Raw genomic sequence first — 269,838 nt, 5'->3', positions numbered from 1 at the left:
GATCACCCCTAACTGCCCTCCCCTCCCGGCCTGATCGTCCCTAACCACCTCTACCTTGGCCCCCGCCACTGTGGCTTTGTCCAGAAGGAGGACTGGACGACTGGACAATGTCCGGTCCACCCGGTCTAATTAGCATATTACCCTTTTATTAGTGTAGCTATTTAGGCCTCTTAAGATATATACTCTGGAGCAACGCTAATCTCTGGTCAATTAGATCCGTTTCGGATATTCTTCCCCGGCTGTGGTTTCTCTCCACCTCCCTTACGATGGAGGATCTTACGATGCCACAGTGATTTTTAAACGTTGGTGTTGTTAACCGTGTTAGCCCTTCGCCTGTACGCTGTGCCTTTGAGTCTTCTTTAAGCGATCTCCCCGGCCCTCGATGCTTTCTAACAGCTAAAATTTTAATTTTCACATTCAGATTTTAAATCCACCTGGGACTTATTTCTATGTATTGTATTTAGAAGGGACCCACTTTGGTTTCCCACTTGGGGTCTGGGGCCTGTGCTCTGAGGGTTTGGAGGGGCTGGCACAGGCAGAGGGGACGCCGTTGTCACCACAGACACTGGGGCACGGTCTGCTCTGGATTCGGGAGGAAATGGGTGGATTTACATCAGGGAACTTATAGATAAGTGTGTATTCCAGGCTGTGAGGAGTTGCAGACGTGAAAAGACTCAGTCTCCAGGGCCTGGGAGTCTGGCTCCCTGAAAGAATTTTTTGTTTCCAGAAGCACAAGTCAGACCCAAGGGGACTGGGCTGGCAAAACGAACAGCAGCACCCAGCTGGCCAGAGACACCTGTGCCTGAGGACTCAGCACCTGAGCACCTGAGGGGACCCCGCCCTTTCCGGACCCCACCAGGCCACACCAGGGAGCCAGGTGTGAAAAAATGTACGACAGTCCACATCACAAAAGTCTTTGGGGTCCTCAATAATTTTATTTTGTTCGTTAATCCTCGCCTGAGGATATTTTTCCATTGATTTTTCTTTTTTTTCTTATATATTTTTTATTGCTTTTTTACAGAGAGGAAGGGAGAGAGAGAGAGAGTTAGAAACATCGATCAGCTGCCTCCTGCACATCCCCCACCGGGGAAGCGCCCACAATCCAGGCACATGCCCTTGACCGGAATCGAACCTGGGACCCCTCAGTCCGCGGGCCGACGCTCTATCCACTGAGCCAAACCGGTTTCGGCGATTGATTTTTTTTAGAGAGAGGGGAAGGGTGGGGGAGAGACACACAGAGAGAAACACATTGATGTGAGAGAGACACATCGTTTGGTGGACTCCCGCCCGCTCCCCAAAGAAGGCCAGGGATCAGTCCCCAGGCCGTCACGCTATCCACTGAGCCACACCTGCTGGGGCCTCAATAATTTTTAGGAGCGGAAAGGGGCCCTGAGACCAAAGGGCTGGAGGCGGTCTCCAGGAAGGCTGCCGCTTTGGTCCGGTGGGTTTCAGTTCTGCTGTCCTTAACCACTTCGCCTTTCCAAGGGACTCCATTTGCGGGAGCTTCTCCTCCTGTGAGCTCTGAGCCGGGATGGCCACACGAGGGCAGCAGATCCCGCCGGGAGCCACCCTGCGGGCCTCGCCCAGGCTCACGGGTCCTCCTGCAGCCGAGTTCCTGTGGGGCCTCCAGCCAGCGGTGCAGGAGAAGCGAGGGTGCGAGGCCCAGGTCCCTGCCTGGTGGAGGCCAGGCCCTGCGTGCTCCCTGCCGGAACCGGGAGCGAAGAGGACCGGGGTTTTGATGGCCGGAGCCTGGCCACACGCGGGGGTGGCGCGTTCAGCGAATGCGCACCGTCACCTCCACGTGCTGGGCTGGGCTGGAAGCCCGTCTCCGGGAGCCTCAGCTCCAACCTGGACGTGTTTGTTCCCGTTTCCATGGTCGCCGAGGGAAGGTACCCTGTGCTCTCTGCTGTGTTGACGTAAGAAACGTCCAGGCGCTTTTTATTAGAGCGTCCCTGAGCCAGCTGACGGCAGTTGCCGGGAAGCAAGGTCTCCGAGTCTCTGGAGAATGACAGTGACAATGACAGTTTGGCGGTTTCTTTAACGCACTGGGACTTGAGGAGGGATTTAAGGACGAATGCATGCACGTGGGAGAAAGCAAGGCGGAGACTGAACTGCAGAAGAGTTCATGTGTCCTCTTAAGGGGGGTTATGCTTATTTCCAAGGTGTGTTAAGCTAGAGCAGTGGTTCTCAACCTTGGCCGCACATTAGAATCACCTGGGAATCGTTTTAAAATCCTGATGTCTGGGCCTCATCCTCCGGAAATTCTGTTTCTTTGTTACCAATGTTGTGGCCCCACCCCATCACAAAGAAACAGAACTTCCGGAGGATGAGGTCCAGAAATCAGGATTTTAAAAAGATTCCCAGGTGATTCTCATGTGCAGCCAAGGTTGAGAACCACTGAGCTAGATGCACAGGAACAGTGGACAGGGCTAGCTGAAGGCAAAGGTAAGTTCTATGCCTGGGGCGTGACTACCACCCTAACCCCCTGCCCAGCCCACTTCGTGCACCACTGTCGGTAGCGTGTAGTTATCAGGCAATCAAGTGGTCAGGCGAGAGTGGGGGGGCAGAGGCCTTCCGCTCCCCTGTTAGCTCATCTCAGGAAGATGGAGGCAGAGGGCACATGCGGCGTTTTACCCCAAACTAGGGCCTCCTCTGCATCAGAGCAGGTCATGGACATCGAGCAATGAAAGAAGGACTTGTGGCCACTTAACTCAAAATGACCTCCGCCTCCCTGACCTGGCCGTCCCAGCGAGCGCTCCTGACGCCGCACAGCATCCCCGCATGCCGGCCTGGCTCGGCGACTGGTCAGTAGAAAGGGCCTGAGCTCTAAATTCGCAAGACAAGGCTTCCAACCCCAAGTCTCCTGGGTCCTGGTCGGTGCTCTTTCCTTTCACTATAATGCCGACCCCATGTTTGTTTCCCCCTAAATACCCATCATCGCACTAAGTCAGCCCAACCATACACAGACTATCAGCAGCCCATGCGGAAGGGTGGCCTAGTGGTTAAGAGCAGGGTTTTGAGGGAGCAGGTTATGGTCCTGGCTCCACCATGTGTTAGCTGTGTGAGCTTGGACGAGTTGCTGAACCTCTCTGTGTCTCATGGTAAGCCCTCAATAAACAGTAGCTGTAAACGTCACCTCCTTTAAAATGCACAACTTTTCCAGGTGTCAGAGTCAAGAATATCAGAAGTCTTCTAATTCAGTGTTTTCTAACATGTGTTCACTCTCTTGCCTCCATTGTTGCAGCTTTTGTCAAGTTCATTTACCTGCAGAACCCCTTTCTCTCATCACCTTTGAACTTCCAGGTTGCTGGTGTTGGCACAACACATCCTAACCATGGGCCGGTGGAGAAACCTGGCTCCTCCCATAAGCGATCAGGCAGCCTCAGCTGCAACACCTCAAGGTGATCACGTGGACAGTCATGGTCTCTAAGAGATAACGCTGACGGAGGGTTTGTCATGTGCCAGGTGCTATGATAAGCACCAGGCATCATTATCTTATTTAATTCTTTTTTAAATGGTTTTATTGATTTCAGAGAGGAAGGGAAAGGGCGCGAGAGAGAAACATCAAGGGTGAGAGAGAATCATTGATCAGCTGCCTCCTGCACGCCCCCCATTGGGGATCGAACCTGCAACCCAGGCATGTGCCCCGACTGGGAGTTGAACCACAATCTCCTGGTTCATAGGTCGACACTCAACCACTGAGCCACACTGGCCGGGCTTACTTAACACTAGATTGCCCAAGGAAGTCATTTTGACTGCTTTTTAATTTCAATTAGAAAAACAATTATCTATATAAGGACACAATGTCTTAGAATTTTGTGACTTTTTGTACAACATATAAATGCGTTTATTAATAATTGTAGTTACCTCCCCCTCCTTCATTTCCGGTATATATATATGTGTGTGTTATACCTATATTGCCCAAAAGCAGTCATTTTGACTGCTTGGGGAAATTTTAAATAATCAAATGACTCTTATTATTGAATTGAGTAATAACAGTTCGGCTCTGTATTGAAATAACAGTTTTCATTTTTTTTCGATTACCGTCACATGATAACATACAAGTACATGATAAATTGTCGATACTTGATAAGTTGCAGTTGCTCAATAAGCTAAACTAGTACTTGTTATTCGAATCTTTATGCAGTGATACTTGTTCTAATAAGTTGTTTATTTTATTTCTTTTGCGCCCTAAATTCATGAAAGAAATGTCGAATAGAAGTGAGTTATTGGAAAAGCTAAGGAACATAAGTGAAGAGTGCTCCGATATTATTCTTTCACAATGCAGTCATTTTGACTGCTTTTGGGCAATATAGGTATATACTAAGTTTCAGTCTTTCTAGTGTTAATTCTTATAATCACACTAAGACAGAGTTGTCTCCTTTGACAGGTGTAGAAACTGAGCCTTAGAAGAGCTAGGTGACTTGCTGAAGGCCACTTGGCTAGGAAGCACCAGCCACAAGCCCAGGGCGGCCTGACTGTGGGACCAGCCTTCCCCCCCCCAGCCCTCCTGCTGCCTGCAGCCGCCCGGTCCCCTCTCACTGTGGGAAAGCCTTCCTTGTGCCAAGCTGGAGCTGGTCCAGCCACGCCCCTCTCCCAGGTGCACACACAGTCGTCACTGGTTTCAGTGCTAATATCCTGTTTGCCATTGTTCCTGGGACTGGACCCCTCCGGCTCCTATGTCTTTTGCTCAAGTCCTTCAGCATCCCTTTGGGCCAAAATCCTCAAAGCTGAACACAGTTTTATCTACTCCACTGTCGTATGGTAATTGCATTTTTAGGAAATACTACCTTCCCAAAAACATAACTTTTTTTTTTTTAAATATATTTTATTGATTTTTTTACAGAGAAGAAGGGAGAGAGATAGAGAGTTAGAAACATTGATGAGAGAGAAACATCGATCAGCTGCCTCCTGCACATCCCCCACTGGGGATATGCCCGCAACCCAGGTACATGCCCTTGACCGGAATCGAACCTGGGACCTTTCAGTCCGCAGGCCGACGCTCTATCCACTGAGCCAAACCGGTTTTGGCCATAACTTTTTTTTTAAAGAGGAGTTCTTATCTGAGATTTTTTTAGATGGGGTTAGAGAATAGAAAATTTTAGATGTACAATAACAGTTATTTTCTCCTGCAGGAATTTTGACCACAAAGCTGTTTTTCAGAGCTCTAGTAGCATCGCTACGACACCTTAAACATCCTGTCATTACCTCTGGCTTTTGCTCAAGTGTGATAGTCACTCTCTCCCTCCCTCCCTCCCCCTCCTTCGCTGCCCTCCCTCCCCACAGTAGCGTCATGTCAACACAGTTTCTCACCAGCCGCACCGCTTCTGTTACCTGTGTGACTAATTGTTTAGTAAAACCTAGCAGCTGGGCTACTCATAACAGTTTTTCTCCTCCCGGACTCTGTGCCAGTTCCCGATTGTGGTCACTTTATAACCAATAGCAGTCCCCGTGATGGGAATTGTTTTCTAGTTCATCAGTGTCATAGTGAATTCTCGTTCCGAAAACACCACAGCATTAAGATCACTTGAACTCTCGGTGGGTTTTGACCCATGTATGGTGGCTTGGAACTACCCCTCTTTTGCTCTGGACTTGACCTTCATTAATTCAGCTCCAGATCTCATCACTCTGGGCAGCTGCATTGCCCAAGGGAGCTTGTCTTCCAGCAGAACCACCACCACCACCACCACCACCCCCCCCCCCGCCCCCGCAGTCCTGCTCCACTTCTGCTTGTATTGTGGATCCCCATGGAGGGTATTGCACTTCCATCTGTTCAAGTTCATCTGGTCAGACCTGGCCCATCGTGTCAGCCCAGGTGACCATCTGGGAGGCTGACGCTCCTTTGGCCTCTGTGAACCGATAAGCAGGAGCCCTACACCAGGGTTTCCCGGTGGGTCATTCTGTGGTGATGGACGTGCTCTGTTCAGTGCATCGTGGGAGCTCCTGGCCACATGTGGCTATTGAGCACTTCACATGAGGCGAGTGCCACCTGCATTGTTACATGGCAGTTGTAATTTTAAATTGTATTTCACCGAACGCCTTCAGCTTTTGCATGTCTGGAAACCTCTCTTTCTCCTTCAATTCTAAGGATGTAGGACCCAAACCAAGAATGAACCAAAGGCGGGGAGACAGTGGGGCCATCCAGGCAGCCACGAAAGACGAGAGTTTATCTGACTCCCTGTTCTCCTCCGGGTCAGGATGTGTGTGTTGACTGGGAGGAGGGGAGAAGGTTTCCCAAGTGCAAGGTGCCAAGGCGCAAACCCTGAGATAAAAAGTCATAAATAGACCGAGGAGCTGACCCAGAGCCAGGCTCCGTGTCCTTGGGCTGGTAGACTCGGAGGCCAGGACCCGGGTTGGGGGGCTGGGGCTGAGCAGCTGCGGTGGAAATTTCCATGGGCTGTCCCCCAGTTCTTGAGAAGCTCTGGGGCTCCACATGGCAGGAGGAGGGCACGGGTTACGAAAGTGGCACAAGATGTGGTCCCAGCTCACAAGGAGCAAGGTCCCTAGAGAACAGGCGCGGGGCTGCTTGCCAAGAAAGCCAGTAAACAAGCAGGTTGGCAAAGACGAAAACAGCGGTAAGGTCGAGGCGCGGAGCCAGTCAAGATAAAGTCACTATCACCTCTCAGTTATTAGGACCCATTTCGCCTTCTAAGGGGAATGTTGGAAACACACTTCACATTAAAGGTAAACGTTGAGCCCGGCTGGCATGGCTGGGTGGCTGAGTATCCCCTTATAACCAGGGGATCACGGTTCTATTCCCGGTCAGGGCACGTGCCTGGGTTGCGGGCTCAATCCCCAGTGTGGGGCGTGCAGGAGGCAGCCAATCAATGGTTCTCTCTCATCACTGGTGTTTCTATCTCTCCCTCTCACTCTCTCTCTGAAGTCAATAAAAATATATTTAAAAAATAAGATAAAGGTAAACGTTGACTCTATTACTTTAGGTACTATGAAGGGGGTCACAAACTATATGTTAATTTTAAAAGTAAATTCATTGGGATAACATTGGCTAATAACAAAAACATTTCAGGGCTACAACTAGCTTTATAATGCAACATCTGTATACTCTAGTGCAGCCGTGGGCAAACTACGGCCCGCGGGCCGGATCCGGCCCGTTTGAAATGAATAAAACTAAAAAAAAAAAAAGACCGTACCCTTTTATGTCATGATGTTTACTTTGAATTTATATTAGTTCACACAAACACTCCATCCATGCTTTTGTTCCGGCCCTCCGGTCCAGTTTAAGAACCCATTGTGGCCCTCGAGTCAAAAAGTTTGCCCACCCCTGGTCTAGTGTATGCTCCCCACCTGAGGTCTAGTCTTATATTATTTTCTTAAAAGAAAAACAAATGGTCCTATATAATAAAAGGCTAATATGAAAATGGATGGAACGGCCAGTCGCTATGATGCACACTGACCACCAGGGGGTAGACGCTCAACGCAGGAGCTGCCCCCTGGTGGTCAGTATGCTCCCACAGGGGGAGCGCCCCTCAACTAGAAGCCAGGCTCACAGCTGGCAAGCATAGCGGCAGTGGCGGGAGCTTCTCCCACTTCCACGGCAGTGCTGAGGATGTCTGACTGCCAGCTTAGGCCCGAGGGCTCCCAGACTGCAAGAGGGCTGAGGAATGCCCCTTCCCCCCAGCAAGTGCATGAATTTTGTGCACCCGGCCTCTAGTTTATTATAGTTGCTAGTGTCTGGGATATTCTTAAGAATTCAGGTTAAAATTGCAAAATCACTTTTTAATACAGAAATCAATGAAAAGTTATCAAAAGACCTCAGTTCCATGTCTTAGTAGTAGTTATAAAAAGCTTTAAAGTGTGTAATTTTGTAAAATAGATGTTACAATCACCCCAGGAACTGGAGGTGTGTGTGTGTTTTCCTCTCTCCCTAGTAAGATTCAGGTTGTGTGTTTGTGTGTTGCATGCACATGTGCACATGTGTGAACCCATGATGCTCATCTCAATGCCACATTCCTGATGTGCTGGTTAAGAAGCTTTAGGTTGCAAGTAAGAGAAACCATAAGGAGAATTTATTGGTCCGTGTGGCTGAAAAGTTCAATGTTAGGGCAGACTTCCAATATGGTTTAGTCGGGGCTCCAGCTCCACGCCTCTGATTCCCTCTGCCTGTCCTCACTCGTGGCCAGATTCCTTTTCAGGCTGGTTTCTCCATGTTTGGAAGATGCCTGTGAAGAGCAACTCAGCTGGAATTTCTTGACAATGACAGTTAATCTGGGGAGAGAGAGAGGCTATTGCTTCTCATAACCACTGACCATGAGTCCTGTGCTTCATTCTGATTGGACCATCCCAGGACCAATCCCTGTGGGCCTCCCGTGTGCTGACTGACTCCGGCTCAAAGAAACCTGTCACTTTGGCATGTGGGTTGGGATTGGCCTGCACCATAGGGGCCCACTCCCGCAATTGGGTGAAGCCAACGCCACTCACACTGATGGCGACTACACAATGGGGAGGAGACAGGGGTGTTGGAAAGATATTCCCATGGTCTACCATCCCTTGGCAGCAATTTAATTTTTTTTGAGATTTAAACAGTACTTTCTAGATATAAGGTGCTATAGGAAGTATCAAGATACGGAGTTTACAGTTTATTAGATATAAAAAGAAAATTGACAAATAATTACAATACGCTATCAAGTGTAATGTAACAAAGAGGCATGCAATTGCTAAAGCAACGTCCTGTAAAAGTAAAAGAGAGAGACAGAGCTGCTGGCTGAGGTGATCAGAGAGGCGTCATGTAGCAAGTAAATTGGAATTCGGTCTTTTTTTTATATACATATTTTTATTGATTTCAGAGAAGAAAGGAGAGGGTGAGAGAGATAGGAACATTAATGATGCAAATCATTGATCGGCTGCCTCCTGCACGCCCCCTACTGGGGATCGAGCCCACAACCCAGGCATGTGCCCTTGACCGGAATCAAACCTGGGACCCTTCAGTCCGCAGACCGACGCTCTACCCACTGAGCCAAACCAGCGAGGGCTGGGATTCGGTCTTAAAGAATGAGTAGGACTTGAGTGATTACAGATTGGAGGGGAGGACGCTGGGGGCAAGGGGGCAGCAAGAGCAAAACCCTGGAGGCAGAACGCCGAGGGGGTTGGAGAAAGGTGGCGGCCAGGTTAGTTGGAGCACAGGTTCTAGAAGTCGTTGCCAAGGCAGGAAATGTTACCCCAGTACAAAGCTATCTCGGGGTTCAGATAATACCCGAGTAAGTAGGATGAACAGTCCCACAAAGTTAGGATGCACAGGTGATCCTGTCTTTCAGATTTTTCTCCCATAAAGAAAACGGGCTTCGTTCCCCATTGGCCTGATTAGTCACAGGAAGTTCAGCATCTCTCTCCTGGGGCTCCTTCACTCACGTGTCCCCAAACCCAGAGGCGTACACAGTCCAAAGTCAAGGGGGGTTGTCTGACTTTCACATCAAGCCGGGACCACTGGTCTCTAGTCAGTCTGGTGGCCACACCATTCCCCGGGCTCCTCGGCAAGGACAGTCCACACTGGTCACTGGAGCTTGGAGCAGGTTTATCACTGGTGACCGAGCGTGATCCCAGCACTCTGCAGCTCAGGCCACAGCTCTGCCCCAGGGACCCTGGGTGAGAGGTCGTCGGGGGTTCCTTGGGGATGCAGAACTGTCCTTGGGCCTTCCCTGGGGTCCACGGCACCAGGAGGCAGGGAGCTTGTCCTTGGGGGCTGCACCCACCCCACCATAACGACATAGCGACCTGTTCTCCCATCTGTGAAGCCTCCCTTCGCAGCCTTTCCCCACCACGCACACCCCTGGGTTCTTGGGGGGGAACGATGTGAAATGTCTTACATGAGCAGATGACTTTCTGACACCTCTCTTGGCACAAAGAAAAGGAAACCCAAAGTTCAGTCACCAGTGGGCCATTCTGCCCTTTCAGACTCGGATCTACGCCTCTTCGTCTCTTCCAGAAATGGCTTATTTCCCCCCGGGGAGCAGGCCCTCCTGTGAACTCTTTTATCAAACGTTCGCATTGACTTTTAACTTGCTTGGTGACGGGCAAATGGAGTCTTGTGTGTGCCCTTGGCCCGTCCTTCCCTGTAAGGGACCTTCTTTTCCTTGCAGCTCTCCGCCTGCCTTGACCACACTCCTGCCTGCAGAGAGAGGGCTCTTTCTTTTGGGGGCACAGGGCTCCTCTCTTTTCTAAAGTCCCCTTCACAGCCTCATCCCCTTAGCCCTGGTTCTGGACGTCTCAGAAGGAAATGGTGCAAGAGATGGACCTGCAAGTAGGCTCAGCCCAGGGTTTCCAGCTTCAGTATGTTTGTCGCTTCTCTTGTTTACAGATTTGGAGCCCAAACTTGGAAAGTACTCGTAAATTTAAGTGAATAAAAAAAAATGTTTTATAAAGGTATACAGCGACTGTCTGAGAGAGCGAGAGTGAAGTAAAACATGTATTCAGTAGCTGGATGTCTTTCCGCACACACCTGAGAACTTAAGGACAAGAGCATGAAGTATGTACTAATTTTTGACTTTGAGGGTTCTGCATCCCAATTTATGTCATGTAATCAGTTATTTCTCCTGGACAAAATCAACTGAGATCAGTTGCCTCGGGCAAGGTGGGGGGCGATTGGAAAGAGGGACATAAAATAACTTTTTGGAGGGAAAAATTGTTCTATATTTTAATTGGAGTGTTGGTTATATGATCTATTCATTTGTAAAACTTATGAACTGAACTATAGACTGAAGATCTGTGCAGTTAACTGCATACAGATTATATCTCAATTGAAAAATAGAAAAGTTAAGCCAGTGATTTGGCAAACTTGGCCAATTTCAATATGCTACAGTGTGTTGAAAAGAAATTAATCTGAAAACAAAAAATAATACCTTATTGAGAAGGCAGACATATGCTGTAAGGATATGGTAATAGTTATAAAAAGTTGTAGGAGCCCTAACCGGTTTGGCTCAGCGGATAGAGCATCGGCCTGCGGACTCAAGGGTCCCAGGTTCGATTCCAGTCAAGGGCATGTACCTCGGTTGCGGGCACATCCCCAGGAGGGGGTGTGCAGGAGACAGCTGATCGATGTCTCTCTCATCGATGTTTCTAACTCTCTATCCCTTTCCCCTCCTCTCTGTAAAAAAGCAAAAAAATATATTTAAAAAAAAAAGTTGTAGGAAATATTAAAAATCAGCAAATAACAGGATTGCTCCTATTATATTCTAAGGGAAATGGAAAGCAGGGGAGCAGACATTGTTAATGGGCTAAGCCAGTGTTCAGCGGTGGGAGCTGCTCCTTTTCATTGTGCTTACTCACGTCTAATTGTGTGGTGAGCTAATTGCAGCAATTAGTCTTGCCTTCGTTGAACGGGCTTGGGAATTCCTTGAAGTCATTCTCTTAGCAGAACTGGAGGCCTCCTCCAATTCTGGCCTGCGATGGTGCTCTGGAAATGACCTGGTTCCCCCCATTGGGGCTTGGGGGCGTGTGACGAATCTTGGAGCCAGTGAGTCATGCCCGCCAGGCCGCGGGGCAGTGCGGACCGTTGTGGGCCCTGCACTGTGCTGTTCTCTCTGGGCACCTGCCCAGCCTCGCCTCGGTTCCAATTAATCACATGTTGAAAACAAACAGGATCATTCACAGCAGCACTGTTTGAAATGGCAAAAGAATGAAAACAGTCCTCATGACCATCGAGGGAAGACTGGTTGAATAACTTATGATTTATCCACATGATGTAATGCTGAAAAAAAAAAAAAAAAAGAATGAGGACTCTCTATGTGCAAATTTGGAAAGGAGTTCCAAGCCATGTCAACCAATGAAAAAAAATAGAACAAAGTGTACTGGATGACCGCTTCTATAAAATACGAGTGCGTGTCTGTATTTGCTTGTCTAAAGAAACTTTCAAAAGAGACAAGAAACTTGATAACAGTGGTGACATTTGTGTGGGAGGGTGGGGGGCCATTGGGGTTGGGAAGTGGGTAGGAGAGACATGAAGTAGGGGAAGACTGTTCACTGCAAACCTTTTTAAAATAGTTTTTTTAAAAAAATCATGTGAATGGCTTACCCAAAGAAAGGTGAAGATCAGTTAATTAAAATGTTCAGAAGTCTTTAAAAATAGGAAAATGTGTTAGCGGAAGGGGAGCGCTAATGATTACCTAATCCAGAATTCCCCACACAGGGCTTGTGCAGGGGGCACAGGCAACCCACATACTTAAAGCAGCACAGGCTTGCTTGTTTCATTGCGCTTTTTTTAAAATCCTCACCTGAGGAGATAGGTCTTATCTAATAAAGAGGGAATATGCAAATTGACCGTCACACAGTAACGGAGGCAGGGATTCTGTAACACAAGATGGCTGTGCCCACAGCGGAGGCCAAGTTCCTGTAATGAGCCTTAACAAGCAATCAGCAGGGACCTGAGGCTGTGCCCCCCGCTCTGGTGCCGGGCTGGGGGACCTCAACTGCACCATCGCCCCAGCACTGGGTCGGGGGACCTGAGGCTGCGCCCCCCCGCCATGCAGGGCTTGATGGGAGACCTCAGGCCATGCCCCCTGCCCCAGCGCTGGGCTGGGGGACCTCAGGCTGTGCACCCTACCCTAGGCCGGGGGACCTGAGGCTGCGCCCCCCGCCTGGCGGGGCTTGACAGGGGTGGGGCTGGCCGGGTCTGGGTCTAGCCCAATGGGGGTGGCTGGCAGGGTCGGGGTCTCACGTGATTTTGAGGTGAACGTGGGTGGGCAGGGACTTGACCAGGGGTGGGCAAACTTTTTGACTCGAGGGCCATGATGGGTTCTTAAACTGGACCAGAGGGCCGGAACAAAAGCATGGATGGAGTGTTTGTGTGAACTAATATAAATTCAAGGTAAACATCATTACATAAAAGGGTACGGTCTTTTTTTTTTTTTTTTTTAGTTTTATTCATTTCAAACGGGCCGGATCTGGCCCACGGGCCGTAGTTTGCCCACGGCTGGACTTGACTCTGGTTCCCATGGCGTGCCCCAGACTCTGACAGGAGGAAGATTTTCATATATATTTTCTTTCATTTCTGACACTTCTATTATACAGAAAGGGCAAATAGCAATATTAAAATATTTCCTCTAATTAGTTCCCTTTCAATGTGCACAAATTTCGTACACCAGGTCACTAGTATATATATATATATAATTGATATTTAGAAGAAGGGAGAGAAACATTGGTGTGAGAGAAGCATCTATCTGTTGCTTCCTGCATCGACACTGACTGGGGATCAACCCGGGAGCCTAGGTATGTGCCCTGACCAGCAATTGAACCTGCAACCTTTTGGGACGATGCTCCCACCCAAGGAGCCACCTGGCCAGGGCTCATGGTGCTTACAGCACTGCACTTGGCAGATAACTGCATTTAAAAAAAATTCAATGTTTGGGGTGTCCTTGCGTCGAGCAAACTGAAAATCTTCTGGAAAGGATTCACCATTCCAGATGCCATTAAAAACATTCACGATTCATGGGAAGAGGTCAAAATGTCAATTTTTTTTTCTCCTTTCTGAATCTTCCTTATTTTAACGATCATGTATTACGTTTACCACCCAAACAAACATAAAATGGTAAGAGTTAGTCATATGAAGCTTATGAATGATGCTGGTTAAGTACATGCCATTTAGTTTTACTATCTCTTACTTGAATTTTAACTGAAAACCTCAGATATCAGCTCTTGCCGCTATCATTTTAAAAACTCTATTGTTGAAAGTATTACAAATGTCCTCCTTTTTCCCCCTTTGCAAAATGTCAGTATTAACAAGAGTTGGAAGAAGTTGACTCTAACCCACGTTGACGCCTCTGAGGGGTTCAAGCCTTCGGTGGAGGAAGTACTGCAGACGTGGTGGAAACAGCAAGAGAGCTAGACTAGAGGTGGAGCCTGACGATGGGACTGAATTGCTTCAGTCTCATGACAAAATGTTAGTGGTTGAAGAGTTGCTTCTTATGGGTGAGCAAAGAAAGCGTTTCTTGAGATGGAATCCACTCCCGGTGAAGGTGCTGTGAAGGGTGGTGCAATGACAACAAAGGGCGTAGAACGTTACATCAACTTAGTTCACAAAGCAGTGGCAGTGTCTGAGGGGATTGGCCTCCATTCTGAAAAGAGCTCTCCTGTGGGGAAATGCTAGCAAACAGCATCACATGCTACGGAGGAGTCGTTTGTGAAAGAAAGTCAACCGTTGCAGTAAACACCATTGTTGTCTTATTTTAAGAAATGTCCATGGCCACCCCAACCTTCAGCAGCCGTCAGCATGGAGGCGAGACCCTCCACCAGCAAATATTATGAGGGCTGAAGGTTCAGGTGATGGGTAGCATTTTGGGCAATAAAGTACTCTTTTTTTTCTCTCGTTTATTTTATTTGACTTTTTTTTACAATATACAAAATAAATCTATTACCAGATTGTAGATACAAAATAATTAGCCCTTTACATGCAATAAACATTAATGTTTCAAGAAAAAGGGTTTTAAATGTTACATGCAATAAACATTAATATTCCAAGAAAAACCATTTTTAATCTATATAAAAGCCTAAGCGACTGAACCAGAACCACCAGTCGCTATGACGTGCACTGACCACCAGGGGGCAGACGCTCAACGCAGGAGCTGCCCCCTGGTGGTCAGTGTGCTCCCACAGCAGGTGTGCCGCTCAGCTGAGACCCGTCCAGGCGGCCCACCAGCCCGCAGGCAGCCACTCCCTGCAGGTCCAATCTCTGGAGAATGGAGGGACCAGCGCTGCTGGCGCAATCTCAACAGCGCCGCTGGCCTCCTGGAAGTCCGTCTCGGGCACCGCAGCCACTTCCCCTTCCTAGACGCTCCGCAAGGAAGAAGCAATATAAAAGCAGCTGCCAGGTGGCTCCTGAAAACAGGTGCGAATGTCAGCGGGAAGGATCCGGATCCCTGGCCGGCAAGGGTGTCCCACCGCCCGTCCGGAGGGCTGATTGCGTCCTGGTCCCCCCCCACCCCCACCCCCAGCTTGGGACCCCACCCATGCATGAATTTGTGCATAGGATCGCTAGTATAATAATATTACCAAAACTGTAGTAACCATAGTATAATATCACAAAAGTTGTAGGAAATATTAAAAATCTGCAAATAACAGGATTACTTCTATTATATCCTAAAATATTTTTTCCTCTGGCTCTGTTTTTGTTCATCAGTTTATGTTGTTCATTATATTCCACAAGTGAGTGAGATCATGTGATATTTATCTTCCTCCAACTGGCTTATTTCGCTTAGCATAATGCTCTCCAGGTCCATCCATGCTGTTGCAAATGGTAAAAGTTCCTTCTTTTTTACAGCAGCATAGTATTCCATCGTGTAGATGTACCGCAGTTTTCTAATCCATTCATCTGCTGATGGGCACTTGGGCTGTTTCCAGATCTTAGCTATGGTGAATTGAGCTGCTATGAACATAGGGATGCATATATTCTTTCTGATTGGTGTTCCTGGTTTCTTGGGATATATTCGTAGAAGTGGGATCACTGGGTCAAATAGGAGCTCCATTTTTAGTTTTTTGAGGAAACTCCATACTGTTAATACAGTATTCTTTAAGGCACGCAGATTGTGTCTTTAGGCGATAATGCTATTGCACACTTAGACTATAATATAGGGTAAGCACAACTTATCTCCACTAGGAAACAAAAAATAATGCCATGCCTCCCTTTGTTTTGCATGTGCTTTAGTGCCGTGGCCTGGAGCACACATCTGGGGGCTGTGCCTACATAATAAACCCCTGCCTCCCCATTCCAGGCATCAACAGAAAAGGGCTTTTCATTTTTCTAATAATATTAAAATAAACAAGTTTCCAAAAGGTAAATGTTAATTCCAATAGAAAGTCTCAGGAGCAAGGGCAATCCTGTGGTCTGAATGCATTGTCCTTACTTCTCTTTTTTCCACCAGCTCCATCCACCACCTTGCACGGAGCTGCAGACCAGGCTCTGGGCACCGCCTGGGAGGAAGTTGCAGGCCGACCTGGGCCCCGACCTTAGGTCTCCGGTTAGAGGGGTGGTTTGGGGCCCGTCTCCCTGCGGAGGCGGCGCTGGCGGGCCCGCCCGGGACTGAATGGGCCGCGCGGTTCCGCTCCTGCACGTGCCGGCGGGTCCGGAGAGGCGAGCCCAGCAGGGAGCCCGTCCTGGGGCGCGGGCGGCAGCCCCGGCCCGCAGGCTACCCGTTTTGGGGATCGCGCCCGCCGAAAGCCAGCAGGTTAGCCGGAGGGGAAAGGACGAGGAGGCGGGGCCGGGACGCCCCGAGAGCGGGGAGGGGCGCGGGGACGCCTCCGGCGGGCACGGTGCAGGCCTCGCCGGTCCCGAGTCGCATTCTCTGCAGCCCCGGCTCCTCCTCCCGCCGCCTCCCTTCCAGGCCCGCTCGGCGGCGGGCGAGCAGGCGGCGGCAGGAGGCGGCCCACCGCGGCCTCGTCCCGGGCCTCGCCGCCTGGAAGGGCCCGCTCTCCCGGCGCACGCGCCGGCCACCAGCCCCACATTCCGGCCCGGAGCCGGGCTTCCCGAACTGGGGGAAAGGGCAGCGGGGAGAAGAAAGAGAGGGCCCCGCGCGCTGGGAGGTCTCCCATTGGCTGCTCTCGTTCCGCCCTCGATTCTGATTGGCCGCGGGCCGAGTGCACGGCTCGAGCACGCTCCTCCGCTCTGCGCGGCGTTCGGCCGGCGACGGCGGCGCAGCCAATGGGAGCTGCGCGGGGGCGGGGCTGCCCGGGGCGGTCGGCGCTGGTCTCCCGGCGCGGGCGAGCTGGTAAACACATCGGGCGCGCAGAGGCGGCGCGAAGGTGACCGCGGCCCAGCTTCCTGCCTCGGGGTAAGGATGCCGCCCGCCGGCCGGGCGCCGCGTGCCTGCGGCCAGTGCGGGCCGCCCTGGCGTCCTCCTCCAGGGGCCGCGCGCCTTCCCTGGGGCGACTTTCACTGGCCGCGGGGGCGGGCTCGCGCCTCGGTGCAGGGTGGGGGCCCGGCGGACGTCGCCCACCCCGCGCCCCCCAGCCCGCGGGCCGGCCTCCGGGAGGGGCGAGCGCGGCGGCCAGACCCGGGTGCCCGGAAGGCGCCGAGCAGGCCCCCGACCCGCTGCCCCGCGTCGCGGCTCTTTGTCTGCAGGCAGCTCCCTGCGCCCCTTCCCTCGTGGTGGGATTTCTCTTCCCTCCCGGACCCCTCGGCGCTGGTTCCGGCGGCTCTGACGGGCCTGGCTGCAGATCCGGGTCCGAGCCTTGACTCCTGACCCGAGCCAGCTGGAGGCAGGGGTCCACAGGCGGGGTTTGGGGTGACTTTGGGGAGGGGGCCCTTTTTGGTCCTTTCTCCCGCTCCCTTTTGTTGGGCCCCTCCTCCTGCTGCTCGGACCCTCCGGGGCCTTGTGAGTGGTTTGGGCTTAATTGCCTTTCCCTCGCCTCCCGCCCCCTCTGCCAAACCCAGGCCCGTTCTCCCAGGTGCCTGGGGGCAGGACTGGGGCCCGTCCGTCTGTCCGTCCCGTGAGAGAGGTCAGGCTCGGGGGGGGGGGGGGAGGGGGGAAGCGGGGGAGCGTGTCCGCCCTCCGTGATCGCGGGGGCCAGGCTGTGCGTGGCAGGAGGCCACAGAGCTGGGCATGCCAGCTCCCCTGTGCCAGAGGATTGCACCAGCGGCCAGCTGTCCTGCTGCGGCTGGGGGTCAGGCTGGCAGGAGGGCCCTTCTCCTGGGAGAGGCCCAGGGGGGAGGCGGTGGTTCGGGGAGCAGCCCCTTGTCTGTCAGCCGCTGGCGATGGCTGCAGGCTGCAGGTGGTGCAGGGCGGTTGTAGTTTTTGGCACGACCTCGGGCAACTCCGGAGAAGCGGTGGCCGGTCCCTGCGTGCCACCTAAGACGGGATCCTCCTCCCCGGACTTGACATTTCGGACCGGATGGCTGTGATGGGAGGTGACCTGTGCATTGTGGGACGAGTAGCAGGTCCCCGGCCTGTGTCTGGGAGGTACTCGGAGTCCCCGCCACACACACAGGGGCTGTGACAGCCCAAAATAGCTCGGAGGACAGCATCGCCCTCCTGGAGAACCACTGAGGTCAGACTCTAAAAGGGGCTCCTGGGACCTGCCCTGAGCAGCTGAGAGGTTTAGGAACTGGGTGGTGGCCTCTGCCCTAAACTACGTGGACGCGGCTTTAAAGGGGACCCCAGCCCTGCTCCTGGGAGGGCAGTGAGGGACGGGAGGCAGAAGCCCTGGGCTGTTGCCGTGCCCGCTGCATGCATGGCAGTGGCCGGCGGGTCCCGAGTGCAACAGAAGTGGAAGACTGGTGGTTGCAACCTCTCGGGACTTTGCAAGACTGGAGAGATGCATAAGAGATAACCGTGGGGCAGCTTTTAAATCCTGAGCAAACCAGTCGAAGCTGCCGGAATGCAGGCAGAAGGGCCGGCTCAGCTCTCCACAGGCGGCTTTTCCAAGGTGATGCTCGCTCAGCCTCACTTCCTAGGAAGACGTCCCTGTGTCTTGTGGTACGGGAGGGGGTCGGGCCTGCACCTGCAGGGAGGACGTGCCCGGAAACATACGTGTGGTCTGTTTAAATGTCCCACGTGCCCCTCCCTGGGACAGGCCACCGGAGTGCAGTGGTGCAGCATGGACACCTCTATAGTTTGTGCAGGTCTTTTATAGTTGATTCTTCGAAGCATCCGTGTCAGAGACAGTGAGCCCTTTCTTTTCATGCAGAGGAAGATACTGTAATTCTGAGTCTAGATTTTGCCTTCAGTCTACCAGGAAGCCAGAATTTATGCCCAAAATTTCTGAGTCCTAAATGCAGAAAAAGCTGAAAAACAGGTGATTATTGTACAGGGCAGAGAAAGACATCCCAAGTGCCTACCGTGAATTTCCCTTTCTGGTTGCCCGTCAGCCCTGTGGGGATGTGTGAGGATTTTCCCATAACACTCCCTGGTTAGTGAGGGGGTCTTTCTTGCCCTTTGTTGCTTGTAGAAAAGCATCTAGACAGGGAGTTCACTTCTCCTTCCTCAAAAAGACGTTTAAAAAAGTCTATTATTGGGAAGCTCCAAACTTAGCAGGATAATTTTCCGTCAGGAGCCACGGACACTGAGTCATTATCTTTGTTAGTTGAAACAAGAGCTGTGTGCAAAATTAGACAGGAATATTTAGGTAGAGAGTTGTCTTGGTCTGACAGTGTTGTCTGGAAATAGTCCCAGCATTCCCGCTAAACAGCGGCCCGGGCACTGCGAGAGCCGCGGAAGGGAGTGCGGAATGAGGTCCAGCTCCAGCAGGTGCACCTGCGGGGCGGGGCGGGGTGGGGGGGTGAGGGGGGTGGGGTCTGCTGGTGCCGAGTGAGGGGAATCTAGGTGGGATCTGAGGGGGGCATCTCTCCACCCTTCGCAAACTCGAGTGGGCATCCGTCGGCCTGTCCACCAGCATGTTGTTTGAGCCCTTGACCCTTAGTTTTGAGGTCGGTCCCACAGAGTATCGAAAGTTGGAACTAACTCTGAAAATCTCTTTGCTCTTCATACTTGGGTGTGATTTATTTTTAGTGTGTGCATGTGTTTTCACTCAAATTGCCATTTCGGGGTATTGTAGAATCTGTTGAAATTGAATAGTGACTGAGTTCTTGTCTCAGGAGCCATCGACTTGCATTAAAAACCAAAAAAAATCCTCCTATTCCCATCTGGGCTGGGGAAGAGGTGCAGCGTCTGGTCCAAACCCGAAAAATCCCTGTGTGCCCTCAGGGTCGGTGCCCCCCACATCCTGCCCTTGAAGAAAAGCCCACTCTGAGATGGCGGGTGGATCTGTAAACAGACCCTCCTTGTTGAACAGATATCAGCTGATTGTCTGCCTGAACATGGCAGTGGGAATAGAAAAGTGAGTGAGGCTTGGGTCCCTGACCTCAGGCAGTTGTAGTAAGGGGTGTGCAGATACTAGCTCCCTCGGTGTGGTGTGGACGAGGGACGCTGGGTCAGGCACGTCTAACGGATGGGCACTGCAAAGGCTTCTTTTTAAAAATTATTTATTTTTATTTATTCTAATCCTCACCCAAGGATATTTTTCCATTGGTTTTTAGAGAGAGTGGAAGAGAGAGGGAAAGAGAGAGAGAGAGGAGAGAGAAATACCAATGTGAGAGAAACACATCAATTGGTTGCCTCTGGTTGGGCTGGGGAGGAGCCTACATCGAGGTATGTGCCCGTGACCGGAGTCGAACCCAGGGCTCTGTGGGCTGCAGGCCGACACTCTATTCACTGAGCCAAACTGGCTCGGGCTGCAAAGCCTTCTGGAAGGAGAAGGCGTGGTAGCTGGCTCCTGCGGATGAGCAGGATTTCAGCAGGAAGAGGCGGGAGTTTGGGGTGGGAGTAAGGGGCCAGTGCTTCCCAGACTGTGGTAAAGGAACAGGTTTTATCCCCCCCCCCCCATTTGTTGCAGATCAATGCTTTTGCGAGACGCAGGAAGACCTGCATGGCAACACTAAATTGCTGTAAAAGTTTCTAAGTGCTTATTCCTGTTACCGAGGCTGATAATATCAGTCCAAGAGCCACGCTGAGTAGCATTGGTCCAGGCAGCAGGCTCTTGGAACAGAGGCCGTGGGGTAGGTGAGCGCCGGGGATGGGGTGAGTGCAGTCTGGCGGAAGGGTGGGGGTGAGGGGAGCACACAGGGGTGAAGCAGCCTGTGTGATCCGCCCTGAGGAGTGTAGGTCAGTCTGAGCAGCATTGCTGCCAGCGGTGCTCCTGTTGCATTGTATCTCAGCAGTGGGGTCAGGAGGGCCTGGCATAGTGCTCCGGTCACTCTTAGCCATCAGTTCAGGCCAGAAAGTGTTCCTGAGCCCCTACAGCTCACACCAGTCCAGCTACCGCCTGGAGGGCTCTGGGAGGAGCTCCCTGCCCTGTGTGCACTGTGGGCCGGGGAGATAGTGTGGTTATAGGGCAGACTGCAAGGTTTTCAGCGGTGGGAACCCAGGTGGAGTGGGTGCGGATTCTGATGGAAAAGGGCTGGGAAAGCAGCTTCCTACTGGGAGGCCTAGGAGCTGGAGCCTGAAGGAAGAGTGAGGTTTCCATGGGAGAGAAAAGCGTTGCTGTGGGGAGGGCACTGGGGCCAGCAGGTGTGTGCAGAGGGTGAAGGCAGGTCAGGGGGGACAGGGAGGGAGCCCAGGGAGGTGCTTTGTGAGAAGTGAGGGTGGCCTGAGTCCCAGGTGCGGGGTGGAGAGAGGTGGAATGCAAGGCACAGATTCAAGAGAATATAAATCTATGCAGATAGGATTGCTAAACTGAGCTTTCTAGTTGGGAGGAGGAGCTTTTTGGGTGTGTATGGGTGGTGTCACTACTGAAAACAGGTGCAGGAGGAGGAGGAGTTGGTCTGGGAAAATGATGTTAGTTTTAGATACGTAGGGGCTGAGTGGCTGTGGGGTTTTCCTCCATCTTATTTTACTAAGATATCATTGCATACAGTAAATTCACTCTTTCTAGTGTAAGGCTCTGTATTTTGACAAATGCATATAGTCACCTAACCGTCACCACAGTCAAGGTGTAGAACATTCCCTCACCTCCCACATTCCCCTGGGCCCTTCATGGGTGCCTGTGGGATTCTGAGGGGTGATGTGATGTGTGCATAAACGGGGCCTGTTCCGGAATTAGTTGGTTCAGTGTTGAGGTGGCCTGCTTGGCCTGAGAACGGGATGCAGCCTTGGGGAAGTGTTGCTGTCACCCACGGAGCAGCCCAGGGGACAGTGTAGGTGAGCAGGGAGGATGGGGTCAGGACCAGGCCTGGGGACTCTGCAGGAGGCTGAGGAGAGGAACTGGTGAGGAATCCCAGGTCGGGGGTGAGAGTGAGCCATGGAACCATGGAGAGGGTTTAGGGGAATGTGTGGGGCCACAGGAAATGCTGAGGAGGATGGTGTTGGGGTGGCCTCAGGTGGCTGTTGTGAATATCACGAGGGGAGGGCTTGGGTGGGGCCAGACAGGCTGTGCTGGGGGAGAAGGAAGATGGGAATGCACTCTGTCCCTGGGAGAGGCTGGCCAGGATGAGGCTGGAGGAGAAGCACATTTGGTTGGGAACACTAAGAGAAGGTTGTGGGCGAGAGGCAGAGGATGCTGTGGATGGAGAGATGGAGGGCAAAAGGAAAACAGGGAGGGGCAGGGTCCTATGGAGGAGGGAGGAGGGTGCCACCAGTGTGGGGAGGAGATAGGATGGGGAGGCCAGGCTGCGGGCGGTCTGAGATGTAGGCCAAGGGTTTGAGCGTGCTCACATCTGGTTGCCTCTGTTTTGGAGGGAAACAGGTCAGCTCTAGAGGCAGTGAGGCCCTCTGGTTGGAGTGAGTAGGGCAGGGTGGGCTGGGGTGGAGCTGGAAGAGAAAGCCAGGTTGGTATCCTGCCTTCGGTGCCCTGGAGGTCCTGCGCCTGCCAGCCTCTGAGGAGCTGATTGTTGCTGGCAGGGCAGTGAATGAGAGAGTGAGTGTGAAGAGAAGGTTGAGTGAGAGGGGCCCGCCCCTTCCTTGCTCACTGCCTCTGCACCATCGCACTGGACTTGCCCAGAGGTCTGTTTCCTGAGATGCTGTGTGAGTCCCACCTCCCCACCCAGGGAAGCAGGGTCTGCCCTCCCCATTTGCTGTTGTTATGGAATGTCTAGAAGGGTCAGTACTTGAATTCTTTTGAGCATTATTCTTTCTAGACGTCTGTTAGATCAACCTCCTGCACTTTAGGGATAAAGGATGGAGTCCTAACCTCTGGGAACGGGTGATCGTCTAGGTCAGTGGCCTCTTGAGGAAATGCGGGCCCAGAGAGGAGAACGGTGTGCCTGAGGGCACATGTGGCTGTTGCCTGGCGTGGGCTCCGCACCCAGCCTTGCTGCCCGTCCGGCAGCCTCATCTCACTCATGTCTGGGAACTAGAGGGCCTGGCGGCCACGTTCCTGCCACCTGCTGGGCTGGACGGGAGGTCCCGGGCATGTTCACACAGAGCTTTGGAGCCCAGCGCCTGGGCCAGTGTTTGTGCTCCGCCTGGCGCCTTTCTCTCTGGCGCCCATCCTGGCTCAGGAGGGTGAAGGTAGGAGTAGATTGCCCCGTGACCGCAGGTGGTTACTGTTTGACAGGTGCTGGAGCAAATATCTCATATCTTTCTGAGATTAAAAAATAAGTGTGTGGCTCTTGCTCTCTAACGTGTTTACAGCCAACATTCGGTAAAGCAAAAGGCTGGGCACCATTTTACCATGGTCGGTCTGCTGTTTCCTGGTCAAGCCTGCATGGAGTTCACTGTTAAAGGACCAGGCCTGCTAGCTTTCCCCTCTCGGTCCTTACACGCAAGGAGTGGAGAGAAGTGGAAGCAGTGGAGGAACCTCAACCTGTATGGGCACCCCCCCCCCCTCCCCAACTCCTAGTGCCTGAGCGGGCGCCGCCAGCAGCCTGGTAACTGACCTGGCCCTGCTCCTATGGCAGTCACTCTTCCTCCATTCTCTCTCTTCTGCCCCCACCTCGTAAAACGGGGGGTTGCCGCCGCCGCCTGTGGCTCTGCATGGAAGGGGGGGGTGTCAGGGTGGTGGCAGAAAGGAAGAACATTTCCCGGATGCTCGGCACCCCTGGGTGTCTCTGGTTCTGGGTTCTAGGTGGGAGAGCTTGATGAGCTAGGGAGCACCCAGGATGCATACGGGCACTAAGCTCCTGGTGTGGACGAGGCACAGCGCCAGGCACTATGGGGCGTGTGGAACTGGGAAGAGACTTCCGCTCTCTCTAGGAGCCCCCGTGCTCAGAGCTTTACACAGGGCCAGATGGCCTTGGAGAGCACAGCCAGCTCCGGGGTTTTTATGACTCATAATTTTCTGCAATCGATATGGACCTTGTGTGTCTCAGGGAGAGTGACTATTTATTTAAAAAAAATGTTATTGACCCAGGGGCAGGTTTCTTATCTCTTAGCTGCCTGGCATCAGACAAGCAGGGATAGGCCAGCACCTGACGCTTTGGGACTTAAAGGATATTTCTTCCCCTGGCTGTTTTATCTCATCAGCAGATGGGGACAATAATACCTCATAGGGTTGTTGGAGGATTAGGAGCAATATAAAGTGATAGGCACACACTTTAATAATAGTACATGGTAGTTCTTGTTATTAATACTATTGCATTCAACTATTAAATCTGAGGTGAGCGTGTTGTGGGAAATTGAGAATGTGAAAAGGAATGCGATGGCATTTTCAGGGTGCAGGCTCTTACTGGGACATCGTGGGATAGCCTGGCAGGTGATAAATGCTCAGCAATGGTTTGAATGTTGAACTGAACCTGGGAAAGAGGCTTGTAGGAGCATGAGACATATTTATACTGAAAGCCAGCAGGACTCTGTCGTCAAGAACAAGAATGTGTTTTGAGCTGACCATGGATATTCTAGCACCTAACAGTGCCTGGCACTTGGTTGGCAGTCAGTGCTGTTTGGGGATGGTGGTGGTGACCAAACCAAGCTATTTTAGAAAAATGATCTGGAAATTATTTCAGGATATAACCCCTCTTCCAACCCAATGATGTGCCTTTTAAAAAATAGCCACTGTATTAGTTTCCAGTTGCTGCTGTAACAAATTACCATTAGCCTGGTGGTTTAAACCACCACAGGTTTATTATTTTACAGTTCTGTAGGTCAGAAGTCGGTCATGGGTCTCCACGGGCTAAAATCAAGGTGTCAGCGGTGCTCATTTTTTTCTGGAGGTAGCCTGCATCCCTTCCTCTAACCTCTGCTGCTCTCATGTCTTCATCTTTTTTTAAAGTATATTTTTATTGATTTCAGAGAGGAAGGGAGAAGGAGAGAGAGAGAAACATCAGTGATGAGAGAGAATCATTGATTGGGTGCCTCCTGCATGCCCCCCACTGGGGATTGAGCCTGCAAACCAGGCATGTGCCCTTGACTGGAATGGAACCTGGGACTTTTCCGTTCGCAGGCAGACGCTCTATCCACTGAGCCAAACCGGCCAGGGCTCTCATGTCTTCTCTGATTCTGGTCTTCCAGCCTCTCATACAGACCCTGTGATTACATTGGGCCCACGTGGATACTCTCCTCATTTCAAGATCTTTAACTTTATCCCATCGGGGCCATCCAGGGACTACAATTTCAGACCTGTGTGGGGGTCTGTGTGTGGACCAGGGCAGACAGGCCAGCTCATGTGGCTCCCCAGGAAGTCTCCATGCCCTGCTGCAGGGGGCCCTCTGTGGGCGTAGGGTGGAGGCAGCAGTGTCCGCCCGTGGGCCTGTGCCTCTCCCTCTGACCCTGGCCTCAGTTCCCCGTGCACACGCCTGGGGCTTGCCTCGCAGGGGCTCTTGTGAGGGACACAGTGAAAGTGCACCAATGAAGGATCGGTTAGATGGTGGATGGATTTACATCTACTCAGATTCAGCCTGTGGACCCACAGTGGCATTTGTCCGTTTAGGGTGAGGCAAGACTATGGCTGTGAGCCTCCTGAAATGGCAGAAGGAGGGAGTAGGGATGTAAAGGAAGTTGGCATCTGACACCCCTCACACTCCCCAGACCTGACCCCTTCATGAGTAGCATTTAGGGGCTGCCCTGAACTGGGTGATCCAGTAAAAGGTAGTCACCAGGGAGCCTGCTCCCCTTGTCAGGCTGCAGCCTGGGGGCCTCTGGGGTGGCGCAGCTCTGTGCCTGGTGAGGTGAGCCCAGCTCCGGGGGGCAGGAGCAGAGATGTAATTGGGGATTTCAGCCTTGACGGGCTGTTCTGATACAACTCTAGTGACCTTTCCAGATTTCCTGGTACAGTTCTGGTTATATTTTTCTGTTGTCCTACAATAGAGGTCAACAAACTCCCTATAAAGGGCCACATAGGAAATATTTAAGGCTGTGTGGATTTTTTAGGTCTCTCTTGCATCTATTCAACTCTGCTGTTATAGCTAAAAAGCAAACCAACAAAACCCCCCAAACAGCAATGGATAATACATGTGTAGATGAATGAGATGTAGACAGTACATGAGTGAACAAGCAGGTTTGTGTCCCGATAAATACTGATTTACAAAAACAGGCAGCAGGGCTGGGCTTGACTGAGGGTCATGGTTTGATGACCCTGACCTGGAAGAACCCTAGGCATATTACATGTCTCAACTTTGCTGCAAAAAAATGTGGTCACTGCACTTACTACATTATTCTAAGCTAGGACCCTATTTTTTTTTTGCGGGGGGGAGTACCCATTAATGGTTTCTGTCTTTTAACGCAGGGGCCAGCATTGGACCTGCTGCCTGCCTATGCCAAGTGGTTTTCTTACCAGTTTCTGAGAAGGGCAGTTGAGCCTCTTTCCCCGAAGTGGGATGGCCATGTTCCACCTTCCTGGCGGCCTCCAGGGGCAGTTGTCTTCTGATGAAGTTTGGTGGCTAAACAAGGGTGTGGAGAGCATTATTTATAGCTTTCTGATCTGCCGTCTGGCCCTCGCCCATTCCTCCTGGAACAGATACTTAGGGCCTGGACAGTTTCTTACAAATACACATTTGTGTGTTTGCTTGTGTTTTTTATTTTAATAACAAATATTTAAGAATATTTTATATATTTTCTATTATAAAAGTAGTACACCCTCTTTGTAGAATATTATAGAAAATATGAAGAAAGTAAAAAGGATCTATTATGACCACCACTCAGAGAAAACCACTGACTGCTTCTCACATGCTCTATCATCCACCTCCCTCCCTCCCTCCCTCCCTCTCTCCAAAAGGAAGGCTGATACTATTTTCTCATCTGCTTTTTCTTTTTCACACGAGAATATATAATAAACTTTCTTATTTGTCAGTGAACACCTTTCATAGTGTCATCTTAAATGGCTGCATAGCATTCTATCCTATGGAAATATCACTATTCACATCATCAATCTTACACAATGTTGTGACTTACATTCCTATAACTGAATTATACCTACTTTTTATTTTTTAAGGAAATGCAGTTTGACAGATTTTGTCAGGATTCTTGGGTAATTATTAGGCAGGTTGGCCTGGGAGGAGAAGGGGAACGAGGATTTTCTGTAGACGGGAAGGCTTGGGACATTCTGGAGGTGACTCGCGGCTGTGAGGAATGAATGACAGTTTCCCACTGTGGAGGCTTGACTCACGGCCTGGGCTAGGGCCAGCTGATGGGGAGGACAGAGGATATTCTTTCTCGCCTGGGTTCTTTCTCATGTCCCCAGTTGCCTTTGAAAATTGATAGCATATTAGGATATTTCTGAACTTGCTGACATTGACCCTGAGGCCAGACCTTACTAGATAGAAGCCTGGAGTTGGCTGAGATATTTGAGTGATGCCCGTTGTGGGATTGTCAAGGCCGAGGTGAAGAGCCCATCTGCAGAGACTTAGGGGCTGGTGCGGAAGGTGAAGTCTTTTCCTGAGCACGTGCATTCTTGAGTCCTTGGAGGACACTGTCAGCTGGTGTTTCCTTTTTTCTAGTAAAAGACAAATTTCAAGTGTGTAAAGGAACTTTCCAGTGCCCATGGAAGCTAGGAATTGAGAATGTTCATGCCCAAAGTAAAAAAGATTGTTTTTGTCCTGCTGTGGTTGGCAAACTGCAGCTCGCGAGCCACATGCGGCTCTTTGGCCCCTTGAGTGTGGCTCTTCCTTAGCCTTAGCAGTACCCTAATGAAGTTAATAACAATGTACCTACCTATATAGTTTAAGTTTTAAAAATTTGGCTCTCAAAAGAAATTTCAATCGTTGTACTGTTGATATTTGGCTCTGTTGACTAATGAGCTTGCCGACTACTGGTTTAGGGCAATGCTGGCATGAATAAATCACTCAGTGGATAGAGCGTTGGCCTGTGTAGGGTCCTGGGTTCGATTCCGGTCAAGGGCACATGCCCGGGGCTGCAAGCTCTATCCCCAATGGGGGGTGTGCAGGAGGCAGCCAATCAATGATTCTCTCTCATTATTGATGTTTCTATTCTTCCCTCTCCCTTCCTCTCTGAAATCCATACAAATATATTTATAGCCGAAACCGGTTTGGCTCTGTGGATAGAGCGTCGGCCTGCGGACTGAAAGGTCCCAGGTTCGATTCTGGTCAAGGGCATGTACCTTGGTTGCGGGCACATCCCCAGTGGGGAGTGTGCAGGAGGCAGCTGGTCGATGTTTCTCTCTCATCGATGTTTCTAACTCTCTATCTCTCTCCTTTCCTCTCTGTAAAAACTCAATAAAAAAAAATATATATATATATATAAAATATATTTATAAAAATAGATTGTTCTTGGCGGGGTTGGGGCAGAAGGCCACTTGGGAACCCCTACCTGAGGGCCTCCTGAAGATCTTTAAACAGTCCTTGCTGAGGAATGCTGGAAGGGACCGTCTTCAGAGCCCTTGGTGCCTGGCTCTGTGGGTCATTGTCTTTAAGCTCATTCATTTTTTTATGTCTGTTTTCAGTTTCTTGAAGGGAAATGGGAAAGGAAGGAGTAGGTGGACGGTTTGCCCTTAAGGGTAAAGCCAGCCTTCTGGGGAGGAGTTACCTGGGAGAAACTCTTAGGAAAGGGTCTCTGTAGATGTGCTGCCTGGCCCCCTGTGCTCCCTCCCCCCTCTTCCTCCAGAGCCTGGATCTCAAGGTAAGTTCCCAGGACCGTCCGCTGCAGCTGCACCTGGGACTTCATTAGCAATGCAGATTTTCAGGCCCTGCCCCAGACCTGTAGGACCAGAAACGGGTGTGGGAGTGGGGGTGAGGGTAGGGGAAGGAGTGGGGGCAGCAGCCTGTGCTTTAACCAGTCCTCTGGTGATTCTGATGCTCACTAAAGTGTGAGAACCTGCCTCAGACCAGGCTCCTATGAGGCCTTTAATTTCCTATGTAGATTAAGAGCTGCAAGCAGGCAGAGCCAGCCCCAGAATTGGCAAGGCTCTCTAAACCTGAGACCAGCTGAGCTCATTTAACAACATGTGTTACCTCCTGCTGCTCTGTGGCTAGCCTAGTACTAGGGTAGGTGCTGGAGATACAGAGTCGGAAAGACGGGTGTGGTCCCTGCCTTCTCTGCTGACAGCCCCCGTGGAGAAAGACAGTTACACAGGCAGACTGTGACCTGGTCCCTGCTGGGATGGAGTAAGAACGGTGCTGTGGGGCACGTGGGTGGGGTTTGGGAGTGGGATGTGTTGGGGAGGGCTTCCCAGAGAGGTGATGTTTGAGTTGAGACGCGGTGAGGGGGAAAGCCGGTGTGTTCCTGCGGGGAATCGGGTTGGCCCGCCTAGAGCACACTCAGTGGAGCACATGTGCAAGGCGAGGCGGGGAGGTGGGCTGGGCTCGTCACGGAGGCTATTCCAGCCTCTTCGGAAGCTGGGAGAGGTCCAGAAGCCTGGGTGGTTTGATAGTATTTTCCTCTTAAAGTGGGGAGTGGGGAGAAGGGGGCAGAGAGACCACTTAGGGGGATGCTGCAGTTGCCCAGGTGAGAACATTCAGGTAGAATAGGGGAGGGGAGGAGGGTTGGAGAGGAGTGGCTGGTGGCCTGCCTCATGGCTCAGGGTGGTGAGCCTTGGGAAGGGAGGGGTGGGGGTGGTGAGGTCAGTTTTGAATAGGCTGAGCTGGATGCCCATCGGACATTGTGGCGGCGTGCATGCCGCTGACGCCTGGACAGAGCCCTCACAGGAGACAGCTTTTCAGTGAGCTTCACAGACTCCCCAGACAACGGCTTTCTGTGCAGCTTGCTTTTGGGTTCTTCTGTCAGACACCCCAAGGGTATGGGAGCACTCAGGGTCGAAAAAGACCAGAGGAGGGTGTCCTGGCTTTAGAGGTACAAATGCCTTGGCTTTGCTTGGTTGGGAGCTGGTCTGCCATGCTACGCCTGTGGTCGCGGAGGGGGTTGAACTTGGCTTCGTACATTCACACCATTCCTGGCTTGCTGTCACCGGTAAGAAGAGACAAGTGACAGATGGTGAGTTCTGGCTGTGAAAGGGGGACTTGGGGTGTGTATGGAACCCTCCCCCCAAGTAAGCTTCCCCATGTGGGTGCTGAGTGGAAAAATAGACGATGCCTTCCCCTGCTTTATGCCTGTCGGGATTGCCTGTTATATTTACTTTGTAAAAGGAACACGACTCGTTTTTCTGCCGCTGCACGTTACCGTATCTGGCCAGGTCGGCAGCACTTCGTGAGTCAGTTCTCCAACATGAAGGAGACAGTAAGCCTCTGGGGAAGGTTGGAGAGAAAGTTCAGCAGGAAAACTTCCTCTGAGCCTGAGGACTCCCCTGCCAGGGGACTGCCTGTGCGTCTTCCTCAGTCCCCATCCCTGGCGAGTGGTGCGCTGCATGCATTCCAGTTGGTTCTCTCTCTAGGCAGCACCTTTGTTCACTTCCTCTGTAGCACTTCAGTCCGTTAGGACCAGAAACGGCCGGCCAGTCACCCAGAGTGCGCTCCGCCTGAAGGACGAAGAGAGAGGGACACGCTTAGTGCCAGCAGCAGGGGCGGAGCTGGGCCCTGTGTCCAGCTACCAGTGCGGTCTTCCCACTGGTCAGCCACCCGATCCTGGCACGAGAGCCTCAGCTGGCCCTGGCTGTCTCCCTGGTGTCTGAGCCCGTTACAGATGTGCCTCCTGCCTCCCCAGCTGTGAGCGCCCCGGGCCAAGGGCAGGTTCATGCGGACCTGCAGACTGGCCCAGAGCACCAGGAGGAGACGCAGGGAGCGAATGTGTTCAGTAATGACTAAAGGACTGTTCTGGTGCTGGTACCGTGTGGCAATTCCCAGTGTGAGTACCATCCTCCACCCCCACCGCTCTGTTTGTAGGCGCAGAGCCTGACACTCCAGGCCTCTGTTACTCCCAGGCCAGGCCCTGAAAACCGATGGAAAGATCAGCAGGATCCAGCAGGTGGGGTGAGGCTCTAGTACAGTGATGGGGAACCTGTGACACACGTGTCAGAGGTGACACACGAACTCATTTTTTTGGTTGATTTTTCTTTGTTAAAGGCATTTAAATATATAAAATAAATATCAAAAATATAAGTCTTTGGTTTATTATGGTTGCAAAGATCAAAAAATTTCTATCTGTGACACGGCACCAGAGTTAAGTTCGGGTTTTTCAAAATGCTGACACGCCGAGCTCCAAAGGTTCGCCATCACTGCTCTAGTACTTACAGATGAAATCGTGGGAGGGTAAGGTTTTTAATTTGTGTATTACATGTGTTTGGGAGCTTTCAGCTTTGTTTACGATCATGATGAAAGGCCCTGGTGCAGCTGGGTGCCTGGTTCTCGTGCATTCCTAGATGGGTTTCCACCCATATTCCGGGTAGCTGACTTCTGAGTCACGTTGGGATTCTGGCATGAGAAGTAGGACATGTGAGACCCAATCTTTGAAAAGCAGAAGGTGAGAAAAATGTCTGGAAAGATACTTTCTTCCGGCGATTGTTCCCCTTCCCTCCCCCTGCTTTTTTGAAGGTAGACACTGCTTTGAGCTGAGCACTGTGTGGGAGGTTTGGGTACAGCCCCGGCACATTAGATAAATAATTTTGTCAAAGGGGTTCAAACACAGGCTGTGGTTTTGAAATACACACTCACATGTGAATCTGCTCACATCTGCTCATGAATGATAGGCTGTTGATCAGCAACATCTGTTGATTTGAGAAAAGCAGGGTTGCGTTACGGGAGCTGGAGGTATAGTTCTGTGATGGTCTTTCCCCGGGTGGGTCGTCCTCCCAGAGGAGATGGTCTAGTTCAGTGATGGCGAACCGTTTGAGCTCGGCGTGTCAGCATTTTGAAAAACCCTAACTCAACTCTGGTGCCGTGTCACACATAGAAATTTTTTGATCTTTGCAACCATAGTCAAACAAAGATATATTTTTGGTATTTATTTTATATATTTAAATGCCATTTAACAAAGAAAAATCAACCAAAAAAATGAGTTCGCGTGTCACCTCTGACATGCGTGTCATAGGTTCGCCATCACTGCTCTAGTTATCTTCCTCCCAATGGTGCCCACTGTCTAAGGCAGCGGTTCTCAACCTGTGGGTCGCGACCCCTTTGGCGGTCGAACGACCCTTTCACAGGGGTCACCTAAGACCATCCTGCATATCAGGTATCTACATTATGATTCATAACAGTAGCAACATTACAGTTGTGAAGTAGCAACGAAAATAATGTTATGGTTGGGTCACAACATGAGGAACTGTATTTAAAGGGCCAGAAGGTTGAGAACCACTGGTCTAAGGTGAGATTCATGTCCTTCGGGAGTTCACTGTGAGAACACAACTGTTTCGGCAGGAGGAAATATATAACAGTACTTTTTAAATTTTTAAAATTGATTTTAAAGAGAGAAGAATGGGGAGAGAAGCGTCAATTTGTTGTTCTACTTACTCACGCATTCACTGATGTTTCTTGTCTGTGCCCTCACTGCAGACGGCACTGCGGCCTGGGTGTGTGGGGACAGCACTGTGACCAAGCGAGCTGCCCTGTCAAGGCTGTACGTTACTGTTTAATGTGCGCTTGTTTAGGTGACTTATTTATTTGCCACTTTGAAAGTAGGATATATGAACGAAAAAGTTAGGAAAATACAGTAAGGAAGGTACTGACAGAGACCATTACTACTCATATTTCCCAAATGCAGGGAAATGTAAACATTTTTGGTCAACTTACATTTCCCTTTGATGACTTTTTAAAAAAGTGTCGGTGTGAAGTAGGTGCAGTGCCAGCCTGTCACAGAGCTGTGCTCAGGGCTGACATGCTTAGAAACCAGTAGAGTGAGGACGGGGCTGGGGTCCCAGCCCAGCCCAGCCCAGCCCAGCGCAGGCCTAAACGGAAACGAGCTTTCAGATGGAGCTGCCCTCGGGCTGCGGCCATTCAGACTAGAGCGGGGAGAAGCCCACAACACTTAGCACTTCGCTCTAAGGAAACTGTGTGTGGTTTTGATAACTAGGATGAGACGTTCAGGAAGAATTAGTTTTCAGCCTGAAAAAGTCTGAATTAGGAGGTCTTGGAAGTTTTAGGGAAGATTTGACCTGAGTGAGAGGTGTTGGAATTGCTGGGGTTTGTGGCCAATGGGGGACGGCTGCCTTGCTCATCGGGATGGAGTCAGAGGTGAGCAGAGGGCAGGCCTGTGTCTGGGAGCCCAGGGGCAGTGGGATGTGGTGCCTGGTCCTGGGCCACCGGGAGGGTCCTTCGGATAAGGTGTGGCCAGGGGCCCCGCCTCCGCCATCGCATGTCCCTGATGTCTCCTCCCTCACTGGGGTCTGTGGACCTTGACAGTGTACCTGTGTGTGTTGGGGGTGGGCCAGGGGCTGCCGACTTGTTGAGAGGGGGCACCAGCTGCATTTGATCTCTGATTGCACGATCTCTTCCCCGTCCTGACATTGGAGAATGTCTTGGGGGGCTCATCCTTGTTTATTACAGTCATCAAGTGAGGGAGAGCCCAGAGGAGGCCTGGGGTGTGAAATGGCACCAGGTGTTGGGCTGGGCTTGCCCTCCTACCTCACTGCCGTCTCTTCAAGGGGATGGTCACCTTCTAAAAACCTCCTTGGTTTTAGCTAGGGTGTAGGCGGTCCATTTGTGTCTGAGCAGTGCCCTCAGGGTCAGAGGGCCAAGAGCTTGGGGCGGCAGTATGGAGTGGTGGGCAGACAGGGGCCAGGATCAGGCCACAGGCCACCCTCCAGAGCTGAATGGCCTCGGCTGTTAGTTAAGCTCTGGCTTTGGTTTTCTCCTTTAGAATTGGGGGCAGTAATCTCCATGTCCTCCAGTTGTTTATAAAGGTTAAAAGGAGATGAGAGTGAAGCACCCAGCCCGTGCCCTGTGCAGGTGGAGGTGTTCCTCTCCTGGGGCAGGTTATGGTGGGCCAGCTCAGCTCCCCAAGGCTCCTGTGCACCGGGGGTTTCTCTGGCTGTCGCTACAAATAAAAGCAGCCGGGCCCTGCGGAGGGGCAGCGCCGATCCCGCAGGAACCCTGGGCTGACCGGGCCTGGGCCCCCTGCCGTCTTCAGAAGCCCTGGAGCTCGGGGCGGTCCTGGTGTGCTCTTACCGGACCGCCAGCCGTGCTTCTGCTCACTCGTGGGACGAGAAGAGGGACCACGGGTGCCTGTGACCTCCCCTCCCTCCTGTGGCCCACGCCCTGCGTCCAGGTGTAACCTTCCTCCTCAGCCTCCACGTGTTTGTTCATGCAGGTCCCCTGCCTGTCTGCCTGCCTCCCACGCCCTCTCCTCTGGCTTCTGTCTGATCTCTGAGCCTCTTAGCAGGTCTCAGCTCTGCCCTGCCCTGTCCAGAGTGGACCTTCTCCGGGTGTCCTGCTGTTCCTTTCCTTTTTGTGGTTTTTCTTCAGCCCCCGTTTGTTAACAGGGCCTATCTAACCCCTCCCAGCACAAGCCCCCTAGCAGACCTTAAGAATACTTGGGTGATTGACAGCACTCCGCACCCTGTGAGGTACCACTGTGTACAGTGACTTTCAGCCTCTTTGGCCCTGACCTACGTTAAGAAACACATTTTAGACGGACTCGGTAGAGAAAAAAGAGACCGAGGAGCTCACATGTGCACACGAGGGAAACAAGTTTCATAAGACAGTCAGTCCTTCCCATAGGACCTCTGACTTTCTCTTCTGTTCAGGTCATGTCGTTGCATTTTAATGCTGGCTAGGATTTTCCAGATGGATTGCACCTTGGTCTGGACTGTGGTTTGAAAACACTGGCTTGCTCAGTAGTTGAGTCTGAGAAGGAGGGTGGGCGCTGGCTGCCCTGTGGTCTGTGGGTGTCTGTCAGAGGCCTCACCGGGCAGAGCGAGTGCAGCTGGGCAGGGGCAGGGGCAGGGGCAGGCAGCCCTGTTTGGGAACTGCTTTGGGCACAGGTGCCCCCTCCCCAGCCTACAGTTTGGTCCAGAGGAAAGAGCCTTGGACTAACTAAGTCAGCATACCCGGTTCAAGTTCTGGTTCTGCCACTTGGTGGCGGGAGACTTCAGGCAAGTCACTTACCTCTCGGTCTCCTAGGGTGCTTCAGAGGGTGCACAGCCGGCCCCTGCGGCCTTGCATGCTGCTCAGGGCTGCAGTGCAGGGAATGGCCCAGAGCAGACCTTGAGCCCTGGGCCCTTCCTCTCTTTGCTCTGTCAGCCCGGATCAAAAGGGAGGTCAGTGCAAACCAGTTACCTTCTGCCCAGGATCACGGGGAGTTGATCAGTGTGAGTGTGACCCTGTATGAGGTGTGTGTCCCCCTGCCTGACTTGGCCTGCTCTCTTCCAGCCCTGAAGGATGGCTTCCATTATGGGGGATGCGATCATGGTGCTCAAAGGCCTTGCCAAGCTGACGGAGGCAGCCGTGGAAACCCACCTGCAGCACTTTGGCCTTGGTGCGGAGTTCATCATGGCAGCCCGGGCCCTGCAGTCCACAGCTGCAGAGCAGTTCAGCATGTTCCTGGGGACGGTGCAGGTAAGGAGGCGGGGCAGGAGGGGTGCCAGTGGGAGGGAAGCTGGACTGGAGCCCTTGGTGAGACTAGGGCACAGCTAGGGTGGCTGGTCTCCATGTGGCCAGGGCCAGAGAGCCCACTGGTTAGTGTAGCCCACTGCCCTTCCGGGTGGGATAGGGCCCCTGTGAGAGGCTGCTGGGTGACTCACGTCTTAGAGAAGCTTCACAGCTGAGAGCAGCCCCAGGAGCAAGCGGCCCAGCCCACGCATTCGACTAGGAGTTCCCTGGCTGATCAGGCACGGGTGCGAGCTCAGGTAGACCAAGCCCCGTCCTCGGGGAGCGCAGTGACCGGCCCCGTTCCCTCTGCCCGGTCTGTGTTCAGTTTCTGGCCTGTGTTGAGGTATTGAAGAGAAGCCTTTTTAAGTTTGGGAATTTAAAAAATCACAGGAAAAAGTAACACGTGCCTGTGTTCTGTGGAGGCAGCTGGAAGGAACCCGGCATGTGGCCGTCACTGAGCGGTTTCTAAAGAGGCAGAACCCTTCTCCCTGTGTTAACGAGTGTTTTCTGTTGGGCTGATTTCTGTAAAGAAGTGATGGAAGCCACCCGCTGTCCGAGCTTCACTGGGCAGAGCAAGAGCCGCTGGGCAGGGGCGGCCAGGCTGCGAAGCGTGTTCCATTGGCTGTCGCCTCCGCATGGAGCTGCCACAGGAGGCTGGGTCCGTAGGGCTTCCTCAGGCTTTTCCCACTTGCCCGCTGCAGTTTTCTGTGGGTCTCTGGGTCCTGATGTGGTGCTTTCCTGGGTGAAAGCTGAGGACCGCTCCACCTCTCGTCTTCCTCTCGTCTTCCCTGCCGTCTTTTGTGCCGCAGACCAGAGAGCCTCTGCTTACCAGCACGGGGAAGGTTCCAGGTAGAAGTGCGGGCAGGACAGGCGATCATAACGGCTGATGGAGAGAGGGCTGTCCACCGAGGGGTCCCAGTGACTGTTTCTGAAAGTCCCGGGGGAGGGGAAGCGGTGTGCGCCCATGTGCGTGGCACACCTGCTCCCTCCTTCCGTCCCCCTGTGGTCACTGACTTGTGGACCAAGGACACTCGGGCTCCTCCAGGCTGAGGCCGTCACAGCGTGCAGGCCTCTGGTCAGCCTTAGGTCCCGGACCCCCCTCTGCTGCCCTCGAAGGCTCCGTGGCTGTTTCTCACCCACACAAATGCCTTCAGCTTCACAAGCCTCACACTTGTGACCTCACCGGAGCCTCCCTGCTGTCCTGGAAGGGCAGGCCTAGATTGTACCCCTTTCTCAGGTGGGCAAACGGAGACTGAGAAGCTGGATGCGAGGCCCGTGGTTTTAGGTGCCAGGATCAGGCCCGTATGCCTCCCTGCCCTGCCCTCCTCCGTGCGGCTGGGTGCCGTTCCTAGTGAGGAGCAGCGCCTTCCTGTGGGGTGTGTTGCCGGTGGAACACTCAGGAGGTGCAGTCGTCCAGCTCACTGGCCTCCCAGGCGTGCGGCAGCGTGGGAGACGTGGACAGGCCTCCCCGGGAGGGGAGGGGCCTCCTGCCCAGGCTCCCACCCACTCCCCCGTCTGCTCAGGCAGGGCCATCCCCCAGGACAGTCACTTGGAGGGAGGAGGGAGGGCCATTCCCCACCGTGAGGTAGACACTAGCGGGGCGCTGGCCTCCGTGTGCTCCCATTTTCTCCCTCAGCTCGTAGGTCCTGTGCCTCCCTTCTCTCTGAGGGGATGGAGGCCAGATACTCCAGAAACCTCGCCCTCCAGCCCCTCCAGGGGCTTGTTCACGTCTTCATGCAGCAGACACCAGGTCTGGTCCCATCGAGACACGGGGGCCCTTCACTGCCCAGAGGCCCAGAGCCACTTAAACCGGTCATGGTCATGCAGGGCCAGGCGGCCACACGGGAGTCAGGGCAGCAGGGGTTCTGCTGTGGCTCTCGGACCTGCCTCAGGCCCTCACCCAGGGCTGCCTGGCCATCTTGAGAGGCACCCAGAGAACCCAACACAATTGATTTCCGCTCTGCGGATGGCCGGCTGGTGGGCCTTTACCGGGTCACCTCGGCTCCCTCAGCCTGTTCCCATTTGGGCATGAGAGTCACAGCCACATCTCCCGCCCCTGGAGGCCGTAGCCTGTAGAGCCGCGGGGGGCAGGCTGAGGACCTGCTCCGTGTCGGCAGAGCCGTGGGCAGCACTGTGCACTGAGTCCATTTCGGTGGAACGGAACCCGGCTCCTGACCTCCCTTCAGGAGTCAGTGCTGTTCCAGTTATAGCCTCCTCGGCACCGTTCCCCTGGCCTGTCTGTGCCTTGTCTGTGGCCCCCACAAAACTGACTGTGGGGAGTCCTATTTTCAGATGAGGAAGTGGCAGAGAACTCACACAGGTCACTCTGAGTTCTAAAGCAGAAGGAATCTGGGCCTGAAGATCAGGTCTTTTCAGTTGTTACAAGGAAAATACGTGCCCCCAACTCCCAAGGACAGCCAGGCCAGACCTGGTTATGCCAAGTCGTCTAGTGAGAGAACCTCTTAAAGGCAGGCCATGGCCGGTGAGGGGAGCCGTGTCTGGCGAGGCGCTGGCCTGGAGTGGTGGGGAGTCCCCGTCTGTACACTGCCCTTGCCCTCGCTGGTCTGTGTTATGCTTTGACGTCTCAAAGGTCTCCTGTCTCTTTCCCTGGTCACCCACCCCAGAGCCCTGGAGGCCTGTCCTTAGCCCTGATTAATAGAGGAGGAACTTGCTGGGAGGGTGGTAACGGGCCTGGTCCTGGCTGGACACCCAGCAGGTTCTCAGTGACCACACAGCGAGCCCTGGCAGCAGCAGGACTGGGATCGGGTCTCACCTCCAGAACTGACACAGGCCTTGGGAGTAAGGCGGTGTCGCCCTCTTCAGGACAGAGGGCGGGGCAGCGGGGATGTGCTGTCCTGTGCAGAGAGGGATGGGCACAGGAGGGAGGGCTACCGCTGGCTCCTCTCACGCTGGCTTTTGTTTCCTGCAGGAGCAGGACAAGCATGAAGAATCTTACATGTCGGAGAGCTTTGACGACCCAGAATCAGAGTTCCACTTCTCAGGGCCAAGGGCCGAGGGCGCCTCTGCAGACTTCTCTGCAGCCTCCTCCCAGGACCAGCCGTCGTCTCCACCCCAGGGTCACTCCAGCAACAAGGGCCCAGCTCCTGCCTACGCGGACAGTGGACCCTTTAGGGAAGCCGGGCTCCCAGGGCAGACTGCCTCTCCTCTGGGCAGGGGGGACGGGAGGCTTTTTGTAGATAGCAGAGCCCCCTTCTGTCCCACTGGCCTGCAGCGAAGGTTCTTCCACCAGGACCAGTCCCCTGTGGGGGGCCTTACAGCCGAGGACATTGAGAAGGCCCGGCAGGCCAAGGCGCGCCCCGAGAGCAAGCCTCACAAGCAGATGGTGCGTCTGGGAGGCCCCTGGAGTGGGCCCTGTGGTGGTTCCCCGGTGGTGCTGGTGTCAGGCCCCTGCGGGGATGCTGTGGTCTGGAGGCTTTGGGAACATGGAGGCCTCTTGGTGGTGGAGGTGCTGCCCGGCAGAACTGCTGTCTTCGGTGGTGGAGAGGGGATGGGGGGCAGCATGAGCCCCTGAAGGCTGGCCCTGTTCCCATTCTCTGTTCCCTGAGGGCGCTCTCTGTTGTCCCTCCAGCTCAGTGAGCGGGCTCGGGAGCGGAAGGTGCCAGTTACCAGGATTGGGCGGCTGGCCAACTTTGGAGGTAAGGTGGCTGTGTGTCTGTGCCCTCACCTGCCCTGGCATGCCAGTCCTGGCTGAGTGGGGCTGGCCTACCCTGGCCCCAGCATGGAGGTGGCAGAGGGCGGGCCCACAGGTATCCTGGGGCAGTAGTACGGGCTCCTGGATGTTCCCAGGGTGGATGATTCAGTTACTGGAATCCACGGTGCCTAAGCTCACCCTAGGGGTTGTGTGGCTGATGCCACATGGTGAGCCGCAGCTTGGCTTCTCAGGCCAAGTTGGGGTTCAGTGTCTGCAGCTTCAGCTTCTCCTACTACCTCGGCCTCCCCGCCGTTCAGCCCTGTGGAGGCCTCTGCAGGAAGGAGGCCGGGTAGTGAGGGAGCTCCTCGCTGGGCCCGTGTGGCTGACTAGACAGAGTGGTGTTTGTTCCGGGAACCAGCCGTTTGGAGACCCATTTGCCGGATCCCCATAGGCTAGTGGGGCGTCAGTAATGATAATGAGGTGCCAAGGCCCTGAGCTGCTGGCATTCCAAGTCCATTCTAAGATGCCGTAGAGCTGTGGGCTTTATTTGTCCTTTTCTTTGGGGGTTTGAGTAGCCATTGTGCCCAGCACACCTGTGCTCTTTGTCAGCATTGAAGGATCTTTTTTTTTTTTAAAATATATTTTATTGATTTTTTACAGAGAGGAAGGGAGAGAGATAGAGAGTTAGAAACATCGATGAGAGAGAAACATCGATCAGCCGCCTCCTGCACATCTCCCACTGGGGATGTGCCCGCAACCAAGGTACATGCCCTTGACCAGAATCGAACCTGGGACCCTTCAGTCAGCAGGCCGACGCTCTATCCACTGAGCCAAACCGGTTTTGGCATTGAAGGATCATTTTATAGTGAAGGCTTACAGCAGTTGTATCTGCCTTTCTGACATTGTCTTGTCACATCTGTTGCTGAATTACCGACTAAGACGTTCCTATTGAAAACACCATCTCCTTTGTAATGGTATACTTTCAGACAGTGACTGGGAGCACATTCCTCTAAAGCTTGGCTGTCCTCAGAAGGCTCTCCAGAAAGTTAATGAACTCAGTTTGCATATGAGCCTTGGGCAAGTGGCTATTTGCAAGGCTGTGTCTAACAGAGGCCTGTGGTTCATGCTGCCAGTGCTGAGTGGCCATGAATGGTCACGATTGGGTGGCTACCTGCTTGTTCCTTTGCTTGGGCTGGATTATACATCTCCCCTCCCATGTATATACATACTGTTCTCTGTTGTCTCTTCTCTTTTGGAAGCCACATTCTACTCGTTGTTAGGATTGGCTCTGTGCTCCGGGAGCTGGACCCAGGAGTGAGTCCTAATATTGATGGCTGGCTATCTTAAAAAAAAAATCCTATATAATAAAAGCCTAATATGCTAAGTGTCCGGTCGGCCATTTAGTCAATCAAAATGTAATATGCTAATAATATGCTAAGGCTGCTCAGCTGCTTGCTATGATGTGCACTGACCACCAGGGGGTAGGTGCTCAGGTAGGTTAGCTTGCTCTGGGGTCTGGTCAATCGGGACTGAGCAAGATGGGCGGACATGCCCTGGAGCCCTTCCGTGGTCTCTCCCCAGCTGACCAACCTCCCGTGTCCCTCCCCAGCCCCGATCGTGCACCGGTGGGGTCCCTTGGCCTCACTTGCACCCTCTCACAATCCAGGACCCCTCAGGGATGTTGGAGAGCCGGTTTCGGCCTGATCCTGCAGGCCAGGCCGAGGGACGCCACTGTGCACGAATTTGTGCACGGGGCTTCTAATGTATATGTATATGTGTGTATATATGTGTGTGTGTATATATATATTTTTTTAATTTCTGGGAGGTGTCTGGGCACCAACCCTAAAGGGGTGACTGTCTTCTTAATGTGCAGAGCAGACTGCGTTAATCAGATAGAATTTTCTTAACCGTAAGGTCTTCTTGTACAGGGCTAACTTAAAATTGGACATCTGTTGCTACAGTCTAGTGTAAAGTGTCGTCTACTTTTGTTGCCTTGTTTTTCTTGAGTTAGCATTTCAGACAGTTCCTCACAGTGACACCAAACTCAGGTCTGGCTGCCTGCCACTTTGAAAGCCAGTACTCAAGAGACAGGGGCTGATGTAAGGAAAGATGGTCTATTCAAGTGCCAGCAGCCTCAGAAGATGGTGACTCCCGTCCCAAAGACCATCTTAACATCTCAGTGTAGGCTTGGGTTTTTATTAGGAGGGAGAGGAGGAAAAGAAAGAAATCAGGGGCATTCAGAGTTCTCTTCATGTAAGTCAGCACAGTCCAGTCTAATGATTATCTTAAAACTGGTTGAGCAGAAGTCAGGTATGTATGTATGTATTTAGTTATTTAGTTATTTATTTGAGGCCCAATGCATGAATCCATGCATGGGTGGGGTCCCTCGGGGTGGCCTGTGGGGATTGGGCCCTAGCTTGTGCCCCCAGCCTTGCAGCCCTGCAGCCCCGCCTGGAACCCCACCGTGGCCTGGCGCTGCCCCCTCACCTGCTCTACCATTCCACCGCGGTCCCACTGTTATTGGGGCCCATTGAAGCTGGCAGCGCCTTTGCTGCTGTCCATTGCCAGCGCCATGTCGCCAACATCCGCCATGTTTTATGCTGCCCCCTGGTGGTCAGCGCATGTCATAGCGAGCAGTCAAACTCCTGGTCCAACGACTGCCCAAGGGGACAATTTGCACATTAGGCTTTTATTATATAGGATTTATTTATTTATTCTTAATCTTCATTCGAGGATATTTTTCCATTGATTTTAGGGAGAGTGGAAGTGAGAGGGAAAGACAGAGAGAAATATTGATGTGAGAGAACTACATCGCTTGGTTGCCTCCTGTGCGAGCCCTGATCAGGGCCTGGGCCAGGGAGGAGCCTGCAACCGAGGTACGTGCCCTTGACTGGAATTGAGCCCGGGACCCTTTGGTCTGCAAGCCGACGCTCTACCTACTGAGCCAAACTGGTCAGGGCAAGGTCCCGTTTTTATGGTTGAGAGTCAGCAAGTGTCCTGGAGCCAGAATGTCTGGTTGCTGGAGCTGCTTTCTGAACTCTGACACAAATATGCTGCTTAGCCATGGGCTACATATCAGTTAACAATTCCTCTTCTGTAAAAACACTTTTAATATTGAACAGTATTAACAGAAGAGAAGGGTGGGTTACACAGAACATAAGGTCCTGGGGTGCCTCTACCAGAAGGAGTTTGAGAATCACTGCTTTGGTGGCCTCCAGTGGTCCCTGCTCCCCAGAAGACTTGGCATAGTTCGTTCCCTGCTTTGCACAGTGGCTATTAGTTGGGTAACATTACTTTCTTTTTAAATTCATTTCAGAGAGAGAGAGAGAGAGAAAGAGAGAGATCGATTAGTTGTTTCCACTAAAAGGATTAGAAGAAATATTTTAATATCGCTATTCGCCCTTTCTCTATAATAGGAGTGTCAACCAAATTCACGATTGACAATGACAGATAGAAACACACACGTGCAATTGGCGCCAACGAGAGCTTTATGTATTGCACATGTGTGAGTCAACTTAGCCTTTTATATATATAGATACACTTGCTTAATTAGACCTGCCTTCTGATGTAGCTAAACTTTTTCCAGCCCAGTGAAGCACCCCAGCTTCTCTTTCAGGTAATTGTCAGCAACACAGCAGTAAATATCAGCATGAAGCAGATTATTATTGTAGATCACACAGGGAGAACAAAGGGTAAAATATTGAACTGCAGCAGTGTTTGACTATATTCTGTGCAGTGAGAAAACCTGAAGTCATTTTCAAGGTCCACCATTTCTTCTTTTCAGTCGGGTCAAGTTTCTAAGCTTTCTAAATCTCCGTTTTCTGGCCAATGAAAAGAAAATAGGATTCCACCAAGTCTCCTATCTACCTGCTCCAGGACTTCTGTGAGGATCAAATGAGATGAGGCATGGGAACATGCTTCACAGACATGTGGTTACAGTGTAAAATGTTTCCACCTGGCTATAAAGCAAGCCGTGTTCCTGGGCTGAAGAACGTGCAAGGAGGCTAGTCGCTAGGGAGAGGAATCGGTGTGTTGCTATGTGACGTCATTACCCAGACAGACACTTAGCATATTAGCCTTTTATATATATAGGTTGGTTGATTTTTTGTGCCCTGAGATCCAACCCACAACTTTGGTGTATCAGGATGACGCTCCCTCTAACTGAACTATTCAGCCAGGGCTTTTTATTAATAAACTAGAGGCACTGGGCGGGGGGGGGGGGTCCCCCGGGGTCCCCCTCAGCTCAGCCTGAGCCCTCTTGCAGTCTGGGAGCCCTCAGGGGATGTCTGACTGATAGCTTAGGCCCGCTCCCTGCAGGGATAGACCTCGTTCCCCTGAGGGATGTTGCAGTGGGAGTGCTGGGTGGCCGCGCTCACCCGATGGTGCCCTCATTGGCTTTCACCCACACAGGTGGGCAGTGGCAGTGCCTGCGCTTTGGGAACCTGAGCGTTGGTGGTGTATGTCTTGGAGAGGGCCACGTGCGGGAACTTGTCCGTCTCCAGCCTGGTCTCCTCCCCAGGGTTGTGGTGCAGCTGGCCCTTGAGGATGTGGGTGGTCATCACCATGGCGACGCCCATCCCATCTGCCAGGAACAGGATGGTATTCTTAGCCATGTTGGTGTTAAGGTTCTGAAGGCTCGGCGTTTTTCAGGGTCTGCTGAGCTTGGTCTCTCCAGTACTTGGGGTCTTTCTCTTTCTCTGTTACTGAGGAGGTGGTAAGGCAGGTGCCAATGGCCGGCACCAAGAATGGTGAATCATGATGTGCTCCAAGCCTTGCTCTCTCTCTCAAGCCCAGTTGCAAACCACGTGGGTGGGAGGCGAGGGCTGGCAGTGGTTGGCCGTTAGCTGACGTTCTGATCTGGTGCAGAGCCCTGGGGTAGGGTCTGTCCTGGCACAAGTGACGCGCGGCGAGTACGCTGGGGCCCAAGGGCATGCAGTGGGTGTACGATGCCAGCACCTTCATAGCTTATAAAGGTGGTCATGGGGGGGACGGGGCGGCCATAGTGGGGAGGGGGACAGTGCTGCCTGGGCAGCCCTCCCCGGCTGGCCCTGGCCCTCCCGCCCCCATCCCGCCCTGCTTATGGATCTTTTAAAAGGATATTTTAGCCATGATTCCAAGATAAAAGGAAAGTCAGTTGAGTCACTGAGTTTGTGATAGATTCAGCCCCACCATCTCTGTGTCTAGACGCTGATGGCGACCCCTGGGCCTGCAGAGTCAGCCTGCAGTGGGGCGGGGGGGCAGGGGGCAGGGCGGGAGGGGAGAGTGTTGGTGCCTCCAGCAGCAGCGCTGTGTGCTCTGACCTGGCACACTGCCCTCTGTTGCCTTGTCTAAGGTCAGGCTTCCCCACACAATATTGATGGGGCACTTGCTGTTCCTGGTGGCTGGAGACCAGGTCCTGGGCTGACAGGGCGGTGTCCAGGGCCGGACTCACTCTGGCCCCTCGTGGGCTGGCACTTAGTGACACCAGTTTCCTTGCCTGATTCCCGAGGGCACGTGCTGTGCAGCCTTTCCCCCAGCCCCGAGCTCCTCCCGGCTCGGCTCGCTGGGCAGCCAGGAGGGCTGCTGTGGGACAAGACGTTCCGCGCCCTGGGCAGGCCAGGCTTAAAGGGTTCTGTGTGTCCTTTTCCCTCTGAGGGCGGGAGGAGGGTCAGGCAGTTCTTGTCTCCAGTTACAGATGACAGGCTGAGCCACGCCCCACTCGCCCAGGGACCCCTCTCACAGATGGCAGTCTGACCAGCTGCCTGTACCTGTGCCCTGTCCCCTGCAGCCAGCAGAGTGTGTGTTAGGTCCTCCCCTACCCAGTGGGGAGGGCCAGCCCCAGAGAACCTACGGAACGCCCTCCAGGGAGCTTCTTCCTCCGGCTCCCTGTCCCCTTCCTCCTGCGGGTCCCTGTCCCCTTCCTCCTGCGGGTCCCTGTCCCCTTCCTCCTGCGGGTCCCTGTCCCCTTCCTCCTGCGGCTCCCTGTCCCCTTCCTCCTGTGGCTCCCTGTCCCTTTCCTCCTGCGGCTCCCTGTCCCCTTCCTCCTGCGGTTCCCTGTCCCCTTCCTCCTGTGCTGTGGGCTGTGCCCCCCCACAGGGCCTCTGCTCCAAGGGCCGGGCAGGGAGGTCGCAGCGATGCAGAGAGGGGACTGAATTACCTCTGCTTTGTGGACTTGCTGCCAGCTCAGGATCCTTAGATGTGCTAACCCAGACGGGGCTCCGCTGTCAGGCCGCGGGAGTGCCCTGTGCTGTCGCTGTGCACGCGCCCTGCGTCACACGGAAGCGCCCGCGCCTGTCGCTACCCTGTGGAGCCTGGGGTCCGCGAGAACCTTTCCTCACTCACTTCCTGCTCCTGCGGCACCTTCCCCAGGCCCCTCACCAACGCGCTGTGGTTAGAAGGCGTCTCATTGTCTCCTTTTCTTAGCCCTGGAGCGTGTCTGGCCAGAAGCCCAGTGGCTGCTCCAGGAAGGGCCACTTGGGCTCTGGGACCCCAGAGGGACTTCCGGGCGGCCGGGGCCAGGCTGGGCCTAGGCTCCCAGATCCCGGCCGGGGGGAGAGCCCCGCTCCGACCCCTCTCCCCACCCCGTTTCTTGACTAAACTTCCGTTTGTGAGGGAAATGGGAATGTCAGGAACTTTCTTAGAAGGAGCTGGCGCCTTCTCACCGGCTGGGACGGAGGCCAGGCTGGGGCTAGTCGGGCTCCACGCTGGTTCTCCTTCGGGATCCGAGCAGACGGTGCAGCCAGGCTGGGCCAGAGGAGGACTCAGAAAGTGGGGGGGGGAGGCGTGCCGTCCCGAGGGCTCCGGTGCTGGGGGCCGAGGGGCCACAGGGGACGGAGAGCCAGCAGGAGCTCTGGGTGTCCGCCCCAGGACCTGGAGGATCCGGGCGGAGGCGCCCGTTCTGACAGGAGGAGGATCCAGCTGGGTCTGGCCTTGCCCCGCAGCAGAGTTCTGGGAACTGCTCTCGGCTTGGCAGGAGCCACCGTTTCTGTCACACACAGGAGCTCTTGAGGCCAAGGTCAGGGCTGCCTGGCGGGCCTGGCCCTGGGCCGGTCCTGAGGGAGCTTGTCGGGCCACAGCAGGAGCCTGAGACCACCTTGTTCTCTTGTTCAGTGATTTGATGACAGGCCCTGGGCCTTGGAGAGTTTGGGCTCCGACCTGCAGCCTAGAGACGGCCAGGGAACAGTTTGACCAAGCATCTGAGGGGGCCCAGCAGGAGGCCTCTGCCTGCCGAAAGAGGGGCTCAGCACCCCCCGCCCCCACGCTGGGGACACATACACAGATATATACACACACACACACACACACACACACACACACAAAGAGACACACACAGAGACATACACACACACAGAAACACACAGACACACAGTGACACACACACAGACACAGAGACACACACACACAGACACAGAAACACGTGCACACAGACACACAGAGACACACTCACACAGTGACACACATACACAGAGAGAGACACACACGCTCAGACACAGACACACACAAACACACGTGCACACAGACACAGACACACAGAGACACACTCACACAGTGACACACAGAGATACAGAGACACATACACTCACAGACACACACACACACACACCCGTAGTATCTGTTCCCAATGGCCAGGCTCTTTGGACTGGATCTAGGCAGAGAAAAATCTAGATGCAGACACTAGTGAAACTTGCTAGAGTTTGAAGGTTACTATCGTTTGTTTTCCTAAGTCAGATAATGTGAGGGGTGGGCAGGAGAGTTAATGTTTGATTGGAGACGAGGCTCCCAGCGCTGTGCCCAGTGACCGCCAGAGGGAAAACAGGTTCTGGCACCTGCATGCCAGTCCACCAAGATGTCCTTGGTGGGCCCGAGGGCACCCAGATGGCGGTGGCTTCTTTCTGTGGTCGCAGAGCACGGCCTCTTGTGGCCCCGGACTGTCCCGCGCTGCAGCCGCCAGCCACACGGGTGCCGCGCACGTGAAATGTGGCTGGTCCAGACTGATCCAGGCTCAGGCGAGACACACAATGTAAAACATGTCCAATAATTTAAAACATTTTTATTGATTTCAGAGAGGAAGGGAGAAGGAGAGAGAGAGAAACATCAACGATGAGAGGGAATCATTGATCAGCTGCCTTCCGCATGCCTCACACTGGGGATTGAGCTTGCAACCTGGGCATGTGCCCTGACCGGAATCCAACCCGGGACCCTTCAGTCCACAGGTCGACGCTCTATCCACAGAGCCAAACGGGCTAGGGCGCTAATAATTTTTATACTGAGTACTTGTTGAAATGATAACGTTTTGGATAAACTGGTTTAAAATATATGTTAGCATTCATTTTACGTGCTTTTTGCTTGTAAAAATATTCCCTGTGTGGCTGACATGGCATTTCCTTTGGACAGGACTGGTCTGGCCATTTGGATAGGAGCCACAGTAATAACAGCAAACACTATTATGGCAGCACCTGTGCCAGCCCCACTGGAAGCACCTTAGGACTTTGTTCAGGTGTTCAATCTCCAGTGACTATGAGGCAGGAACTTTTATTTTTTATAAAATTTGGGAGATGTGTGCAGGTTTCCTTACCGGTTCATCAGAGCACCCAGGGTGAGGCTGTCCCCTGTGCTGCTCCCTCCGCCCCTGGCCCCTGGCCCCGGGCTGTGCTCTCCGAGGCCCCCTGGCCCGAGGGCCTCTTCAGTGTCTTCCAGGGCCTCTGCTGTCGTCTGTGTGCTCATTCCCTCGCTGCTCATGTGCCTCCCGCCCCCACCCCACCCCCAGCAGCTAGACCTGTTAGAAAGTGGAGGGGAGGCTCCAGGCAGGCCTCCCTGGGCAGTTGAGACCATTGCTTCCCTGCCTCCCTCTGGGCACAGCAGGCCCTGATGAACTTGGATCTAGAAGATTGCAAAAGGGAGAGGGAGGGCTGCGACCGCTGTCGGTGCCTGCGTGAGGGCTGCAGCCTGAATTCCTGTGCGTCTCCCAGTTTGGATTGGGGACCCCCCTCCTTTTGCTTTTGCAGAACATTCCCAGTCGCTGCAGCTGTTGCGTCAGGGCCTGTCGTGTGGTCCCCTCCGAGCAGCACGGTCAGGGCTCTGAGGACCTGAGCCTCTACCCCCAGACGGCACAGGCGGGGCTGCCTCCCACGGGCGCCCGCTCCTGGCCCCTCTCCCCTGGGCTGGGTCCTCGCAGCCTCGTTCTCTGTTGTGTGTTGTCCTGGGGTGTTTGTGTGTCCCATCGCCTGTACATGAGCAAAGGTGATGGGGTGGGGACAGATGAAACTTCACCAAATGCACCTGCCAGATCTTCTCTGAAAACAACAGATAAGTGTGTCCCTACGTTTTTGTCCTCTGAGCGTCGTCCTGTGCCCCGAAGAGTTGTCGGTTCAGTCCCTGGTCAAGGCACACACTGGGTTTTGGTTTGATCCCCAGTTGGGGTGCGTGTGGAAGGCTACCGATGGATGTTCCTCTCATTTCGATGCCCCCCTTCTCTTTCTCTTTCTCTCCCTCCCTCCGACCCCTCTCCCTTTCTCTGTTTCTCTTTTCCTCCCTCCATTCCTCCATCCCTCCCAGCATGTCCTCTGGTGAGGATTAAAAAAAATGGTCTGGAGTGTATTCGAGGGTCCTTGGGAAGCTGAGGGGTGTGCGTGTGCGTGCGTGCGTGCGTGCGTGTGTGTGTGTGTGTGTGTGTGTGTAGGTGGGGGAGGGGCCTTGTGGGCGGAGGCCAGTGGGCAGCAGCCGGCTCCCATGCAAATGCCCAGCGCCCTCCCCTCCTCCTTCCAGGTCTGGCTGTGGGTCTGGGCTTTGGAGCCCTGGCTGAAGTCGCCAAGAAGACCCTCCGCTCTGAGGATTCCTCAGGTGAGCTGGGCCCTGACGTCCCACCTGTGTTCTGGGGCCCTCAGGTCCCCTCTGGGGCACGCTCACTGGTGGCTGAAGGCGGCTCTGCTCCAGTGCTGGCCCGCCCTGGCCTGCCCCCCGCCCTGGCCCACCCCGCCGTCCTGGCCCACCCCCACCGCCCTGGCCCCCCCGCTGCCCTGGCCCACCCCATTGCCCTGGCCCACCCCGCCATCCTGGCCCACCCCCACCGCCCTGGCCCCACCCCGCCGCCCTGGCCCACCCCGCCGCCCTGGCCCACCCCATCGCCCTGGCCCACCCCGCCGCCCTGGCCCACCCCACCATCCTGGCCCACCCCCACCGCCCTGGTCCACCCCGCCGCCCTGGCCCACCCCACCATCCTGGCCCACCCCACTGCCCTGGCCCACCCCGCCGCCCTGGCCCACCCGCTGCCCTGGCCCACCCCATTGCCCTGGCCCACCCCGCCGCCCTGGCCCACCCGCTGCCCTGGCCCACCCCGCCATCCTGGCCCACTCCCCACCGCCCTGGCCCACCCCACTATCCTGGCCCACTCTGCCGCCCTGGCCCATCCCACCATCCTGGCCCACCCCGCCGCCCTGGCCCCTCCAGTGGAGCTGAGGTTCGGCCCAGCCCCGCCCCTGCTCTCCTGCGGCTGAGGGGAGTGGGTGCTGCTGGGACAGATCCCACAGGGCCCTCCATCTCTGAGGCAAAGGTCATGAACCTGTCCCCTGCCTTCCGGGGTCAGCCAGGGGTCAGGTCAGAACATGCGTCTCTCCGGGAGATGTCAGCTCTTTCCAGTATCTGACACCTCCTCTCCCTTCCAGGAGGACCCCCGTGACACCCCCTGTCCTGTCCCTGTTGCCCTGGCTGCCAGTTCAGGGCTGGGCTCTGAGGGGCCTGCCAGTCACAGGCGTGGCCCCTCTTCACTCGCCAGACCCTCTCGTGGGTCAGGGAGCCTCCCAGAGGGAAGGCAGCAGGCGGTCCCCACAGCCCGAGGACGGGGCACCGTGTGTCCTTGGAAGGGGCTGGGGACAGGGGACTTAGCGGGAGTGTTTTTAATGTTGGAGACACTGGACACGAGGCCTGGCGTTCTGGGGCGAGCAGCCACCTTCCCGAGCAGCACCCTCCCTCCCCCGCGGCGGGCGTCCTCTCCCAGCAGGTCTGGGCGGGGAGGGGGCTAGGGCTGGCTCCAGGCTCAAGCGGGTGTCCTTTGTCAGGGAAGCAGTGACCTTGGCTGGAGGTCAAGGCCCAGGAGCCAGAGGGCGGGCTCAGGCCAGGTAGGAGGGGCTGGCAGCCCCCCAGCTCTGCCCCGGCTCTCAGGACAGGCCTGCGATGCCGTGGCCTGGAGGGCGCTGACCAGCCAGGCCAGCTCCGCCTGGAGGAGGCCCTCCTGGGGGGCAGGCCCACCACGCTCTGCCCGGCTCCTCGTTACTCTCAGCACCAGCCGTGTCCCCGCTGGCGACAGAGCCGTAGCCGGGCTGTGATCTGGGGACTCTTCTTGGTGCAGCCGTTCTGGAGCCCTGCCCACGGCTGCCCCTGACCCCCAGCAGCTCGGTCTCTCCCTGCAGAGCTGACATGGCTCACCCTCCCGGGACCCCTGCCGCCCGGGACCCCCTGCCGCCCGGGACCCCCCTTCCGCCCGGGACCCCCTGCCGCCCGGGACCCCCTGCCGCCCGGGACCCCCTGCCACCCGGGACCCCTGCCGCCCGGGACCCCCTGCCGCCCGGGACCCCCTGCCGCCCGGGACCCCTGCCGCCCGGGACCCCCTGCCGCCCGGGACCCCTGCCGCCCGGGACCCCCTGCCGCCCGGGACCCCCTGCCGCCCGGGACCCGGGACCCCTTCCGCCCGGGACCCCTGCCGCCCGGGACCCCCTGCCGCCCGGGACCCCCTGCCGCCCGGGACCCCTGCCGCCTGGGACCCCCTTCCGCCCGGGACCCCCTGCCGCCCGGGACCCCCTTCCGCCCGGGACCCCTGCCGCCCGGGACCCCCTGCCGCCCGGGACCCCCTGCCGCCCGGGACCCGGGACCCCTTCCGCCCGGGACCCCTGCCGCCCGGGACCCCTGCCGCCTGGGACCCCCTTCCGCCCGGGACCCCTGCCGCCCGGGACCCAGGAGTGAGCCTCACTCCTAAGTGAGCGGCAGGGCTGCCCTGAGGCTGGCAGATGCTCGTGTTCTCTTTGGGGCTTCTCTTCTGCAAACTGCACCCCACCCTGTGCACCCCACTCCGTCCAGGCTGGGCTGGACACAGTCCCTGGGGCAGGGGCGGGGTTTCCCCTGCAGCCACCTCTCCTGTTCCCTCCTTGGGACCCAGCTCAGTCCCCTGAGGGCTGGGCCAGGCACCTGACTGGGTTCCCAGGACAGCAGGCAGGAGAGCACCGAGCGCCACAGGCTGCGGGACTGAACGGTGCTGAGGAGCTGGGAGGGCAGAGGGGGCGCCGAGCACGCCTCCCCCCCAGGACACGGGCAGACTGGTGTTTAGGGCCACTGAGGTGGAGACGGCACTGGGCGCTGGCTGGCCCCCCTGCAGCCCCATTGAGTCATCGCCGCGTACCCCTGAGGTCGCTGCAGGGGCCTCTGGGCAGAGGGGAGAGGCAGGCACAGCGGGCGAGTGCTGTCCTTGACCCTGAGCTCCCCTCCCTGAGCCAACTGGCCCTGTGGTGAACGTGCTGGGCGACCTCTGTCCTCCTGGCCTGGCACTGTGCCTTGGGTCCCTTCCTCCCAGTGCCTGTCCCCAGCTCCAGCTGACTGCCCTTCAGCGTGCCCTCCGCAGGCCCAGGCACGGGGGTGTGTGTGTGGGGGGGGGGTCGGCGGTGCCGGCGTGTCCCCAAGGCAGGGAGGCGGGTGTGGAAGTTGTATTGCTCTTGGGGTTTGACGGGCATCCAGGAGGGAGACTGGTCAGGCTCCGTGTTGGGCTTTTTCAAACGGCACTAAAAATCCCCCCCACCCTGATGTTCCTGCCTCTGCGTTTACCAAGGAGGATGGGGGTGGTGGTGTTGGCCCCAGACAGCCAGTTGGCCGTGGGCTGGGGTGTGCCCAGGGGTCCTCGGGCCCCGCACCTGCCCGGCGGCCCCCGGCGAGCCCTGGCCCTCGGAGAGGGTGGTGGTGCCTTGATGACCTGGCTCTGCCCACAGGGGGGAAGAAGGCGGTGCTGGACTCCAGCCCCTTCCTGTCAGAGGCCAACGCGGAGCGCATCGTGAGCACGCTGTGCAAGGTGCGCGGGGCTGCGCTCAAGCTGGGCCAGATGCTGAGCATCCAGGGTGAGTGGCCCCGCCTGGCGCCGGACCTGGGGGGGTCGGGGGGGCTCCTCACGGCTCCTCTTGCTCCATCCTGGCTGGTGCCAGCAGGGACGCCTAAACAGGGTCTGAAACAGGAGCCCAGTCACCTTCCTTCTGGGAGCAGAGACGTCTAGAGGGGGTCATGGCCTCTCAGAAGTGGACGAGTCTGGCTGCTGTCGCCCCCGTCCCCCCCCCCCCCCCCCCGTGTTGGTTGGAGGGAGCTGGAAGGAGGGCTCGCGGTCCTGCCAGTTGGTGTTGGAGGCGAGGAGCACGTGGCCCAAGGAGGGAAGGCAGCCGAACAGCCCGGCGCCGTGTGGCCCCACGAGCAGAGGGTGGGACGCCCCAGAGGCCAGCTCTCGAGTGGGAGCAGGTGACCCCAAGGCTCTCGCCCCAGCAGCTGGATGGGCTCGTGGAACGGCCAGCGGGACAGGCGCTCGGGCAGGCGGCGGGCACAGTGGTGCTGCCGGGCGGTGCGGACGCGTAGCGGCGCTTAGCTGATGTCTGGTGATGCTCGGCCCGCCTCAGGCGCCCACGCCCAGTGACGCCGGGGGAAGCCTGGCGGACGGTCAGCACTCGGCGGCGGGGCCGTCGCGGGTTCATCGCTCGCACGGCAGTCACGTGCGCTTAGTCACGGGGACACGTTCTGGGAACAGCCTCTGAGGCGGTGCCACCGGGCGGACACCACAAGTGTAGTCAGTTCAGCCTCCGGCTCCTGGCCCCACGCCTGTTCCACACGCTCCCGCACAGAACAACACGAGACCGAGCCAGCACAGAAGGTGATGCCATCAGGTGTCAGCACGGACGTGTGGGGCTGCTGCTGGCGTAACCTGGGTGCTGTTTGAGGTTTTATTTGCTGGTTTTAGAGAGAAACCTGGATTTGTTGTTCCACTTACTGATGCATCATTGGTTGATTCTTGTCTGTGCCCTGACCAGGGCTCGAACCCACAACCTTGGTGGATGTGGATGATGCTCTAACCCACTGAGCTACCCTGCCAGGGCCGGCATCCTGTGTGAGACAGAGCGAGCTTCTTGTGATAAGTAGAGAGTGTAGCACACACGTAAGGCAGCAGCCGCCCCTTACGATCGAGTACGACAAACTGCCGTATTGTGTGTGCCCGTCCGTTGACACCAGCATCACCACAAGCGTGAAGCAGGCCTTGGCTACCCGGTCATGGCGGCTGTGAGGTCACTAGGTGATGGGGATTCTTTAGCTCCATTAGGACCTCATGGTGCCATGGGGTCATGGACCGAGACGTCCTTCAGGGCGTGACTGTTACCAGAGCTGAAGCCAGGGAAGCAGCAGCAGGGCCGGGGGGGGGGGGGGGAGGGGGGGGGCGGGGGCGGGGGGGGCGGGGGGGGGGCCGGGGGAGGGGGGGGGGGGAGGGGGGCGGCTCCCCCCGGCCGCCGTTGCAGAACATCCAGTAACGGCTGAGCAGCTCGGGGCAGTGCTCTGGATGGGACCCGGGAAAAGGGTCAGAAAGATAAAGAGTAACTCCCCGCAGGTGACCAGCTTGTGGGTATTTTACACATTTTTATCCTTTATTTCCTAAATTTATTTTTTATCATTGTGAAAAGCTACGGCTGTTACTTCTAAGAAGCGCACCTTCTGAGGTCACTGGGTGGGTTCAGAGAGCCATGCGGCCTGTCGTCAGCCTCGTGGGAGAGGGGGGAGGGGCTGAGGGCGCTGCACACCCAGGTCAGCGTCTGTCCCTCTGAGGCTGCTGTCCACCTGTGTGCCGGGTGGGACGTGCTGCCAGGGTGCGAGGAAGAAGCTGGGCGGGGCCTGCTGGTGGCCCTGGGCCTGGGCTCCTGTGTGAGGGGGCCGAGCAGCATCTCCCAGGAGACCGCACGGGGCAGGGTGCGTGCGGTGGCCGCACTGTTCCTGGCCTGCGCGCCTCCCCAGGGGCCAGCCCTCTGCAATCTGACTTCTCCGGTGCCTTCCAGACGATGCTTTCATCAACCCCCACCTGGCCAAGATCTTCGAGCGGGTGCGGCAGAGCGCGGACTTCATGCCCCTGAAACAGATGACGGTGAGGCGGGCGGTGCCGGGGCCTGGGCTGCTCCAGGCCGCCCTCTCCTTGCAGAGGAGCTGCGGGGCCTCCTGGGAGGGGCCGGGCTGGGCTGACGGTCCCTCCCTGGCCTCTCCCTCCAGAAAACTCTCAACAATGACCTGGGCCCCAACTGGAGGGACAAGCTGGAGTACTTCGAGGAGCGGCCCTTCGCAGCCGCCTCCATCGGGCAGGTGCACCTGGCCCGCATGAAGGACGGGCGTGAGGTGGCCATGAAGATCCAGGTAGGCGCTGGGGTGCACTCGTCCACAGGGGCTGCGCGGGGAGCCGGGCCGTGGTGTGGGCCCTGCAGGGCGGGTCTGTGTCGTCGTCTCTGGCCCCAGCGCCTGGTCAGCACTGGGTGCTGGGGCGGGTTCGCCCCGTGAGTGGCTGTGGGGGTGGAACAGCCCCCAGGAGCTTGGCTTGGGCGAGGACGGGACCGTGATTGTCTGCTTTGGGCCTGAGCTGGAGGCTGGGCCCTGAGTGGCGGCTGTTCCTAGAGACGGGGTGGGAGGGAGGGGTAGATAGCTGTGACTCACCCAAGGAATGGGGTCCCGCTCTGCTCATGGGACACCCCCTGCTCCCCCTGCAGTACCCTGGCGTGGCCCAAAGCATCAACAGTGATGTCAACAACCTCATGACCGTGCTGAACATGAGCAACGTGCTTCCGGAAGGTCTGTGCTCGCTGCTGGCCTCTGGCAGGCATTTGGGATGGGCTCTGGGTACCCGCGGGGGCCTCCCTAGGGAGCCCTCAGCTCACCCGGACACCCTCCTACCTTGTCCAGGCCTGTTCCCCGAGCACCTGATCGACGTGCTGAGGCGGGAGCTGGCCCTTGAGTGTGACTACAAGCGGGAGGCCGCCTGTGCCAAGAAGTTCAGGTGCAGCTTCTGGTGGGGCCGCTGGGCTGTGGGCCCCTTGCCTGTTGCTTTCCCCAGCAGGGGACAGAGGGGCCGTCTTCAGGCAGCCCAGGGGGGGAAAGGGGTCCTGAGGGGTGGGTGCCTGTGGCCTGGGTCCTGCCCATTGAGAAGCGGGTCCCACCTGGCCAGTCCCTGTTGTCCTGCCTGCCTCCCCCAGGGAGGGTGTGGGGGGAACTGGCCCATGTGACTCCCGCCCGCAGGGAGCTGCTGAAGGACCACCCCTTCTTCTACGTGCCCGAGGTCGTGGACGAGCTCTGCAGCCCCCACGTGCTGACCACAGAGCTCGTGTCTGGCTTCCCCCTCGACCAGGCGGAGGGGCTGAGCCAGGAGATCCGGAACGAGGTGTGTCTGCAGCCGGCCTTGGCCTCTGGGTGACCCCTGTGTGGCTCAGGGGACGGGGCTGCGTGTCCTCCCCTTGCCCCCAGGTAGTTCCCTTGGAACTAAGTGTCATCTGGGCAGAAGGTGGGGCTGGGAGTCGGGCTTCCCCAGCCCTAGACGCTCAGGTCACCGGGCTCTCCCCGCCCCCAGATCTGCCACCACATCCTGGTCCTGTGCCTAAGGGAGCTGTTTGAGTTCCACTTCATGCAGACAGACCCCAACTGGTCCAACTTCTTTTATGATCCTGAGCAGCACAAGGTGAGCCCTGCGTGCCCGCTGGAGCGGGGCTCCGAGGTCGGGGGTCTCGGCCCCCAGTTGCAAACCTGCCCCTGCTCTCGCCCTTTCCCAGGTGGCTCTCCTGGACTTTGGGGCAACTCGGGAATTTGACAGATCGTTCACTGACCTCTACATCCAGGTAGGGAGGGCGGGCAGGGCCTGGCCGTGCGGCCCTGAGGCAGGGCTGGGGGTGGGGACTGGGAGGGAGGGAGGGAGGGAGGGAGGCCCCTGTCCTGTGCTCAGTCTGGGGAGGTCAGGGCCCCGTCAGGCTCCCGGCCCCGCTGGGACCTCGGGGCCAGGGTCCGGGAGGAACAGCGAGCTGGTTGGCCGTGCGGGGGGCGGGCAGGGCCGCTCTGGCCCCAGCAGCTCCTCTGTGCCCAGATCATCAGGGCTGCCGCCGACCAGGACCGGGAAGCTGTGCTGAAGAAGTCCATCGAGATGAAGTTCCTCACCGGCTACGAGGTCAAGGTGCGCCCGTGGCCCTGGCGGTGCATGTCTGCCGCTCCAGGCCGACTCCCGGGGCCTGCGGGGGGGTGGGGGGGGTGTGTGTGTGGGGGGCAGTGAACTCCTTTGCAGTCACAGCAGAGCCTCCGTTTATAAATGGGCGACACGAGGTGACAGCCACCCTCTCTGCAGAGCCCCGGGCTGCTGGGTGCCTGAAAGCCAGCCCCTGCCCCGCCCCTGTGTGCCCGAGGTTCTGAGCGGCAGGGCCTGGGGCAGCCGAGCGGGTGCTTAAGGGACCTGCCAGGAAGGTGGCTTTCCCTTCTCACTCCAGCAACTCAGAGGCTTGCGCCTGGAGTCCGGGGGTTAGGTGAGAGCCCTCCCGGGAGAGGAGGAGCGGGGAGGAATCGGCAGCCCGTTCTCAGGGCCTGAAAAGACGCTTCCCTCTGTTTTGCACACACGTTGCACCTGCGTGCCTCTAGGGGCGCCTCCTGCATTGGGCGCAGGCCCCGCCGTCCCTGTCTCACGCGGAGCCCAGGTCACGCGTTAACGCTGCTTCCGGCTCCCGTCACCAGGATCCATCTTGTTAAAAGTTAAACACTCGTGCGCTTCCACCCGCGTTTCCGGCGGCAGGCTGACCCCTCCCCTCTCTGCCGCAGGCCATGGAGGATGCCCACGTGGACGCCATCCTCACGCTGGGGAAGGCCTTCGCCTCCCAGGAGCCCTTTGACTTTGGCACCCAGAGCACCACCGAGGAGATCCACAACCTGATTCCCATCATGCTGAAGCACCGGCTCATCCCGCCCCCCGAGGAGACCTACTCGCTGCACCGGAAGATGGGGGGCTCCTTCCTCATCTGCTCCAAGCTGAAGGCCAAGATCCCCTGCAAGGACATGTTCGAGGAGGCCTACAGCGGCTACTGCAAGAGGCGGGACGGGCAGTAGCCCTCGGCCACGGACCGGCAGGAAGCTGTGGGGGCGGCGCTCCATCTCACCTCCTGCCCGCGGGAGGGTGGCGGGCTCTGACCGGACGCTGCTGGAGCCCCATGGCCAGCGCTTACCAGGGTTTTTATTGCTAAGAGGGTGCGGCGTGAGGTGTGCACGAATGAGAATGAAACCCCAGCTCCTCTGTCAGAACCTAACAGTTGTTTATTGAGCCTCTGGAATCCTCTAGACAAAGATAAAAAGGCCATTTTATTTCCTTTTAGTAACAGGGGTTGTACCTAATGTGAGTGTTAACCAGAAGGCGAGAATCCCTGCCACCAGGAAGAGAATAGAGAACCCTTTTGGCTGCTGTTGAACATGAGCTATAAGGTGTGTGCGTGTTTTCTGCCCTTTTCCTCTCCAGCTTGTGATGGGCATCCGGAGTCGGACAGGAGCAGTGCCCACAAGTACTGTTTGCCCGAGAGAGGCCTGCTCTCTGGCTGGTTGCTGTTCTGTGAGAACTGGAAGTTTCTGGAGAATTGCTGCCTCCCATGGGTAGGGTCGGGAGCAGCAGAGGGAGAGAGTGACAGCTCTGGTCTTCTAGGGCGGGTAGAGGATGGTGTGTGGGGACCCTCCTTCCCCTCCGGGACCGGGACCCTGGTGGAGTGATACGAACGTGCAGATGTCACATGGTCAGACCGGGGTCCTCACAGGCTGTTAATTTTTGTAAAATTCTTGTAATTGTCTGATTTACTTGTTTCAATAAAAGCAAAACAGCCCAACCGGCGTGGCGCAGTGGTTGAGCGGCGACCTATGAACGAGGTCAGGGCTCCATTCCCGGTCGGTGCACAGGCCCGGGCTGCAGGCTCGATCCCCAGTGTGGGGCGTGCAGGAGGCAGCAGATCCATGATTCTCTCTACTCCCTGACGTTTCTCTCTCCCTCTCTGAAATCAATAAAAACGTATTTTCAAAAAAAGGCAAACCATCCTACCGTTGTGGCCTGGATTCTTTCCCTCCTAACGAGTGAGGAGCCCACGGTCAGTGCGCACCCACTGCCTCCTGTTCCTGCGAGCCCTGCACATGTGCCCGCGTGAGGTTCTGAACGTGCCTGAGCCTGGAAGGGGGGAGGGACAGCCCCGCATCACCACCCCAGCAACTCCCCTGTGCACCCCCCAGGGCCCTACCCCCACACACAAAAGCCGCAGCTGCTCAAGAAGCTGGAACTCAGCAATGCTGGCAACTGGGAAAGTGGCGGCCAGCAGGATCCGCGCTCCTGAACCGCAGTGAAACCCACGTGCGATCAGCCGCAAATGAACTCCCGACACGTGGCTCCCCGGCGGGACGAGCTCGGGAACAGGAACATTCAGGTGGAGGCTCTGAACACCGCGACCACCTGCACAGTTCTCGGGGCTGAAATAACCGGGAGAGACTTGGTCCGAAATAGGTTCGCACGCGGGTCCTCCGGTGCTAAAGGCAAACCTTTGCAAGTTGAGATGGATAAGCAACACGCTGGGCTCTGGGCCGGGAAGGCGTGGTCTCCACGGCAGCTGCTGCCCTGAGGGTCCAGCACCACCCGCCAATCCCTTGTCAGCATTTCATCCATCAATTTAAGAATCCCCATTTTCTTTCATGTGCACACAGAACAGTCTCCAGGATAGAACACATGCTAGGCCACCAAACAAGGTTCAATAAATTCAAGACTGAAGTCATATATCAAGCATCTTTTGCCACCAGAGGGGCATGAAACTAGAAACCCACCCAGGAAGAAAACCAGAGAAGAAACAAAGATGTGGAGACTGAACAACACGCTCCGAAACAACCAGTGAGGATCGGGAGGTAGTAGCAAGGACACAGCAAAAGCAGTTCCGAGGGAATCCAGTCATACAGGCCGACCCCAGGGAGCAAGGAAAGTCATAACCAAATCTATACGCGAAGGACCTGAAAGAGAACAAAGCCCAGAGTAAACGGAAGGAAGGAAATAGTTAAGATCGGAGCAGAAATAAAATTAAAAAATGGACAAAAATTACAGTTTAAAAATAAAACTAAAGTTGGCAAACCATTAGCTAAACTCATTTAAGAAAGCCCAAATAAAAATATGAACGAAAAAGACATTACAACCGACACCAAAGAAGTACAAAACATCATTAAAGAGCACTTATGTACAATTACATGCAACAAATTCAACACTCCAGAACAAATGGGTACATTTCTAGAAAATTTATGGCTTCACAAGACAACCAAGAAACACAAAATCTAAACAATGATTACTAGTAGTGAAGTTGAAGCTGTAATAAAAAAACACAAAAAACTCCGGCCCTGGTTGGGTGGCTCAGTTGATTGGAATGTCTTGTAGACCAAAACCGCTTATGGGAAGCAACCGATCGATGTTTCTCTAAAATAAAAACACACACACACACACACACACACACACACACACATTCTCGGATGAGGATAAAAAAACACACCTCCCAATAAAAGTCCAGGACCAGCTGGCTTCACAGGTGAGTTCTATCAAACAATCAAAGAAGAATTAATACTTCTCCTTAAGCTGTTTCAAAAAACGGAAGAGGAAGAAGTGCTTCCAAACTATTCCACAAAGTCAGCATCACCCTGACACCAAAACCAGAGACATTACAGGAAAAGAGAATTACAAGCCAATATCTGATGAACAGATACAAGAAAGAACTCTAAAGATTTCACTAAAAAACTATTAGAATGGATAAATTCAGGATACAAAATTAATATTCAGAAATTGGCTGCAATTAACTATCAGAAAGAGAATTTAAGACAACAATCCCATTTACAATTGCATCAAAAAGCATAAAATACCTATGAAGAAATTTAATCAAAGAGGTGAAAGATCTGTACTATGCAAACTATAAGACACCGAAGAAAAATTGAAGAAGATACAAATAAATGGAAGGATATATACCACGTTCACGGATTGGAAGAATTAATATTGTTAAAATGTCCTTACTACCTAAAGCAATCTACAGATTTAGTGCAATCCCAATAGCGTTCTCAGCATTTTAACAACTAATCCTAAAATTTATACGGAACCACAGAAGACCCTGAATAGCCAAAAACAATTTTGAGAACAAAAAGTAGGAGTGCCACGCTTAGTGCTATCAAACTATACTAAAGTCTGTATTATTAAAACTGTGTGGTACTGGCATAAAAACAGATACACAGATCAATGGAGTAGGATGGAGACCCCAGAAATGAATCCTTGCGTACACAGTTGATCTACGAAAAAGGAGGCAAGGATAGTCAAGGGGGAAAGGAGAGTCTTCAATGAGTGGTGATGGGAAGGTAGGACAGATACATGCATAAAGGGAAAGTGGACCACTTACATCACGTACAAAAATACACGGAAAATGCACTGAAGACTTAAACATAAGGCCTGGAACCACAGACTGCTAGAAGAAAATAGGCAGTAAATCTGACATCACTCTTAGCAAATATCTTCTTGGATATGTCTCCTCAGACAAGGAAAACAAAATAAAAAATAAGCAAATGGGACAACTTCAAACTCAAAAGATCTGCACAGGGAAGGAAACCATTAAAACGAACAGATAACCTATGGACTGGGAGATGGTACTGGCCAACGATACACTGATAAGGGGTCAATATACAAAATACATAAGGAACTCGTATAACTTAACCAAACAATCCGATTAAAAAGGCAGAGGACCTGAGTAGGCACTTCTACAAAAACGACAGCGAATGGCCGACAGATGTATGAAAAGGTGCTCAATGTCACTGATCAGGAAAATGCAAATTGAACCACCATGAGATGCCAGTGCATACGTGTCAGAATGGCCGTCACCAAGAAATCGGCAAGTGCTGGCGAGGAGGGAAGAAACCCACCTCAACTGTTGGGACTGTAAACTGAGGCAGCTGCTAGGGAACCAGTATGAAGATTGTTCAAGAAATCAGAAACAGCTGCCACACTATCAGCAGGCCCACTCCTGGGTACTTATCCAAAGAAACCCAAACACTAATCCACAGACACCCACACCCACGCTCACCGCAGCGTCAGTAACAGCCACGAGGGGGAGACGCTGGCCGTGCAGGATGCAGGCACTCGGGCTCCGGCCCGCAGAGAGCTGAGAGCCGAGAGCTTCAGGGGAAGGGAGCGCGGCTCCGGGCTGAGCTGTGGGGGACTGAGCAAGTCCTGGTGCCTCCCCACGTCCTCCACAGCGTAAGGAGCAGCCGGGCGGCAGGAACAGGGCCCGTGAGGACAGTCGGTCGCCTTTGCTCCATCCTCAGACTCTATGATCAGGGAGGAAAGACAGCACCCTCCATTCTAACAGCCCGTTTTATTGCGACGCATCCAAGTCTCGTTAATACTGAGTGACTCCAACATAGATACTGGCGAGGAGTCTCTCACATTGTCACTGTCCCCCTTCCATGTTTGTGCAAAAGAATCCACGCCCTGTTGGTCGCAGAGCATCTCTTCAGTTCCCTAAGAGACTGAAAGCATCAAACCAAACCAAATGAAATGAGTGACCAAAGGCCAAAGCAATCGCGTGTCCCCTTCCAGGCACACGTATGTGTCAGCATGACACCCCAAACAAGAAACTGGTCATATCCAGGCCATGCAAAACTGTACACGATTACAATGGGAAAAACCCTGAAGATGTGTAAAACAAGTGGTATCACTCTACACGCCACCAAATAAAAGGCCAGGTCACTGTGTCTTCATGGCATTTCAGGCTTGATTGGTTTTCCCAATTTCCCCCCAGAAATGACCAGGGTTCCTGTGTGCCTGGCTGTCGCTGGGGGATGAGAAGCCGGGCGCTGGGCTGGGGGCTGGAGCGAGGACTCCAGACATTAAAGTCGGACAAGGAAAGAGGTTTGACCCAGGCAAGGAGATGGCGTGAGGCTTCTCTCGCTCAGGGGCTGGGCGGGAGGTGGGCGTGAAGTGCCCAGCGGATCTGGTCCGGCAGGTGGCGGTGAGCTCCCGCTGTCAGGGCGGCCCAGGCCCGCGGTCTGCGCGGGGAGGGTGTCCGCCGCTCCCTGCTCTGGCTCTGCTCTGAGATACCCGCGTCCACAGACGTGTGGCTGGTCTTTCACGGGCGATGGGGCCGCGGTAACAGCAGGACATAATCTAACCACCGGGGCGGCCGAGAGGCGAGAGCAGCCCGATGGCGGGCGGCTGTGTGACCGGAAAGGAGCACAGATTCTTGCCTGCAGCGCGGGACAGGCCCCCCGGGAAAACCGGGCCGGACCGCGGATGGGTGTCCTGGGGCCGGCACTGCGCCCGGGAAGAACACGGTCACCGGTGTCGGGGCTCGCACGTAAGCAAAGCGAGGTCGGCTTTAGTCACATTGGATGGGAGGAACACGTACGTGCACATATTCTTGCACACACCACAAGCACACGCAAGGCGGATCCCAGGGCAGAGAGCAAAGTCAGCTGGACACATAGCACCGGACGCCATCACCCAACGCCATCACCCGACGCCATCACCAGACGCCATCACCAGACGCCATCACCGGACGCCATCACCAAATGCCATCACCGGACGCCATCACCGGACGCCATCACCAAATGCCAGCACCGGACGCCAGCACCGGACGCCATCACCGGACGCCATCACCAAATGCCAGCACCGGACGCCATCACCAAACGCCATCACCAAACGCCATCACCGGACGCCATCACCAAATGCCATTACCGGACGCCATCACCAAACGCCATCACCGGACGCCATCACCAAATGCCATTACCGGACGCCATCACCAAACGCCATCACCGGACGCCATCACCAGACGCCATCACCGGACGCCATCACCAAATGCCAGCACCGGACGCCATCACCAAACGCCATCACCGGACGCCATTACCGGACGCCATCACCAAACGCCATCACCGGACGCCATCACCAAATGCCATTACCGGACACCATCACCAAACACCATCACCGGACGCCATCACCAAACGCCATCACCGGACGCCATCACCGGACGCCATCACCAAACGCCATCACCGGACGCCATCACCAAATGCCATTACCGGACACCATCACCAAACGCCATCACCGGACGCCATCACCAAACGCCATCACCGGACGCCATCACCGGACGCCATCACCAAACGCCATCACCGGACGCCATCACCAAATGCCATTACCGGACACCATCACCAAACGCCATCACCGGACGCCATCACCGGACGCCATCACCAAATGCCATCACCGGATGCCGTCACCAAACACCATCACTGGACGCCATTACCAAATGCCAGCACCGGGTGCCATGCGGAGCAGGTTTATTCTTCCCGCTGAGGACGAGCTGCTGCCTTCCCCGCACACAGAGTGCCCCCCCCCAACGAGGGAGGGATGGCTGCTAGCGGGGCACCCCCCCCTGCCTCTGCTCCGCCCCTTCGAATGGTCCTCGCTGGGCTTCCCTGCGCCCCCATCGCTCAAGCCCTTCTTCTCAGCAGCTTCTGAAGGGGCTGATCTGTTGGGAAGACCAGCGGGATGACCGCTGTCCGGGACCCCGCGAAGCGGTACCCGCGGATTTCTCCCCAGTCCTGCCGCGAGGCCCTAACATTCCGGACGCTCTGTGGTGACGGTGAGACCACCTACCAGCGGTTCTCAACCTGTGGGCCGCGACCCTTTCACAGGGGTCACCTAAGACCATCGGAAAACACATCTATAATTACATACTGTTTTTGTGATGAATCACTGTGCTTTCATTATGTTCAATGTGTAACAATGACATTGGGGTCACCACCACATGCGGAGCTGTATCAAAGGGTCGCGACGTCAGGAAGGTTGAGAACCACTGAGGGGAAACCGGAAGTGCCGGGCAGGGTCCACTGGGTCCACCGGGCGCCCAGCGCCAGGCAGGCTCTCCCCGGCCTCGCTCTGCCCGCGAGGCGAAGGCTGTAGCTCCCGGTGGAGGGACCCCAGGGAGGGGTGTGTTGACCCTAAAAGCAGCCTTTAAAGAGTGAGCACCTACAGGCAACGAGAATTCACTTAGTTGTCGAAGAGATAAACGAACGGCTTAGAGTCCCAGGAAGAGAGGGGGTGAGGGGACTGCGGGGAGGCGGGGTGTGGGGGGGCTGCCTGGCCGGTTCCCTCCTCATCAGAGTCCCGTGGCCATGACCCAAGACAAGGTCCAGTCCTGGTGCCGGAGGTCCAGGACGTTTTACGCGTAACGACACTTCTTTTCCAAAAGCCGAGAGGCTTCGGAGACTGGAGCTGGCCGTGGTCATGCCCGTCCCGGCCCACACGCCTCGAGGCAGCGCCCAGCATCACTTGAACTTCCCCAACTTCGCCACCGGAACCGGAACCATTCGCCACCGAAGCCCCACACAGGCCCTGCTCCCAGGAGTGGCGTCACGTGGAGGCGGCCCCGGCTCCCCCTCCCCGCGGGGTTGGCGGCCGGTGGGAGGGGTCCGAGGGCGTGGGCTGGGGGACTGACGGCTCCACCTGCAGTTCAGACCAGGCGGCAGGAACGCGCCCCCCCAGCTGAGGCTCAGGACAGGGAAACCGTGTTTAGTTCTCAAATTCGGATGAAAAGGGAGAGGACTCTGTACCCCTAGACGTTACTTCTCTCTCAGGTGCTTCGCGGGTGAAATGAGGAGACAGGCGGTGCCCCTCATTTCCGGGTGGCAATCAGAACGGCCGATGTGAATGGGGATGTGCTGGTAGCTACAGGGCGGCCACGCTCTGGGGCCCAGCTGCCGCCTGGGCCAGCTTCCCGCCGGCGCCTGGGGCAGTGCCCTCACTCCCACTGGGCCCGGGGAAGGGGCTTGGTTAAGGCTGTTCAAGGCCTTGCGCTGAGGTTTATTTGGTAATTAACCCCCTCTCCCAGGCTCCTCTGAGGAAGCTGGCACCACACTCACAACAGCCCCTCCCTAAGGAGCCGGCCGCGGGACAGGCCTCCCGCAGCTCCTCCCGCACCTCCTGGCAGCACCTCCTGGTGGCACCTGGGGCAGGCCAGCCCGCACCCCCTTCTCCGAGCCCCAGGCCCCTCAGAAGCCGGCATCCCTGTGGGAGGGGAGGGGAGGGACCAGGAGGAACACAGGGCATCTCTCCATCCTCTGAGGTGCCACAGCATCAGGGAGGGGAATGTGGCTCAGGCGCCACTAGAAAAGATGTGCTGGGAAGCTGCTGCGGAAGAGGCTGCCAGTGTCACCAGCTGGTGCCGTCACCGCCCAAACCACCGCCAAAGTGACGGCTCCCTGAGGCCGGGCGGGGCCTGCAGGTCCAGGACCGGCTGCAGGGGACCTGGCTCTGCTTGCCCGGCGGGGCCTGGCCTGAGTGCCCTCAGGGACTTGGCCGAGAACAGACAACAGACAACAACACACGCCTTTAAATTAAATGATCGCTCTCTTATATATGCATCCATCTGTCATCGAATACAAGATGCTCTTCGCTGTGTACATCCAGCACCACCTCTGCATGTGCACTCACACTCGGGGCTGCAGTGAGATCAGCATCGTTTAGTCCATGGGATTCACTGGCGACGGGCAGGACGGTCGCTGGGCGCCGAGGGCGGGGGCCGCGCCCGGGGGCGTGTGCTGTGTGGGGACTAGAAACTACTGGGCACAGCGGCCGCTGACTCGATCGCACGGGCTCACTGTCCTCCGCCTACGGAAGCTACGGGGGGAGGGCATGACGGGAGGCGGCTGCAAGGGCCTGAAATGAAACCAGTCAGCCAAGCGCCTGGGGCGGCCGCCGGGGCTGCAGTGCGGGAGGGCGAGGGCCGGAGCCGCCCACACCCTGAGCCCCACTGGCCCTGCTCCCAGCCTGGCAGGCGCGTGGGGCAGAGGGGAGGGAGGAGGGGAAGGGGCCTAAGAGAGAAGCAGCTGTCTGCTCTGGGCCAAACAGGTCACGGGTCCCAGGCCCCGCGGTCGGTGCTCTCCAGGGAGAGGCTCTGGGTCTTGCGCGGCGACTCGGGGCTGGGCGGGCTGCTCAGGTTGGAGCTGTTGGACGCCGTGGAATGCCTCGGGGAGTCGGAGTCCTGGGGGCCAAAGGGGGACATCAGTGGCTGCAGGGCGGGAGGGCACAGGACAGGGCAGGAGGGCAGAGGGCAGGAGGGCGCAGGACAGGGCAGGAGGGCGCAGGGCAGGGCAGGAGGGCAGAGGGCAGGAGGGCGCAGGACAGGAGGGCAGAGGGCAGGGCAGGAGGGGGCAGGGCAGGAGGGCAGAGGGCAGGGCAGGAGGGCAGAGGGCAGGGCAGAGGGCAGGGCAGGAGGGCACAGGACAGGGTAGAGGGCAAGGCAGGAGGGTGCAGGGCAGGAGGGCAGAGGGCAGGGCAGGAGGGCGCAGGTCAGGACGGCAGAGGGCAAGGCAGGAGGGCAGAGGGCAGGAGGGCAGAGGGCAGGGCAGGCAGGAGGGCAGGAGGGCAGAGGGCAGGGCAGGCAGGAGGGCAGGAGGGCAGAGGGCAGGGCAGAGGGCAAGGCAGGAGGGTGCAGGGCAGGAGGGCAGAGGGGGCAGGGCAGGGCAGGAGGGCAGAGGGCAGGAGGGCGCAGGTGGCCTGGCTCCGCCACCAACCGGTGGTGGTTCGTCGGGACAAAGCCCTACAGCGGGTGCAGGGTCCATGGCCTGGGGCCCCAGCCCGGCTCCAGACAGGGCCACCCGCCCCACTCACCTCCCCGTCATAGTCCCTGGCCGGGGCGTCGCTGCCTTGGTCCATGCCTCCCGACGACAGGGAGCCCTCGGAGGGCGACGGCAGGGGCTGGCGCTGGGCGCTGTAGCTTCCTCCCGAGAACTCTCTCTTCAGGGCGCTGCCGTTCTGTGCGGAGGACCCTGCGGCAGCACATCATGCAGGTCAGCGTGACCGAGGACGCCCAAGGGGAGGACAAGCCTCCTTCCCGCCCGGTCCCCTCCCGGCTTCGAGGCCGTCGCTGATGGACAGTGAGTCCAGCTGCGTGACCGTGGCTCCAAGTTTGCCCCAGAGCCCAGCTCCTCGCACGCTGCTCTGCTCCAGGGAGCACCAGGGACGCCTGGTGAGGGGACAGCACACCAGGCCCTGCCCTCCCCCAGGCCCTGCCCTGCCCTCCCCCAGGTTCCTGCCCTGCCCTTCCCGAGGCCCCTGCCCTGCCCTCCCCCAGGACCCTGCCTTGGCCTCCCCCAGGCCTCTGCCCTCCTCGCTGGACAATTCCCACAGAATCCGTCCCTCCCACTGCCGGGAGCCCCAGCCCCTGGCCATGGCTTTCACAGCATCTGCGCTGTTACGTCCGTGTGCCTGCCCTTCTAACGAGTGGCTGCTGCCTCGCCGGGGCCCAGCACAGGACCTGAGCGCACGGGCACTCAAAAGCCTGCTGAGTGATGAGGAACAGGACCTTTCCCTGATGCATCACTGCCCCTTCGCTGTCAGGAATTCTCGTAAGAACAAAGGCACACACGCAACTTCCTTCTCAGGGCAAAGAGCCGAGGGCACAAGATGCGGTGGGTTCCCTTGAAAGCATCTATTTTGATCTGAGAGTTGGGATATGCCAGAGGGAAGCTGACACCACTCAGGGGGTAAGAGGGATGACAAAAACCCTGGGAAACCCTGGGCTATTGTTGGTACTTGAAGCGCTGGGCATTCCCTATTAGTTTTAAATTTTTGCTTAGAAAATGTTTTAATCTTGCTGTGCTTCAATATGATCTTAATTGGTCAAAGAAGACCCTGGTGAAGAACCACATTGGAGGGATCACAATCCCAGGTGTCAAGCTGTATTACAAAGCCACAGCTCTCAAAACTGCCTGGTACTGGCACAAGAACAGACATATAGACCAATGAAACCGAACAGAGAACCCAGAAATCGACCCAAACCATTATGCTCAATTAATATTTGACAAAGGAGGCAAGAGCATACAATGGAGTCAAGACAGTCTCTTCAATAAATGGTGTTGGGAAAATTGGTCAGATACATGCAAAAAAAGGAAACGAGACCACCAACTCACACCATACACAAAAATAAACTCAAAATGGATAAAAGACTTAAACTAAGACAGGAAACCTAAAAATCTTAGAAGAATCCACAGGCAGCGAAACAGCAATTGTCGTAGCAATATCTTTACCGATACAGCTCCCAGGACAAGGTAAACTAAGGAGAAAATAAACAAATGGGACTACATCAAAATAAAAAGCTTCTGTACAGCGAAAGAAACCATCAACAAAATAATAAGAGAACATACGTTCTGCACGGGAAAACATATTTTGCCAATGTTATCTTTGATAAGGGTTTAATCTCCAACATTTAAAGGGAACTCATACAACTTAACAAAAGGACGATAATCCAATCAAAAAACTGGCAAAGGCAGTCAGAGAAAGATAAATACCACATGATCTCACTCATTTGTGGATTATAGAGAACAACATAGACTGATGAAAAGGGACAGATCCAAAGACTGAGTAGGGGAGGGCGGGGGTAAGGGGAAGAGATCAACCGAAGGACTTGTATACCTGTATATAAGCCAAACCAATGGACATGGACAACAGGGGGATGGGATCGTGAGTGTGCGGGGCGGGGGGGGGGGGGAAGGTTGGGGGTTAATGGGGGGGATGAGGACACATTTGTAATACCTTAATAATAATAATAATAATAATAATAATAATAATAAAAAAACTGGCAAAGGACCTAAGTAGCTACTTTTCGAAAGAAGACATACAGAAGGCTGAGAGACATGAAAACATGCTCAAAGTCACTAATCATCCGAGAGATGCAAATCACAACAACAATGCGGTACCATCTCACACCTGTCAGAATGGCTATCATCAACAAATCAACAAACGCAAGTGCTGGCGAGGATGTGGAGAAAAAGGAACCCTCATGCACTACTGGTGGGAATGCAGACTGGTGCAGCCACTATGGAAGACAGTATGGAGTTTCCTCAAAAAGTTAAAAATGGAACTTCCATTTGACCCTGTGATCCCACTTCCAGGAGTATATCCCAAGAAAACAGAAACACCAATCAGAAAGGATATATGCACCCCTATTCATAGCAGCACAATTTACCATAGATTTGGAAACAGCCTAAGTGCCCATCAGCAGATGAGTGGATTAGAAAACTGTGGTACATCTGCACAATGGAATACAATGCTGCTGTAAAAAAGAAGGAACTCCTACCATTCACAACAGGATGGATGGAACTGCAGAGCATTATGCTAAGTGAAATAAGCCAGTCAGAGAAAGATACATATCACAGGATCTCACTCATTTGTGGAATATAATGAACAACATAAATTGATGAACAAGAATAGAGCCAGAGCCAGAGAAGCATGGAACAGACTGTCCAACCTCAGAGGGAAGGCGGGGGTGGGGTGGGGGTATGGGGGGTGGTGGTGTGAGGGTGTGTGAGGGCATGAGCTGGGGGGTGCCAGGGCGAAGTCAATGGGGGAAAAAGGGGACTTATGTAAAACTTTAAACAATATAGAATTAAAGAAAAAAGACCATGTAGAGGTTTCTGTATAAGATATAGACTGTGATTCTTTCAACTTCTGGCTGGCTTAACAAACCCCAATTTAGTGTTTTACATTAAGAATTCAATAAAAATGCCAAAACATGACTGTGCACCTAGTGACCACAATCCCGAAGGCCTGGGGCGGAGGGAGCCCGCGGCAGGAAGGGGTGGGAAGCAGTGTCTGCAGGGCCACGAGCGAGCGCGGGGGAGCCCAGTGGCCTCAGGAGGCTGAGCAAACGGCCGTCACCACACAAGGAGCAGCTGCTCTGACTAAACAGCTTTAAAGCTGGGCCTAAGCCTGAGCGCAGGGCAGTCCGGTCTCTTGGCGTCAGCGCCCCGGGCAGCTGGCGTGGCCGCGGCCTGTGCGGGTGGTGTGGGCACTCACGTTCCCGTTCACGCGCGAAGCAGCCACTGGCCAAGGACGGCCTTCCCCGAATCAGAAGCTACCAGGGCCATCCCCGCCCAGCACCCAGGAGCCACCGAAGGTGAAGCGACTCCGGGGACGGAGCTGCAATGAAATCAGCCAGGGTCCCCCTGGGCAGCCCCTTTCGGGGGAAGCCGCTCCAGCATCCGGGCGCTTTCATTCCCATAAACCGTCTCTCCCTTCGGACACACCGACACACCGTCCCCTCCCCGCTGAGGCGCTGCCCCTGGGCGGAGCCGTCCCTGTCCCTCCCTGCCGCCCTGAGCTGGGGTCTGCGAGAAGGACAGGAAGGAGACGGGGCCAGAGGGAAAAAGAAAGGCTGGCACCAAACTGAGCCCTCGAGAGGCGCCTGGCGGCAGGATCTGCCCGCACCCAGCCCAGCGGGGAGGCGTGTGCACATGGTCCTTCACAACGGCTGCGGGGCGAGTGATGAATCTTCTCTTGCTTTTGGGGCAAAAGGGTGCGTTCCTGAGCCTGTCCCCAGCCTTCTCCGAGCTGACCAAAGGGCGCATGTCTGTCCTACCGGGGACACCGTACAGGCAGGGACGCCGCCAGCCCCTCGAACCCCGGGGAGCGGTGGACACACCAGGCGGCCAGCCCTGCAGGAACCCGGTGCACCTCGAACCCCTCCCGCCGCCTCCCACACTAACGTCAGGCGTCTCGGGGTTTCCACAGGAAGCGGAGCTGGAGCCGGCTCCTCTCCTCTCCTCTCCTCGCCTCCTCGGTGGCTCCCAGGCCCGCAGCCCCGCCAGCTCTACCAGCCCCTCAGGTGCCTCCAGCCCCGCCTGCCTCTCATCCCGGCTCCATCTGGCCGCCCGCAGCGGGAGCGCTTCTAAGAAGCAAACTGGAGAGAGGTCCGCCCTACTCACCACTCCTTAAAGGCTGCCCGTTCTGTTTAAAAAATAAAAAGCACAATCAAGCCTGACCACCTGGCCCAGGGGCTCAGTGGTTGGAGGTCTTCCCCGGCACCAAAAGGTTGCAGGTCCGACCCCCATCAGGGCATGTGCCTCGGTGGCGGTCTGATGCCTGGTCGGGTGCGCACAGGAGGCCATCAATCTCTCTCTCCCGCCCCCTCTAAACTCAAACATATATCCTTGGGTGAGGGTTTTTAAAAAGGCCTCACCTTACTCCCAGCCCCAGCCTGAGCGGACCTTTGCCACCTCTTGCACTCCAGTTCCTGTCACTCCCAACACCACCAGGAGCCACGCTGGCCGGCAATTAATCTGACAAGACTCCCCGTGACCACATCCTGGAGGGCATGTGGGTTTCCTGACTGTCCTGGTACGAGTTTATCCCGACAGCTGCCGGGGCTGCCACGGCACCGTGTAGTCGTCTGTCAGCACGCTTGGCAGCGCCCTGGCCTGTCCAGAGGTGAGTGCAGCCCTAGAAGGACCCAGGCTATCTGCTCACCCCTGCGCTTGCCGGCACGGGCAGCAGGCTGGGCCTGAGGGCCCCGGGCTGCATGGGGTGGGCAGGGGCCGCACGGGGTGCGCAGGGGCTGCACGGGGTCTGCAGGGTGTGCAGGGGCCGCACGGGGCCCACAGGGGCAGCAGGGGCACAGGGGCGGCCGCGGGCCACTTACTTGCCGACAGGCCGCTGCTGGCGCTCATGGAGCGGCCGGGCTCGGGGCGGGACTTGGTGATGGAGGGAATACTGACTGAGCCGCTGAACACGGTCCGGCTTTCCTGAGGCCGAGGGTTCTAAACAAAAGAGAAAGAAAAGTTCTTCAGCCAGAGAGACGCCCACTTTCTGCAGAACGTCTGCCTGTCACTACAATGTCAGACATGAAATGACCCTGACCAGCTGCAGCCCCTCTGCCCACGGAGGCTCACCCAGCCCGGCCGTGCAGGGGTGCGCACCGCCCAGGGACACTCACGGCAAACAGGCGGCTTCTGCCGCCGGGAGAGCAGTGGCGGCTCTATGGTTAGAAGCGGCCGAATTACATGGACATTGCCATGGACATTGCAGGCACGTGGACAAGGCGTCCACTGCGCACGCGGCTCGTATCAGCAGCTGAATAATCCCATCCGGAGGAAAATCAGTTAAGAGCAGGTTCTTTTGGGCAAATGTTTCTCTGGTGCGACACCAAACTGCCATCTGCCTCTGCACGTCCCATCCTGTCCCAGCATCTCAGCCCCACATCCGAGCAGCACCAGGTCGTGAACGGCGCTCGCAACCACCACAGCCCGGGTGGAGGGACTGAGCCTGGGAATGCTGGTTTGAGAAGTTTTCCATCTGATTAGTGAATGATTTTGGTGTCCAAGGTAGGAAAAGGGAGTGATGGAGTCACACATCCCGAGAGGGGGTGGTCTCCTTGGGGACCCAACCTTTTCAGCCCAGAAGGGGCGTCAGGCTGACACGGACAGGCGGTTGGAAAGAACAAGTACCGCAGTCCAGGGCTCCCCTGCGGCCTGGGGAACCGGAACCGACACTGCAAAACCACACTCACTGGAAGGTGGCGGGCAGCTGGCCCCAAAGTCACCCCAGCCATTTTGGTCCATATATCAAAGTTGCAAAGTCCATGTAATTCTTAGTGTTATTTGTCTAAAGCAAATGCTTTACCTTCTTTCTCTAAGAAATTAAAAAATTCTGAGCGTTAACAGTCAGTGCTAATGTTTCACCATTCACCACCCAGGAGCAACCCTCTGGCGCCAGCGAGGTGCACGTAGTGCCGGGAAGGGAAGGAGAAGAGGTGGGAACGCCCGCCTCCACCCTCACTTTCCTGGCCTCTGCTACCAACCTGGTGGTGCCTTTTCTATAAACAAACCGCCCTGGAATCCATGGCAGAAATGCAGCCCATGGAAATGCGCTGCTGCTGTAGTAACACTGGATGTTGAAATAATAAAGGGATGATACACAGAAGATACGTTTTGTTAAAAAAGCAACAACAGCCCAACAGTTTATCATCCATTCAGCTAGAGGTCAGCTTCGTTATAAAGTGATAGGAAGCCTAACCCGCTGGCACTTTCATGGGCAAATGTGCTTAAGGCGTGGTGAGCGTTCCAGACAGTGTTTCTATTTATAAACGACCAACTTAAGCCATATTCCCGCCATCTTTTATATGAGAAATGGACTGACTTCTACAACATTCTCCTAGAACCCATTCCCTGTATCTGTTTCCACACTAAGGCTTACTTTATCATAAGTCATCTTATTTTAAATAAGAGACTTAAATGACATAGTTTAAGGTCAAGGACAATGACATTTATTTATAATACAGACGAAAAGTAGGAAAATGAACTTCTCACCCCATAGCTAGTTTTCCTATTGGAAAATTAATTTACTATGTATACAAATAACAAGTTAATGCTATGATTTACCTAAGCCAGAGGGCACTATAGAAAATGGGTTTGCATGATATGATCCAAATATTTTATCTGTAAAACTAACTTGAGAGCCTTAGCCTGTTTGGCTCAGTGGATAGGACATTGGCCTGTGGACTGAGGGTCCCGGGTTCAATTCTGGTCACGGACATGTACCTTGCTTACAGGTTCCCCAGCCCTGGTCAGGGTGCATGCAGGAAGCAACCAATTGATATGTCTCTTTCACATCGATGTTTCTCTCTTTCTCTCTCCCTTCCACTCTCTAAACATCAATGGAAAAATATCCTCGGATCAGAGTTAATAAAAAACCCACAAGAAACACAAAAGCTAACTTGAGAAACGCCCCCTGCAGCTGAGGTACAGCATGGACTTCTTGGAGGGAATGTGGGTATTCAGCGTCAGTGCCGCCTGCCCTCCACTGCGAAGCCACCGGTAGCAAGACCGAGGCCCAGTGGCCGGCCGGACAGCAGGGCACGGTCAGCCTTCAGAGGCTGCACAGCTGGTGTTTTTTCTCTGATTTAGTGCTTCTCCGGGACCCCGGCTGGATTAAAGGCACGCCAGCAACTTGAAGATTAGCAAGGCCACCTTTTCCTGGTGGTTTTCCCTGTGGTTCATGATTACTGTTCGGAGATTTTTAAGCCGGAGGGAATTATTGTAGAGAGGAGGCCTGAGGATAGGCCCTACCACAGACTTTAATGTCACTAAATACAAAACACTTCTCTGAATGAGCTACAAAAAATTCTGAAATCCTGGGACCCCTCTTTTGTTTTTAACAGAGACAGGACCCACTGCGTGCTATTTCTTATCATGGTATCTGTAATGGAAAATACCACGATGGGAGATGTTTTATTAAACATACAAAAACCTCTAATAGTTTCAAAAATAAAATTGACATCCTCCCTGTCCTCATCTTTCTCTTTAAAAGAAGAAACAAAGTGGAACTTGAAGACGAGGAGGAGGAGGAGGAGGAGGAGGAGGAGGAGGAGGAGGAGGAGGAGGAGGAGGAGGGGGAGACTGGCCGCTCAGAAGCAGGCAGAGGAGCCCCCAGGTTAGTAAGTTAATGCCCGACTCAGCAGCTTGTTCGTACCCTCAGAGCCATAAAGCTGGGTGTACCGGGGACAGAGCGCAGAGACGGGGAATGCGCAGAGTTTACGGAATCAGGAAAGAGAAACTTTTCAGCAGAATTAACAGTCATGTGATAGATGTGCTCAAAGTTGATCGGAGAGGAGATCAGACCGGAGTGATGATGAGGGGATGGATAGGGGAAGCCTGGCTATCAAAACAGAGAGGAGAAAACAGTGATAAGGTGATGAAATGGAGCCACTGGTTACATGTGACATTTCAGACAACATGCATGTAGGAAAAATGAAGCAAGCGCCTCGCACAGAAGTGCATCTTTAGTGAAACATTTCCAGGCCGTGGAGTTACATTTTGTAATTCTCTTGCACCAGGTATTAAATTGCTGATTTGCAAACGAACCCTCCACCGTATGAAAGAAACTGCTCTCTTCTATTGCTCTCGCTACGTCGAGCGAACACTGGACTTCCAGTCACAGGGCGCTGTAGAGTTCACGCCTGCATTTTCTTACGTGGCCAAACCTCCCAGAAACATCAGGATAGAAAAAGCAAGAAGCAACAAAAGAAGGAGCGAACCGACAGCCAGCCTCTGACCATAGTTTATGAAACGGTCTCTTTTCTTTTTTTGTTTTAAAATTTGAATTTATTGGGGTGACGATGGTTTGCAAAACCATACAGGTTTCAAGTGTACAATTCGATGAAACAAACATCATTCCACAGTTACTACTTGATTAAAGGAAAATAAGACCAGTAATAGCAAACTCATATCACAAACCTAAAAAGATCAGGAAACATGTCTTTAGAAACCTAAAACCATTTCCTGGTCATTCTAGATTTGTGGCATGAGTTTGCTTTTACTGATCTTACTGTCTTATTATAAAAAGAGTAACTGTGGGATATACTAATTATTGGTTTGTCTTTAAGTAGCCCAAGCTTATCTCCATTTAGATACCCAGAAGAATGGGTTTGTTTTTAACAAGGGAAAAATCGTCCCTTAAATGTTCAGGTGTGTTTAACAGAAATAATGTAAAGCTAAAGGTACAGAAACACGCGCTGGAAGCCCAGGACTCTAGTTTTCAGATAAAATAACTTCTGAGTATTCGGGGCCTGTTCCTCAGTACCTAGTCACCTATCGAACTGAATTGTCAAGATTCAGTTCTGGTACTGCTGTTTCCAGAAACATCCTACAATCCCTTAGCTTTAGGCAAAGGCTGGATGACTTGCCACAGAGAACGCTGATGGGATTATGTTCCAGGAGCTGAGACAAGCTTTCGTTTTTAAAAAGAATCTGATGAAGTATGTGGGCTTAAAAGAAAGGCTCCTCCATAGGACATTGTTTTAAATTTAGAAATGGGAGTGAAATCAGTACTTTCTCAGGTTACTTCCAAAAAGAAAACTACAACAACTATTGATATAAATGTAACTGTGATTTTAAGAGGCAAAATTACTTAAAGCTCTCAAAGGTCACTGAGCTAAAAACTTTATTTATTAGTAACTTTAGAAATGGGTAAAAGGCTAAGAAAAATAAAGTTAGTAGAGGTAAAATTATTCTTGTATTCAATCGGAGACAAATTTGCTGTTTATTACCAGTACCCACTGATGAAAAAACACATGCTATGTTATATTAGTTGCCTGTATTCTCCATGCTCAGAAGGAACATGTGAAAGGTTCACATCTGATACAGGAGGTAAAAGAAAAATAAATGACTCTCTCACCCTTACTACCTCTTCCACATCCATAAGGCAAACAACCCCATTTCAGTATCACTTTGTTACAAAAGAAACAGAATTAAGCTGCCAAAGACATCCAATAAACTCTCTAAGCATGTACACATTTCACAGGGAAGCAATACTGACTTGAATAAGTAAAACGTAAAAATGTCTGGGTACATGCTCTTTGCTCGGATGACAATGCATAAGTGTCGTATTTAAAAACTCTTCTTATATATGTTAATGTTAGATTAATTTAATTCAACTTTATGTTTGGAAATAGTTCATTAATATAGGTACTCCCATTTCAGTAGAAAGAACATACTAAATTCTGAGAATAATAAAGTATACAAGCTTCTCGATAAGTAGGGATACAGGCATTCATATTGTTATGTTTACCAGACATGCATATTCTTGTTTTGTTTACCAATGTCTACCCCAAGACAAGCGTGTTCTGGGTAGGCAGTATATCCAGAAATATTTGCTTGTGTGAAATGGATGCCTATGAAAAGTCCAGCTTGAATGTCCTCTGCTAGTGAAATGAAGAATGTCAGGTGAAAATAAAGTAAGACGTGACTGTAAAAATAGGAATTCACACACACACAACCTTTAATGAATACTACACGTACAGGTGAGCAGGTTTCAAAAATGTACACCAGCTTCTCATCCGAGAAACACAACAGTGCTACGCGATGGGAAGGCAGGAGAGGAATGGAGGGACATGAAAAACTGCCGAGGGAAAGTCACTTGTGTTAGTGAGAAAAAGAATCAGCGAGGTGGTCACGGGTTAGTGAACTCAGTGACCACAAACACTGAAAATCATGGGGGCTGCGGGAGTGAGCAGCCAGCACAGAAGGCACGTGTCAGACGTCACGTGGGGACGAACCTTTGGGAAATGCTCTCTGAACTTGATTTGCCTGGACTTTACTTGGAACAAAAAATAAAACAGAGACTTCTTTTCAGTGGGAAAGGGAGAGAAAGGAGGGATGCTCTGATAGGAAAGTTCTTAGGATGTTTGCAACCTGACACTTAGCGTCAGTGGGCTTATTCAGGTCTTCATACTGTGTATGAAGTCAAAGAACTCGGGAACATCAGCAAATTGATTTTTCACTTCATGGTAGAAAAATACCAAACAGAGAAACATTTTATTAAATCCTAAAACTATTTCACCTTAAAGAAGATACTGTAATATGTGGGATATAATAGACTTTATTAAAAGATTTTCTTCTTGCTATGTTGTTGGAACCCTATCTAATGAAAGAGTATTATGCAAATTAACCATCACTCCGTCACAAGATGGCGACGGCCACAGAGCTGGAGCAAGCAGGAGGCTTGGGTTGTCCCCTGTGATGGAGGAAGCCAAGCTTCCCTCCTGCTCTGGCCAGCCCTGGGCTCTGGTCAAGGCAACAAAGTTTCTAGTCTAGAAGATAAATAAATCCCAGATACCTGCTTCCAGCCCGCGGCTGTGGCCAGCCTGAAAACGGTCCCCAGCCCCTCACCCAGGCTGGCCAGGCACCCCAGTAGGGACCCCCACCCTGAAGGGGGTGTGGCCAGCCTGAAAACGGCCCTCAGCCCCTCACCCAGGCTAGCCAGGCACACCATTGGGACCCCCCACCCTAAAGGGGGTGTGGCCAGCCTGCAAACAGCCATCAGCCCCTCACCCAGGCTGGCCAGGCACCCCAGTGGGGACCCCCACCCTGATCTGGGACACCCTTCAAGGCAAACCAGCCAGCCCCCACCTGTGCACCAGGCCTCTATCCTATATAATAAAAGGGTAATATGCAAATTGACCCTAACAGAACAACTGGGAATGACTGGTCACTATGACACACACTGACCACCAGGGGGCAGACACTCAATGCAGGAGCTGCCCCCTGGTGGTCAGTGCGCTCCCACAGGGGGAGCTCTGCTCAGCCACAAGCCAGGCTGATGGCTGCCAGCACAGCGGTGTTGGTGGGAGCCTCTCTCGCCTCCTCAGCAGTGCTAAGGATGTCCAAATGCAGCTTAGGCCTGCTCCCCGCTGGCAAGTGGACATCCCCAAGGGCTTCTGGGCTGCCAGAGGAATGTTTGACTGCCAGCTTAGGCCCGATTCCCCCCAGGGAGTGGGCCTAAGTCAGCAGGTGGACATCCCCCGAGGGGTCCCAGACTGTGAGAGGGCACAGGCTGGGCTGAGGGACCCCCTTGAGTGCACAATTTTGGTGCACTGGACCTCTAGTACATGATATAAAAACTGTATTCTTTTTTGTGCACTACAATGAAGTAAAAGTGAAAGAACATTTAATTTTAAAAGAACAATACCCATTAAAGCCTTGTTAACTGCTGAAATAATTTTGTATTTGCTTTGCATCATATATGTATGTGTTCAAAATTTATATCCTTTTATCTCTCCATAATGCTAACTATGTATCAGGTGTTGAAAAACTATTTACTATCTACATTTCAAAAAGTTTCATTAAAATAGTATATAACACTTCATCAATCATACAGAAGCTATAAATATATTCACATTTCAACTGTATCATAATTTAAAAATTCTCTTAAGGTACTTTGTATGTGGCAAGGTAACTTCCATAGGAAAAACGACAGAGGCTTTGTGCTGTGTGGCTGATAAATTTCCTTCTGGGAATAAAGGGAAACCAGACAGGGCTTTAAGCAAATGTTCAGGATGGGAAAAGAAAGGAGAGAATCTGAAATCTCAGTCCCAGGCAAAAGCTGAAAAAACAGTATAGCATTTAAATATAACAGTTTAATACGTAGACTCAGCCTCTATTTATGCCCAATATTTTTGGCCTAATATGTATGCTCAGCCTTACATTTTCTAGTTTTAATTACTATGTCAACATTAGCTGCACTCTTTTTGTAGTTTATTTACATTAACCAGCACAGCTAATGAAAGCCCCATTCTAAAAGGATAAATGACTATTATGAATGATTTGCACGTAAAGGAAGGAATATTAGTGTAACCACATAATGTCTTATGAGGATGTCACTTTCATTCATAAGCAGACCACCTGGTTAATTGGGATATTTACAATGAGGAACTTGGACTCAAATGAATGCACACTTTTTGTTCCTCCCATTAAATACATGCAAAACTACCTATAAAGGCTTCATTTTTTCTTTTTAAAAAACCTGACCGCACATTAAATTATATTACCTATCATTTTTCCAGGAGTGACGTTCACATCTACTATGACCATAGAGTTAGTAATGTGGACAGTTAACAGGCTTCCTTAGCAAGAGCTGTGGGTCACAGCTCACAAATCGTCTCCCAAATTGCCATAATCTATAAATTACGCTTAAAATTCTGTGCCAGATCTAGATGCTATCACCACTGACAACAGGTCCTGCTAAAGTTTCATTAGCGTGCGGAGAGCACTTGGAGACTGGAATGTTAAGTGTAAGTGGAGTGCACTAATAGACTTAATTTCAACACAATAGGTCCAAGAATCCAATCTTAATGCTGTTAAAAAAACAATAGTTTTCCCATGTGGCACTTTTTAAAATTTCACCATCAGATGACAGGTGTGACCTTTAAAGACCAAGCCAGTGCGGTCCTCGGGGTGGGGAGAGCCAGCATCTGCACCAAATCGCTAAAACGTAATGAAGTCTGAGTCATTTGGTCACCAAGTTCTGAATCCTGGTGGGAACCTCTTCAAAGCTGGAGCTTATTTTACCAATGAAGGAAGTCTAGGTGTGGGACAAGTTTATAGGTTATGCAACTACACAGAAACTTGATGTCTCTGGTGTTTGACAGATGGCTAAATTTTATATTTTTCTCATCAGGTATGCTGTCATGCATCTCACATACACTGTGACACTGTGATAAACATTTCCTCATTGTCCTAATATATGCTGCCGGGAACCAATTCCAGCATGTCATAATTTCAAGAGTTTCATCAAAAGGTTGATGAGACTTGGGGACTCAACAGGGTTGAGTCACACATGTAGTCACCTGTTGGGAATGACTAAAGGCATTTCCCCAAACCTGAATAGGAAACTGATTGTGGCTGCCAGACAGTTAAAGGGCATCTTAATCTACATGTTATTGCCTCCTACTGGCCAAACACCTGAACAGCCGTAGGCTAATTCCCCCATTCTGACAATGGACTCTACCAAACCCTGACTCTCTGAAGTGCCTATCTCTGCCTCACCTCAGGACAAGTTGTGTTAATAAAAAGCATGGAGTCCTGGGGATGGGGAGGACCTAAGGCCTTAGACTTAAGATCTTAGAACTTAGCTCCTTTAGCTAACTAAGCTCCTCTGACCCCCAATGCCTTTCAAAATGTATTTCGTCTCCGGACTCTTTATTAGCCTCTGGACTCTTATTTAACATCTACGCACAGCCCCTTCTCCAGATTCCTGAACCCTTCTTGATGCTGGGACAAGAACCCCAGCAATATGCTTTTAAGTCATATACACACACACACACAAACACACACACACACATATATCTGAGCACATATATGGGGGGTGCAAAAGCAGGTAGGTTTACAGTTGTTCATATGGAAAGACATGCAGGTTATGATGATCACAATAGCTTTATTAACTCAAAAGAATGTCACATGCAACTGTAAACCTACTTTTGCCCACCTCTGTACACACACACACACACACACACACACACACATTCCCCCCCCTCCCTTACTCTTAACCCCAATTCATATTCACATTCACTCTTCATTTCTCTTACCATGGGCAGGTCTTTTAGGATCTGTATTCCATCTCCTGGACCCATGTGTGCTATGTGGTTAAAATTAGTTGGGTTAGAAATTAATTTATTTCTCATTTCAGGATCTCGTAGCATCTCTCTGTAAGAGAAAAAACCTGTTTAGACACTTCTTCTATGATCAATCTAGATAACTCTAGAAACAAATTACGTATACATTATTTTTTCATAAAAATACTGTGAAATCATATTCATATGGATAGGATTAAAATAATATAAATAATCAATTAAAACTTACTTAGATTTGTTTTATCTTTTAAATAGAAGATCTTACAATTTTTGGTGAGAAAAGAGAGCATTTTAGTACAGAGACATCGAAGAAGCTCTATTCTATTTCACAGATAATTCTGAGCATTTATGTATGTCTCAAAATAATTGATAACACTTAGAAATATTTTTACATGTAATTGGAATACTATAAGCCTATTTCTGTTCGCTCATAAAGAGAATAGTGAATCTAAAGTTCTGAAATATATAAAGTTTACTATTATGCAATGATTGGTTCTATGTTTACATTAAAACAAGGCTCACATTCTAAAACTTCTAACTACTCCACATACATATAGAAATGAATCAAAATATGGTATTTTAGTCTAATTCACACAACTTGGAGAGTGTTGATTAAAGTGACTCTGAGATGTACAGACATTCTGGCAGTTTTTAAACCACAGATGAATGACAGATTTTCAGAGATCAAATTTTCCTTCCAAAACACATATACTATTTTCACCAAACAGCCCTTCCCATGCTACCAGCATGTGTGGATGACGGGGAGAACAGAAGCAGTTACCTCCTCTGTTGCATCCTTTCCTCTTCCGGGACCCTGAAGGAGTAACGCCGCTTGTTGTTAATATTTCTAACCATTTGTTTTCGACTGTTATCTGTGGTTTCAGGAACTACCAGTTCATCCCCTTCTGTTTAAAAAATACAGAGAACAGTGATGTTCTTTAAAGTGCTAGAATGTTTTTTACCCATTCATCTCTAAGATAGTATAAACTTAATTGTGCAATCACAGTACATGCAATTCTGATTTTAAAGGTTGTGTTAATGATCATCTATACTAATAAAAGGGTAATATGCTAATTAGACCAGACATCTTCCGGACAAAGCCATGGTGGCAGGGGCCGAGGCAGGGGCAGTAAGGGGTGATCAGTCCGGCAGGGGAGGGCAGTCAGGGGTGATCAGGCCGGCAGGGGAGGGCAGTCAGGGGTGATCAGGCAGGCAGGCAGAGGGGTTAGGGGCGATCAGGCAGGCAGGCAGGTAAGCAGTTAGGAGCCAGCGGTCCCAGATTGCGAGAGGGATGTCTGACTGCCAGTTTAGGCCCGATCCCGCGGACATCCCCCGAGGGGTCCCACATTGGAGAGGGTGCAGGCTGGGCTGAGGGACCCCCGCCCCGTGCACAAATTTTGTCCACCAGGCCTCTAGTAGTAAAATAAGCAATAATTTTCAACAGTACATAAACAGATGCTGAAATTAAACATAACTTACAAAGGGTAATTTCACTTTTATTTGATTATAAACATAAAATAGCACAATTTTACTAGAAAGAAAGAAAACTGCAGTTGCCTCAGTGCTCGGTCACTCTGGCCACCCTCCCGCAATGACTACACTATCTTCTCTCCCCTCCAGGTGTTGGTCTCACGGGATCAGGGTGTTACGCTATTGCTAACCTGCATAGCAATCAGGCATCAGTGGTAAATATTTTTTTTTATTATTCATATTTTTTAAAATATATTTTATTGATTTTTTTACAGAGAGGAAGGGAGAGCGATAGAGAGTTAGAAACATCGATGAGCTGCCTCCTGCACATCCCCTGCTGGGGAAGTGCCCGCAACCCAGGTACATGCCCCTGACCGGAATCGAACCCGGGACCTTTCAGTCCGCAGGCCGACGCTCTATCCACTGAGCCAAACCGGTTTTGGCAGTGGTAAATATTTTATGTAAATGATAAGGACAATTACTTTTACATATTAAAACATTTCCTTCGATGATGCCATCTGCGAGGTGTAGGGTCAGGAAAAGGAAGCGTTGTCCTACCAGCTGCCTTTACTACAGGCAAGAATCTGTCACCTTCCTACTCTTCTCATCTGGGGGCAGATGATACTGATTCATATACACTGAGTGAGCCGTGCCCATCTCATTCTATTTCAATTTTAAATACGCAGAAGTAAACAAAACTGTCAGCATGGGCCCCCCAAACCTGCTGGGGTATGTGAACATGCTGTCAAGTAGACAACTGTACCCACAACATGGCAGATGCCATTCTCTAAGCAAGATCAGGGAAAAGAGAAAAGGCTCTAAGCCCGATACTCGAATGGCAGAAGGTGTCCCCACAGCCCCAGACAGGAACTCCGGATGAACGGTCACAGTTCTGGGGCTACAGGCCTGGTTAGGTTCTACAGTATGAAACGTACAGAGCACATATTCAGTCATCCTTTCTTTACTTACCTCGGTGTTCCACAGGAAAACAACACGGCCCGTCAGAAACAATACCCTGACTGCACAGCTACGCAAGCTAAACAGAATGGCTTTGCCCAGCAGGTCAGCTCAGTCTACGGAGAGAGTGTGACAGCGGCCAAGACCACAGACTTTGGAGAAGACACAACTGAGCCTGAATCTGGGCCCGGCCACTTCTTATCCGCAGGCAGTCAGCCTAGGGAGAACATCCTATTGAAGCTATCCTGTTAATGTGCATTTTCTTACCTGCCATCTTATTTTTGAAATAAATTAATCTAATCGTCTCCAAGCCTAAAAGATTTAATGATCCTTCACTGTTTAAGGGTCGAACCTAAAATAATAAAAAATAAAATTAGTATTTCAACAAAACCTTCAAAAATTAAACCATATAACCTTTGGCCTATTTATAAACCACACACATTTATCTTATCCTTCCTCTCCAAAATATAGCCCTCTCAGAAAATCAAGAAAAAATTAACATTAATTCTCACTGGGAAGTTATAAAATTATCTAATTTGAACAAAGTTATAATGATAACATTTTAAAGGAAGACTATTCCGGACAAAAAAAGAAAAAGTAGAAATACATTTAAACCTTAAATTTGACTTCTTTAAAGCCATTAGTGACCAAATTATTATACTAAGGTATCAACACAGACACTTTATGACTCTTGTTTGAACTAAATGGACAAACAGCATAGTTAACTGGGGACATGCAAATTAATACATCAATGAGATATCACTTTATAACCATTTGCAAGGGCTATAAAACTATGAATTCTGACCATGGCCAGTGTCAGAGAGGATGTGGGTCAGCAAAAACTTTACACACTGCTGGTGGGAGTGCCAACGGGTATAATTACTTTGGAAAATGATCTGACACGAGCCTGTAACACCAAACACTTGCATTTTCCATGCACCATCAGTTGTGTGCCCAGGCACAGGACTTAAACTCCTGCACACACACATGCACCAGAAGATGTGCGCAACAATGCTCATAACAGCAAAGAGCTCGGCAATAAGTCAAGTGTGCCAATCAGAGAATGGGCAAGTTATGATCTATTCACCCAACAATATTTTATTTTATTTATTTATTTATTTATTTTTTAAAAATATATTTTATTGATTTTTTACAGAGAGAGGAAGGGAGAGAGATAGAGAGCTAGAAACATCGATGAGAGAGAAACATCGATCAGCTGCCTCCTGCACATCTCCCACTGGGGATGTGCCCGCAACCCAGGTACATGCCCTTGACCAGAATCGAACCCGGGACCCCTCAGTCCGCAGGCCGACGCTCTATCCACTGAGCCAAACCGGTCTCGGCCCAACAATATTTTATATAGTGAAAGCAAAGACTATATGGAACAGCATGGTGGTTGGTGCATGGAACAACATCGATGAATCTTAGAAACACAGTAAATGCATGAAGAACGCAAGGTGGAAAGTGATATACGACAACATTTTATGACCTCAAATGCAAGCAACACTGAACAATATATTGTTTAGAAATATTTAAATATGCAAAAAATTCTGGCTTTTGTGATGAGCAAGGAAATGATAAACAGCATTCGGGGAGTGGTTGCCCTGGAGGGAGTGTGCGATAAGAGAATACACCGGCAAATGCAGTGACAGAGGTAATCTTCTGGCTCTTAAGTTAGGAGGTGGGTCCACAAGTGGTCAGTTTAGTAAGGCTCTTCAAGGTCACATATTCTTTCACATATATCGTAATGTTTACATAACAACAATAAAAGGGATACTAACTGTAACCAACCCAAATGTACAAACTGGAGGGCTGTGTTCAGCAGCTCTATCCAGCAGGAGCTTCTTCCTGCTGATGTGGCTTAAAATCGAGGAAGATTTTGAAATATGGTGCCTTTCTTCTACCTGTTCCTCTAACCCTCGCCCCTCACGAGTGACACCTGCTACTTATTCTACGTGAAATGACTACTCTTGCAAAATAACCATTCTATACTAAAATTCTACAAATTTCTCTACATTATCCCAGGGAAATGTTAAAGAAAAATATTGTTTTACTGGGAACATGTGAAAGCTTTATGTTTTAATTATGAGATGATTAAACACAGTTTTGGTTCTAATTCTAATCATTCTTCTGGCCTGTAAATCTGTCCTCACAGGATTTCAAATTGAACACCGTTATGTGCAAAACATCATAATTAACAATAATGCGCCCCCTCAGAGCTCCTCAAACCAGAGGGGAAGTTAACGCTGACATCTTAGGTCAGGGGTCCTCAAACTATGGCCCGCGGGCCACATGCAAATACAAATATTGTATTTGTTCCCGTTTTGTTTTTTTACTTCAAAATAAGATATGTGCAGTGTGCATAGGAATTTGTTCATAGTTTTTTTTTAAACTATAGTCCAGCCCTCCAACGGTCTGAGGGACAGTGAACTGGCCCCATTTAAAAAGTTTGAGGACCCCTGTCTTAGGTCGTAGGACACACTCTAGTTGTTCATGATAATAATCATACTTCATACAGAAAAACTAAAGTCATCAGAATAGTATGGAATTGAGCTACTTATAAGATTAACCGGATTGTTTTTTCATTCTTAGCTAAATTAGTGAAAATGAGCGAAATAGTCATGTCAGTGTTTACTACACACATCAGTTCGCTCAGCCCGTATTTTGATGTTAAGTTACCTTTTTGAGTGGGAGCGTCTGAATCCACTCCATGGAGTTCACATCGAAGACGTCCACCGCGTTTTCACTGTACACGGACAGGTAGGGGGCATTGTAGCCTGGGAGGAGGGGAGAGAGCAGCCTGCTGGTTACCTTTAACTAGTCACTGAAGCCAGGTATCCCATTTCTTACTCCACATAAGTCAAACTCTGAATCATCTGACTAGGCTACAAAAGAGCATTCATTCTAAACATGATGCCATAGATATGAGTATGTATTTCACAAGAAACAAAACGTGAAGCACAGTGATGTCTCCGTTTGTGGATTAGAAGTACTTTTCTTCTCTTTATCTAGATTTCCTGGTGTTTCTGCAATAAACGTCCTTCTGCTGAACCCCAAAGGCGCCCGTGCCCCCCCCCCCCCCCCCGCCCTCCTGTCCTGCTGTGGGGGAGGCACTTTCCTCCTGCTGCCCGCATCCTCCCCCTCTACCTCCCAGCCTATGGCCTCCTTAGGGTCTCACTCCCATTCCTGTATTTACTATAGAGCCACCTAGTGGCTACTTCCCTTCGGCATTTAAACATGCTCAAGTACCTTCCACTAAAAACAAAAGGTTTTGGGTTGGATTCTCCTACTTATTGTATCACAGGCAGTGGAATGCATATAATGAGGATTCCAAAACGTATTAATGTCATAACATTTCCTCAAAGAGTGAAATAAACAATTTTTTAATATATACCTATCTAAATAAAAATGTCAAACTGAGTATCACTTCTTATAGATGCTACACTATCCTTTACATAACTGATTAACACACTTAGTAACACAACTTCTCCAGAGGAAGTCTTATCAGCTATTAATAATCACACTGTATTTTTGAGGACCACAAAGATACAATTTAGGTTTTTTCAAAATACAGTAACATGGGTTAAAAAATCCATCTAAGTACAATATTCCATAGAAAAATTAGCTTTAATTATTGGCATGTTAATGTCGATACTGTTGTCCTAGGCTTAACTACACATGGTTGCTTTACATAAATAACATAATACTTAGGAAAAACCTTACAGATGGCTTAAAAATGACCAGTTATTAACAATAAATACATCTAGGAGATGGTAGAGGGAAAAGAAAGAGAAAGAGAAGACAGCCGAAAGGAAGAGACTCACAACAGGAGGAAGGGTTAGCTGGCCACGTCAGCTCCTGCTGCCTAGACCTGCGGCCCTGGCAGTCGGTGTAGAGCCCGATGCTGCTAAAACACAGCAGGTATTCTTTACTGGAGATCTCCACGGCGCAGATGGCGTCCAGGGGCTGATGTGTGACAAAGGCCAGCGTGTGGTCACTCGAATGGAGCATACTGCATGAAGTTCCTTCTCCATTCAAGGGGTATCTCTGAAATCCCGACTGGAATCCCACACAGAGGTGTTCACTGAAGACTGCCATCCACTGGACATTACACGGGACTTGAATTTCCTTAAATTTTCTGTGACGGGTCTTGCTCTGAAATAGTTCGTAACAGAGGACCTGCCTTTTCATCGCCACACACAGGCAGGTGAGCGTGCCGTGACGAAGTTTCCCAGAAGTTATGGTTTGACACCCTTTAGTTTCCGCCAGCTTGTAAAACTCAGTCTCTCGTCCGTCCAAAGCTGACATAGGAAAAAGTCGTACGTGACGGTTTCGTCCTGAGATCACAGCAACGAGCTGATCATTTGGAATGAGTTCAATCTGATGAATCTTCTTATTGTCACCAACTCGAATAATTTCTATGCAAAGAAATAATAAGTCAGATGCAAAATAATGTTGTTTATTTATTAATCATATCCCAGTACTCAAAAGGATATATGTCAACCTATAATAAAGACAGATACACATATAGAAAAGAATAACAGCTCAGAAATCACAGAGGACGAGGAAGATAATTGCACCCATTACAAGATAATTAACTCACTACAGTAAAGTATTAAATTCAGCACTGAGATCTCTCGCAGCCAAGGCATAAAGCTGCTATGTGATAAGGCATGCCAGATCTTCAAAAACAGTAACAACAATAAACCTCTTTACTGGCACTAAGTTTCAGGGAACTTTTTACTACAGGGTTTGTTGTTTTTATTGTTTGTGTTTTTTTTGTTTTTTTTAAGTAACTCATATTTCACTAAAAGTATTTGTATGGGTAACAAACTAATGAAGTTTAAGTGCATTGTTTTCCCATGAACTAACTTGATATAAATACAGAACTTAGAGCTCTGTATTCAAGAATGCTAAATTAAATTGGTTTCTTTTTATTTCACCCAGTATTTAATTTATCTTTCGAAAAAGATCTTTGTAATAAACTATGGGGAAAAACCCCCAACAAGAAGCACATTTCAATGAGCTACCTCTTCGAGTGCTATTGGGACCATGGAAAAAGCAAGTGCGTTTTCTTTCAGCACCTTCTTTAGAAGTGCAACCTGAGCCCTATAGCAGAACCTAGTCCCACAAGAACAAGGATCCATACGTGGATGTTTTAGAACTCAGGATGATTATAGAAGTTAAAAAATTATCTTTTGACTTATAAACATATCAAATTAGGTGTGGAAAATTTCAATTATAGAAAAAGTAAGCAAATCCTGCTGTTTATAGACTTTAGAAACTAGAGTTTAGAATTTTCTAGCAACATACAGGTTAAAGTTACCCCACAATAATTTTTTTCTTACCATCTTTGGTGACATGCACAACAAATAAACCTTCTTCATTTCCCAAAGCTATCCTTTCATGATCTATGCAAGATATAAATAAATATGAAACATTTTTATTAGGTAAAAACTATGTAAAATAATAGAAAATAGATAACAAAGAAATTTGATATAAAACCCTGAAATAAACAATATAAAAATAGCAATAACCATTTTTACTATTAAATTTCCATTCATTTTTTTTTAAAATATATTTTTTGTTGAATTTTTACAGAGAGGAAAGGAGAGGAATAGAGAGCTAGAAACATCAATGAGAGAGAACATCGATCAGCTGCCTCCTGCACGCTCCCTACTGGGGATGTGCCCGCAACCAAGGTTCATGCCCTTGACCGGAATCGAACCTGAGACCCTTGAGTCCGCAGGCCGACGCTCTATCCACCGAGCCAAAACGGCTAGAGCTCATTTCTTTTCCAATAGAATCATCATCAGAAAATTATATCAATATTTACAAAAGAAGTAAATGTTTATTCAATAAAAGGTGAAAGGCATTTGAACCCTACTCATTCAACTTTTTATTATTTACTAGGAAGTAACAGAAGAGTTAGATGTGTACATAAGAATATGGTGGTAATTTAAACTTCCAGACACAAAGGCTGCCATTGTTTAGGGCATCTGATGTACAAGGGCATTCTATTCCGCCCTGCATCTCAGTTAAACTTCCCAATAACCTCTGCAAGGTAACTGGCATCAACATTGTACACGGAAGGTTATGCTTTAAGAAACGAAACAACTGTTCTCAACCGCACATGCAGAGGATAGATATGTTCGAAGTTAAACTTTAGCACCGCTGCTTTTGTCAGAAGAAAACATATTTGAAAGTGGACTTATTCTGGTTTACTGAGAAACAAAGTTTAAAATGGTCTCCTTCATCCAATAAACACTGTGCACCTGTGATTTAACACAGACCAGGTTGGACACTGGAATTCCTAGATGGAAGCAGCCCCCACTGACCAGGTAAGTGAGGAAACAGTTGTGATCACATGACCGATGCTATCAATGCGTACCTATGATTGCCGCGGCCTGGGTGGTTTTAATGAGGGGCAGCGTGCTGTCATAAGCCTCTTTGGGAACATAGACGGAGCGGTCTCTGAATTTGTTCTTCTTCAAAATTTTCTGTAATTCACTCAGCACTCCCACCCACTTGCTCTTCTCATTCTCACTATCTGCCAGCATCAGGATCGAGCATTTGTTATTAGGTGCTGAGAGCTGGGACATTGTGACCTAGAAAAATTGAAACAAAATTCATGATGTTAGAAAACAGACACCCTTTAGGTCAGTTTTATGCTTAGATTAGTTTGCTTAGCACTAGCCCAGAGGTCGCCAACCTTTCAGACCTCATGGACCACCAGTGGTCCGCGAACCACCGGTTGGCGACCGCTGAACTAGCCAACAAAATGAGCGTCCATGAAGTGATACCTTTAGCAGCGGTCAGCTATTCCTAATCAGAAGAAGAATTAGTTTCAGCATTAGAATTCGTGGTAAAGCAAAGGTAGCAGATTCCATTCTAAATGTTAGTATCATTTTTTATTTTCTTTGTATACAGTGCCAGAATACTATCACTAGAAAACGCAACTGACATTTTTGGGTAATTACTGATCTCTGGACATTGATCAAAGTACTTTACAAGTATTCACTCACATAACCATCTCAACATCTTCATAAGGTAGTTATTGTTATTAGTCCTGACCTTATACATAAAACACTGTGATGCAGAGAAATTAATTTCCCCAAGGGCACACAACAAAAGTGGGGTCCCTGTCCATGCTCGTAAGCACTATATTATACTGATTTTCAACTTTTTTTCAAAGTCAGAAATGCTCAGAAATACTTACATTCTGTTATTCCATAACAATAACTCACATTATCTTAAAGAAGATAGATCCTTTAGTTACTATTTAAATGAAGCTTATCATTATGAAAACAGCATTTATAACTGGGCAGATTTAAATTACTTATATATGGACCGTTTATAAAAAGTAAGTTAAACAGCATGAAAATAAAATCCCACTATGTATCAATTACAGAAAAGTGGGCTTCTGCAGGCTCCATAGGAGGCTGGAGATAGCAGAGCTGTTGTTTCAGGGACTGAGACAAAGTACTGTATAGTCTTCGTCTGACCTTCCTTAGATACAAGACTCATCGACAAATACTAAGCATACAGGCATAAGGTGGAGCAGTATTCCTTTTTTTTACCTCTTTTATCTTAATTCACCAATTCTAGATTGCACTGTGGACAGCTTCCAAAGATGGGTACCAACAATCTTCCCATGGAATTCCATTCTTCTTATCAAAAAATGGAATCTAGTCCTAGCTGGTTTGGCTCAGTGGATAGAGCGTCAGCCTGTGGACTGAAGGGTCCCAGGTTCGATTCCAGTCAAGGGCACATGCCTGGGGCTGCTGGCTCGATCCCCAGTAGGGGGCGTGCAAGAGGCAGTCAATCAATGATTCTCTCTCATCATTGATGCTTCTATCTCTCTCTCCCTCTCCCTTCCTCTCTGAAATCAATAAAAAAATATATTTTTTAAAAAGTGGCATCTATTCCCTCCCCTTAAAGCCAGGCTGACCTCATGACTTGCTTTGACTAACAGACTGCAAGAGGGTTATTATGTCTTTTGGGGTCTACACTTCAGAAGGCCTGAAAAGGCCCCTTTGCTCTCCTGGAAGCCAGCCCTGGGGAGCTCGGACAGCCTACTGAACGACTAGAGACCACAGAGAGTTCACAGAGGGAACTGACCACCCGGCCCACAGCCAGCACCAGCTCCCGGATGTGAAGAGGAGGCCATTTGGAAGCTTCCAGCCCCAAATGAGCTGAATGCGGCCACATGAGGGGCCCCGGGAACAGCAAAACAACTGGAGAGCTGACCCACAGAAGATGCTGAAAACAAACCACTGCTACTTGAAGCCACAAACTTCTGGAGTGGTTGTTGCAAAGCAGTAAAACTGGAAAACATGTTAACTTTAAAAATGAGGTTAAAAAGAAAAAACTTCCATTTTTAAAAAAAAATTGGGTAACTCACACTTAATTTTCTGTGTGACAGTATTTATTTGAAAATTCAATTGTGACGCAAAAATATTATCCAAGAGGAAACCTAACTTAGAAGCTATACAGTAATGCTTTCCTCAGGTCTCTCAAATATAAATATTTACTTAGCACTATCTATCTATTCACTCAAGTACTGGAGAGCCAAAACATACACTCATTAAAAACAAATAATTTAGCCATCAAACTATAACACACATACTTACTCTAAATATACAGGGTATATCTTTTCGACTTGCATGAATAACATCAGAAGCCAAGACTGAACTCACAGAAAATTCTTCATCCCTGAAGGAAAGTGAAATGTTAAAAATCAGTGTGTGTGGGTATGTGTGTGGTCTTGGGTGTATATCCAAATAATACACATGAAACAACACTCAAACTGAATCACACAAAACATCCAAGTTGAGTTCTTTATAAAAATTTTATTTTCCCTCCATTTCAACTGATAGTGCCATAATAACTGATCAGTAGCGTTACAGTGGCACATTACGCAAGAGCGAGGAATAACTCCCGGCTCACCCAAAGTGCCAAGCCAGTAGGAACAAGGTACTGGGATTCGAAAATGAACCTGAACCCTCTTGCCTCCCATGATACACCTCAAGTGCCCTCAACACAGCTCATCTGTCATTTTACTGTTCCATCAACACCTAAAACAGATTTGCTCCACAATAATTTATTCCTGAATTTGGTTATTGGTACCATCACCGTCTTGGTTTTAGAGACCTGACACCTTAGTGTTATCTTTCATCTATCTCCCTCTTTCTATATTTAGGCCCTTAGCAGACACTGCCAGATTTTCCTTGCTAATATGTCTTGAGTTTATTCCTTCCTATTCCATATTTATGGGAAAGATATGGGATATGTTAGAGATGCTGGTATGGGATGCTAGTGTGAGCCAGAGTTGGAGAGCCCAGCTCTGAGTGCTGGAGGAAGACCTGGACTGGAGATAGGGGTGTGGGAGTCGGCAACGCTGCGGTGGTGGGAGCTGTGAGAGTTAGTGAGGGGACCCCAGGAGAAGGGCTAGAGCTCTAAGAGGAAAGGAGGGCATTGAAGGGGGAGGATGAGACCTGAAAAGTGAGGCCGGGAACAGTCACGATGTGTTATGTAAATGTTTAACAATGCGTTACATATTCCAAGAGCCTATATGACTTTGAGATTTTTATTTCCTTTCCTACATGGAAGTTATATTCTAAGCCTTTAGGTGATGATATGAACACTTCGCAGTAGGCTGCCAATACCTCAGCAACCTTTAAACTGGTCCTTTGGATGCAAACATTAGCTTATTTTCTCTGACCCCCAATCCCCCCTAAACCTGTCCTATAACTACACCTTACTTCCTATTTTTAATTATTGTACTACTACAGGCCTGGTGCACAAATTTGTGCATGGATGGGGTCTTGCTGGCCGGGGGAGGGGCCATGGGCAGTTGGCCAGCCAGCCCTGCCCCCTGGTCAAACTCCCGGTCGAAGGGATAATTTGCATATTAGGCTTTTATTAAATAGGATAGCAATGTTAGTAAATTAGAAAATTAACATGAGATTTAAATAAAAACATGGTAACATAATTAGAAGAAAAATCACACATTTTTGATCCCCATGTTGCAAAGATGCCAATATTTTCCCCTCTGAACGCTTACCTCATGTCAATCACTTGACTGACGACAACGCTGGGCTGCGATGCCTTTCCCTCGGCAACATCGTACAGGAAGAGTTTGAAGTCACAAACTACAGCCAATGCTCTTTGCCATCCTTTCTTCACACCAGCTGGCTTAGGGATCTGAGGCAAACACACAAAGAAAACAACTCACACCGGAACGGCACCCAGAGCCCATGCAGTTACACATGCACCGCGAAGCCTGAAACTCCGGCCGGTAAAGGAGCAGGTGGAACACACACATCGTTCACAAACTGTGAGAGGACACCCTTCAGTCACCGGAGGACTTTATATTCTGAACATTGTTAAATGGCACCATTTTAACGTTCACTAGTAATTAACTGAACATTCATGGATTTCTTTCTAAATAGCAGAAAAGTCAGATTTGGTAGTGAGATGGAATGCAGCTTACACTGCAGATGTCATTCAAGATTACAAGTAAGATTATGCCTTGACACTATCTCATACGTCATAAGCATAAGCCACCTCTCCACAAGGCCAAGAGCTGAAGACCCTTTTTATGGCGATTCCAACATTTGTCCATGACAAGATAAAGACCGAGCGGAACATTTTGAGACATTTTATAATTGATTTCCAAGCAAAGACAAGGTGTTTGTTTTCAAATCATTACTTGGGTGAAATAAAATTATTAGATAAATTTTATTCATTTAATTTTCTGTTAAGGACTGTGTTTGTAAGGTGACTGGACTGCATTTTAATCCATTAATGAACCTTAATCTAAACCCAACTGAATGACACTTACCCTGACATGGCCTTCATATGCTGTTCCTATTCCTTTCTGAGGATCTATACCCAGGGGACCTTTTGTCTGTTCAGGAGGAACTGGACACGCGGTGGGAGCTTTGTTTACGCAAGTTATATGACACGAGAATCCACACACTTTTGGAAGGACAAAAAAAGAAACAAAGTTCAATAAAAATTCATTTTACAAAAAGAAAATCCACCAAGAATTCAATACAAGCAAGGTAAATGAATGCTTCTCTCTGAACTTATTTTTCAAAAACTATTTTGTCATTTGGGGGGCTGATTTATTTCCATAACAAAAAGAATTTCAATGTCAGTCATTATCCATCATTCCATTCACTCAAAACTCTCAAATCTCCACTTTCCAAACTGACCATTTTCTTTGGCTCTAAACTCATGCATCTAACAAACTAATTAAGATAATGCAATTGAGATTTGCCACTTTGGTTGGGAGAACTAACCAAACAGAATGCACTGCGTGGACGCTACTAATTTCCCCCTTATCCAAAGTATTCACTCCAGGCCCACTACCAGGGTCCTCAACCAGAGCTCTCTACCAGGGCCCTCTACAAGAGTCCACTACCAGGGCCCTCTACCAGGGTCCTCTACCAGGGTCCACTACCAGAACTCTCTACCAGGGTCCACTACCAGGGTCCTCTACCAGGGTCCTCTACCAGGGTCCACTACCAGGGCCCTCTACCAGGGTCCTCTTCTAGGGCCTCCACCAGGGCCCTCTACCAGGGCCCTCTACCAGGGTCCACTACCAGGGTCCTCTACCAGGGTCCACTACCAGAACTCTCTACCAGGGCCCTCTACCAGGGTCCACTACCAGGGTCCTCTACCAGGGCCTCTACCAGGGTCCACTACCAGGGTCCACTACAAGGGTCCACTACCAGGGCACTCTATAAGGGTCCTTTATGCGCAACTGCTGGAGACTGAAAACCTTCCTTCAAGGTCCCTCCCAACCCTAATGGCAAGAAACAGAAACTATGTCAGAATTTGAATCAGTAACAATTTCCTTATCTTTTTCATAGCGAGTGGTAAATTATATATGAGGTATTGGTATAGTTGCAAGTCTCGTGACTGTAAAAAAGCGTATTTCTAAAATATACACAAATACTACATCCCATTATAATTTAGATCATTTTCATTTCCGAAGTCATAGGAAAAATAAAGTGATGCCCAAATAAATACACTGTTTTCTTCTCAAACCACCTCTGCTCTCTCATCTCTCAGATTGTGGGCTCCGTGAGGGCAGGCTCTGTGTTCCACACCATGCACCCCCTCCGCCTCCTCCACCATTGCATGCCCAGTGCCCAGAAGCACAGAGTGGCCATTCCATAAACAGTGACGGATGAATCAGTGAATGGTAGGGAAAACCTCTGCTAGTAATACTAGAAATAAAATACCTTTGAGGCATAGTGGCAGACATTTAATATTTCTAAAAAGATACTGCATTGTCTACTTTCTAATAACAATTTATCTGATCAATTAAACAAGGTTAAAATTAAATGAACAGATTCAAAGATAACTTTCATGTCTTTTGCCACATATATTAATGGTTTTTCGAAACCACAATATCATTTGAATAATAAAATAAAGATGAATAAGACATTTAAATATCTCCCCTGAAAAATGTTTCTGGGGACTATCCGTCTAGTTTCTCTAATATTCAACAGACTTTCGCAAGGTGCTCATTTTATTGTCTCTACTCCCGTTATGCAAAGAAAAGCAAATGATTAAGTAAAACAAACATTTACAAACCTTATGAAAAGAATAAAGTTACCTGATTACAGTTTAGGTGGTAACTGTTAGGGCTCTGAAGTCACATTCCTTACCATTTTATTCTTACCTTCACAGGAGCAGCCCTGTCGGATCAGTCCCACCATCAAAGAGGTGCACTGGTGACACTTGGTGGGAGCAGTAAAAGATTTGACAAAAAACTGATGAGTCTTGCGCTGCAAAGCAAATGGATAAAAACATACACATAGTGTTTACTAGTCCAAAAATGTAACATCAAAGTGACATATTACATAACTAGAGGCCCGGTGCATGAATTGATGCCCAGGTGGGGTCTGGCTGACCCGCCCCAATGGGGGCCCATGAGGCCGGGCTGGCAGGGAGAGGGGCTGCCAGAGGTTGGATGGCCAGTCCCACACCTGATCAGGGTGTTGGGGGCCAATAAGGGACTGGGCAGGGGTGGGGGGGGCAATCGGGGCCCGGAGCAGGCCAGTTGGCTACCACAGTGCTTCATAGCCACGGGTCATTCCGATGGTTCCACTGTTCTAGTTGCTGGGCTTTTATATATATAGATATCTAATTAAATGACTGAATGTGTTTTTTAAATATAGGTTTAAATTTAACTGTTTTACTGCATCAAACACAGAAAATATTTTATGAGAATATAAAATCTTCTGTATTATGATTTAAAACATCTATTGGATTTGTATATAAATTGTGTGTTGTTTTCTTAAATTATAAATAGATGTTTCATGGCTGACCTTTAAAAACATTTCTCTTTAAGAATACACGGTGTGTATGTGGATAGTTTTTATTAGTAATAAATGAAAAAGATATTTAAAAAATGACAGGAAATAAATATGTCAGTATCATAAGAAAAAACAACAACAACAACAACAAAAACACACACATTGGTTATTTAAAGAATTTTCATATGATGAATCTCTGGGCCCCACACCAGCTACTGGAAAGTTTCTATATAGGAGTAAAATGAATTATTTTCCTTTCTCACCATATGTTCTATAATCTATGCTCTTTAAATATTTTATTAGGCAATACTGAGCTGGATTATGCTAAAATAAGTTATGATAATCAATTGCTCTTGAACTGACACTTGAAAAGTTATAAACTAGCTTTTATAACTAAAATTTTATAATTAAAATTTTGATTTCAGGATTTTTATCAATTCTTCAAATTATTCTTTAGCAGGGTTAAGTGGAATCTTGCATGTTTATACCTATAGAAATAAAGAAATTTAACATGCATTCAGACCTCCTTAGGAAGAACAAAGAGTAATCAAAAATTCTAGCCTTACTATACATCATGTATTTGATTTTTCTGGGACCAAGAACAAATCATATGCTTAAAAAATCTGTTTCCTCCCATGGGAGCAGGCAGTATTACACTTGCCCAGGCGAAAATACATACATATTATTCTAAAGACAGATGGCAGCCTAAAATTTCTTACTGAAAACCCAGAAGTTAAAATTCTCCCTGTCTTGTCTTGAGCCATGTGATGGTAAATCAATGGAAGAACTTAGTTCTCCAGAACCCTCCTTCCCTCTCCTGACTAACCCTCCTTCCCTCTCCTGACTAACCCTCCTTCCCTCTCCTAACTAACCCTCCTTCCCTCTCCTGACTAACCCTTCTTCCCTCTCCTGACTAACCCTTCTTCCCTCTCCTAAGTCTCAGCATGTTTCAGCAATGAATGCATTATGACTGCCCTTCCTTCACTCATTATGTGAACTCAGAAGCAAATTACTTAATTCCTTCGTGTCTCCCTTTTCTCATTACTTCTCTTTTGTAAGTGTGATTCAGGTAAACTAGTAAGAACTTTATTCCATATTCCAATAATATGTGAATACTGATGAAAAAACGGTTATGAAGTAGTATTTACTTCAGCTGAGACTAACTTCTCATAAAAAAACTAAAGAGAATATTCAAAGCTTTAAAATTTAAGTTAAAAATATATTTTACTTTTCTCAACTGTGGTATGGAATTTACATACCACAGAAGAAATTCTTTAAAAAAAAAACACCAAGAAATCATTCCCTGGCTGTAGTGGCTCAGTTGGTTGAGCGTCATCTAAGGAACCAAAAAGTCACTGGTTCAACTCCTGGCCAGGGCACATGCCCAGGTTGTGGGCTCGATTCCCAGTAGGGGTGGGCAGGAGGCAGCCAATCAATGATTCTCTTTCATCAGTGATGTTTCTATCTCTTTTTCCCTTTCCCTTCCTATCTCTAAAATCAATAGAAACTTATTTAAAAAATAAAAACCAAGAAATCATTTTATGTAGAATGAACTGACTATCAGAGCATTGGGGACTTGGAATGAGGTGAGACTCCCAAATTTAGAGCAATCAAACCATTCTATTCCAGAAGTTCCTCAGGACCCTGGTCATTCCAAAGAGGAACTGGGATGTGATCCGTTCTGAACAAGACAGGTTACTATACGCTACCTCCTGTGCTGGCTGATGCGGACCAAGCACCGACCCAGGTGCAGACACCATGCCAGTGCCTCACACGCATCATCTGATGTGAGGGACACAGTGCCAGAAAGAAAGGTATTATTTCCTCAGACAGATGAAGAAACTAAAACTCAGAGACAATAGATAGGTTTCTGTCTGACTCTGCCCTCTCTCAAAGTCTCATTGTATAAAAACAGGTAGAATATGATCCTAAAAAGACCCAGGACCACAGAAGACATGGTTAGGTCAAGACTAGGGCATCCGTGCCTGTGAATAAAATATAAGAACCTAATTTGTTAGCATCATATAAAATTTTGCTCAGCGTTTCTCCTAAATTCTAATTTTTACTCGTAAGTTTTTGCTCTTTAAGGAACCGTCAAGAGTAAATCTGCTAGTGCTGCCATTTTTTAATCCTTTCAGTTTTCCAATTTCTAGAATTTCTTTGTAGGAGCTTGAGATAAGCAATTAAATCTGCATGTTCTACCATATACAACACTTCAGTCACAGTCACATTAAATAGAATGAAAAGATGAAAATTCACCTGCATTTTTAACTAAATCTTTCTTTCTTTTTTTGTGTGCTTTATTAACCTCAACCTTAGATTCTTCCAAAAGTGACCTCACCTTCATACCAGCCTTACACTATATCCTCCAAGCATTCCTCCTTGCTCTAACAGACTTCAGAACACGGAATTTAAGAAAATGGAAGCCCTAGCCGGTTTGGCTCAGTGGACAGAGTGTCTGCCTGCAGATGAAGGGTCCCAGGTTTGATTCTGGTCAAGGGCACATGCCCAACTGTGGGCTCGATCCCCAGCAGGGGGCGTGCAGGAGACAGCCGATCAATGATTCGCTCTCATCATTGATGTTTCTCTCTCTCTCTCCCTCTCCCTTCCTCTCTGAAATCAATAAAAATATATTAAAAAAGAAAAAGATGTAAGAACAACAACACAAACTTTGGACACTCCTTTTACCTTTCTCAATGGTGATTATTTCCATTCATACAGAATTTATTTTCTTTCAAAGCTTTCTTGTTTGTAATTTTAAGGAAACCAAAAGCAGAAAAAAAAAATCACAGGAAATATAAAAAAGCAGAAGAAACCCATTTGCCCCCCCCCCCCCCCCCCGAACACAACAAGCTATAACTAGACTGTACCTTAGATGGAAAGCCAGTTGAACCAGGGCATGCCTTTTTCTTTAGGGTTGGTGTGTGAACAGGAAGTGGAGAACTGTCTACAGTCTGAATCCAGGGGCAAAAAGGAAATAAATGTTAAAAGAAACTCCATCCATTTCTAGCATTACTAGAAATAAATAAAAGTAAATACAGCCAAGGAAAACATCAATAAGGCAAAATAGATCTCAATGAAGCTAAAATTCTCATAATGTTGATAATTTAAATTTCTGTCTGCAATATCTACAAGTGAAATATTAGTAAAATTATTTCAGTTTGGAAATATAAAGAATTTGGAAAAGAGAATCCACCAAAGAACACAAAAAATGGCACAGCATGTAGCCGACATAAAAATGAGGATATTCATTTTCACGTTCACCTAAAAATGCCACATTAATTCTAAAAAGCATCTGAAAGAGTTTTTAGCAAAATTTATGATCAAAATACTTAGAAGATTCTTTTAACTCCTTGACTTCTATATACGGAATGCATATTACATATACGAAATACAATTCTGTGGATTTTTAATATATTAGAGAGAGAGAGAGGGAGAGAGATTGAATGATTAGTGGAATTTCTGTGCAGAAATTACTTTCCAAAGAAGGTAGTTAGATTATTACTATTGGGATCCAAGATTTACACATAAATTTAGTTACAAGTCATCTCTTTATTTTATGGGGACTTGTTGTAAGATATTTCCCTGAATAAAAGGAAACAGTGATTTTACTGGATGTTACTGTGGGGAAAAAAAAGAGATATCACTTGATTAGCAAAGTGTAAAAAAAGACGTGACAAATGACTTCCTATTAGGATGCTAAGCAAGCAAACGAGAGGGAAAAGCTAGCTTTATATAAAGGTATAGAACATTCTAAAATATTAAGAGAAAAATGGATGGGCTCTCGTTGGCTTTTATTAGTATACAACCTCCAAAATCAGAATATTTTAAATATATGAAAGCCTTAAAATGGAATTCAGTTAAGTTTCTCAGAGTTTTCTACTTCATTGTGAATTTAACTCTAACTTACATTTAAATAACTTGAAAAAGTTCTTAATCCAATTTATAATTTAACATTTAAAAAGATAAATATGAAAAAGATCACTGAAGACCTTTATAAAAGTTAATAAAAATAATTCATACGAAATAAAATTGTCATTAGAATTTACATAAAAAGTCCAAGAGAAGTTTTTAGAATTAAAGGAGTGAAGCGAGGGTGCTGGATACAAGAACAACAGAATTCATAAAGACCAGCAATGCCTAATTAATAAAACATATTTTAGAAAAGATCCCATTCACGAGAGCAACAAAGGCTTGAAGGTTCCTAGCAAGAAACCTAGCAGGCAATATGGATACCCATGAAATATAATTTACTGAAGAAAATAAAAGAGTATCTAAATATGTATACCATGTTCATAGATGGAAAGACCCAATATCACGAACATGGCAATTCTCCTCAGATAAATCTGCAATTCAAGTTCAATTAAAAGCCCCACCTGGCATCTGACCAACTGATCCTAAATGTCACATGTAACACTAAAGAGTCACCAAGTAAAGGAAGAAGACTAAGAGGTGGGAGTGGAGTGGGATCCCATGCCAGGTCTCAGGAACTATTTCAGGGCTATAGTAATTAAGACAATGAACTGCTGGTGCAGAAAAAGACAAAACGAGCAATGGAAGAGAATAAAGAACCCTCAACCAGACCCATTCATGTAAAGCAGAGACAGTTTTAAAAGTCAATGGGGGAAATATAGGACAGTTGGTTGTTCATATGGGAAAAATAGATTAGAACTTCATTGCCTATAATATGCAATAATAAATTTCAGTTTGATTAAAGTCCTAAACATTTTAAGAATTTTTTTTTTAGCTTTTAGAAGAAAATATGGAGAAAACTTTTTATAATTGCTGCGAAGGGAAGACATGTTTTAAAAAGACAAAAAGCAGAATTCATAAAGAAAAAGATTGATAAATATGGCTATTTTAAAATAAAAATTGTTGCAAGACAAAAAAATACCACAAATAACATTTAAAAATAAGCCACAGACTAGTAGAAAATATCTGCAATGTATATAGCCAGCTAAAGATTAATATCCAGAATATATACAGAATACTTACAAAATAACAGAAAAATAATTCAACAGAACAATGGACAAAAGACATGAACAGGCAAATCACCAATGACCAATAAACTATATAAAAAGATGCTCAATAACCCTTGAAATCAGAAAATGCAAATTAAAACAAAAATGCCACTCCATATACAATGAATTGGCAAAAGTTAACCAGTTAACTGCCACACGTCCCAAATGGAAACCATCTCCACAGGGTCTACAGACACGTACGGCATACAAAGGGTTAATGCCTCATAGCACCAAGGCTTGGCGAGGGTGTGGGAAAAGGGGAGCACACACCCTGCTGGTGGGAGTGGAAACAGGTCGGACCACTTGGCAAGACCTAGTTCAGGTTGAAAATGCATGTAGCACACAACCCAGCAATTCCACTTGCAGGCTCATATGCTAAACAAACTGCACAGATCGCTATTAGGAGGTTCAGTTCAGCTCTGCTTGTAGTAACAAAAAATTGGAAACAACCTACATATCCAACAACAGGAGAATAGTTGCGGTGTATTCATACAGTAAAATATTATGCAGTAATTATAATGTCTGAACTAAATGGACGTGTATCTGTATGAGTAAACCTCAAAAGCATGAAAAAAATTACATGTGACACCAAGGAAGAGAGGATGCAACTCAATGTCAGGGTATTTAGACATGTCTGGGAGGAGAGATGGGGGATGGAAGAGGGAAGGGTGTTTCAACTCAGTTATCTATTTTCTTTCTTTGAATACAAATTTGAAAAAAATATGACAAAATGATCACATCTGTTAAATCTGTGGATGGTGGTTACATGAGTGTTTATTATTATTCTTTATGTGATAGAAATATTTCAACATTAAAATAAAAATGTATAAAGTTAAAAATATTTTAAAAATAAGCAAGCAGAGGGTCTCACCACCCAGCCTGAGACAGGCTATCCCAGGGCTGGACAAAAACCTAGTCAGAACCTGAGTACAACCCACGCCTGACCTCAGCCAGCCTGCTCCTGGGTCCTCACACTCCGGAGACAGAGCAGGAGGCAGGGGAGCTCGCCAGCACCAGGGTGCTGAGCGGAGCCGGGTGGCGTTAATGGAGGCACCCCCCACCCCCCCTGACTTGTTGAGAAAAACGATCTTGAGAAAATTGGCCAATTGGCTGTTTAACACCAGCGATTGACATGAAGTGCAAACACAAGGGTTTCTGCACTAGGAAAAGGCAGGGTCACCTGCATGCCCGTTACTAACCCAGCAGCTGGATAAACTGTGCAGCTGCCAGCAGGGGCAATTCTCATGCCAGGCTCTGCTCATGAAGTCCCGCCGTGTTAGACGGATAAAGAGGCAGGATGGCACCTGACCCTGCCAGGAGCTGCAGTTTGTAGATGACAATTCCAAACGTACATAATTCTGCTGTACACTGTTCTTCTCTCAAATAAAGGCTATCTTCGTGATTAAACAAATTTTCTGGCTACTTCAAGCTGACTTCTGGGGGACAATTTTCTACTTCAGCCTGCATGTCCAGTCAAATGTCATGATCTCCAACGTGACTTATTACACAGTGTGTCTGACTGAAAGAAGAGAGCCCGATTTCACTTGCTTTTGCAACTCCCTCTTTTCTGACACAAGTGACAAGCTGGGAGCAACACTGCTCCGACGAGGCACCTGAACTGGCTCAGTTTCACCAGTGGTGGAAGGAAATGTGGACCTTGACTGGGTGTCAGTCCTGACGTTCGGATTCCGCACAGGTGTGCTCTCAACGGGATCAGCCTAGGAAAGCAAGTCAGGAAAAACAAAAACCCAAGAATCACGTTCAACAATGTGCAGCTCGTAGCGTTCCTGAAGGCACGGTCATAACCTTCTTGAGAAGGAGGGTAACGAACTTCAGTGTGAATATTCGCAATAGGGATGTGTCATTATACAAAGCGTCACCACGAGCTTTAATGAAAACCAAGGCTAAGATAACAATATTAACAAAATGCTCTAATTCCCACTGCTGATCACTGATCTCTACTGTATGTTCTTTACTTATATTCCACATGACACTGTTGTATGTTACAAAATAAATCATGCATGTGAAATAAATGCAGACGAGAGAGAACTGTGTCCTAGGTACGAGTGGAATCTGGTCCCCTGCCAGGCATTAGTTGAAAGCAAAAGAAACTGACCTATTAGCTTTGTGCTTATTGCTTTTTATTTGCAGCAGTAGAAATACCAGCATTTATATTCAGCTGCACACTTTCAACTAAGTAGTTTTAGAAACTGAAAATGCTTTGGGTTAAAATTTAGCATGAGAGATCTTACTAAGCACAATGATTAATGATATATTCAGTTTGGCAATTTTCAAAATTACTCGGGCTGGGTTTTTTAAATGAAAGGAATGGAGGTAATTTGGAAAGAAGGTTAAGAAGTTTTTCTTAAGTCACTTGTACAGCAAGAACCATCAGCAGCTACAATGAAAAGACCATCAGCATAGGCATTTTAAATATGTACTTACAATGTTTCTTTTTCTTTCTTATTATCATGGTTACTACTTTAGGGGCTGACTAGCAGCTGGCAAACACGGCAGCAGCCCTCTGCTGGTGCCCACCTAGGGCCTCCCATGGTGTGGGCATGGGCAGGCCACAGGCAAGACTTTGGTGGGCTGGTGAACATGGCCACCACCCAGGCCTTACACCATCATTAGAGTTGGGAGACGGGGGAGGAGGAAGGGTCCCGGGAGGACAGCTGCGGGCATGGAGCAGCAGCTATTCACGACAGCAGCTAGGGACCTCTTTCAAGACGGGAGGTCCTGAGTGCAGCCCACCAGCTGTTGTGTGTAGTGTGGCCAACTCCACACCACGCACTGTCTCCCGCAGTGGGACAGCCATTGCCTCCCGCAGTGGGAGCGCCAGCCTGAATCCCTTCGACTCCAAATGCCTCGCCATGGGCAGGCAGGTTGAGCGATCTTATCTCCTTCCTGACAATGAACTCGACCAGGAATGAGAATAAAAGAAAGAACAAAGTGGGGCTCATTTACTCAGGAATAGTCATGGAGAAGGTCATCAGTTAAATTATTCATCTGAAATATGATCCTAATTTGGGAATAAGGCAAAAACAAATGGCTTTTACTTTCTAAAAATTTCTTCTTTCTAGTTTCTATAAGATTGTATAAATTGTAAGATAAGTAAGAGTCCATGGGAGAAGGAGGTTAAATTAAATGGAATTGATAAGCAAACTAGTGCGGATACATTTTACACTAGTAAGAACTTAAAACAGACTTACATAACTATCTCAAAGTTTTAAGGAAGTACGCAAGTAAGAGATTTGTTATGTGCAAAAGCTTGGGCCATCTTAAGAAAATTTAAGTTTCTGACCAGCCACACAAAAGAGTTTAGCGCCCCTGGCTTGACTGAAAGACATAAAAACCAGATGTGTTCCTGTGCGAAGGAAATGCTGTTAACAGGACTGAATAGCTAACGCAGTGGCTCTGTGCCTCTGGGCCCAATTACTTTAAAAACTTCAAAAATGAGAAAGGCGAGAGCTTGCTGCTCCCAGGAACCCTGGCTGACACATGAAGGAGGCCTGCGCTCGGAGCCCGCTGAGCACACGGGGAGCAGGGAGCGCAGGTTTCACGGACATTCTTCTGCTGAGGTCAGAACGAATGCCGCAGACCTTTATGGCAGGTGCTCTAAAGGGAGGTTTACTTCACAGAAATCACCTCCTAGAATCAGCTGTCACCCTGCCCATGGCTGGTTGTGAAGGCAGCATGTTTCATGGCCTTATGACATGTGACATTATGACAGTGTGATCCTGGGCAAAGGGAAATACACCAACAGAGTGTAATCCGTAGTTACACACGTTAGTGGCTCTCCACTAACTCCTGAGGCTGTTAGCACACATCGCTTGGCCCCTCTGAAGGATTATTGTCATTTATGAAAGTCTTTTTCTCCTAACAAATTTTTACTCATCAATGAAAATAAAACAGTAAAAATGAGAATATATTTTTAAATGAATTTCTTAGCTGTATAAGGTAAAAACTGGTTACTCAGAAGTGAGAAAACATTTAGATTTGAAAAAAATAACCAATACCACATTGTAATAAAATAGAGCAGCGATTTTCACCTGGTGTGCCGCGAGACCTTTCAAAACATCTGATCCCCGACTCTTTAGTCATGGGCACTGACCTCTTTTCCCTTAGATTGCCAGATTAAAAAAAAAATGACAACAGCCAAATAATAATAGTTGACCAATTTGAATAAACCAAAATTAAACCTATTTTTTCTGTTAGATTGGCAGAAAATGTAATACATTTATATTAGTAATTAGTTCACTTGTGCCATGAGATGAAAAAGGTTGAAAATCACTAAAATAGAATAATAGAAATTACCATATTAGCTTTATTGAGCAGTATGCTCTTAAAGTAAAAATAAATTCCAGAGATTAAACATAATTAAGTTACTTTTATATATAAAAAAATTCAAAACAAATAAAAACATTGCAATAATACAATATAGCATTAATTAAAAAGTTAAACTATGCCATGTACAATGATAGCCTGACTAAAAAAAATATTAATATATAGGTGAAGTTGAAAAACTACCACTTTATTTTCCAAAAGCATGTTTCTTATAAAGATAAGAACCAAAGTTTGGTAAATATGAATATATTCATGACAAAAAATGTTTTGAATATCAAAGTTTAAAAGAAATTTCTTTTTAAAGGATGCTATTGGAAACTAATAGCTAATCAGATTAAGAAATAACATTTCATTTCCTTTCTAGATAGCTATCATTATAAGTAATATCTCACAAGAGGTTTAACAGTAAGAATAAGAAGAATACAATACTACTTACATTTTTTATCAAAGTGTAAATTATCACCAACAGACTGATTTTCAAGTTAATAATTTTATCTATAATTAAATGTTTACTATAGGGTGTCCCAAATCTTGCATGAATTTTGGGACACCCTATAGTACATTTCTAATTAATGGCTGATTCTATCCAATAAAAAGCAAGGAATTATACTAAACTTTCATAACATACTAAATGACTATATGTCAGGATTTACAGATAGCCTAAATTTAATTTTAATAATTAATTGGCAATGATTCAGATATAATATGGCAGCAAAGCAATTAATAGCATATTAGTTATTTTTACCTTCAAAACAAATATAATCATTAATATAGTTAAACCATGGAAGTTAAAAATTATTTGTTATTAAAAATATTTATGTAAACAAACTAATGTGAGCATTAAATATAAGCAATGACTTGAATTAATAATGCAGGAAAAGCTAATAAATATGATATAATCAAAAGCAGAGATCTTGTAATTCAAGAAAGCAATAAAAAACATTAATGTTAATTGAACAGTATATTTTTATATTATCCAAAGAAAGATCTTGAAAACATAGTTTAACTGAATAGTATAAGCAATTCAGTCAATATCTCTAAACTGTAATCTATTGAGAAAAATAAATAAGATATATCTTTATGTAAATGTGTTTTTTTCTATTTTTTTTGGTCAACGAATTCTCTTTTCTAATTAAAAATACTTTAAGTAGTTATTCTGATTACTTGGCATTAGAAACATTTTCTATACTCCAATGTGTTTTTACTTACTGCTTTATGTTTGAAAAAAAAAGCAGAAAAACTGAGTATCAGCAATATTGTCCACAATGCATAACAATGTAATGTAAAAAGTCCATAATGTTTCCTGAATCTGTAAGGAGTTCTCTAATAAATAACCCACAATACGTATATTTAGAGTAGTGCAGAGAAATGGAAAGTCGTCCCCACCCCAGATCAGATCTGATTTTTAGGTAACCCACTAAGCAAGAATTCCTCAAATTATGCAGTATGGTCTTATAAATAGTAAGAACAACTAAAACTACTCATCTTGACTATGTACCAATGGGCCTTTTCTACTCCAAAATTAATTACAGATTTGAACAAATACAAAAAGCAAACCATTCTTACAAGAAAACTGGTTTTAAAGTAAAAGTCTGATATGGATCTGACATAGATCTAACATGTTGTTTCATATTGGTAAATATAAAATTCTAAGTTAGAAAAAATCAAATTTTTATCAATTTTCTTTATCCTTTAGCTAGAAGTATTTTGGAAACAAAGTGGCAGGTAATCTATTTTTATTTATTTATTCAGAAACAGTTTATAATCTCAAACTTTTACTGATATAATTATTTCTATTAAGCTTATGATAAAAACAGTATTATAGAGATACGAATTATACCATTTGGACAACTGTACATATAATATTTTATCATTCTAAAATAATAAATTACTGAAGGTTATAACTAGTAAGTGTAATCTTACTCGTTACAAATAATGTACTTGTTTCTCTTTATGAAAACTTCCCAAGTTATTTTCAATATACTGATTTGAATATCTACTCTGGAGAATTTACAAACTATGTTGTAAAAAAACATAAAAGAGCCCTGGCCGGTTTGGCTTAGTGCATAGAGCGTCAGCCTGCAGACTGAAGGGTCCCAGGTTCGATTCCAGTCAGGGGCACATGCCCAGGTTGTGGGCTCAATCCCCAGTGGGGGGTGTGCAGGAGGCAGCCAATCAATGATTCCCTGTCATCACTGATGCTTCTATCTCTCTCTTCCTCTCCCTTCCTCTCTGAAATCAGTAAAAAAATTTTTTTTAAATAAAAGAAAGTTAAGCTACATGTTGACTTTTATAACCATTTTTTCCAACAATAAAAAAAAGGTACCTAATAATTTTAGTAGTTTGGTTACAGAAATTTATACGAACATTCCTAAAGCTTTGCGGCCAAAGCCAAAAGAAAGAAAAATACAGAAAAGCAGGAACAACAGCGGGAGCAGCAGCACAGAGCATGCAGCCAGTGTAAGTGCATCACAGAGCTAAGCGCTGGGCAGCCACAGGCAGGGGGAGGGGAGGGCACCGATGCACGCCGCGCGCGGGAGCTCTTACACGTCTGCCTTTGCTAGCTGGAGTACAGGACGGAGAGCGCTTCAACAAAGAAAGGAGAAGACTACACGTTACACATATTACACACGTGACTCCCAACAACGGCCGCTGTCTCAACACGCACAGTATATAAACATACATATAAAGACACTTTTGTTAGGTTGAAAGGAATGTACTTTCCAGGAAAAACTGGAGGACAGAACAGTAAAGAAATGGCCGCTCGGACAAGGTCTGAGAGTGACAGTAAGTTTTCACTGGACCTTACACAAACAGTGACCATGAAATAACCCTTCACCCAGGGAGGCCAACCTCCTGTCTGGGAAGAACAGTAAGAACCAGCAGGTAATAAGCATGTCAACGTGTTTCCAAGGTTATCAATGGCATCTGTCAGTGATGCTGGCAGGTCGGCAGACGGGAGCTGCTATTTCTTCCTCCAGGACACTGGAAGGAGGCACTCACTGTCCCGAAGAGCTAGCAGCAAGCCAGTCAGAGGCCTGCCGGCTCCCGCAGGGTTTTGTCTAGTAGTCCAGTCGGTCTTAAGTCTAAAGTGCCAGATTCAAACCTGGCTTTACCCTCCATTATTATTCCTGGACGAACCTGTCTCGTCCTCCCTCCCAAAGCAAACATTAAACAACGAAACCCCAGCGCTAATATCTAATCTCACCCCTCTCTTCCGTAATAATGGGAACAGCGAATGTTAACCATGTGTATCATATACAGAGATATTTTACCAAGTACTTTACCTATATGAACTCTTTTAATTCGCACAGAATTTAAAGTAGGTAATATGACCCCCATTTTAAATACAAAGGAAAGAGATGAATTTGCCACAAAACTGGTATGTGGTGGAGCTAGGGTTCAAGCTTTCTCAGTCCCACTTCTCAGAAATGGTAGACAACCACTGGCCATGCTTCCAAGTCTCTCAATTCACTTACCAAGTTTTTTTGTTTTTTTAAAAATATATTTTACTGATTTTTTTTTACAGAGAGGAAGGGAGAGGGATAGAGTTAGAACATCAATGAGAGAGAAACATCGATCAGCTGCCTCCTGCACACTCCCCACTGGGGATGTGCCCGCAACCAAGGTACATGCCCTTGACCGGAATCGAACCTGGGACCCTTCAGTCCGCAGGCCGACGCTCTATCCACTGAGCCAAACCGGTTAGGGCACTTATCAAGTTTTTGAAAATGAAATATTGAGCTTCACAAACATGTACCACCTCTACTCAGGCAATTTACTATCTTCACTTCAACCTACCATGTTGAGGGTTTGAATGTGCTCAGGTACTTAACAGAAAAAGGCAGGGCAGGCCACCGACTGGCGGAGACATCAAACCATCACAGAGTGAGAAAGGCGATAATAGAGATGCGTACAAAGTCTGTATGGGAACCGTAGGAGGGATGTTCAAGGTTTTATGGGGTCCAGAGGAAGGACTTTATAAGCTGAGTCGACAGGAGTTATAGAAGATTTTAGAGAAAACTGCAAGGATAAGAAACCTCTCCAGAGGGCAGTCACATACTATTAGCATCACACACAACAACTCAATCGGTTTGGGCATAAAGAACAATCAAGATCTGTTTTATTCCTTAAAAATTCAAATGCCTAAGAGAAAGGAATCTACAGAATTGAATGTTATACTAAATATCTTGGATGCTGAACCCAAGCACGCCAAAGACTGAATACCATTATTCCAAACACCACTCTCCTACGACTCTGAGGACGGACTGAATGATAATTCTGGAAAGGCTGGTCATAGTTATAAACTATAAAGAGGAACAAGAGGTTCGTGCCATAAAATACAAATTAAAAATACACAGTATTTTGTAAAATAGGAGCTTACTGATGGCCTTTGCCCTGACAGGTAAAAATCCCTTTCCCATGGTAACGTGATTCGAAAATTCTGAAGGAAGACTTAGAGGCTCATATTGGCTGAGACTAGAAGGCTGAGGGGTGAAGAGAAACTGAATTGATGAACAAGAAAAGAAGCTAAAGAGAACACAGGAAGGGCGGGGAAAGGAGCCTATTAAGAATAAGGAAATAATAACCAATAGTACTGAGGGCATTACATACATTTTAAAAAACATTCTCAAACAACCAATGAGCAAAGAAAGGCTAGATAACCTACTCCAAAGCATACACCTAGAAAAAGCAGCAGAGGCAGACTCTGGGTCCACTTATGCGCTCAGCCAGTAAACTGGGAGAAGAGCGCGTAGGGAGCAAGTGAAGGGAAACTCACGCCTTCTCAGAGCTGGAGCCTGAACCATGAACTTAAAGTTCAGCAGCTTTGCGAATCACTCCCTTTTCTCTGTGATAGTTCCTCTGCACTGCTTTAAAAGCTGGCTGTACGTCTGAACGGAGTTTATGCTGAGCAACAGTGGGTGAGGAATAAGAAGGGCCGTCCTGGAGGGAACAGGGAAGCAGGAAACTGACTACAGCTGGGCGGTGGCGGTGGAGGCGGCATTGATAGCAGAGACAAGATGGGGGCTGGTGAGGTGCAGTTAGGTGTGCATTGCTGCAGGCTCGTCTGCTGAGAAGGGCTGCCCTATTTGCCAAAACATGACTCCTATGTTTTACATGCAAAGATTTTTGTGGGGCCAAGGGGATGTAGAGAAATTTGTCAGAAAGAAAAATGAAAATGATTTCCTAGTAGAAAGAACAAATTAAATAATTTATTCAAACTTCCAAGTCTTTTAAGATGAACTAGTGGCCCAGTGCACGAATTCGTGCACATTAAAAGGAATTAATTAGAAGATTCATGCAGTAATTACGTTACTGCAAAAAAGTACATGTCAAAATAGTATATGTAACATAGTATTATAAAATTAAAACGTGTGCGATTGGTGCCAGCAAGAGCTTTATACGTATCGCACATGAGCAAGTCGACATTTATTTTTAACTTGCTAGTGCGCGTCATATGTACCGGCCGGTCGGTCAGTCAGGCCACCTTTTATATATATATATATATATATATATATATATATGATATCTGTATGGAAATATTGAATATTTTCGTCTAATAAAATGTATACCAGGTTATAACATGAAATACTATTGTACATCAAAATAGTTCTCTTTTTCTGATACTGTAGAATTAATTAGAATAATTATCTGTCTTAAGAATAATAAAATACCAGGTAGTTTCCATTTAGAGTGCAAAGGTGCATACTTTGATATAAATATTTCAAAGATATAAAAAAATCACTTTAAAAATAAGTTAAAAAATCTAGATCAAGGGTTTCCTTTAGTGGAAATATTCTTCTGAATACAGTAATTATATTTAACAAAATGCAAAAATAAAACATTGAAAGAATTTCCCCTGGTTGATAAAACAGCTCTATGTACAACATTTGAATTTGAACCAGTTTTATTCCCTAGTTTCTGGAAAGACTGAATGTTTAACAGAATAATAAAATGCTTTATGACAAGGATTACTATGCCTTTTAATGTTGAATAAAGAGAATATATATGTCAGGTATTTCTGTAAAGAGAATGAAGGATAAATTATTAAATGTATAGAATTTAGGAGAGAAAATGATGAGGTCAATTTATAGTGCATATAGAACCTACTGAACTAAAATCCCTTTCTACATAAGAAGAGAAATTCTGTCAGCATTAAAAATGGATTTGTACTCAATTACTATGCTACTATAAACCTACAGAAAGATTTAATAAAACTTGCCACTTTTTCTGATTATACCACCAGAGGTTTACCTTTAAGTAATAGGGAAATTAAATAAAGTGCTGAAAAGAGATGGAGAATGTGAAATAGAAATCATCATGAAAAATAAAAATGAGCAGTTATTTATATATATCGTTTTCTACATATTGCGACAACAATTAAATAAGCATTCCAGTTTTCAGAACTGTTGCAAAGAATGAAAACATACAGATTCTTTGATGGCCAAAGAATTTTTCAAAGTACATTTTAATTATGTTTAATAATGATAAACTCTTCATTACATTTAAGATAAAAAAGAAACAAATTATGACCCACAAATAAAGTATCCAGTGTAATATTTCTAAAACTAACTACATTAGACAAATTCTTCATATCAATTCACTGATCTCTTTTACTGAAGGATTCATTGGTTTGAAAATCAGACTTACGTCATCCAAAAAATCAATCAGTGAAGATGAGGAAGAAGAAAAGGAATCCTATTTAACGAATACAGCAATAAAAAAATAGAAAATATGGATGAAGCAATTTAGTAAGAGCAAATAATAAATCAAAAATTTGTAAAACAATTGAAAGGCAAATGACATTAATTCAAATAAATAAATGAAAAAAGCAGTCACTGTCATTGTTTCCCAAGAAACTTAGAAATTCATTAATTACTTTTTAAAGAGTGATTCTTTATCCCTTTCCCAAAGAAATGAAATACAGTTCATCTACTGTGCCCAAAATGTAATAAAATGAAGCGCTGGGCCAGGCGATAATCAAATTCCGTGTAAGCATGTTCCAAGGTGGCGACTAAAAGAAAGAAACAATCACTGCTTCTAATAGTTTCCACCAGAATATAACCCTGAGGTGGGTAGGACTCTATCTGCTCACTGTCTCGGGCACCTAGAATGGTGACTTGCACAGAGATGTAGGATTACTCATTGAATAAAGATATAATCACCAACTTGAATTTTCTGAGGCTAAAATATACTTTATAAAAAGTTTTAAAGCAAAAATTAAGTACCAAAGAATGATAAAGAGCCATATAATCACTGTTTCGTTAATATGGAATCTGCCTAATACACTCTATGTCATACTTTTTCTTTAAAAACTGCATTAATTTGGAACTGGAACCAGCACTGTCCTACTGTGAACTTGGACATTTTCAACTGCTTTTTACTATAGCTCTATACTTGAGCAAAAAGAGAAGAGTCAACATGACTTCAAAAGTCAAGATGTGTTCTGCACTTACTGCTTCTCAGGGGAAGAGATGAAACTGCTTTTCAATCTTAGGACTCTCCTCCTATGTAGACCTTTCTTTCATGTTATCTTAAATATAAAAGTGATTGCAGTTTCCGTAAGAATGCTTTAAAATATCTAAGAGTCTAGGTCCTCTTCTGTGGGATGCAATACTAGTTTATTACAAGTAAATTTTGAATCACAAAGTGATTTTTAAATTGACCCAAAGAATATCTGAAAAGCTTCATACTTACGTCAAATTGATCCAGAGCATCGGTAGGCGTATTCAAAAATGCCAAGAAAGAGCGCTGTGAGTCTCGGCGCTCTACACCTAGAAGACAGCGGCAACTCTCCTTAAAGCTAGAATAAACTAGTTTTCATGGATAGCCTTTCCTGCCTGAACCTATTAAAAGCTGTTCGCAAACTACGGTACTTTAAAGCTACATATATTAACCCGACATATTTAAAAAACCAAATTACACTAACTGTTCTTGGAATATCAGTTAACATTTAAATTATATCATTCTCCATGAAACACTTGTTTCTTGACTTAGTTCTTAAATATCTTTCTTTTCCCATATAGTACATTATAAAAACACATTAAATTTTTTGATAGATTTGAGAGATTTTTCAATATAGAGCCCTGATTATGTCTGATTTTTCTAAGATAATTTATCACCAAACAAGGTTTCGGTTTTGAAATATTCTTAGCAAACATATAGTATGCACTAACAAATAATCTTTTATAAGAAAACAATGCAGTGATGAAACCAATGTGTTCAGTTATGGAATAAACTTTTGTCAATCTGACTGCAGGTATTGTTTTGTTGACAGAATGAATGAAATCTCTTGGCTATGGCATTAACTTTAAATGCATAATTTCCAAAATAAGCTTTAAAATATACATAAATTTATAAATACTAAGGAGAAAAAAAATTAAGTACATATTTTTATTTCCATATTCTCAAGAATTGACATTAATTAATTTGTGTGCTTTTCAGATTACAGTGGGGCCTTGACTTACGAGTGTCCCGACTAACGAGTTTTTTGAGATACCAGCTGTCTCTCGGCGATTTTTTGCATTGAGTTGACAGAGTAATTTGAGTTAACGAGCTCCTTAACGAGCTCGGTCTCGGAACGAATTAAACTCCTAAGTCAAGGCCCCACTGTACTCTGTAATAATATACTATAGTTCCCAGATAAGGCAGTATGTTCAGAAATTCATTGTCAATAAATATTTATTGAAAGCCTATTATGTGCTGTTCACCTAGACACTGGGAATATAATAATAAATTAAGCAGAAAAAAAGAACCTTGCCCTCATTATGTAAATATTACATTATATTGTTTAAGTAGTATAGTACATTATGTTACAATATACAGTAAAATTTTCTTATTCTACAATGTTCAAAATCGAAATAAAAAGTGATAGGTTCACATGTTTTCAAAATAGAGCAATGTGATAAGCTGAGCTTTTTCTTTCGCAAGTTTGGGTCTGTTCTAAAAACGATGAGTCCACGTCATCTGTGTGTCACAGTAAGTCACCCTCTCACTGGTCTTTGTCTATATAAACTGTCTCAGGGCCACCAGTCCCCCGCGTCCTGCCTTCTCTTTCCTTTCCTCTCTAAAGAATACAGCCCTGCTTGACTCTCATTTCAGCAGGATGCCTTCCAAATCTGAGTTCCTAATTCACTTTTTCTGGGTTCCTTCCTTTCTTGTCCACTAGCGAATCCTATCAACCCACATTTATTGCACATCTACTACTTTTAATGGCCTTTCCACGCTAACTCCTTTAATGTGATTACCTTGTTCTTCCACAATTCTAAGCAGATGCAGAGACCCAACTATTTGACATCAGTGTGTGTCACGGGGCTGCAAAGTGCAGGGAAGCACACGACATAACACAGAGCCCACTAACCGGGTTGGGATTAGGTCAGGAATACGGACTTTGTCAGGAAAACGAATTTCTCGTTATTGCATAGAAGAGACCCTGTCATTAAAAACATTCTGAATTTCTTTTTATTAAATTTTTACCTTCTGAATGCCCATATTATGGAAAGAAAGTTTAAGAAGTTCATGTAATATAGCTACCAAACACTGTGTTGCTTTTCACAGTAACGGAAAAAATGCTTAAGTAATTACTGTTTTAAGAAAATGGGAATAAATCCTGGGAAATTCCTCAGGGCAAGCAATTTAAGAGTCAAATATGGAAGAAGACACTGAAATGCCAAAATAATTTTTATCTTTGAATTGCTCTTTTAATACTGGATTAGATTAAACTTTAGTTATTTCATACATTCTTTCTTCAACTACCCAGGGAGAAGAATAGAAAGTATAAGATACCTTTTTCCAATCACAAAAATATTATTCGTGAAGTAGGCACTGAAAAAATAGTTAAATTTATGACAAGGTGAGTTCTATTAAAATCAAATCTCTAAACAATGTATATTAAGTAAAACAAAAAGACTCAGACACCAAACTACCAAATATGTGTGTATCTCACTCACACACACTCTCTCTCTCTCTCTCTCTCTCTCTCTCTCTCTCACACACACACACACACACACACACACACACACACACACACCTATAAATGGATCCCAATAGCCATACAGGGATGCCAGACTGCTAGGGTGAACAATTCTTCCACCTACACAATAAGCTGGTCCTTGTGTAATAAAAATACATTCATAGCAGAATATTAAGTCCTGATTGATACAAAAACATTCCCATACCCTTTTCAGATCTAAGCTCTTCGGTGTCCTTGATCAGCTGTTCGATTTCTGATAGCAGTTCCAAGTTCTTCTTCTCTGAATCTTTTAGTTTACTTAAAAAGAGGAAAAAGGGAAAATGTCATTATTTTCATTGTTGGTTAGTGAGCCGTCATTTACTTGGTTGGACTCACTTGGTTTGACTGCTGTCAGTCATGCTACATTAGGGAAATGCAAACCACCAGGAAGCAAATCCAGCTGTCATCTACTCTTGCGTAAGTAAGGCTTTACGGGAACACAGCTGGACTCCCTTGGTTATACACTGTTTATGGCATCCCTGGCCATAAACAGTAGACAGAGACTATATGATCCCAAAATATTTACCCTCCGGCCTTTTCTAGAAAAAGTTACTGACCTGAGTTAAATATTAAACTTTAAAATGTCATAAAAGAAAAAGTTAATTTTTGAATTCTGTTAGAATTTAATAGAACTCACCTTGTCATAAATTTATTTTTTATTTTTTTAAAAATATATTTTATTGATTTTTTTACAGAGAGGAAGGGAGAGGGATAGAGAGTCAGAAACATTGATGAGAGAGAAACATCGATCAGCTGCCTCCTGCACACTCCACACTGGGTATGTGCCCGCAACCAAGGTACATGCCCTTGACCGGAATCGAACCTGGGACCCCTGAGTCGGCAGGCCGACGCTCTATCCACTGAGCCAAACTGGTTAGGGCACCTTGTCATAAATTTAATAGAACTCACCTTGTCATAAATTTTTATAGAGAACCATGAAAAGAGCATATATATATTTATAATTTTCAGCCTGACTCATATCCCTGGTTTATGAACAAACTACTATGTCCCCGGCATAAGAAGAAACTCAGTTGTTCCAGATTACAACACAGAATGACACTCAGTGGTTTTCTTTAACTGCTTGAATCTTTACGAGGGCCCAGTATAAATTCCACCTGAGAATGGCTGTGTGTCTCTTGGATGCAGTCCTGCTGGCCCAACTCAGCCACCTCCCCCCGCTTTCCTCAGCCTGGAGGCTGGCTTGTCTATTATCTCCCAGGGAGGTAAGAGCTTCCCACACGGGCCCACATTGCCACGATGCTACTGGATGTTTCCTACTCTTTGCTGGGCTTTTTCTGAGCTTTGGGAGCTGTTTCTTTGGTCCTAATCTGTGTTTTCAGGCGTTCGTCCTCCTTGGCAACATTCTGGAGGCACAATCCTGAGGTTCAGCTCGATTTTCCCATCCTCTCGGCACCTTCCCAAGGGGCAGGGTGACACTGTTTCCAGTGGGTGCAGTCTGTAGGTGGCACACGCTGGTGCTGCAATGTGCTCCCATCCATCGGTGATTGCTGGGTTCATTGTATATTTCCTGTCAGAGCTCCCTGACCACATATTGAAGGTTTCCAAGAATATTTTTGGATTCTCTTCACTTAAAAAGTGGTTTCTTTACAGTTTACTCCAGGGAATTAAAGAGAATGTCTGTTGAGGAAATGGCGTAGTGATCCTGGGAGGGGAAGCCAGGGTACAGAGCACTGGCTGGCGTGTCCTTCCTCCCACAGCTGGCACTAAGGAAGGAAGTGGAGGACCCTGCAATGTGTCTCTCATTCCAGTCCCTGCTGCGAGGGCTCTTGACTTCCTTGTCTCTGAGCCTAGATCTAGGCTCGGGCCAACCAGTAGGTTTCCTCCCTGGCTCTCTTCTCCTTGAAGCAGCCAGTGACCTGGACCCACTTTTGGACTTTCGTGTGTGTGTTGTTGTTTTTTAACTTTTAGCAGGACTTGGCACAAGGCTATTTACATATGTTCTGATCTTTTCATGGATTTTAATGTTCTCTCTTTAATAGCAAAGAGAGCTAACTCTAATAAGCTCCTACTATGTACCACCCCACTTTCCGCATTCAACATGTAATCCAGATGCCGAACTCTTCCTCTTGATGGAAGTGTGTGGTGTGGAGAGTTGGGGGGTTACAGCGATCTGTGCAATCAGCCCTACTGGTAGCCAGCTGGACATCTGCACATGGGTTCTCTTTGCAGCCCCACTGTCCACACTAACGGGGCCCCAGTCTGCTACTGATGGGGGTAAAGAAGTTCTGTTCTTCACCTTCCGGAGTCATGAGGCAAGTTCTATCAGTTCTTTGTTTCCAATCCACCACGATGGAATCCGTGTCCTACAGCATTGGGGGGGGTGGGGGGGGTGGGGGTGGGGGTGAGCCTGCCCGCTCTCCTGGGTTGGGTAGAGATGCACTTTCCTCAGCTGGAGGCAGGGCCAGGAGGGGGGAGGACACGCCTCTCCCGCACACTGTGCAACAGGCTCCCCCAGGCCCTTTTCTCTTATTTAACAGCTCTTTATGCTGGGATCGAATTCATATTCTCCAGAAAAAGCTTTTTCTTTTTTCCATTTTCAAGTCACACTAGCACATTTAAGTAAAACACTCTTAATTTATATCTAGATTATTTATATCAAGGCTTTATAATTCAACTGGGCTGCCATTTATCTGGCCTCTGAGTTTATTCAAAACATTAATGACTGCAGTTTAAAGACTAAGGCTTCACACCATTCAAAACTGAATTTATGGGACTATATTTCTTTTCATGACTGAACACTTCGGAGCCTCCGAAAGAAATTTTTAAAAATCTTCATTTTAAGAACTTTCTATTGTTCCTCTATGTCACCTACACTAACTTGCTCTCAAACCATGTTTATATCCAGTCCAATTATGATTTTCACTTGACCATTTTTTATTCAGAGTACAAATTGCTCTACTCTTTGGATAAGAACTGAGGGAATGTATTCATAGCTAACTTTCCCAGAGACTGTGGGGATATACTTGTTTTTATACCCATAAAAGAACATGAACAGTAATTAAAATATATTATATCATTATAAAATTTACCATCAACAGAACCTTCATTTGTAAAAGATTTATGGCCAGAATTTTCAGATGACTGTATTTTGTTCTGACTACATGTTGCATTTTAATGTTAATATGATGTTCTTGAACATGAGAGAAGTGGGGATTTAATGGAATAAAATATGAAAGTCAATTAAATTTTACAAATCAGGGGAAGAGTAAATAAGAGAATATTAATTGGTACTATCCATTCCACTTTACGGGCAAGTCTGAGGAAACAAGGCTGCATTAAAATTCCACCACTGCAGAAAAGGTTTGCGAGCATCCAGTCATTTTCAAATCTTCATAACCATTTCTGGGTCATCACTTTAAAGAAAAAGTCATAGGAAACTAAACATGTAACTTCTCTCCAAATACTTTTGGACCAACATAGAAGTTATTCCAGTAGGACCATATTATTCAGTCTTACCATTCTGTTATGATGTTAGATGCTTTAACTTTATTTAGCTCTTCTTGGATGGCCTGTTTGGCTCTTATTTCTGCGTCCAGAGCTGACTGTAACTCCAGTCTAGCTGACATATCCAGTTTCGCAAAACGACGCATTTTCCAGGGCATATCCTATGAAATAATATGACTGTTTTTAGCTCTATTCTATTTTTTACATTCAAATTTAGTAATCCAAGTGAAGTTGGAAACTACTTGAAAGTATTATCTTTCTCTAATAAAACAGAATAAGCACATTGCTTGTGAAAACATATTTTTCATTAAATTCAGAAACAACTGTAGACTCAAAAATAAGTAAGTTTTTTTTACAGTTATTGTCAATACTAACTAGCCATGCAAACTTTAGTTAAGCAGCTATGTGTTACGATTTCCTAAACTGGAAAAGACCTGGACTGACTGACTTCTCATGGAAAACTTCACAGTCGGCTAAAGCCTGGACAAACTGGTGAAAGCGCTCAGGTTCATCAGTGTTTCTGAGCTCCCTGCCTCCGTCAGGGCGAGTCTCTGTGCAGAACGGCCGCTTACGGTTGCTCGTGTGCCCAAGCTGGAGTTTCTTAATGCTTCCAACTCCTCGGTCATTTTCGAAGCTAAGGCCTGAAGGTATCCTCGTGCGTCCTTCTCATCACTGACCCTAAAGTGCATATAAAGACAGAGATAAAGCACAACATTAAACAGAAAGAAAAACTTATTTTAAAGCATCAAAAAGAAATAAGTGAAAAGTGACAGAAATTTAAAGATGTCCTCACATACCTTCTTTCTAAAGTTCTACCAGAGCACCACTGCATGTTGACAAGTGGGGAAAGGTCCACTGGACAAATGAAAGCTGGCCGTGCTAAGTTAAGTCCAAATTACTCCTCCCTCATAAATCCCTAAAACTTCACCCATAAACCACAGAAGTAACACTCTTTTAATCTAACATTAACCCCCTCTCATGATTTCCAAAAAAATATTAAGATTTCTCATTAATTGGGTTCTGCCATTTTATGCTATATAAAAACATAACACACCATTCTTATAATTGAAATATGTGTATTTAGAAACTTATTAAAAAACATATTCTGCAAAAATCAAAGTTGTATTGTAATAAAGTTCTTCTGTTTTCTAAAATGGTAAGTAAAATAACCAATGAAAAAAGATTAAAGGTTACTAAAACTCAGTTTATATTTATGCTGATGCAAGTATTATAACTTTAGGTAGAAATATTTTCAAATTTTATTTAATAAAACATATCCCACCCCAGCCAGTGTGGCTCAGTGGGCAAGCATCAGCCTATGTACCAGGAGGTCAGGGTTCGATTCCCGACCAGGGCACATGTCTGGGTTGGGGGCTCGATCCCCACTAGGGTGTGTGCAGGAGGCAGCCGATCAATTGTTCTCTCACATCATTGATGTTTCTCTCTCTCCCTCTCCCTTTCCCTTCCTCTCTGAAACAAGTAAAAATATTAAAAAAAGAATAAAAGAGAAAATAAAACAAATTCCACATGCTAGAATTTGTCAAGAGAAAGTCTGCTTTTTGTTACATCTCCTCCCAAACAAGGGAAGAAGAGGGCCCAGGGATGCCAGTGTATGAAAATCTACAAAAGGTCCTGTTCTCGGGAATGAAAATCATCTGTACACAGAGAGCTATAATTCCACACAGGAAAACGTTGACATTCGCAATGCTCAGCAGTATATTCTAACACACTATTTACTTTGTGCAGGCTGGTTGTTTTCAAAGAGAAAATACAGGCCACTGAACAGCTATGAGGAAAGTATATTTCAGGGAAATTAACATGTATCTGTGATGCGTACAGCACACGAATTTAAATCTTAACCCTTATTTTAGCGCCTTTAGAATTCAGACTCCCGAGTAGTCAAGGGATGATTCATGTCCCAGACGGGATGGAGTGGGATAGTGCAAGACTTCATTACACCAGAACAGTGCCCCTCTTAAAGCTTATGAATTGTTTATTTCTGGAATTTTCCTTTTAATATTTTCAGGCTGTGGTTGACTACGGGTAAGTGAAATCACGGAAAGAAAAATTGCAGATAAGTGGGGACTACTGAATATTACAAGTTCCCGAAACTGTTTGCATTGCTTCATCTTGACTATCCCACGCTACACACTGAAAAGAGCTGAGACTCCTGACCTTCATAGCCTTGGGTAGAGTATCTCAGAGTGCTTTTCAAGTAGGTGAGAACTCTGAGGACAAGGAGTATATCTTTTTCTTTTAGCCTGTTAAGTATTTAATAATTTGTTTTTTAATACACGACCATTTTTAAATATCAGCTTTTAAGCAAAGTGACTTCTTTGTATTCCTGATTTCTTTTGCACATTTCACTTGAATAGGAAAAATGTAAAATGAGCAATTTGTGGGATTACATAAAAACTTTCACTTTCATCCTGTCTACACTGAGGCTGCCTTCCTTTCCCAGGCCCACTGCCCACCCACCCGCGCCCGTCACGCAGGCTCCGGAGACCAGTGGGCTAGGAGCTCAGGCTCTGGCCGGGTCAGCTTTGTCTTCTATGAAGGCATTTTCAGCAATACCTTAATAACAAATCTGATTAAAGAATAATGGAATTACAAATAAATAGTTGTAATTTTTTTATATTCGCTTGGCTAATGATTAAAATGATTTTGCTTCAGAAATGTAGACTTGCCCTAGCCAGTTTGGCTCAGTGGATAGAGCATCTGCCTGCGGACCAAAGGGTCCCGGGATCGATTCTGGTCAAAGGCACGTACCTCGGCTGGGTTGCAGGTTCCTTCCAACCCTGGTCAGGGCGCCTGCAGGAGGCAACCAATCGATGTGTTTCTCTCACATTGATATTTCTCTCTGTCTTTACCTCTGTCACTCTCTCTAAACACTAATGGAAAAATATCCTCGGGTGAGGATTAAAAATAATGACAATTTTTAAAAAAGAAAAATAAAAGAAATGCAGACTTGATGACTAGGACATAAATTAAACATTAATAAACTATTTAACTGTATTGCTTGGAACACAACCAGATTTCCACAACTGGGACATTTTCCTTTAGATAGTCACTGAATAATCACATTATTAAGCTCAACATAAGTTAACATAACAGATCCACAGTTAAGCCAATATCATGATACTTGAGTCATTTGGGTAAGATTTCTTAAAAGAGTGTTTATTCACTTTTGATTTTAAGGATATTAACCTGGTATAAGGAAAATGGGGGAAAATGCTTAAAGAACCAAAATAACAGCACAAGAAACTAAAATTTCTACTAAATGATTGGTCTATAAATATGTGAAGAAACGAGTTATTTTCAGATAAATTAAATATCCATGATTTACCAAAAAGTAAAAAAACTAGAAAATATAAAAAGTTAAACTATTTTTATTAGAAAATAAAGTCCCCATTTGCTTCCACTTTTCTCATGTATTAAAAATATATACAAATACTAGAATAATTATTTTAATGAGTGAATTAATATGAAGGTTACTAAGGTAAATTATTCCACATGAAATCCAAAAAGCTTAAAGAGCAGTTGCTAAAATTAAACTGGACCCACATAAGGTTTGTAAAATGCCATGGTGAGTCAATCTGTTATAATATGGAGGACGGTGCTAGTACATCTTCATTCTCTAAGTGTTTCTCCAGGCTTTCTGTTTCTTAAATAATCATAAATACAGCAATTTTGATCTTAGAAAGGAACATCTATAGCTAGTGAATGACTTTCTTCTATCCTTTAAGGACCAACTGTCATAGGAGAAAAAAACCCAGTTTCTTTTCTTGGAAAGAAACACCGTGTTTCAATGATGCTGTGTAAAGCTGACATGGGTATCTGTTGGAGTTAGGGAACGGAATGGAAAACACAGCAGAACACAAATCAGTAATAACAGCAGTAATAAAACTACCCTTTTAGAGTAACATTTTTTCATAGCAAAAACTAAGGTAACGTGTGAAGTCACCTCCCGGAATTCATGCCGCCGTGAGCTATGTCCACAGTCACCCCCAAAGCCACTGAAGGGCGCTCACCACTGAATGATCTCCGTGATCTGGGCTTCCCAATGCGCCACTGATTCCTTCTTGTCTGCGAGGTCTTTGACTTCTTCTTCCAGCTGCCGGTTGCGTACACTTAGGTTCTCATACAGAGCGGTGAGCTGAAAGGCGTTTCAAGACACGTGACTTTTAGGAACAGGAACTCAAGGTACTCAGATGCCTCCTGTTCAATCTTAAATTCACCATATTCCACTCAAAAGTGCTTGTCTTACTGATCCCTCACTATTACCCCTCTGGTCATGGGTTTGGAAACATCAATTACTCTCTGAAGTCTCCATCTGCCTTTACTTTTCCCCTTTCTCCCTACATTGAATTGATTCCATTTGTGAACATTCTCCATTTGTCTGAAGAACTCTCCAATTCTTCCAGAAACAACGTCTCTCATTTTTTTGTTTTGGTCTGAAAATGTCTGTCATCCTCTCTTTTTTTAAAAATTCTTTATTGTTTAAAGTATTATATATGTCTCCTTTTCCCTCCACTGACCTTTCCTGGTTGTTCCCACCCCTCCCCCCAGCACATGCTCTCAGCCTCCCACTGTCTGAGTCCACCGTTTATGCTTATATGCATGCATACGAGTCCTTTGGTTGCTATCTCACCCCTCCCCCACCTTCCCTCTGAAGTTGGATGGTCTGTATGATGCTTCTATTCATCCTCTTTTTAAAAAAAGCATAACAATTACAAGCATATATAAGAATGGATGTATAGTATAAGTGAGCCCATCGTCCATGCTCAACAATTAATCGCACTCAATGTCAATGTTAATTCATCTGTACTCCTGTTTTCTTACCCATCCTCCTGTATTATTTTGAAGCAAGTACCAGACATCATATTTTATCTATATACATTTCTGTGTATAGAAAGCTCTAGAAAACAGGCTCTCTTTAAATATAACCATAATATTATTTTTAACAAATTTAACAAATTTCTTGATATCACATAGGTAGTAACTGTTCAAAAAGTTATCCCCAAATATCAAAAAACTTAAGTTTGTTAAATTAAGTCATGACACCAACAGTAAACATAGCTGAATGAGGTTGCTGGATCTTCCAAGTCTCGTATTTATAGGTTCCTAGCTTAGTCCATTCAGGCTGCTATAACAGAGTATCAGAGACTGGATTAAATCTTTTTCATGCTATAGGAATACTTCCTACAATACTCATCCGCAGAAAGGCATTGGGGAGGTAAGAAGGCAGCCAAGACTTTTCTGACCAAGATTCTATAGAGAGAAGGACAGAGATGAGCCCAACCCACTAACACAGTGTCTCCCCACTGGACTGGACATTCCTTAAATGACCTCAGCAAGGCTGTGTCGTCCTCTGGCTAATTCCAAGGGCCCTGAAGTGACTGTTTTTGGTAAGTGTGCACTTTGACAAGTGGGAGGATTCATCAACTCTTCAGGCTAGCAGAGCCACAAGTCCACCAGCTGTTTCTGAGGCTGTTTTCTGCAGATGCAGTGTCTTCACTAATTCCTGCAACACATCTTTTTTTAAAATTTTTTTATTACCATTGTTTTTGACAGCCCTTCCAAGTAATTTGTGGTTGGGGTTTTGGTGGGAGATTTGCAGGAGAAGGAAATGCAGATTTTGCACGGCCATGTTACAATAGCTACAAGTTGTTTTAAATAGATTTATTCAGAAAAAAAGTTAATCTTTCCATTGTTACTAAATAAAAGCATGGACTCTGGAACCAGACGACCGGTCTTCAGAAAAGGAGCTTCATCTCCCTTTGCCTCAGTGTACAAAATGTGAGACTAGAGTGTACCTTAGAGAGGTATTGGGAGAATTAAATTATTCAAATAAAGTAACTCAGAAGAGGACTGGCACAGAGTCAATTTCCCTAAGTATCAGTTCATTTTGTATGTTTGGAAATTTACTATTTATACTTTAATGTATCTGGCTCATAATAATTATAAGACTACACAGAAATATGGAAAATGCTCATAACATTTTAAGTGAAAAAGGCAGATTAAAAATAGGATGTATGTATGACTGCATTTATGTAGTAACTAGAGGCCCAATGCACGAAATTCGTGCAAGGGGCCTGGCCCTCGCAGCCCCAGCTTTGTCTGGAAGGTCGTTCGGCTGTCTGGTCTAATTAGCATGTTATGCTTTTATTATTATAAATATGTACACAAACAAAACTTGAAAAGAAACAAAATTAGAACAGTTGTTTTGTGATGATGACATCATGGGTACCTTTCATGGTGAACATTTTCCACATATTTTGTAATTTTGCTTTTATGTAAAATATAAACAAGATGCAAATGAAATATTTTCTTACTAGAAACCATTTACTTTTACTCCATGGAATTCATGGCTAATTTTATTTGCAATAAGTTAATAAAAAGTGAAACTTGCAGACTTCTGGAAATAAACTTTTTTTCGATTTTCTTTTTATTTTTGGAGTTTAAAAATGTGAATGTGAAAATGTATTAGTTATAAAAGTTATTTAAGTTTCAAGATTAACATAATAATTGCTTTTTGGCTTCTATATCTAAAATACTGGTGGGTTTTTTTTGTGTGTGTTTTTTCAAGGTGAAATCTCTTTATTGGCTCAATCTACACCTGGACCAGTGGTGGCCCCAGACCCAGGGGGCTTCTGGTTGCGGGTCTGTGGGCAGTCAGTGGGGACAGCTTCAGCAGTGGCCTCGGGGGTCAGGGATCTGTGGGAGTGACAGCACTGGTCCCCCCCCATTGACAGGTGCCCTTCTTAAATTTCTTGCAAGGAAATGTCTTAAGCCGGGCAGCCCACTGGGCCAGATCCTCAGCTGGTTCCCTTCTCTTATTCTGGAGCAATCTGCCTCTGTCCTCCATAGCTTTGCCCACTGCCTTACCCCTGGCTGGGCATGGGGCCGTGGGCCCCATTGGCCTCGGGGTTGGCCTGGAAGTGCCTGAGTCCTCGCTGGCGGGAGCTGGGGTTGGCATCATCCCGATGGTGAAGCTGGCCTGTAGCCTGGGCTCCACACTGAGAATGCTGGAGGCCGGGCTGGTCTCAGATGGCCGCTCTCGTTTCACTGGGCACTCCTTCTCCCAGCAGTGCCTGATGTCCCAGAGGGCTGAGGCGGGGGCGTCCGTCTTCACAGCATTCTTACAGGTGTGGGAGAGCGAGACCCAGAAGCCAGCATGGAGGAGGGCTGATCACAGCTGCAGGAGGCTGGGTGTGCTACAGTGGACGGTGCTGCTCGGCTGGTCCAGCGTATAGTACAGAGGCATGTCCAGCAGCTCCTTGGTGACGACGCTCAGGACTCCTCGGATCCGCTCCGAAGTATGGAACCGGCCGGGGTTGGTGCTCACGGCCTCTAGGACATGGCCCACAAAATCCAGGTCATGGATTGGCTCCACCCACAGGGGGTCACCAAGCTGGTGCCGCTGCTCACACTCAGGGGCCACAGGGGGACCGCAGGCTGCAGAGAACTTGACCCGGCCACCAGAGGCCCCCGATGCTTTGCCAAGGCGCCCACACATGGAACACCAGAGCCCACTGTGGCTGAAGCCTTGACCTTGGCCTGGCCGGTGAAGACACGAAGAAAACACGAGTCTAGAAATCAGCACTGATGCTGAGCAGTGGCACCACAAAGCGCTGACAGCAGTGAGCACGGAGGTCCAGGCTGCGCAGGACGATCCTCAGGGCCATCTCGTGGCAGGCCCGGCTCTGGAGGGCCATGGCCTCGTACCTGCTGTAGCGTCTCCCCGCTGTCCCCGCCAGCACTGCCATGTCCTCCTTCACTCACAGCCTGCACAGCTGCATCCAGAAAAGGAGCAGGGCTGCCACAGCGGTCCAGGCCGATGACATAAAACCGATCCGACACCCGCCGGTGCTGGTGCATCAGCATCCGGGCATCTGCCTGGCTGGGCTGTACCAGGCGGGCCACTTCGTTAGCTGCACATTACGGCGGGTGAGATCCACAGCGCGGGCAGAGGCATCGTTGGCAACCCCGGATCGGAGCCCAGGCACCTCGTGGGCAAAGCGAATGAAACGAAGACCCGAGGCTGCCAGGCCTTCCCGCACTCGCAGACCTACCTCACAGGTCTCCCCACAGTGGCTGTGGAGACTGGTGTCCAGGGGCCGGGTCTGCCCCCTTTCAATACAGCCTTGTGCTCCTCTTGCTCCGACAAGCCTACCACCACCTTCCGCACCTCCTTTTCACCTGGCACCTGGATCTGGATTCCTTTGGCCCCAAGATGAATGCGAGCAAACTCAGTGATCACAGCACACGCCAGATCCCGGCTGCACTCCTGCACTGGGCTGTAGAAGACTCATTGGCGCTGGGCAGGCGATCTTGGAGGACCCCTCGGTGACCGCGTCTCCTGGGTTTCAGGGGGGCGCTTTTCGCCGCGGGGCACCGTGCCATTCTCCACTGTGGGTGGATTTGCCGGCCCTTGGGGCTGCCCTCCATAAACCGAGCACTACAGAGCCCGCCGGCGGAGCGGAGATTCAGGCTGGGCTGCAGAACGATCCTCGTCTGGGACATCCTCATAAGGGACATCCGCAGTAGCCTGTGCTCACCACGCCTGCTCTCGCGGAACCGAGAACCGAGTTAGTCTTGGTCACATTTTCTGGATTAAGACCCAGGTGCCACCATGTTGGCACAGTTGGGGCCTAAACTACTGTGATGAGGAAATTCACTTCTCTTCAGGCGGTTCCCCAGAACAGCTGGGGCAGCAGCGGCAAAGGTATTCTTTAGTTACCCCTCGTGGAGAAAACACTCAACTCACACCAAACCAGAAAATGAAGAAATGGACAGAAACAGTGAAGATGTACAGTTAGGTGGACTGAGAATTAAACAGAAGAAGCTAAAGCTGAAGAAAAGGAGCAAAAGTGGAGAAGTTAAAAAAGAAAAACCCCAAATCCTTCCTTATTTCTGCAGGACTAAATATTTCCTTGGTATCACTCGTCATTAAATGCTCACCTACCATATGAATTTGCTCTCAACGTGCTACTCATCTTTCATCACAAATAAAGAAATGATGCTTTAATTTTGTAGTTATATTAGTCAAACATATGAAATAACAATTATGTGACTTAGTCTTATTATAGCAGAAATAACTAACAGTTACATTATATATATATATATAACATTATTCAGTTTAAAATTCATTTGTACTTCTTGGGCCATTTTCCAGTGCTTGTGCACATCAGCTCTATAAAACTTGACAAAATGAACTACCAGTTCTTTCTTAAGTAGCTTTCAACCAAACAAGCAAAGTAAATTTTTTAAAAAACTTTATCTTTACTGATTTTTTGAGAGAGAGAGGGGGAGAGAGAAACATCAATGTGAAGTGAAAAATTGATCGGCTGCCTCCTCACATCTCCCACCATGGATTGAGCCTGAAACCTGGGCATATGCCCTGACTTGGAATCAAATTAGCAACCTTTTGGTGCACAGGACGACGCCCAACCAACCTATCAACTGAGCCTCATTAGCCAGGGCGAGCAAAGTCAAATTTAAGTGCTTAGAAAATGAAATAATCCTGGGGAAAGTATTGAGAAAAAATGAAAATATATATGGAACACAATGGGAAACAGAAAGACTGGAGAGTCTTCCAATCTTTTATTGGAATTACTAGCAACTGAACATGATACTTTCATTGGAGGAAAATCACTATAAAGCACAATTACCCAAACCCTATTTAAATGTACATATAGGCATTAAAGATTCTGGTTAATATTAGGATTTTTACGACTGTTAAGAGCTGCTGGCACAAGAAATACAGGATGATGGCCATTTCAAATATCTGATACACTAAATGGGGAAACATTCCTTCAAGCATTTGAAATTCTGTTCATTGACCTGGCTACTTACAAGCTTAACCTATGGTTCTGGCTCTTTGTTCAAGGTATAGAGTTTAGGCAGAGTTGGTTTCTTTGGATTTTTATGGACCAACACTATTATTTCTAGCTATTGTCAATCCTCCATCATGAATCTATATATATAAAAGGCTAAGTGACCGTTCCGACTGGTTGACCGAACGACTGGTCACTATGACGTGCACTGACCACCAGGGGGCAGACGATCAACACAGGAGCTGCCCTCTGGTGGTCAGTGAGCTTCCACAGTCAACCTCCGGTGGCTGGCCTACCTCCCACAGTCCCTCCCTGTGGCTGGCTGGGCCCTGATCAGCCTGATTAGGACTGGGTCAGACAGCCCTGATGGGACCCGGTCACCGGCCAGGCCTAGGGATCCCACCCCTTCACAAATTCATGCACCAGGCCTCTAGTATATTATAGTTGTCAAAACTTCTCCAGTTTGAACTAATTGTTCCTGCTCTTACTAAAGGTCAGCCTTAACTTAGCCATGACAGAGGTCAGTGATGAATATTAGGTACAGAGTAAGAAAAGAGAACAGATGGGAAGTGCAGTAAAGAATAGAGACTCAACAACATAAATGGGGCTGGCTGGCATGGCTCAGTGATTGAGCGTTGACCTATGGACCAGGAGGTCACAGTTCCATTCCTGGTCAGGGCACATGCCCGGGTTGCGGGCTCAATCCCTAGTGTGTGGCGTGCAGGACGCAGCTGATCAATGACTCTCATCATTGATGTTTCCATCTCTCGCTCCCTCTCCCTTCCTCTCTGAAATCAATAAAAATATTAAAACAAACAAACACATAAATGGGACAAAGCATAAGATGAGATGTCCTCTCTCCAGAAGACGGCTGTACAGATTGGTACGACGAGAAAACGCCTGTGCTAATGAGCCATCCTTGCATATAAGGAGGAATAGTAAACAAAATGTACACCAAATACAAAATTATACCCACAGCTTCTATTACAGCACTGACAGAATGTAAATGTGCTCAGTGAATGCAAATGAGATCACTCACTCACCTTATCAAGTTCACTGGTCAGTTTTTTATTTTCTTCAGTTAATAACACCTTTTCTCGTTCATACTGTTGTTTGAACTCATTTTCAAATTCTTCCCTTTCACTTTGACTAACACAATTCAAAAAAAAAAAAGAAAAAAAAAAGGAATAGAATTAAAGGTCAAATTATGGTGTCCCAGATGGGCTACTGCACCATACGTTTTATCCTGGAAAGTCACTTAGATCTTGACTATTCCAAATCCCAATCTTTTTCCTTAAAGTTAAAAACCACAATCACTGCCTTTTAAATAACAAATGGATTTGTCTGCTTAATAGCATCTACTTTGTTTTTCAATTGAAAATTGAGGAAGAGATCTGTGATTAGTAGATTCCTGGATTGTGTTCACTTCCTTCTTTCCTTCTTAATCTAAGTACCTACCTGCATACACATATATACATACAGCATACTCAAATTTAATATTATAAAGTTTACTTTAAATTATAGTTCTGGGGGCAGAGCTGTAATTCCCCTTAGAAGTAAACACAGTTCTAACTGACTTTTAAAAGCCTCATAAGGGAGAAAGGAGAATCAGTTTTTACATAACAAGATGTAGAAATGTTAAGAAGCTTATCTACAGCAGTTTGATGGAGGATGTTAGTAACAGCAAATAAAATTCAATGTGGATCAGTTCTGGGTAATTTTATTATGATTCAACAAGGAACATAATTTTGATTTTTAAAATGTAATCCCTTTAAAATTTTTTTAAAGTAATTTTTTAAAAATCCCTTGCACTACTAAATTACTAAAATGGACTAAATAATAATTTAAATGATAAATTCCAGGAAAATAAACCATCCTGTATCCAAGCAAATATACCACTTTCCTTATTATCTATAGTCACAATGTGAATCTGTTATATTTAAGAATATTTGGGAGAAAACCAAGATGGCGGCATAGGTAAACACCGGAGTTAGCTGCCTCGAACAACCACTTCACAAATACAACTAAAAGACGGAACGGACATCGCCCAGAACCACAGGAAGACTGGGTGAGGGGAAATTCTTCAACTAGAAGGAAAGAGAACAGCATACGAGACTCAGAGGAGGCGCAGTGCGGAAAATACAAAGGTGCCGAGGTACGTGCGGAGCGGGCTGGTAGCTGAGGGCACGGTTGTCGTTTTCAATCGGGAGGGAATCTCAGATTCTGAGCTCCAGTTCTGGGAGAGTCTCTAGGGACCCAGACTCAAACGGGAGAAGCGGGACTGTCTGGCATCGGTAGGAACGAGAGGGCAGCTCTCTCTCCGAGGTTTGCAGCGGTTGCTGGGACTCTGAGAGGCAGAGCCTCTGGGGATGGGACTGAGAGCAGCCATAACTGCTCCCTCCACCGGCCCTGTTTGATCCCGTGCGACCTGCCCCGCCCAAGCCCTGCGCAGAGCCATTTGCCAGATAGTCTCAGGCAAAGGCTAGATTAGCACCTCCACAGAGGACAGAAGTTTTCCCACTGCAGACACAGCTGATTCTCACAGCCAGTTGGCCTGGAGGTCAAATCCCCCTAGTATTAACTACAACAATCAAGGCTTAACTACAACAAGACTGCGCACAAAGACCACAAGGGGGTGCACCAAGAAAGCATAAAAAATGCGGAGACAAAGAAACAGGACAAAACTGTCAATGGAGGATACTGAGTTCAGAACCACACTTTTAAGGTCTCTCAAGAACTGTCTAGAAGCCGCCGATAAAGTTATTGAGATCCTCAAGAAATCTAATGAGACCCTCGATGTACTGATAAAGAACCAACTAGAAATTAAGCATACACGGACTGAAATAACGAATATTATACAGACTCCCAACAGCAGACCAGAGGAGCGCAAGAATCAAGGCAAAGATGTGAAATGCGAAGAAGCAAAAAACACCCAACCAGAAAAGCAAAATGAAAAAAGAATCCGAAAATGCGATGATAGTGTAAGGAGCCTCTGGGACAGCTTCAAGCGCACCAACATCAGAATTATAGGGGTGCCAGAAGATGAGAGAGACCAAGATATTGAAAACCTATTTGAAGAAATAATGACAGAAAACTTCCCCTACCTGGTGAAGGAAATAGACTTACAAGTCCAGGAAGCGCAGAGAACCCCAAACAAAAGGAATCCAAAGAGGACCACACCAAGACACATCATAATTAAAATGCCAAGAGCAAAAGACAAAGAGAGAATCTTAAAAGCAGCCAGAGAAAGAAACCCAGTTACCTACAAGGGAGTATCCATACGACTGTCAGCTGATTTCTCAACAGAAACTATGCAGGCCAGAAGGGAGTGGCAAGAAATATTCAAAGTGATGAATGCCAAGAACCTACAACCAAGATTACTTTATCCAGCAAAGCTATCATTCAGAATTGAAGGTCAGATAAAGAGCTTCACAGATAAGGAAAAGCAAAAGGAGTTCATCACCACCAAACCAGGATTATATGAAATGCTGAAAGGTATCCTTTAAGAAGAGGAAGAAGAAAAAAAAGGTAAAGATACAAATTATGAACAACAAATACACATCTATCAACAAGTGAATCTAAGAATCAAGTTTATAAATAATCTGATGAACAGAATGAACTGGTGATTATAACAGAATCAGGGGCATAGAAAGGGAGTGGACTTACTATTCTCGGGGGAGGAAAGGGGTGTGGGGGATGCGGGAAGAGACTGGACAAAGATCGTGCACCTATGGATGAGGACAGTGGGGGGGCGTAAGGGCAGAGGGTGGAGTGGGAACCAGGTGGAGGGGAGCTATGGGAGGAAAAAAGAGTAACAACTGTAATAATCTGAACAATAAAGGTTTAATAAAGAAAATGTTTTACAAAAAAAAATAATAATAATAAAAATAAATAAAAAATAAAACACTTCTGTTGAATGAATCTACCAAAATGAATAAACTTAGGTTTCTAATATAAATTGAGAATAATAACTACACTTAGTTGCCTAAAATCTAGACACCAGAGTACCACTGATAAAGTCTCCTGTTCCTCATTTCTCACCTCTGGTCATTATGTCCTCTAAGTTCTATCTACTTCTCTCCATCTTCACTTCACTGCCTAAGGTCCAGCAACCTCGTCTCTCACAGCTAGGCTCCTATCTGCTGTCTAGTCCTCCAACCCATTCTCCACACAGGTGCAAGAGCAATTGCTTGAAAATATAAATAACAATCACATAATTGTCCTGACCTTTGAATAAAGTCCAAGTAACTTACATTCCATCATGAGCTTGCCTCTATTTTCCTTTCTAGCAGCATTTCTCACCACTCTCACCTTCCTTTTCATGTTTTCACAACGAACAGCTTTCATTTTCTGAATGTGCCATGCTCCCCTTCTCCTCTAGATTCCAGCACATGCTGCTGCCTCTGCTTGGACACTCTTCTACAGCCATATATTTCTTTGGCCTTAACCTAGAAATCATTTTGTCCAAAACACTTAGATGTACTGAAGTGATCTGTGCCTCTTCTATGGGGGATGCTCCTCCACACACCCCACTTGCTTTCCTATTGTGCTGTCCTGTGACTTTCTATTGACCAGTCTGGACTTTGTCCTCTTGAGCATGGAGCATGTTTACTGCATAGCTCCAGTCCGGGCACATGCCAGGCATTCAATAAGTAATTATTAGAGGAGTAAATAATTAGATTCTTACCTTTCTCTCTTGTTTTTTTCCAATTTGTCTTTCAAAATCATAATTTCTTTGTTCAGAGCAAGTTGCTGGCCTTCTGAGTCATGTAATTCTTTCTTTAGATTTTTAATTTCATTTGCATGTATTCCTTCTCTTTTGGATAATTCTTCTTCATAAAAGATACTTTTCTTTTCCAAATCTGTCTTTAGTTTAGTTATCTCTTGCTGATGTTCTATGCTATACACTCCTGGTGAGTAACTAATTTGTTTTTGCTATAAAAAAAATAAGATTAGTTCATATTTAAGAATAACATATTAAATAACTTATTTCTACACTAAAAAAGACTATTCATATAGCTTTAATAGTATTTTTATATTATCACATAAAATAATTCTTTATTAAAGGCTATTAATCTCCTATCTGCCACTTTACAATATATTTCTTTGTACATTCCTTTATTGTTGTGTATCTTACAGTCTTCTTCACAACAAGATTACATACCTGTACTTTCTGCTGGTACTTACATAATTATTTGTTTCACACTTAAAGTTTTAGTTTTATACACAAATATTGTTGGTGTATGGAATAAGAAAAAACATCTACCAGCATCTTGTTTCAGATGTGGAACCAATAAAAGGTTAATAAATATGTTTGTGTTTTTAAAAGATTAAATTGAGGGAGGGGATGGTAGAGCTAGAATGTACAAAATGAAAAGAGAGGGGACTTCTACAGTGTCGGGGGAGAAGTGACGAGGTCTAATCTAATGTCTTCATATTCACTCTAGGAAAAACGATAGGTCTCTGCATTTAGGTCGGGCATTCAGGAGAAGAAATTTGACTGAAAGCCACCTTTTTAGAAATTTGGCTGAAATGTACTCTCAGTAATAAGGAGATGCGTTAGCCCATCCCCAGATGATCCATCGCACCTAACAGAAGTGTCTGCAGAGCTTCCTGCGAGCCACACCAGGTCACTACCAAGAGAGAAGGGTGGAGACCTAGCCAAGCCTCCCATGCAAGTGACCAGTGGGTCTTGTCCAGGGAGGCAGCCCTGCATAAATATTTTAACTCTCTCCTGGCAGGTCATTTCTTCCCGCTAAACATAGTCTTCACTGCCTTCCACCACGATTAGGAAGTCGTTATCAGCTTCCGACTGGTAAAGATGGGAATGAGGATCCGAGGTTGGAAGGAGAGCTAACTTTTGCTCCACACCAGAGAGCACATCACTAACACTCCTCTGAAGCCCACAGGGGAGAAAACCGAGCTTCACAAATGTGAACCAAACGCTACCTTCAGGCCCTCCAGCTCGCTTTCCAGTCGCTTAGAATAGTGTTCGCTCTGTTCACGCAGCTTCCTGTCTTTGGACGCTTCGGCAGCCACAGCTTCTGTATGAACTTCCAGCTTTAACAGACAATGAAAAAAAGCAGATTCAAGGTTCTAACTGTATGTCCAAGAAAATGGTTTTCCCCCAGGGGAATTTACCTTGTAACAAGAAGATAACTCAAATGTTGAAATTCATATTAAATAATATTACCAAACTAAAAAAATAACCTTTTTGGAAAGTTCGAGAATGAAGTCAATATCATTTCACTAGTCTGAAAAGGCAGCTATAAGCACTACCGCGTGGACACTACAAACTTTGCCTGACTACTAACCTCTTTTTTGGCTCTTTCTGTTCTGCGCAGTTCTTGCCTTAAGCTTTCAACTTTTTGCATCACCAGGTCCACCTCTTCTTCCTTATCTCGGACATGGCGAGCAAGTTTCTGTTTCTGGGTGTGCAATTCTGTTAGCCGCTCATTGATCTCCATGAATTCCTGCATGGCCAGTTTCCTCTGACAGTGTGCGTCTTTCAGCTCTTTGGATTGGTTTTTTAATCGCTCACTAGCCTGGACTAGTTCCTACAGTTTTGTAAAAAGAATATAAGTTACCAATTCTGCAACCTATGAACCAAATTTGGCCATCAAAGTTGCTATAATGAAATCAAGAAGAGCCAAAATTATTCACCTTAGGATAAAATGAAATGAATTACTTTTGAGCAGATATTCAGAGCATGGCACTCTGTTCATATTCTCAATTTTTTATGCTAAAATGCTAGCTGCAAAGGAACAGCAGATTTAGCCTTCTAATACCCTGGTTCCTACAAATAACTAAAGAGTGTAGGAATATAAGATGTAATGGTCAAAATATAGATTTTGTGATATTTAATGGATATCTATGCATATAAAAAAGACTTGAAAAGCTCAATTAACAAGCTTCATATACAGAAGTTTGCACCCACTACTGGGGAACACACATTCTTCTCCAGCAAATATTGAACATTTAAAAATGTTACAGCCTAAGCCCGTGGTCGGCAAACTGCGGCTCGCGAGCCACATGCGGCTCTTTGGCCCCTTGAGTGTGGCTCTTCCACAAAATACCACGTGCGGGCATGCACGTACAGTGCGATTGAAACTTCGTGGCCCATACGCAGAAGTCGGTATTTTGTGGAAGAGCCACACTCAAGGGGCCAAAGAGCCGCATGTGGCTCGTGAGCTGCAGTTTGCCAACCACTGGCCTAGGCCATAAAGCAAGTCTCAGCAGATTCAAAAGGACAGATATCATACAAATTAAGTTCTTTTAATAACATTACCATTAAAATAGAAATAAAAAAATTAAAAGGCTAGCCCTGGCTGGGTGGCTCAAATGGTTGGAGCATCGTCCCTTTCACCAAAAGGCTGCAGATTCAATCCCTTGTCAGGGTGCATATGGGAGGCAATGTTTCCCCCTCAAACTGATCTTTCTGGTCTCTCTCTCAAATCAATAAACATATCCTTGGGTGAGAATAAAAAACATTAAAGGCTAAATTCCATAATAATTCATTGGTCAAAAAGAAAAATCATAAAAGAACTAAATTATCTATAATAAAAAATGCAAACAAGTAAAAATATTTAGTACATACTAAAACCTGAAGAGGCAGTAAAAATAGAAAAGTTGTAAGCCTGAAATAACTCATATTGAAACTAAAAAGATGCTTGAAATTCCACATTAAAGAAAAAATAACACATTAACCTTTCCCCCAAATATGAGAAGATAAGGGGCATAAATTAATGAAAAAAGAAATGTGAGAATAATGAAGATCAACAAAACCAAAAGTTGGTTCCTTAAAAAACAAATAGAAAAACATCTGATGAGATCAAATAAGGGAGTAAGAATAAATTCACCCCCCCAAAATTAAGAGCGGTTATAACTACAAATCTAGGAGAGATAAAAAAAAAAATAAAAGAACACAATGAAAAACTTTGTTACCTTATGAAATGAACAAATGCCTACAAAATTTTAATTTATCAATAGTGGTTTCAAGAATAATTAAAATGCCTGAATAGTCCTATAACAATTAAAGTAACTAAATCAATAAACTTTCTCCCATCCATCCAGCAGAAGAGAATTTCCAAGCTCACATGGTTTTACAATTGAATCCTCCAATGTTTCAAAGGTACAAAATGTTCCTCTTATACAAACATTTTCGGACAATAGAAAAAGAGGCAATGCTACCTCATTCATTCTAAGGGACCAGTATAATCTTGATATCAAGGAAAGACCAGCCCTAGCCGGCTTGGCTCAGTGGATAGAGCATCGGCCTGCGACTGAAGGATCTCAGGTTCAATTCCAGTCAAAGGCACAGGTCTGGGTTGCGGGCTCGATCCCCAGTAGGGGGCGTGCAGGAGGCAACTGATCAATGATTCTCTTGCCACTGATGTTTCTATCTCTCTCCCTTCCTCTCTGAAATCAATAAAAATATATTTAAGAAAAAAGAAAAGACCAGAAAGCCCAGCTGGTATGACTCAGTGGTTGAGTGATGATCCATACACTAGGAGGACACAGTTCGATTCCCAGTCAGGGCACATGCCTGGGTTGTGGGCTCAATCCCCAGTAGGGGGCATGCAGGAGGCAGTCCATCAATGATTCCGTCTCATCATTGATGTCTCTATCTTTCCCACTCCCTTGCTCTCTGAAATCACTAATGTGGCCAGATTATTATGACTGGTCAGATTATTATGACAACCCCATCATTTCAGTACTTCATTGACACTTCCAAAAATACTGAATATTCAAAACTTCCTAAGCAAATACTCTCAAGGTTTTATTATTATCATTATTTGCATAACTAATTCACTTCATTGTACTGATGGGGTGGTCATAATAATCTGGCCACTCAGAGTGTGTGTGTGTGTGTGTGTGTGTGTGTGTGTGTGTATTTTAAAGAAAGACCAGAAAGATAAGGAAGAAAATTACAAGATAATCTTACTGATGAAAACAAATTTTAAAAATTCAGAAAAAAATACATTAGCAAATCAGTTCTAATGATGTATAAAGTGAAAAACATAAACTCTAGAATTAGAGTTGTGTTGAAATTCCAGCTCTACCAATTCCTAGCTCTACTATAATCTTGAACAAATGTACTTCTCTGTGCTCAGTCTTACCATCTGTAAAATGAGAATAATAATACCATCACCCAAATCACAGGGCACTTACAAAGATTAAATGATCTAATATATATAAAGCACTTAAAACAGTGCTATTAGAAGACATGCTGTGTTACCTATACTATCATGTTATTATTTAGAAGCTAATACATGGATAATTTCTGTTTAACCCACAAATGAAGAAGTGGTTTAATATTTAAAAAGTCTGTAAATATAATTCAGCACACCAATTTACTAAAGGAGAACAATCGTATCAATACTCATTTTTGATAAAAATGGTTAGCAAATTAGGAACAAAAGAGTTAACAAAAACATGGAGAAACATTATTATTAGTGGTGAAATATTAAAAGCATTTTCTTTGAAATCAGTAATAAGACAGAAATGACTGCTAGTACCACTTCTATTCGACATGGTACTAGAGGTCCCAGCTAATACAGTAAGACAAGGAAAGAAAGAAAAGTCATAAAAATTTTTTAAAAATTTAAAAATTTTAAATAATTTCTGTCATTATTTGCAGAAGACTTTAAAGAATCTCAAATATGTTATTACAATTAATAACAGTTAAGCAATATTGCTACAACACTATCAATAAGAACATGTAATTTCTTAAGATACTATCTAAAATGTGAAGAAACAGAGAATAATAAATTTAAGGAAAAGCAAACAGGACCTGTATAAAAATTTACAGAAAAACATTTAAAAAGACTTAATGATCTGGAGAGATATAGCATGTTTGTGGATAAAAAGAACGTGGGGCTATAGAGAAAATATTTTTATGCCTTTGCACAGTTAAGCCTTTCTAGGCAAATCTGACTTAAACTTGGGAAATAAGCAAGCCTTTCAGAGTAATTTATGGGGAATTGAGATAGTGAGAAATCCAAAGAGCTTTAAGCCTGGACGCATGCGTTCCCATTCCAGTGAAGGCCTGACCAGGAGCTGCCCTCTTTATGAAGCTGGGGACTCTGGGCAGCTTCCACTGGACAGTGTTTATATTCCAGTGTCCTGACCTTCTCTTTAGTTTCCAAGGAGGGGCTCAGACGGTGGGTGGAGATGGGGAGCAGGAAGCGTTTGCTTCTCTCCTCTGTCCACAGACCCTGACTCCCAGGCCGGGGTCCTCACCCACAGCACAGACTGTATGTGTGCAGGGCTTTAACCACCCAGCAATCACTGCATTGGCCCAGAACAGTGATTCCCAAAGTGGGCGCTACCGCCCCCTGGTGGGTGCTGCAGCGATCCGGGGGGCGGTGATGGCCACTGGGGCATGTGTTTTAACTTTTTTTGTATTACCTTTCTATTCTGAGTTCAATAGTTTCATAATTTCAAACTTCAATGTTTCTAATTTACACCTTTCTTTACTATATTTTACGAAAAAGGTAGAAACAATACATATATCTTTCTGTTTAATTGCTATTAACATTTTAAAAAAATTAATTTCCAGGGGGCGCTGAGTAATATTTTTTCTGGAAAGGGGGCGGTAGGCCAAATAAGTTTGGGAACCACTGGCCCAGAAGAACAAACTGGCACGCAGGGAGCCGTGTAGTTGTTATTATATTTGTTTTGTTAATCCTCACCCGAGGATATTTTTTCCATTGATTTTTTAAGAGAGAATGGAAGGGAGGTGGGAGAGAGAGACACAGAGAGAGAAACATTGATGTGAGAGAGGCACACTGATTTGTTGCCTCCCATACGGGCAACTAATATATATAATCATAATAATTATGTACAATAATTTAGTAGTTTTTCATTACTAGCTATTAATCAATTATTATATACTGCATCACTGAATTCAATTTTTGCTACATCATAAGCCACTTATTTCTTTTTTGCATTGGCTAGTATTAATTCTAATATTTAAAAAAATAAGTCAATGAAAGGCAAAGTTCCCACAGAACGTGGTTTAAGTAAAGTATTTTTCTCTAGAGCTTGACTATTACTTACCCTATTAGGCTGTTATAGTGTCCTAGCTATTAATACATTTTGTTGATGTTTATAATACTGTTTAAGTGTTACACCAAGTCCTTATGAAAATAACTTTACTTTGTTTATCTACACTTTGAAAGATAAACTGACATTAAAAATTTTTTTTAAAGCATTAAATAAATTTTCTGCCCTAGCCAGTTTGGCTCAGTGGATAGAGTGTCAGCCTGCGGACTGAAGGGTCCCAGGTTCAATTCCGGCCAACGGCACATACCTGGGTTGCAGGCTCGATCCCCAGTAGGGGGAGTGCAGGAGGCAGCTGATCAATGATTCTCTCTCATCATTGATGTTTCTATCTCTCTCTCCCTCTTCCTTCCTCTCTGAAATCAATAAAGAAATATATTTTTCTTTTTTAAAAAAAGAAATTTTCATTATAATCTTTTAGGAACATGGGTATTAGCAAGTCATAATAAAAATGCGCCTATATTTTTATTTTTCCACAGACATTATACTGATTTTACTATTCTCTTATTTCTTCATATTTCTTTTTCAGTAACATTCACTTTTAATCAAATCCGTTGATTAGTAACTTTCCAAAAGAAAAAAAAGATTAAGAATTTTAAAGCCTCAAGAATATAAGATTTTCATTACCAGCCATTAATCAAATGATATACACCAAAATTATTGCTAATATTTTAAACCAACTTTTTACAGATAACATCTACTATATATTAGTACAATTCAATATGAATGCTTTCAGTATACAAATTAAACAAGATTGAGAATTCAGAAAAGCCTTGAACAACCTATCTATATTTTTTACCTTATTTAATTCTTCTCTTTCTTGTTGTAATGTTTTGATTTGTTTTTCATTAGCCTTGATTTGTCTAAAAGCATCGTCTAGTTCTCGCCTCACTGAATTAGCTTCTTCAAGTTGTTGTTCCAACTGACTGGATTCTAAAGAGAAGACAGTGTTTCTTTTACTATTTGTATGAAAGCAAATGCTGAAAATCAAAGTTTAAAACAACTAAATTAAAAAAATATATTTTGAATTGGTATTAGGCTTCCTGGCACCACATTCACTGTGACTTCTGACAACTAAATGCTTATCACTGTAAAATGGCGAAGGGCTGGTACCAGTGTGAAGATGTGCAAAATGCCTTACACATCCATTAGAATAAAAGACCGTGCTTATAAAATAGCACCTTTAGAACCAGCTAAAAGCTTACAAGGAACAACACAGAACAAAACCAGCCAAACAAATAAAACAGACAAGTTTTCCTCTCCTGTTGGTTGGCATTAGTGTGCTGATGTTAGTCAAGTCATTAGAAAATGATTTTGCTTCTAATACTGTGGTTCTAGATCAGCCGTGGGCAAACTACGGCCTGCGGGCGGATCCGGCCCGTTTGAAATGAATAAAACTAAAAAAAAAAAGACCGTACCCTTTTATGTAACGATGTTTACTTTGAATTTATATTAGTTCACACAAACACTCCATCCATGCTTTTGTTCTGGCCCTCCGGTCCAGTTTAAGAACCCATTGTGGCCCTCGAGTCAAAAAGTTTGCCCACCCCTGTTCTAGATCATGCAGCTTGGTTTCCCTAATGATGACTGAAGACTAAACTCTGATTTCTGAAAGTAAGTATTTGAAAACCTCTAATTGAGGTCCAGTCCTCTATTTTTCAGATGAAAAAACTGAGGCTCAAGGGAAGTGAAGAACACGCTGAGGGTCCTATTGCTAAAGGAGCATCACATCTGAGACCGGAATTCTTGCATCAACCTCCCCGATTCAGAAAGTAATATTATTAAATAACTAGGGGCCCGGTGCACGAAATTCGTGCACTGGGTGTGTGTATGTGTGGGGGGAGTGTCCCTCAGCCCAGCCTGCCCCCTCTCACATACTGGGAGCCCTCAGGCGTTGACCCCCATCACCCTCCAATCGCAGGATCGGCCCCTTGCCCAGGCCTGATGCCTCTGGCCTAGGCGTCCGGCCCGGGCAGCGGGGACCTGCAGTGGCAGCGGGGGGTGCCGCGATCGGCGGGCTCCGCCCCTGCCCCTGCAGGACGCCTCTGGCCTAGGCGTCCGGCCCGGGCAGCGGGGACCCACAGCTGCAGCGGCCCCGCGATCGTGGGCTTCGCTTTAGGCCCAGGCAAGGGGCCCCTAGCTCCTGGGACTGCCAGCTTCGACCGTGCCCAGCTCCCATCGCTGGCTCCACCCCTACTTCCTGCTATCACTGGCCAGGGCGGAAAAGGCACCTGATTCTCCGATCATGGCTCCCCCCTGGGTTTCTGATCACTGTCAGTGGCAGGGGGCTTCTTCCTGCTTTCCCTTTCACCTCCCTGCATTGTGCCTACATATGCAAATTAACCGCCATCTTGTTGACAGTTAACTGCCAATCTTAGTTGGCAGTTAATTTGCATATAGCCCTGATTAGCCAATGAAAAGGGTATCGTCGTACGCCAATTACCATTTTTCTCTTTTATTAGTGTTGATGTTTAATACTGCCAGTTAAAAAGATTTATTATGAAAAAAATTAAATTATATTTAGTATATGTTTAAATAATATTTAATAAATTGGTATAAAATGTTTCTATTTAAAGAACTGAAGCCATTTAAACAGAAAAATCAAAACATACTCCTTGCTAATTCTGTTCAGGATAGTTTCTGTTCTTTACACCCTTGTTACTCGGAGAGTTATCCCCAGACAAGCAGCACTAGCATCCTCTGGGAGCTTGTTAGAGATGCAGGGTCTCAGGTCCCACTCCAAACCCACTGAATCAGAATCTGCACTTTCACAGGATCACACTGTTTGCAAACTAAAGTATGAGAACCAATGCACAAATGTTGTACATTGTTGAGTTTTATAGCCTCAGTAAATAAAGTAGCATTTATACTACCTTAGTCCCATTAAAGAGTAAATATTTCATTTGTATAGACAAGTCCTATAGCCAAAAATTCACTTAAATGTATCAGTGTATCACACACTAACTGGTTCAAGATTTCTTAAGTTCAGTAATTTATTACTATTTAGTACCCTAAAGTTACAGATTTGCTAAAAGCTTATTCATCTGAGGTGTTTTGAAAGTCTAAATACTTTTATGGATAGTATAGTTGTTTTTCAAATTTTTGAAAATGTATGTAAAGTTGCATTTTGTAAATTGCAAAGGGGTTAAGACTGGGGCCAGAGGGAGATTAGTACGACAATCAAAGCACCACTCTCCGATCCGCAAGAGCATAATGCCATAGCTTTTCCATTATGTTCTTACTCCTAAAATGATTCCTAACTCCTCTGAGATGAGGTTTTACTTCTAGTCATGGTAGATGTGACATCTATTATTGCCCTACCCATTCACTGTATTTCTCCTTTACCTACATAAGTTAGAAGAGAGAGGTGGGGAGAGGAGGAGAGAGTAGGGAAGACAGAGAGAGGGAAAGAATTAGGTTAGGGTTGGAGAGACAGTACATGGAGCCACAAACCACCAACATCAAGGCAATAAAAGAATGGTGTTATAAAGCACATTATAGGTTACAAAAATGTTTTATTAAAAAACCAAAATCCATTCTTCATTTTCTCATAAAAATATTAAATGAGAGTATGAATTTCTTTTTTGTCTACAGATAGTTAAAGATGTATTAAGTGTCCATTATATGGTACCAGGAAACTCTGTCCTACCTTCTTAAAGTCAGAGTATGATGAAGAGAACAGATACTAAAGTGAAATTGTAAATAATTATAAATAGATTAGAGGCCCAATGCATGGAATTCGTGCAAGGGGCTTGGCCGCTGCCACCGCCGTGGCTGCCTTGGCCCCCGCCCACTGTGGCTGTGTCCGGAAGAACATCCGGTCTAATTAGCATATTATGCTTTTATTATATAGATTAAAATATTCTAGGAGTTTTAAAATATTGGAAAATGTTGCCACCTGGCCAGTATGGCTCATTGGTGAGTGAGTACCCATGAACCAGGAGGTCACGATTTGATTCCCAGTCAGGGAACATGCCCAAGTTGCAGGCTCCATCCCCAGTAAGGGCCATGCAGGAGGCTGCCGATCAATGAATCTCTCTCATCATTGATTATCTCTCTCCCTTCTTCTCTGAAAAAATATATTTAAAAAAAAGAAAGAAAATGTTGCCATAGTAAAGACATAAAAACCTTTAACAGTGGGAAATTTGTTTACACAAAGGTTTTGCTTAAGAAGTATCTAGAGAAACATTAGATCATATGCCCAGCAAAAACATATCTTAGGAATGAGGGGGGAATTTAAGACATTCTCAGATGAAGAAAAACTAAGAATTTGTTAGCAGGCCCACCTTTTAAAAATGGCTAAAGGAAGCTCTCTAAACAGAAAGCAAACAAGGAACTCAGCAATTTCAGGAAGGAAGGAAGAACATGGCATATAAAAATATGGTAAATACAATTGAATTTTTTTCTTCTCTACAGTTTTCTAAATTACATTTCACGATGGAAGGAAACATCATAAACTTGTCTGATATGTGAAGAGGAAATACTTAAAACAATTGCATAATGAACAGGGAGAAGAAAGTTATCAACATACAACAAACTGCTCTCTCTCTAAACCCACTGAGATCATGGATGACTCTAAACCCTGAGAAAGGTTATTTCACTCAGAACAAACCCAAAGCTCTTAAAGAGCTCAGTAAGACTCTGCTGACCAAGCAAAAGCCCTCTGTCCCCTTTACTTCTCCAACCTCGCCTCCTTTCTTCTCCCTGCTTGCTCATCCTACGCCAGCCATGCTGTCCTCTGTGTTTTATCTCAACTCAAGAGGCTCATCTGACACTGTGCCCCTGCACTGGCTGGTCCTTCTCCTTGGAACATAAGTTCCCAATGCAAGTGCATGGCTAAGTCCCTATCCATTTTCAAGTTTTTGTTCACGTGTTGCCTTCTCAATGAGTCTTACACCGGGACTACTTAAAATTATAGAACTTATCATGCACTTGCAACCCTTATTCTGCTCTATTTTTTAAGCTCTTGTCCCTTCTAGAATCCCGAGAGCCTAAAACAACATCTGGTACACATAGTAGGTGCTCAATAAGTATTTGTTAAATGAATTAAATAAGTAAATGAATGGATATAATAGGTATATCAAGAATTGTCAAAATTAATTTTCATCTATCTCAGCAATACACTGACTGAAAAATAAGTTACCAAAAAAATAAAATTTCACATGCCTTCATGCCTGCATACATGCAATTCCTTTGTTTGTCCTTCCTCATGTCTAACACTCTTTCGCCTACTCATACATATACTTTACCAGACAAATTCCAATTAATATTCCAAACTAATAGGTCTTCCAAAAAGTCATCTTTGTTAACTGAAACCTGGGTGAGGCGCTCCTCCTAGGCACTCTCCATGCACCTATGTCTATTTTTTTGGTAGCCTGTACACATGCATTGCAAAAACGATTTGTTGATCTCTCTCCCAGACCAAAATGTGAGCTCCTGAAAGCAGAAACCATTTTTATTTGCTTTCCCTCACTGGCACATAGCCTATACCACATAACACGTAACACATGCAGTATTCAATAAATGTTTTGTGAGTAGAATATTTTAAAAAGTCTACTAAACTTAATTAATAGTGAATCAAAGAAATTTACCTCTTACTTGTTTCCTTAGTTTTTCAATTTCTTCTTTTAAACTTTTTATTTCTAAATCTTTGCTTGCTGTTAGTGGACCATCAACAGTTGAATACTGCAGAGCTTGGACAGTCTGTGTTGACTCTTTAAAAAAAAGAGAATAAAACAATAAATAAGAAAGCTGGCCATACACTACATTTTCAAAACTAATGGCAATATATACTTCTAGAGAAACCCTTATATAATTCTACTAGTCAAAACATCTATCCATTGAAAATAAGCACATAAACACATTAAAATCAAATCATGAAACTCCACTGTAACCGTCTTTATACAATAACAGAGGCCCGGTGCACGAATTCGTGCACTTGGGTGGGGGTGCCTCAGCCCGGCCTGCGTCCTCTTGCAGTCCGGGAGGCCTCAGGGGATGTCCAACTGACAGCTTAGGCCCGCTCCCTCTGCCGTCAGTTGGGCATCCTTGGCGCTGCTGCAGAGGCGGGAGAGGCTCCCGCCACCACTGCTGTGCTCACCAGCCGTGAGCCCAGCTTCTTGCTGAGCAGTGCTTCCCCTCTGAGAGCGCACTGACCACCAGGGGGAAGGTCCTGCGTTAAGCGTCTGCCCCTTGGTGGTCAGTGCACATCATAGCAACGGGTCGTTCCGCTGTCGGGCCGAAACCAGCTCCCCGACATCCCCGAGGGGTCCCGGATTGCAAGAGGGCGCAGGCCAGGCCAAGGGACCCCACCAGTGCATGATTGGGGCCAGGGAGGGACGCAAGAGGTTGGCCAACCGGGGAGGGACCATAGAAGGGCTCCAGGGCATGTCCGGCCCATCGCACTCAGTCCCGATCAGCCGGACCCCAGCAGCAAGCTAATTACCGGTCGGAGCATCTGTCCCCTGGTGGTCAGTGCATGTCATAGCGACTGGTCAATCGGTTGATTGCCTGCCCCTGGTGGTCAGTGCACGCCACAGCAAGCGGTTGAGCAGCCTTAGCATATCATTAGCATATTATGTTTTGATTGGTTGAATGGCAACTGGACGACTGGACACTTAGCATATTAGGCTTTCATTATATAGGATACAGGGTAGGGTAAAAGTAGGTTTACATTTGTTTTTATGGAAAATTATACATTAATTAGGAAATAATAACACAAGAATAAACTGTGTTTTGTGTATTCACAACAGTAACTCTACTTTTGCCCACCTGTATGTAGGGCAGTGGCACCATTTAGTAAATGCTCTGTCAGATGACATACAAAAAACTGAGACTGGTGTATGAAGGAAGGTCTTGGGGGTGTTAATATACAAGATGTAGAACTGCTGGCCTTCCAATTTTTATGCATGAAAGTTGAGAGGCCCACTTACAAGAAACTTTGGCTCATCAGTTTAGTTAAAATAGAGATTATTTATCTTGTGGTTCTAATGAGAGGATGCAAGGTATTAAAGAAGCCTTCACTCTATTGAGTCTTATTCCCAGATAGTATCAAAGATATGGGAAAAACTTAAAACCACTTATGTCAGAAATGAAATGACTCTTGTCCTAAAATAATCATTCTGCTGCTACCTTATGGAGGGTTCCTAAATAGGAAGACCCTACCTTACCACAAATGTTGTTAGTACAAATCATTACTAATTGCTCTGCATTAGTCACGCACCGTTTAACAACACTGTTCTGAGAAATGCAGTTAGGCAATTTCATCATGTGAATGCCATAGAGTGCACTTACACAAAGCTAGATAGTAGACTAATGTAACTGTACGTGCTATATTTTTATATGACTGGCAGCACAGTAGATTTGTTTACACCAGCACCACCATAAACAGGCAATGTGGTGTTCGGTAACTTTTTGACAGTTATGATGTCACTAAGCCATAGGAATTTTTCAATTCTATTATAATCTTACTAGAGGCCCGGTGCACAGAAATTTGTGCACTCGGGGTTGGGAGAGGAGGTCCCTCAGCCTGGCCTGTGCCCTCTCACAGTCTGGGACCCATCAGGAGATAAGGACCTGCTGGTTTAGGCCTGCTCCCGGGTGGCAGAGGGCAGGCCTAATCCTAGGTGTAACCCCTGGTCGGGCTCAGAGCAGGGCCCATTGGGGAGTTGGGGCCCCGCCTCCTGTCATGCACAGAGCAGGGCGGATTGGGAGGTTGCCATGCCACCCTCAGTCATGCTCAGGGTAGGGCCGATTGGGGGGTTGGGGCACCACCCCCTGTCACACTCAAGGCAGGGTCCATAGGGAGGTTGCAGCGCCACTCCTGTCATGCACAGAGCAGGGCCGATCAGAGGGTTGGGGCTCCACACCCTGTCACACTGATCCCGGTGCTGGGAAGCCTCGCTGCTCCGCTGATCCCAGGGCCAGGACACCTCTCGGCTCCCCTGATCCCTGGCCCGGAGGCCTCTCGGCTCTGCTGATCACCGGGCCGGGAGGCCTCTTGGCTCCCCTGAACGCGGGGCCGGAGGCCTCTCAGCTCCTCTGATCACCAGGGCGGGAGGCCTCTCTGCTCTGCTGATCGCGGGGCCTCCGACTCTGCTGATCACGGGGCCGGGAGGCCTCTGGACTCCGCTGATCACCGGGGCTGGGAGGCCTTTCGGCTGATCACCGGGGCCGGGAGGCCTCTGGACTCCGCTGATCACCGGGGCTGGGAGGCCTCTTGGCTCCGCTGATCACCGGGCTGGGAGGCCTATGGACTCCGCTGATCACCGGGCTGGGAGGCCTATGGACTCCGCTGATCACCGGGCTGGGAGGCCTCTGGACTCCGCTGATCACCGGGGCTGGGAGGCCTCTCGGCTGATCACTGGGCCGGGAGGCCTCTCGGCTCCGCTGATCACCGGGGGGCCGGGAGGCCTCTCGGCTCCGCTGATCACCGGGGGGCTGGGAGGCCTCTGGGCTCCGCTGATCACCGGGGCGGGAGGCCTCTCGGCTCCGCTGATCGCTGGGCCTCCGACTCGGCTGATCACCGGGGCTGGGAGGCCTCTCGGCTCCGCTGATCACTGGGGCCGGGAGGCCTCTCGACTCCGCTGATCACCGGGGCCGGGAGGCCTCTCGGCTCCGCAGATCACCGGGGCTGGGAGGCCTCTCGGATCCGCTGATCACCGGGTCCGGGAGGCCTCTCGGATCCACTGATCACCGGGGCCGGGAGGCCTCTCGGATCCGCTGATCACCGGGGCCGGGAGGCCTCTCGGATCCGCGGATCACCGGGGCCGGGAGGCCTCTCGGATCCACTGATCACCGGGGCCGGGAGGCCTCTCGGATCCGCTGATCACCGGGGCCGGGAGGCCTCTCGGCTCCGCTGATCACAGGGGCCGGGAGGCCTCTCGGATCCACTGATCACCGGGGCGGGAGGCCTCTCGGCTCCGCTGATCCCAGGCCCTGAGGCCTCTCTGCCCTGCTGCTTCAGGGCTGTTTGGCTTCGCTCTGCTTGGAGCCTGAGTATGCAAATTAACCGCCATCTCTTAGCTTCTATAATTGAAACATTGTATCTTTTGGAGTTGTTGCTTCATGAGCTCAGAGCCCTGCAGCTGCGGGGATCCTTGACTTTCTCCATCGCTGGGGCAACCAAGCCTCCTATTCTCAGCTGCCTGGCTGCCAGCCGCCATCTTGGCTGACAGTTAATTTGCATATCTCGCTGATTAGCCAATGAAAAAGGTATCGGTTGTACGCCAATTACCATTTTTCTCTTTTATTAGTATAGGATGGTATCACCATGTTGGCCCATTGTTTACTGAAATGGCATTCCTGTGCATGACTGCATTTATTTATATATTGCTTTATATAACTTGTTACTTATATAACATATTATTACTTAAACATATTATATATATATTTAGCTCCAAAAAACTGTCACCTACAGAGGACAGAGATTTTCTAATTACTCTTCGCCATCTGTGTGGAGAACATCGTCATCATCATGCATAGCTGTCATAAATATTTGTCCATTTGACTTAAAGGTGTTGATCTACACCCAATAACTATTTCTTACATGTTTCTCCACCTTTGGGTTTAAACATGCTAAAGACTGGTGCTTTTTGTATTTATTGTTTTTAAGAGAACATCCTTTGTTTATTTTAAAGACGTCTAAGTTGAGAGTAGAAAATGGGGAGATATAAAAATGCCCAATGGACATGTGGAAGCCAGATACAAATGAGATCATACTATATGATACCATTTATATGAAATTCAAGAACAGGTAAAATTAATTACGAGTGAAAAGAATTAAAACAGCATTTACTTCAGAGTGGGGGAAAACAGACTGGCAAGAGGCATGAGGGAACTTTATGCTGCACTACAAATATTTTACACATTGACTGGGGTGCAAGTGACATGAATGGACACATGTATAAACATTTATGGGGCTTCCACTTCAAAAGAGAGCATCTGCTCACCTTGCTATGTGCATAACACCATTTAGAAATCAAAACAGGGTGACAGCATCACGGTGACCTGGCCGTGCCTCTCTTCTATCTCCTTGGACTTACCACTAATAGGCCATCCACCTAAACAAAAGTGCCTCTGCACGGCACTCCAGTGTCCCCCAGGACCCATCCCGCTGCGGATCCAGAGTGGGTGGGTTTGACCTAGCAGGAGGCTACAGAGCCCCGGGAGTCACAGCAGCGGTGACTCTAGGGGGCAGCAGAGACCTTTCTAGCAGATGAGGAGGAAAGTAAACGTGGGCCTGGCCGCCAGGAGGCTGCAGCTGGAGGAGCCTGTGCTCTGGGCACCTGCTTCCAGAGGAGAGACCTCGGGGCTGGGGAGGCAAAGGAGAGGGAAGAGGCAGACGAAGAGAACTGCACGTCCTGCTGTGGGCCCACAGGTCTCTGGGACGCCCCACCTTGAGGATCCCCTCCCCAGGCCGTGAGCACACCCAAAGCCCCAGGTGTTAAGCACACACCTCGCCCTCCCCTGCCACCAGCACATTTGAGCATAATCAAAGTTGTAAGTCAGTAACTTTCAGACAAACCAAAAACGTGTGCTATCGCCACTTTCTGGAAAACAAAAGAAGGGTTTCTGGTTGCCAAGCTATTGAGCTGTTAGAACCAAAGTAAACCAAGCCTTACCTAAATAAGAAAGAGATTTGCTTCTTCAAATGTGATGACAGAGGCACATTTCATGAAACACTGAAAGAGCACAGTTAACACAAAAAGAAAATGACAATTCTCCAGCAACCAAACTCAAAGACATGGAATGCTGAAATCTGATAAAGAATTCAAAATAGCTGTTATGAAGAAATTAAACAAACTAAAAGAAAACTCAGAAAGGCAATTCAGTGAACTCTGGAAAATAATGAACAGAATAAGTAATTTCCCAAAGAGGTTTAAATTAAAAAACCAAGGCAAAATTCTGGAGCTGAAGAACTCAATAAATGAGATGAAGAATGCATTAGAAAGTGCTGGAAATAGAGGAAACCACATGGAAGAGAGAATAGCACTCTGTATGATAGGTATTAGAAATAACTCAGGTGGAAAAGAGAGAATTAATCTTTTTAAAAGTGAAGAAAACCTGTAATAGTTATCTGACTCCATCAGAGAAGGCAATATATGAATAATGGGTATACCAGAAGTCCGGGGGATGGCGGAAGAGAGAATTTAATTAAAGAAATAGTAGCTAAGAACTTACCAAGCATGGGGAAAAGAACTCGACATGCAAGTCCACAAAGCTGATAGAATACTTTACTATCTCAATACAAAAAGACCTTCGAGCCTGGCCGGCCAGCATGGCTCAGTGGTTGAGCATCAACCTATGAAGCAGGTCACAGTTCGATTCCCGGTCAGGGCACAGGCCTGGGTTGCCAGCTCGTTCCCCAATGGGGGGCATGCAGGAGGCAGCCAATCAATGATTCTCTCTCATCACTGATGTTTCTATCTCTCTCCCCCTCTCCCTTCCTCTCTGAAATCAATAAAAATATAAAATTTAAAAAAAACCTTTAACACACATTAAATAAATTATCAAAGTCAATGACAAAGACCTAATTTTAAGGACAACTAGGGGGGAAAACAAAGAAACTACAAAGGAACCCCATTAGGCTATCAGCAGATTTCTCAGAGGAAATTCTACAGTTCAGGAGAAGGTGGAATCACATACTCAAAGTACTGAAAGGTAAAAACTGCCAGCCAGGAATACTCTATCTACATTAAGGAGAAATAACGGCTTTCCCAGAGAAACAAACGCTGAGTGAGTTCACTGCCAGATCTGCCTTACAAGAAATGCTGAAATGGCCTCTTCAAGCTAAAATGAGAAGATTAAGGTGACAGACAGTCAGAAGTAGAAAACGAACTCTATTTTAGATTAGTGTTAAACACTTAATTATAGCAAATGCTGAAGGAAAAAAGCATTGAAAATTAACTATAGCTACTACTATTTGGTAACAAATTCGCACCAAAGAGAAATAATTTGTGACATCAAAAATATAAAAAGGGAGGAGTAAAAGGACAGAACCTTTGTAGGTGAATGAAGATAAAAAGGACTATTTTATCTATGAGATGTTTTATGTAAACCTCATGGTAATCACAAAGCAAAACTATAGAGCATAGACACAAAACAAAAAAGGGGGTGAGGGGAGAACGAGCATATCACCATGGAAACCCATCAACTTACAAAGGTGAACAGAAACAGATGGAAAGAGGGGGGAATGGAGATTCAAAATCACCAGAAGGAAAAAGGATAAAATAATAGTAGTAAGTCCTTACATATCAATAATCACCATGAATGTGAATGGACTGAACTCACCAGAGTGGCTGGCTGGACTAGAAAACAAGACCCAACTAGATGCGGCCGGCAGGAGACTCATTTCAGCCTTAAAGGCACATAGAGGTGCAACGGGCAAGGATAAAAGATGAAGCATGATATGGAATCACCTACATGTACATCCATGAACAGATGGATAAGATGTGGTACACACATGTGATGGGATATTATTCAGCCACGAGAAAGGAAGGTATCCTGTCATCTGCAACAACATGGCTGGACCACGAGGACATTATGCTAAGCTGAGATAAGTCAGACTGAGAAAGTAAAGGACTGTATGATGTCACTTTTATGTGAATTTAAAAAGGTCACACTCAAAAAGAATAGGGTAGAGTAGCGGTTACTAGGGTGTGGGGATGGAGGGATAAGATTGATGGTGTTTAAGGATACAAACTTGCAACGAGTAGTTGCTGGGAGCCGGTCCATCCTTGCTGTTTCAAGGGACCTGGCATATATGGCATACGGTTCTTAATATGTTTGCTCACCTTCTTGGCGCTGTGTTTTAACCAAGGTCACCTCTCCGAGAAAGGTTGAATCCCCAGGTAGGGATTTTCCCCTGAAGTTAGGGAGGGAATAAAACCCCTCAACTAAGTGCCAGGCGGGTAATTAATCACTTTAACTACGAACAATCATGCTTAAGCTACATAATCTTTACTCCCTGGAATGGAGATAAGAAACGCCCTAACCTTTGGAATAGAGATTGACAGGATTAAAATGAACTGGTATAAATACAGATGTAACAAGACAGCAAGACACAGGGCTTGGAAGACAGGACCAAGAGAGACAGAGCCTAGGCACAGAACCTACACAGAAAGTTCTCTAGAGACAGAAGAACTTCGCTGGCGAGAGCATGCCGGAGGATCCTGGACAGGGACTGGCCTCGGAGCCTGGAGGCGGAGCCTGGCGAGAGAGCATGCCAGGGGATCCTGGACTGAACCTGACTGCGGAGATTGGCAGGAGAGCCTGACTAGAACCTGGTGACTGAACCTGACTGGCGAACCTGGACAGAACCTCTCTGGAGATCCTAAGCAGAACCTCTCTGGAGATCGAGACCAGAACTTGGCTGGAGATCCTGGCTAGGCTGCTGATCAACTGAACACTGTCTCTGTGTCATTCCTTCTTCGCCAACTCCGTCCACACCTTTGGGGACCCCTGGACCTGCTGGGGCTGGACCCCGGCAAGTAGTAAAGAAGCCACAGAGAGCTAATGCAGGGTATTAATAATATAGTACTGCATTTTTATACTATAAGTATGTAATATGATTGAGGTGCTACGTATCACAACAGAAATCATATTATAATAACTAAATGTACCAAGTTAACACTATACACCTTAAATTTATTCAATGTTATAGGTCAAATATATTTAATAAAAAAATAAAAACTAACTTGCATGAAAAGGGAGAGTAATTTACATGCAGCAACATGTTGAAAAAAGAAAAAATTGTCTGTTTTATTGATGTCTACAGAGTCTCTCTCTACTGGGCCTCCAAAGCATAAAAGCAAAAGTTTATTATTGTAAAACTTTCTCTTTTAATAGCTACAAGTTTCTTGACTATTGCTGGAAGCCGTTCCATCCTTGCTGCTTGACACAGTCGCTGCAGGGAAGAAACATCTGCACAGCATATGTTTTAAGGGACCTGGCGTATATGGCATACTGTTCTTAATATGTTTGCTCCCCTTCTTAGTGCTATGTGTTTTAACCAAGGTCACCTCTCTGAGAAAGGTTGTTTCCCCAGGTGGAGATTTTCCCCTGGAGTTAGGAATTAACAGGACTAAGGAAGGGAATAAATCAGTAAAACCCCTTAACTAAGTGCCAGGCGGGTAGTTAATCACCTTAACTACGAATAATCATGCTTAAGCTACATAATCTTTACTTAGGATAATCTCCTTCAGTTACTTCCTTGTAGCTTAACAGAACAGTAGTGACCTTGGAATGGAGATAACAAATGCCCTAACCTTTGGAATAGAATGGATAGGATTAAAATCAAATGGTATAAATACAGATGTAACAGAAGAATAGAGAGAGAACCTGGCTATGCTGATCAACTGAACGCTGTCTCCGTGTCATTCCTTCTTCACCAACTCCGTCCACACCTTAGGGAACCCCTGGACCTGCTGGGGCTGGACCCCAACAGACTATTTATATACACACTGTTTCATTTGATGTCACGAAACGAATTAAATAGAATACATTGCAGGTTACATCCTGTATGTTGGAGAAAATAAAGCAGCAAAGCGGGTGAGTGAGTGCTGGGAATGAAGGGAGATTCCATTTTCAATAGAATGGTCAGGAAAGAACTCACTGGGAGGTAGCATTCAAGTAGAGCCTGCAGGAGGTAAGGGGATGAATCACATGTGTTCATGTGCACACCATAGGAAGAACACTGACAGCAGGACAAGAGGTGGGGATGTGCCTAGTTCGTGGAGAGAAGAGCCAGGAGCCCAGGGTGGCCAGAATAGAAAGAACAAAGGAGAGAGGAGGAAGGGATGCAGCCAGAAAGGGGAGTACCAGCTGGATGGTATGTGAAATGAGTTTGAGAGAGAGCAAGGAAGGAAGAGTTAGGAAGCTATTGCAGGAATACAAGTGAGAGCTGACGATGATTTGAAACAGGTGGCAACACCACAGGGCGTGGCCAGCAGATTCCAGGCTGACTATAGTGGCAAAGCTGCCCTGCTCTGCTGACGGGTCAGACATGAGGTGTGAGAGTGAGAGGGTTAAAGGTAACTCTAAGGCTTTAGTTCAGAACAACTCAAATCATGGAGGATTCTGGAGGATTCTAACATTTAGTGTCAAAGAGTGAAGGAGAGAGACATCAGCAAATGAGACTGAGAATAACTAGCTTTTAAGAAAAAGACAACCAGGAGATTAAAGTGCCCCACAAGCCAAAAGCAGAAAGAGCTATTCGGAGGGGGGAGTGGTCAAGAGGGTGAAACGCTGATGGGTGACACGATGACCACTGGGAAATGATTGCTGGCTTTTGCAACACAGGGCAGGACAATGGGCTAAGGAAAAAGTAGGACTACTGGGCAGGATTAAGACTCAATTTGAGATCAGTGTTCATGAATGTGAAGTAGTCAGCATGTTGTGTGTTTTAAGTAAACTACCTTCAGCGCAGTTAGAGTGTATGTAACAGGACTGGAGTTCTACCACAGGCATCTGACAAACTAAAAGAGGGCAATAGACTTGAGGGTATAAGGAAGGGAATGATGACAGATGACACAGCATGAGAACTGAGGGCAGAAGAGGAGCCGTGGCGGAGGGACAGATTGTAGGTGACAGGGGGACTTATAATCTGATAGACAAAGCACCCAAATTAACCTGAAAAAGAATCATATTATATTAAATCTTAGAACATGTATACCTATCTGAATATGGGGTTAAGTTTTCTTAAGTTTCCTTTTCAAGGCCTGTGTGAAGGGACTGAGGTGGTGACTCAGCTGTGAATCCAGCGAGTGGAACCAATAAGCAGGGTCAGACCGACCCATCAGGAGTCAAAACATCATCCCATCAACATCATCTCATTGAAGGACAACAGCTGACGTCTGCGGACCTACAAGGCTGCCCGTAGCTGCATTCCGTCCCCGCCTCCCCCTAAGCCCCTTCCCCTTTATAGTCCTGTCCCCTGCACCTGCTGTAAGACAGGATCTGAATGCTTGTAAGCGCCCTGTCTCCTTGGGTGGCTGCCTTCTCGATAAACGCCTATATGATCCAACCCTGCCTTTGGTATTGGGCACAGTGACAGGCAGCCCAGCCCCACCAGGGTTTTCCAGATAACACAGGTGATGGTGGAAGTAAAGGAATATTGGAGTGAAGTCACCAGAGGGAGTTCACTAGAAAATTACAAGCAAGAGATTATGTGAGGTTTGCTTGAAGTAGAAATTAATAAAGAATTTTCGATGCGGTAATCTCAAGATACCCTGCTATCATGAGAAGGAGTGGAGGAGGTACAGTTGGAAGACAAAATCATCGAAGGTAAGGAACTGAGACCAAGAAGTAAGAATATTAAAAGCTTCACCAACGTGCATCTGATTTTTCTTTGTTAATCCTCACCTGAGGATATTTTTTCCATTGCTTCTCAGAGAGTGAAAGGAGGTTGGGGAAGAGAGAGAGAGAGAGAGAGAGAGAGAGAGAGAGAGAGAGAGAGAGAGAGAGAGAGAAACATCAACGTGAAAGAGTCACATCAACTGGTTGCTTCCTGCATGCACCCTGGCAGGGGCAGGGAGCGAACCTGCAACTTAGGTACGAGGCCTTGACCAGGAATAGAACCCTTCAGTCGCTGCACTGACGCTCTAACTCAGGGGTCCTCAAACTATGGCCCGCGGGCCACATGCAAATACAAATATTGTATTTGTTCCCGTTTTGTTTTTTTACTTCAAAATAAGATATGTGCAGTGTGCATAGGAATTTGTTCATTGTTGTTTTTTTTTAAACTATAGTCTGGCCCTCCAATGGAGAAGACAGAACCTAGCGAGAGAACATGGCAAAAGATCCTGGACTGAACCTGACTACAGAAATTGGCAAGAGAACCTGACTAGAACCTGGTGACTGAACCTGGCTGGAGAACCTGGACAGAACCTGGCTGGAGAACCTAGCGAGGGAACATGGCTACAGAACCTGGCTGGAGAACCTGGAGAACCTAGCAAGAGAACATGGATACAGAACCTGGCTGGAGATCCTAAGCAGAACCTCTCTGGAGATCCAGACCAGAACTTGGCTGGAGACCCTGGCTAGAGATCCTGGCTAGGCTGCTGATCAACTGAACGCTGTCTCTGTGTCCTTCCTTCTTCGCCGACTCTGTCCACACCTTTGGGGACCCCTGGACCTGCTGGGGTTGGACCCCGGCATCTGGCGCCCGAACAGGGACCCCTAGGTAAGCGCCCCACACTCGGGACGGATCGGACTCCACCGTAGGAAGAGGGACGGATCGGACTCCACCGTAGGAAGAGGGTGGATAGTCTTCGCCGACTCCGTCCACACCTTTGGGAACCCCTGGAACAGGATTCCCTTAGGTAAGCCCCCCCATTGAGAACCTCCACACTCGGGACGGATAGGACTCCACCAGGGTGCTGCAAACCCCCCTATAGAGGATAAGTAGGGTAAGAAGGTGGATAGTGCAGAACTTAGATTGAGAAGATGTGCCATACTGAGTCCAAAGAAAGAAGACTCTGTATTGATCTTTAGATTAAGAAGATGTGCCATACTGAGTCTAAAGAAATAAGAACCTGTATTGATCTTTTAACTCATATGCTTGCTAGCAGAGGAATTAAGGTTACTCCCAGTCAGACAGAACGTTTTATACGAAAAGTATGTCCATGCTTTTCTGAGGAAGGAAAGGTAAATGTAAAGGCATGGGAGGAGGTAAGCCCAAGGAGCCTTATCCTTAACCCCACTGCAGCCTTTCCACCCGGGGAAAGTGCAGGATTGGCAAGCTCTCCCTGGGGTGATAGATCAGGACTCAGGTAATAGCGGAAAGCGCCAATCCTACTCTTAAAATGGATACAAGAGAGCATTTCAGGTTTTTCTTTTTAATGCCTGCTTTTAAAAAATTAAAAAAGGGGGAATTTGCCGGGAGCCGGTCCATCCTTGCTGTTTCAAGGGACCTGGCATATATAGCATACTGTTCTTAATATGTTTCCTCCCCTTAGCGCTGTATGTTTTAACCAAGGTCACCTCTCCGAGAAAGGTTGTTTCCCCAGGTAGGGATTTTTCCCTGAAGTTAGGGAGGGAATAAAACCCCTCAACTAAGTGCCAGGCGGGTAATTAATCACTTTAACTACGAACAATCCTGCTTAAGCTACATAATCTTTACTCCCTGGAATGGAGATAAGAAACGCCCTAACCTTTGGAATAGAGATTGATAGGATTGGAATCAACTGGTATAAATACAGATGTAACAAGACAGAACTTAGAACACAGAACTTAGGAGACAGAGCTTAGAAGACAGAACCAAGAGAGACAGAACCTAGGCACAGAACCTACACAGAACGTTCCCTAGAGACAGAAGAACTTCGCTGGAGAGAACATGGCAAAAGATCCTGGACAGAAACTGGCCTCAGAACCTAGAGACAGAACCTAGCGAGAGAACATGGCAAAAGATCCTGGACTGAACCTGACTACAGAAATTGGCAAGAGAACCTGACTAGAACCTGGTGACTGAACCTGGCTGGAGAACCTGGACAGAACCTGGCTGGAGAACCTAGCGAGGGAACATGGCTACAGAACCTGGCTGGAGAACCTGGAGAACCTAGCAAGAGAACATGGATACAGAACCTGGCTGGAGATCCTAAGCAGAACCTCTCTGGAGATCCAGACCAGAACTTGGCTGGAGACCCTGGCTAGAGATCCTGGCTAGGCTGCTGATCAACTGAACGCTATCTCCGTGTCATTCCTTCTTCGCCGACTCCGTCTACGGCTTTGGGAACCCCTGGACCTGCTGGGGTTGGACCCCAGCAAACTAGCCCCCTGTTTAAAAAGTTTGAGGACCCCCTGCTCTAACTACTGAACCACACCAGTCAGAGCACCAAGGTGCATTTTAAAATCATCAAATATTACACACTACTCATGTTGTACAGAATGACAGTTTGCTAAGAGCTAGAACTTTTAAAGGCCGAGGAAATAGAATAGGAAAAGCAATATAACATGTTTTACTAGGATGAGAAGGGTTTCTTTTTTCCTAGTAGTCCCATTTTCCTCTCCCCAGAGACATTTACTCCCACACATTTTTATAGTGTGTGTGTGTGTGTACGTGTGTGTACGTGTGTGTATACATGTACATACATACACCTGTGGAAACAAATGCCATTTTGTTTACTCTTAATTTTGTGCCTTTACATAAATATTATACTGTATTCTCCATAAATTTCAACAACTTAATGAAAAAACTTTTTTCAAGATAAAACCACCACTTATAATGAACAGTTTCTAACACTGTGAGTCCACCTCAAAAAAGGAAAAATGTTATCTTTAAAATACATTTACCTTGAAGCTTTCTACTAAGTTCAAGCTTTTCCTGTTCAAGGCGTTTAATCCTTCTTTCATAAGCTTCGGTGGCTAAGTTGTTGTCTAGAGTCCTCTGAACATTAGCATCAAGATCCAGAGAAGTGGGAGCAGCTGTCACTCTTAAACAGCTCCGATCAGAAAGAACACTGGAGAAAAGACAACAAGGTGGGTTCACACTGAACAACAACTCGATAACCTTGTGAAACATGGATTTGAACATCTAGTTACAGTTAGCCATCTAGAATGACCGTAAAACACTTTTTTTTTCAAAATCAGCATAAACAACTTTTTAGAAGCATTTTTTAAAAATGAAAACTTAAATTGCCCAAATTACCCTGTATTTCTTTTAATAAACAAAAGATTATAAAATGACGTTTGCTGAAGGGTTATTGGTAGCTTGAAACGATGTAACCATCAAGGTGAATTACTAGTCAAAAGCACCAGCAATGGCCCTTTCACTGGAACTGGGAATTCAAAGGTGAAATGCTTTCCTTAATGCAATGCAATTAGAAAAAAACCTATCTGAAGTCCTGGACACTCCGCAGTGAGCAAAACAAAACTTGCCCAATGTGGAGCTTATATTCCAGTGACAAAAATAAACGGATAAATAAGTAAAATATTCAGTACATTAGATAATGTTAAATGCTAAGGAGAAAACGAGAGCAGGAAGGGAAGAAATGAAGGTTTGAGCGGGAGAAAATAAAAATGTAGGTAAAGTGGTCAGGAAAGTTATCACTCAGAAAGTAACTCTGAGTAAAGTTCACAGAGAGAGAGGGGGACTCTAGGAATATCGGGAGAAGTGTTCCAGCTCCGTGGAATAGAAGTGCAAAAGCCCTGAAACAAGAGGCTGGCTGGCATGTTCCTGGGCCAGGAAGGAGACCTGTGTGGCTGGAGTGGAATGAGCAAGGGGAATAGTAGTAGTAGACACAATCAGGTAAGATCTGGAGTTAAGAAATAAAGTAACCAGAGGTGGGGACAGTCCTAAAGGGGGGAATGACATGTTCTGACTTAACTTTTAGCAGGACCACTCAGACAGGTTCAGAGAAAATAAGAATCCAAGTTGTGAACATTTGAAGTAGATGGTTAAGAGATTTTAAATAGAAGAGAGGAAAGAGGTCTCAGGCTGGAGGTACACAGTAAGAGCACCATTAAGTACCTGAGAGAGCACCCGAGTATCAGTGGAAAGATCCAAAGATGAAGCTATGGGACAAGGGGGCAGCAGATGTGGGGCTGAGAGGGTGTGGCCAGAAAGGTAAGGACAAATCAGGCAAGTGCCCTGGAAGCTAAGAGAAGAGTGTGTTTTAATGGGAAGGAAACATGACAAATAAGATGAGACTGAGCAACTAAGACCAAGAAATTATCATTAGCCCGGCTGGTATGGCTCCGTGGTTGAGCTTCAAACCCTGACCAAGAGGTCCTGGTTCGATTCCCGGTCAAGGCACATGCCCGGGTTGCAGGCTCAATCCCCTAGTGGAGAGCGTGGAGGAGGCAGCTGATCAATGACGTTTCTCTCTCTATCCTCCCTTCCTCTCTCTCTAAAAATCAATAAAAACATATTTCTTTTTAAAAAAAGAAATGATCATTAAATTTAGCAACATGGAGGTCAGAGGTGACATCAACAAAAGCAGCTTGCAAAGTTGACTGGGGTGGTGTCAGAAAGAATAGAATGAGAAAAAAAAATCGCAAAATATAGACAACAGCTGGAAGTAATTCTGCTATAACGTGGAGCTGAGAAATGGTTAGTCGCAGGGTAAAGACAGTGGTATGAAGAGACGTTACACTCTGCTTTAAGATGGGAGAGAAAGCCTGCATGTCTATGGGCTCATGTGAATGCTCTGATTATGCCAATGACACAGAAAGGGAAAAACTTTTAACAGCAAGCAAGAGGGGACGGAGGGACTCAGAGTCCAGGCCTGGAAAGAAGAAGATAAGGGTCCAGAGGTCTGCAGGTGGTAAATGTGATGGGAGCTACGGAAGTTATCTACTCTTCGTCAAAGAGAAGAGAGATCGCCAGCTGAGAGTGCGGACAGAGGTTTTAGAGGAACGTCTGCAATGTGAAACAGACACCGAAGAGAGTGGAAGGGGGGCTACACTAGGGTAACACAGCACAGGTGCCATGCAGTAAGAAGGGAGGTGGCCATACAGCTGGAGGTTGGTAATCATGACCTTAAAGTGAGACCAGAAAGAATGGTCACAGATACTTTTCTAGACACTGAACTGCACAGGTACAGGCAGTAATAATGAGTGTCAACTTAGCAAAACTAGCGTAACAAAGTGAGATAGTTAAGGAATTGAGGGAGCACTTATAAGGAGTGATGATAATTATTGTCCTTGAAATGTAAACTGGGTAAGGAGTAAAAAGAAGATACGAGTGGAATGAGGGTCAGTGCAAAGATGGCTAGGATTAATGAGTTGAAAGTGCTGATTCTTGACACCTAGAGAAAATTTATTCAATAGCAAGGGGAATCCTCTAATTCCTGCCCCATTGTTAACAGTTAGATTTCTGGGCTAACTGTTCTATTCTTTCTCCTCCAAAATGAGTTATGATTCTTCTATGTTCTTTTCCTTTTGAAATATTTAACTTATTCCAGCAGTAGCTTCACCATTTTTAAATTTTTTGATTTACAAAGTTGTTTTATACATTATCAATTTTTAAACAATTCATTTTAATTTGCTTTAAATTGTCCAAATTATGTTAACTTTTCAAACTTACCAGCTACTAGTATAGGTAAAACCAACAAATGGCAGGTGGTGGCCAGAAAATGCAGTATGTGTTGGTGGGGGCATCGTTTCCTACAGGAGATAAAAACTTCTGGTGAGAAATGAATAACTATGACCTGTAGGTTGGATGATAAATATTAACTGTCAATAGGCAATATGTGACTGTTCAATTTAGAAACACTGAAAAGTTTGGAACAGATATTTAGGTGACATAATATTTAGACCATAAACACTGCTATTGTAAAATTCTAATAAAATGAAAATAAAGTCTGATATTGAATACAGTCATTTTTCATGAGGTCCATATTTGCAAATTTGCCTGGTCACTAAAATTTATCTGTAACCCCATCAATATTCGCAGCACTTTGGCACAGCGGTCTCCAACCCTTCGGACCTCATGGACCACCGGCGTCTGTGGACCACCAGCTGGCGACCGCGGCTTTAGCAGACAGGTACAGAGCAAGGGAAAGTCCAGGCTTCCCTACACACACGTTCCCAGCTGGAACTGAACAAGGGATGCTCGCCTTCTACTTCACCCATCAGACTGTAAACAAGTGTTCTTTGCAGGGTCTCAGTGCACCATGCTTGTCACATTTTTGTGCCTTTTATGGGTGCTTTTGCTGTTAAGCTGGCCCCCAAGCATAGTACTCAAGTGCCGTCTTTTGTTCCTAAACAAGAAGGCTGTGTGAGGAGTCTCACCAAAAAATGTGTTAGATAAGCTTCATTCAGGCATGAGTTACAGAGCTGTTGGCTGTGAGTCCAGTGTTAATTAACCAACAATATCTACTAAATATTAAGGTATCTTGAAACAGGAACACACATAAAACAAGGTTATGTATTTATCGGTTGACGAAAATGTCGACCACAGGCTCACAGGAACCTAACCCTACCTTCCCCTAGGGGCAATGGCTCAACATTCATTATTAGAGTGTGTACAGCAACTTTACTGAACATAACTACTAAGTAATCAGAATTGATTTAATTAGGAATGACTCACAATTTCTGTTAGCAGTAAATATAGTTCCTGTAATAAAACACTGATGAGGAAAAGTCTATTTAATTCTTCTGTTGTGAGGCTGAGAAAGGCAAGTATAAGAGAGGTTCTTTTTTGTTACTGAATTTATTGAGGTGACACTGGTTAATAAAGTTATATAGGCTTCAGGTGTACAATTCTATAATACATCCTCTGTATATTGTGTTGTGTGCTCACTACCCCAAGTCAAGTCTCCTATCACCGCTGATCCCCCCATTACCTCCTTACCCCCCTTTCCACCTCTGATAATGACCATATTATTGTCTGAAGTGTTTTGTGTTTATTATTATTACTAGAGGCCCAGTGCACAAAATTCATGCACTGGGGGGGGGTGTGTGTGTGTGTGTGTGTGGTGTGTGTGTGTGTGTGTGGTGGGGGTGGAGGTGTCCCTCAGCCCAGCCTGTACCCTCTCCAATCCAGGACCCCTCGGGGGATGTTTAGGATCGGGCCTAAACCGGCAGTCGGACATCCCTCTCACAATCCGGGACTGCTGGCTCCCAACTGCTCGCCTGCCTGCCTGCCTGCCTGCCCCTAACCGGTTCTGCCTGCCAGCCTGATCACCCCCAACTGCCCTCTCCTGCCATCTTGTGGCTATGGGCACCACCATCTTTGAGGGCGGGGCAGTCAATTAGCATATTCCCTCCTTATTTGTGACTGTGTGGGGGTCAATGAGCATATTCCCTCTTTATTAGATAGGATTCCCTTCACCTTTTCACCCAGCTCCCCAGTATTCCCCCACCCCCAACAGCTGTCAGTCTGCTCTCTGTATCTATGAGTTTGTTTCTATTTTGTTTATTTCTTTACTTTGTTCACTAGATTTCACATATAAGTGAAGTCATCAGTACTTGTCTTTCTCTTATCTGCCCTGAATATGGTACTTACTGAACAGTGTAAAATGATATAAAATTAATATAAAAATTCTTAGGGCAGAATTAAAACCATAAAAAATAATTGAATTAAAACAAAAAGTCAATTTAAAAGGCTAAAAATGCAAAAAACAACAATTTTATGTTCTTAGTTTTATAAATTCTAATTTGATAAAACATAATGGTTTAGGGCAGAGATTGACAAACTATGCTGGCCTGTTTTAGTACTTCACACAGCTAAAAATGGTTGAGTATTTGGCTAACCTGCTGGTCTGCCAGTAGCCTCAAACATGGCTACAACCTCAGGATAGTAAGGCTGTAGATTCCTTTACCCATTCATTTCCTGCCAAGTTTGCCGTTTCTAGTGGCAATACCACTGGGCATGGGTTATTTAGCTCCCAAATCCAGGCAGCCCCCTGGACAGCAACGCTGCTGGGTGTATAAGGAGCTGACAGCTAGCAGCTCTCCTGCCCCACCCAAGCTGAGGTGTGGGGGGGGGGGGGAGGCAGCTGTTTTTAACCAAGTTCAGTGGTTTTTCATGAATAGGTGCTTCTCAATTTATTTACCTTGGATTAATGTGTCAAGCCCCGAAATGGTTAACAATTTTATCTAATTTCATAGTGGATTTTAAGGAGAGATTTGCCATCATGAAGTTCACTTTTTTAAGCATCTAATTTGTCCTCTTCTTAGGAAACGTAAAGACATAACTAATCTAAGAAGTAAACCTTTGCATTTTGATTTTGCTCCTAGTCATGAATAACTATGTTGGCGTCAGTACACTCTCTTGATTTCTTGCATCTGTGAAGAAATACTAGAAGCCACATCTATCTGACTGACGGCTGATAAGGGGCTCCATAAAGCTGCTTAAGAACCACGTTAAAAAGAAACAGGGACAGATCTTCATAACGCCATACTCACTGAATTCTTTAAACAGTCATCATCCACGTCGAAGTTCGATGTGTCTGTTGGGCTACTGACTTCCGGAATATAAGGTGCTTCACAGTTTTGAATATTATCCCAATCAATTCCACTGAAAAATGGGTGTTTCTTAAAATCTTCTATTCCGTTTTGACCAAGTCGATGTTCTCTGCTACAGATGAGCCTGCGAATAAGATCCTTGGCATTTTCAGACACATCTGTCAGCTGAGGTGGGAACTGAAACCTCTCCTATACAGAGAGTAATGGAAACACATTATAAATCACCATTTAACTTACTATAAGGAGGTTAACATTTATTTTCTTGAAAATGCATTTTCTTTTCAAAATATCTATAAGAGTATACTGATTCAAGGTACAGACACTGAAGAAAATATGGGAATAAGTGAGAAAAGAATGTCTTCCTAAACAATTTTAATTTCATGTGTGACTAAGTCATACATGCACTGTAGTAAGAATAAATTAAATGCTAAAATACCTTAAACTGCTGTCAGAATCAAGAGAATTCATTAAAAATAGAATTTGCCTGGATATTTCAAGAGTACAAAGGGTTCATACAAGTCACATACTAATGATTAATAATAAACATTTTTTTAAAATGGAACATGTACTTGACACCATTGAAAGTGCTTTCCGCATTTAATCCTCACAGCAACCCTCTAAGCCGGAGGGGGGTAAGGGGAATGTGCTTATTATTGTCCTAATTTTTACAGAGGAGGAAACTAGGGCACAGAACTCAAGCAACTGGCTCAAGGCCACAGGCTAGTAAATGGCAGAGCTGGGATTTGACCTGAAACTGTCTTGACTCCAGCATCTGTGTTCTTAACCATCATGTTATAGTACAATGACTCCCCTCTGAAATGCTTTCATGCTTTCTACAGCTCTGTAGCTATTCACTGTCTTTCAACTCGTCACCACTATTTACCAGATTATCTTTGCAACCAGGTAGAAGAGCATAAATTCTATAAAACTGGTTTATATATGTGTGAAGCAACTAATCATAACTGTGTCAGTAGAACCAAGTAAAAAGAATAGATTATCACTCCCTTTATGGAATACTCCTAGTCACAATCCAAGTGTTTGCAATTTCTCACAATTTTCTGAGACCGATCAATCTATTTCCATTTAACTTGGTATTAAGTAGATTAAAGTTTTATTAATTCACTCCTGTTGTGCATCTGGATTATTTTCATTATTTGGTGATCATAAATAATAGTAGAATAGGTATTCTGGTACATACACCTTTATTCTACTGAAGATTTCCTGAGGGTAGATTACTGCAGCCGAAGTTGGTCAATCAAAAGTTCCAAACATTTAATCAACCAAAGACCTTTTATCCATAACCCATGGACACAGACAATAGGGTGGTGAAGGCCTGGGGCGGGGGCATGGGAGGGTTGGAGGTGGGGGCAGATTGGAGGAGGTAAATGGGGAAAAAAGGGGACATATGTAATACTTTCAACAATAAAGATTTTTTTAAAAAGTCCCAACCATTTTTAAAGACTCTAGATGCAATCTTATAAACTTCTTGACGGAAAGGTTATATCAATTTATATTCGTATCAATAATGTCCATCTAGCCCACCTGGCATGGCTCAGAACCAGGAAGTCATGGTTCAATTCCTGACCAGGGCACATGCCGGTTGTGAACTCGATCCCCAGTAGGGGCATGCAGGAGGCAGCCGATCAATGATTCTCTCTCATCACTGATGTTTCTATCTCTCCCTCTCCCTTCCTCTCTGAAATCAATAAAAATATAATTGAAAAAATAATGCCCATCTCACTGGATTATTTATAGTACAAAGTACAATTTTTCTTTTAATCTTTATCAATTTGACAGGGGGGAAAGTATCTTATTCTTATTTTTAAAAAAATATATTTTATTGATTTTTTACAGAGAGGAGGGGAGAGGGATAGAGAGTTAGAAACATCGACGAGAGAGAAACATTGACCAGCTGCCTCCTGCACTCTCCGCACTGTGCCCGCAACCAAGGTACATGCTTGACCAGAATCGAACCTCGGACCCTTCAGTCCGCAGGCCGAGGCTCTATCCACTGAGCCAAACCAGTTAGGGCTCTCTTTCTTATTTTAATTTGCATTTCATTTATCACTGTAGTAGTAATGATTGCTAGAACCAATAATCTTATGTAGAGTTAATGGACTTTGATTATTCATGTTTGTCATGTTCCCTATTAGCAGAGAAATTAGATCATATACTGTTTTTAGAAAAATATTTTGTTTAAATATCACATTCAATTTATTATATATATTATTTATATCAATTTGAAAAATAGTAAAGTATACTAACTTTGTGATTCATGATTTTTCCATATGTCTCCACCAGAGATTCTGCATAAAACGGTGTTTCTCCATAAAGCATCTCATACATACAGACTCCCAAAGACCACCAGTCACACTCGGGTCCGTATCTGCCTTTTCCATCTTCCATGGCTTGAAGGATTTCAGGAGAGATATAATCTGGAGTTCCAACAGCCACTGAGGACTGAACCTGAAGAAATTCACACTTTTAGCAATCTACTATACTAGAAACAAATAATTTTGAAAGTATTTAGATGTGTTTACACAATAGACAGTATCTCAAAACTATAATTTTGTCATTATCTGAATTTAGCTTCCTTGTACATATAAATTAAATTTTACATAATCTCTACACCAGGGGTCCTCAAACTTTTTAAACAGGGGGCCAGTTCACTGTCCCTCAGACCGGTGGAGGGCCGGACTATAGTTTAAAAAAAACTATGAACAAATTCCTATGCACACTGCGCATATCTTATTTTGAAGTAAAAAAACAAAACGGGAACAAATACAATATTTGTATTTGCATGTGGCCCGCGGGCTGTAGTTTGAGGACCCCCGCTCTACACTAATAGTTCTTCAGGTTTTATATTATAAAACCTTTATTACAGCTGTTACTGAATTGACACATTTAGGGTAACAATATAGGATAAACACCACAGCCAGAAAATTCAATATTTAGTTTCAAACATTCTTTTTTTTTAACTGGTATTTTTTTGCATTGGAAGAAATTCACAATTGATTCATATATACTTATGTCTACCTGCCTTTGTTCCATCAGGTGTAGTTAGAACATTCTTATTATTGATAATCTGCCTAACATGTATACATAAAAAAAAATGTTTACAATTAGTCACGGGAGAAAACCGCTCAAAAAAACTTGGCTGATACTTATCAGTAACCTGGAGATCATTTTTAAATACCTTAATGAAAACCCAAGGAAATAAATTATAATGATGTCCTACAAACTATTTAATTAAAAAATTATATAAAAGGAAAAATATATCCTTCAAAAAATAAAGTTCCGATAGAGAAAAATAGCTGGACATATAATGAAGGCAAGTTAGATGTAAATTAGAAAGTGATAGCTAAAAATGATCCTGGGAACAATTTTGTAAGAAGCTTTCAATTAACAGAAAATTGGTTCCTTGTAAGATTTAAAAGAACTTATCAAAAAATGAACATTCTCAAGGCAGAATTCTGGTTAACATTCTGAGTTTCCTGGACTAAATTACCAGTCTTTGTAATCATTAGAATAGACTACCTCTGGCAATACTGAGATTAAGTAATTTGAAAACTCCTCCGTTCCAAACTCTTAAAAATACTAGATAAAATGTAACAACCTTTTAAAATAAACATATACATAAGCGTTTAAAAATAGAACTCTTTGGGGCCAGAAACTGAGAAATGGTGGAGAACCTGGGGTGGTAAGCATTAAAGCAGGAGGGGGGTTGGGGAGCTGTTAGTTTTCACTTTCTATTACTTGGATTTTAACGTGAGGACAAAAGAAAGGCGTTGAGCATACATGAGAGGTTGCCCATGTAACCTTTACCCTGGAGAGTACACTGTAAACAAAAAGCTGAATTTCAAAACCCTGCCACTCAGCAGAGAAGATAAGACTTTCTGCCCATCTTGATTGCAGCTGACGTGTGAAGAAACTTCCTCCTCCAGAAGTCCATAACCTTAGGTCACATGGTCCCACCGCCTGGCATTTTGGTTCACAGAGCTTCCATGGTCCAGATGTTCTCAAGTCAACAAACTGGCAAAACTACTGGCACCATATTAGGTGCCCCAGAAAGCCTGGCATAACAAACTTAAAACTACTCCGGAGGTACATGCTCACAGATGGTCACAGAGGATTCTCACACATAAACGCCCACCGAAGATGAGCTGCCAACCCAATCACATAACCTAAATGAGTAATATCCCATTACGAGCAAGTCAGAAATCTGACCAATACACTTAGACTCCAAACAAGTATCAGTTCCACTTCATGAAATATTTTTAACTTTCTGACATTTTATTTTTTAATCAAAAGCGTAAGAACAAAATGATGAAAAAAATCAAATCAAATAGAAGTCCTAGAAATAAGTCATTAAAATGAAAAATACAGTAAATATGTGAAAGATATGAAAAGATAAATAAAACCAGATACACTTCTATGTACACTGTAATTAAAAACTACAGAGCACCAAAAACTAAGAGATTAAAAACATTAAAGAATAAAGAGAGATTACCTAGCAAGGAATGAGAATTAAACTGACAGCTGAATTATTAATGCTAACATAGCCGTCAGAAGAAAATGGAACTGATTCTTCAAAGTGACGAGACGAAATAATTGCCAAAATTATATTCCCTACCTATCTACATTATGATACAAGAATGAGGGTTAAATAAAGACATTTCCACACAAAGACTGGGTGAACTACTACATGTAGACCCTTTCAGATAAACAGAAGCACTAAAGAACATACTTCATAAAATAAGAAAGTTAACCCAGATGGAAGATGTGATACCAGAAGCAATGGTGAACAAAGACATTAGTTAACTTTGTAACTTTTACAATTAGCAAAATTGTGAACAAAGTTATTAGTGATGAGGAAGAAAAGGAGGAAAGGAAAAGGAGGAGGAGGAGGAAGTGGAGGAGCAGCAGAAGGAAAAGAAGGTGGCAGAGGAGGAGGAAACTACTTGAACACTGAAAAGTGAGGTGAAACTAAAATCCTAGAAACAAGAACCTGTCACTAAGGGTGCAATTAGGATTGAAATGGTCTAAGTTTCTTAAAGTGGTCTAATGTTTATGTTATTACACATTATCTTTATTTACTTTTTAATTATTATTTTTAATTGTGGTAAAATACTCATACCATAAAGTTTACCATCATAACCATTTCCAAGTGTACAGTTCAGTGGCATTAAGTACATTTACACTGTTGTGCACTTATCACCAACATCCATCTCTAGAACTGTTCATCGTTCAACACTGAAGCTGTACCCATTTTTAATTTATCTATTTATTTGTTAATGGACACCTAAGTTACTTACATTCCTTGGCTATCTATATAATAAAAGCCTAATATGCTAAGTGTCTGGTCAGCTGTTCAACCAATCAAAGCATAATATGATAATGATATGCTAAGGCTGCTCAACCACTCACTATGACGTGCACTGACCACTACGAGGCAGATGCTCCGACCAGCAGGTTAGCTTGCTGCTGGGGTCTGGCCAATTGGAACTGAGCGAGACTGGCTGGACACGCCCTGGAGCTCTCCTGTGGTCCCTCCTTGGCTGCCCAACCTAGTGCGTCCCTCCCCAGCCCTGATCGTGCACTGGTGGGGTCCCTTGGCCTGGCCTGCACCCTCTCACAATCCGGGACCCCTCGGGGGATGTTGGAGAGCCAGTTTCATCCTGATCCTGCAGGCTAGGCTAAGGGACCCCACCTGTGTACAAATTTGTGCACCGGGCCTCTAGTTGTAAATAATGCTGCTACTGGACATAGTGTACAAATACCTCTCTGAGTCCTTGCTTTCAATTTTATGGAGTATGTACTCAGAAGTGAAATTCCTGGATCATGTGGTAATTCTATTTTTAATTTTTTGAAGAACTGCCATATTGTTTCCAGAGAGGTTATAGAATTTTACATTCCCATCAACAGTGTACAAGGGTTCCAATTTTCTACTTCTTTGTCAACACTTGTTACTTTCTGTTCTTTGTCATGGTAGCCATTCTAATAGGTATGAGGTAGTATCTCATTGTGGTTTTGATCTGCATTTCCATAATGATTAGTGATGTTGAACATCTTTTCATGTGCTTGTTGGCCATTTGTATATCTTCTTAGGAGAAATGTTTATTAAAGTCCTTTGCTCATTTTGAATTGGATTACTTGTTATTGAATTGTCGGTGTTCTCTCTATATTCTGGATATTAACACTGATCAGATACATGATTTGCAACTATTTTCTCCCACTCCATAGGTTACCTTTTCACTAAGATGACTGTCCTTTAATGCAGAAAACTTTTTACTGATTCCAATTTACCTATTTTTTCTTTAGTTGTCTGTTGTGTGGTGTCACATCCAAGAAATCAATGCCCAATCCAATGTCATAAGCTTCCCCTATATGTTTCCTTTCAATGTTAGTTTTAGCTCTAACATTCAGGTCTTCGATCCATTCTGAGCTAATTTTTGTATGGTATAAAATACACTAAGTTTCTTGTTTTAATTAGGAATATGGTAGAAAACATTAACACTAGATTTTAGGTCAATTATAAATTTTAAAAAATTTAAGATAAACATTAAAATATTTGAAATAGAATGTAAAACTCCAAAGAAGTAACGAAAAAGAGAAATAAAACTAAATTTGACCAAGCCAATAGAATGCAGGAAAGAGGGGGGAAAAACAAAACACAAGCATGTATGTAAACAAACAAGCAAAACCGAGAGTAAACAGCACAAGAAAGGGTAGTAGAAATAAATACATCTACAATCACAGAATTCATAAGACTAAATTCACCGATTAAAAGACAGCAGTATCACACGCATGACAAATAAAACCAAAATCAACATTGTTTTTTTAATCCTCACCCAAGGATATGCTTTTTAAAATTTGTTTTAGAGAGCGGATAGGAGAGGAAGAGGAGAGAAACATTGATGTGAGAGAGAGACATTGACTGATTGCCTCCCCTACAAGCCCTGACCTGGGATCGAACCTGCAACCTGGGTATGTGCCCTGACTGGTAATCGAACTCATAACCTTTGGGTGTATGGGACGATGTTCCAACCAACATAGGCATCTGGCCAGAGCCAAATAAACTTTTTTTTTTTAATCAGCAATAATCTGTTTTAAAGAGTTGCATCTAAACATAAGGACACTAAAATATTAAAAAGTAAAGGGACAGAAAAGATACATGAGGCAGGTTTTAAACAAAATAAAGTTAAGGAAGCTATATTAATATAACTCAAAATAGATTTTAAGGCCAAAATCATTTAAACAATTTTTTAATTTATTAACTTACATATAAAACACCCTGGAATAGCGATTCTAAATAACAACATAGCTACAAAAGAGTTGTGAAGATATTGATGATTACAGGGAAAAATTAATAATTTAACATCATATTAAGGATTTTTACATAAAAGGTAATACATCAGAGAGAAATAAAACTGGTAAGAATATAAAATATTTGAACCAGTTAACAAGTTTAATCTTACGGACATTATAGAGAATCCTGCACCTAAAAGTTAGAAAAAATGTATTCTTTTCAATAAACTTGTAATACTTATAAAAACTGAGCTATTACAAAATCAAACAGCGAACAGTGACAAATGCCAAAACACTAGTATCAATTAGACCCATTCTCCATTAAAATAAAACTAGAAATAATTAAATATGTTGGATATTAAAAGGCATACATCTAAATAATTAATGGTCCACAGAAGAATTCTAACTAAAGTTGGAAAATATTTAGAACTAAAAAATAGTAAAATGCTCTACATCAAAATTTATGAAGGAAAAGAAAAGCACAAACATTAGGAATGAAAAAACTATGCACGTAAAAAGATTTTTAAACTAGGAAGAGTTCAGCCTGAACAATTTTATACCAATAAAACTGACAGCTCATTGACAATAGACAATGGTCATAGAAAAAATATAACTTATCAAAACTGACTCAGGAAGAAATAGAAAACCAAAGAGACCTATAACCATTAAAAAATTTGAATCAATAGTATAAAATCTACCTAGAACACAAAATAAAACAGAAGAAAGCAAAACCTCATAAAAGCAAGGGTGATTTAAAAGTGATTTGTACCAATTATATAAGAAACAGATAATCCTTGTATTATATAAACTATTCTAGAGCCAAAACAGGCAAGGGGAGGAAACATGACTCCCTTGTTCATTTTATAAGGCTAAAATAACCTAAAAATAGAAATCAGACAAGAACAGTTTGAGAAGGAAAATTATTTGCTATATCAAATATGATGAATCTCAGGTATGAATTTCAGGTAACAACCTAAATTTGCTAATATAAAATTTTAGCAGAGTCTATCTAACAATTTGTTCAGATATAGCAATACAACTTCAAGATAAAGTTATGTTGATCCAAAGAATGAATGATTTAACTTGGACAATCTATGTCATTCATCAGATTAACAGATTAAAGAAAAAATATCCTTATATCATCTCAGTGGATGCAGAAAAATCATTTGATTACAACAATAACAACCCTAGCAACAAACTCACAGTAATCAGAAATAGAAATTTCCTTAACCCAGTAAAAAGCTTACAGCAAACATCATACTTAATTTGATACTACAGGAAAAACACCATTAAAGTCAGGGACAAGGCAAAGAAGCTCCCTATTACCACACCTATTTAACATTGTGCTGAAGGTCACCGACTGCATGGTTAAGAGAAAAAAATAGCAGACACAAAGATTTGAAAGACCAAAACCCAAAGCTCATCATAATTTGTGAATTATATAATTGTCTACGTAGGAAATCTAGAAAAATCTACAAATTATTTTAAACTTATAAAAATATTTAGCAAGATTGATAGGTTCAAGCTACACCTACAAAAATCAATTGTGGTCCTATATAACAGCAACGAGCTATCCAACAACAAACTTTAAAAAGTTGTTTATATTAGGCCCCACCCCCCAAAATATCCACAAGATGCCTAAGAACAAATCTAACATTACTTAAAGGTAATGAATTTATAGTGAATATTATTTTAAAACTTAAATAACAGACATAAAAGAAAACCTAAAGCAATGGAGACACCAGTCATGGATAGTAAAATTCCATGTTATTGAAATAAATTTCCACAAAATCTCTGGATATTTAAATCTCTAAAGTCAATGCAAGTCTACAAGCTTGTGTTTGTGAAAGGGTATTTGTATGTGTGTATACTATGGCTATAAACTGATAATAAAAATCTAACAATCATATGGAAAAACAAATGGGGCACCAAGAGGCTGCAGGCTCATCTTGGTCTAGACACATACCAAGGTTTCAGGTTCAATGCCAGGGTGCCACACATAGGGGAGGTAACCAACAGATGTCCCTCCCTCCCTCCCTCCCTTCCTCCCTCCCTCCCTCCCTCCCTCCCTCCTTCCTTCCCTCCCTAACTCTCCATTCCTCGCTCTCTAAAATCAATAAACATATCCTGGGGTGAGGATTTTTTTTTTTTAAGTTACCTCCTTAGGATAAATTTTTAGAAGTCAAATTACTAGTCCAGAATAATATAACATTTTCATAGTCTTTAGAATGTATTTTACTAAACTGCTCTCTAAAAACATTTATGCCAATTAAAAGGATATATATTTGGACTTCTGCTATATATCCAGGAAACTGATGTAAAAACAAAAACCAAAACAAACAAGGGAATAAACTTGGGGCATATAAATTTTAAGTGAGTGAAAGAAAACAAAGGAGGCCCGAGTTAGCAGAACTAAGGCAAATGGTAACACAAAACTAAATCAACATCGAGGATTTCCTGGTAAAAGCATTCATTTCTGAACACTGTCCCTCCGGAAAATCAACTAGAAAAGAAAGACAAAAAAATATAATGAAAGCAAAGAAGCTGCACTTTCTTTCTCCATGTAGGGTTTATTTTCTTTGCCCATCTGGAAATGTAAAAATATCTCAAGTACAATAATAACCAGGTCAGCTAAAGAAGGAAAAAACAGGGTCTCATAAGAGGCGTAAGTGACCATCTTCAGATCATTAATATGAACAGTTTAAATGGCATGTGATTTTATAGACAAGCCCCACTATGAATAAGTATGCCTAAATACCTCTGGGGAAGAAAGTGAAGCATAGAAGGATGGGTGGGTGGGTGGACAGATAAATGGATAATATAAATAAACTAGAGGCCTGGTACACGAAATTCGTGCACTTTGAAGAGAGGGCCCCGCCCCCTCCGTCCGGCCTGCACCCTCTCGCAGTCTGGGAGTCCTGTGATCGATCACCCCGCAGAGGGAGGCCCCACCCACCCGCTGCAGCCCGTCAGTCGGTGGCCTTGGTCTCCCTCTTTGGGGCGATCACAGAGTCTCCCCTCACCCCTCCGATTGATCGCCCCGCCGGCCGAAGGCCTGCACCTCCTTGTTTGGGGCAATCAATCGCAGAGCCCCCTGGCCAATCGCATTGCACCCGCCTTGGCTGGCCTGCCACCGGTGCATGTCATAACATGGTCATCCGGACAGTTGTTCTGCTATTCGGCGGTTTGGTTGATTTGCATATTATGCTTTTATTGTTATAGGTGGTTTCTAAACAGATAAAGAAGACAAGTAGCAAGAAAAATGTCTGTGGGTGAAATAATTTAAAAATTATCTTTCCTTACCGTTCCATCTTCCATCAGTTTCAGACAAGAGCCAAAATCTGCTAACCGAATATGTCCATTCATATCCATCAATATATTATCAGGTTTGATGTCTCTGAAAAAAATACATCCCATTTTTGGTTTGGAAGAATAAACATAATTACATACGTGGTAAGATCACCGTTCTGTCTAAAAATCCTAACTTCTTTTAAAATTAATACTCTAAGAACATCTATTTGAGTACTTTATGGGTTCAAATCCTGGCTCTGGTTCATATTAAAACTTTCTTAAACACAGGTCATTTCAGTCTCCTGGAGATAAAAAGTACTGTGATAATTTTTATTCCCCACCTTTAAACTTGCACATATTCCAACACACCTGCAGTAGTCCTACTTTCTGCATAAACAGGGGTGGGGAACCTCTTTCCTGCCAAGGCCACTTGGGTATTTATAACATCATTCAGGGGCCATACAAAATTATCAGCAACCCGATTTTAAGAAATTGGGGTGGAGAGAGTAAGAGAGCAACCAAAGGATTTGTATGCATGCATATAAGCATAACCCATGGACACAGACAGTAGGGGGAGTGAATGCATGTGCTGGGGGGTGGGGAACGGCTGGGGAAAAGGAGACTTATGTAATACTTTCAACAATAAAGAATTTTTTAAAAAAAGAATTTAAAAAAATTAGCCTGCTAATTTGGTCAAACATTTAATTCACTCACCCCTAATGCCTTGGCAGGCCCAGACCAAATGGTGTTCCCCACCCCTGGCATAAAGAGAAGAGCCATAATTACTTGATACCTACTAACTTCTAGCCCATGAAATTCAACAGGGAAAAATGTACTTCCTAGACCTTGAATGTAAATGTAGATAAGTAAATTCTCAATTACTGCACGTCATGACAAAACAAAGAAATTGCTTCATAAAAGGGACTTTAAAAAACAACAAACAACTGCTTAATAATAATGCATATTATATAAAGGTACCTATTATTAGTAACTGGCTTATAAGATATCCATATCTAATAACAAACTAAATCAAACCACTTTTTGTATGTTTCTCCATTTGAACAATAAAACATGTTGCAAACCTAGGAAAATCATACATGAAATAATTTTTGTAAAGACGACTCAGCAATGCAGAGTTTCTAAACATACTATTAAAGATTATAATTGTGAAAAACTATAAGATTAGACCTCCACAATTCACTATACTTTTAGAGGAAGGAAAAGGATCTTCTATAAGCATTACATACATGAAAAAATTATATTGCCATGTGGTTAATGGGAGCATGGTAAGGTTATTATAATTTAACCCAAATGATGCCAGCCGAGGCCTCAAAACCTCAATTTTCCCACCTGTAAGAGGGGATAATATTATTAATGCCTTAACTGCTGAAGTAATTCCTTTGAGTGTGTCATACATCACAGGTTGGCAAATTATGACCCACAGGTCAAATCCAGACCACTGTCCATGCATACATTTTATTGTAGGATTCATATATACCAATGCCACCATAGGACTCTGTATTTTTCTGAATGTCTTTAAACTTTGTAACTAATACAAGCCTGTGTGTAGTGTTTTGCAACTTGGTTTTATTCTAATATGTTCAAATTTTTCCATGCTGATAAATTTTGCTCTAGTTCATTAATTTTCATTTTTATATGGAATACTTTCATATACAAAATTTATTTCTCAATTTCCCCTGCTTATAAAATTTAGATTGTTTCCAACAATTTTAGATTGTTTTAGACTTTTATGTTGCAATTACACAAAATGCTGAGATGAATATTTGTATGAATGTCTCCTAGTGCTCATGTGTGAACATTTCTCTCAGTTGTGCATGCAGAAGTGAAACTGCAGAGATGAAAGACAGGTGCATCTCCAACTTTACTGACAGGATAACTGGTAAGGCTGAGAATCTTTTTTATATTATCAATGGTCATCTTAGATTCCTATTCTGTAAAATGAGTTGATATCCTTCCCACCTTTTTATACTCTGTGTGTATTGTATGTTTTGGTTAATCTTCTAGAATTCTGTTTATTCAGATTTAGTTGCATGTGTTACAAATCTCTTCTCCCAGCATGAGGGCTTGTTTTTTCACATTGTTTATATTGTCTTCCTTCGTTATTAGAAAAACCCAAAAAACTACTTAGTACTAATGTAGTCTTCTAATTTACCCTTTACTCACTTTTTTCAGCTTTATTGTGATATAATCTATAATAATAAAAGGGTAACATGCTAATTAGACCGGACATCTTATGGACGTCCTTCCTGACGAAGCCAGGGCTGGAGGGAAGCCAGCCTGGGTCCTGGGTGCCTGCCAGAGGCCGGAGGAGGGAAGCCAGGGTCCTGGGTGCCAGAGGGAAGCTGGTGCCAGCAGCAGGGGGAAGAAAGGCCTACTCTTGCACGAATTTTCATGCATCGGGCCTCTAACTAACTAATTAACATCCTATCTAATAACAGACAAACATGGTAATTAACCGTATCTCTGACACGCTTCCCATTGGCTAATCAGGGTGATATGCAAATTAACTGCCAACCAAGATGGTGGCCGGCAGCCAGGCAGCTGAAACGAACAGGAGGCTTGCTTGCTCCAGTGAAGGAGGAAGCCAAGGTTCCCCACCTGCCGCTGCTGGGCTCTGAGCTCGCACTCTAAGAAACAATGTTGCAATTATAGAAGCTAAACAAACGCCAGAAACCTGCTTTCAGCCAGCCAGTCGAGCTGGAGTTGCAACAGTGTTTCAATTATAGAACCCAAAACAAAGCCAGATACCTGCTTTTAGCAGCTGAGGTCTCAGAGCTGGAGCCGAGCCTCAGAGCTAAAGCTGGCTCTCAGCTCCAGTGACAGCCATAGAAGGTAAATAAATCCCAGAATAAAAAAAAGAAAAAGAAAAAAAGGAGAGGTTGGGAGCTTCAGTCACCCGCCAGCCTGAAAACGGCCCTCAGCCCCTCACCCGGCTGGCCAGTCACCCCAGTGGGGACCCCCACCATGAAGGGGGTGTGACCAGCTGCAAACAGCCATCATCCCCTCATCCAGGCTGGCCAGGCACCCAAGCGAGACCCTCACCCTGATACAGGACACCCTTCAGGGCAAACCAGCCAGCCCCCACCCGTGCACCAGGCCTGTATCCTATATAGTAAAAGGGTATTATGCCTCCCAGCACCGGGATCAGCGGAGCTGCGAGGCCTCCCGAACCCGGGATCAGTGGAGCCACGAGGCCTCATGCCCCGGGATCAGCGGAGCCGCGAGGCTTCCAGGCACTGGGATCAGCGGAGCCGTGAGGCCTCCTATCACCGGGATCAGAGGAGCAGCAAGGCCTCACTGCCCCTGTGTCAAGCGGAGCCGCAAGGCCTCCCAGCACCGGGATCAGCAGAGCCGCGAGGCCTCCCGGCACTGAGATCAGCGGAGCAGCTGATAGGGAGGTTGTGGCCTCCTAGCACCGATCAGGGGGTTGGGGAGCTCCCCCCTATCAGGCACAGAGCAGGGCCGATCAGGGGGTTGGGGTGCCTTCCCCTGTCACGAACAGAGCAGGGTGGATAGGGAGGTTGTGGCCCCGCCCCCTGTCACACACAGAGCTGCAGGGGGATCAGAGGGTTTGGGCGTTGCCCCCTGTCACGCTGCTCCAGGGGCCAGGAGGCCTCGCGGCTCCGCTGATCCCAGTGCTGATGGGGAGGTTGAGGCCTCCTAGCACCGAGATCAGCAGAGCAGCGAGGCCTCACTGCCTCGGTGTCAAGCGGAGTTGCGAGGCCTCCCAGCACTGGGATCAGCGGAGCCGCAAGGCCTCCTGGCCCCTGGAGCAGCGTGACAGGGGGCAGCGCCCAAATCCCCTGATCCCCCTGCAGCTCTGTGTGTGACAGGGAGCGGGGCCACAACCTCTCTATCCGCCCTGCTCTGTTCGTGACAGGGGAAGGCACCCCAACCCCCTGATTGGCCCTGCTCTGCGCCTGATAGGGGGGAGCTCCCCAACCCCCTGATCGGCCCTGCTCTGTGTGTGACAGGGTGCGGTGCCCCAACCCCCCCATGGGCCATGCTCTATGTGTGACAGGGTGGAGCCGCAACCTCCCCATCAGCCCTGCTCTTAGTGTGACAGGGGGGAATGCCCCAACCCCCTGATCGGCCCTGCTCTTAGTGTGACAGGGGGTGGCGCCCCAACCCCCTGATCCGCCCTGTTTTGTGTGTGACAGGGTGCGGTGCCCCAACTCCCCTATTGGCCCTACTCTGTGCGTGACAGGGGGGAGCTCCCCAACCTCCTGATCGGCTCTGCTCTGTGCGTGACAGGGGGGAGCTCCCCAACCCCCTGATGGGCTCTGCTCTGTGCGTGACAGGGGGGAGCTCCCTAACCCCCTGATCGGCCCTGCTCTGTGCAGGGCCCAAAGGCAACCCAGGCTTCTAGCCGGACCAAGGCTATAAAGTTTCAATTTATGGTTGGGTCACAACATGAGGAACTGTATTTAAAGGGCCAGAAGGTTGAGAACCACTGTGTTAGATAAAGGCCAACTATATTTCTTTCTGTTCCAACACTATTTAATGAATGACATCCTTTCACCATTGACTTATATTACCACCTACATCATAAATAAAATGGATTTGTTTCAGGACTTCCTATGCAATTTCACTGAATAGTTTTTATTATTTTAAAATTTTTTTATTGATTTCAGATAGCGAGAGAGAGAGAAAAAAAAATCAATGATAAAAGGGAATCATTGATAGGCTGCCTCCTGCATGCCCCCTATTGGGGATTGAGCCTGCAACCCGAGCATGTGCCCTTGACTGGAATCGAACCTGGGACCCTTCAGTCCACAGGCTGGTGCTCTATCCACTGAGCAACACCAGCCAAGACCACTAAACAGTTTTTAGAGTAAAAGAGAGCCTTTTAATAATTACTAGAACAACAGGCATAAACTGAAATTGTCCTACGCAAACGGACATGTATGGTCACCTGGTTTATGCCTATACCTGGACCAAGGTGACACTGTCTTAATTATGAGAGCTCTAAATTACCTCTCTATACCAAAAATACATGTTTTTAAATTGCCATGGCTCTTCCAGATGAACGCTAGGATTAGCTTAATATGTTCATAAAACATACTGAGATTTTGATGAGAATCACAATGATTTTATAGAATAACTAGAGGCCCAGTGCACAAATTTGTGCACTGGTGGGGTCCGGCTGGCCCGCCCCAATGAAGGCCAATTGGGGCCGCGCTGGTGGGGGAGGGGTGCATGGGAGGTTGGGTCCTGGGGGGGGCGGGGGCATGTCACAGCAACTGGTCGCTCCAGTCGTTCTGGTTGCTTGGCTTTTATATATATAGATGTGAAAAGAACTGATATCTTTACAATATGGCTCTTCTTATCCATGTATACTCGTACATTGAGTTTTCTTTTATGTCCTTCAATAATGACATTTTTTTCCATAGAGAGCTTACACATCTTGTATTTGCTATAATCCTACGTACTTTATAGTTTTGTTGCTATTGTAAGATTTTCTTCAAAGAATCATTCTCATTTTGCTTCCACTTTTAATGGGAATGCTTCTAATGTTTCACCATTAAACATGATCTTTGCTTTAAACTTTCAGTACAAACTTCATTTTAAGTAGCAGAACTACCTTCTACTCCCTAATTGTTAAGAGTATCAGATATATTAAATTAATAGATTTTCTAATGCTTAAACTCCCTAATTTTAAACAAAAATATGTAAAAGGGAAGTATTTTTAAATGAGTTAAGCCTTTTCTAATTCAGGATTCATGAAAAGAATAGCAAAGTAAACCTAATCACAGAGTATTGTAGATCCACAAATTCTGGTATGTAGTACTTTTATTTTCTTTTTGTTCCAAATATTGTGTCATTTCCACTGTGATTTTCCCTTTGCCATGCTTACATAGAATGCGTTTCAATTTTTCAAAGGATATGGACTACTTTTTAGGTTTCTTTTGATTTAATTCTATTTATTTATTAGTTCTTTTGGATTGGTATGTGAAATGCATTTTGCCCATTTTTCTATTACATTTGGTCTTTTCCCTATAGTTTCAGGAATCCTATATAACAAAAGGCTAATATGCAAATCGACCAGATGACGGAACAACCGGTCGCTATGATGCGCACTGACCACCAGGAGGCAGATGCTCAACACAGGAGCTGCCCCCTGGTGGTCAGTGTGCTCCCACAGAGGGAGTGCTACTCAGCCAGAAGCCGGGGTCATGGCTGGCGAGCGCAGTGGTGGTGGTGGGAACCTCTCCTGTCTTCACTGCAGCGCTAAGGACCCCTTGGGGGATGTCCAACTGCTGTGGGGAGTGGGCCTAAGCCAGCAGGTGGACATCCCCCGAGGGGTCCCAGACTGCTAGAGGGCACAGGCCGAGCTGAGGGTCTCCCTTCCACCCCCAGTGCAAGAATGTTGTGCACCAGGTCTCTAGTACTTTCTATGTTAGGAAGACTACTCTTTGTCCAGTATGTGAGTTGCAAATCTTTTTCCTCCAGTGAGCATTTGTTTTTTGAGTTTGTTTACAGACTTCTCCTCCCATGCACTCTTTTGTCTGTGTAATGAATTCATCAATATTTTCTTTTATGCTTTTGTGGATTTTGACTCAATTAGAAATATTTTATCATCACTGAAATTGCAAAAGAATTCTCCCATGTTTCATTCCATGGGAACACTTTTAAGTTTAACTTTTTTACATTTGGAGTCCTTCCTGGTATATCATGAAAGATAGGATCTAGTTTTATTTTTCCCACACACCATGTATTTAACCTCTGACTTGAGACCTGACCTTAATCACATGTTAATGAATGTAAGTAATTGGGGCTATTATAAGACTTTCAATTCTGTTCCATTAGTCTATCTTTTCACACAGTAGAAATATATTTTTAATTATTAAAGACAAATTTTAATATCTGATGGGAACAGTCTTCCTCACTATATAGTTATATATTTCTTAGTAAATATATCCCTAAGTATTCCATATTTTTAAGATATTATGGAACCTTTTCTTCTATATCTTTTTATAATTATTGATTGTCGCTAGATTAGAAACTACTTCACAAAAACAGGAATTTTTGCCAGTTTTGTTGACCACTAGATCCTCAGCACCTGGAAAAGAGCCTGACCCACTGCCGTGTGCAGTAAATATTTACTCCATGAATTAAGACTACAAAAGCTATTGATATCCTTCTTGAACTTTTGAACTTCTTTACCTTTGTAGTTTTTAGGTTAATTCTATTTGATTTTCCATGTATATCATCTATAAATGTAATGATTTTACTATTTTTACATGTCTAATGTTGTCGTTTGCCTAATTGTTTAGCTAGTATCTCCGGTACAATGTAAAACAGTATTGGTGACAATAGACATCTTTGTTGTGTCCTCACTTTAGTAATGTTACCTTTTAAGCATGATGCTTGACTTCTAAGGGGTGAGACACACATACAGCATGTTAAAGAAGCACCCATCAATTCCTATTTCACTGAAAAAAATATTTACTAAATTCAACAACTCTTCCTAATAAAAAATATAATCAATTCTAAAATGCAAATATTATATGTCTAAAATTTATACCGAGAGATATCAGCTTTAGATATCAGGTTATTGGAGATATGAGGTTAAAAAGCAGGAAAAAATAGCTTAAAGGAGTTCAATGTGCTTGCCACTGGAAAGCAAACATAAGAGGTATGGAGGGGTACTATTTTTTAATATAATCTTTTCTACACTAGCTGAGTGTTATTTTAATTACATGCAGTATTGCTTGATTACAATTAATTAAAAATCAAAAATACATGTGTATAACGACTGAGTCAACCCAAGAATATGAAAATATTCTGACTAAGCCACTATGATCATCTGCAGTCAGCAATATTTTTCAGTCAAGACAGTTAATTAATGGACATCAAGATCATAGACAGACACAATAATTTTATAATGAAAACCCTAATTGGTCTCTGTCCAACAGGAATTAAATTATACCCTTCATATCCGTATTATCTTGCCTTCTGACGCACTCCACATCCCACTCAGTCTATTCCATGGCTGAACAACAAGTCCCTCTGTTCCTGAAATGGCCAACAGGAGAGGAGCGCTCTCCTGCGCTTCTGCGTCAGAAGCTCAGGGGCTGTGAGTTAGCCCTCTAGCCACCGGTTGGGTTTGAAAATATTTATGCTTTTTTATTTTGGGAACAAAGTATAATACTGATAATGAGGTGTAACTTAGAGTACTCACGGGAGGAGGAAATGTGATTTCCCATCTAGTTGATGCTAAATATGACCTAAATTACTGGGCACGAGGAGGGCCTAAAATTTGTTACGTCCATGTACTTTATCACCTCAAAAAAGAAAACACATCCCTTCCTCCTTTTCAACCACCCGCAGCGTGACCTTCTGGGGTTTCCTTTTTCCTTCCAGGTGATTATCTCCATCTCAATCTAACTTCAGTGACCAAAAGAGAAGCGTCGGGGAGAAAGGAGACCAGGTCTGGCGCGGCCTGGGCCTAACCCATGCAGAGATGGCTCTGGTTCTTTGCACACCAGGTTTCTGAAGCGCCGGCAAAGTGAGGCAGACCAGATTGCAATCCCCACAAATGTCAGGGAGATGTGGATGCAGCTACTGAGTAAAGAATGCTCTTCGTTATTTCCTAAGAATGCGCTCACTGGAGTACAGGATGGAAAGAGACCCCAAATACAACCTAGGTAGAAAGATCGTTACACTTACATATTGACAACACACTTGCTCTTAGAACCTAGTCAGCATTTTGCTAAGAAACTCAAGCAGTCCTGGCTGGTGTACTCACTGGTTATAGTACCCCCCCCCAAGGGTCTTGGGTTCGATTCCTGGTCAAGGGCGCGTACCTGGATTGCAGGTTCGATCCTCAGCCCTAGTCAGGGCACCTGCAGGAGGCAACCAATCAATGTGTCTCTCGCACATCGAGGTTTCCCTCTCTCCCCCTCTCTCCCTCGCTTCCACTCTCTCTGAAAAATCAATGGAAAAAATATCCTAGGGTGAGAATTAGCCAAAACCAAAACAAAAAAACTGTCAAGCAGCCCTGGCTAGGCCCATGTGAAAAGAACAAAGGCCCCAGGCCTAGATCCCTGGCTGAAGCCTGAGCTGATGGGCCACCACCTTTGTGAGTGAGCCATCTTGATAGCTGATCTTCCCATCCCAGGTGAGTCACTACAACCCATGCTAAAGAGCAGGGAGAGAGCAGTCCCTGCCTCGTCCTGTCCAAACTGCAGACTCGTGAGCAAAGAGTGACTGCTGTCTTCTGTTAGTCACTACATTCCAGGCCTACGGTGGACAGACGTGCTGCTTCTCCTTCGACGGAGGGCTTGGTCCTCTTGTCAGCAGACGGCTCCCAGAGAGCCTCTCCACCACAAGGCCTGCCTTCTTGGGCAGCCACAGCCACTGAGTGACTGATACAGAACTGTAAAGACGCGCCATTTGGCTAAACGAGCACAACTCTGATGCTCTGATGGGCCACGAACTCTCCAGGATGCCTAGTGGGGCTGGCTGAGGTTTGGCCTGCCGTGCAATCTGGCTTCTCCCCCTTTCTAATCCTGCTTCTGCCAACACCCTTCCATAGGTTTAATGCACCTTGCATTACACATTCTATCTCTGTGCCTGCTTCTAGAAAACACGTTATACAGCAACGGATAAATAGGACAACAGGCCAGCAAAACGCCATTTTCTAATATAAGAAGCAAAGTAACTTCTGGGATTCAGAACCACTCAAGTCTATGACATCTTGCAAGTAAGGTGGCAGCCAGCCAACCAGATACCAAGTATCCTATCTAATAAAAGAGAAACATGGTAATTGGCGTACAACCGCTACCGTTCCCATTGGCTAATCAGGGCGATATGCAAATTAACTGCCAGCCAAGATGGCGGCCGGCAGCCAGGCAGCTTAAACTGAACATGAGGCTTGCTTGCTTCAGTGACGGAGGACTCCAATGTTCCCTGCCTGCCTTGCTGGCCTCTGAGCCTGCAGTTTAAGAAACATTGTAACAAATATAGAAGCTAAACAAAACCCCAGAAACCAGCTTTCAGCGAGCTGGGATCTCAGAGCTGGAGTTGATACAGAGTTTCGATTATAGAACCTAAACAAACCAGATACCTGCTTTCAGCAGCTGAGGCCTCAGAGCTGGAGCTAGGCTAAAGCTGGCCCAGAATAAAAAGAAAAAAGAAAAAAAGGAGCAGTTGGGAGCTTCAGTCCCAGCCTGAAAACAGCCCTCAGCCCCTCACCCAGACTGGCCAGGCACCCCAGTGGGGACCCCCACCCTGAAGGGTGTGTGACCAGCTGCAAACAGCCATCATCCCCTCATCCAGGCTGGCCAGGCACCCCAGTGGGGACCCCCACCCTGGTGTATGACCAGCTGCAAACAGCCATCATCCCCTCACCCAGGCTGGCCGGGCACCCCAGTGGGGACCCCACCCTGATCCAGGACACCCTTCAGGGAAAACCAGCCAGCCCCCACCCATGCACCAGGCCTCTATTCTATATAGTAAAAGGGTAATATGCCTCCCAGCACCGGGATCAGCGGAGCCGCGAGGCCTCCCAGCACTGGGATCAGCGTGACAGGGGGCAGCGCCCAAACCCCATGATCGCCCTGCGGCTCTGTGTGTGACAGGGGGCGGGGCCACAACCTCCCTATCGGCCCTGCTCTGTTCCTGACAGGGAAGGCGCCCCAACCCCCTGATCGGCCCTGCTCTGTGCCTGATAGGGGGGAGTTCCCCAATCCCCTGATTGCCCTGCGGCTCTGTGTGTGACAGGGTGCGGCGCCCCAACCCCCCCACCCCACGGGCCCTGCTCTGTGTGTGATGGGGTAGAGCCATAACCTCCCCATCGGCCCTGCCCCGAGTGTGACAGTGGCGGCGCCCCAACCCCCTGATCGGCCCTGCTCTGTGGGTGATAGAGGGCGGTGCCTCAACCCCCTGATCCGCCCTACTCTGTGCGTGACAGGGGGGAGCTCCCCAACCCCCTGATCAACCCTGCTCTGTGCGTGACAGGGGGGAGCTCCCCAACCTCCTGATTGACCCTGCTCTGTGCGTGACAGGGGGGAGCTCCCCAACCCCCCGATCGGCCCTGCTCTGTGTGTGACAGGGGGCAGAGCCCCAACCCCTATTGGCCCTGCTCTGTGCATGACAGGGGGTGGCGCCGCAACCTCCCCATCGACCCTGCCTTGAGTGTGACAGGGGGTGGTGCCCCAACCCCCCAATCAGCCCTACCCTGAGCGTGACTGAGGGTGGCATCGCAACCTCCCAATCCGCCCTGCTCTGTGCATGCCAGGGGGTGGCGCCCCAACTCCCCAATCAGCCCTGCTCTGAGCCCAACCAGGGGCTGCACCTAGGGATTAGGCCTGCCCTCTGCCACCCGGGAGCAGGCCTAAGCCAGCAGGTCGTTATCTCCCGAGGGGTCCCAGATTGTGAGAGGGCACAGGCCGGGCTGAGGAACCCCCCCCTCCCCCCAGTGCACAAATTTTTGTGCACCGGGCCTCTAGTTGTCAATAAAAGGGGTAGGAAAGCCCTGTCTGGCTGTGGATAGAGCGTTGGCCTATGGATGGAAGGGTCTCTGGTTCGCTTCTGGTGAAGGGCATTTACCTCCATTGCAGGCTCAATCCCCAGGGTGCGTGTGGGAGGCAACCAACTGATGTGTCCCTCTCACATCAATGTTTCTCTCTCTCTCTGTCCCGCTGCCTCCCTTCCCCTCTCTCTAGAAATCAATGGAAAAATATCCTCGAGGGTTAACAAAAAAATTAAATAAAAAGGAGAAGGGAAATTCAGGCGAAACATTAATTCTAACCTTGAAAATCAATGAAAACAGTGAAAGAGAAATGTTTAGAAGAGATTAAATCTCTACATTATCAATGTAAAAACATTACTCAAGTTTCTTCCTAACTTGAATATGAATCATACTAATCATATCAATTATCATTCACTGAAGTTTTTAAAATCAGTAATTTTCCTTGTCCCCAATCAAAAGCAAATTACATTTGGCTTAAAAGGAACAGTATTATTTTAAAACTCTCAGTCAAAATATTTATAATGATATATTTTTTTCTTATAGCATTAAGGATAAAAAAGCATTCCAAAACAATGACCATGTTGAAAAGCCAATATTCTATGGGTCGTTCTTACTTTAATACTTCATCGGACTGTCAATACCAGAGCATGATTATTGTAAATATTATGCCTGGAATGGAAAAGGTGGATATAACAAAACTGTATTCTTCTGAAACTGCTTTAAAATGTATCTGTGAACTGTTATTTTATCTAGGCACTCCTGTCTTCACTGAAATCAACTTGTTTCAAAATGCATACTCATTCACCTGACTTTTCTTTGGTAAATCCAATTTCATATTCCAAAGGTAACACAACTCTTGGAAACAAATAGTGCAAGCTGCCTCCTCCACGGGACAGGCATACTCACACTGATGTTGTTGTGTCCGTCATATCAATGTTATACGAAATGTAGATTAGCCAGACAAATGTGATTTTTTTGTAAGAAAGCCTCACTAGCCCTAGCCAGTTTTGCTCAGTGGATAGAGCATCAGCTTGCGGACCAAAGGGTGCAGGGTTCGATTCTGGTTCAAGGGCATGTACTTCGGTTGCAGGCTCCTCCTCGGCCCAAGCCCTGGTGGGGGCATTCAGGAGGCAACCAATCGATGTATTTCTCTCACACAGATGTTTCTCTGTCTCTCTCTCGCTCTTCCACTCTCCCTAACAATGAATGGAAAAATATCCTGGGGTGAGGATGAACAACCAAAAAAGCCCTCACCAGAGGCCACTGGGTGCCCTGTATATCGAAAAACTAATCTCACCCAAAGAGAGGCCTGGCCTTTGCCCTCAGGCAATGGGAGGGGATCCCGAGCTCCTGGAATATCAGGCCAGACAGAAGTATCTTTGTTTTCCTGGGGACTTGGCCACCAAGCAGTCTAGCAATGTGATTTATGAGAGATGTAATTTACAGGGGACATGTGGTATCTGTTTTACTTCTGGAACTAAAGGTACTACCCCAACCTCTGGGAAGGGCTAGAGACTAATGGTCAGTCATGCAAGCAATATGCTGAGACTCCCCAGAACTCTGGAAAACAAAACCTCAAGTGTGCTTCCTTGTTGGCAACACTCCACGCTACTGCGCACGTGGATGCGCCTGGTACTTCTCCTGGACTATGCCCCGTGCGCTGCTTCTCCTGGCTGGTTCCATCTGCACCCTTTCCATCAATAGGCTGTAACTCTAAGCACAGCTTTCAGTGAGTTCTGTGCGACCCTGCAAGTTATGGAAACTGAGGGTGGTTTTGGGAACCGCCCAAATCTGCAATTGATGTCAGACGTAAGGGTGGTCTTTTGGAATTGTTCCCGCTATTTCTGAAGTTGGCCCCAAATCCTCACAGTCACTGAAATATCAAATGCACTGTAATACAGTGACTGTCTTTATGTAACATAATTTCAATAATGGTGCACAGCCTGAGTTCACCTATAGCTAACAAATTTTAACTATAATGTTATCTATTCTTTATTCATTTCAGACTATAATGAAATTACCTCCTCCATTAGCAGTAAGAAAAATCACAATTTTGAAATGGGACTCCAGCCTGGGAAAGACTAGAGCGGTTTTATATTAGCTTCATGCCACGAAGTATTTCTCTCTCACCGTGAAAGTGTGATGGTTTTACATCTACCAAGAGGATACCTGCCGAGTCACACCACAAATCCACACTGAAGATGAATCAGCCCAAAGCCCTGGTGGAGGCCAGCACATACCTATCCTTCATAAAAAGCTTAGGGGACAAGGGATGGAAAACTCTCCAGAACTGAATTCCGTGGGTTTCCCCCAACAAACCCATTAAGATAGGTTGGATCCATTTCCTATAATGCATCAGTACGTTTTTATTTATTTGTTTGTTTTTAGAAATGTATTTTATTGATTTTTTTACAGAGAGGAAGGGAGAGGGATAGAGAGTTAGAAACATCAACCAGCTGCCTCCTGCACACCTCTTACTGGGGATGTGCCCGCAACCAAGGTACATGCCCTTGACTGGAATCGAACCTGGGGCCCTTCAGTCTGTAGGCCAATGCTCTATCCACCGAGCCAAACCAGTTAGGGCATGCATCAGTACATTTTTAGAGTTAAACATAATCTATAAAATGTTAACAGTAAGAAGATGAGGTCAATAAAACTGCAATCACAAACCTTGAATATAGAACAAATTCCACTGGGGAAACACGGGAGTTATGAAGAAAGGCATGAATGAGTGAATTGTTTTTAGTTTTTGTCTTATTTTTGAACTAGGGTAAGGAGAGATTACTTCAAAAAACACATTCCACTCCAAGAATTTGTTCAAGTCAGTACTTAACTTTAAAACAAACACAGGAGAGCACACATACACCAATAAGTCCCATGAAACCAGCTTAATTTGCCTTCAGAGAGAGATTCTATTCAACAAAAAGCTAGTGTGCCTGCACCCTTACGCTCTTAGTCTAATCTGAAATTTGGACATTTTCACATGAATTATCTATGCCAGAAAAGAAGTAAAAGTATGCATGAAAAACATGAAAACATAACTTGACAATGTCTGTTCATTAGTTATTTTATCCCGTTTTAGACTCTTTACTTTTAAATATAATTTCAATCTCACAACTCTGTAGTCCTCCACATGTTTTAGTCCTCCACTTTATCGTACACATTCTTACTTTAAGTTATCTAAATCCATTATGGAACGAGGTGAAAAGGAAAGAAATGACTAGGTAAAGAACTTGACTGAGAAAATAAAAGCCAGTGGACACTATTCAACAGTAACTGATGCAACCAATTTTGAAATTTAAATATAATTTAGCCTAAATATCAGATAACAACAACTGTTCCTAAAATATGATTTGATGATGAGAGTACTACACTGCAGCAACCTATTAATCCACACTCAGTAAGGAAACCTTGCAACAACCATAACTAGGTCTAGTAAAGAAAACCGCCAGAGAGGAATAATATAATACTCCACTGAGCACAACAGGAAAATACTAGTCTATAACTCTGACTGAGAAAATAAAAGCCAGTGGACACTATTCAACAGTAACTGATGCAACCAATTTTGAAATTTAAATATAATTTAGCCTAAATATCAGATAACAACAACTGTTCCTAAAATATGATTTGATGATGAGAGTACTACACTGCAGCAACCTATTAATCCACACTCAGTAAGGAAACCTTGCAACAACCATAACTAGGTCTAGTAAAGAAAACCGCCAGAGAGGAATAATATAATACTCCACTGAGCACAACAGGAAAATACTAGTCTATAACTCCAGGAGCTTAAAATCTAATGGCGAAAATAAGGCAAATATAAAAATAAAGAAGGTGATAAGGAATATTATCCTATATTGAACACAGCATAAATTACCAGTGATCTTATACAAATTATTCACTTTAGTTCATCGCATTACTGTGTACCACATTCAGGGGTGTGATGTGCCTTGGAGAGGCAAAACAATTAAAACCACCGCAGAATAAATACTTTGATTGATGAGAAACGTATCTTAGTCCCCAATAAATCTGGTATAAATAGACCTCTGCTTCTAGATATCACGAGGCAATGAAGGAACATCTTACTTACCTGTGTACATAATGCAGCTGATGAACGGAATCAATTGCTATCACCATCTCAGCCAAGTAAAATCGAGCCATATCTTCAGGCAATCTATCTTCAAATTTGCTGAGCAGAGTAAGCAAATCCCCACCAACATAATAATCCATAACTAGATACTTGGAAAGAAACAATAAAATGTACTCAATAATTTTTTAAAAGGGTGAAAAAGAGTATATTTAATGTAACCCAAGGTCAAACAGCACTAAGTAAAAGACTGTTTGTCAACTAACAAGAAGCTACATAAGATTATCATCAGCAGTCATTACAAAACTTGTAAAAGTCATAAAGCAGTAAAATACATTTTTAAAAACTGGGGCAGGGAACAACATAGGATTACTGTTGTTTTATTACTGTATTTTGCAAAGTAACAACATCATGACCTCCAATAATACACCATAGTTTTACCAACATTTCATTGAAGAATGAACATTTTAATTCTGCAAAGTTCATTTCAAAAACTCAGAATATATTACAGTTCTTTATGTTGAATAAATTCATTTTCATCATCACTACATTTCCTTATTTCATCTTGGAGCAGTAACAACTTCATTATAATGAGCAGCTGGATAAGCATTTGAAAACCACTGCAACCAAGAATACAGTAATTCTCACGATACCTATGCTTCTCTTCCCATTTCTAATCGTGCACAAATATCAGAATGGACCTTTCTAGGGTACATATAAACAGAAGGCAACTAATTTTAGATATGGACTATTATGAGTTTGTATCTGATACTGAGATTTATAATAAGAAATATCTATCTATCTATCTATCTATCTATCTATCTATCTATCTATCTATCTATCGATCTATCTATCTATCGGCACAGAGCAGAGATCCTGAAAACTCTTAGAATTTCTTAAGTGACAAGACAAAGATGTCTTTTATCTATATACTAGAGGCCCGGTGCACAAAAATTTGTGCACTCAGTGGGGAGGGGGGTCCCTCAGCCCGGCCTGTGCCCTTTCGCAGTCTGGGACCCCTCAAGGGATGACCACCTGCTGACTTAGGCCCGCTCCCCAGGGGATTGGGCCTAAGATGGCAATCAGACATCCCTCTGGCAGCCCGGCAGCCCTAGGGGGGTGTCCACTTGCCAGCAGGGAGCAGACCTAAACTGCAGTCGGACATCCTTAGCGCTGCTGAGGAGGCAGGAGAGGCTCCCACCACCACCGCTATACTGGCAGCCATCAGCCTGGCTTGTGGCTGAGCAGAGCTCCTCCCATGTGAGAGCGCCCTGACCACCAGGGGGCAGCTCCTGCATTGAGCATCTGCCCCCTGGTGGTCAGTGTGTGTCATAGTGACCAGTCATTCCCAGTCCTCCTGCTGTTATGGTCAGTTTGCATATTACCCTTTTACTATATAGGATAGAGGCCTGGTGCATGGGTGAAGGCCGGCTGGTTTCCCTGAAGGGTGTCCCGGATCAGGGTGGGAGTCCCCACTGGGGTGCCTGGCCAGCCTGGGTGAGGGGCTGATGGGTGTTTTCAGGCTGGTCACACCCCCTTCAGGGTGCGGGTCCCCACTGGGGTGCCTGGCCAGTCTGGGTGAGGGGCTGAGGGCCATTTTCAGGCTGGCGGGAGACTGAAGCTCCCAACCTCTCCTTTTTTTCTTTTTTTTCTTTTTTATTCTGGGATTTATTTACCTTCTATGGCTGTCACTGGAACTGAGAGCCAGCTTTAGCTCTGAGGCTCAGCTCCAGCTCTAAGACCTCAGCTGCTGAAAGCAGGTATCTGGATTTGTTAGGCTTCTATAATTGAAACACTGTTGCAGCTCCAGCTCTGAGACCTGGCTGGCTGAAAGCAGGTTTCTGGGGTTTGTTTAGCTTCTATAATTGCAACATTGTTTCTTAGAGTACAGCTCAGAGGCCAGCAGTGGCAGGCGGGGAACCTTGGCCTCCTCCATCACTGGAGCAAGCAAGCCTCCTGTTCGTTTCAGCTGCCTGACTGCCGGCCGCCATCTTGGTTGGCAGTTAATTTGCATATCACCCTGATTAGCCAATGGGATGCGTGTCAGAGGTACGGTTAATTACCATGTTTGTCTATTATTAAATAGGATATAAAAGCCTAAGTGACCATTCGACCGATAGCTATGATGTACACTGTCCACCAGGGGACAGACGCTCAACGCACAGGCATGGAAACATGGAACAGACTGATGAATCTCAGAGGGAAGGAGGGGAAGGGCAGGAAGAGACTAACCAAAGATCTTATATGCATGCTAGAGGCCCGGTGCATGGATTCGTGCACTGGTTGGGTCCCTTGGCCTGGCCTGCGGGGATCGGGCCGAAACCGGCAATCCGACATCCCCCAAGGGGGCCCAGATTGCGAGAGGGCACAGGCCAGGCTGAGGGACCCCACCAGTGCATGAATCTGTGCACTGGACCTCTAGTTATTGATAACAAGCCCCTTTCAACTACACCAGAGTTGATGTTAATGAGGCAACTTGTGGAAAAGCTCCTAGGTAACCTAAGGATGAGAGCTGGCTGCCAGGGGAACCAACCAGGATGAGAGAGTTGGAACTTTCAGTCCCGCCCACCCCTAGCCTCTAAGAAATGGGCTGGAGTAGAGATTGAATCAATCATGATTGATCCATGATTTAAACAAACATGCCCATATAATGAAGCCTTCATAAAAATCCAAAAGGATGGGGTTTGGAGAGCTTCCAGGTTGGCCAACAAGTGGAGGTGCTGAGAGCAGTGCACTCTCAGAGAGGGCATGGAAGCTCTGTGCCCCTCTCCCTGTGTATCTCTTTCACCTGAGTTCTGTGAGCTGCTCTAGCAAATTAACTGAACCCACAGAGGGAATCTAAGCATGTCAATACAATGCAAATTAATCACTGCTAACTGAAGGTTAGGTGGAAATTCTCAACTGCCCAGTTAAGTGGATTTTTAACTATTAACATTTCCTTTTCACTTGCACCAAGTCCCCAAAATTAATGCTAGAACTATATATAGTTTGAGTTCAAAAGATCTATCTGCTGCAAACCTGTGTAGGAATGAAGACCTCACTTCATTTTATCTGTATGGGAATGAAGATCTCATTTCTTTTTACTTTTGACAGCATGGGAAATAAATAAAGCAATTTGACATTGTGTTTGATTCAAGCAACATTAGCTGTCAAAATGAATTCACCATAGTGAGAGTTTTCCATATAAGTGCTGCTTTGCCTTGTAATTTAGGTTAAATATATTTTAAAAACATATGAAGTATACAGAAAAAGCTATTTTCCAAAGCAATTCAGTATTTCAGAATAATGGTTGAGGATGGGTATTTCGGTTCAAAAATATTTCAACCTTGGTCCTTTGTTCAAAATATTGCAATAATATGTTACCACTACAAAACCACTGACAGCTGTACTGTATAGCAGGACAGGATATTCAGCTTTGATTTCTGACACAAATTCATGAAAATGATAACACTTATGTCCACAAGACTTAATGAAGTTCAACGTTGATACTACTGGTTCAATTAACACATGACAGGTTAAAATATTTGCTGCAAACCACCTGCTGATTAATAAGACAGCATGAGGTGCTTACAGTACCTAATATTTAACCATTTGTGTATATTTCCAACTAGGCCTCTTTCTGCTTCACACATGTCATCACTCTCCACTGTAATCCATCTTAGCAGATTCGAATTCAGTTTGTGCCAAATAAGTGTTTTCTGAACGTCTTTGGAAATGCTATTGACTATAACTGTACCACACAAACTATTCATACAGGCTAATTTCTCAGTTACTTCAAACTCAGCATTGACTCTTCAAATAACAAGAACTGAGCAAAATCAGTAACATTTTTCAACTCAAAGAGCCAAAGAAAACCACTCAAAATCATTTCCCTGGTTTTATAATCAACCATTGATGTTGTTCCCAATTTCCTCAATTGTTGAGCAACTGTTCTCACCAAAAGGCTAAAAGTCTTAGACAAGTTAATTTTCGGTGGACACTTTTCTTTGGCTGCTGCAATCAGACATGATTTAATTATCTCAACATTGGTGTAAGGCTTTCCTTGCTTGGCTAACAAATGAGCCACTCAAGGAACTTCCTACAGTTGCAGCCTCATTTCATTTTTTATTTTTGTAAAGTAATTCTGCTATGATAAGATATTCTGTTTTAAATTTTCTAACTTTACTGACTGCTGTTCTCCTGTGTTAGGAATGTTGGAATGAGTGCTCAGTGTGCAAACATTTTTATTTGCTTCCATTAGTACAGTTGTAGTGTAGTTGCATAATAAACAATATGCTGTCATTTAATTTGTTAACAAAATAATCCACATTCTGCTGTGCTTTAAACGAATGATATTTGAAGTCTATCGTTTTCTTCTCCTTAATTTGCCATAATCCATATGTACTATTAACAATGACACAATACAGCAATATATACAGTGGGGCCTTGACTTACGAGTTTAATTCGTTCCGAGACCGAGCTTGTTAAGGAGCTCGTTAACTCAAATTACTCTATCAACTCAATGCAAAAAATCGGCTGAGAGACAGCTGGTATCTCAAAAAACTCGTTAGTCAGGACACTCGTAAGTCAAGGCCCCACTGTATAGCACTTCCAAAGCTATCAAGTTATAACTGTCACTGCAATTTGCAAAGCAATGGCAGTAACACATGCAGTGTGTTTCCCTGTCACAGGGCCAGTCTCTGTCACAATAGTCAACTCAGCCACTGTGGTGCAAAGGCAGCCGTAGACAATACATAAATCAACGGCATGGCTATTTTCCAATAAAACTTCATGGCCACTGAAATTCAAATTTAATATAATATTCACAAGTCACAAAATACTTTTTTGATTTCTTTTCAACTATTTAAAAATATAGAAACAATTCTTAGCTTGCAGGCTATAAAAAATGGGTGGTGGGCCAGATTTGAGCTGCAGGCCATAGTTTGCTAAAATATGATTTATAGGAACTCCCAGATGTGTAGTGCTATTCACCCTCAGATGCACCAGACTCATTAAATGAATCACATGACATTCAAAGCTAACACAGGCCACATTAAATGAATCATCTTCCCCTCTGCTCTAAATTTCCTTGTCCCCGTTTCTCCAACTCAATTCATCAAGTACCAACCACTGAATCCCACAAAGCAGACCTGGCAAACTGGGAGTCATTCTGACTCCTCTCCTCCACTGACTTCCACTCCAGCACATCGGTGAGAGAGAAAAACAACGGAAGGTGTCTCCTGTGCACGCCCAGCCTGGGGATGAATCCGCAACCCGAGGGTGTGCCCTGACCGGACGGAACTCCCGCCTTTTGGTGGGTGTGATGATGCCCCACCAACGGAGCCACCCGGCCAAAGCTCATTCCCTAGTTTTGCTCCTGAAATCCATCCCCACACCGCTGCCAGGAAGGTCTATGTAAAATACAAAACTGTACCACACCCCCCTTAAAACCCAACTTGAAATTAGAATAAAATCTGAATTCCTCAGCATGATCCACACACTGGAAGCCTCATTTCATACCTTTCTCCCTTCCTTGCTGTCCTCTAATCACACTAGCCTTCCTCTCATCTTTCACACCCTAGTCCTTTCAGACACCAAACTCACAGGAACAGAAATCAGATTCATGGCTACCAGAGGGGGGAAGCCGGGGAGAGGGGACTGCAGAAATGTACAAACTTCAGTTGTAAGATAAATAACTCCTGGGATATGATGCACACACGATGCGATCACTAACACTGCTCCATGATACATAAGAAAGTTGTTCAGAGAGGAAGTCCTAAGAGCTGTCAACACAAGGAGATTTTTTTCCCCTTTTTATTTTCTTTTTATTGTAGCTACATGAGAAAACAGGTACTGGCTGAACCTACTGTGGTAATCAGTTCACATTATATGTAAATTAAACCCTCACGCTGTAGGCTGTAAACTTATTCAGTAATATATGTCAATTATTCCTCAGTAAAACTGGAAAAATGATTCTTACCAGGTTGTTGTCATCCTGGAAAGCATAATGCAAAGTTGTAATCCATTTATTGTCTCCATTCACTAACACATCCCTTTCTTCACGAAAACATGCCGTCTGAAAAGAGAAAATGCATTTTAGATAGAGGACACTTTATGTAAAGCTAGGAAATACACTATGCAGACATTCGCTCAATGTATTTGTTATACTTGCTATTCTGGAAAAAGAGTGCATCCAATATTATATGACTTTCAACAAGTCAACCAGAAATCAGACACCTGGAGGAGTATGCTTCAAATACCATTAAGAGTTCAAAGAATCAGGAAGCACACAGCATCATTCAACACTCATGGTCCAACCTGCCACCTAGATAATACACTAAACATTTTTCCACATTTAATTCTGATCTTTTTATTTTTAAGGAAATAAGATACAAGTTGTAGCCTTCCTACTACTATTGGATTCTCCTCCCTTTCTTCCCTGATATAATAAATAATCTGAAGTTAGCATATACTAGTAGTATTCCCATCATATGCTTTGATCACATGTCTGTGACTAAAAAAATAGGAGTGTTTTGAAAATTTCCACAAATGGTATAATTTTTATCTACTCTTTTGCAACTTGATTACTTTTTACTCAATCGTGACTTATTTTCCTCTAATTGCTATGATATTCCATGTTTGAATACTCAGAAATTTATGCAACCCTCCTCATCATGAAAACATAGGTTATTTCCAATTTTATGTTATTACAATGTTGCAATGAATATATTTGTACAAATATACAAGAGTTTATCTAGATTATACATTTAAAAGTAGAAATGGTAGAAGCATTTTCAACTGCAGCCACATAAAACCAATTTTCTTTTCTAAGTGGTGTGCCAATTAGTACCTTCACCCCACTATATGAAATCTACCCTTTTCCTCACATCCTCAACTGTACTTGGCATTATTAGACTTTTAAGTGTGTATCATTATGATAGGTGTGAAATAATATCTTATTGTTCTCTTCATTAATTTATTTCTACTTATAGGTGCAGATAAATAACTTTACATATATGCTTATTGAACACCTGAACTTTCTCTGAACTGTTCACTCCCTTTGTCCATTTTCTCTAATGAATTGTCTTTTTCTTTTTTTTTTTTTTTTTACAGAGAGAAAGGGAAAGGGATAGAGAGTTAGAAACATCGATAAGAGAGAAACATCGATCAGCTGCCTCCTGCAGACCCCCTATTGGGGATGTGCCCGCAACCAAGGTACATGCCCTTGACCAGAATCGAACCTGGGACCTTTCAGTCCCCAGGCCAACGCTCTATTCACTGAGCCAAACCGGTTACAGCTTGTCTTTTTCTTATTAATTTGTAAAAGTTTTGATTTTTTCTGAGAACATTTCCATATTGTAAAGGTAAAGTAGAAACTGAAAATCTCCATGAGTCCCCCTTACTTTCCTTATCCACTTGTGTCCAGAGGGTACCATGTAAGTTCTGTTGAATATCTTCTCAGAAAATTTCTGTGTATACATAAGCTTATACACACATACCATACACAATTCATGTGGTATCCCATATCTTTTCTTTACAAATGAGATCACAGTACTCTGTAAGCTGTTTGGTTAAGTAACAAACAATATATCTAAACACCTTTCCATTAGAGACCTAATTTTTCTTAATGGTTGTACCATACTCCATACACACTGAAAAATCATCATATAGTACTCTACATATAGGTGCTTCATATTTATTTAGCACAAGGTAAATTCAACAGCAATGACATACAAAACAATTAACATTACCTATTTTACCCTAATTAGGTATCCTGATTTTTAATAAGTATTTACATAAATTTTATTTGGTCAAATATAATTTCCAAAGACATGTATAAAATAGTATCACCAGAGAAAATATTAAAAGCAATTAAAGATTAAACCCTGTAATTGGATTATTAAAATCTACATTATGCTTTGGTTCATTTTAGGGAGAAAGTGGAATCACTTCGGCATGCTCACCACTACGTTCTGGTTTAGAATTTAACTGCTGGGAAGTTGTGTTTGCTGCTAACCTCTCAGAGGTGGTAAAGGCTATGAGGGCCTAGGAGACACCCTTCTCCCGGCTTTCCTTTATTATGACTGCTATCTGGAATTTTCGAGACATTCCAGGTAGGATCTAATAAACATCTGATAGATGACTCCAAACTAAATAAAGCTCAAAGACTTTTTGTCAACAAAACAAGTTAAACTTCAGTAGATTCTATTCTATTCTGTTTCATGAAAAAAAAAATTTTAATAAAATATAAAGAAACTATTTATATAGTTTAATATAAAGCTTTGATATAAAACTTTAAATATATACAAGAATGTACCCATCAATCAACTTCAACAATTATGTTATTGCTCAATCTTGTTTCATCTTACTACCAACCTCCCTCCATGCACATATGTGCACGCCCATGTGTACAAATTTTCAAGCAAATCCCAGACATCAGTTGGCTTTATCCATAAACATTCAGGATGAAACTACTCCTATTAGTGCCTCAGACACTGAGTTTTGATGTGAAGTGCACTGTCCTCAGTTGTCACAACTGGGGCGAAGGGCGTTAATGCCATGGCATCCAGTGGGAAGGGGCCAGGATGCTGCCACACATCCTACAAAGCATAGGACAGTCCCACAAGGAATTATTTGGCACCAAATATCACATGTGCCCTTGCTGAGAAACCCTGTCCTTGATCAATATTAACCAAACCACAATGCATACCATGAGGTTCATAAAGTTGTCCCAAGGATTCAGCATGGTTAAAGGCTGTAAAAATCTCTACTTCAATTGCCCTTAAAAAAAAACTGAATTAAAAAAAATATATTCCCCTTTAAAAACAGGACATTAAGTCTCTAAGAATGCAATGACCAGGAGGAGGGGTTATGGAGATCACATGACTTCTTTAGATCCTGTCACTCAGTTTATATTCAACCAAACGTTCTGCTGGGGACAGTGATGGGTTTGACGGATTTGCGGTTTGATATTTTTATTGTTTAAATTTTATCCTTAATGGGCTATTGGTTAAAGAGAAAGAGCAATAGGAATACCTATGATAAAACAGAAGTTCATATGCCCCAGATAAAAAGAACAATAATTCTGCGAAACTGTCACATGGTTCTCTTCCCTAGATCCATAGGTACACATTCATAAAGCAACATTCTTATACATTCCTATACAGTACATCCAATTACCTGAATACTTGGAAATCATGTGTTAAAACAAGAAAATCCACTCATGACTATATGTACTTTTGGCTTCTCGTTTAGACTTCTATCTCCTATAAAATATTAACAGAGAAATTCTTTCAAATAATAACTAAATTATTCCAATATTCGAGGGGAGAAAAGCCACAACTTTTCATTAAAAAAAATAAATAAACAAGAGGAATTTTAAATTGAAAAAATGCAAGAATTCCAATATCAGGTCCTTTTTTAAATGTTTTTATTGAGTTTTTAGAGAGTGAGGAAGGGAGAGGTATAGCGTAGAAACATCAAGAGAAACACTGATAGGCTGCCTCCTACACACCCCCCCAGTGGGGGTCAAGCCGCAACCCGGGCCTGTGCCCTGACTACAAATCGAATTGATGACCTCCTGGTTCTTGGGTCGGTGCCCATCCACTGAGCCACACCAGCCAGGCATCCAATGTCAGGTCTTATACACCAAGACATCAATTTACTTTTAAATCTCCAATGTATATTTGATGGCTGAACCAAACATGGGATGTCACTTTTTAACTTATCTGTCAGAAAAAATGTTTTAAGGAAGAGAAATCATTTGATAGCATCTAAAACTGGCAAATGAGGGAGACAACAAACACGTTTTCAAAGACAATTTAGCAATAGCTACTAAAGATTAATGTGTACCTGTCCCCCAAACCCAAGAGGTTTCATTACTGAGGAGTTAATCCAGGGAGTAGATAAATTCTAGGGTCAGCACGTGAAAATCCTATAGCGTAAAATTATTTTTAAATCACTTCCACCCCGGGATACACCAACTGGAGCACCCCAGGACAGTCAACGGCACATCTCTGATTAGCATCACTCACAGTCCCTGTGACTTTCATTTCACATGCACATGCTCTGAGACTGCACGATGCACCCGACGTCATAGAGCAGCGGTTCTCAACCTGTGGGTCGCGACCCCTTTGGGGGTCGAAAGACCCTTTCACAGGGGTCGCCTAAGGCCATTGGAAAACACATATATAATCACATATTGTTTTGGGGATTAATCACTATGCTTTAATTATGTTCAATTTGTAACAATGACATTGGGGGTCACCACCACATGAGGAACTGTATTAAGGCTCGCGGCATTAGGAAGGTTGAGAACCACGGTCACAGAGGAAGTGCTGTTCCACAGGAACCCCAGGTCCCTAGTTGGTCCAACTTCTCTCTCTGCCTTTCAGAGCCTGGTCATGTTTGTTTTATAATTAATGTGCAGGGTCTTCGGCTACTTAATGAAAAGGACAGGGAGAAGAATTTCCATTCCCTCTTGCCTCAAACACAGGATATCTTAGTGCGTTCTAATTCAAGAAGATAATATTTAACTTTCAACTACCCCTTGTTTTATCTACAACTTTGCCACTTCTTCCCATCAGTAATGAAAGCTAACAGTTATCCTGCCTTTTCACAGTTCTTCCCCAGCACATCCAACTTCATCAACATAAGCGCAGCCCCGGCCAGCAGGGCTCAGCTGGTGGGAGCGCGGTCCTGTACATGGAAAGGTTTCAGGTTCGATCCCCGGTCGGGGTGTGTAGAAGGCAGCTGATGGACGTTTCTCTTTTTCTTTCTCTCTCTCTCCCTCTCTCCCCCCATCCCTCCCTCCTTCCCTCCTTCCCTCCTTCTCTTTTCTCTCTAAAAAATCATTAAGCATATTAAGCATATCCTCGGACAAGGATTAAAAAATAAAGTACAAACTATAACTCAATTTTTTAGAAGTTCTAACTCTGAAACACTAAATTGACTACAATGATGATTTCTGGGAAATGATTACAACATAATTATTTACTATTTAATAATGAGACTTGTTGCTCACTTGCTGGCTATGCTGCCAGCTCCTGCAGGGTGCGCCTCACCTGCAGAAAGCCTACGAGGCCATGTCCTGCAGGAGGCAGCCTGTACCCAGGGACTGACGGAGGCAGGTGCATAAAGGTCAGTCATCTGGCCCAATGCAGGGCAACTCCGAAGGGCAATTTCTGCTCCAAGCTCTGCTGTATCAAAACCTCCTGTTGTATCAACAAAGCTACTAGTGTGATGGGACAGCCTGCCTGCTCCCTGGTGAATCATGTTTCACCTAATTTCCCGTCTATAGGTGCTGGTTTCAGAAGTCCCCAGTAAATACACTACACATTACACTCAATCTCAGTGTTGCTAATGGGAAATCAAGTAATGACAATACGGCAATTCAGTCTTAGGGAAGCCCAAAGGAAAAGACTGAAGTTATTAAATATACTGGGCACTGGCACACAGGCCAGAGTGCCATGATCGTTCCCGGATACATTTTAAACAAGGTATGATTGCACAGTAATTACCTGTGGGAGGTAGAGAGGGGCTAGACCTGGGTGGGGTGAACTCACAGAGTACGTTACCATATTTATCTGTTATTTGCTACTATTTGCTCAGAAAGAATGTATTTGTATTTCACTTGTGCAGTTTTTTGAAGTAGATGCACAGGACAAAAAACTGAAAGCAGAAACTTGCCAAAAACTGTACTGATTAATTCTAGGTGATGAGATGCTGGTGATTAGTTTCTTCTTTGTGTTTGTCATAGTTTTCAAATTTTCCAAAAGAAATCATGAAGTATTTACTTTCACTACCACCAATTCTAACAGCAATGGAATGCTTTTTTGCTTTTTCCTATATCTGTTCTTTTTCAGATTGCGCCACGTACTGGTAGATAAAGAAAGACTTCTAAGGGCTAATTTCTCATTATCCTCTTATAAAGTGTACTAACCTCCAGGGCTGTAACTTTGCCTGCTCCGTGTATGACCCTTCTACAAGTGAAATACCGAGATGCTCCCATACCAGTAACTGCTTCCCCGAGACCTGAGTGCCCTGCCCCACCCAGAACCGACCCCAAGTCCATGTGTGATGCCAGTTCTGACCATCCACACCAACTATTAGACAGTTGAACATCACTCTCATCCATCTTCCCCTGAAATCCTGCACCAACATAAGAACACGGACAATTCTTGCAAGAGCAGATTTTACGACCATTTTTTAATAATATAAAAGAAAATGAATTCAACTGCATGACCAGCAATAAACAGAATTCTTAGAGGGCATGTTCAAGCTTCTGCTGACTATTGCTTGGAGCAGAATACAAATAAACGCAGAATGGCAGAAACAAGATACGACAAACTTCAAGCCAATCATTACTGAATTTCCTATAAAAGGAACTTTCCACATTATTTCTTCCTACACAGAAATTCTTTTACACATCTCCTTTGAACATAAATGTGTAAGCACCGCATCAAGGGTTCCCACTTGGTTTTTAGACAATATTAAATTAGCACAAATTATAATTTTTATCATACCTATCTCACAATTGTGAATTATTGAATTTGTTTCTTATGGCCTTAAAATATGTCATCATAGATAAAATGTTACTAAGTGATATTTAAGGATCTACTGGCTCTCTATAATTTTATATCTCCTCTTAAATATTTCTAAGATTTTATTTAAATATTCCAATAATTAGAACCTTACCTCTGCTCTTTTCAGCATTTCCCATTTATTCAGTATTTTCATGGCAAATACCTTATCTGCATTTTTTAGTTTCACTACAGCAACCTAGAAAAAGGAAATACAACTATTAAAATACAACAAATAATACTTTTTTAGTCATCCATTTTCCTTTTTCCTCTCTGTAAAAAAAAATAAATACCAAAATTATCAATGATTTCCATGCAGTTCAAATTCTAAGATCCTAAATCAAATAACATTGTCAGTTGAAAAGTTACATTAATGAAAAGTGACAAACAAATAACTGTATTGTGAACACTGTATCAGTTGGTGATTTTACATTACATCCTCCTTTTCGAGTTTTCTGTCCTGGAATTTAAACTCAACTGTGCTATCACTAAGAAATTGACCAAAATGTACAAGATGAAATACTAGAGCTTATTAAATATTATATGCCAAATTCCAACACAATTCTCAAATGCCTACTGTCAAAACAAATCTATTTTGTGGGGATCAAGCAACATAAAATAAACTGCAAATGACATTAATTTTCACACCACATATTTTTATACTCTATTCCACAACCCTCAACTCCCTCCCTCACACACACACACACACACACACACACACACATCCACTCACACACACACTCACACACACACTCACTCACACACACACACTCTCACACACACACACACACACTCACTCACACACACACACTCTCACACACACACACACACTCTCTCTCTCTCACACACACACACACACCAACACATACCCCAAAGACCAATTAAGCCTAACAGCTCTACAAACTGTAGACCCTGCACATTCCTTTCCAACAAACAATGGAACAGCTATTTCATTATTCTGTATTTTAGTTATGATTAAAAAAAAACAACTGTCAAATTGGCGCTCTACCTCCCGGGAGCATGCCCATGACTTCCCCTTTCCTCCCGCTCCCCCTCCCTGCCCAGGCATTAGCTTCCTCACTCCCAAGCAACAAGGGCCCTTCCTTTACCTCTGTACCTTGTTTTCTAAGCCTGTTTCTTCTAGGAATTACTTCTTCTACCTCTGTAATCTACCCAATAAATGTTCTCTTACAAAAAACACACACAAAACGACAAAAACTGTCAAATACAAATAAGTAAGCCCACATTTTCACCCTCAACAAACTGGTCACGTTTCTGTTGCTACTCCTCTGCTTCATCTGACTAGATCCCAGGGCCCTTCCAGGGGAGGTAAAGGGCTGAGAATGACCACAGAAGGGGCAAAGGCTGTTTCCAGTGACTGGGGGCTGAGGGAAGACACATGGGACCTAACATGCAGGAGGAGAGAACAAATGTTACACCGCGTGTCTTCAGAGGGATATTTCCAAGGATAGAGAATAGGTTTAAACTCAGGTGCCAAACTTGTAAAAATCTTAATAGCAAATGTACACATCAGTGGCATTTAATACATTTATATCTGTATCAGATGGCAATAAAAGTAATATGACCATATAATAAAATCAGTGTATAATATATGATATACACTAGAACATTTCCTGGTAATTGTCATAAATGGTTATAATACTGTGATTATAGCTTTTCATCAATTAAAATGATGGGAAGAAAGAGGAAGCAATTTCAAATAAAATAACTTCAGTATTTAGTCACATCTGGTCATAGCTACAGAAATAAGGGTTTTAGTTAAATTAGTCTCCTAGTGCAGTGGTCAGCAAACTGCGGCTCGCGAGCCACACGCGGCTCTTTGGCCCCTTGACTATGGCTCTTCCACAAAATACCACATGCGGGCGCGCACGTACAGTGCGATTGAAACTTTGTGGCCCATGCGCAGAAGTCGGTATTTTGTGGAAGAGCCACACTCAAGGGGCCAAAGAGCCGCATGTGGCTCGCGAGCCAGTTTGCCGACCACGGTCCTAGTGGATTCATGCTTTTTTAAATGGGGCTGTACAAGACATAGAAGCAACCTAAATGTCCATCAATGGATGAATGGGTAAAGAAAACGTAGCATACATATATACAAGAAAGACTATTCAGCCATAAAAAGGGCAGGAAATCGTGCTTTTGTGACAACGTGGATGAACCTAAAGAATACTATGCTAATTGAAATAAGCCAGACACAGAAATACAAATACTATAAGATCTCACTTACATGTGCAATCTAAAAAAGTTGAACTCCTAGAAAGAGACAGAATAGTGGCTCCCGGGGGCTGGGTGTTGGGGCGATGAGGAAATGAATGTTGGCGGGGATCGGGCCGAAACCGGCCCAGGGCACGGACTTGGGCACGAACTTGTGCACGGGTGGGGTCCCTTGGCCTGGCCTGTGGGGATCGGGCCGAATCCATGCACCGGGCTTCCAACATCCCCCGAGGAGTCCCAGATTGCGAGGGGGCGCAGGCCAGGCTGAGAGACCCTACCAGTGCACAAATCCGTGCACCGGGCCTCTAGTTGTTATTATATACTTAAAAGTTGCTTAGGGAGAGAATCTTAAATGCTCTCACCACACACACACACACACACACACACACAAAAGGTAATTATGTAGGGGATGGAAGTGTTAACTTTGTTATAGTTACCATTTCACAGTATATACGAGTATCAAATCATCATTTTGTACACCTTAATATTGCACAATGTTACATGTCAATTATTTCTCAATAACAATGGAAAAAAATAAAGAAAGGGGGTTGGAATAAAGAGCAAGGAAAACTTGAGAAACACAGTTTCACCAAGGTCTCTGAGAGGCTGAAACACAAGTTTGGCTATTCTGGAGAGGCAATGTGGCTCAGCAGGGAGCGCAAATGGTCAGAAGGGCGGAGTCCTGGGCTAGATCAGCCTATGCTTCGCCAGGGAAGAGACCCAGGTGCCTATCACTTACTGTGACTTAGGGAATCCTGACATCAGGTTGTGAGGAAAGTATGCCCAGCACTACATGACTCACCAATTCCCGATGCCCATGGGTATGTACCTATCAGCTGATAACTACTGCTAGGAGTTGTCGTCTTCACCAACACACGGATGTGTTTTAGGTGCCAGGTACCCGCTAAGAGCTCTACGTAGGTCCGCCATCCCTTACCTGCTATACTAAACGTCAAAAGGTTTCCACAATCCATTTGGCAGCATGCACTGCCACTGGGCTACTATAGTACTTGTTTTCTGACTTTTATCTCACTTACTGAATAGATAAACATGCTTCAGAAACACTGATGCATTTCCGTACGAGGTGCTGCCCAAGCCTCATAGGAGTATTATATAAAACAGAGCATATATTGCCCTGGCCGGCTTGGCTCAGTGGATAGAGCGACAGTCTGCAGATTGAAGGGTCCTGGGTTAGATTCTGGCCAGGGGCACATGCCTGGGTTGCAGGCTTGATCCCCAGTGGGGGGTGTGCAGGAGGCAGCCGATCAATGATTCTCTCTCATCATTGATGTTTCTCTCTCTCCTTCTCCCTTCCTCTCTGAAAACAATAAATAAATATTAAAACAACAACAACAAAAACACAGAGCATATGAACTAAATTATCTTTCTAAAATCCAGAGTATTGGAACCAAAACCCCCTCTGGATTATAGAGTTGTGCATAGAACAACCCAGCACTTATGAACACTCAGACACTGAGCCAGTACTTATCGTGGCTGCCGGGCAGTGATCGCACCGACTCTGCAGTCAGACCACTTGGGTTTGTATCCTGGCTCTGCTATGAGCTATATAACTCTGGGCAAATAACATTTCAGAACTTCAGTGTCCTCAACAATACAACAGAGTTAACAATAGTACTAACCTACACAGTTGTGATAAAGAGTGAATAATACAAGTATGAAGTGCTCACACAGGGCCTGGCATTCAGTAAGTGTTCAGTAAGTATTAGCTATTAGTATGTGCCAGGCCCTGCACTAAGACATTTCGCCCAATCTCTTAACTGTAGCTTGCTCTACCACTAACAGGTGGCAGACATTATACATCTCCATTACTTCAATTTCTCAACTATGAAATAAGAAACTTTGATCTCTTCAACTTCTAACTTTCCATAATTTTATAGCCATGACAAATCCACACACATAGAAATATAGCAAGAAATATTCTCAATTGAAAATATATACAAATAAAATTTAAGCTACAATATTTACCACAGTGTAGGTTTCAATAGTAAAATGGAAATAATTTAAATATCCTGAAAGATGAAACTGACTAAATATATCACAAAATTATAGAAAAGTATACACATTCTTGAAAATACTGTTAAAATACTATTTAATAGGGAAACGTTCAAGTATCTGCTTAAAATAAGTTTAATCAAGTTTGTACACTAGATTTTTTATGTACACCAATAAAGTTCTATGCCATATGTATGTATAGGCATTTCTAGGTGATAGAATTTCTGTTCACATTTCTACATTTTCTGTATGGAACATGCACAATTTGAAACATGGAGTGGAATGGTGTGGAATACCACACCTCATCTTGGCAGGAAATCAGCACTAACTACAGCGGTATTGTAGTGTGGCTAACAAGGGCCAAATGAGACCCATTCTATACATCTATGAGGCAATCGGGGATGCCAGGCTGCTGTAAGGATGAAAAACATTCTCAATGCTATCTTGTACCAGTTTCATGAGTTGCCTATAAACTTTACTCCAAAGAGATGTGGTGTGATGAAATAAAAATGTCAGTTCAGGAAATATTCTTGAATTATCAAATTGATGACATGATCAGACAAGAATATGAAGCTGATAAAAAAACAAAATAAAAATTGATCTTGCTTTTCTCCTTTAAACCTACAGGTCATTTTTATATTCATTTCAGTAGAAGAACAGTTAAAAAAAAAAGGATTTCCCTAGAATTGTAACTTCAGGTTCTAGATTTTAAGAACCATTGCTAACTGAGATATGAGGGCAGTATGTAAAAATGTCCTTTCTTATTTACTTTGACTAAAATGAAAAGCACATTTAGTATGGACTGCAAGATTATACATTTAACAAAAAACAAAGATATCTTTTTGAAACAAATATAAACATGTCTTTAAAGACTTCATATTAAGAGCATTATGATATTAGAAAAATTGAAAAAAAAAAAACACCAAACAGTAGATGACAAGTAAAGGAATGAGTTCTTAAACAAAACTTAAGTATCATCACATAGCTACAATATATAATTTAGGCATGCTTACACTATATTACATAGAATTTTAACATCCAAGAAACAGTTGCCATGAAGTTCTGCAATTCTAGTCTATGTTTAATACACTCAGAATTCACCATCCCTCCTCTGTCCCTCCAACTCCAAGCCACCATGACCTGTTGCCTGGGTTGTCCTGCCTGGCCTCTCTTCTGCCTAACGCCCACAACCTATGCTCAATGTGGCAGCAGTGATCCTGGTACACAGCTCAGATCACAACACTCCTCTGCTCCAAACTCCAGCGGCTGCCGATCTCTCTCCAAGTAAAAGTCAAAGTCCTTATAGAGCTTATCTTCTGGCCTCCAGCCTCTCAGATCTCACACCACTCTCCTTCCAGCTCACTCTGCTCCAGACATACTGGCCACCTGGCTCACTCCCTCAGGGCCTTCCCACTTATCACTAATCTCTAGGCCTCAAATAGTCTTCCCCCATCGAAGCCGCATGGCTTGCTCTCTCACTCCCTCACTCTTTCACACTTTCTATCTCATTTCTTTGCTTGCTTTTCCCCCTAGCTCCTTCCTATTATTTAACAAACCATATATTCTACTTATTTATTTTGCTTACTGTTAGCCTCACTCACTAGAATATAAGTTCTATGAGGACATAATTTATTCTCATTTGCTCCCTAGTATATGCCCAGTACTTGAGAAGCAATAGGTACGCAATAAATAAATGAATGATTTATAATTTATCTGGGTGTCAATCAATAGGCATTCACCAAATATTTGTTGAATAAATGATGGATGACTTGTAATCCATACAGACAGATACACACAGAAAGTTGTATGGCATCACTCTCAGCTTCAAGTATAGTGTGAAAATGATACTGAAACTCAAAAAAGTTCTTTGATAAAAGAGATACAAGTGTGTTTTTTAAGATTTATTGGGTGTATAACGTATTATTCCAGCTCATGTTGCTCTGGAAACAATACATACAGCTTTTAAAGTCTTGACTTTACATTTAGCCTGTATTGTCTTTCGTCTATTTGTGACTGCTCACTATTTACTGCTTCGTGGCTTTGTCTCCTTTTATCTCCCCTGTATAATTTTTACCATCATTTATTTAATGATAATAACCAATAGCTCCCATTTATAGAAATCTTACTCTGCGCCTGGCACTGGACTAAGCACATTCACATGGCCTTATTTAATTCTAACACCACTCTGAAGTAGTTCTGCAGTCCTCACTAGCGCATTACAGACCCAGTGTTCTTTACTCTAAGTACAGAACAGTTCTCTGGGTCCTAAAGAGAGCTCCCATTCATCATGCCTATCATCTTGGTATCTAATGACATGTTAATGGTAATCACTGTTAATATGCATGCAAATCACTATTTATTTTTATAAACTGCTCTGTGATCAGTTTGTGTTCATAATACTTAATGAAAAAATACTAAGTCCCTTTAACAAGCAAAGTAAAAGCACTACAAGGAATTTACTAAACAGCTAAAGGTAGCCTCTCTCTGGAGACACAATTTACATATACAATAGGTATAGTCAAACACGGCAGAATTTGTATGGCCTGGTGTGGCTCAGTGGTTGAGCATCTACCTAGGAACCAAGAGATCATGGTTCAATTCCCGGTGAGGGCATGTGCCTGGATTGCAGGCCCGATCTCCAATAGGGGGCATGCAGGAATCAGCTGATTGATGATGTTTCTCTCTCATTGATGCTTCTATTTTTTTTTATCCCTCTCCCTTCCTCTCTCTCAAAAAAAAACATATTTAAAAAAAAAAAGAATTGGTACAGCATGGGCATCGGCCAATCAGAACAGACACTGGCTATAAAAATCCAGTACGCCCACACCAGTGTGCCCCATGGACTAAAGACTAGCCCCACATATGCAGAGGCTATCAAAAGTGAATCATGCAGTATTAACGTCAAACTTCTTTTACTCTCCCTTGATCCCAGGAGACCCAAGGTACAAGAGTTTTGAAGGAAGGATGAGTAGCTAAAAATGACTCTCCTTTCAGACCCTGGGACGAGGTGATGCAGACACAGAGGGCCTAGTCATAGTGATCAGAGGAAGCGAGCTAATGAAAAGCTTTTGACACCTGAAGCAGGGGGAGCAGGCCAAAGCAGCAAGCTTTCACAACGAGCTCTGAAGCCCAGAAGCCTTGGAGCTGCCGGAGCAAGGCTGGAGCAGGCAGAAGCGGTGAGCCACCAGGAAACTGTGGACAGGCAGCACCCAGGGCGTAAGTTAAAGGGTTTCCTGAAAGCAAAAAGGAAAACCCAGCGTTAAGGTAAGCAGTCACTGACAACTGAGTCGTAGAGAGAAGGTTCTTAATGCGCAGAGTTGTTGATTTTCAATTATTTCTTGCTCCTTTGTTGTTTCCCGTGAATTATGCATGTCTTGTAGGAATTACATAAATTATGCTTTTATTTTCATAGTTTTAGTTTTTTAAGAAAAAGCATAATTGATGGAAACGCTGCTCTAATCAGACATCCGCACCGAGGTAAGCCCATCCACTGGTCTATGCAGCTATTTACAAACTCCTGGTATAGACAGAACAACTTGCAGGAAATAATGATCTCTTTAGGGTTGTCACTACATTTCAAAGTCTATTAGTTGATAAATACTACAGGGTATGTAAGAACATCAGAGATATTTTAATCAGGAATGAAGAGCTAAGCAGCAAGAGCTCATAATACAACCAATAGTACTTTTCTATACAAAAAATTCACTCTTAAAAAAAAAAAATTCACTCTTAGTATAATAAATTACCTGCAATCTGTTTTTACATACTTTAATCAATATAAATAATCGAGCAAGAAAGTAAAAAAAAAGAAAGAAAAAACACACCTTCTCACATTTAATCTCAAATATTATCAGTCATGCTTTACTCTGAGCTGAATCTAGAGGTTTAAATTGCAATGGCCTGTGACCAGGGAGGACTTATTCTTAGTCAAGAGATGTCCAGACTGCTGTTTGCTGCAGCCAACTCCTCAGCCCTGCACCCCAATTTTCAGTATTTCTTGGCATGAGGACTGTAGAGCAAATAGCATTGTCCTGAACTATCTGCCTCACAATCCCAATTAGTAACTATAAGTAATTCTCCAGTGACTATTCTTTTTCTAGTCCCTTTTGGGGGGGGGGGGAGTATTCTTTAAGTATTTTAATTATTGCTTCCTTTTTTCCATAGTTCAATCTCAACTGAGCCCTAAAATCTGCCTGCAGTCCCACCATTAATTCTCTGTCCTTTCCCAATCTTCTAAACACCCGTGTCACACTGCACCACCACCTGGTCCACCCCTCTCCTGTCTACCCCTTACATGCAATGACCTGGTCACCTACTTCCTTAAAAACACACCCTTCATCTTCCCTCGTGCCATCTTTAAATGTTTCTACATTTCCACTTATCCTTACTTCTTTTCCTTTAGAACCCAACAAAGAAATATCCCTACCACTCTTCAAGGCTAAAAGAATCATTTGAGATCTGGACCCTAGACCCTCCCCTTCCTTTCCTTCTTGCCATTGTCCCATTAAGATTTGTTTCTTGACTTCAAACTCTTCTAGCTCCTGAATATCAACTGACAAGCTTTTCCAAGACCATTTCCCAACCAAAAATAAAAAACTTTATTGCTACCCTTCCTTCCCCTAAAGAAATTGATATCACATCCCTTTTCTATAAGGCATCATTTCTCCAAAAAACACATTTTGAAATAGTGCATGCTTGCTTTCCACTCGGTCAACATTTATTGGCTTCCAATCTCTTTCTATCACCTACTCAATTTAGTTTCATTTCACTCTACTGGACTGAATTATTCTCTCAAAGATCAATGATGACCTTCCAATTTCCAAATAAAACATACTGTTCTCAATTCTCACCTGCTTCAACCTCTCTTCATTATTGGACATTGCTGACAATCAATATATTCCTTTTCTTTTTTCTGTTCCCCAAGGACCCACTACGCCACCTTTTGAATATCCTGACTTGTATTACAACTATTCCAAATGCCCCAATTTATATGCCCTTTATAATAAAAGCCTAATATGCTAAGTGTCCGGTTGTCTGGTCGGTTGTTCAACCAATCAAAGTATAATATGCTAATGATATGCTAAGGCCGCTCAACTGCTCACTATGATGTGCATTGACCACCAGGGGGCAGACAGCTCACCAGTTGCTACGACACGCACTGTTCACCAGGGGGGCAGACGCTCAGCAAGGTTAGCTTGCTGCTGGGGTCCGGCCGATTGGGACTGAGCGAGACAGGCCGGACACGCTCTGGAGCCCTCCCACAGTCCCTCCTGGCTGGCCAACCTCCCGCGTCCCTCCCTGGCCCTGATCATGCACGGGTGGGGTCTCTCAGCCTGACCTGTGCCCTCCTGCAATCCAGGACTTCTTGGGAGGTGTCGGAGAGCCGGTTTCAGCCCGATTCTGCAGGCCATGCCGAGGGACCCCACTGGTGCATGAATTCGTGCACTGGGCCTTGTGAAAGGTTAAAGTTGGTGGTGCATGGGCAGGCTAAATAGCCATCACAGACAGTGAATAAATAAAATTTGAATTTATTTAGGAAAAAGGGGCCAGGGTATGGGAATATCCAAAGGGAAGTGCTACACAGCGCTGAGCCAAAGGGTATTGGGCCTATGATTGCAGCAAAAATGCACTTAGGACAGTGAAACAAGGATGGGCATAGAAGCAGCAACAGGAGAGCCTAGGCTGGCCTCCTGACTCACTGAGAAGTCAGAGAGAAGGGGGACCTGGAGGCAGGCTCAGGGGGTGAGCCCGGGATGAGCTGCTTCTGCCCATGGCTCCCCTGGTTGCAGGTCTCATGGGGTCCGTTAGAGGTTGGGAGACACAGACCTGTGGGGGCAGGAGAGCGGAAGGGAATGGCAGGGGCGTGCTCCTTGGAGGGAGAGCACGCTGGGTCCTTTGTCCTGAGCATATTTCTCTCTCTCTCTCTTACAGGTGGAAACGTTGGGGGAGGTCTCAGGGAAGTGACTCAATAGAATATTCATCAGCTTCCCAGGTGCGCTCTTTTAGGGTGGGATCTCCACTGATGGGTCAGTGCCAGAGCAGGGGTCATGAGTCAATGTCCTGAGGCAGCCATAGTGTCATCTGTCTGGTTTTGCTGCTTTTCTGGGCCTAGAGCTGAAATACAGCTGAGACTTAGATGTTATCTTTAGGGAGGAAAAGGTCAGGGGTCTAAACCTCCTGACCAGTGATACGAAAGATCAGGGGTCCAAACCGCATGACTGGTGATGTGCTAGGGGAGCAGAGGTTACCCTGGGGGCAAGGTTCTTGTTTTCCCCATTCTGCCACTTGCCAGGCATCCGGGCTTTCTGCCCTGATGAGTTTCTGTGCCTGGCCCATCGTCCTTGCTCTGCTCATGTCTGTCTAACACTAATGACGCCTACATCTGTCTCCTAGTGTCTAGACCAGTGATGGCGAACCTTTGAGCTCGGTGTGTCAGCATTTTGAAAAACCCTAACTTAACTCTGGTGCCGTGTCACATATAGAAATTTTTTGATATTTGCAACCATAGTAGAACAAAGACTTATATTTTTGATATTTATTTTATATATTTAAATGCCATTTAACAAAGAAAAATCAATCAAAAAAATGAGTTCGCGTGTCACCTCTGACACGCATGTCATAGGTTCGCCATCACTGATCTAGACCCATATATCGAAATACCTACTAGTCATCTCTAGAATATTCAGAACATATCTCAAACGAGTCAAAAACCTGTATACGAAACTCACCTTCTACGCTGCATACCTCAATCACCTATGACTACAACTTCAACTCATCACTGACATCCCAAGTGACTTCTTTCCAAACTGTCCCTCCCACCCCCCTTCTTTCTCACTACCACTGACCTAGTTCAAGCCGTCACTATTTCATCTGCAAAAATGATAATAAGGTCATTTTTTGCCACCTTACTATAAGGCAGATGCTATGCTAACTACTGAGAATAAAAGATAAATATAAGAGTCCTTGCACATCAAAAATCTCAGCCCAGTACGGGAAACATACCTAACATAATCACAGTACATCATGAAAAGAAGAGGTAAAAACAAGGTCCTATAAAAAACAGAGGAGCGATCCCTGACCCAAAAGGCAGAGTGGGGATGGGAGATGTATAATATGTGAATATGTGTTAAAGTTCCTTGGGAGCAGTGCCTGACACCCAAATGAACCCCAGACAAGAGGGACCACGTGGGTTTGGTTGGGGAGTGGGGATACTTGGGGAAGTGGGGCAGCCTGAGCAAGGCACAGAAGAAGCATCCGTGGGAGGGAGGGGTAAGGATGTCCAGGGACAGTGAGTAGTTTTCCTCCCTAAGACAGCTTTTCCTCCCAGCACGGACAAGGAGTGAGGCGGGAGATCCAGAGGGGAGGGGCTTGCCCGCTGTTAACCAACCAGACCTTACACTGAAGGTGACAGCCATTCTTCATAGTGGGCTTGAGCTAGCAGGTCTCTGGGGACCGATTCTGAGGCAGGGGGTGAGGCGAGAAGGCTGCAGGAGGAGCTGAGGTTTAAGAGACTGAGGATCTAATGAGGGGCGAGAGGATGACATTCAAGGGAGACTTAGGATGTTTAGGACAGAAAAGCTGATTGATTCGATGTGGAGGCCTGAAAGTGAGAAATCCAGGTCTCCCTGCCTCTGGTCTCTTCTCCGTCTGCTCCTTCTTCTGCACTACCCCTGCGTCTCCGTCCCCCTCCCTCCTGCCCCCAGCGTTACCTCTCTAAAAGAATTCGGACTGTATCACTATTCTGCTTATTCACATGAGAGGACTCCCAATCCTGAGTTCCTTAGCACTGCATACCGAGTCATTCAACTGCTCTGTCCAAATGACCTTCCAATTCTCATCTTTCACCCACAGCAACACCCTATATTCCAGTCACAAGATCACTAGCTGCTCCCTGAATAAAAAGAAACGTGCTTAAAAAACAAAAACTAAAAACAACAACCTGTTGGTTGTTGTTGTAGAATATAACTATTATATAAAATGTATAGCATTAAAGTATAAAAATAGAAAAACACAGTTATTTCATAGAGAAAAGAAAACTAATCGAAAAACTATTACTCTGTCTATATTCTTTCAACCACCAAGGTCTTCTTCTAGAAATTTATTCTAGAAGAAATGATTTAGAAAATCATCTGAAATGCAGTGAAAGCATTATGTATAAAAATGCTTTGTACAGCATTATTTATATATCATTTCTAATACAGAAAAGATAGAACCACTTAAATATTCCATTTCTTTATTCTAACACTAGAGGCCCGGTGCACAAAAATTTGTGCACTCGGGGAGGGAGGGGGGGTCCCTCAGCCCGGCCTGTGCCCTCTCCCAGTCTGGGACCCCTGGGGAGATAACGACCTGCTGGCTTAGGCCTGCTGCCGGGTGGCAGAGGGCAGGCCCAATCCCTAGGTGCAGCCCCTGGTCGGGCTCAGAGCAGGGCCATTTGGGGAGTTGGGGCACCGCCCCATGTCATGCACAGAGCAGGGAGGATCAGGAGGTTGCGATGCCACCCTCAGTCACGCTCAGGGTAGGGCCGATTGGGGGGTTGGGGCACCGCCCCCTGTCACACTCAAGGCAGGATCGATGGGGAGGTTGCGGCGCAACCCCCTGTCACGCACAGAGCAGGGCCAATCAGGGGGTTGGGGCGCTGGCCCCTGTCACTCACAGAGCAGAGCCCATCAGAGGGGTTGGGGCGCCGCCACTCTCACACTCAGGGCAGGGCCGAAGGGGAGGTTATGGCTCTACCCCGTCACACACAGAGCAGGACCCGTTGGGGGGGCGGGGGGGGGGGGAGGGGGTTGGGGCACCACACCCTGTCACACACAGAGCAGGGCCGATCAGGGGGTTGGGGCACTGCACCCTGTCACACACAGAGCCGCAGAGCGATCAGGGGGTTGGGGAGCTCCCCCCTATCAGGCACAGAGCAGGGCTGATCAGGGGGTTGGGGCGCCTTCCCCTGTCCCGAACAGAGCAGGGCGGATAGGGAGGTTGTGGCCCCGCCCCCTGTCGCACACAGAGCCGCAGGGCGATCAGGGGGTTCAGGGGGTTTGGGCACTGCCCCCTGTCACACTGATGCCGGTGCCGGGAGGCCTCGTGGCTCCGCTGATCCCCGTGCACTGGGTGTGTGTGGGGGGGGAATGTCCCTCAGCCCAGCCTGCCCCCTCTCACATACTGGGAGCCCTCAGGCGTTGACCCCCATCACCCTCCAATCGCAGGATCCGCCCCTTGCCCAGGCCTGATGCCTCTGGCCTAGGCGTTCGGCCCGGGCAGCGGGGACCCGCAGCTGCAGCGGCCCCACGATCGTGGGCTTCGCTTTAGGCCCAGGCAAGGGACCCCTAGCTCCTGGGACTGCCAGCTTTGACCTTGCCCAGCTCCCATCGCTGGCTCCACCCCTACTTCCTGCTATCACTGGCCAGGGCGGAAAAGGCACCTGATTCTCCCATCATGGCTGGGGGGCAGGGCAAAGGCGGCCCCAGGGCCGCCTTTGCCCTGCCCCCCAGCTCTTAGCTCCCCCCTGGGTTTCCGATCACTGTCAGTGGCAGGGGGCTTCTTCCTGCTTTCCCTTTTGCCTCCCTGCATTGTGCCTACATATGCAAATTAACCGCCATCTTGTTGGCAGTTAACTGCCATCTCAGTTGGCAGTTAATTTGCATATAGCCCTGATTAGCCAATGAAAAGGGTAGCTCGTACGCCAATTACCATTTTTCTCTTTTATTAGTGTTGATATGTATTCAGCACCTACTATGTACTAGATTCTACTGCAGGTGCTGGGAAATTTCAGTGGACAGACAGGGGGAAATCCTTACATTCAAAGTGTACATTCTACCTTAATATTATTGTTAAGTAAATTACAGAAACATCTACATATGAGCTTTTATGAAGCCATTAAAAATCAGGTTTATAAAGATATATTTTAACACATGGGAAAAAGACAACATATTTAATTTTTTTTAAAAGCTAGATATTAAGGTCTATGAAATTATCCCAATTTTATTACCTATGAATAGAAATATAATTAGAGAGAAATCCCTCAAAATTATTCTGAGGTACTGGAGGTTAGGACTTCAACATGAAGTTTTTTGAGAAGGTTGGAAGGGAGACACAATTGAACCTTAACTGTAACCTATCCAGCCATTCCTGCATGTGTGTATGTGTGTGTGTGTGTAATGTGGCAAGTTTGAGTAAGCCTGGGATGGGGTGAAAATTCCTTCTATTTTTTAATTTATATAAGACTGAAGAGTTCAGACAGTCAATGGCTAGTGTGCTTTAGGACCTGCAAGACTAGACTAGGCCAAACCAGTGTACACTATTTCAGTTTATCTTTTCTGGGTTAAACAGAGCTCTCTTACACAGGAAATAATTCCAAACCCTGGCTACACTCGGCCTCCGAGAGAACTGATCCTCACTGCTCACAGGCAGTGAGCTCTTTAAATCTCCTAATAAGGACTTGCACAGAGACTGGTTCTACACAGTGCCTGCTGCTCCAAATCCTTCTGCACCAACCCCAAGCCCGCCCCCACCAGAACACCTCCACAGAGCAAAACGGAGTGAGACCCTGAAGGGTTTGACCACGTTTCCAAAGGAATGAAAACAGTAATTTCTAAGAGCATTTAAATTCTCACATATATTTGGCATCTCTTTCCAAGTCGTCGTGTTCCAGATTCGGAAAGGAGGAGAGATAATAATCCTTTAAAAAAAGGCCACTTTGCCCTGAGACCCTCAATCTGCTGAATCTTCCAGCGCTGCACACTGCCTGCTCCTCTCCGTGGCATGATTTTCTTTTTAATGGACGCTTTATGCAATGAGCCTGGACCGAAAATGTGCATAAACAAGTCTAACACTGGCTGGAATTGCTGTGCTAGCTGCAGAGTAGAACAGTTTAAAACAAAGCTAGGTGGTCCCTACTAGATAAAGATCTAAGTGACCTCTAACCTCTTGGTAACACTAGTTTGGCACCTGAAACTAGTTGGAAACCTATATGATCCTATTAATCAATGTCACGCCAATCCATGTAATTGTAAAAAACAAACACTACTTTGAAGGAAACCAGTTTTTACTATTTTAAAAAATCACCACTTTACTCAATACCGATCATTTTAATGGGATCCACAAAAGGACGTTTCCAATTTGCTATCCAGTTGTCTCAAGACCATTTATTTAAAAATTTCTTTTGCACTAATTAGAGATGCTGCCTTTAGCAAATATTAAATTCCTGTGTGTGCTTGCCACTGTTTCTGAACTTTTTATTCATGTGCTATCTGTTGAAGCTTTAGGACATGTTTTAAAGTATAGTGGGATAAAAAATAAAATATAATGAGTCTGATATTGTTCCAGTTTTTAAGAGTTTTTCTGATGATTCTTAATTATTTTCACAAATAAATTTTAAAATCAGTTTGTTTAATAATTAGTATATATATTAGACGAAATTGTAGGAGGGAGAGACAGTTATATTTGAAGACTTTAATACTCCCTTTCTCAAAAGACTACAAGCAACCAATATGGAATAAAAATTATTTTCAAAATTATATGAACATGGAGCATTCATGTAATAGCATATTATAAGCATAAGACAAACTTTAATAAACCCTAAAAGTACTGAAAAATTAAGAGTATGATGTCTGATAAGCTAGAATTTTTATCAATTCAAGCTTATCAACTAAAGACACATCTGATAAAGGACTGTTATCCAAAATAAATCAAGAACTCTTAAAACTGAACAATCAGAAAACAAACCCCTTTAAAAAAATGAACCAAAGATCTTGACATCTCATCATAGAAGATATATACAGATGGCAAATAAACTGAAAAGATGCTCAATATCACCTATCATTAGAAAATGATAGTTAAAACATCCATGAAATACCACTACACACTTGTTAGAATGGCCAAAATTTAAAACACTGACAACTGCTAATTCTGATGAGGATACGAAGCAACAGCACTCTTATTCATTGCTGGTGGGAACGCAAAATGGTACAGCCACTTTGGAAGACATGCTGGCAATCTTATAAAACTTAACACTCTTATCATACGATCAGCAATCCTGACTCCTTGGTATTTACCCAACTGAACTGAAAATTCATGTCCACACCACAACCTGTACATGGATGTTTATAAGCAGCTTTATTCATAATTGCCAAAACTTGGAGGCAATCAAGGTATTTTTCAGTAGGTGAATGGATAAATAAATGGTGGCACATTTGGACAAGGGAATATTATTTAATGCCAAAAAGCAATGACCTGCCAAGCCATGAGGAGACATGAAGGAAATTTAAATGCATGAAAGAGGCCCTAGCCGGTTTGGCTCACTGGATGGAGCGTTGGCCTGGAGACTGAAGGGTCCCAGGTTTGATTCCGGTCAAGGGCATGTACCTTGGTTGCAGGCACATCCCCAGTGGGGGGGGGGGGGTGGGAGGCAGCTGATCGATGCCTCTCTCTCATCGATGTTTCTAACTCTCTATCCCTCTCCCTTCCTCTCTGTAAAAAAGCAATAAAATATATTTTAAAAAAAATAAAAATTAAATGCATAAAAGAAGCCAACCTGAGAAGGCTGCATACTATATGAGTTCAACTGTATGACTTACTGGAAAAGGCAAAACTGTGGAGAGGGACGAATGAATAGGCAGAGCACAAAGGATTTTTACAGCAGTGAAACTATTACGTATGATCTATATATAAAAGCCTAAGTGACGGTCCAACCATTCAACCATCTGACCAGCAGTTATAACACGCACTAACCACCGGGGGCAGACTCTCAATGTAGGAGCTGCCGAGCGACAGCAACTTTGCCAAGTGCCCCCTCGCACTCCGGGACCCCTCCGGGGATGCTGGACTGCCGGTTTCGGCCCGACACCCTGCAGGCCAGGCCGAGGACCCCAACTGCCGGAGGGACCCCACGCACTCCACCCCAGGTGCGGCCAGCCGGGGAGGGGCCTCGGGAGGTTCGCTCCAGGGCGTGTCCAGCCCGTCTTGCCCAGTCCCGCCCCACGAGCCACCTTCTAATTAATTTCCCCTCAATGTGCATGAACCCCTGCACCGGGCCTCTAGGACTATATAAGGGTATGTGTGTCATTATACATTTGTTCTAACCAATACAATGTACAACACAAAGAGTGAACCCTACTGTAAACTACAGATTTGCGGTGACGGTGATGTGTCAATGTAGATTCACCTACTGCAACAACTGTACCACTCTGTGGGCATGTTGGGAGTCAGAGAGGCTTCCATGTGCAGGGGCAGGGACTGTAAGGGAACTCTGTGCTTTCTAAGCAATTTTGCTATGAACCTACAACTGCTTTAAAAAATAGTCCACTGAAAAAAGTCAATCAAGGTAACCCACCATATTAACAGAATAAAAGAGCAAATGTACATGATGTCAAGAGATGCAAAAAAAGCAGATGACAGGAATTCAGCACCCATTAATACTTTTATTAACTCTCAGCAAACTGGTTATAGAAGACAATTTCCTCATCAAATAAAGGACATTGATGAAAATGCCTACAATTAGCAGAATAATAGTGAAACACTGAATCCTTTTTTCCTAAGTTCAAGAATAAAGTAAGGATGTCTACCCTCATGACACCCATTCAACATTGTACTAGAGGTCGAAACTAGTGCAATAAGATAAAAAAATAAAAGGCATAAAATCTGGAAGTGAAAAGGAAACTAAACTGCCCCTAGTCTCAATGACTACTTACTTAGTAAAACAAAAAAGTAGCAACCAAAACAACACAAAACTATTTTAAAATAGTAAATTTAGAAAATAAAGCCAGATACAAAAATGAGTGTTGTATCTACATATTAACAACATACTATTTGAATATAAAATTGTTTTAAATATCACCATAGCATAAAGCATAATATACTTAGAAATAAATTTAACAAAATGTGAACAAGACCTGTACACTAAAATAACAAAACATTAAGAAAATTTAAAAGACCTTAAAAAACAAAGAAATACCTTGTTCATGGACTAACAAGTAGGTTCAACATTAAAATGTCAGACCGTCCAAAACTGATCTATAAATTGAATGCAAACTCAATTTCAATACCAATAAACTGACAGAAACTGACACCCTGGTTCTAAAACATATACAATAAGGCAAAAGTCCTAGAATACCTAAAACAATCTGAAAAAGGACAAAGTAGGAGAACTTACACTCAACTTATCACATACTCTCAACTTTATAGTATAAAGCTACAGGACTCAAGATAATGTGGTATTGGCATTAGGATAGACAAAGAGATCAACGAAACAGAATAGAAAGAGTAGTAATAGATAAAAATGTAGTCAACTGATCTTTTTTTTACAAAGATGCTGAAGTAAATTAATAGAGGAAATAGTCTTTTCAACAAATGTTGCTGAAACAACTATATAACCAACATCATACATGAATTAATTTGAAGTAAATAACCAACCTAAACATAAGAGCTAAATCTACAGAGCTTCAAAAAAAAAAAAAAAATTAGTTCACCAGGCCAGTGTGGCTCAGTGGTTAAGTGTCGACCTATATACGGGGAGGTCACAGTTCGATTCCCGGTCAGGGCTCGATCCCTGCTGGGGCACGGATGCAGGAGGCAGCTGATCAATGATTCATCGTTGATGTTTCTCTATCTCTCTCTCCTTCCCCCTTCCTCTCTGAAGTCAATAAAATATAGATTTTTAAAAAATAGGTCAATATGTCTGTGACCTGAATATAAACAAGAATTTCTTAGGGGGAACCCCTCCCCCCACCCAAAAACATACTGCCAGAAAATAATAAACCTAAGAGAAAAAATTGTACCATCAAAATTTAAAATATTTCTACAACAAAATAATAAAAAAAGCAAATACCACAATTTTTTTAAATGAGCAAAATACTTGAATATATACTTCACAAAGGAAGCTATAAGAATGGTGAGTAATTATGTTGATATATAATATAAATTCAAATAATGATGCAACTTAAGACTATGAAACTCTATTACATACCCATTAGAATGGCTAAAATTACAAAGATGAACAACAGAAAATATTGTTGCAAGTGGTAGAAATGTAAAATGGTACAACCCCATTGGGAGGTTTGCCATTTTCTTTTAAATTTAAATATGACCAACCATTTAACCCAACAGTTCCAGTCCTAGGTATTTATCCAAGGAAAATGAAAATCTATTTCCATAAAATACACATAAGAATATTCATAGTAGCCCTGGCTGGTTTGCCTCAGTGGATAGAGTGTCAGCCTGCAGACTGAAGGGTCACAGGTTCGATTCCGGTCAAGGGCACATGCCCAGGTTGTGGGTTCAATCCCCAGTGTGGGGGCGTGCAGAAGGCAGCCGATCCATGATTCTCTCTCATCATTGATGTTTCTATCTCTCTCTCCCTCTCCCTTCCTCTATGGGATCAATAAAAATATATTTTAAAAAAGAATATTCATATCAGCTTTATTCCTAATAGCTAAAAAGAACAAAAACAGAAAAACCCAAATATTCATCAACAGAATGGATAAATTATGGTATATTAATAAAACAGTATACTGCTCAGCAATAAAAAGCAAGTATAAATACGTTTGATCACAGGATGGATCGCAAAAACATTATTCTGAGTGAAAGAAGCTGGACACAAGAGAGTACATGGATTAATTTCCATTTACGTGAAATTTTCAAACAGCCAAAACCAACCCGCAGTTAAAATTCAGAACAGTGGTTGCCACTTGATGGAAATGATGGGAACTGACTGGGAAGGGAGCTTCCTAGGATGATGTAAATGGTCTATAGCTTGATAAAGGTGAATCCATTTCTCAAAACTCACAGAATTGTACATATACAATTAGTGCAATCAAAGATTAACAACCAACTACAAATAAATTGCACCCCTAGTGTAGATGGCTTCACTAGTGAATTCTTCCAGGCATTTAAAGAAAAAAATACCAATCTTACACAAATTCTTACAGAAAACTGGGAAAGCAGAAACACTTCCCAAATTGTCTTGTAAACTAAATATATTATTCAAAAAATAAGGAATTATGAGATAGATCAATTAAAGGCTAATCTTGCCCACACCCATAAACAAAACAATCATAATGAAATAACAAGTCAAACCCAACTACATATTTAAAGGATGTACACAAACAATTCAACTTGTATAATAATGCAATACTGGTATATTTAAAAATTAATGTAATTCGCACATTCACCAAATATAGACGTTAAATCGTTTCATCAAAATAGAAAAAAAAATAGATATAGAAAAAGCTTTTGATGAAGTTACCTCCTATGCACGATAAAAGCTCAACAGAATAGGAATAGAAGAAAAACTTTCTTAACCTACAAAAGAGTAACACTAAATCCTACTTAATAGTAAACATACCATAAAAATTATAGAAAGCTGAAACTAAAAGGATGGAATATGATATTTAGTGCAAATACTAATAAAAAAAGAGTAGCACTCTACTAATATCAGATTAAGAAAATTTTCACTCCAAAAGCACTAGCTAGAGATAACAGGGATCATTCCATTATTATAAAAGAGTTAATCACCCGGAAGATATAATAACTCTGTATTTATTATCAGTAAAAACTGGGGAGGGGGATATGGATATATATATATATATATATTTATATATATATATATATAAAATCCTTTCTCAGGAAATAACATATCAAGCAGAGCAAACAAAAGGTAAGAATGTGGAAGACTTAAACAAGATTAATGAATTTGCCCTAACTGGTATTTATAGAACACCACACAGCAAATTTCAAAGGAGTGAAATCCACAGTTTATGTTCTTTGACTTCTCTGGAATTACATCATAACTCAGTAATAGACATAGCTAGAAATCCCTCTAAATATTTAGAAATTGAGCAATAAACTTCTAAAGATAAACAAAAATCACAATTAAAATAATATCGTATTTTGACCAAAATAAAAATATGACATTTCAATGATTTCTGCTATTCTAATTATAATAACAAAGAACATCACACACCCAGAAATAAATCTGCTGAAAGATGTAGAAGTCCTCCCCACCAAATGAAAACTACAAAACACCAGTGAGATACATTTATAAAACCCTAAATAAATAAAGGAATATACCATGATCATAGATTGGCTGAGTCAATATTGTTAAGGTGTCAATAATCTACAAAATGATTCTAGTTTCAGTGCAACCCTAATCAAAATTCCAACAGGTGTGTGGGTGTGAGTATGGGTTTTTAAGAGTAAGTAGAGCCCTAGTTGGTTTGGCTCAGTGGACAGAGTGTTGGCCTGCAGACTGAAGGGTCTGGGGTTCGATTCTGGTCAAGGGCACATGCCCCAATTGTGGGCTCGATCCTCAGTAGGGGGCGGACAGTAGGCAGCCGATCGATGATTCTCTCTCATCATTGATGTTTCTCTCTCTCTCCCTCTCCCTTCCTCTCTGAAATCAATAAAAATATGTCTTAAAAAATTTTTTTTAAAAGTTAGTAGAGCCCTGGCAGGTGTGGCTCAGTTGGTTGAGCATCATCCCATGCACCAAAAAGTCACCAGTTCAATTTGCGGTCAGAGCACATACCCAGGTTGTGGGTTTCATCCAAAGTAAGGGTGCATATGGGAGGCAACCAATCAATGTTTCTCCCTCTCTCTTTCCCTCCTTCTCCCTTCCTCTCTCTCTAAAATCAATAAAAATATATATATTTTTAAAAGAGTAAGAAGAAACTGAAACACTGATTCTAAAATTATCTCTCTATATAGAAAAGCCTAATATGCAAATTGCCCCCACGGGAGTTCGACCTGGAGATGATTGCTCGCTATGACATTTGCTGACCACCAGGGGGCAGTGCGGAATGAAGAAAGGCCCCAACAGGCAGCCAGGGAAGGGAGGTCCCGGCCGGAAGTTGGAAGGAAGGCCCCAACTGGCAGCCGGAAGGCCCAATCAGCCCTGATCGCCGGCCAGGCCTAGGGACCCTAACCTTGCACAAATTTCATGCACTGGGCCTCTTGTAAAAATATAAGAACCAAGAATAGGGGAGTAGAGGGAAGAAGTCAGAGTACATACACTACCAGATATCAAGACAAAGTAGAATAACTTATGACAGTGTCATATTGGCACAAGGCGCTACAAATAGACCAACAAAACAGAGTCCAGAAACATACTCAAACCCACAAGACACATGAAGAATACTAGTAGAAATATCTTCGGGGAAAATTTCACATGCAAGTATTTCATTCCAAACTTTAATATACTTTCTGATTAATGTATCACAACAGAGTAAAAAATATTTCAGTTAAATTGTTTCAGACTGTATAAAATAGCTTCCAAAACAATTAGCAGACCTTCTATAAACTCTTACCTCTCCAAAAGCTCCTCGACCAATCACCTTTAATATTTCAAAGTCTTCTCTATGTAACCGCATCTGTTTCACTTTAGAAGTAAATGGTTTAGCTGAAATAAAAAGCAACAGCAATTACTTTCTTAATGAAATGTGATGTAAATTAATACAGATAATGGTATTTCTTAAACAATAAGGATTGAAGTTATGATTAAGGATTAAGCCAAAATATTTAATAATTTCATCAAACTACAGTGATAATAGATTTAATTTCCATGAGAAAATTATATATGTCCTTTATTTCTTATATACGAATCACATTTTGGTGAAGAAAATTATTTTAAACACCAAATAACATATGAAATAATTCAAAATAGCAAATGAGACCAGTTTATTCTCATATCAAACATTCTGTGTATTCTAACTCTCAATGCTAGATAGATATCAACATTAATAAAAGAGAAAAATGGTAATTGGCGTACGAGCTACCCTTTTCATTGGCTAATCAGGGCTATATGCAAATTAACTGCCAACTAAGATTGGCAGTTAACTGACAACAAGATGGCGGTTAATTTGCATATGTAGGCACAATGCAGGGAGGCGAAAGGGAAAGCAGGAAGAAGCCCCCTGCCACTGATAGTGATCGGAAGCCCAGGGGGGAGCTAAGAGCTGGGGGGCAGGGCAAAGGCGGCCTTTGCCCTGCCCCCCAGCAATGATGGGAGAATCAGGTGCCTTTTCCGCCCTGGCCAGTGATAGCAGGAAGTAGGGGTGGAGCCAGCGATGGGAGCTGGGCATGGTCGAAGCTGGCAGTCCCGGGAGCTAGGGGTCCCTTGCCTGGGCCCTAAAGCGAAGCCCACGATCGCAGGGCCGCTGCCACTGCGGGTCCCCGCTGCCCGAGCCGGACGCCTCAGCCAGAGGCGTCAGGCCTGGGCAAGGGGCCGATCCTGTGATTGGAGGGTGATGGGGGTCAACGCCTGAGGGCTCCCAGTATGTGAGAGGGGGCAGGCTGGGCTGAGGGACACTCCCCCCCACACACACCCAGTGCACGAATTTCGTGCACCGGGCCCCTAGTTTTAATACAAAGGTCCAAGAAGCAAAAGCAAATTTCAGGTCACCAGAGAGAACTTCAGTAATTCCTACCAAATAAATTAATAATTATTTCACATTCATTTATCCTTTTAACATTCCTTTAGCAAGAATACATACTATATAAAGCATGGTGGCAATCACTGGAGTTTAAAACAAGTATAGTACCTTCCTTCAAGAAGTTCTGTCTTCAGGAAAGACAGACAGTATGCTACACGCATAGTAACAATGTGATTAAGTTTCTAATACAGGGATCAGTGAAAGTGAAACACTTATTATATTATGTGCATCTTAATACTTCACAGAAGTAACAAAAGAACTGGAACTTGAGGACTAAGTAAAGTGTGCTACTTTGTCTGGTTTGCAAGGTAGACACTGAATACTATGTGAGGAATTTAGACATTATTCTATTAATTATAGGGACTAAATTGACATTTGTTTTTGTTGTTAATCCTCACCTGAGGATATTTTTCCCATTGATTTTTAGAGCAAGTGGAAGGGAGAGAGAGAAACATCAATGTGAGAGATACACATCGACTGGCTGCGACTGGTATGTGCCCTTGACGAGAATCGAACCAGGACCCCTCAGTCTGTGGGCCAACACTCCATCCACTGAGCAAACCAGCTAGAGCAACCATAGCTATTTTAATCAACATGAATAAATCTCAAAAAATACTTGGAAAAGAAGTCACAGAAAATATAGTGTGATTTCATTTACACACTATTTAAAAACAAGCAAAAATAAACATATTCTATGGGAATACTTATAAAACTATAAAGCAAATTTCATGGAGATGATTTATTCTTGAGTAAAAAGTGACACACAGGGTTTTCAAAGATCCTGTTAATTTCTTAAGCTGGATCAATGGTACAGAAATGTTAATTTTATTATCATCCTTTGAACTATACGGAAAGTTTTATGCACTCTTTTATACATTTAAATTCATAAGGAAATTTTTTAAACTTGTATATATGAATGGATCTATATTCAATTTAATGAAAATGGTTAGTTCAAAATTTTGCTTATTGGCCGGAATTTTTTTTACAATTTCCTTAATATTCTTTCGAATCTGAGAAACTATGGCTATTCTTAACGTTTTAAGCCTAACAATATAACTTTAATTTCAGTGATCAAGTTAGATGAAAACAATTGATTGTGTATAAAATGAACTGTGAACAACTATAGAAACATGAGAAACCAGTACCAGTATTATTATTCACACAGACAAAAAGTTCTTTGGCGGCATGGTCTTAAGAAGAATAAATAAATGCCTGGTTGATTATAGTTCCTTCAACCTACTACATGAAACAAGCAACTTGATCCTTCAAGTGAGATGGTAATCGTATGGTAACTGCATAGTTCAAAGCCATTTTCCATTCACATTTTAAAGAAGCGCTGCTCAAGGGTTTTCCACTACCCTACTTGTCCCTGTGACCCTACCTCTGCTTCAAGAGGACATACCTGGTGGCCTCTCACTCTTACATCTGATGGCAACTAATCTATCTAACTGACATCACCATAAACTCAGAGCTCTCCACCTCTAACAAAGAATCTAAAACAAGCCAAAGGATGTAACTGAAGCAGATCTCATTAAGTGTCTCTATCAACTTAACTTGATCTTTGTCTCCCTTATCTTCAAGACAACCACAAAATGTGTCTGATTCCTTGGATTAGTTACTCATTATCTGCTCAGAGATTACTGAGATATTGAAATTAGCGGAAGTGAGCAGGCAAAAATCTTGAAACAACTATTATAGACTAGAGGCCCGGATTCACGCACCAGTGGGGTCCCTCGGCCTGGCCTATGGGGATCGGGCCAAAACCAGCTCTCCGACATCCCCCCGATGGGTCCCAGATTGCGAGAGGGTGCAGGCTAGGCTGAGGGACCCCACAGGTGCATGATCGGGCCGGGGCCGGGGAGGGACTGCAGGAGGGCTCCAGGGCATGTCCGGCCTGTCTCACCCAGTCCCGATTGGCTGGACCCTAGCAGCATGCTAACCTACCAGTTGGAGCATTTGCCCCCTGGTGGTCAGTGCATATCATAGTGACTGAACTTAGCATATTAGGCTTTTATTATATAGGATATGCTCAGAGGAAAAGAATCAATCAATCGTCTGCCTTTTTTTAAAAAAAAAGAACCAAATGGAAATTCTAGAATTGGATGTGTTTCAAAATAAAATGAAAATAATGAGGAAAGAGCCCATGAACTTGAAAATATATCCTTAGAAATGAACAATCTAAAGTAAAAAGACCTTAAGAATAGATAGCCTCAGGCACCTATGAGACAACATCAAAGGGTAATTAGAATCTCAGAAGGGGAGGACAAAGAAAAGCTGATTATATGTTACCGCCAGAAGTTCATTGGCAATATTTAACAAAAATGCTTTATACAAAGAAACATAAGAAAAAAGTCATGAATTCTATCCACCAAAAGCCCATCACGTCAGTCACTTGGTGTGACTGAAATAGTTGTGGATGTATGAGACAAATTGTAGAAAAACTTTATACTCGTTACAATAACTGGAAAAGACTTAATGATCACTACACTACTGCCCCTGACAAAAATCAAAACCACGTAAGGGACCAATTGGGTCTGTTGTACTGCTAGACAACTGCCATATCTGGGGACGTTTCACAAGGTGCCATACATACCACCTAACGATAACAATGCCTTGCCTTTCTTCAGTGCTGCACAGTTCAGTGTCTTCCCTGTGGCACATATTTTCTGAGGTACCTGCCACACCATTTCCGTCCATTTCTCTGAAAACCTCCCTCCGACTAGAGGTCAAGTGTAATTGTGGGGCCTCACTTCACTAGCCAGAGTAAAGTGAACTAGTGTGGAAAACTAACCAAAGCTGTGGGAAAAAAGGATTTAAAACTGAACTCAAAACAAACAAACAAAAAAACTGAACTCAGAAGAGTTAGTCTCTGCAATAAGTCACAATCCCACTACGACACAGCTGGCTCACCAATTAAGAAGTCACCATTTTGCCTTGACCGGTTTGGCTCAGTGGATAGAGCATTGGCCTGCAGACTGAAGGGTCCCAGGTTCGATTCCGGTCAAGGGCATGTATCTTGGTTGCGGGCACATCCCCAGTAGGGGGTGTGCAGGAGGCAGCTGATCGATGTTTCTCTCTCATTGATGTTTCTAACTCTCTATCCCTTTCCCTTCCTCTCTGTAAAAATCAATAAAATATATATATATATTTTAAAAGAAGTCATCATTTTATTTAAATTCTGACAACCTGTCCCAATTTCTCTCACTCTCACATTCACTACATTAAGTATTATTATTCCTATTAAAAAAAAAACAGACTCAGAACTTAGAACAGAATCAAGACAGAACCTACACGGAGCCTAGAGACAGAAGAACTTCGCTGGAGAGAGCATGCCGGAGGATCCTGGAGAGGGCCTGGCCTCGGAGCCTAGAGACAGAGCCTAGCGGGAGAACATGGCAAGGGATCCTGGACTGAACCTGACTACAGAGATTGGCAGGAGAACCTGACTGGAACCTGGACACTGAACCTGACTGGAGAGCCTGGACAGAACCTGGCTGGAGAACCTAGTGAGGGAACATGGCTACAGAACCTCGCTGGAGATCCGAAGCAGAACCTCTCTGGAGATCCGGGCTAGAGATCCTGGCTAGGTTGCTGATCAACTGAACGCTGTCTCCATGTCATTCCTTCTTCGCCGACTCCGTCCACACCTTTGGGGACCCCTGGACCTGCTGGGGTTGGACCCCGGCATCTGGCGCCCGAACAGGGACCCCTAGGTAAGCGCCCTGCACTCGGGACGGATCGGACTCCACCATAGGAAGAAGGTGGATAGTCTTCGCCGACTCCGTCCACACCTTTGGGAACCCCTGGAACAGGATTCCCCTAGGTAAGCCCCCCCTATTGAGAACCCCCACACTCGGGACGGATAGGACTCCACCAGGGTGCTACAGACCCCCCTATAGAGGATAAGTAGGGTAAGAAGGTGGATAGTACAGAACTTAGATTGAGAAGATGTGCCATACTGAGTCCAAAGAAAGAAGACTCTGTATTGATTCTTAGATTGAGAAGATGTGCCATACTGAGTCCAAAGAAAGAAGACTCTGTATTGATCTCTAGATTAAGAAGATGTGCCATACTGAGTCTAAAGAAAAAAGACTCTGTATTGATCTTTTAACATATATGCTTGCTAGCAGAGGAATTAAGGTTACTCCCAGTCAGACAGAACATTTTTATACAAGAAGTATGTCCATGCTTTTCTGAGGAAGGAAAGGTAAATGTAATGGCATGGGAGAAGGTAGGCCCAAGGAGCCTTATCCTTAACCCCACTGCAGCCTTTCCACCCCGGGAAAGTGCAGGATTGGCAAGCTCTCCCTGGGGTGATAGGTCAGGACTCAGGTAATAGGAGAAAGCGCCAATCCTACTCTTAAAATGGATACAAGAGAGCGTTTGAGGTTTTTCTTTTTAATGCCTGCTTTTAAAAAATAAAAAAGGGGGAATTTGCCGGGAGCCGGTCCATCCTTGCTGTTTCAAGGGACCTGGCATATATGGCATACTGTTCTTAATATGTTTGCTCACCTTCTTGGCACTATGTGTTTTAACCAAGGTCTCTGAGAAAGGTTGTTTTCCCCAGGTAGGGATTTTCCCCTGAAGTTAGGGAGGGAATAAAACCCCTCAACTAAGTGCCAGGCGGGTAATTAATCCCTTCAACTACGAACAATCATGCTTAAACTACATAATCTTTTCTCCCTGGAATGGAGATAAGAAACGCCCTAACCTTTGTAATAGAGATTGATAGGATTGAATCAACTGGTATAAATACAGTTGTAACAAGACAGAAACACTCAGAACTTAGAACAGAATCAAGAAGACAGAACCTACACGGAGCCTAGAGACAGAAGAACTTCGCTGGAGAGAGCATGCCGGAGGATCCTGGAGAGGGCCTGGCCTCGGAGCCTAGATACAGAGCCTAGCGGGAGAACATGGCAAGGGATCCTGGACTGAACCTGACTACAGAGATTGGCAGGAGAACCTGACTGGAACCTGGACACTGAACCTGACTGGAGAGCCTGGACAGAACCTGGCTGGAGAACCTAGTGAGGGAACATGGCTACAGAACCTCGCTGGAGATCCGAAGCAGAACCTCTCTGGAGATCCGGGCTAGAGATCCTGGCTAGGTTGCTGATCAACTGAACGCTGTCTCCATGTCATTCCTTCTTCGCCGACTCCGTCTACGCCTTTGGGGACCCCTGGACCCTCTGGGGCTGGACCCCGGCAGCAGAGCACATTACTTATAGTGCTAAAAAGTTGTCCATCATTGGAAAAAATGTTACAGAAATTAAGCTACATTTAAATGCTAGAATTTTATTCAGGTATGAAAAAAAGAATGACACATTTCAAAAACTTATAGGGACATTGGAAATATTTATAATATAATATTAAATAAAGATGAATACAAAAAAAGATTAATAAAAAAAAACAAAAAAAAAAACAGGTTCAGTAAGGTAAAATAAGTTGAAGATTACATTGGCACAAATTGGAGCCTGACATTAAGAGTGAATTTTTTTTTACAATTTATAGTTCTTCAAACTATATTGATAATAGATTTAATTTCCATGAGAAAATTATATATTTCCATTATTTCTTATATATGAATCACATTTTGGTGAAGAAAATTATTTTGAATTATATTGAAGCCTTTCCAATATAACATGCTGCCTCTTTCTTCCCAAAAGCTTTTTGGGGAAAAGAAACAAAAAAAAACAGATACTAAACTTAACAGAATGAAATATAAAACAATTCTTAAGTTTTAAAAAACGATCTCTTTGAAACTTGAAAGAAAGCAAGTTTCCATCCGAGCCCCTAGCACACTGCCTGGTTCACTACACACTATCAAATGAATGGATAAGTGAATGAATGATTCTAAAAATAAAAGAATTCTAAGTTCCAATGTGAAATGCCAAAAATACCTTGCAAGGTATACCTTTTTCTTTGCTGAATGTAATCCAAAATCTAAACATAGAGTCTCCTTCAATCCACCCTGACTCCCACAACGACTGCTCAGGTCACGTAGGAACAGAGACTGCTGGTTGCAAGCCACTGATGGCTTGAGAAAGGGCCCTAGTTAGAGATTCCAACAGGAAAAGAATGTGGATGGAGGAGACACATGTGAGAATGTGGGGAATAAGACAGCCCCAAGGCATAGCGAGGCCAGGAAGGGAAGAGGGAGTACTGCAGCCAGAGATGTTAACCTCCCTTCATTCCTGGTTCTGCTTCCTCCCTTCCTCTCAGATTTCTCCAGTGGGTGTTCCTCCTTCCAGTGTTGCTCCCCCTCAGCCTTTCCGCTGTATGTCCTCCTACTATAGATGCTGATGCTAATCTGCAGTGCAGGAACATGAGAATCAAGGACCACTGCTAAGGCAGGGAGAGCGGGGAGAGAAATATGAGGGAGCATTGACAAGAGTAATAACTAAAATCACAGTAAAACTTTCATTAGTCATATCAGGTTCTGTTTATATTTTCAAGTAAAATATACAGTGCACTTTTAAATTAGTTATGTAATAAGAAATTATGAAATATACTGTGACCATACACTAACTTGTAATGTACAGAGAATAAAATTACAAGTGGTAAATTTCTGAGATTTATGGTGACAACATATACTTGAGCACGAGTGTAAAACTGTCTTATTCACTTTTTTGTTGTTATTGTTAAACCTCACCAGATGATATTTTTCCATTGATTTTTAGAGAGTGTGGAAGGGAGAGGGAAAGACAGTGAGAAACATCGATGTGAGAGAGGCACATCGATTGGTTGCCTCCTGCATGAGCCCGGACCAGGGCAAGGCATCGAGCCTACAACCAAGGTATGTGCCCGGGACCCTTTAGTCCGAGGGCTGACGCTCTATCCACTGAGCCAAACCAACTAGGACTTACTCACTTTTAAACACCTAAAACTGTATCTTTTGATGGAGTAGGTATTTTTATATTTTTAATAATTGAGTTATTGTGGAAAAGTTTCAAAGTAGTCTATATGTATTATGGTTTTTGGCAACTTCATAAGCAAAGGTAACAGAGCCACAAACACAGAACATATTAGATATATGGTCTCTAAATTACTATATATATTACTTTTTATCCATTCACTAATTAATGAACACTTGGGTTGTTTCTACTTTTTAGCTAACTATATACATGAAAACCTAAGCGACCAAACGACCAGTCGCTATGACACATACTGACCACCAGGGGGCAGATGCTCAAGGCAGGAGCTTCCCCCTGGTGGTCAGTGCGCTCCCACAGTGGGAGTGCCGCTCAGCTGACTGGCCTGTTCTGGCAGCCACTCACTCCCCCAGTAGTCCTGCAGGTCCAATCTCCAGAGAATGAATGGGCCAGGCACTGACGGACCAGAGCTGCCCGCACAATTCAATTCCGACAGCGCAGCAGGCCTCCTGGATGTCGGCCTGGGGCACTGAGGCCACTTCCCCTCCCTAGATGCTCCGCAAGAAGAAACAATATAAAAGTGGCCGCCAGGTGGCTCCCGACAACTGGCAAGAAGGTCAGAGGGATGGATCCAGATCTTGGGCCAGCAAGGGTGTCCCACTGCCTACCACCCTCGGGATGGGTGCCAGACGCAGGGCTCACAGCTGGCAAGCACCACTACGGCGGCGCAAACTTCTCCTGATCAGGGCTGACTGGGCCCGAAGCCCGTAGCAGGTGCAGTGGGGCCGGGATGGGCGGGAACAGCAGGCAGGAGCGGCTGGTGGCATTGGACTGCTGGTTTCGGCCCAACCCCACAGGCCACACCGAGGGCCCCCACTGTGCATGAATTCATGCACTGGGCTTCTCGTTGTTAATAAAGCTGCTACGAACATTGGTGTACAACAAGCATGTCAAACTTGCAGCCGGCAGACCACATGCCTCACTTATTTAAACAAAGTGTACAAGTACCTATTTGAGTCCCTCAATAGGCTGTTTTATAGTTAAACTAGAGGCCCAATGCACAAAATCCGTGCAAGGGGCTCGGCCCTCGCAGCCACGGCATCGTCTGGAAAGTTGTCCGGACGGTCGTTCTGCTGTTGAGTCTAATTAGCATATTGGCTCTTTATTACATAGGATAAGAAAAAAATAATTAACATGATATCTAGCATAAAGACTCAAAATGTTAGCTATATATCCGTATTATTTGAATGCTTCAAATAAATGTGTTCATATACAACATGTGAATTTTAACTCATTGTATGCCATAAGCGTCTGTAGATGCAAGTGGTGGACCTTCCCCACGCGCCATGTGTGTCTATTAAAAAAAAATGTTTTCCCTAAGTGGCAGCCCTGACCAACCTTGAAATCATTTTTCATGAGAATTTTCAGCTGAAAATATTCACGAACACCTCAATTGCGAGTAATATATTTATTTTTATAATACTCATTGCAATTCATAATATCGTGGGGACGGTTTCCATTTTGGACGTGTGGGAGTTAACTGATTAAAAAATAATTACTTCTAATACAGAGCAAGATTTGACGGTAAAATCATCATATAGCTAAAGAAAGAATGTGTCCGGAAGGAAGACACCGAGAGTATTTGTGACTGAGAAACCTAGGTAGTAGTCTTCATGCACAGTAGGCGGGGTGCTGACAAATGAACAAAATGTCAACCCATGTGACATGTCATTCCTATCAGGGACTACCACAACTTTAAGTCCATTAGAGTAACTACCCTTACTCCAATGCCATTCTCCAATTCCAAACTTCCAATAGCACTGGTGGGACGGACACAAAATGACTCCAGTGCTTAACAGATATATTCTTTATTGCAAATTGCTGAACTTACATTCTAGTTCATCTATTTGTCTCTCATGAATGAAATTAATGAATATATTAGCATTCCCAATTTGATCAATTCTATAAGGTTGAGACTCATAAATTCACAAAGATAATGTCTTCATTAATTATTTAACACTACATTTAATTATTTATTGAATACCTATTCAGTACCAGCCACTGTGCTAGAAATGGGAAACAGACTGGGTAGCTGACTTCCCACAGCAACAATTTATTTATTTATTTATTTTTAAATAGAGTTATTGATTGCCGAGAGCCGGTCCATCCTTGCTGTTTCAAGGGACCTGGCAGGGGAAGAACCAAGATGGCGGCATAGGTTAACGCCGGAGTTTGCTGCTTTGAACAACTACTTCAAAAGTGAAACTAAAACACGGAACGGACATCACCCAGAATCACAGGAACGCTGGCTGAGTGGAAGTCCTACAACTAGGAGGAAAGAGAAACGCATACGGACACTCAGAGGAGGCGCAGTGCTGAAGTCAAATTCTGAGGTGCGGAGTGCGCGGAGCGGGCTGGCGGCGGAGGGCGCGGTTGTTGTTTTCAATCGGGAGGGAGTCGCAGACTCTGAGCTCCAGATACAGGCGAGTCTTTAGGGACCCAGGCTCAAACGGGAGAAGCGGACTGTCTGGCTTCGGTCAGAGCGAGTGCAGCTTTCTCTCCGAGCTTTGCAGCGGGTGCTGGGACTCAGAGAGGCAGAGCCCCTGGGGACAGGACTGAGAGCCGCCATAACTGCTCTCTCCGGCCCACCCTGTTGATCCTGTGCGACCCGCCCTACCCAAGCCCTGCACAGAGGCATTTGCCGGATAGCCTCAGGCAAAGGCTAGATTAGCACCTCCCTAGAGGACAGAAGTTCTCTCACTACTGTCACAGCTGATTCTCATAGCCACTTGGCCTGGAGGTCAAACCCTCCCTGGAATTAGCTACAACAATCAAGATTTATCTATAAGACTTCGAACAAAGACCACTAGGGGGTGCACCAAAGAAGCATAACAAAATGCGGAGACAAAGAAACAGGACAAAATTGTCAATGGAAGAAATAGAGTTCAGAACCACACTTTTAAGGTCTCTCAAGAACTGTTTAGAAGCTGCCGATAAACTTAATGAGATCTACACGAAAACTAATAAGACCCTCGACCTTATATTGGGGAACCAACTAGAAATTAAGCATACACGGACTGAAATAACGAATATTATACAGATGCCCGACAGCAGACCAGAGGAGCGCAAGAATCAAGTCAATGATTTGAAATGCGAGGAAGCAAAAAACATCCAACCGGAAAAGCAAAATGAAAAAAGAATCCAAAAATGCGAGGATAGTGTAAGGAGCCTCTGGGACAGCTTCAAGCGTACCAACATCAGAATTATAGGGGTGCCAGAAGATGAGAGAGAGCAAGATATTGAAAACCTATTTGAAGAAATAATGACAGAAAACTTCCCCCACCTGGTGAAAGAAATGGACTTACAGGTCCAAGAAGCGCGGAGAACCCCAAACAAAAGGAATCCAAAGAGGACCACACCAAGATACATCATAATTAAAATGCCAAGAGCAAAAGATAAAGAGAGAATCTTAAAAACAGCAAGAGAAAGAAACTCAGTTACCTACAAGGGAATACCCATACGACTGTCAGCTGATTTCTCAATAGAAACTTTGCAGGCCAGAAGGGAGTGGCAAGAAATATTCCAAGTGATGAATACCAAGAACCTACAACCAAGATTACTTTATCCAGCAAAGCTATCATTCAGAATTGAAGGTCAGATAAAGAGCTTCACAGATAAGGAAAAGCTAAAGGAGTTCATCACCACCAAACCAGGATTATATGAAATGCTGAAAGGTATCCTTTAAGAAGAGGAAGAGGAAGAAAAAGGTAAAGATACAAATTATGAACAACAAATATGCATCTATCAACAAGTGAATCTAAGAATCAAGTGAATAAATAATCTGATGAACAGAATGAACTGTTGATTATAATAGAATCAGGGACATAGAAAGGGAATGGACTGACTATTCTTGGGGGGGAACGGGGTGTGGGAGATGTGGGAAGAGACTGGACAAAAATCGTGCACCTATGGATGAGGACAGTGGGTGGGGAGTGAGGGCGGAGGGTGGGGCGGGAACTGGGAGGAGGGGAGTTATGGGGGGGGGAAAAAAGGAACAAATGTAATAATCTGAACAATAAAGATTTAATTTAAAAAAAAAAAAAAAGGGACCTGGCATATATGGCATACTGTTCTTAATATGTTTGCTCACCTTCTTGGCACTATGTGTTTTAACCAAGGTCACCTCTCTGAGAAAGGTTGTTTCCCCAGGTAGGGATTTTCCCCTGAAGTTAGGGAGGGAATAAAACCCCTTAACTAAGTGCCAGGCGGGTAATTAATCACTTTAACTACGAACAATCATGCTTAAGCTACATAATCTTTACTCCCTGGAATGGAGATAAGAAACGCCCTAACCTTTGGAATAGAGATTGATAGGATTGGAATCAACTGGTATAAATACAGATGTAACAAGACAACAACACACAGAACCTAGAGACAGAAGAACTTCGCTGGAGAGAACATGGCAAAAGATCCTGGACAGAAACTGGCCACAGAACCTAGAGACAGAACCTAGCGAGAGAACATGGCAACAGAACCTGGACAGAAACTGGCCACAGAACCTAGAGACAGAACCTGGCGAGAGAACATGGCAACAGAACCTGGACAGAACCTGGCAACAGAACTTGGCAGGAGAACCTGGATAGAACCTGGCTGGAGAACCTAGCGAGGGAACATGGCTACAGAACCTGGCTGGAGAACCTGGAGAACCTGGCTGGAGAACCTAGCAAGAGAACATGGACGCAGATCCTGGCTAGAGATCCTGGCTAGGCTGCTGATCAACTGAACACTGTCTCCATGTCATTCCTTCTTCGCCGACTCCGTCCACACCTTTGGGGACCCCTGGACCTGCTGGGGTTGGACCCCAGCAATTGATATTTTACAGAAAGGAAGGGAGAGGGACAGAGAGTTAGAAACATCGATGAGAGAGAAACATCGAACAGCTGCCTCCTGCACGCCCCCTACTGGGGATGTGCCCGCAACCAAGGTACATGCCCTTGACTGGAATCGAACCTGGGACCCTTCAGTCCACAGGTTGACGCTCTATCCACCGAGCCAAACCGGTCAGGGCTCACAGCAACAATTTAATCTCATCACATACCTTCTTTCAGATATTGTGTTGTCACCACTATTAATAAATAATACTACATAGAAATTTTTACATACTAGTTTTATGGAAAATAAATCTCAAAGAAAGAGAAAATAAATACAGATACTATATAAATTTATTTCCACTCAGCAGCTGGTGAGAACACCATTATAAATGGTATTTATAAACTATTCCATATGTTTAAAATATGAAAAAAGTGAAAAAATAGTTCAGCCACTTAGTCTAGATATAATATTGGTTTGTGCTCAATTAGATTTGGGGGAGGAAAAGAAAATTTAACAAAGTGATTCTAAGGGAACCTGCAAGAATAAATGTAGAAGAATAGGCAAGAAAATATTTAAAATGAAATATAAAGTGTCTTGCCTTACAAGCTACTAGAATGTGTTTTAAAAGTATCAGTTTAGCCCTAGCTGGTTTGGCTCAGTGGATAGAGCATAAGCCTGAGGACTGAAGGGTCTCAGGTTCGATTCTGGTCAAGGGCACATGCCCGGGGTTGTGAGCTCGATCCCCAGTAGGGGGCGTGCAGGAGGCAGCCAATCAATGATTCTCTCTCATCATTGATGTTTCTCTCTCTCTCCCTCTCCCTCTCTAAAATCAGTAAAAATACATATTTTTTAAAAGTATCAGTTCAAATATAGGTACATTATCTAAAAAACAAACTATTACATAAGTGTAATAGAATACAATATTTTTATGTTCTTGGGATGAGGAAAAACTTTTCTATCAGGATGCCAAAAGCAAAAGCCTAAAAGAAAAAGACAGAACGATTTAACAAAATTTGAAAGTTACATTTTTTAAATACTGTATTAAAGTTTAAAATAAAAATAAGTTACACACAGGGAAAATATCTATAAACTATGACGGTCAAAGGGTTGCAATCCATAAAATTCAGAGTTCTTGCAATGTAGTAAGAAAAAAAGAGCACTATAATACACTGGTTCTCAACCTTCCTAATGCCGTGACCCTTTAATACAGTTCCTCATGTTGTGGTGACCCCCAATTTCATTGTTACAAATTGAACACTATTAAAGCATAGTGATTAATCACAAAAACAATATGTAATTATATATGTGTTTTCCGATGGTCTTAGGCAACTCCTGTGAAAGGGTCATTTGACCCCCAAAGGGGTCACAACCCACAGGTTGAGAACCGCTGCTACAATAGAAAGTGGAGCAAATGTGTAAATAATTGTTAAGTATAAATTGATTTAATACACATTTAGAAGTTTTAAATAAAGTATATCAAGGAATTAAGAGCTCTGTCTTCCCAGTCAGAGAAATCTAAGTTCCAAACCTTATTATAATTGAATACTTGTGGAATGTAGGGTAAGTTTCTTAGCCTATCTAATTCTCAATTTCTTTAAGGAGACAAAACTATTTATCAACTCAAAGATACTGGTAAGATAAGTACTTAAAAAGAAGATGAGATGAAAACTTCCCAAAGGCAAAACCTGGCTATAAGATGATTCAGAAAAATGAGGAGGAGTTCAACTTAAAATAAAAAGAACAATAAACACTGGAGGCTCTGGCAGAATGTCTTAGCTGCTAAAATGTTTGGGTGTGAGACAGACAGGTGGCACACAAACATCTGTCCGTGGTCCTGAACCTCCATTAACTCTTAGGGCAGTGATGGCGAACCTTTTGAGCTCGGCGTGTCAGCATTTTGAAAAACCCTAACTTAACTCTGGTGCCGTGTGACATATAGAAATTTTTTGATCTTTGCAACCATAGTAAAACAAAGACTTATATTTTTGATATTTATTTTATATATTTAAATGCCAGTTAACGAAGAAAAATCAACCAAAAAAATGATGTCATAGGTTCTCCATCACTGTCTTAGGGCATAGTTCACTCTAATTGTGGAACACTGAGAAGACATTCGCCGTTTCCAAGGAGTTCTCAAGAAGATAAGCACAATGGAGAACAAGGAAAAGAGTATAATGACCAAAAGTTTCTGAAACCACATAGCCATAGAGAGAGGATCAGCTGGGATGGGGGAGCTTGCTCTGACAGGTTTCATATACACCTATACAAAAAAGGGAGACGGGGACGGAATTAAGGAGGTGAAGGAAGGGGAAGAGAAGGAAGAGATTTCAGATGTGAATTTGTGACAATAAGTGTTATAGAAAGTCTATGGAATTAGATATACTTGAGTTTGTAACAATTGTGTTTTGCTGACAAGAGTCAATTAATATCTACACTAATAAAAGAGAAACATGCAAATTGGTGCCGCTCCGTTATGCCCACCATCCAATCAGAACGACTATGGAAATTAACCCAACAAAGATGGCGGTTAATTTGCATATGCAGGCGTGGTGCGGAGACTGAAGGCTCCGGCCAGAGTGAAGACTGACGACTGAAGACTGAAGAGAAGAGGCTTGGCTTCTCCGCTGTGGCTGCAGCGGAGAAGCCAAGCCAAAGGCCTGGGTCCCGGATGCCAGAGGAAAACGGGTGCCAGCAGCCAGGGGAAGCAAGGCCTATTGCACCAATCTTCGTGCAGTGGGCTTCTAGTATAGTGATAAAAGTCCATAATATAGGGTGCAGGAAGGATATAAGAAGTTAGAGAGAGGAACCCAATGGCCAAATATCTACTAAAATTCTCCCCCCCCCCCAAATAAATAAATAAAAAAAATTCTCCCCCTCCCCACACCTTACAATAGCTATGATCCAGAAGGAGATATCTGATCCAAGCTATCCCAAACAGATTCTCTCCCTCTCAATTAAAGGAAATAGAGACGAGGGACCACAAAAGAGGATCCAGAGGAGAAGCATAAGACTTTACACTTTGATAACTTACATGTAGAAGTTGCAATCGGATAGCCTCCAAAGGGAGAGAAACAGAGTGTATGTCATCCAAACAAGTACAGGGGAAATTGATTCAGAAAAATACAATGAATTAACCCAAAAGATGGTAAAAACATATGGAAAATAAATATTTTAAGAGGCTTACCAAAAAAAAAATGGACCCTAGCTGGTTTGGCTCAGTGGATAGAGCGTGGGCCTAAGGACTGGGTTCGATTCCAGCCAAGGGCACATGCCCGGATTGTGGGCTCGATCCCCAGTGGGGGGTTTGCAGGAGGCAACCAATCAATGATTCTCTCTCATCACTGATGTTTCTATCTTTCTCTCCCTTCCTCTCTGAAATCAATAAAAGAAATATATATTTTTTTTAAAAATGGCAGAAGTAAATCCAAATAAATTACTACTTACAATATATGTAAATGGCCGGCACACTAGTTAAAATACACTGAGAGGGGGAAAATCCAGTTACGTGCTTTTCCAAAAAAACATCCAACACAAGAATTTAGAAAGAATGGAAATAAAAAAGGTACAAAGATAAACCAAATAACCCAAATAAAGCTACATTTTTTTATGTTAATAAGAGAAAAAGGAGGGAACTCTAAGGCAAAAATCCTCACTAGAAATAATGATTGTGATTACATAAAAGGAGCAATTCATCAGGAAAATATAGTAATTCTACACTGTATATACCAGTACTTAATTAATCTAGCCTCAAAGTATGTAACTGGCAAAAACTGATACCATTACATAGAAAAATTGGCAAATACCCCATCAAGATAGGTAACTTTAATACACATTCTGAGTAACTGATAAGTGAAGCAGATAAAAATCTGAACAATATAAATAACAAGCTTGGTCTAGTTGTCACAGATACAACTGCAAAAGAAACATTGGAAATTAAAGTATACCTGTAAACAACTTGCAGTTCAAAAATAAAATAGAATTAGGAAATTAGAAAGCATTTTTAAAAGAATGGTAAAATAAAAATAGAAAAAAATCAACATTACAAAAAATTGATTCTTTCACAAGACTGACACATCTCTAAAAACATCAAGAAAAGAGAAGACATAAATAAGCAGTATTAGAAAAATGTATACAATAACTGATGGTAAGAGGTTAAACAGGATTATTTTGACAAATTTATGCCAATAAATTTTAAAATTAAGTGAGCACATTCATATAAAAACTCAACTTGTCAAATGAAACAAAGACTAATAGAAACCTTAAATAATCCCATATTTAATAAAAAGTGAATCTCTACTTTAAAAATTTTCCAGAAAGAAAACTCCAGGATGATATAGATTTGTCATTCAATTCTTTAAACTGTCAAATCTCTAAGGTAGAAATGATACCAGCATTATATGAGAGGATACTTCCCAACCTGTTTTATGAGGCCAGCATATACTTGATACCAAATCCTTCCACAAAAAATATAAGAAAACTATAGATAATCTTTCTTGTGCACACGATGCAAAAGATCATAATCAAAGCACTAGTAAATCAAATTCAGTAATATAGTTACATTACAACAAAAGTGGATTTAATCCAGTAGTGCAAAATGCATTCAATATTCAAATTTCATTGTTAATCACTAGATTAATGGAATAAAGATGCAAAGTCATATGTTTATCTCAACAAATGCAAATAAATGATAAAATTCAATATATACTTATAATAAAACATCAAAAAACTTAAAACCTCTTAGAAAACTAGGAATAGAGATATACTAGAAAAAAGTGTTAAGTGGTTTTTAAAGTAACTTTTTAAAGAACTTCCTGTAGATTAACATATTTTTACTAGAGGCCCGGTGCACAGATTCATGCACATTGAAAGGAAATTAATTAGAAGGTGGCCAGCGGGGCAGGACTGGACAAGCTGGGCTGGCCAACATCCCAAGGTCCCTCCCCGGCAGGCCGCATCTGGGGCAGTGTTGGGGTTCAAAGGGCGTCTGCGGAGTGAGAGGGGTCCTTCCAGCAGGTGGGGTCCCTCCGGCTGGCCTGTGGGGATCGGGCCGAAACCGGCAGTCCGACATCCCCCAAGAGGTCCCAGAGTGCGAGAGGGCACTCTGCAAAGTTGCTGTCACTCGGCAGCCCCTGCGTCGAGTGTCTTCCCCCTGAGGTCAGTGCATGTCATAGCTACCAGTCGAACGGCTGGACAGTCGCGCTTAGGCTTTTATATACACAGATTGATTTTTAGAGAGAGGGGGTGAGGGATAGAGAGACAGAAACATCGATGTGAGAGAAACAGCATCGATAGGCTGCCTCCTGCATGCCCCCACCCCCCGCACTGGGGATCGAGCCAGAAATCCAGGCATGTGTCCTGACCAGGAATTGGACCATGACCTCTTGATGCCTAGGTCGACATGCAACCACTGAGCCAAGTTAACTTCCAAAGTCACTGTTGCCAGGGACAAGATTCAAAGCTGGGCCACAGATTGCGTCCATAACCAGCCCTTTTCTACAAACACTCTAGCAGTCAGTGGTCATGAAATATTTTTGTTCACATACTGTCTCTACAAAGGTTTTGGAAAAACAACGTACTCCCTTAAATTATAACTCAAATATTTAAGTATAGGTTTAATGGTTGTAAATGATGTAATTTCCAACATATTTCATATTGCATATGTGCTTTAAATAGAATTCCATCAAAACCTGGAATTTATAAAAAGTTATGGGAAATGTCCACCATATAATCTAATGGCAAAGCCAGTCCTCACTGGCAAGCCACTAAGCAAAAATAAGACTTATTTTGTTAGAAAAAGTCTGACTTTGGGCGGGGGGGGGGGGGGGGGGGCGGGGGGGCGGGGGGGGTGTCAATGGGGGAAAGAGAGGGACATATGTAATACTTTCAACAATAATTATTTTAAAGAGAAAAGAAAAAGTCTGACTTTAATTTTTAATTCAAATGAATGTGTTATTACATAGCCCCGTATCAACTGTTTTGCTTCAGAGTTTTCAGAAAGATAGATGATAGAGCTTTGCCACCGGTTTGTAAGCTGGTGAAATGTAACACCTGCTTCAATACTTTTTGTAGAAGCTCTTTTTGTTTTGCCCTCCCCTGGGGAGGTGCATTCTCAAACAGTCCCTTGTGTTTTGAACTCAGGAGGTTTTCACAGCCCAAAGCAATGCACCGGAGCAAGAAGCATGCCTTCACTTCATAAACTGGGAGGTGGGCAACTGTGAGATGGGAGTGGAAGAGTGAAGTTCGCAGGTTTCAGAGTGCTCTCAAATAGTTGGTTTCCAGAAAAGAATACTGAGTGAAGTGGAGAATCTGGAATTTGATTCCCATAAAACGACATATACCCTCACACCCCTTGGGAAGTCTTCATGCACTGTACAGATTACTGAATTTGAAGACTACTACACTAGGTTATCATAATCCTGAGCTGTAGCAGACATTTGAAAAAGTGAAATTGACAGCTTATATTTTAACAAAAAATTTTTAATCTGATTCTAGTTAACTGACTCTCAGGCATACACGAATGATACCTTAAAAAATGGACTCCACCCTGCCCTGGCTGGTGTGGCTCAGTTGGTTGGGGGTCCTCCCATGAACCAAAAGGTTGCTGGTGTGATTCTGGTCAGGGCACATGCCCTGCCCACCCCACCCCCACCCCCCACTCCCCATCCCCGTAGGGGGCGTACAGGAAGCAGCCGTGGATGTTTCTCTTTCTCCCTCTCCCTATCTCTCTAAAACAATAAAAAAATTTTTTTTAATGGACTCCTGGAAACTTTTTTTTTTGTCATTGATTTCAGAGAGGAAGGGAGAGGGAGAGAGAGATAGAAACATCAATGATGAGAATCATTGATCGGCTGCCTTCTGCATGCTCCCCACTGGGGATCAAGCCCACAACTGGGCACGTGCCCTTGACTGGAATCGAACCCGGGACCCTTCAGTGTGCAGGCTGATGCTCTACCCACTCAGCCAAACTAACCAGGGCCTGGAAGCTGTTTTTAAACAGAGATCACCTGCATTATGTGCGGACGACTCCTGGCTGGAGATCGTTTTCTTGGCCCTCCCTCCCTTCTCCTCACTCTGAGATAAGGTTGCTGGCAGTGACTATCAGCACAGCAATTCAGAGGTCAGAATGCCTCTCAGGGCCAGACTGCCTCCCAGAGTCCCTGGGACAGACTTGCTGCTCCTGGTGGCTGAGGTTCCGTCAGTAGCTGTCTAGTGCCTGTTCTAGTCCTGATCCAGCGCCAGGCCTGCTGCCTGCCCCTCACCACATCCTCCCAAATTCTAGTACTCTGTCCCCCAAAACAAAATGGCACCCTGAACATGGAGAATCCAGGCCAAACCAAACTAGGAAAACCAATCTGGTGCCCTATCAAAACCCCTTTCATGCTGCAGTAAAAAATAATAATAATAATAAATTTTATTTTTCAGAAATCCTTTTAATCATTAAAACTCTTTTTCCGAATTGGCTGCTTTGGTTTTTATCCAGAACCCGGTGGAGGTCAGGTCAGTAGGGCCAGAGCCCCAGCACCTCAGCCTCCCTTTCTGTCCATACTTCCCATCCCAGACGCCTGGGGGACTCCAGGGGCATCTCAGAACACAGCTCCTAAGGGGACCACCAGGTCAAGGCGTTCCCCACCCTCGGGAAGAGGCAGTCAACCAGCCAAGGGCCACCAGCCTCCTTCCAGCCCTTGTGGTTCTAGACAAGGACTCCTGTCCTGGACCCCAAGCCAGCCAGCCCAGAGCTCACAGGGCGTCCACCTCCAGCTGGTGAGCCTCCTGTGGCAGATGCCCGGTGTCTGTATGGAGCTGCCGGGGTCCAACCCCAGCAGGTCCAGGGGCGAGTGAGACTCGAGGCCCTGCCCTGAGCACCAGGCAGCAACTGTCTTGAGCACCCACCACCTTCTGCCCAGAGTCAGAGCTTTGCTAGCCAGTGTTGCAACTCCACATCTGAGCGTTTGAAAACAAAGCCGGGGCAGAGAAGAGGAATGCAGAGCAGTCCAGAGACTCAGGAGACCTGAAGGTGGCTCTCACCCTGCCCAAATAACCCTGGGCTAGACACACCCACACACACAAAAAGGCGGGGGGGGGGGGGGGGGTGTGAACTCACTGGTTCTGGGTAAAAGCCACTCAGCCTCCCAGTGAAGCACCTAAACTGGGGGTGGTCTTGGGCACCCCGACACACTTACCTCCTCTCGTTACATTTCCAATCATCTCAATACCTCCCAATACTCTCAGCTGCTTACTTTGTCTTAAACATTACTGAGATCACAGAAGCAACTAGAAGTGAACTGCTTTATCTCCCCACCACAAAACCTACCAGCTCACCTGTGTCTAAACCTTGTCCTCTGCCTATCAAACAAACAAAACCAAAAGAGCAAGTGCCTGCTCCAATGAAGCCCAATCCCTGCATTTGCATTCCCTACATTTCTCCCTGCTGAGCCATCATCTTCCCTCCTGCTTAGAAACCCCGTGCTCCCCGCTACCTACCACCCAATTGCTTGGCCCCTCATCGCTGAAACCCCTTCAAGAGCCACCTGTGTGACTCCCACTGTGCTTCCTCTAGCTCCTCATCGGGCTCCACTTGGCCGCTTGCCTGCACGTCAGCCACATTCACAACATGTGACATTCCTTTCCTCTGAAACATATTTTGCTCCCTGACAATCTTCTCCTCATTTTCTTCTACATCACTGGCCACTCTCCATTTCTGGCTCCTCCTCCACTGCTCAAGCTCTACATTTTGCATGCCTCAGGAGTCAGTTCTTGGCCCCCCTCTCTTTCCTACTGACATATTTTGAGAAATCTCTAGTCCCATGGCTTTACCTCTAAGCTGGTGAATCTAAAATTTTTATCTCCAGTCCTACCCTTCCCAATAACTAATATATGTTCAACTGGCTACTGTCCCAAACTCAACATGGCCAAAACAGAATTCTTAATTCTCACCCCATCCATAGCCCTCCCCGTCACATATGCAATCTCAGTATGGCAGTACAAATGAGTAATTGCAACTAAGAGTGTGTGTTCTAAAATCAAATTCCACCACCTCCCCACCTCCTCCTTCCCTTGCTCCCTCAGCACCCCGCCACTGCCGCTGGTCGCCCACCATGTTCCACCCCGCCCCCTGGTGGTCAGTGCACGTCATAGCGAGCAATCGAACTCCCGTTCTCCGAACCCCAGAGGGGACACTTTGCTATTAGCCTTTTATATATGCATAGACATAGATGAGACTACAGACCTGTGCCTCAGTTTCCTCATCTGTGAAATAGGGATAACGCTTCCTTCTTTAGATGATGATTATGTGAGACAATCCATGAAAACTGCTTCAATAGTGCCTGACATACAGTAAATAATAAATAGGAGCTGTTGTTATTCATCTGATTCCTCGGGCCAAAAACATGGACTTCATCCTGTGACCAAACAATCTAAATTACCACCCAAAACACTGTCATATGCTTATTTTCCTTATAACTGTTACCAATATCTGAAATAATCCTATTTATTTACATGTTTATTTTCTGACTCTCCCAAATTATGAGGTAAGCTCCATGATAGCAGACACCCTGCCTGTCTTATTCACTGTTGTATCTCCAAAAACTGGTACCTACCACAGAGAAAGTATGAAATCAATATTGGTTAAAATGAATTAATGAATATACTAACCAAACATTCTATCATAACAAAAGACTACACATCTTAAGAGTACTTATACTTTGATAGAAAGCAGTTTCCAAGTCTTGCTTTAAAAACAAATAGATATTCAGTGGCTCCCAATGCCTAAAGAATCAAATTCAAATTTTGTAATAAGCCAACTGAAATGCTCCAACTCACCATTCCAACCATGTTTCCCACTATTCCCTCCCCCTGTTGCCTTTGAGCTTTGCTGCCTCCACACTCTGCCTTCCATCTAAAATGCACAAAAAATTCTCATCTCAGGATCAGCTCAAATGTCTCCATGATTAATTCTTGTCCATTCCCCACTCTCCTTGTCGACAGTAATCTCTCTCCTGGGCCTCTTTTCATACACTTACAGTCTGCTTAATTTCTTGAGGGCAGGAACCACATGTTAGTCTTTATTGTTCCAACACTCCACTGTACACATAATTCCTGCACCTCCATTATGCACATATTTATCGTGCACACTAAATATTTATTAAATTGACTTTAAGCAGACCTTTTCCTAACCACATCTCTACAGATATCACTAACAATAAAGTTATACTGGAATTTGCATTAGATATAGAATGAGAAGTGATCCTTGATGCGACATATAAAAAGACAATTAATAATCCAAAACAAGTCAATTGGTTGTCAAATGAACACCATAAACAAGTTTTATAGGCATTCAGAGAGGGATAAACCAGAAAAGATGGCATGGATTCGAAAAGCATTTCTTTATGACCATGTGCAATTTTAAAATTAAAATTTAATTAGTGACATTTATAATGCATCCTTTTCTCTCTTCCACCGAATAATGCTGGCTCAGAATCCTTAAATCAAAACTACATGAGCCCTAGCCGGTTTGGCTCAGTGGCTAGAGCAACGGCCTGCTGACTGAAGGGTCCCAGGTTCGATTCTGGTCAAGTGTACATGGCTCTATCCCCAGTAGGGGGCTTGCAGGAGGCAACTGATCAGTGATTCTCTCTCATCACTGATGTTTCTATCTCTCTCTCCCTCTTCCTTCCTCTCTGAAGTCAATCCTATCTAATAAAACCCTAATATGCAAATCAACAGAACGGCAGAATGACCAGTCGCTATGACGCGTACTGACCACCAGGGGGCAGACGCTCAACACAAGAGCTGCCCTCTAGTGGTCAGTGCACTCCCACAAGGGGAGCACTGCTCAGCCAAAAGCCATGCTCACAGCTGGTGAGTGTAGCAGCAGTGGCGAGAGCCTCTCCGGCCTCCGCGGCAGCGCTAAGAACCCCTCAAGGGATGTCCACCTGCTAGCCTAGGCCCACTCATGCACCGGGCCTGTAGTAAAAATATATTTAAAAAAAAACAAAACCCAGCCCTAACTGGTTTGGCTCAGTGGATAGAGCTTCGGCCTGCGGACTGAAGGGTCCCAGGTTCGATTCCGGTCAAGGGCATGTACCTTGGTTGCGGGCACATCCCCAGTAGGGAGTGTGCAGGAGGCAGCTGGTTGATGTTTCTAGCTCTCTATCCCTCCCCTTTCTCTCTGTAAAAAGACAATAAAATATATATTTTTTTAAAAACAAAACACATGAGAAGGTATTACTTAAAGGTGTTAGGGAAAAGAAAAGAACACCATAACACTTTACTACAGCACTAAATTCCTATAGAAAAGGCTATAAATAAATTGTAAAACTCAATGCCAACTGTAGTGGAGACCATTTGTAGTTTACCAAGAATCATTCCCTCTTCTTAAAATCCTAACAATAAGTTACCTACTCTTTCCTTACACAGCTCATGTACCAATGCAATTACTGGTTCAGGAACAGATATGAGACCTAACTGTGGGCGTTAAGACTGGCGAAGTTCTGAGAGCTTCCTTTCCTTACTCCTCTTAAGACAGTGGTTCTCAACCTTCTGGCCCTTTAAATACAGCTCCTCATGTTGTGACCCAACCATAAAATTATTTTCGTTTCTACTTCATAACTGTCATGTTGCTACTGTTATGAATCGTATGTAAATCTCTGATATGCAGGATGGTCTTAGGCGACCCCTGTGAAAGGGTCGTTAGACCGCCAAAGGGGTCGCGACCCACAGGTTGAGAACGGCTGTCTTAAGAGGACAGTAGGAAGCCACTTTCTCTCCCCCACCTGGAAAAGGAATCCTGCTCTTCCTGTGCCATCCTATAACCTTGGGAGGGGTTGGGGGTGGGTGGTGTTAAGAAAAGCCTCAGCTACAGCAGCAGTAAGACTGGAAGAATCCGGATGTTTGACAACACTGTAGAGCCATCAACCTATAAGTTTACCCTACCTTTGCCCTTGATAGGTTAGCTAGTAAAACTCTCATTATTTAAACCAATTTGCATTAGGTCTTCAATTAGAGCCAAAAGTCTGCTATCAACCCTCCATTTTTATTATTAATCAACAGCCTTTTCTTATTACTCACTGTTATGTAAATTGTTTTCTTCCCCCAACCATGGAGGTCAGAACTTATGCCATCAAAAATTTGACCTGCTTCTGCCACAGAATCATAAATTCAAGAAATACTTAAAATACAAATGTTCACAAAATTCCTTTCAAGATCATTTTAAAGAAAAACTCAGTTAAAACTTAACAAAAAGGACTGATGTCTATAAGACCTATTATAATAACTTTTAAAGTATTATTGTTGAAAAGAAGAACTACAAAGTCTAAGATAGCCCTAACCAACTTGGCTCAGTGGATAAAGTGTTGGCCTGCGGACTCAAAGGTCCCAGGTTCGATTCCAGTCAAGGGCATGTACCTTGGTTGCGGGCACATATCCAGTAGGGAGTGTGCAGGAGGCAGCTGATCAATGTTTCTCTCTCATCTATGTTTCTAACTCTCTATCCCTCTCCCTTCCTCTCTGTAAAAAATCAATAAAATATATATTTTTTAAAAAGTCTAAGATAATTTTTTACATTTCAGATAAAAACTACATTTCACTACATTCAGCGTGGGGCAAAAGTCGGTTAAAGTTGTTCATATGGAAAATAATACAATAACTAATATATAACACAAGAATAAACTCTGTTTCATGTACTCACAATTGTAAACTTACTTTTAACCTACCCTGTATATATCTAGAGACCCAAGCATTGCCATACTTTTATTCTAAGAGAGATAATAGATGTCATAATTATTATGAAAAAGATCCTGTTCTAATTATTTTCAGATAGAATGGAAATAAAACAAGTATTTTTGAAAATATTTTTATTTATAAACGTCATCAATACAGTTCTTTGAATTAAAATCCTCTGTCTATTACTTAGAAGTAATACTAAAATTCAATACGTTAATGTAAGATAATTTGGCCAGAATCTTATTACTTTCCACTGAATTCTAAAATCAAAATTCTGACTTTTTATAAACTTTATTTGGGCCCAGCCAGTGTGGTTCAGTGGTTGAGCATCCACACTTGAACCAGGAGGTCACCATTCAATTCCTGGTCAGGGCATATGCCTGGATTTCAGGCTCGATCCCTAGTAATGGGTATGCATGAGGCAGCCCATTGATGATTCTCTCTCATCATTGATGTTTCTGTCTCTCTCTCCCTCTCCCTTCCTCTCTCTGACATCAATAAAAACATATTTTTTTTTAAAAAAATTATTTGGGCCGAAACCGGTTTGGCTCAGTGGATAGAGCGTCGGCCTGCGGACTGAAAGGTCCCAGGTTCGATTCCGGTCAAGGGCCTGTACCTGGGTTGCGGGCACATCCCCAGTGGGGGATGTGCAGGAGGCGGCTGGTCGATGTTTCTCTCTCATCGATGTTTCTGACTCTCTATCTCTCTCCCTTCCTCTCTGTAAAAAATCAATAAAATATATTTTTTAAAAATAAATTAATTAAAAAAATAAAAAAAAATTATTTGGGCCCCGACTGGCATAGCTCAGTGGTTGAACATTGACCTATGAACCTGGAGGTCATGGTTCAATTCCCAGACAGGGCACATGCCCGGTGTGGGGAGTACAGGAGGCAGCTGATCAATGATTCTCTCCCATTGTTGATGTTTCTCTCTCTCTCCCTAAAGTCAATAAAAAAATCAATCAATAAATAAAAAGGTGTCAAAGTCATGAAAGTTGAGAAAAATCTGAACACCTAGTCCCAAATGAATGACACTATACGGCATGATATCCAAATGCAACACGTGACTCTGAACTGATCCTTTTGAATCCTTTTGCTATAAAGATATTATCAGGACAACTGACAAACTTGAATGAGTTCTAAAGATTAGAAGATAGTAATACATCAGTATTAATTTCTCGATTTTAATAGTTGCAAGTGGTTATCAAAAGAATGTAGAAAATACACACAAACATGTAGGGCATCAAGCTGGCACTTCACTGTTCAATGGTTCAGAGGGGAAACACTGTACTGTACTTGCAATTTTTCTGTAAGTTTTAGATTGTTTCAAAGTTTCTAAAAAATATTTCTTAAAGGTAAAGAAAAAGATTAGGGAAATAGACAAGGACCATATCATTAAAAATTCTATATGCCATGCTATGGAGTTTAAATGTCATTCTGAAAGCTATCAGTAGTCATTGTAGGATATCAAGCAGGATGCTGAAATAATCAAGGATCATGTCGTGTGTTTTTGTTGTTGACCTTCACCAGAGAATTTTTTCCCCCCAATGATTTTTAGAGAGTAGAAGGAGAGAAGGAGAGAGAGAGAGAGAGAGAGAGAGAGAGAGAGAGAGAGAGAGAGAGAGATTGAAACATTGATGAGAAACATCGTTCAGCCGCCACTGGGGACTGAGCCTGAAACCCAGGCATGTGTCCTGACCAGGAATCGAACCGTGACCTCTTGATGCATGGGTCAACACTCAACCACTGAGCCACACCAGCTCATGTTGTATTTTTTTTAAAGCCCTTCTACTAAACAAAGGTCTGGATGTGTAGGATTCACAATATTTTCAGTTGAGGGGCACATGCAATAATGAGGTTGCAGATTACTTAGCGGGGGGGGGGGGGGGGCATGATGAATAAGGCCAGTAAGACCAGGAGTGTAATCCATTTACATACATTTAATACAGACAAACAATTGAGCCAGAGGCACAGAGAGGGTGAATAAAATCAGGAGAGCCCAAGAGCTGCTGTACTTAACTGGGATTATCACAGGAAGACGAGCAAAAAAACAAATATGACCACTGCATCACAACCTCAAGCAATGTAACAGAGCAATGGACTCCTGGGAAGAACTGTCAGCTTAGCATGCAGCAGTCCGAAATGGGATGACACATCACAAAGGTATGCAGCAAAAAGGCAGAAACAGAAATCGCTCCGCACTTGCAAATATTACTGTATTTTTAACCATAAAAGCAAGGGAAATCTTTGTAAGTATGGAATAGGGAAGAGCTTTATGATAATCATATCAATAGTTTAGCTTTATCACATACCTGATCTTTTAGTCTGATTTAAAATGTTTCTTATTTATGATTTTTGGTCCGGGCAAGGCCATAGCTGGCAATACAATCTCAAAATGGGGCTTCAGCCATTGTGGGCTTTTCTTAATCTCTTTTCAAGCAAGTATTTTTTAAATCTTAGGACAGGAATCTAAGTAAATGCTTGATGGCTTTTAATAATATCTGAGTCAAGTTGGGACACTACACTCCCAGTAAACCAGATACTTAATAGATTCTTGTTGTAGCAGGACAACTACACTGCTTTTACAAAATCCTCATAAAATCTAATTAGCTGTGTTCTATTTCACAGCCATGATAGTCTCTCTCTCAAATTCTGTACTAATTCTGTAAGAGAGGTAACTGGATTAAAAAATGATCAAGCCCTACCGAAGGGGGGGGGGGGACCACTAGGTTAGCAGGAGCATCTTTGCAAACCAGCTGTTCCTCTTTAAAAGGGTTCCAAAGTCAAATGACTTAGGCAAATTATAGGTACAACAAAGTTAAAGAGCTTCTGTACTGCAGAACTTTAAAAACGTTTACCATGGTAACGTGCTTTGTAATATCCAGAGGGATGCAATGAACCCTATTTCCCGATCTTACCTATCCCCTGAACTCTTAATTTTCAGAATATTCATTTTTATCTCTTGAAATATCGTTTGGGAAACACCGGCATACAATAATTATCTCCTTCATACTTACTGTCAAGCCACACAACATGCATGTATGAATGCTGCATAATCTTTAGTCCATAAAGTCCAAAGTTAGACACATCACTAATTTTTCATTATTAATTTAAGTTTATTCTGAGTTGAGGCTACCACTAAATTGCATATTGGAGTTACTTAAATCCAAAAATAAGACACAACTAGCCACTTCATAATATTTGCTGTTGGTGGTAGAAAGAATGGGCATTGGCTTAGTATTTACTGAAAAATAGTTCAGTTAAGAACAACAAAATGTTCCAATGCAAATATCTTATCCTAGAAAAAGGAATGAGATACTGTTTGCATAGTCACACAGGGAGAGGCATCTCCAATGCCAATGAAATATTATCAGTAAGCTGTGAATATGTTTGTTCATGGTAAATGCAGTTATTTATATCTTTGAATTAGTACATTTCAATTAAACTTTACCAAAAAATAGCGCTTTAATTTTTCCTTTATCAAAGACTAGACAGAAACTTAAAAACCAAAATGGGAGGGAAAGGTTGACAAAATACAACAATAAGTCACCAGGAAAAAAAAACAAAACCTAAATCAACTTTCAACCTTTTGGCAAAATAAGCTACTACTATTATGCCCATTTTTTACAAATGATAAGAGAGAGGTTAAATAACTTGCTTAAATACCCAGTTAATAGCCAAAATCAGTCTGAATCCAAAGACTCTGTTATCGGTATCATTGGTTTAGAGCAGGAATATTTCAGAGGTATTCTACCTATAGAAACTCTGTAAATTGAATTACGTTTTATCACTATGAATAGAGCAAACTGAATAGAAGGGTGTGTGTTTTTTTTCATTGATAAGCCTACAGTGTTGCATAAGCAACTGGAAAGGAAACTAAAAGTTAAATGATTACACAGACTGAACTACTTCACATGTATTTTTTTTAATTTATTTCAGAGAGAAAGGGAGAGGGAGAGGGAGAGATAGAAACATCAAAGCTGAGAGAGAATCATTGATCAGCTCCCTCCTGCCTCAGCCCCAATGGCCATCGAGCCTGCAACCCGGGCATGTGCCCTTGACCGGGAATCGAACCGTGACCTCCTGGTTCATAGGATGACGCTCAACCCCTGAGCTACATCAGCTGGGCCACATGTTTGTTTTTTAATATATTCTTATTGATTTCAGAGAGGAAGGGAGAGGGGGAGAGAGAGATAGAAACATCAGTGATGAAAGAGAATCACTGATTGGCTGTTTCTTGCACGCCTCCTACTGTGAATCGTGCCCACAACCCGGGCATGTGCCCATGACTGGAATCGACCTGGGACCCTTTCAGTCCTCAGGCTGACGCAGCTAGGGTGGGCCACGTGTATTTTTAAAAGATTGCTTTCATCCACATAAGCAGCAGTACTTTTAACACAGTTAGACTGGGGGTAAGAGAAATGGTGGTAATGGGGAAGAATTAATGAGAAAAATAAATGTCTATCAGGAGCGAAAAGAAGACTAATTTATCCCGCTATAAGTTACTTGTCTTTAAGCAATCAAGCTGAATCCCTCTATTATTATTATCTGCCACCCTAGCACCCACAAGTTTGTAGTGTCACAGAGGCCTACCTGTTCACATAGTGCCGAAGCAGCACCAACTATATATGGTTTTCCTCTTTAATGAAAGGATTGTATCTTCTGGTTCCTGTATACAACAAATAACTGCTGCCACTTGAAAGCCATAGCTTCACAGATACAATGTTACAATAATAGCAGAGTTCCACATTAGTCCAAACATCTGAAAACAACAGATTAGCTAAAAGTTGTAACCTCTTAGACAAAATAATACTGAACACTATAATGAATTCTAAAGTTACATAAGTCTATGATCGCTCCTCTCAAATATCACAAAATAATGAATAAAATTGTTTCAGGTAAATAATAGTTTTGAAACATGTTACAATTATAGTAACTAAAGTTATAAGTGAGAATTTCCTTATTTATTGTGAATGCCTGTACTTGAAAAGCAAGTTTAATTAGAGCAAGAGGTCATAAACAGAAACTTTTCAGTAATTCCAAGGATTTCATAGGTTAATAGCACTGGTTCATTATTATATCTAGTTTCACTCTATTCTACAGGATGCTTTTCCTAAATGTAATTTTCACCAGCATCACTCTTGTGCTACCATGATTGTTTATATTTCAATTCACATGACTATCACACAGAAGACAATTAAAAGTCTCCAACTGCCCATCCAGTGTAGCTCAGTGGTTGAGCATCTACCTATGAAGCAGGTCACAGTTCAATTGCCGGTCAGGCACATGCCTGGGTTGCAGGCTTGGTCCCTGTTAGGGGGCGTGCTGGAGGCACCTGATCAATGATTCTCTCTCATAAATGTTTCTATCTCTCTCCCTCTCCCTTCCTCTCTGAAATCAATAAAAATATATTTTTTAAAAATAAAAGTCTACAACCACTAAGTAAAATATAATTTATTGAGATTTGGATTCTCTCTACAAACCACGCAGTATCCCAGTTGCCCTCAAGACTTTCTCTTAGAACCCTGATACAAAGAATAGCATGACCTCATACTGAAAGAACATTTCTCAAAGGGTGTTCCATGGAACACTTGCCATCCACCTTCCAGATACTCTGAAAAAAAAAAAAATGATTCCATAATCATATGAAATTATAATTCTAGGATAACCTGCAGTATTTTTAATGTTTACTTTTTTAAAAAACACTTTCCCAAATTTATTTATCTATGTAAACCTTCTCCTCCCCACCCACCTCCCTAAAGCACTTAATCTCTCATGGGTTTCCAGAACACATTTTGAAACTAAGGAGGGGTCTAGAGTGAAAAAGCCCCGATTCCAAAATAGAAGCAAAAAGTTCATAGGAGGGAGAATTAAGGGGCAACTATCGAGACTGGGAAGTGGGGAGCCAGGTCTTTCTGCCTCCTGTTACCCTGAAAGCCAAAGTGGTGCTCCTTTATAGCAGCAGATAAGCAGCACCAGAATGGGGCAGGGGCGTTAGACAACAGAGGGCCAGCCACGCCCCACCTATTAACTGGAAAAAGAAGTGGACACAGCGGAGAAGAGTGTGGAGCACGGAGCTGGGAAGGGCAAGCCTGAGCTCAAATCAGCATCGGAGGGGAAGAAACGGAAATCCCCTAGATCTGGAAAACAGTGACAACAAGACAGCCACTCGTATGTCCGGGATGACCTATCCTAATAGTGGAGTCATTCCAAAACAAAAGCCATTAGGGAAAGAACTTCTGGACTCATTAACAGACAGTAAACGCAGCTGCGCAATTCTTGGTGTTAGCGACCAAACTCGAAGTCACTCTCACTGGCAGTTTCATTAATAACAAGAGATGCGAAAACCTCTGGAATTAGCAAGTAGTTCCCACCTATTATCTACTCTAGCGTTCACGTGGAGTAACTAGAAGATATAACCAAAAAATGACCAACCTGTATAGACCGATGGAGACCTGTGGTCATTCCTCCTGTTCAAGCTTACAAAACTCTGACAATCAATGGAAGGCAACATCCGAGAGCCCAAAGGCAGGAAAGGGAAATGACAAAGGAATAGGAAATGAACCATCAAATACAAAGGAGTGAAGTTAATTTCTCTCTCCATTAAGTTCTTCTAAATTAAAAATACCCAACCATTCCCAGGTCAGACCAAAGTAGCAAGCCAAGAAAACAGTATGTTCATGCTCATGTTCCTACTCTTCCTCTCTTCCATACTCCCTCTTTCTCTCCAGGGATCTTGTCCCTCCCTAACCTTCCTCTCTTCATTAATTCATCAGACTGTGCTTTTAAGAAAAGGACCCATGTCTATCATCTCTTCACTGTTAAACAGTCACCGTATTTCAACTTCATCTACACTAAAGAGTTCCAAACTCTTTTATCCCAATCTACATACAGCAAGAAATACAAGAGTTTGTGCATAGCAATACTTACTCTTTCTACACATGATGTACTGGATATTTTCTATTCTAGTTTATTTAATGTTTTAAATGTTGGTTGGACTTTCAAACTAATCAAAACCAAGAGGATGAAAAACAATTATCTACATAGTCAATGTACTGTCAATCAGTGTACCAACAGAGAAAAGGTTTTGAAAGAAATTTGTTGACTGCCATAGAATAGTACAATAAAATATTAATTTGTAACAAGTTCAGTTATTTTACCACTAGAGGCCCAATGCACAAAATTTGTGCAAGGGGCTTGGCCCTTGCAGCCCCGCCCCCCTGACCATTGGTCATTCCAGAAGGTCATTCTGAAAGGTCGTTCTGCCATCCAGTCTAATTAGCATATTAGCTCTTTATTATATAGGATAACATAACCTGGGCTTACTATGTAATATTAATCAAGTCCTAGGAATTATGGGAAATTTCATAAAATTTACAACATACTATGCTATTTGTTTTTTGGTTTTACACTGCTATGCTAATGTATGCCTTGTAATTCCACATGAAATTCCTAAAATTCTCGAAGTGCTAATTCTGGCATCCCTGTTCTCACTCATAAAGCAATAGATTCTTAAAAACAGAAAAGAAAGAAATGGAAAAATAATAGCCACCACTTAGAGAACATGCTTCTACCATGTGCCAGCATTGTGTTAAATCAAATCGCTGTACTTATTCACTATTCTTCTTAGGAGAAACTATTAGGTGGCTAGTCTTGGGCACTAAAGGAAATAAGTGCCCACGCTATATTTCTGAGACATTTATAAGATCCTAATTGAGGATTTTAAAAAAATAATTTTAATCCTCTGTATTAAATGAACATATTGACAATTCGGTGTGATTAATAAACTCTACTCAGGAAAAGCTACTGATAAGGAACAGCCGAAGTGAAGGACAATATACCTTCAAAAAGATTCAGATCCTTCTAATCAAGTCATCACCTCACTTAACTGACCCACGCATGAAAAAAATGTGAATAATCTTTAAAACTATGCCAATGAAAGAAAAAGTTAAAACCACAGTACCTGCTGATGTACTCTAGCAACAAGTTTATTCATTGTTCAGGTTAGTGTGTGTGCTTGTGTATCACTGAACAAGCTATAAAATTACTGTTATTTAAGGTTAATTTAAATGTAATGTCACAAAGTCCAAGATTCAGGAAGTATCAAAAACCAGTTATCCACATATAAGTAGCTAGGATGTTTCTTTTGTATTGAGTAATACCATCTTACATCTATTTTTTAAGTAAATTGGTAAAGAATTACCTTAAACTCCCATTTCCCATTTCAAAGTAGAGGGTAGCCAATTGAATGAATAATAAATTTAGTTATTACTAGGAAGATATTTTTACTTCTACAACTCTACTGTAACTTATTCTAGAGTTAGACTACTGACATCAACACTCTAATTTTATGAACATACAAATCATAATTATTTCAACAACTTAAAAAACAAAGGAGACAAAACATAGTCTTTCAAGTCTTATTGGACATAACTAGAAAATATGTTTTATTAAATGGAAAGTGACCTATGGCCTTAGGGAAGTCTCATTCCCTTGCTCTATTGCTATTGGCTTAATCCCCTCATCCTCTCTGGAGCGCTACTTATTTACTCCCTCAAGCACTCAGAGCAAGGATGCTGCCAAATACATTCATCTCACTTTGAATCGTCATTTTCTTACTGTCATGACACTGTAATGAACAAAACATTAACTGTACCAATATACACGTGAAATGGGCCATAATTAGAAATAAAGTGAAAATGATGGAAATAAAGCAAGGTAGAATCTTGACTGACTCTTTTTTTAAAAGTAGCCTGTCATAAGCATAAAAATAAGGGATATCTAGATGATACTTTAATATAAATAGCCACACACAAATATACAGCATATATTATAAGGTATTTAACTACTACTGCTCTCCTGTTTCAAATACTGGATTTTTAAAACTCAAACTAAAAACTGGATCACTTTAAGTAAAATCTAAATTGACAAATTTAACCCCAACAAATATTCCCTGTAAATTTCCATTATAGACCCCCAAAAAAGTTTAAAAAATTAAATTGAGGTCCAGTCACTAGCTGGAAACTTTATTAATCTAATTGTTTTTATATAATGTTAGGCAATGAAAAAAAAAAAATAGGACAGTTCCCCAAAATGTAGTAATCAATTCAGACATGAAGAACAACTGACCTATTTCAATACTTAAATGAAGAGACTGGCATTCTTAAATAACCTAAATCCTCAAATAACTTAAAGATAGTAACTACTACTTATGGCACATCTTGACAGCTTCTCCATTTTGACATTCCTTTTCTTACTCTTTACCCAGACTTCCGTGGTTGGTAATTCCCACTTTCAAGACCTCATACTCCCAACTTAAAAATGACTGAGACTTAACAGACACTACCTGGCCCAAAGGTGCAAAAAGTCAGTCCTTAAAAATTCTGGTCTCTGGTTCTCTATCACTGAGAAACACAATAGAAGTTTACTTAGAAGACTGTACATTTTTATTATGTCCTATCAGATTTCCACAAAATATGAAGCATATTACTAAAACTGAATTTGTTTTAAATTGTGAAAAGTCCCTGGTTTAATATACTTTTAAAATATATTAATAAAAATAGAGTGTATTTGGCCAAATACTTACTTGACTTGTTTCACTTAAATTAAGTATGTATAACGAGTTTTTAAAATATATATAAGAAACAAAACCCACGGAAACATATTTAGGGGAAAACATCCATGAGTTATTCTGATAATACTGTACAGCAAAATATCTCAGAACATAAAACTACTACGTAAACTCTTAATACAAAAGGCAATTGAGCATAAGGTTTTCTCTTCTTGTCATAATTTTAAAATTATATTTACTACTGGTACATAAGAAGAGTTCTTTCACTATTCTGAAGATGAGAAAGAATAGATAATAGCAATCATAATCAGACTAGAATGAGTTCTTGAACCATAATTCAAGAACTGAAACCCTAATTCTAAAAGCACCAAAAACTTTTCTTTAAACCTCAAAAAGAACTCTCTAAAATATTTCTAAATTTATAAAACATGGGATGTAAAACTACATGTAATAAAATATTTTACTCTGCACATGAAAATAAGGCATACAAAACCAAAGTCAAAATTGTCTCACTCTTAACAGAGAAGTCACTTGAAAGATGGTTTAGAATTCTTCCCTTCCCGGTAAAAGTCTGGTATTCTGTTTTAAAAAACCATCCTATTCACTTACATGTAAGCAATCTTAAATGAGTGATTTACCTGACAAGCTAACTTTTAATGAATTTCAAATTAAAAGACAAAACAAAATAATCACCAATTGACTTTTACTCCAGGAACATAATGCTGACTTGGGAACAAAGACATTCTCGTATCAAAACTTCCCAACCAACTGAAATGCCTAGTTTTACGAGGGTAGCACAGCACTCCTGGGGCTGAGCCTCCCGAAGCCGCGCGCCAGGGCAGGGTGGGCGATGGGCACAGCTGGACGCGCGAATGGACTTGCAGGTAACATTGGCCGCGGCTGAAGGTCAGCGGGGAGCGCCCGCTCTCAGCCCTGCTCTCCCACTACAGCATCCGCGCTCGGGAGAACGAAGACAGAACGCTGACCGTTTTAGATAGGAATTAAATGCAGGGCAAACCAAACTTCAGCCAGGAGCTGCTCCCGAACACTCTCTCCCAGCTACCGCCACAACGTGTTCAGACATGTAGGTCACTTTATCCTACAGACACGGCAGTTTATGGCAAGTCCATGGGTAGCTGTTCCTTTGCTCGTCCTAAACGGGGATGAAACAAAACCCGCCGATACCCACCTTCGGGTTCCTGTTGACGTCAGCTATTTTAATATCTCCTCCCCTTTTCCAGAGCGATTTCCAAAGTCTGGGAAGGAATGTTTCCACTAATAAATACCTTTGCATTGAATGTCTGTTACACCCCCGGGAGGCATCCAGCTCTGCCCATCACAGAATTACTCAAAAGCTCTTAACTGCTGACCTAAAAACCTAAGTCCTTCCTCGTAAATTCCACATTAATTCGTGGCAACAACTGAGCAGCCTGGTTGTACTCCTGGGAAAATAGTCACCAAAACCTAGAAAAAAAAATTCTGGAATAATTGGTGTCTATTCTCTTATGGTGTGTGTGTATATATATATATATTTAAATATTATTTATATATTACATATGACATATTATGGCAATGTTATATATACTATATTACATACTTTATACCGTATATTATATGTTTATATACTCAGTTTACTCATAGTAACTCTCTATAACAATTACATGATAATGACAAACTCACCCCATTCTAGGTATTCCAGAATGTTCTTCTCCCTTCTCAGCGGAGAGTTGTTGCATTCGTCGTACAGGCAGATGAGAATGTCCAGCAGGGTCTCCACGCTGAAGCACTGCCCGTTGGTCCGCGCCGGCCCGTCCAGGATGAACTGCTCCAGCTGCCGCAAGCGCACTTCCCCGGACATGGTTGGTGGCTTCGGGTCCCGCCGGCTGTCCTCCGACCGGTGGGCGACTCCTCCGGGGAGGCTTTGAGCCCAAGTGTTAAAAGCTGAGGTTTTTTAAAAAAAACAAACCGCTGGTGATTCCAGCCACGGTCGTGCAGCGCCGGTGCTGAACCGAACATCCAACACGCCGCTGCCCTCACTTGACTGCCGCGTCTTCAACTCCGCGCATGGACATATAGGTGGGGGGGTGGTTACCATAAAATATATATCTGATACATTTTTTAAAGAATACAATTAAGTCGTAGATTTAAATAAAATAATAATTAAAAGTACAACGAGTCAACACTTCTTTCGGGGGAGGGGAGAGGGGGGATCAACAGCTCTTCTCCTTCATTCAAAATTCAGCTCGTGCAACCTAATCCCGACGCGAAGCCCGTTGCATCATTCATTAGGTCCGCGGCGCATCAGCCATTCGCTTCCCGGGAAGGAGGAGCGCGGAGCAGGGAGGACCAGGCCAGACGCCGGGAAGGGGGAGGGAAACCCCAAATCCGCTGCAGATCCTCGCCACCGCCGCTGGGCCGGTGCATCCGCGGCGACTCCTCCGGCGGCGGCGGGAGGAGGGCGGGGGCGACCTGCGGCGGCCGCGGCCGAGCACCGAGTCGCGCCCGGAGGCGGCTGTCCTCCCCCCGCGCTCCCGCTGGGTCACGGCTGTGCAGGGAGTCCCGTTCCCAGCGGATGCGGAGAAAACTTCATTTTTCTCCCGGCTTCTCCCAGGGCCTGGCGGGCGGCGCGCCGGGGCTGCGGGCGGCACTGGGCGCCGGGCCGGAGCGGCGGCTACTCGGCCGCCCGAGCCCGCTCCATGGCGGTGGTCGCGCTCGGCCGCTGGGCCGCGCCGGGCAGGGCGCCGACCTCCACACCCGCACCCGCCGCCGCCGAGGCTCCCGGCGCCCTGGAGGGGAGGGGGTGCTTCTCGGGGTTCAAAGCGCACGGGCGGCGGCGGCCACGACGGTGCGGGCGGCTCCGGCGGCCCCGGCTCCTCCCGGCTCGCACCCCCGGGTGAAGGGCATCTTCCCGCGGCGACGAGGGAGCGGCCAGGCGCCGGGGGAGGGACTGGTGCCGCGGCGAGGAGCGCGGAGGCTGCCGCAGCCCGGCTCGCGGCCACTCCCTTCCTCTCCCGCCCCCGCCCCCGCCTTCCCGGCCTCGCGCCCGCGCCCTGGGCTCCGCCAGGCTCCCGGCCCCGGCCCGGCCGCGCGCAGGTCCAATATGGCGGCCGCGCCCCCCGCGCGCACGCGCCCCGCCCACACCGCCCGCACGTCCCGCCCACGCCGCCCGCACGCCCCGCCCCCGCACGCCGCGCCCCCGCCCCCGCCGAGCCTGCGGGCCGAGGCCCTGGAGGAGGGTGGGGACCGCCTCGGCGGCCGCGCCGCGGAAAGCGGGGATGCGGGAGGACCTGGCGGGCGGGGAGCCTCGCCGCCGCCTCGCGCTCTCCCGGTCCCCGAGCTTCTCGAGTGGGTCGCGAAGCGGGGCGGCCTCCTGGTCCTCGGAGACCCCGCCTGCGGGCACGTTTAAGGGGCCCCCGCGGCCTTAGGTCCGGACAGATCTGCCCAGGAGAGTGCTCTCGCCGCCCCTCCCGGGCCGCCCCCAGCCCCCCAGTTCAGTTCTCGGGCTCAGAGCAGCCTTTTCCCGGGGGTCTCATTGCAGCGTTTCTGTGTCCGTTCCCGGGGCGAATACCAGGACGGGCTGTGCGCGCTGCCCTCCGAGTGGTGAGTGTGTGAACGCAAAGGACAGGATTCCCGAAGGGTCCCTGCGTGGGGCGCAGGGCTCCTGCCCCGGAACCATTCCCGCCGCCGCCCGCTGCTCCCAGCCGGGCTGCCTCCTGCAGGGGCCCCGGGGCGGGAGTTGGGCAGCTCACTCCCCCAGCGAACCCGCACCTCCCGAGCAAGCCCGCACCCGTTTGCGCACGCACACGCGTAACCCAATGGCACTGCAGAAATGGCAGCAAAGGCAAGTCATGCATAGCTACGCCCCCAGGCAGCTGAGGCCTTCCAGGTGGTTCCAATCTGGGTCTGAGAGGAGCACTCACATTTCTTGTGGAAGGCCCCATATTTAAATACTAGTGGCCCAGTGCACAAGTTTGTGCACACGAAAGGAAATTAGAAGAAATATTTTAATATCGCTATTTGCCCTTTCTCTATAATAGAAGTGTCAACCAAATTCACGGTCCAACAATGACAGATGGAAACACATGCGTGAGATTGGCGCCAGCAAGAGCTTTATATAGCTATTAAATATACTAAAAAATATATAAATTAGGTCACTGCATTTCTGTCTTTTACTCTCAAAATTGTCATCTTTAAAATCTTTCTGCAAAATACAGGATTGTGGGCTCAATCCCCAATAGGGGGCATGCAGGAGGCAGCCAATCAACGATTCTCTCTCATCATTGATATTTCTACCTCTCTCTCCCTCTCCCTTCCTCTCTGAAATCATTCAACATATATTTTTTTAAATCTTTCTGCAAAATAAAATTATTTTCTAGTCCTTTCCAACACCCATGTCCACAATTGCATCGTTTTACATGTGAATAATATGAAAGCTGAGGAAAAATTAGCAACGAAGGTCTAGAAAGGAAGTCTAGACATGAAGGCTAACAAATTATTCAAGTTGCTATGGTTCACAGAATAGTGTGGATTTTTGTGTGAATGTTGGACAGCATTATTTGCAAAGTGCTCTGATAGACAAAAGATCAGTCGTTTCTAGCCTGACGTCTTTATCTGTGGGCTAATCATAAAAGCATTAGAAAAGCAAAAGGGGGAAAAAAGCAAAAATCCTAACAGATAATCTTTAATATTTTGGTGTTCATTATCCATCTTTTTTATGCGTTTTAACAAAATGACACATAATAAAAGACAGTTTTATAGCCCCCTGTTTTCACTTAGCAATATGTTGTAAACATCTTCTCAAGTCAACAAATATTCTTCAATAACATGTTTTCTAACAGTGAAGCCAAGACATGTTAACATTTTCATTTGACCGTGAGTTAGGGTAGCAAAGAAAGGAGCAATTTCTTTTGCTTTTATGCCACAGAACTGGCTGTAAGCTACCTACTTATCGAACTTGTAAATAACTTTAGAAAAGAATTTAAAAGAAAAAACCTAAAACATGTTAGCTCTCCATAAATGGGAGCACAGTATATGAGCTACCGATATATTTCTTAATAAAAGAATCAAGCTGCCAGCCCTTTCTCTACCTATTCTGTTAGCACTTGGGTACCACCCACAGGCTAGAGTTTTTATATTTGCATAATAACCTTTACCACGTTGTTTAGTGAGGACAGGGGAGAACATATTTTTATTTTTTTTAAAAAAAACAAAACCACACACACACAAAGAGAAGGAATTAGGTTGAACCCAATCAATTTTGCTTGAATAATTCAAGCCCAGAGACTTAATAATTAACTAGACACTAAACACATTGTGCGGGTGTTACTTTAAATGTTCCGGTTGACGTGTGAACATGCTTGTTAATGAAACTGGTATTCAGCCAAAGAAAGGCGCGGCCCGGGCGCCCCACATCGCTGCGTGGCAGGTTGTCCTTTGGGAAGAGAGCCTGGAGGAGGTCTTCTTTGGGAAATGGTGCTTGGGGACCTGGGGAGCAGATTACACCCCTGCAAACACAATTTGTTTGAAACCATCAGAGAAAAGTTTTATGAGGGGGCTGGGCATTCGTCTGACCTTTCAGAAAAGAAAGAGGGCGGGAGAGGACGTAAAGATGCGAGAGTAAAAAGAATCAGACCGGACAGGAGTCCTCACGGTGAGTTCCAATGCAAGCTCTCTTCATCTCACCCCCCACTCCTGACCTAATTAATAGCAGGAGGACCGGTTCATCGATTGGTATTTGTAACAACCAGCTCCATTCTTACCTTGCTGTGTCTTAGTCCATTAGCTATAGGTTCAGTGATGGAGAACGGGCCCAAAAGCAAGGTGAATGAATGCACGCAGGGCTTCTTGCATAGTAAGGAGGATAGTTTACCACAGACCCCTCCAGCCCAGCCTACACACCCCGGAGCTACGAATGAATGGCTTGGTTTAGTGCCCTCTGAGGGTGAAACGCCGGCAAAGGCTTGTCCTCACTTCAAGTCTGGCTTCTGACATGAGTAATAGCAACTGCAGAGGCTTATTTATGGAAAAGGGAGGCTTTGTAATTAATAACGGCTTTCTTCACAGAACATTTACAGTGAGTGCATACTGTCCAGAGTACTTTGAAAACACAATATTCTATTCAATTGTCATGATCATGTGAAATAGAAAAACTATCATCTCCATATCATTGATGAGGAAACAGGTTTAGAGGACTTGGGAACGACCACAAAAATAGCAAGCGACAACACCATGCTGTCTCAAGGCGCGGCCAAAAGTCCTAACCACCATATGAGGTCTGAAAGGTCTACGGATCCCGAAAACCACCTCTCCCTCCTGTTGTGACTTGGAAGCATATATTTGTTAATTCACATATTTGAGCTTTAGAAATTGCTATTGGGGCAGAAGAGGAAAACCCATATGTGATGTGTCAGGATCCAGCCAGAAAAACAGAAATCAGCTGTGCATTTAAATCAGAGGAACCCTCATTCTGAAAAATGGCTACACCGGTGATAGAGGAACAGAGGAACCAAACAAGGGAGAGTGAGGTGGTCAGCAGCAGCCGCTACCTCCAACCCCTGACCAGGCTGGAGGGAGCTGGAGCCACAGAGCAGACACAGGGCCTACTAGGGAGCAGCCCCAGGCCTGAGAGGGAAGGAAGGTCCTCTGGCCTCCACTCTCCCCGCACTTGCCTGGAACACAGAGCTTGTGAGACCTGCATGCATTGTCCCGCAAGGTACACCGCTGAGCAGGCAATGGAGGAGGAGTGGCTGTCAAGGCAAACAGGCCAAGGATTGGCACACAGATGACCAACCCGGTTTCCATTTTACTCAAAGAAGATAAATCAATAAAACAACTGTTTTCTCTCCGAACAGCCATGCAGTGGATTTTGAAGTGGCAGGGTTTTAACATAGGGGAGACTTTCACTCCTCCCTCTTCATATTTATTTTGCTTTTTGTTTTAACCCCTCACAAAGGCTAAAGAAACCATCCCAACAAACCCTTTTCACCTAGGGCACGTTTACTCAGACAGACAGACAGACAGGTTCGTAGACTCAGATGTGTCACTTGCTTATCAGGGGATCTTGCCCAACTTGTCCTGTCTTTAAACCTCTCATTTAAATTTCTCATTAAAGCTCTACATACACAAGCCCTACTACATGTGAAATTTTCAAAAACATGTTTGGGGTCAAATAGTATAATAGAGATATTGTCCTCTACTACATCTAGTTAGTAAACTTGAACAATAAAAAGAAAGGTGGCATTCTCTTATAAATTCCATCAGCATTGACACATTTGGCAAAAGACTCCTTGGCCGAGTATGGTGACAAAAACCAAGCCGGTTAATAAGCCAATGTGTTCCTCTCAGCCCTGATGTAGGGCTGGAGGTGACACAGCCAGGGCCAAGGGGCTGGCAGCCAAGCTGAGAGGTAGAGAAGCCAGTTACCACACTCTGGAAATCTCTCCGGCCAAGGTTACCAGAGACTTCCACATGACCAAAGCCAGCCGTCACTCCTCAGTCCCCGTCTCATTTGACCTTTTAGCGGTATTTGAGCACAGATCAGCCCTCTTCATTGAAACACTTTTCTTCACGTGGCTTCTGCTCTCTCCTCGTTTTCTACTGCCTCACTGGACACTGCTTCTCAGTCTTCTTTGCTAGGCCCTCCTTTCTTACAGATCTCCAAAAGTGGGAGTGCCCCAGGGTTCAGACTTTGAACCTTTTCTAGCCGATTTCAATGAGTCTTAAGGACTCAAATGCCATATAGGATGGCTTGGAAAACACGTCACAAATTCTACAACACTCCTCTCATTCAGAAGTGGGTCTTTATTCCCTCACCTGGAACATAGGCCAATCTCAGTGACTCACCACTGGTAACAGATAAAATGCAGCAAACGTGACTGTTTAACTTCCCAGGCTAGGCTATTAGGGCCATGCAACCTCGCCTTGTCCACTGGAAAACTATCCCTAGAACCCTCTTCTGCCATGCAAGAAGTTCAACTTTGTAAAAAGTCCAAGGGTCTTAAGGCTGCCACGCGAGGAGGGAGCCCCGGCCACACAAAGGAGCCACATGTAGACAGACAGTCAGCCTCTCTGAGCAGCACCCGCTGCAGGCAGATGACTGAAGATGCCTCCAGAGGCCTCCAGCCCCAGCTGGCAAGTCACCCAGCCAAGAAGGCCTCCCAGCTGAGGCCCCAGTGGCCTGGAGCAGACAAGCTCTCATCGCAACACCTTTTTCAAATTCCTGGTGCACGGCATCGATGCACCTAATAAAACGATTGCATTGAGCCGCTAGATTTTGAGGTGATCTGTTATGCAGAAGTAGCTGCCAGAATAATACATAAATG

The 269,838-nt window shown here is 45.1% G+C and overlaps 2 protein-coding genes, 1 long non-coding RNA gene and 1 pseudogene across 12 annotated transcripts; 2 read left to right on the top strand and 2 right to left on the bottom strand.

Annotated features, from left to right (window-relative positions):
- The first annotated feature begins 16,635 nt into the window (after positions 1-16,635).
- Positions 16,636-57,745, top strand: COQ8A (coenzyme Q8A). The gene is made up of 15 exons (XM_059677612.1): positions 16,636-16,772; positions 35,018-35,203; positions 38,166-38,579; positions 38,826-38,892; positions 48,633-48,707; positions 51,836-51,961; positions 53,924-54,009; positions 54,132-54,272; positions 54,620-54,701; positions 54,813-54,906; positions 55,146-55,287; positions 55,474-55,581; positions 55,673-55,738; positions 55,981-56,067; positions 56,700-57,745. The coding sequence occupies exons 2-15, from the start codon at positions 35,027-35,029 to the stop codon at positions 56,982-56,984; spliced, it is 1,950 nt and encodes a 649-aa protein (XP_059533595.1). The 5' UTR covers positions 16,636-16,772; positions 35,018-35,026; the 3' UTR covers positions 56,985-57,745.
- On the top strand, positions 38,899-42,728 carry LOC132222544 (uncharacterized). The gene is made up of 2 exons (XR_009450254.1): positions 38,899-39,483; positions 39,719-42,728. It is a non-coding gene; the product is annotated as an uncharacterized LOC132222544 (long non-coding RNA).
- Positions 57,746-65,291: 7,546 nt separating the features above from the next.
- CDC42BPA (CDC42 binding protein kinase alpha) lies at positions 65,292-264,451 on the bottom strand. 10 transcript variants are annotated; one of them, XM_059677595.1, is made up of 39 exons: positions 263,198-264,451; positions 226,356-226,447; positions 203,927-204,010; positions 197,211-197,306; positions 191,255-191,403; positions 175,677-175,770; positions 167,331-167,531; positions 165,006-165,254; positions 162,181-162,260; positions 159,447-159,613; positions 145,748-145,870; positions 140,956-141,089; positions 135,407-135,649; positions 135,042-135,152; positions 133,780-134,027; positions 130,136-130,241; positions 123,285-123,409; positions 119,826-119,931; positions 119,266-119,414; positions 115,955-116,046; positions 113,475-113,551; positions 112,428-112,475; positions 108,324-108,362; positions 99,279-99,362; positions 95,772-95,877; positions 93,918-94,054; positions 93,138-93,277; positions 91,705-91,786; positions 89,463-89,679; positions 88,420-88,482; positions 86,896-87,489; positions 85,751-85,848; positions 83,339-83,423; positions 81,426-81,549; positions 80,600-80,717; positions 74,209-74,394; positions 71,381-71,498; positions 66,574-66,731; positions 65,292-65,944 (listed from the first exon to the last, which is right to left on the bottom strand). In XM_059677595.1, exons 1-39 carry the CDS (start codon positions 263,373-263,375, stop codon positions 65,813-65,815), a joined length of 5,433 nt encoding a protein of 1,810 aa, XP_059533578.1. In that variant the 5' UTR covers positions 263,376-264,451; the 3' UTR covers positions 65,292-65,812. The 10 variants fall into 10 exon arrangements, 9 of the variants coding, with proteins under 9 accessions (XP_059533578.1, XP_059533584.1, XP_059533579.1 ...); XM_059677601.1 differs by lacking the exon at positions 135,407-135,649; XM_059677596.1 differs by lacking the exon at positions 108,324-108,362 and having other exon boundaries at positions 263,198-264,450.
- Positions 123,924-130,114, bottom strand: LOC132222536 (tRNA (guanine(26)-N(2))-dimethyltransferase-like; annotated as a pseudogene).
- Positions 264,452-269,838: the final 5,387 nt, after the last annotated feature.

The sequence above is a fragment of the Myotis daubentonii genome, chromosome 20 (assembly GCF_963259705.1).
Source record: "Myotis daubentonii chromosome 20, mMyoDau2.1, whole genome shotgun sequence".
Lineage (NCBI taxonomy): Eukaryota > Metazoa > Chordata > Mammalia > Chiroptera > Vespertilionidae > Myotis > Myotis daubentonii.
This window is presented reverse-complemented; position numbering and strand designations above follow the sequence as displayed.

What these genes read in the sequence shown, in the direction of transcription:
- COQ8A (XM_059677612.1), top strand. Translation starts at nt 35,027, where the DNA reads ATGGCTTCCATTATGGGGGATGCGATCATGGTGCTCAAAGGCCTTGCC. An exon ending in GCCAGGAGATCCGGAACGAG is followed by an intron (nt 55,288 to 55,473) that starts GTGTGTCTGCAG and finishes CCCCGCCCCCAG; the next exon opens with ATCTGCCACCACATCCTGGT. An exon ending in TCACCGGCTACGAGGTCAAG is followed by an intron (nt 56,068 to 56,699) that starts GTGCGCCCGTGG and finishes TCTCTGCCGCAG; the next exon opens with GCCATGGAGGATGCCCACGT.
- CDC42BPA (XM_059677595.1), bottom strand. Translation starts at nt 263,375, where the DNA reads ATGTCCGGGGAAGTGCGCTTGCGGCAGCTGGAGCAGTTCATCCTGGAC. An exon ending in AAAGAGAAGAATTAAATAAG is followed by an intron (nt 135,650 to 140,955) that starts GTAAAAAATATA and finishes ACAAAACTGTAG; the next exon opens with GAACTAGTCCAGGCTAGTGA. An exon ending in CCAGCTTTATGGCTCTGAGG is followed by an intron (nt 71,499 to 74,208) that starts GTACGAACAAGC and finishes TCTTTTGTTTAG; the next exon opens with AACCCTCGGCCTCAGGAAAG.